General features: G+C 43.5%; 4 protein-coding genes and 1 non-coding gene across 14 annotated transcripts; 2 read left to right on the top strand and 3 right to left on the bottom strand.

Annotated features, from left to right (window-relative positions):
* Positions 1-27,498: 27,498 nt before the first annotated feature.
* Positions 27,499-50,786, bottom strand: Taf1a (TATA-box binding protein associated factor, RNA polymerase I subunit A). 5 transcript variants are annotated; one of them, XM_045159923.1, is made up of 11 exons: positions 50,704-50,786; positions 49,688-49,820; positions 48,211-48,380; positions 47,528-47,641; positions 42,482-42,680; positions 36,646-36,776; positions 35,091-35,249; positions 32,786-32,852; positions 31,988-32,111; positions 29,761-29,915; positions 27,499-28,137 (listed from the first exon to the last, which is right to left on the bottom strand). In XM_045159923.1, exons 1-11 carry the CDS (start codon positions 50,728-50,730, stop codon positions 28,025-28,027), a joined length of 1,392 nt encoding a protein of 463 aa, XP_045015858.1. In that variant the 5' UTR covers positions 50,731-50,786; the 3' UTR covers positions 27,499-28,024. The 5 variants fall into 5 exon arrangements, with proteins under 5 accessions (XP_045015858.1, XP_012803131.2, XP_045015871.1 ...); XM_012947677.2 differs by lacking the exon at positions 50,704-50,786 and adding an exon at positions 50,354-50,423; XM_045159936.1 differs by lacking the exon at positions 47,528-47,641.
* A 24,918-nt stretch (positions 50,787-75,704) lies between these two features.
* On the top strand, positions 75,705-135,264 carry Mia3 (MIA SH3 domain ER export factor 3). 3 transcript variants are annotated; one of them, XM_045141811.1, is made up of 29 exons: positions 75,705-75,843; positions 80,203-80,336; positions 85,053-85,139; positions 87,717-90,444; positions 98,936-99,097; positions 102,194-102,315; positions 116,663-116,794; positions 119,443-119,464; positions 120,332-120,420; positions 120,832-120,909; positions 121,018-121,128; positions 122,378-122,449; positions 122,621-122,725; positions 123,515-123,637; positions 123,727-123,838; positions 125,081-125,136; positions 125,226-125,316; positions 125,477-125,615; positions 128,308-128,409; positions 129,320-129,380; positions 129,480-129,515; positions 129,593-129,660; positions 129,770-129,870; positions 130,038-130,175; positions 131,251-131,319; positions 131,416-131,489; positions 131,620-131,691; positions 133,565-133,715; positions 134,483-135,264. In XM_045141811.1, the coding sequence occupies exons 1-29, from the start codon at positions 75,705-75,707 to the stop codon at positions 134,755-134,757; spliced, it is 5,649 nt and encodes a 1,882-aa protein (XP_044997746.1). In that variant the 3' UTR covers positions 134,758-135,264. The 3 variants fall into 3 exon arrangements, with proteins under 3 accessions (XP_044997746.1, XP_044997745.1, XP_012803183.1); XM_045141810.1 differs by lacking the exon at positions 131,620-131,691; XM_012947729.2 differs by lacking the exons at positions 75,705-75,843; positions 80,203-80,336; positions 85,053-85,139; ... (2 more) ...; positions 102,194-102,315; positions 131,620-131,691 and adding an exon at positions 115,404-115,572.
* A 3,201-nt stretch (positions 135,265-138,465) lies between these two features.
* Positions 138,466-180,810, bottom strand: Aida (axin interactor, dorsalization associated). 3 transcript variants are annotated; one of them, XM_004653234.2, is made up of 10 exons: positions 180,680-180,810; positions 172,983-173,052; positions 163,661-163,714; positions 163,226-163,280; positions 155,036-155,099; positions 154,061-154,167; positions 145,310-145,432; positions 142,063-142,185; positions 140,126-140,243; positions 138,466-139,991 (listed from the first exon to the last, which is right to left on the bottom strand). In XM_004653234.2, exons 1-10 carry the CDS (start codon positions 180,787-180,789, stop codon positions 139,895-139,897), a joined length of 921 nt encoding a protein of 306 aa, XP_004653291.1. In that variant the 5' UTR covers positions 180,790-180,810; the 3' UTR covers positions 138,466-139,894. The 3 variants fall into 3 exon arrangements, with proteins under 3 accessions (XP_004653291.1, XP_044994852.1, XP_044994855.1); XM_045138917.1 differs by lacking the exon at positions 180,680-180,810 and adding an exon at positions 175,730-175,761; XM_045138920.1 differs by lacking the exon at positions 145,310-145,432.
* A 240-nt stretch (positions 180,811-181,050) lies between these two features.
* Brox (BRO1 domain and CAAX motif containing) lies at positions 181,051-213,587 on the top strand. 2 transcript variants are annotated; one of them, XM_045131459.1, is made up of 13 exons: positions 181,051-181,432; positions 184,040-184,156; positions 186,029-186,135; positions 186,687-186,783; positions 192,451-192,546; positions 201,140-201,212; positions 202,770-202,875; positions 203,702-203,791; positions 205,363-205,448; positions 207,759-207,840; positions 208,565-208,715; positions 210,132-210,291; positions 211,101-213,587. In XM_045131459.1, exons 2-13 carry the CDS (start codon positions 184,056-184,058, stop codon positions 211,185-211,187), a joined length of 1,236 nt encoding a protein of 411 aa, XP_044987394.1. In that variant the 5' UTR covers positions 181,051-181,432; positions 184,040-184,055; the 3' UTR covers positions 211,188-213,587. The 2 variants fall into 2 exon arrangements, with proteins under 2 accessions (XP_044987394.1, XP_004653292.1); XM_004653235.2 differs by lacking the exon at positions 181,051-181,432 and adding an exon at positions 181,732-181,792.
* Positions 213,588-215,174: 1,587 nt separating this feature from the next.
* On the bottom strand, positions 215,175-215,307 carry LOC123457849. Its single transcript, XR_006635210.1, has one exon. It is a non-coding gene; the product is annotated as a small nucleolar RNA SNORA2/SNORA34 family (small nucleolar RNA).
* Positions 215,308-260,767: the final 45,460 nt, after the last annotated feature.

The raw sequence follows: 260,767 nt of genomic DNA, 5'->3' as shown, positions 1-260,767 counted from the left end.
GTTAGGGGTAAGGGCTAGGGTTAGGGATTAAGGGTTAGAATTAGGGGTTAGAGTTTAAGGTTTAGGGTCTAGGGTTAAGGGTCTAGGGTTAGGGTTTAGTGTTTAGGGTTTAGGGTTAGGGTTACAGTCAAATAGGGCTAGGGTACGGTTAGTGATTAGGCATTAGTGGTTATCAGTTAGGGGTTAGGGTTTAGGGGTTTAAAGAATGTGGGTGAGGGTAAGGTGTGAGGGTGACAGGTGAGAATAGGTGTTAGGGTGAGGGTGAGGGTAGAGGTTAGGGTTAATATTAGGGGTGGGGTTAGGATTAGTGTTAGTGTCAAAGATGGTTAGGGTTAGGGTTGGGGATAGGGCTTAAGGGTTAGGGTTAGGGTTAGGGTTTATGGGTTAGTGTTGGAGTTGCGGTTGGGGTTGGGGTAAGCAAACCAATTCCTACCTCTGAATGTTTGATATGTGAGCCAGGCTCTCCTGGTCTATCAACTAGCATGGCACTCATGGAGGCCCTCCTACTTCAGCGAATAAAAGGAAGCATTCTGAAGATCTCTTATTAGCAGAGAAACACACCCTCTGGGCCCTGCTCCCTCATATGGCAGACATCCCCATTACAGTAGGCTCACCACTTGTAAGTGAGGCAGTGATCAAAAAGTTACTGATTTGAAGAAGAACGACTCATCCTGGCCCATGGCCATGCATCAGCCAGCTTTGTGGAATGAATAAATGTGACCCTTTTTCTGAAGAGAGCCGATTCTCTAACCAAGGGTTATAGCTGTCAACAACACTCCTGACCCAATATGGATGGGAGTGGCACTCAACCCACAAGCAAGAGCCCTACCACCTCTGTCATTGGGTGGAAAGAAAACACTGCTCCTTAGAAGTCCTGCAGTTGTCAGGCTCTCTCAAGACACCTGGACCAGCACCACCCCACGTTTCAGAAGAGGTGGCACCTAATCATCACCAGTGATGAGGCTGAGTGAGCACTCCACGAAAGTGGACTCAGACATTCACGAAGATTTTCAAATCTCTGAATGTTTCATACATGAGGCAGGCTCTCCTGGTCTATCAGCTGGCTTGGTGCTCAGGGAGGCCCTTCTCCTCCAGCCAATTCAAGGATACTTTCTGGAGTTCTCTAATTCCCAGAGAAACAAACCATCCATGCCCTGCTCCCTCACATTTCACACACCCCCATCCCAGTAGGCTCACCACTTGTGAGTGAGGGCCTGAACCTGCCAAAATGGCTCAGTTTGAACAAGAACGACTCTGGCTGGCCCGTGGCCATGTGTCGGCCATCTTTGTGATTATACCAATCTGACCCTTCTTCTGAAGAGAGCCGATTCTCTAAACTAGGATGATAGTGTTTGCTCTCACCCTAGGTTAGAGAATCAGGAGCTTTTAGAGAAGGCCACAAAGATTCAGTGAATAATGTGTGCTAGGGAAAGGAGGCACAGTGAGAATGTGTTGTGGCCTTACATGCCCCTCACAATCATGACACATTCCCATGTGACATGCAAGAAAAAGGGCAGGAATGACAATGCTTCACGGTGACATTGTCGGTGACACTGCACACCAGCGTCTCCAGTTTTCCAAACACCTTCTTGGGTATTTTACTGGAATGATATCTTTGCTTGCCAGAAAATGATAGCAATGTCTTTGCATCAAATGGAAGTCACGTCCATATTTCTATCTAGGGTATCCCTGTTGAAGGACAAAGCTTTAGGCCTGTCTGTAACCTTTGACCCATCTGGCATAGTTTTCATTGGATGTCCGATTTTCAATGACCAGAGCAGATGAGAATCATAAACACAGGGAGCTTGAAGTCACAGGAGGCACCTTGACTGCCAGCAGACTTAAGAGGATGAACATGACAAGACTGCCACCCTGTGGCTACATCCTAAATCGCAGGTCACCGGCTACTAGAATTCAAGCCTAGCTGGAGAAAGAAAGGGCAAAGGAACGCAGCCACGGGAGGCGTGGGAACTGGGAAATGGCTTGGCGGTTAGAGCCTTTGGCTCTGAAGCCAAAGGACCCCGGTTGGAGCCACCTGGACGGGATGCAGCCAAGCCTGAGACACAAGGGGTGCTCGTGTGTGCTAGGGCCCCTGGTGTGCTCATTCCCTGTATCTGGCCCTTTCTCTTCTTGATCTCTCACATTCTCTCTCATATAGTTCAATAAGTCAAAATCCCCCCTTCGTGGTGGAAGGGGGGTAGGTGAAAATGTGCTCAACACAGGTTTTTGAAGAGAGAGGGCCTCCTTGGCTGGCTCCCATCACATGTACTTCACAATTTTATTCTGGCAGGAGGTAAGCAAATCAACTCCTATTCAAGACAAGTCAAGAAGGAATTAAAGAACCTGTGGGAGTGGCATTCAACCCCCAAGCAAGAGCCCTGCGGCCTCTGTCATTGGGTGGAAAGGAAACAGCGCGCCTGACAAGTCCTGCAGTTGTCAGACTCTCTCTCAAGACACCTGGACCAGCACCCCCACACGTTTCAGGAGAGATGGCACCTAATCATCACCAGTGACAAGGCTAAGAGAGCAGTCCATGGAAGTGGAATCAGTCGTTCCCGACGATTTTCAAATCTCTGAATGTTTGATGTGTGAGGCAGGCTCTCCTGCTCCATTTGCTGGCTTGGCACACAGGGAGGCCCTTCTCCTCAGGCAATTCAAGTAGAATTTCTGGAGTTCTCTCATTCCCAGAGAAACACACCCTCCGCACCACGCTCCCTCTCAATACACACAGCCCCATTCCAGTAGGCTCACCACTTGTGAGTGAGGGCCTGAACCGGCCAATATGGCTCACTTTGAAGAACGACTTAGGCTGGCCCGTGGCCGTGCGACAGCATTCTTTGCGAATTATACCAATCTGACCCTTTTTCTGAAGAGAGCCGATTCTCTAACCTAGGGTGAGAGTGAACACTCCCATCCTGGGTTAGAGAATCGGGAGCTTTTAGGTCAAAGAGAAGGCCACGACGATGCAGGGAATCTCTGTGTGCTAGGGAAAGGAGGCCCCTGACACACATGTGACTCAAGTGATCACATCTGCATGGGACATGCAGAGCTTCCAGGTGAAGTGAGAACCTACCAGTGAGTCCTGAGCCCCCTTCCAGCAGGAGGACCGAAGTCTGTTTGAAGCACAAGGCCCACAGGAGTCTCCCGGAAACATGAGTCACGGCAAACCCATGCGCGGGTATTGACATTCTTCATGCCTTCTAGGCCCAGGGCAAAATTGCTGAAGCCAGGCCAGAAAGATTTAGGAGTGTCGGGGTCCAAACGTGTATTCGGAGGGCTTGGCTGCCCCCGCTCGCAGGCCCTCGACAGCCATCCTGACCCGACAATCGATGCAGGTGGAATGCAGAGCCAGAAGAGTGAGTACTGGATCATCACACATGTGCCCCATGTTCATTGAGTCACGTTCACAGATATTCAGGGAAATACGGTAAGTACGTAAGTCACAATCCACTGTGAGCACAGTGAGAATGTGTTGTGGCCTTACTTGCTCCTCACAATCATGAGAAATTTTCACGAGATGTGCAAGAAAAAGGGCAGGCACGACAGTGCTTTATGGTGACATTGTCGGTGACACTGCACACCAGGGTCTCCAGTTTCCCAAACAGCTTCTTGGCTATTGTACTGGAATGATATCTTTGCTTGCCAGAAAATGATAGCAATGTCTTTGCATCAAATGGAAGTCACATCCATATTTCTGTCTAGGGTATCCCCGTTGAAGGACAAACCTTTAGGCCTGTTTGTGACCTTTGACCCATCTGGCATAGTTTTCAGTGAATGTCTGATTTTCAATGACCAGAGCAGTTGAGTATCATAAACACAGGGAGCTTGAAGTCATAGCAGGCACCTTCACTGCCAGCAGAGGTAAGAGGATGAACATGACAAGACCACCACCCTGTGGCTACATCCTGAATCGCAGATCACCGGCTACTAGAATTCAAGCCTAGCTGGAGAAAGAAAGGGCAAAGGAACGCAGCCACGGGAGGCGTGGGAAACTGGAAATGGCTTGGCGGTTAGAGCCTTTGACTCTGAAGCCAGAGGACTCCAGTTGGAGCAGCCTGGACGGGATGCACCCAAGCCCAAGATGCAAGGGAGTGCTCGTGTGTGCTGGGGCCCCTGATGTGCCCATTCCCTGTATCTGGCCTTTTCTCTTCTCGATCTCTCACTTTCTCTCACATAGTTCAATACGTCAAAATCCCCCCCTTGTGTGTGTGTGGGGGGGTGTTAATGTGCTCAACACAGCTTTCTGAAGAGAGAGGGCCTCCTTGGCCGGCTCTGGTCATGTGTACTGACCAATTTTATTCTGGTAGGAGGTAAGCAAATCAACTCCTATTCAAGACAAGTCAAGAAGGAATTAAAGAATCTGTGGGAGTGGTGTTCAACCCCTAAGCAAGAGCCCTGTGGCCTCTGTCATTGGGTGGAAAGGAAACAGCGCGCCTGACAAGTCCTGCAGTTGTCAGACTCTCTCTCAAGACACCTGAACCAGCACCCCTGCACGTTTCAGGAGAGGTGGCACCTAGTCATCACCAGTGACAAGGCTAAGAGAGCAGTCCACGGAAGTGGAATCAGTCGTTCCCGACGATTTTCAAATCTCTGAATGCTTGATGTATGAGGCAGGTTCTCCTGCTCCATCAGCTGGCTTGGTGCTTGGGGAGACCCTTCTCCTCCAGCCAATTCAAGGAGACTTTCTGGAGTTCTCTCATTCCCAGAGAAACAACCTCCACACCCCGCTCCCTCACATTTCACACAGCCCCATCCTAGTAGGCTCACCACTTGTGAGGGCCTGAACCCGCCAAAATGGCTCACTTTGAACAAGAACGACTCTGGCTGGCCCGTGGCCGTGCGTTGGCCATCTTTGCAAATTATACCAATCTGGCCCTTTTTCTGAAGAGAGCCGATTCTCTAACCTAGGGTGATAGTGTTCGCTCTCACCCTAGGTTAGAGAATCGGGAGCTTTTAGGTCAAAGAGAAGGCCACAACGATGCAGGGAATCTCTGTGTGCTAGGGAAAGAAGGCTCCTGACACACATGTGACTCAAGTGGTCACATCCGCATGGGACATGCAGAGCTTCCAGGTGAAGTGAGAACCTACCAGTGAGTCCTGAGCCCCTTTCCAGCAGGAGGACCGACGTCTGTTTGAGGCACTAGGCACACAGAAGTCTCCCGGAAACATGCGTCATGTCAAACCCATGTGTGGGTATCGACATTCTTCATACATTCCAGGCCCAGGGCAAAATTGCTGAAACCAGGCCAGAAAGATTTAGGAGTGTCGGGGTCCAAACGTGTATTCGGAGGGTTTGGCTGCTCCTGCTCACAAGCTCTCGACAGCCATCCTGACCCGACAATCGATGCAGGTGGAATGAAGGGCCAGAAGGGATCATCACTCATGTGCCCCCCCGTTCATTGAATCACGTTCACATATATCCAGGGAAATACAATAAGTACGTAAGTCACAGTCCACTGTGAGCACAGTGAGAATGTGTTGTGTCCTTACATGCCCCTCACAATCATGAGAAATTCCCATGTGACGTGCAAGAAAAAGGGCAGGCACGACAGTGCTTTATGGTGACATTGTCGGCGACACTGCACACTAGCGTCTCCAGTTTCCCAAACAGCTTCTTGGTTATTGTACTGGAATGATATCTTTGCTTGCCAGGAAACGATAGCAATGTCTTTGGGTCAAATGGATGTCACCTACATATTTCTTTCTAGGATATCGCTTGATGTTGAAGGACAAACATTTCCTGTTTGTAAGCTTTGACCCATCTGGCATAGTTTTCATTTAATCTCTGATTTTCAATGATCAGACCAGTTGAGTATCATAAACACAGGGAGCTTGAAGTCAAGGCAGCCACTTTAACTGCCAGCAGAGATATGAGGATGAACATGATATTGCCGCCACCCTGTGGCTACATCCTGAATCCCAGGTCAGCTGGTACTAGAATTCAAGCCTAGCTGGAGAAAGAAGGGAAAAAGGAAAACAGCCACAAGAGGTGTGGGAATTGGGAGAAGGCTTAGCAGTTAGAGCCTTTGACTAGGAAGCCAAAGGACCCCGGTTCGAAACACCGGGACGCAAGCGACTCCCAGACATAAGGGGCCGCTCGTGGGAGATAAGGGACCTGGTGTTCCCATTGCCTGGATCTGTCCCTTTCTCTTCTCGATCTCTCACTTTCTGTCTCATAGTTAAATAAGGAGGCCCCTGACACACATGTGACTCAAGTGGTCACATCCTCATGAGTATGCAGAGCTTCCAGGTGAAGTGAGACCCTACCAGTGAGTCCTGAGGCCCTTTCTAGCAGGAGGACCGAAGTCTGGTTGAGGCAGGAGCACACAGGAGTCTCCCGGAAACATGAGTCACGTCAAACCAATGTGCAGGTATCGACATTCTTCATGCCTTCTAGGCCCAGGGCAAAATTGCTGAATCCAGACCAGAAAGAATTAGGAGTGTCAGGGTCCAAACATGTATTCGGAGGGCTTGGGTGCCCCCACTCGCAGGCTCTCGACAACCATCCTGACCCGACAATTGATGCATGTGGAATGAAGGGCCAGAAGGGTGAGTACTGGATCATCATGCACGTGCCCCTCCCCCAACCCCACCCCCATTCATTGAGTCACATTCACAGATATCCAGGGAAATACTGTAAGTACGTAGGTCACGGTCCACTGTGAACACAGTGAGAATGTGTTGTGGCCTTACATGCCACTCACAATCGTGAGAAATTCCCATCTGAAGTGCAAGAAAAAGGGCAGGCACGACAATGCTTTATGGTGACATTGTCGGTGACACTGCACATCAGCATCTCCAGTTTTCCAAACAGCTTCTTGGGTATTGTACTGGAATGATATTGTTGCTGGCCAGGTAATGATAGCAATGACTTTTTCAAATCGATGTCACATCCATATTTCTGTCTAGGGTATCCATGTTGAAGGAGAAACCTTTAGGCCTCTTTATGGCCTTCGAACCATCTGGAATAGTTTTCATTGAATGTCTGAATTTCCATGATCAGAGCAGTTGAGTATCAAAAACACAGGGAGCTTGAAGTCAAGGCAGGCATCTTTACTGCAAACAAAGGTAAGAGGATGAACATGACAAGACCACCACCCTGTGGCTACATCCTGATTCGCAGGTCACCGGCTACTAGAATTCACGCCTAGCTGGAGAAAGAAAGGGCAAAGGAACGCAGCCACAGGAGGTGTGGGAACTGGGAAATGACTTGGAAGTTAGAGCCTTTGACTCTGAAGCCAAAGGACCCCGGTTCGAGCCACCGGGACAAGACACAACCAAGCTCGAGATGAAAGGGGGTGCTCGTGTGTGCTAGGGCCCCTGGTGGGCCCATTTGTGGTATCTGTCCCTTACACTTCTAAACCTCTCACTTTCTCTCTCATAGTTAAATAAGTCAAAATGCCCCCTTGCAGGTGGAAGTGGGCAGGTGAAAATGGACTCAACACAGGTATCTGAAGAGAGAGGGCCTCCTTGGCCAACTCCTGTCACGTGTACTTCACAATATTATTCTGGAAGGAGGTAAGCATGTCAACTCCTATTCAAGAAAAGCCAAGAAGGAATTAAAGAACCTGTGGGACTGGCGTTCAACCCACAAGCAAGAGTTTTCACACCTCTGGCATTGGGAGGAAAGAAAACCCCGCTCCTTTGAAGTCCTGGAGTTGTCAGGCTCTCCTCAAGACACCCCGACCAGCATCCCCGCACGTTTCAGAAGTGGTGGCGCCTAATCATCACCAGTGACAAGGGTAAGTGAGCAGTCTTCCAAACAGATTCCTGTCTTTTGCACTGGAATGATATCTTTACTTGCCAAAAAGTGATAGCAATGTCTTTGGGTCAAATGGAAGTCACGTACATATTTTTCTCTAGGATAACACTGTTGAAGGACAAACATTTATGCCTGTTTGTAACCTTTAACTCATCTTGCATAGTTTTCATTGAATCTCCGATTTGCAATGATCAGAGCAGTTGAGTATCCTCAAGATGGGGAGTTTGAAGTCAGGGCAGGCACCTTTACTGCCAGCAGAGATGAGAGGATGAACGTGACAAGGCGGCCAACCTGTGGCTCCATCGTGAATCCCAGCTCAAGTGGTACGAGAATACAATCCTTGCTGGAGAAAGCAAGGGCAAACGACATCAGGAAATGGCATAGAGGTTACAGCCTTTCACTCTGAAGTCGAAGGACCCCAGCTCAAACCTCCGGGACGCAGGCAAGCCCGAGACACAAGGGGGCGCTCGTGTGTACTAATTCACCTAGTGGGCCCATTTCTTGAACGGGTCCTTTTCTCTGTCAATCTCTCACTTTCTCTCTCATAGGTAAATAAGTCAAATACTTTTATTTCCCCCTTGCATGGGCAGTGGGGGGTCACGCTGAAAACGTGCTCAACACAGGTTTGGGAAGAGAGAGGGCCTCCTTGGCCGGCACCTGTCATGTGTACTTCGCAATTTTCTTCTGATAGAAGGTAAGCAAATCAATTCCTATTCAAGACAGGTCAAGAAGGAATTGCAGAGCCCGTGAGAGTAGCGTTCAAGGCGCAAGAAAAAGTCCTCGCACCTCTGTCATTGGGGGGAAGAAAACCCCGCAACTTTGAAGTCATGGAGTTGTCAGGCTCTCTCTCAAGACACCCCGATCAGCATCCCCGCAAGTTTCAGCAGAGGTGGCACCTAACCATCACCAGTGACGAGGGTAAATGTGCAGTCCACGAATATAGACTCAGACGTACTCAACGATGTTGGAATCTCTGAACGTTTGATATGTGAGGCAGGCTCTCCTGCTCAGGCAGCCGGCTTGGCGCTCATGGAGGCCCTCCTCCTGCAGCCAATTAAAGGACACTTTGCGGAGCTGTCTTTTCCCAGAGAAACAAATTCTCTGCGCTCTGCACCCTCACATTTCGAACAGTCCCATTCCAGTAGGCTCCCCACGTGTAAGTGAGAGTGGATACCCAAAGAAATTGCTCAACGTCAACAAGAACGACTAGGGCTGGCCCATGGCTGAGCGTCGGCCATCATGGTGAATTACATAAGTCTGACCCTTTTCTGAAGAGAACCGATTCTCTACCCTAGGGTGATAGCGTTCGGTCACACCCTAGGTTAGAGAATCAGGAGCTTTCTGGCCAGAGAGAAGGTCACGAAGAGGCAGGAGATCTCTGTGTGCTAGGGAAAGGAGGCCCCTGACAGACATGTGACTCAAATGGTCACATCTGCATGGGACATGAAGAGCTTCCAGGTGAAGTGAGAAGCTACCAGGGAGTGCTGTGCCCCTTTCTAGCAGGAGGACCGACGTCTTTTTGAGGCAGTAGACACACAGGAGTCTCTCAAAAATAGAACTGACATCAAACCCATAGGCAGGTATGGACATTCTTTATGCCTTTGAGGCCCAGAGCAACATCGCTGAACCCATTGCAGAAAGAATGAGTTGTGTCTGGGTCCAAACGTGTATTCGGAGGGTTGCGGTGCCCACCCGCAGGCTCTGGAGGACCATCCTGACCCGACCATGGAAGCAGGGTCAATGAAGGAGCAGAAGGGGAAGTATTGGATAATCACGGACGTGCCCCCTCCTTCACTGGGTCAAGTTCACAGATATCAAGGGAAGACGATAAGTACATAACACACGGTCCACTGTGAACACAGTTACAATCTGTTGTGGCCTTCCATGATCCTCACAGTCATGAGAAGTTCCAATGTGACCAGGAAGAAAAAGAACAGGCAAGGCTATGCTGTATGGTGACATTGCAGAGGACCCTGCACACCAGCGTCTCCAGTTTTCCACACAGGTTCCTGCCTTTGGCACTGGAATGATACCTTTACTTGCCAGAAAATGATAGCAATGTCTTTGGGTCAAATGGAAGGCATGTACATATTTCTCTCTTGGATATCCCTATTGAAGGACAAACATTTAGGCCTGTTTCTATCCTTTGACCCACCTGGCATAGGTTTCATTGAATGTCCGATTTTCAATGGTCAGAGCAGTTGAGTATCATCAAAACGGGGTGCTTAAAGTAGGGCCAGGTGCCTTTACTGCCAGCAGAAATGAGAGGATGAACAAGGTGACAAGGCAGCCACTCTGTGGCTACATCCTGAATGCCAGCACACCTGGTAGGAGAATTCAAGCCTCGCTGGAGGAAGACAGGGCAAGCGAAACCAGCCACGGGATTGGTGGGAACCGGGAGATGGCTTAGAGGCCAGAGCCTTTGAATGTGAAGTGAAAGGACCCTGGTTCGAATCGCTGGGATGCAGGCAAGCCCGAGACACAAGGGGGCCTCGTTTGCTTTTGGTCACCTGCTGGGCCCATTTCCTCAATGGGTCCTTTTTTCTTCTCAATCTCTCACTTTCTCTTTCATAGTGAAATAAGCTCAATACTTTTTTTTCCCCACATTGCAGGGGGGTTGGGGGGCGGGGTGTGTCCGCGATGAAACCGTGCTCAACACGGGTTTGTGAAGAGAGAGCGCCTCCTTGGGCGGCAGCTGTCATGTGTACTTTGCTATTTCATTCTGATAGAAGGTAAGCCAAGCAATTCCTATTCGAGACAGGTCAAGAAGGAATTGCACAGCCTGTCGGAGTGGCGTTCAACCCACAAGCAACAGTCCTCACGCCTCTGTCATTGGGGGGAGGAATACCCCGCTCCTTTGAAGTCCTTGAACTGTCAGGCTCTCTCTCAAGACACCCCAACCAGCATCCCCGCACGTTTCAGAAGAGGTGGCGCCTAATCATCACCAGTGACAAGGGTAAGTGAGCAGTACACGAACGTGGACTCAGACGTTCTCGACGATGTTGGAATCTCTGAACGTCTGATATGTGAGGCAGCCTCTCCTGCTCTAGCAGCCCGCCTGGCGCTCGGGGAGGCCCTCCGCCTGCCACCAATTAAAGGACACTTTGCGGAGCTGTCTCATTCCCAGAGAAACACACCCTCTGCACCCTGCTCCCTCACATTTCACACAGTCCGGTTCCACTAGGCTCCCCAGTCGTAAGTGAGGAGGTGAACCTGCAGAAATTGCTCCCTTTCCACAAGAACGCCTCGGGCTGACACATGGCCGTGCGTCGGCCATCTTTGTGCGTTCTATAAATCTGACCCTTTTTCTGAAGAGAGCTGATTCTCTAACGCAGGGTGAGAGCTCTCACCCTATGTTAGAAAATCGAGAGCTTTTTGGCCAGAGAGAAGTCCACGAAGAAACAGGAGATCTCCGTGTGCTAGGGAAAGCAGGACCCTGACAGACATGTGACTCAAATGGTCACATCCGCATGGGACATGCAGAGCTTCCAGGTGAAGTGAGAAGCTACCAGGGAGTGCTGTGCCTTTCTAGCAGGAGGACCGACGTCTTTTAGAGGCAGTAGACACACAGGAGTCTCTCGAAAATAGAACTGACATCAAACCCATAGGCAGGTAAGCACATTCTTTATGCCTTTGAGGCCCAGGGCAACATTGCTGAACCCATTGCAGAAAGAATGAGGTGTGTCTGGGTCCAAATGTGTGTTCGGAGGGCTTGGGTGCCCATCCGCTGGCTCTGGAGGACCATTGTGACCCCACCATGGAAGCAGGGGCAATAAAGCAGCACAAGGGTGAGTATTGGATAATCACAGACGTGCCCCTCCTTCATTGGGTCATGTTCACAGATATCAAGGGAAGACATAAGTACGTAACACATGGTCCACTGTGAACACAGTTAGAATCTGTTTTGGCCTTCCATGCTCCTCACAGTCATGAGAAGTTCCCATGTGACGTGGAAGAAAAAGAGCAGGCAAGTCTAGACTGTAGGGTGACATTGCAGAGGACCATGCGCACGAGCATCTCCAGATTTCCACACAGGTTCCTGCCTTTGGCACTGGAATGATACCTTTACTTGCCAGAAAATGATAGCAATGTCTTTGGGTCAAATGGAAGGCACGTACATATTTCTCTCTTGGATATCCCTATTGAAGGACAAACATTTAGGCCTGATTGTATCATTTGACCCACCTGGCATAGTTTGCATTGAATGTCCGATTTTCAATGATCAGAGCAGTTGAGTATCATCAAATGGGGGTGCTTGAAGTAGGACCAAGTACCTTTCCTGCCAGCAGAGATGAGAGGATGAACATGACTAGTCAGCCACCCTGTGGCTCCATCATGAATGCCAGCACACCCGGTAGTAGAATTCAAGCCTCGCTGGAGCAAGACGGGGCAAGGGAAACCAGCCACTGGATTAGTGGGAAACGGAAGATGGCTTATAAGTCAGAGCCGTTGACTGTGACTGTGAAGTCAAAGGAGCCCGGTTCGAATCTCCGGGACGTAGGCAAGCCCGAGACACCGGGGGCGCTCGTGGGCTTTTGGTCACCTGCTGGACCCATTCCCTCAATGGGTCGTTTTCTCTTCTCAATCTCTCACTTTCTCTCTCATAGTTAAATAAGTCCAATACTTTTTTTTTTCTCCCCTTTGGGAGACGGGAGCAGAGGGCGGTGGGCAGGATGTGTCCACGATGAAACCGTGCTCAACACAGGTTTGTGAAGAGAGAGGGCCTCCTTGGCCGGCAGCTGTCATGTGTACTTTTCCATTTCATTCTGATACAAGGTAAGCAAATCAATTCCTATTCAAGACAGCTCAAGAAGGAATTGCAGAGCCTGTCGGAGTGGCCCTCAACATACAAGCAACAGTCCTCGTGCCTCTGTCAAGGGGGACAAGAATACCCTGCTCCTTTGAAGTCCTGGACCTGTCAGGCTCTCTCTCAAGATACCCCAACAAGCATCCCGACACGTTTCAGAAGAGGTGGCGCCTAATCATCACCAGTGACAAGGTTAAGTGAGCAGTCCAAGAATGTGGACTCAAACATTCTCGACGATTTTGGAATCTCTGAACGTTTGATATGTGAGGCAGGCTCTCCTGCTCTAGCAGCCGGCCTGGCGCTCATGGAGGCCCTCCGCCTGCCACCAATTAAAGGACAGTTTGCAGAGCTGTCTCATTCCCAGAGAAACCAACCCTCCGCGCCCTGCTCCCTCACATTTCACACAGTCCCATTCCACTAGACTCACCAGTTGTAAGTGACGGGGTGAACCTGCAGAAATTGCTCCCCTTCCACAAGAACGCCTCGGGCTGGCCCATGGTCTTGCGGCGGCCATTTATGTGAATTCTGTAAATCTGACCCTTTTTCTAAAGAGAGCCGATTCTCTCACCTAGGGTCATACCGTTCGCTCTCACCCTAGATTAGAGAATCGGGAGCTTTCTGGCAGAGAGAAGGCCACGAAGAGGCAGGAGATCTCCGGGTGCTAGGGAAAGGACACCCCTGACAGACATGTGACTCAAATGGTCACATCCGCATGGGACATGCAGAGCTTCGAGGTGAAGTGAGAAGCTACATGGGAGTACTGTGCCCCTTTCTAGCAGGAGGACCAACGTCTTTTTGAGGCAGTAGACACACAGGAGTCTCTTGAAAATAGAACTTACATCAAAACCATAGGCAGGTATGGACATTCTTTATGCCTTTGAGGTCCAGGGCAAAATTGCTGAACCCATTGCAGAAAGAAGGAGGTGTGTCTGGGTCCAAACGTGTATTCGGAGGGCTTGGGTGCCCACCCGCAGGCTCTGGAGGACCATCCTGACCCAACCATGGAAGCAGGGGCAATGAAGGAGCAGAAGGGTAAGTATTGGATAATCACGGACGTGCCCCCTCCTTCACTGGGTCACGTTCACAGATATCAAGGGAAGACAATAAGTACGTGACACACGGTCCACTGTGAACCCAGTTAGAATCTCTTATGGCCTTCTATGCTCCTCACAGTCATGAGAAGTTCCCATGTGACGTGGAAGAAAAAGATCAGGCAAAGCTATGCTGTATGGTAACATTGCAGAGGACAATGCACACCAGCGACTCCAGTTCTCCACACAGGTTCCTGCCTTTGGCACTGGAGTGATATCTTTCCTTGCCAGAAAATGATAGCAATGTTTTTTTGTTAAATGGAAGTCACGTACATATTTCTCTCTTGGATATCCCTATTGAAGGACAAACATTTAGGCCTGTTTCTATCCTTTGACCCACCTGGCATAGTTTTCATTGAATGTCTGATTTTCAATGATCAGAGCAGTTGAGTATCATCAAAATGGTGTGCTTGAACTCAGGCCAGGTGACATTACTGCCAACAGAAATGAGAGGATGAACAAGGTGACAAGGCAGCCACCCTGTGGTTCCATCCTGAATGCCAGCACACCCGGTAGTAGAATTCAAGCCTCGCTGGAGCAAGACAGGGCAAGGGAAACCAGCCACAGGATTGGTGGGAACCGGGAGATGGCTTAGAGGCCAGAGCCTTTGACTGTGAAGTCAAAGGACCCCAATTTGAAACTCCGGGACGCACGCAAGGCCGAGACACAAGGGGGCGCTCGTGTGCTTTTGGTCACCTGCTGGGCCCATTTCCAAAATGGGTCCTTTTCTATTCTCAATCTCTCACTTCCCCTTTCATAGTTAAATTAGTCCAATACTTCTCTTCCCCCTTGGGGGGGGGGGGGTTGGGGGCGGCGGAGGGGTGTGTCCGCGATAAAACCATGCTAAACACGGGTTTGTGAAGAGAGAGGGCCTCCTTGGCCGGCAGCTGTCATGTGTACTTTTCCATGTCATTCTGATACAAGGTAAGCAAATCAATTCCTATTAAAGACAGCTCAAGAAGGAATTGCAGAGCCTGTCGGAGTGGCCCTCAACATACAAGCAACAGTCCTCGAGCCTCTGTCATGGGGGGGAAGAATACCCCACTCTTTGAAGTCCTGGACCTGTCAGGCTCTCTATCAAGACACCCCGACAAGAATCCCAACACGTTTCAGAAGAGGTGGCACCTAATCATCGCCAGTGACAAGGGTAAGTGAGCAGTCCACAAACGTGGGCTCAGACGTTGTCGACGATTTTGGAATCTCTGAACGTTTGATATGTGAGGCAGGCTCTCCTGTCCTAGCAACCGGCCAAGTGCTCATGGAGGCCCTCCTCCTGCCGCCAATTAAAGGACACTTTGCTGAGCTGTCTCATTCCCAGAGAAACACACCCTCTGCACCCTGCTCACTCACATTTCACAAAGTCCCGTTCCACAAGGCTGCCCAGTTGTAAGTGATGGCATGAACCTGAAGAAATTGCTCCCTTTCCACAACAAGGCCTCAGGCTGGCCCATGGCCGTGCATCGGCCATCTTTGTGAATTCTATAAATCTGACCCCTTTTCTGTAGAGAGCCGATTCTCTAACCCAGGGTGATAGCGCTCGCTCTCACCTAGGTTAGAGAATCGGGAGCTTTTTGGCCAGAGAGAAGGCCACGAAGAAGCAGGAGATCTCCAAGTGCTAGGGAAAGAAGGCCCCTGACAGACATGTGACTCAAATGGGCACATCCGCATGGGACATGAAGATCTTCCAGGTGAAGTGAGAAGCTACCAGTGAGTGCTGTGCCCCTTTCTAGCAGGAGGACCGACGTCTTTTTGAGGCAGTAGACACACAGGAGTCTCTTGAAAATAGGACTGACATCAAACCCATAGTATGGACATTCTTTATGCCTTTCAGGCCCAGGTCAGAATTGCTGAACCCATTGCAGAAAGAATGAGTTGTGTCTGGGTCCAAACGTGTATCCGGAGGGTTTGCATGCCCACCCGCTGGCTCTGGAGGACCATCCTGACCTGACAATGGGAGCAGGGGCAATGAAGGAGCAGAAGGGTAAGTATTGGATAATCACGGACGTGCCCCTCCTTCATTGGGTCACGTTCACCGATATCAAGGGAAGACGGTAAGTACGTAACACACAGTCCACTGTGAACACAGTTAGAATCTCTTGTGGCCTTCCATGCTCCTCACAGTCATGAGAAGTTCCATGTGATGTGGAAGCAAAAGAGCCGGCAAGGCTATGCTGTATGGTGACATTGCAAAGGACACTGCACACCAGCGTCTCCGGTTTTCCACACAGGTTCCTGCCTTTGGCACTGGAATGATATCCTGACTTGTCAGAAAATGATAGCAATGTCTTTGGGTCAAATGGAAGTCACGTACATATTTCTTTCTTGGATATCCCTATTGAAGGACAAACATTTAGGCCTGTTTGTATCCTTTGACCCACCTGGAATAGTTTGCATTGAATGTCCGATTTTCAATGATCAGAGCAGTTGAGTATCATCAAAAGGGGGTGCGTGAAGTAGGGTCAGGTGCCTTTACTGCCAGCAGAGATGAGAGGATGAACGTGACAAGGCAGCCCCCATATGGCTCCATCCTGAATGCCAGCACACCAGGTAGTAGAATTGAAGCCTTGCTGGAGCAAAACAGGGCAAGGGAAACCAGCCACGGAATTAGAAGGAAATGGAAGATGGCTTAGAGGTCAAAGACATTGACTGTGACTGTGACGTCAAAGGAGCCCGGTTCGAATCTCTGGGATGTAGGCAAGCACGACACACCAGGGCCGCTCGTGTGCTTTTGGTCACCTGCTGGACCCATTCGCTCAATGGGTCCTTTTCTCTTCTCAATCTCTCACTTTCTCTCATAGTTAAATAAGTCCAATACGTTTTTTTTTCACCTCTTGCGGGGGGGGCAGGAGCAAGGGGCAGGGTGCGGGGTGTGTCCGCGAAGAAACCGTGCTCAAGACGGGTTTGTGAAGAGAGAGGGGCTCCTTGGGCGGCAGCTGTCCTGTGTACTTTTCCATTTCATTCTGATACAAGGCAAGCAAATCAATTCCTATTCAAGACAGGTCAAGAAGGAATTGCAGAGCCTGGCGGAGTGGTCTAAAACCCACAAGCAACAGTCCTCACGCCTCTGTCATTGGGGGGAAGAAAACGCCGCTCCTTTGAACTCCTGGACCTGCCAGGCTCTCTATCAAGACACCACGACCAGCATCCCCGCATGTTTCAGAAGAGGTGGCGCCTAATCATCACCAGTGACAAGGGTAAGTGAGCAGTCCACGAATGTGGACTCAGACATTCTCGACGATTTAAGAATCTCTGAATGTTTGATATGTGAGGCAGCCTCTCCTGCTCTAGCAGCCAGCCTGGTGCTCGTGGAGGCCCTCCTCCTGGCCCCCATTAAAGTACACTTTGTGGAGCTGTCTCATTCCCAGAGAAACACACTCCGCGTCCTGCTCCCTCACATTTCACACAGTCCCGTTCCACTAGGCTCCCCAGTCGTAAGTGAGGGGGTGAACCTGCAGAAATTGCTCCCTTTCCACAAGAAGGCCTTGGGCTGACACATGGCCGTGCGTCGGCCATCTTTCTGCATTCTATAAATCTGACCCTTTTTCTGAAGAGAGCTGATTCTCTAACCTAGGGTGATAGCGAACGCTTTTTGCTTTTTGGACAGAGAGCAGGCCACGAAGAGGCAGGAGATCTCCGTGTGCTAGGGAAAGGAGGCCCCTGACAGACATGTGACTCAAATGGTCACATCCGCATGGGACATGCAGAGCATCCAGGTGAAGTGAGAAGCTACCAGGGAGTGCTGTGCCCCTTTCTAGCAGGAGGACCAACGTCTTTTTGAGGCAGTAGACACACAGGAGTCTCTCAAAAATAGAACTGACATCAAACCCATAGGCAGGTATGGACATTCTTTATGCCTTTGAGGCCCAGGGTAAAATTGCTGAACACATTCCAGAAAGAATGGGGTGTGTCTGGGTCCAAACGTGTATTCGGAGGGTTTGCGTGCCCACCCGCAGACCCTGGAGGACCATCCTGACCCCACCATGGAAGCACGTGCAATGAAGGAGCAGAAGGGTAAGTATTGGATAATCACGGACGTGCCCCTCCTTCATTGGGTCACGTTCACAGATATCAAGGGAAGACAATAAGTACGTAACACACGGTCTACTGTGAACACAGTTAGAATCTTTTGTGGCCTTCCACGCTCCTCACAGTCATGTGAAGTCCCCATGTGATGTGGAAGAAAAAGAGCAGGCAAGGCTATGCTGTATGGTGACATTGCAGAGGACACTGCACACCAGCATCTCCGGTTTCCCACACAGGTTCCTGCCTTTGGCACTGGAATGATATCTTTACTTGCCAGAAAATGATAGCAATGTCTTTGGGTTAAATGGAAGGCATGTACATATTTCTCTCTTGGATATCCCTATGCATATTAAGAGAAGTGTTTACTGGGCAGTTTGATAAGCACACTATATACATTTACTCAGACATCAGCAGATGTTACACTCCTAGGGCTCATGACAATCCCTGTTTCAAGTTTTCAGTATCAAGGATGTATTTCCTCCCATGGAGTGGGCCTCCAGTCCAATTGGAGGGCAGTTGGTTTCCACAATGACAGACGTGCCACTATTTAACCTGTTGGCTCATTTGGCCTGGCTGGCCAATAATAAGGCTTGCAGTGTCCACTGTTGAGTATCTTCACTGGTGGTATCTGTTTCTCTGATTGAATTGCCTGTAGAATGTCTTCTTCCAGCTTTCGGTCAGCTTATTTTATTTTTATTTATTTATTAGAATGGGGGGGTGATGAATGGATGTGCCAGGGCCTCTAGCTACTGCAACAACCTCCAGATACATGCACCACTTTTTGCAGCTGGCTTATGTAGGTACTGGGGAATCGAAACTGTGTCCTTAGATTTCGCAGGCAAGTCCCTTAACCACCATGCCATCTCTCCACCCCTCCAAAAGGAATCTATACTTCTGACGGCAATGTAGAATGGTAGAATGTAGGGAGCTAATGCAGACGCCATTACAAGATGGCGCTGGCTTCCTGCCAGTCTTGAGGTAAACAATTTCTTATTTAGGCAGCGCCTTGCCGCCAACCTTGCTTGAGGTTGCGCATGCACTTGACGCACCTTGTCCCGAGCCTATCCCGTGGCTCCTGTGGGCGGGTGAGCCTATGGCAGCCAATCAGCTGGCGCCCGTACTATTCTGCCCTATAAAAGCTGCTACACTCCTGCACCCCTCGCCCCTCGCCATCAGCTTTCCTGTTAACCAAGAGGGTCTCCAATAAAGTGTGATCAAGAAGGATCTTCGTCTGGTGGTCATTCTTCTCCTGCAGGACAGGGGGCTCGCCCCAATGTGGTGCCGAAACCCGGGACGCCGGGTGCTTTGTGGTCACAGGGCGAGGGGCTGAAGAGGATCCAGAACTTGACACACGGAGAGGAAGACGTCGGTAAGTCATCCCCAGTCATAATGCTTCTCCACTTAGATCCCTACCTGATCCTTGTTATTTTCATTCCTGTGTGGTTTATTGTCCTTGTCGTTTGCTGTGAGCACAACATGGGCAACTCTCAGGGTGCGGACTTTGCGCCCGTTGACTTCGTCCAGCCAATAAAAGAACTGCTTAAGCAAAGGGACATTAAGGTCTCCTCCGCAACAATAAAAAAGATTGTTAAAGATTTGGACGAGATTGCGCCATGGTTTGCGGTGTCGGGGGACTTCTCTCTCCCTACTTGGGAGAAGCTAGGTAGAGACCTGGAAGCGGCAAAACAAGAAGACAGAATTGGTAAGGGTACATTGCCGTTCTGGCGGCTTATTCACTCCTGCTTGAGTAAGGGGAACCACATAGACATTATTAGAAAGGGACGGGAGGCTTTGGCAAGGCATCAGGATAGCCTTTCTGAGTCAGATCCAAATGGGGATTCACAGACTAGGCCTAGAAGAAAGGGAGAAATAAAAAAGGAAAAACAAGGACAAGACAAAGATAAAAGTTTACAAGATGAGCTCAAAGAAATAGGTAAAACTTATGATCGCCCGCCCCTTGAGGGGGGCAAAGGAGCCTTTGACAGGCTCTATCCTCCCATTGAGGAGCTTGCACATTTAAATGTACTTGACACAGATGAGGAGGCTAGCTCCGATTCTGCAGAGGAGGAAGAAGAAAAATTATTTAAAGGGGAAGAGGAAAGACTAAAGGAGGCCACCGCCTGTTATAAAAGGGAGCGATATAGGTCCCCGCCTAGGCGCCCTCTGCTGACAAAGGGGCCTAAAGGCCAAGGGTGTGGTCCTTTACAGTCGATAGAGCCTTCCACACCCCCACCCTATAACTCCCCTGGGGACACATGCCGCTTCATTAAAACAAAAACCTGGTCACGGCTGGCCTCTGCTTTTCCCGTTTTTGAGGACCCAGTAACTCAACAAAGGAGACATGAACCAGTTCCCTATAAACAACTAAAGGATTTGGTTCAGGCTGTCAAGGATTTTGGACCAGGTACAGATTATTCCATTGCGCTGTTGTGCAGGATCATTACAGCTCCTTTGACTCTGTTCAGGAGCCTATTACATCAGCCCCTGCCATCTTTACTGATGGTTCAAAGTCTGGTCATGGGGCCTACTTGGTACAGGGTTCGGAGCCTATAGTAAGAATGTTTAGACCCGATTCCCCTCAAATTGTTGAATGTCTAATTGTTTTGGAGGTCTTTCAGACATTCTCTACTTCTTTTAACTTGTTCACGGATTCCCTATATGTAGCTAATGCGGTTGCTGGCCTACAGATTGCCGCTTCGGTTCGCTCTACTAGTCTGGTGTCTAATATTCTTTTACAACTTCAGTCTTTAATTTTGCAGCGAACTTGCCCTTTCTATGGAACTCATATTTGGGCACATTCACTACTGCCTGGCCCCTTATCACAGGCTAATGACCTCGTGGACCGGGCCACTAGGCTCCCCATGATTTCTCTGGAAGGTACAAAAGCTTTAGCTACTGAATTCCATAGACTATATCATGTTCCTGCAAACACCTTGAGAAAGAAATTTTCTATTTCCAGAAATGAAGCACGAGACATTGTAAAATCTTGTCGGTTTTGTGTCACCTTTTTGCCCTCCCCATATGTGGGCGTTAATCCCCGGGGCCTACGTCCTGGAGACCTTTGGCAAATGGATGTGACACATCTTCCAGAGTTTGGAAGATTAAAATACCTACATGTCTCAGTGGACACTTGTTCAGGCGTTATTTTCGCCTCTCCATTGGCAGGTGAAAAGGTCTCTCATGTCAAGACTCATTGTTTGGAGGCCTGGGCTGCTTGGGGAAAGCCGCGCCATTTAAAAACTGATAATGACCCAGCATACACATCTACTGGTTTCCGAGCCTTCTGCGCACAAATGCAGGTCACTCATACCACTGGCCTTCCTTACAACCCACAAGGTCAAGGTATAGTAGAAAGAGCAAATAAAAGTTTGAAAGCTCTCTTATTTAAACAAAAAAGGGGGATAGCAGAAAATGCGACCCCCAAGGAGAGAGTTTCCTTAGCCCTTTTTACCCTTAATTTTTTAATTTTAGACAACAATGATAAATCTGCAGCTGACAGGCACAGTCAACATAGGGTCCAGTCATCTAATGAGATGGTGATGTGGAAGGATGTCTTAGATAATAAATGGAAAGGACTGGATCTTGTTATAATAAGATCCAGGGGAGCTGTTTGTGTTTTTCCACAGGAACAGGATTCCCCTCATTGGGTTCCAGCCCGGATGGTGAGGACAGTCAAGCGATCTCCAGAGGAGGGTCCAGAAGACAGTAAGGTCCATCAGGGCGGAGATGATAAAGGTCTTGTGGATAATCTTCCTCCTGTGCCTGGAATCCATTAAAGGAGAGCCACGTTGGGGTACTCTGTCAACCTTTCCCAAACCTATGCCAGTGCTCCATTCTGCCACGGTCTTCCCTCGCTTATTTACAACTCCATTTTCAAAGTGGATTTTATGTGGGACAAATGGCAACTGCACGGACCTTACACCCTTTGTACTGTTACAAGGAGGACTTGTAGCTTGCAATAATGTGTCCGGGACCCTCCATACGGAGAATCAAGTGGAAGAGGAAGAGACACAAGATGAAGGGGCATTTTGGAAGTGCCTCAGTACATCTGGGGGTGTTAATGACATTGGACATGGCTGTGGGAGGAATACTTCCTTTGCCCCTGCGCCAGCGTGTGTTCATCCACTGTTTCTGTTCGTTCTTAGTAACTTCTCTTTCAGTAATTATACCAATGCTTCCTGTTACTTGTCTCAATGCTGGAATGCCAAGGTATTCAAGAATGCTATGGTCCTTAGGGTGCCCCGGTGGGTCCCCGTGCCTGTAGAGGCCCCCAGCAGGCTATCGCTATTCAGACAAACAAGAGATTTTGGTATCACGGCAGCGGTGATAGCAGCTGTGGCCGCAATAGCAGCTGCTGCCACAGCAGCCGGTGTGGCCATGGCCACTTCGGTACAGACTGCTGAAACTTTGAATAGTTTGGCCTCCTCCACTACCGTGCCCTGGAGACTCAGACAGCCCTAAATTCCCATCTAAAGAGTGTTCTCTTATTTTAAGGAATGGGTAGGAGTGGGAATGTTCCTGGTGTGCTGCCTGGGAGGATGCATACTTTGCCTCTGGTTGATTTGCCGCCTGCAAACCCAGACCAAGAGAGACAAGATGGTCATTTCTCAAGCGCTCGCTGCCTTGGAAAGTGGTTCCTCCCCCCAAATTCGGCTGTCAGCTTTAAAAGGCAAATAGCTCCCCTGGCCCTTGCACCCTCAGGGTCTCAGAGTACCCATTGCACGAGGATGGGAAGGGATCTGGTAGCTTTCGTTTGACTGCCGCCTTTGCACTCTCAGGGGATCTGTCCCATTGCACTGAGGAAGGGGAGGTTGAACTTCTTCCCTTGATCGGTCAACACATCATGAGGTGCGGACCTGATCGGGAAGGTGGCTATTTTTTCTGAGCTATGCCATAAGTTAATAAAAAAGGGGGAACTGTAGGGAGCTAATGCAGACGCCATTACAAGATGGCGCTGGCTTCCTGCCAGTCTTGAGGTAAACAATTCCTTATTTAGGCAGCGCCTTGGCGCCAACCTCGCTTGAGGTTGCGCATGCACTTGACGCAGCTTGTCCCGAGCCTATCCCGTGGCTCCTGTGGGCGGGTGAGCCTATGGCAGCCAATCAGCAGGCACCCCGTAGTATTCTGCCCTATTAAAGCAGCTACACTCCTGCGCCCCTCGCCCCTCGCCATCAGCTTTCCTGTTAACCAAGAGGCTCTCCAATAAAGTGTGATCAAGAAGGATCTTCGTCTGGTGGTCGTTCTTCTCCTGCAGGACAGGGGGCTCGCCCCAGCTACTGCAACAACCTCCAGATACATGCACCACTTTTTGCAGCTGGCTTATATAGGTACTGGGGAATCGAACCTGGGTCCTTAGATTTCGCAGGCAAGTCCCTTAACCACCATGCCATCTCTCCACCCCTCCAAAAGGAATCTATACTTCTGACGGCAATGTAGAATGGTCTATCATTGTCATCATCATTATTAGACTTGAACCAAGGGCCTCGAGCATGGTAGGCAAGTACTCACCATTGACCTATTGCTCCAGCCCAGCATACCCATCATTAAAAACAATATGGAGCTGAAAGGATGGCTCAGCAGTTTTAAAGTGCTTGCTTGCAAAGTCTGCTGGTCCAGATTTGATTCCTCAGTACCCACACAAAGCCAGATGCACAAAGTGGTGCATGCAGCTGGAGTTCATCTGCAGCAGTAAGAGGCTCGGGTGTGCCTATATTCACTCTGCAAATATGTAAATAAAAATATGTAATAAAAATGAAGGTTCTTCAAAAAATTAAAAATATGTATGGACATATATCTAAAGGAACATACTCTCATGTTCACTGTAATATTTATTGTTCACAACAGCCAATATAGAAAAACCCAAATGTCCTTTAACACATAATGGAAAAAGGAAAGCAATGAGTTATGTGTGTGTTATTACACCATTACAAAATGGCAATTTGGGCTGGAGAGATGCCTTAGCTGGTTAAGTTGCTTGCCTGCAAAGTCTAAGGACCCAGGTTAAATTCCCCAGTACCCATGTAAGCCAGCTACACGAGGTGAAGCATGCATCTGGAGGCCTTGGTATACCCATTCTCTCTTGCTTTATCTGCCTCTTTATCTCTCAAATAAATATGGTTTAAAGGACCTTTTAAAAACAAAAGGTAATTCATTCCAGGCATGGTGGGACACACCTTTAATCCCAGCACTCATTTCTTTGTTAATTGACCTTTTCTTCTAAGTATAATGTAATAATGAAATCAATATTACTGAAAAAGCACAGCTTATCTCTTAATCTTCTTACACATGATTTGAACTTAGTAGGAACATTAGCCAGCAGAACGTGTGGTTTGCCATCTAACTACTAGACTCATTCTGAAGGTGGTGCATCTTCATGGAATTCAATTACTAGTTACTCGAGCAGTAAATGCAGAAGAACTGAGACAGTTCTGGAGAAGTGTCACGACATGCTACAGGGCCAGCTCATGTTCCTGGAAAGATGTTGGCTCTGAGCAAGCTGTTCCGATAGACTTACTGCATAACTGTGGGTAGTCTTAGTGGAGACTCTACTGCTGTATTCTAGGTTCCAAAAGGAGAGGGGAGACATTAAGTCTGAAATGTGTCCTAGATCACAGTGCCTTTGAAGGCAGCGACTGCTAGCTCTAACTGCCATCCCCTCTACCATTCTGACCCAAATCAGCTCTCCAGAGTCAAATGCTCCTTTTTGGAGGTCACTAAGCCCAACTGCTCATAATACCAAAAGAGAAAAAAGTCCTTTTTCTATATCTATTTCCAAAATTCCTTAGTGTGGTGGCTTGATTCAGGTGTCCTCCACAAACTTAGGTGTTCTGAATGCTAGGTTACCAGCTGATGAAACTTTGGGAACTAATGCCTCCTGGAGTCGGAGTATTGTTGGGGGCAGGCTTATGGGCTTTATAGCCAGTTTCCCCATGCCAGTGTTTGGCACACTCTCCTGTTGCTATTGTCCACCTTATGTTGGCCAGGGGGTGATGTCCACTCTGCTCATGTCATTGTTTTCCCTGCCACCGCGGAGCTTCCCCCTCAAGCATGTAAAGCCAAAATAAACCTCTCTTTCCCACAAGCTGCTCTTGGTTGGGTGATTTCTGTCAGCAATGTGAACCTAACTGCAACAGTAAAGTTGGTACCAAGAGTGTGATTGCTGCTAGACACCTGACTGTGTGGCTCTGGCATTTTGGAGTTGATTTTCAAGAGGAATGTGAAAGGATTTGAAACCTTGGCCTAAGAGATCCCTTGCAGTGCTGTAAGTACAGCTTGATGGACTATTCTGGTCAGAGTTGAAAGACCTGAATGCAGTAAGAGGTCTGGATTGGGCTAGAAGCAGTTTGTGTGAGAGGCTTGTTGTTTGCCCATTGTGGTGGTTTGACTCAGGTGTCCCCCATAAACTTGGGTGTTCTAAATGCTAGATTCCCACCTGATGGAGATTTGGGAATTAACACCTCCTGGAGGCAGTGTATTGTTGAGGACGGGCTTATGGGCCTTACAGCCAGTTTCCCCAAGCCAGTGTTTGGCACACTGTGCTGTTGCTATGGCCCACATTACATTGGCCAGAGGGTGATGTCCACTCTCTGCTCATGACATTGTTTTCCCTGCCATCTTGGAGCTTCTCCTCGAGTCTGTAAGCCAAAATAAACCTTTTTTTTCCCCACAAGCTGCACTTGGTTGGGTGATTCCTACCAGCAATGTGAACCTGACTGCAACACCCATGTCCTGAGAACTTGTGAAGGGTTGCAGTGCATAGAAACGGATTGTGTGTGCATATGAAGTTCGTTTTCAGTGGCTACAGGCCCTGATGTGCCCATTCTCTCTGTCTCTATCTCAGCTTGCAAATAAATAAATAAAAATTAAAAAGAGATGAAAAACGAGAGAGAAAAAAAAAAAAAAGAAACGGACTGTGTGGAGAGGGATGTGGCACAGAAAGAAATCTTTGGAGCCGGGCAGGGTGGCGCACGCCTTTAATCCCAGCACTGGGGAGGCAGAGATAAGAGGATCAGTGAGAGTTCAAGGCCACCCTGAGACTACATAGTGAATTCCAGGTCAGCCTGGGCTAGAATGAAACCCTACCTTGAGAAACAATTAAAAAAAAAAAAAAAAAGGAATCTGGGCTAAAACTGCTGCACATTCAGCTGCAATTATATGAGAGAAGACAACCCTTGAGATTGTGCCAGCACTCCGACACAGGGACAACAGAGAGAATGCAGTCTTTTGAAGGGGCCTGAATGCTGGAGGGGTGTCCTGTTCTTCATCTGCTTCATTTCCCTCTGGCACCATACCTGGTATTATGGAGTATAAGAAATGCTGGAAAGAGGGTCATTGAATTTGCAACACAGTCTTGTGTTTTGGAAATGGCCATGGGCAGTGTGAAGCAGGTTTGCTGGACACCTGCATGGAGACCCAATGGAGCCATGAGGATGAACCATGGGTTGTAGTGGAGACACAACGAAGATGGAAGATGGCAGGATAATGAGATGGCTGCTAAGGAGAGCTGCTGGCCCTGGATAGTTTTCCAGGACTGTGAGTAGCCTAGCTGGAGAGGCAGAATTGGAACTCCACAGACTTGTTGCTGGGTAGAATTATTGGACTTAAGAGATTTGTCATTGATTATAGAGTTGGACTTGGAGCTACAGAGTTTGATGTTTGCCCTGATTAAAACTTGTGTTGGTTAAATATTTCTTTGCTATGCCCAATGCCATCTTTTACAGTGTGTTTATTCTGTGCCATTATGGTTTGTTTTGGTTTTTGGTGTTATGGCCCAGCTAAAAGACCTTGGATTATAGGGATGTATGAACATCATTGCAATTGATAAACACTATGGGGACCTTTAAAGTTCAATGAATGCATTGTGTTTTACATCATACATGGTTATCAGTTTATGGGGGCCAGGAATGGAAATGTGGTGGTTTGGCTCAGGTGTCCCCCAAAAACTTAGGCGTTCTCAATGTGAAATTCCCAGCTGATGAAGATTTGGGAATTAACACTTCCTGGAGGCAGTGTGTTGCTGGGTACAGGCTTATGGGTGTTATAGCCAGTTTCCCCATGCCTGTGTTTGCACTCTCCTGTTGCTTTTGTCCACCTTATGTTGGCCAGCGTGCGATGTCCTCCTTCTACTCATGCCATCATTTCCCCCTGCCATCATGGAGCTTCCCCTTGAGTCCCAGCTAGCATGAGGCAGGGGGTAGAGTTAGGGTGACTGGACCCCTGAAGGTAAAAAGGGCAGGAAAGTTTTTTTTTTAATCTTTTGCCTATTTTTAAAAAACTGTTTTCCCAAAGTCAGGACCCCTCCTGGGAGGGAGGTCTTCCATAGGATTTAAACATTGTGGTTGGTCAAGTTCAGCCCCTAGCCCTAACTAACCAGCTGGCCCTCTGGTTCAGCTGAGCCAAAAGACAGCCTGCCACCCTAAGTTATAAATACCTTCGCAAGGGGAGGGCAGTCTCTCTGATCACTTAGGAACTTCCAGCTATGGGTGAGTTTTTCCCTCGGCTGGGCTTGGGTTGGCTGCCTAGGCCCTGGCCCTGGCCCAGCCAGGAGAGCCCCACAGCCCTTACTCCCCACATGGGTTCTTTATCCCCTCCAGCTCCCCACGTAGCAGGAGCTCCTCGAACTTTCTTTTTTCTTTCCACACTTTCCCCAGATCCGTATCTGGTCACATAGACGCCTGAGCAACACGTAGGCTTTTGGGCTCCACATGGTGTACTACTCCCCACTTATCTCCTCTTACCTCCCAGCATTCCCCTTTCCCCACTCTTTTGTAAAATGTGGTATTTTAAAAATAAAAATAAAAAAGAATACCACTTCATTTTTCCAGTGCCATGAGTCCTATTTTATTAGAGAATAACCAAAGGTAAGTTATCTGTAAACAATTGTTAAGGAGTTGTATTCTCTAGTTTTTCTTTTCTGTTTAAAGAATCATAAAAAATTGCTATATGTAACATCACAAAAAAAGAAAATACTAGTATACATAGAGAAAAGGCAGTGAAATTATTTTTCCAGATATAACTATCAGCAAAAAGAAATATAAAAATACAAAAACAATTGTAGGAGCTGGAGTGATAGCTTAGGGGTTAAGGCGTGGGCCTGCAAAGCCAAAGGACCGATGTAAACTGGATATGCAAGGTGCCACATGCATCTGGAGTTTGTTTGCAGTGGCTGGATGCCCTGGAGTGCCCATTTTCTCTCTCTGACCATTTCTCTTTCAAATAAATAAAAATACTTTTAAAAGAGTAGTTTTATAAACAATCTTCTTAAAACATCAAATAAATATATTCAATAAAATATTCTGAGTCACTAAACAGTAGTTACAACTATAAAATAACTGAAATCTGTCAGACTACTGGATTTGTAATACTGTATTTTTTCACTGATTTCTTCATCCGCTTAATTTTCTTCCTTAAGATTTCATGATCTTGTTTTGAAATATACCGAAAATATCTATAACCTAAAACAAAATAAGGAAAAAGTTTTTAACATTTATAAATTTTAAGTATACTTCTATATTTTAATTTTTCCCAATTCTAGAATGCTAATGATTATGGAAATAGACTCATTATTTGTAATAGGGCCTAAGCGTATTCTCAGAGCTGTCACCAGTAGAATGTGTTACAACCTATATATGATGTACCTGACTGCCCCCCATCACCGAAGTATGCCCTTCAACCTGTTTCCCACTCATTCCCTAAACCCCAGCTATGGTGACAAGCACATCACATATATGAACCCCAGCGATGGTGACACGCACATCACATATATGAACTCCAGCTATGGTGACACGCACATCATATATATGAACCCCAGCTATGGTGACATGCACATCACATATATGAACCCCAGCGATGGTGACACGCACATCACATATATGAACCCCAGCTATGGTGACACGCACATCACATATATGAACCCCAGCTATGGTGACACGCACATCATATATATGAACCCCAGCGATGGTGACGCGCACATCACATATATGAACCCCAGCTATGGTGACACGCACATCACATATATGAACCCCAGCTATGGTGAGACACACATCACATATATGAACCCCAGCGATGGTGACGCGCACATCACATATATGAACCCCAGCTATGGTGACACGCACATCACATATATGAACCCCAGCTATGGTGACACGCACATCACATATATGAACCCCAGCTATGGTGACACGCACATCACATATATGAACCCCAGCTATGGTGACACGCACATCACAGATATGAACCCCAGCTATGGTGACACGCACATCACATATATGAACCCCAGCTATGGTGACACGCACATCACATATATGAACCCCAGCTATGGTGACACGCACATCACATATATGAACCCCAGCTATGGTGACACGCACATCACATATATGAACCCCAGCGATGGTGACACGCACATCACATATATGAACCCCAGCTATGGTGACACGCACATCACATATATGAACCCCAGCTATGGTGAGACACACATCACATATATGAACCCCAGCGATGGTGACGCGCACATCACATATATGAACCCCAGCTATGGTGACACGCACATCACATATATGAACCCCAGCTATGGTGACACGCACATCACATATATGAACCCCAGCTATGGTGACACGCACATCACATATATGAACCCCAGCTATGGTGACACGCACATCACATATATGAACCCCAGCTATGGTGACACGCACATCATATATATGAACCCCAGCTATGGTGACACGCACATCATATATAATATCCCTATGTTAAATGAGCCATTTCTAAGAGCAAATGACTACAGCTTCCCTCTCAACGTTCACTTGTAAACCAGCCTCTATAGCATCAGTTATGGTGAGAGCATTCTCTGTGGAAAATCACTGAAGAATTAGAAGAAACACACCACAGGCTAGAAGCAACAAGCACCACCACTCACTGCAGGCTCCTAGTAGGTGGTGGGCAAAGATCAAGATCTGATGAGGTGCTAGGTCGAGACATGCTAACTGCTTGTAACTCTCACCATGCAGACAGTCGCATGCTGCCAAGTATTTCAGAGAAATGAATTGAATTTCTGTCAAAAGGGATGCAAAACCACATACCTTTCCCTAACAGCAGTCCAGCTACCAAGGCTTTCTCACAAGCCAGATCTGAGTCTTCCTTCCAGTCACTCTTTGCCCAAAAGTGGCTGAAATGAAAGGTTGGCCACCAGTTTTTCCTGGACTTCCACTCTTCTTGAACCCACGAAAGATGATTTCTGGGAAAGACAAATGTCAAAGGAAATGTCAGGGACAGATGGGGGACAAGCTATATTGTACTCCATGTGACAAAGATGTTTCCAAGCTAACTTTTGAGCATGGTCATGACATAGCACATCACCAGCAGAAACGTGAAGGCAAATGCATTCTTGCTCTTAGTCTCCACACCCATTTCCACTAACTAGGACGGGAGGTCATTACAGCAGAGCTTGGAAATAAAAATCCTAGATTGAAATTTCTAATCTTCCATTTAACTGTACGATCCTGAACAAACTACTTAACCTCTTTTTTAAGCCCCAGTTTCTTAAGGATAAAAATGGTACTTAATTCATGGCAATTATATTAGGATTAAACTAGCCCAACAGTATACAGGAGGGCTCACATAATACTCCTTACATAGCCTGCTACCTAGTTAATATGTGTTAGCTATTATCATAATTACTTAAAAGATATTTTACCAAAAAACAAAAACAAAATAAAGACAGCATGGTGGCACTTTAATCCCAGCACTTGGGAGGCAAAGGTAGGAGGATCGCCGTGAGTTCAAGGGCACTCTGACTACAGAGTGAATTCCAGATCAGCCTGGGCTAGAGTGAGACTCTACCTGGGGGGTGGGGGGGGGGAGGTACTTGAAAACTTTACATAAAATTATATGCTACTGAAAGTTACTCTCCAAATTCAGGTGCCAGTACTGTGCAAGCACATAAATATACAAGTTTGACAGGTGAACCAAACAAGCCAAATGTTCAACAATACATTAGTATTTATGTGGCCCCTGTGACAGCAATACATGCAGTCAAAAAATGAACAGTATATTTCTTGGCCTTCAAGAATCCTATCATCTAGCAAGAGGTTCAAATTTGTAGGTATAGTAAATATGCCAACATATTACACTGCCATGATTTGAACATGTATCCTTGACAGAATGCTTCACATGTTAAAATGCAGTGACCAATATGAATGAAGGTACTAGGATGTGAGGCACTAGGAAGGGACTAAAACATGAGAACTGCCTTGCTCCCTTCCAACATGTAAGGACACGTAAGAAAATAAATATGTCAAATAAGCTGGGCATGGTGACACACACCTTTAAACCCAGCACTAAGGAGACAGAGGTAGGATCACCATTAGTTCAAGGCCAGCCTGAGGCTACATAGTGAATTCCAGGTCAGCCTGGGTTTGAGTGAGACCCTTCCTCAAAAAACCAAACAGAAAAAGTCAAATAAAACCCAGCCAGTTTCAGCACTGTTCTATCTTCAGGATCAAGTCAGTTGTGAAGCCTGAAACAAGTTTTCACGTACACTGGATATCATTCATATATATTTATTTATATATATTTATATATATGTGTGTGTATATTATGTATATTATATATATATATAACTACACGTGTGTGTGTGTGTGTGTGTGTATATATATATATATATATGTATAACATTTAATTTTTGTATAACTTTTCTCTCACATAAACAATAAAAATGATCAGCACTTCCTTTTTTACTCAAAACACGACAGAAAGCCGGGTGTGGTGGCACACGCACTCCCCAGCACTTGGGAGGCAGAGGTAGGAGGATCATGGTGAATTTGAGGCCACCCTGAGACTAATAGTGAATTCCAGGTCAGCCTGAGCTAGAGTGAGACCTAACCTCAGGGGGGAAAAAAAAATGGCAGTAATGATACATTTGGATACCCACCTTCAAATGGACTGTATCTCCAAGTTTCTAGTGCATTCAGAAAAGCAGCGGAAGCCTCCATTCAAGAAATCCACAAACACTGGACTAAGTGATGGCTCAGTGGTTAGAAGTGTTTGCTTGCAAAGTCACATGGCCCAGGTCCAATTCCCCAAAAAGGCTAGATGTACAAAGTGGTGCAAACATCTGGACTTTTTATGCAATGGAAAGAAGCCCTGGCACACCCATATTCATTCACAGTACTATCCTCCTTGCAAATAAATAACTTTTTTAAATCCATAAACACGAGCCCAAATTGTATAACTTGACAGGCATTAGCTAAAACATGGTGACAGGTTATTTATGAAGAAGCAGTCAGTAATAAACGCTGTATTTCTTACACCATTAGTATCTGTTTCAGGTATTTTGCCAAGTATGTCCAAGCAGTTATGTTCTTAGTGCATCCAGCAAAATCCAAGACTCCAAATAACACTGCCAAGCCCAGTTTGCGGTGTTCTTCTTTCTCTGCAAAGGTCATAAAGTCCAGGTTTACAGAGGGTATTCAGGAAGTGTGCAAAACTAAAAACACAAAGGCCCCCTCCTAAGGCAGTACTGAACTGTAAGCCTAATGGCTATGGAACTGTTTCAAACAACTCAAGACACTCAAACTCCTGATGAACCTGAAGGTTAACGAGGTTCAGGAGCTGAGTCTGATCTGGGTGGGCATGCTCCTCAACTTACTAGGACCAAGAACAGTATTTAAAAAACCTACCCTACTGGGCATTTGGTGTAATTCTCTTCTCTCAGGAGAGGGATCTGTACAGTCTTTATATCATCAACTTGGCTTATGCAAGAGTTCCTTCTAATAATGATCTTTTTGACACAGAGTCAAAGAAGCCCTATGGCTGTAAGGTGAGGTAAACCATGTCACTGGAAGCCACTGCTCTCTTGCTAACCACTACCCAGTGCTCTAGACCAAAGGGACAGAGAGCAAATATGTTCAGTTCTGTGATTCCCAGAGTCGGCACAACTACACTGATCCACCATTGTGGTATGAAAGAACCATGGACGACATGGAAGAGGTTGCAACTGAATCTAACATTCTCGACAGAGAATGAGGCAATGTGGTCCCTGGGTCAGATGGCCGATCCTTAGTTCAGTTTATTTGTACAAAGAGGTATAAAACACTGAGTACTCACCTGATTTTCTGAGTAACATATGGAATTCCAACATCAGTGTATGGGATGGCACAATATCATATAAAATCTGGAAGAAACAATAATCATGTACTTTAATACAATATAAGAATAGTTCCCACATTTCATCTTACTTTCAAATTAAGGTCTTTTGGATAACATGCTCTCATCAGTAAATGAATCAAGGATTGAAAAGAGCTCTAGAATCTGAAAACAGTGAATAATAGCAAGTTACTGTTTAATGGGCACACAATCTTTGTGATAATAAAAAGTTCTAGATGATGATAACGACAACAAACTGTGACTTTTTAATGCCACTAAACAATACACTTAAAATGGTAATTTTTGTAACATGTTTCTCATGATAAAAAGTTAAATAATGCCAGGTGTGGTGGTGTACGCCTTTAATCCTAGCACTTGGGAGACAGAGGTAGGAGATCACTGTGAGTTCAAGGCCACCCTTAGATTATAGAGTGAGTTCCAGCTCAGCCTGGGCTGGAGTGAGACCCTACCTTGAAACCCCCCCCCAAAAAAAATAAATAAATAATATACAGCAACCCCAAACACGGAACTATTTGGGAACAAATTTAACAAACAAAATAAAGCAGGGCATAGTGGCTCACATCTAAACTCCCAGTGCTTGGGAGGCTGAGGTGGGAGGACTGCAGTGCACTAGAGGCCAGCCTGGTTACAGAGCGAGTTCCAGGTTAGACTTCACTAGAGCGAGATCTTGCCACCAAAAAAAGTTGGGGGGAAGGGCTGAAGAACAGGCTCAGCAGTTAAGAACACTTGCTCGCAAAGCCTGAGGGCCTAGGTTGGACTCTCCAGTACCCACATAAAGCCAGATGCACAGAGTGGTACATGTGTCTACAGTTCGTTTGCAGTAGTTGGGGCCCTGGTGTGTGCTCTCTCTTTTTCCTCCCTCTCTCTGCAATAAAACAATATATATGTGTGTGTGTAGACACACACATACACACACGCGCGCGCGCACACACACACACACACACACAAACACAAAGAGGGCTGGAGAAAAGGCTTAGCAGTTAGGAGCACTTGCTGTTTAAGCAAAAGGGCCTCCTGGAAGGGCCTGAAATTGCCCAAATTGGACTCTCAGACACAATGTAAAGTCTTTGTGATGCACATCTGTAACCGCAGTTCATAGCAGGCAGAGACTAGAGAATCACTGGGGCTTGCTGATAGAAAACAGCAGCTCCAGATTGAGGGTAGGACCCCAAATCAAGGAAGTATACGCATGAACAATGGAGAAGGGCACCAGAAACTCTCCTCTGACCTCTGAATGTAGATATACGCACACATGCAAAAATACAAACTAAAACATTTCAAAGAGATTAAAGACCTAAATGAATAGATATAACATGTTCAGTTTTAAAATCCCAATATTGTTAAAAGTCAATTTTCTCTGAACTAATATAGATTCAAAGTCCCAGCAAGACTTTCTTGTCACAACAGATGAACTGATTTAAAAATGCATGTAGCGGGCTGGAGAAAAGGCTTAGTGGTTGGGCACTTGCCTATGAAGCCAAAGGATCCTGGTTCAAGGCTCGATTCCCCAGGACCCACAGTGGCCAGATGCACAAGGGGGCGCATGCGTGTGGAGCTCCTTTGCAGTGGTTGGAGGCCCTGGCGTGCCCATTCTCTCTCTCTCTATCTGCCTCTTTCTCTGTCTGTCGCTCTCAAATAAATTAAAAATGTTTAAAAAAAATGCATGTAACAGCCCAGCACGGTGGCACATGACTTTAATCTCAGCACCTGGGAGGCAGAGGTAGGTGGATTACAGTGAATTCAAGGCCACCCTGACACCACATAGTGAATTTCAGGTCAGCCTGAGCTAGAGAGAGACCCTATCTTGAAAAACAAAAACAAACAAAAAAAATTATGTGGCAATTCAAAGGACGCAGAAGAGCCAGATGTAACTTTGAATGTGAATAAAGCTATGTAACCTGGTTTTTGTGGTGCCAGGATCTAACCAGGCCTGGCCCACACTATCGAGTGCTCTGCCATTTGCATCCCCAGCACCTATAGCCGCCCACAGGTGCCATATAACAAAGCTGGAAAACAAAAGCATTAATGGTGCTTGAATGCAGACTTTCATTTGTTTGTTTTCCAAGGTAGGGTCTCACTGTAGCCCAGGCTGACCTGGAATTCACTATGTAGTCTCAGGGTGGCCTCCTCACAACAATCCTTCTACCTCTGCCTCCAGAGTGCTGGGATTAAAGGCGTGCACCACCCCGCCAGCTTGAATGCAGATCTTTAAGACAGCCCAAATACTGACATGAAACTTCCATACCTTCAGGACACTTATCAGCTTTGCTCTTGGTGCCTTCTCTCTTTTCAGAAAGTTGTATAAGTAGATATGAGCATTGGGGTTTGATGGGAACTTTTCATCATATGCATAGTTGGTGAGTACCTCTCGGGCTCCATCTTGATCACCATAAAACTCTAGCATCTATATAAAACAAGTCATAATGTTCTTGGCGAATTCTGTAAAACAGTTTTACAAAAAAGATACAACTTTGTTGCTAAGAACAAAAAGATCACAAAACCAACAAGTTAACACTGTATAGTGGACAAGAGGAATACTTATTTTGCTTTCACTGAAATTGTTACAACTTTTACAGAACAGGTCGTTTATTTGCAACAGACGTCTACATGTTTTTCCTCATATGTGTTACTGAAGGATCAAGAGCATCTTACTCAGTTTGTTCCCATCTGTGTCCTCTATAAACTCATGTTTTGAACACTCGGACCCTAGCCAATGGCAACTTGGGAGGTGGAGCCTTGCTAGAGATATGTTGCTGGTGGAGAACCTTGAGGCTTATTAATCCCTAGTTTGCCAGTGTTGTTGGCTCACTCTCCTGCTGCTGCTGTTTTCCACCTGCTGTGGCAGAGGTGATGTCCAGCCTCTGCTCATACCATGCTTTCCCTCCATCATGGAGCATCCTCTAGAGATTATAAACCAAAATAAATCCTTTCTTCCCGTGGGCTGCTTTTGGTTGAGTGTTTTGTGCCAGCAACAAGAAGGAAACTACAACACTACCCTTATGGAAAAATTCAGATTTATCTTCTAATAACACAATGATCACTTCAGTACTCATGAATTTTCACAAATTATTTTGAATATTATTCCTATGTCCAGTGACAAGCAAGTGCCTTTAACTTCTGATCCATCCTTCCAACCCTATCCTTTTACAATGACTGAAGTTCAGGACAGCTTTATAAACTTCACCTTCCAGATATAAAGGTTAAATACTGGTAAATAATACTAACTTTAAAAATTTATTAGGACCAAAAAGAAAACATTCTTTTCTCTTTGCTATAATTTTCTATATTAGTTTCCTTCTGATTAACAATGATAACAAAGGTAATATAATCAATATTTTCTCCCTTGTTTTAAAATCTTTGTATTGGTGTATGACTGTCATGAATATGAGGTGAATATGGGTGCACACATGCCACAGGGCACATGTGGAGATCAGAGCACACTCTCAGGCGTCAGTCCTTGCCTTCTACTTATTTGAGGAAGGGTCTCTTATTGTTTGCCATTGTGTATACCAGACTAGCTGGCCCAGGAATTTCCAGCAATTCTCCTACCTCCTCCAATCTTGCCATAGGTGTGATTGGATACCAGATGAGCACCTTACCCATTCAGTTATCTCCACAGCCCTCTTTTTTTAAAAGATAAGATTTCATTAAGTAGCCCAGGGTATCCCTGAAATAACTATAAGGCTAAGACTGGTCTCTAACTCATAGCAGTCCTCCTGCTTCACTTCCCAAAAGCTGGATTACAAGTATGCGTCACCATGCCTGGCTTATTAATACAATCTTATGAAAAGTCTACTTACCTCTACATAACTCTTCACAAAAAGATCCCAAACCCCAGGAGTTTTAATCAATGCACAAAAATTTACAGATGTCTTCCAACTCTGGCTGAGCATGTTTCGGGATTTTGTGGTAAAAGCATAATCATCCTCATCTGCCCAAATATAAAATATTTTGAAAATAAGTTCTATATTAGTATTCTGTCAAATCAGAAACTCACATTCAAAGGTTAAGTCCTAAGCTAGAGATGAGATGGCTCAATGGTTGAAGGCATTTGTTTACAAAGCCCGGCAGCCTGGGTTCAAAGCCCAAGAATCCATCTAGGACCAGATGCACAAAGTAGCACATGCATCTGGAGTTCCTTTGCAGTGGTAGGAGGGCCTGTTGTGCCCAATCTTTCTCTCTCTTTGTAACTTTGAAATTTACAGGTTTCTTTGATATAACAACAAAAGCATAAATGACAAAAGTAAAACCAGACCTCATAAAACAAATTATTTTTGTTTTTTAAAGATATTTTTGCCCAGCATTGTGGCGCACGCCTTTAATCCCAGCACTCGGGAAGCAGAGGTAGGAGGATTGCCGTGAGTTCGAGGCCACCCTGAAACTCCATAGTGAATTCCAGGTCAGCCTGGGCTAGAGTGAGACCCTACCTCAAAAAAAAAAAAAAAAAAAAAAAAAAGAAAGATATTTTTATTTCTTTGCAAACAGAGAGAAAGGCAGGGGGAGGATGGGCACACCAGGACCTCCAGCCACTGCAAATGGAACTCCAGATACATGCACCACTTTGTACATCTGGCTTTATGTAGATACTGGGGACTCAAACCTGGGTTATTAGCCTTTGCAGGCAAATGCCTTAACCACTAAGGCATCTCTCCAGCCCTGTTCTGTGTTTTGAACTACACTGTCAAGGGCTGGGAGATGGCTCAAAAGTTAAGGGCATTTACTTGCAAGGTCCACTAGCCCAGGTTCAATTCCCCAGTTCCCATATAAAGCCAGATGCACAAAATGACAAATGCATTTGGAGTTCAATTACACAAGATGATCTGGTGCACTCATATTCTCTCTCTCTCCCTTCCCTCTCTGTCTGCTTGCAAATAAAATTTTTAAAAAAATTTCAAGTATCAAGAAAGTAAAAAGAGGAGCCAGAGAGATGGCTCAGTGGTTAATGGCACTTGGTTACAACACCTGATGGCCTGGGTTCAATTCCCTAGCACCCACGTGGAGCCAGATGCATAAAGTGGCACATGCATCTGGAGTTCCATTTGCAGTGACAGGAAGCCCTGGTGTACCCACTCCACCCAACTGTTTGCAAATGAATGATGAATATTAGAAAAAATAAAAGAAAAAGATACACAGAATAAAATATTTGCAAATCACATGTATTATTTTATAGGCATATATTTGATTACATGTTGTTTATACATTTGACATTTGTGTTAAAAGACTTCTGGCTAGACTGCATTAAGAATTTATTTTTAGAGCCGGGCGTGGTGGCGCACACCTTTAATCCCAGCACTCGGGAGGCAGAGGTAGGAGGATTGCCATGAGTTCAAGGTCACCCTGAGATGACACAGTTAATTCCAGGTCAGCCTGGACCAGAGTGAGACCCTACCTCGAAAAACCAAAAAAAAAAAAAAAAAATTATTTTTAAAAAATAGAAAATTCTTGGGGGCCAGAGAGATGGCTTAGTAGCTAAGGGACCTGCCTGCGAAGCCTAAGGACCCAGGTTCAATTCTCCAGGTCCCACATAAGCCAGGTACACAAGGTAGTGCATGCGTCTGGAGGTCATTTGTGGTGGCTAGCTGCCCTCGTACACCCATTCTCTCTCTCCTCTCCCTTCCTCTCTGTCTCTAATAAATAATGTTTAAAAAATTCTTGGGCTGGAGAGATGGCTTAGTTAAGGCACTTGCTTGCAAAGCCTAAAGACCCCGGTTCAATTCCCCAGGACCCACGTAAGACAGATGTACAAGGTGGCGCATGCGTCTGGAGTTCATCGGTAGTGGCTAGAGGCTGTGGTGTTCCCATTCTCTCTCTTTCTCTTAATAAGTAATTTTTTAAAATAAAATAAAATAAAATAAAAGCAACTCTCAACCAGGCATGGAGGCACATGCCTTTAATCCCAGCACTCAGGAAGCAGACATAGGAGGCTCGAGGCCAGCCTGGGCCTACAGAGTAAGTTCTAGGTCAGCCTGAGCTAAAGTGAGACCCTACCTCAAAAAGACAAAAAAAAAAAAAAAAAACTCTCAATAAATAATTAAAAGATAATTGAGTACCAACCAAAGATTTAAATACAAATTTCTCCAAAGACAATATACAAATGGCTGGTGGTAGTTACAGGATATGCATTTTAAATTTACTCATTGTATCCACCATACATATGCTTTCTGTGCAAGTTAATACTTCAAAATCTTAAAGGGGTAAAGGCACAGCAATGTGGTCTTTGTAAAGCGGTAGCTAACAAAGGCATAAAAATGACACCTCAGAATAAAGAATGTTCTGTTCCCAGCAGTCACTGAATGAACATCATCTGGACTTGACGTGTGGTGATAAAGGAACAGATCACTAATATGGAAAAATTTATTTTTAAGAAAACAAAAAGCAATGTACACGCATGAAAATTGTCAATAAAAGTTAAAAACCAAAAAAAGACAAAAAGTAGCTCCTTAAGCACAAGCAGCATTTGAAGGAGGGTCCTCATCACCAGGTGCAACAAATCCAACAAAGGCACCATAGGCAAAGCCACAGACGCAGGAGTGAATGCCAGGCACAAGCCCACAGGCCAAGTCCTCAGCAGTTTGGTTACACACAGCAAGTGCCAACACTTTCCTCCGTCAAGGGATACTGAGGTAAAGATGATCTGAGAAGCTCCATCTTCATCTTTCCATGCTACAGGATAAAATGTAAACTGTAAAAACATACTGACTGATCTATCCATGGGAGGGACACTCTAATGCCACAGTGCAAATGGTTTTGTCACCAAGTATTTGCTTGGGTTCTACCTAACCACATGTAAGAAAAGCAAATAATGACTTTAAAACTCACCTAGTCAATTCATACCAGTAAGCTATCTTGCTCGTTTGAGATAGAGACTTGTTAGGTAGCCCAGCCTGGCCTCAACTCAAGACCGACCAACCCCAGCGGACTCCATGTACTGGCATTGCATCTATACTCGGCCATACCTGGCCTCAATAAGGACATACTTCTTTTTGTAAAAAGAAGTATTACACCACAATATGTGGTTAACATGAAGAACGTTAAGATTGACTTGTGACGTCAAGATTGCCCAGTCTTGACAAGAAGACACAGCATAAACCACACCACTAAAAGGCAAGAGATGAAGAGCCAATGATACAGACCAAACAAGTGAGATGGAAAGCAGAGGGCCAAGCCCTCCCAGGACTAAGGAACGAAGACAGCTATTCAGAAGTGCCTTGGAGAGCAAGGAGGAGCTAGCAGGAAGGGTCAGTGCTCAGAAAGCAAGGGAACACCACCTGTCACACAGCATAGTAAGGAGGTGGTGCACTCATACTAGGTCTCAGATTCGGAAGAGGGTTTATTTTATCCTAGCCAGGCCACAGAGCTTATGCAAGGAAAAGTGCTGGGAATCACCCAGCTCCAAGGAACATAACATTGGGAGCAGTAAAAGGCATCTCTTAACCACTGCAGTACTAAGAGGAGGGGACCACAGTTTGAGGACTGACTAAGTGGTCAATTTTTGGTGTGCTCAGAAAATCAAGAAAACGGGCTGGAGAGATGGCTTAGCGGTTAAGCGCTTGCCTGTGAAGCCTAAGGACCCCGGTTCGAGGCTCGGTTCCCCAGGTCCCACGTTAGCCAGATGCACAAGGGGGCGCACGTGTCTGGAGTTCGTTTGCAGAGGCTGGAAGCCCTGGCACGCCCATTCTCTCTCTCTCCCTCCCTCTATCTGTCTTTCTCTCTGTGTCTGTCGCTCTCAAATAAATAAATAAATAATTTTAAAAAAAAGAAAATAAAGAAAACTACTATAAAGCTCTTCTGTAACCTTTCATGGAAACTGTTAAGATTCCTTCACCAAACTTCAGCCAGGCTCCTCCAAGCCCTCTCTGCACAAGCCCCAACCTTTGGTCTGCTTATAAAGACTGGAAGAAATATGGATAATCACTAGAAGCTGAAGGTTGAATCCCTTAACATGGCTGCCAGGAAAACTCAAGGCTAACGCAGTATTTCCCGTTTGCTACAGCTAACACACCAAGGCCTGAAGCCACCTTCTGAGGAGAGCAGGTGCCACAAGCCTCAGTAAACCCAGGTGGCTTTGCATGGACCCCTGCTCTTCTCATTCACTTCCTGACTTGGTTCCTCCTCATACACTTTCTTCCCTTTAACTCACTGAGTCACCTCATTATAAATTGGAATGGAGCTTAGAAACTCTTTTCCCTACTGCTAGTTAACTAAGTAAAATGGTTTCAAAAACTCTGACTAATATCCAGCTATGGTTATCTTTAAACGAAAATCACATTCAAAAATGGCAATGAGGGGGCTAAAGAGAGGGCCCAGCAGTTAAGGCGCTTGTCTGCAAAGCCTCATGACCTGGGTTTGATTCCCCAATTCCTCATGATGTCAGAGGCACAAAGTAGCAATGCATCTGGAGTTCATATGCAGTGGCTGAAGGCCCTGGAGTACCCATTCTCTCTCTCTTCTATCACTCTGCTTGCAAATAATTTTGTTTGTTTGTTTGTTTGTCTGATTTTTCAAGGTAGGGTCTCACTCTAGCTCAGGCTGACCTGGAATTCACTCTGTAGTCTCAGGGTGGTCTTGAACTCCACAACCACACTCCTACCTCAACCTCCTGAGTGCTGGGATTAAAAGCATGTACCACCATGACTGGTTTAAAAATACATTTTTTTTAAAAAAAAAAAGGGCATTGAATCTCAAATATCCAGGAACTTACCAAATGTAATTTACAACGGGAAAGTTTTCTACTCTATCAGAAATGTTGTAAGCCAAGCATGGTGGCGCATGCCTTTAATCCCAGCATTCTGTAGGCAGAGACAGGAGGATTGCCATGAGTTCGAGGCCACCCTGAGACTACACAGTGAATTCCAGGTCAGCTAGAGAGAGACCCTACCTTGAAAAATTAAAAGAAAAAAAAAAAAAGAAATATAAATTATAACAGATAACCAAGGGCGAGCTGGGTGTGGTGGCACATGCCTTTAACTCCAGCACTTAGGAGGCAGAGGTAGGAGAACTGTAGAGAGTTTGAGGCCACCCTCAAACTACATAGGGAAAAACTGGTCAGCCTGGACTAGAGTGAAACCCTACCTTGGAAAAAACAAAACAAAAAAGATAACCAAGGCTGAAGGGATGGCTTAGCAGTGAAGGCACTTGCCTACAAAGCCAAAGGACCCAGGTTCGATTCCCCAAGACCCATGTAAGCCAGATGCACAAGGTGCACATACATCTGGAGTTTGTTCGCAGTGGCTGAGGGCCCTAGTGCACCCATTCTCTCCCTTTCAACCTGCCTCTCTCAAATAAATTTTTTAAAAATTAAAAAAAAAAAAGATAATCAAGGGCTGGGGAGATTGCTTAGTGGTTAAGGCGCTTATCTGCAGAACCTAAAGATCCAGGTTTGATTCCCCAGTACCCACATAAGCCAGATGCACATGATGGCTCATGTGTCTGGAGTTTACTTGCAGTGGCTAGAGACCCTGGCTCACTCACTCTCTGCCTCTACCTCTCACTTGAATAAATAAACAAAATATTTACAAAAATAATAAGAATCTAAAATGAAAGTTAATGCCTCTTCTCAATTTTCTCAGGACAGTGTCCATAGAGGGATTACTAGGGTCACTCTCTAGGATCCCTTCTACCTTCATATTCACTCACCAATCTTTGACAATTCCATTTTCTTTTTGGACCAAGCATAGTATTCCAAAAGCCCTTTGTAGGCCTGAACAAGGTTGATTAGGATTTCCTGGGATGATGACTTCTCACCATATCTCCATGTCTCAGCCTGACTTAGAGTTCTGTTTGCTTCCTCGAGCATTCCATGATGCAAAAGGTACAATGCATGTTGTAAGGAGATCTGCACCAATAAGAAAATCCACTGTCATTTCACTTAAATACTTACATAACCATTTGTTAGAAAACTCAAAAAATACATAGTATATGCTGGGCTAAGTCCTTGAGGACGGCTGTGATTTGAATGCAAAAGTTCCTACAGGCTCATGTGTTTGAACACGATCCCCAGCTGGTGGTGCTATTTCAGATGTTCTTTCAGAAGTTGTGGAACCTTTAGGAGGTGGAGTCTTGTCGAGGGAAGTAGATCACTGGGGTAGGCCTTGAGGTTTTATAGCCTGGCCCCAAGTGCTGTTCTTTCCAATGTGTTGAGCTAGCTTCCCACTCCCGTCACCCACCATGCCTTCTCCACCATATAACTTCCCTTTCAAACTGTACGCCAAATTAACTTGTTCCTTCCTTAAGGCACTTCTGGTCTATTTGTTCATGCAACAAAAAAGTAACTACGACAAGGACTAAGTGGTTAACATCAGGTCTAGTCCATAAATCAAGAAAACTACACACTAGAAACCACAGGGCTGGAGAGATGGCTTAGCAGCTAAAGCGTTTGCCTGCATAACCAAAGGACCCAGGTTCGATTAGCCAAGACCCATGTAAGCCAGATGCACAAGGGGGCAAATACGTCTAGAGTTTGTTTGCAGTGGCTGAAGGCCCTGGTGTGCCCAGTCTCTCTCTCTCCCTCCCTCTTTCTCTGTCAAATAAATAAATTAATTAATTTAAAAATATATGAAACCACAGGCTCGTATCATAATTGACGTTTTGCCATCAACCCTTGTAATCAAGGAAAAGAACCCACATGAAACAACTAACACTAAGTAAATGAGTTAAATTATATAAACCAAAACAATATGCCAAAGTAAAATATAGGTTTTGATGACAGTGTCTTGTTTCATATACTACATAAAAGCTAAATGACATGCTTAAACAAGTTAGTCATCCTTTTGTTTTTGAGTTTCAAATGTTATTATTAACCCTTCAGAAGAGCGTTAAAGATGAAGTGAGATTTTTTTGCATACTCTAATGACTAGTTTGGCCTACAGCTGACAATCACAACTTTATTATGTCAAAAAAGCTCAGAGAAAACATTTTAATAATGAGCATTGAAGAATGGCTACAGTTTAGGTACAAAGGAAAGTGTATCTCAGATAAAGTAGCAGCAAAAATAATTACAGAGCTACGTGTGGTGGCAACACCTATAATTCCTGATAGAGGGAGGCTGAGGCAGGAAGAGCCTGAGGTTGAACCCAGCCTGATCTGTCTACAGAGCAAGACCTTGTCTCAAAAGAAAAAGAAAACTTAACACAAAGAATGAACATTAGATGTGAGGTCATTAAGGAGGAGAGTCATGGAAGTAATCAAGTGCATATGCAGAGCAAGATCATGAAGTTCAAAACCCTCATCTCAACTGCTGCAATAATTTCTGAATGGTTTCCCTATTGCTGCCCCAGTACAATCCATCTTCCATGTGGCTGCCAAAGTGCATCTTGATGGTCATTTATCTTCATCTTCTAATGACTCTCACGAACTACAGGAAAAAATCCAAGCTCCTCGGGCACAGAACACAGGGTCAGCTTGTACCCAAGTGAGTTCTGGTATCCAAAGCTTTAGGTGTAGGCTATTAAAGTCTTCTCTACCCTGCCATACCAAAGCACCTGCTAGTGCACACTCAGCTCAGGCATCACTGCCTGGCCTTTCCTCTACTGGATCAATCCCAGCCTCTTCGATTCCAGGACAATCACTTGCTCCTTTATCTTTGTACTGCCCATTGCACTGCTACTACAGGCCCCATTATTTCACTCTCTTTGCCTAATTGCTGCCTTCTCCTCTCCTTCCTCTTCTTCTCCTGCCAGAACCACTCTATTACCCTGCCTGGAAAACAGCAATAGTGGCTTCATTTGTTTTGATACTAGTCACTGAACCAGGGCCCTGTGAATACTAGGCAAAGGGCTCTACTGTGAGCTGAATCAGCAGCCCTCTGCTTTGCATTCTGAGTCAGGGTCTCCCTAAGCTGTCCAGGCTAACTAGCCATAAGCTTACTATATAGCCCAGGCAGGCCTTGAATTTGTGATTCCTCTTCTTTTAGCCTCATGAGTTGCTGAGATTATAGGTCTGTTACCAAGACTAACAAAAACGTTTTTAAGATTAACAAAAAAGTTTTGCTGGTTATACTAATTATTGTCCTCAGACTCTGGAAAGAAATGAGACTGTCTTCCAATTTACTTTTACTGTGAACCAAAAGGAATACTAATTAACAATGTAAATTTCATAGACTCTCCTCAAACAACTCTACAGTTTCTTCTTAGGAAAGCTGATGAGGACAGAGCACAACATGGAAACAGGCCACCCTTTTTCCAACTGCTCAGCCAGTAACTCTTCCTCAAGAGGAACCACGGTTGCCCTCTGGCCCTGCCCATTCATTTCTGCTCACAGCATGCTGTTCTAACAGAGAACCAGATCTTAATGGGGCACCGAGCACATACACACACACTTAGGAAAGTTGTCCTATACTAATATAAGAACTCTAACTTATACTATACTAATATAGGAGTTTCCTATATTAACATAGGGATTCTAAACTATAATTCTAAAATTAGAAAAATACAAAACAACATTGTGGAAAAGAGTTTAGCAATTCCTCAAAATAGTACTATGTAAAGGGCATGGATGTTGTGTATAATAACCTAGCAATTCTACTCTGAGGTGTATATCCAAAGAAACTGAGAACAAGCACTCAAGCAGATACTTAAACGGGTGATATTCACTGACACATGATTGCCAAAAGCCAAAAGATGGAAATAACTCAACAATAAGTAAGAAGATAAATATGTAATGAACAGACTACTATTCAGTCAAAAAGGAACATAGTTCTTATACAAGCTACAATGTAAACCAATCTTGAAAACATATGTTTTTAAAAGGACAAATACTGTTTAAATCCACCTGTATGAAATACTTAAAATGGACAAATTCATGGAAACAGAAAGACCAAAGGTTGCTAGGGACTGCAAGTGAGGAAGTGGAAAGCTGTTGCTTACCAAATATGAAGTCTCAGTGGGAACAGAAGTTTTAGAAATAGTAGTAATGGCAGTGCAATGTTGAATATAACTAATGCCATGAGCTTTACACTTAAGACGATTAAAGTAGTACATCTTGGACTGAGGAGATGACTCAGAGGTTAAGGCACTTGTCTACAAAGCTTAACAACCCAGGTTTGATTCCCTAGTACCCACGTAAAGCCAGATGAACAAAGCAGCACAAGCAGCTAGAGTTTGTTAGCAGTGGCTAGAAGCCTGACATGCCCACATTCATTCATTCTCTTTCTCTCCTTGAAAATAAACAAACAAACAAATAAGACAGCAAATCTTGCCCTGGAGAGATGGCTTAGCAGTCAAGGCATTTGCCTGCAAAGCCAAGGACCTTGGTTCAATTCTCCAGGTCCCACATAAGCCAGATGCATAAGGTGGTGTGTGCGTCTGCAGTTCATTTGCAGTGGCAGTAGGCCCTGGCACACCCATTCTCTCTCTTTCTCCCCGCCCCATAGCCTTCTCTCAAATAAATAATTTTTTAAAAACACAGCACATCTTTGCTTTGATATTCATATACAAAACATATAAATAAGCCAGGCATGGTAGCACATGCCTTTAATTCCAGCACACAGGAATTGAGAAAGGAGGGTCACCATGAGTTCCTGGCCAGCCTAGGCTACAGTGAGATCATGCCTCAAAAAAGCAAAACAAAACTATATATATACTGGGGGGGGAGGGGAGGCCACTGGAGAGATGGCTCAGCAGTTAAAGATGCTTACTTGCAAAGTCTGTTGGCCTAGGTTTGATTCCCCAATACCCATGTAAAGCTAGATGCACAAATGGTTCGTGCATCTGGAGTTCATTTGCAGCAGCAAGAGATCATGGCTTGCCCATACTCACTCTCTGAAATAAATTTAAACAAATAAATGTGTATGTGTAAATGTGGAAAGGAAAAAATTCAAGACTTAAAAAAACCGAAGAATGCATTGTAGGCTTTGCAGGCATCAATGTCTATCACAATTATTCAACTGACAGCTGTGTTCCTATAAAACTTCCTGGTCTTGCAAAATTAAAAGCAATTTATAAAATTATTGGAAAAGTGCTCTTCAGTTAGAAACATAGAGAGAGGGGGATATAATATTGTGGAAATATCAATCATTTTGGAAAATATTTTTATTAAAGATATGAATTTGGGAGAAGGCACTGTCCCAACAGTAGGAACATTAAGCCATTTTAAAACAGTCCAAGAGGTGGCGGAAAAAATGAGGCTGGCAATGTACCACAGAAACTTAACTCAAGTCTCCACGAACAGAGGAGAAAGACATGAGAAGGCGCTTATGGCCTGCCTCAAGCAAGGGAGCTGCAGCTGTGAACTCAATAGTGGAAGGGGCCTCTCTCCACAAAGGGCGTGACAAGGTCATTGAATGTGTAACATTAAGACAACAATGAAAATGGAAATAGATAAGTAAAATTAAAGCCATAAAAAAAAAAAATAGTCCAAGGATGTTTCACTTTTTCCCCCTAAAGTCAAATGGGCACTTATATGAGAATGTGGCCCATGAGCGTCAAGAAGTAGCGCTTCACCTCTAAAAGGCAGGTTTGGAAGAAGGAGCAGACAGACAGCAGGTGCTCTCATCAGACCCCATGGAAGTGGCAGGAAACCAGGAAGTGAGTTGTTCTCACTTCCTGCTACTTCCGGCTTTTCTTCCTTACCTGTAGATCTTACCCATTTTCCATTCCTTACCATTGATATAAGCAGTCAACACACACACACACACAAAGTCACTCACTCACTCACTCTCTACATATGTAAATTCACAAGACTCACCTTCAAATAATTCAAGACACCAATATTTTTCATCCGGTCAGCAAATGTATTGAATGTCTCCATGTTGCTTTTGGGGTGATAAAATAAAATTTCACTTCCAAGCTTCCAAATAATCTGTCAAAGCAGAAATTACTACCAAAATGTAAAGCTTTTACCTTTCTCAATTTTTGCCTGTAAGTTTTATCAGATGACAGCATGGAAAAACATCCTACCATTCCTTCTCATCAAGACCACTACTGTTGGTATTTTTATCCAGTAAAATGTATTCAACCTTATGTGACAAGCATCTACATAAAAGCTTGTATAGAAATGTTCACAGATACATAAAATGTGGTATTCCACACATGGAATATTTTTTGACAATAAAAAGGAATAAAGTAACCAAGGTGTGGTAATGCACACCTGTAATCTCAGAACTCAGGAGGCAGAGACAAGAGGACAAACAATTCAAGGCCAGCCTTGGCTACATAGTGAGTTTGAGGGCAGCCTGAGCTACATGAGACCTTGTCTCAAAAAATTGAAGGAATGAAATATTAATACATGGTCCAAATATAGATGAATTCTGAAAACATGCTAATGAAGAAGCCAATCACAAAAGGTCACATATAAGAGCTACTGTGGGTAGAGCTAGAGTAAAACTTGTAGCAACCTGCAGTTTCCTCCAGCAACTCTCACTTGTTTACCTCGGGGGCAGCTTGCTTTTTGTAGCTGTCCCAATCTTCCAAGGTCTGCAAGTAACTGTGCATGTACTCTGCAGCTTGCTGCCACTGGTGCTTCAGCAGAGCATCCTGGATGAAACTTAAACATGTCCTTGTTGTCTGAGCAAAATCCTTCTTCTTTTTCCCTCCAGTCACTACAGAGACAAAAGAGAAGAACCTTTACCCAGTTACTCCAGTTCAGCTATTCAAAAACACTTGCTTTGGGGCTGGAGAGATGGCTTAGCAGTTAAGGCGTTTGCCTGCAAAGCCAAAGGACACAGGACCCCCGTAAAGCCTGATGCATACGGTGGCACATGTATCTGGTGTTCATCTGCAGTGCCTAAAGGCCCTAGAGTGCCCATTCTCTCTAGTAAATAATTAATTAAATTTAGCCAGGCATGATAGCACACACCTTTAATTTCAGCACTCAAGAGGCAGAGGTAGGAGGATCACTGTGAGTTCTGATCAGCCTGGAAATACAGAGTGAGTCCCAGTTTATGCGGGTGCTAGAGTGAGACCATAACGTGGGGAGGAGGGAGCCAGACATTATGGATCATGTCTATAATCCCAGCACTAAGGAGGCTTCAGTAGGAGGCTCACCATGAGTCCAAGGCCAGCCTAGGGCTACAAAATGAGTTCAAGGTGTGGGCTAGAATGAAATCCTACCTCAAAAAATAAAATAAAATAAAATAAAATAAAATAAAAACTTGTCCGTATTTACATTAAAATGGAAGAAAATGCTTTTTTTTAAGTTTTTAAAAATATTTATTTGAGAGAGAGAAGCTCAGAAAGAGAAAGAAAATGGGCGTACCAGGGCCTCTAGCCACAGTAAAAGAACTCCAGATACATGCACCACATTGTGCATCTGGTTTTACGTGGACACCTGGGTCCTCTGCCTTTACAGGCAAGCACCTTAACCACTTAGCCATCTATCCAGCCGTGGGTTTTTGTTTTGTTTTGTGGCAGGGTCTCACTCTAGCTCAGGCTGACCTAGAATTCCCTATGCAGTGTCTGGTTGGCCGTGAACTCATAGTGATCCTCCTATTGATGCCTCCCGAGTAATGGGATTAAAACTGCATGCCACCACACCCAGCAGGAAAATACTTTTTTTGTTTGTTTTCCGAGGTAGGGTCTCATCTAGCTCAGACTGACCTGTATCCATCTTAATACAGTTCAAGGCAAAGGGATCTGAAAGAAAAGGCAGAATTGCTTATTTCCTTTATGTTTAAGGTCTTAAAAAAAAAACAAACATATTTCTATCTTGAAATTAGCTGTGCAGGGTAATCCCAGTACTTGGGAGACTGAGGCAGGAGGACTACCAGGAGTTTCTGGCTAGCCAGGTCTATGCAGTAAGAACCCATCTCAACAAAATATAAAAGCAAGGAAATGGCACCAGCTTGGTGTGTGTGTTGAATCTTGCCACCACCTTGTATTTGAGATGGCTCTATGCTGCCTTACTTACCTACAGTTTCTAGTTGCTTCTGAAGCCAAGGGAAATGCATTCCTTTAGCAGAGAGCATAGAGGTTTCCATCTGCTCATCCTCTGTCACTGGCTTTCTCAGCTCTTCACTGAAATCGCTCACATCTGTTTCACACTGAAAATAAGTCAGTTGTAGTTTATTTTAAGCCACACGAATCTGGGCTGTACAGAAAAGCAGCCCCCTCTAGCCATCTTTTCATATCATCTGACCTGAAATTTGAAATTTGCTATGCAGTCTCAGGCTGGCCTCGAACTCAATGCAATCCTCCTACCACTGTCTCCCAAGTGCTGGGATTAAAGGCGTGCACCACCACACCCAGCTTACTTTTATTAGCTTTTTATTGACAATCGCTGTAATTATAGACAATATACCATCCTCACAATCCCCTCCCACCACCCTTTCCCCTTCTAACTCTCCTCCACTGAATCCTTTCTTCTTTGCAACCACTGTCTCTTCTATTTTGATGCCACTTTTTTGCCCTTCTATTACGCAGATCTTGTCCTAGGCCAGCCACTGTGAGGTTGAGTGCCGCGGGCAATTTCTGCTTGGAACATAGAATTGCAAAGCACTCCTCCCCTTCCTTGTGCATACTGGACAAGTGCTCCTTCACGGAGCCACAGCCCCACACTACGGTATTAGCTTCCTACCGAGCTTCCCTGCCCCCAACTTTGCTCCCCATCAAGAAAGCCGCGGTAAACCCGTCCAGAGCAAACGCTACGGACGAGCTCATGCGTGTGGTGTCACATCCGAACATGAAGCCGACCGAAGCCGCGCAGTGAGAAGCCCTAGCAACACAAACCCTCACTTCCGCAAGTCTCCAAGCGGCCATGCGGTTGCCACGGCTACCCAGCTTCGGCTCCTCCCACCCGGCGTTCTCAGAACCCGAGAGCTCAGAAAAACCCGCGGAAACGAGCAAAAGGAGCCCACGGCTGGACCGCGGCACCGCCCTCCGTTCGGCTGGAGGAGCGGGCGTACGGACGACAACGGGGACACCTACCCGCCGGCGGCTGGGTCTCCGCGGCATCGCGGCGGCCTCCCGCCTCAGAACGGCGCGTACGAACGCTCGCCGGAAGCGGGTGGGCGAGCGTGTCCTGTGAGCATGCGCGAAGCCGGCGCGCAGGCGTGGCCCCGCCCCCAACGCCGGCTCAGGCGGGAGGAAAGCCGCAGACCGCAGCTCGGCCGCGGAAGTGACCTCGGGACGTGACCCGGAAGTGGATGTAGTGTCCTCCCATTGGCGCGTGCCAGCGGGAAAATGAAAGACCAATGCCAAGGCAGTGTGGCGAGGAGCAGAAGGTCGCTTTACCCGAAATACCTTCTTTTTGTACCCTGATTCTTGCCATATGGGCACACTGCTCCAATAGAAGCTTGCTTGGAGGGTGGCTCTGACTAGAAACATCTAGCCATAATGCCTTTGTCTCACTGCATCCTTGAAGATGCTTTTTAATTACTTTTTTGTAAAGTTTCAATTTAAGTGACTCACTGGTTTCACAACTGGGGAAAGAATCATTTTATTTTCCATTACAACAAGGATTGTTCTGGAGATTCACATGGAGTCAACTTTCTTTGGGACATTGACAACCATGTATCAATTAGGAGGTCAAAAATGGGATGGTAGGGCTGGAGAGATGCTTAGCGGCTAAGAACCTTGCCTGCAAAGCCGAAGGGCCCAGGTTCAATTCCCCAGTACCCACGTAAAGCCAGCTACACAAAATGGAACATGCATCTGGATTTGGTTTGCAGGGTCTAGAAACCCTAGTGCACTCATTCTTCCTCTCTCTCTTTCTCTCTCTCATAAGTAAATTAAGAAAAAAAATTTTTTTAAGGAAGTAGGATGATTAAACCAGGTGAAATGAGGCACAATTGAGGGAGTCTGGGAAACCTGGGAAGGGATCAAGGATACATGAAAAAAGAATATTTGAAGAATGTGAATGGGAAGGGTATTTGTAGCATCTGAGAACTGAAAGAATACTGAAGAGTGAAAGATAAAGGGAGACAGCTTTAACACATGATCAAGGCTGCATAATGAAGCAGCATCTTGAGAACTCTTGGCATTTACCATGTATGAGTGAACTGTTTGAATGGAACCCTGGTATCACAGGAATGGAAGGGTCTAGTAAGAGTTTGTGCATAGATTATCTTAAAATTCTATGAATACTTAATTGTGTTCTTTATAAACAATATGCAGTAGTCATGGGCTTGCAAGAAAAGTTCTTTTTTTGTCATTGTTTTGTTTTGTTTTGAGGTAGAGTCTCACTGTAGCCCAGGATGACCTCAAAGTCACTATGTAGTCTCAGGGTGGCCTTGAACTCTCAGCAATCCTACTACCTCCACCTCTGAGTACTGGGATGAAAGATGTGAATCCAAGATGGCATCATATAGAGAAGAAATGAGCTGAGCCCTAAACAAATTACTGACACACAAAATTGTAAGCAATGAAGTGTTTTTTTCTTAATATTGTATTATTTATGAGAGAGAGAATGGGTTCACCAGGGCCTTCTGCCCCTGCAAACGAACTTCATACGCATGTGTCACCTTGTGCATCTGGCTTATGTGGGTCCTGGGGAATTGAATCTGGGTCTTTAGGCTTCACAGGCAAGCACCTTAACTGCTAAGCCATCTCTGCAGCCCTCCATTGATTTTTAACCCCATTTCTAATAAGAAGGTAACTATCACATTAATTGTTTTTGCCAATGTGTAATGTATCACTTCTGGTTGCCTTCTTGATTTTTCTCCCTACTTTATATACAGATATCAGAATAATGCATGTATGTATAGATATCTTTATAATTAACCTTTTCATTTACACTGACTGTCCTAGACCTACATTTCCTGGGGGCCGGGTGGGGGGGGCAGTGTTTGTTTGTTTTGTTCTTTCAAAGTAGAGTCTCACAGCCTAAGCTGACCTGGAATTCAGTATGTGGTCTGAAGTTGACCTTGAACTCAGTGGTTCTCCTACCTCAGCCTCCCAATTAAAAGTATGTACCACCATGCTCTGCTACTTCTTGTTTTTTAGCCATTGTTGTCTTAACTATTTTCCTGTGCAGTTATGACTCTTTGCCTTCAAGGAAACACAGTTGACAATGGTATCACTATTCTTTTTTATTCATTCTGAGCTTTAGAACTGACCATTCCTTTTGATCTGTCTTCAAACTAACTTTCTGTTAAGTCTTCTGATAAGCCTATTTCATTGATTTTTTTTTCATTTAAAATACTATAGTTCTTCTTGGAATTTCTCTTTTTAAAATGTTTTCATGGCTGGAGATATGGCTTAGCAGTTAAGGCACATGCTTGCGAAGCCTAAGGACCCAGGTTCGATTTCCCAGTTCCCACATAAGACAGATACACATGGTGGTGCATGGATCTGGAGTTTGTTATCAATGGCTAGAAGCCCTGCTGTGTCCATTCTCTCTCTCTCTCTCTCTCTCCCTCCCTCCCTCCCTCTCTCTCTCTTTCTCTCTAAAGTGTGTGTATGTATGTATGTATGTATGTGTATATATATATATATTATATATATATAGGTTTTCTAGCCCAGGTTGACCTGGAATTCACAATGTAATCTCAGGGTGGCCTCTAACTCATGGCATTCCTCCTACCTCTGCCTCTCAACTGCTAGGATTAAAGGCATGCACCACCATGCCCAGAAAAAAATATTTTTTTAACGTTTTTGTTTTTATGCTCATAGCTCATATTTATTCACTGTGTCAGTCCTTCCAACTAAGTCTTAAAAGTTATTCATAAAGAAGGAGTGTGAAGTATTTTTATATTGGTTATAAAGTTAAATAAAAATTAACCTGCTCCAGTGATGAGAAACAACAGGGTGGGATGGAGGATGCTATAACCCACATAACATCAGCCTTCGTCAACTGCTGATAACTTCACAGCCAGTTGTTTTCATTGTGAGTCGGAAATCTATAAACAAAAGTTTCTTTGAGAGTCTAGTTGAGTGACCTGTTCCCACTGGGCTCTGTATTAGTTACTTTTCTTGTTTCTGTGACAATACCTGACAAGAGAAAAATACAGAAAGATTTTATTTTGGCTCATAGTTCAATGGCTCAGTCCATCATGGTGTTGAATACATGGTGTCAGGAACTTGAGGTGATTGCTCACACAGTCTTTAGTCAAGAAGCAAGGAGCAGGGCTGGAGAGGTGGCTTAGCAGTTAAGGCACTTGTCCACGAAGCCTAAGGACTCGTGTTCAACCCTCCAGGTCCCACAGAAGTCAGACACACGAGGTGACATAAGCACACAAATTTGCACATATGCACAGGATGGTATACACATCTGGAAATCAATTTCAGTGACTAGAGCCCTGATATGCCAATTTTCTGTCTCTCTTGCTGTCTTTTGCTGATAAAAATTTTTAAAAAGAAGCAGGGGAAACTGGGCATGGTGGCACATGCCTTTAATCTCAGCACTTGGGAGGCAGAGGTAGGAGGATTGCCATGAGTTCCAGGCCACCCTGAGATTACATAGTGAATTCCAGGTCAGCCTGGGCTAGAGAGTGAAACCCTACCTCAAAAAGAAGAAGGAGGAGGAGGAGGAGGAGGAGGGGGAGGGGGAGGAGAAAGAGGAAGAAGAGGAAGAAGAAGCAGCAGCAGCAGCAGCAGCAGGGAGCAATGAATACTAGTGTGTTAGTGTTCAGCTTGTTTTCTCCTTTTTACTGAGTCCAAAACCCCACCCATGTGGGTCTTCTCTCCTCAGTTAAACCTGTCTGGAAACCTTCATAGACACACTACGGGAGTATTTCCATGATGGTTTTAAATCCTGTCAAGTTGAAAAGATTGACTATTGACTATGGACTATTGTAGTTATGTTCTTGTTGCTGGGATAAAGCACTTAACCAAAAGCAGTTGATGGGAGGAAAGGATCAATTTTGGCTTCTAGTCTTGAGAGGAACCGCTATGATGGCAGGGAAAGCATGGAATGAGCAGAGGCTGGACATCACCTCTGCCATAGCAGGTGGAAAATAGCAGCAGCAGAGTGAGCCAAGTTCTGCAAATGGGAACTGGCTATAACACTCCTAAACCCACCCCAACACCACCTCCTCCAGCAAGGCTCCACCTCCCAAGCTGCCATCAGCTGGGGACCAGGCATTCAGAACACATGAGCTCATCAAGGACATCTGATTGAAACCACATTATTGACCAGTACAGATTCTTTGGATATTCTCCAACGTGTTGACAAAGATCCATTTCAGTCACACTTCTACATCCCTTTCCAAACTAACTTTAAACCCAGATTCCACCAGTCGTTTCTGCACTCATGAATGCAAATCCTCTTTCATTTATACATCTGTGTCTTTAGCAGTTTAACAGGTGCACTTCATTCTTACCCTAATCTAAACAAGACAGGTACCCAGGAAACTACACCAACCCATTAAAAATTGAAACAGACAGGTGTGATGGCCACGCCTTTAATCCTAGCACTTGTGAGGCAGAGGTAGGAGAATCACCTTGAGTTCAAGGCCACCCTGAGACTACATAGTGAATTCCAGGTCAGCCTGGGATAGTGTGAGACCCTACCTTGAAAAAAACAAAACAAAACAAACAACAAAAAAAGTGTAGACAGTCAGGATCCTTGGAAGGGCTATCTTGTGGATTCTGCATTTACTCAGCACATGGTACTGCATCTAGTATCACCTAGCACAAGAAGAAACTGAGGCTGTGACCAGATCTACCATTCAACCAGACATTTAAGACTTTCCCTCTCAACACACTCCCCCTTGCAGCACAGTGCTTCCCCTCATACCATGTTTGCAGCATTCCTTCCCTGATCTCAGCATCTGTACTTGGGCCTCATCCTTATGGTCCTGGCCCTGCACCTAAGCTGCTCCTTCACCTGTCTTCTCATTTATGCAGTGAAAATGAGAATATGGGGCTGGAGAGTTGGCTTAGCAGGTAAGGCCTGCAAATTCAAAGGACCTCTGTTAAATTCCCCAGGACCCACATAAGCCAGATGGACAAGGTGGATCATGTGTCTGGAGTTCATTTGCAGTGGCTGGAGGCCCTGGCATGCCCATTCTCTTTCTCTTTCTCTTTCTCTTTCTCTCTGTCTCTCTCTCTTTCTCCCTCTCTCTCCTCTCTCTCTCTCTCTCTCTCTCTCTCTCTCTCTCTCTCTCTCTCTCAAATGAATTTAAAAAAAAAAGAAAATGAAAAAATGTAATAAAACCAAACCACAGCTGGATGTACTTAGAAAAGAAAAAATATTCCATGCTTAACCCAGCAATATTACCTCAAGCAAGGGGACATGGACACATGCCAGGGTACCTGAGGCAACAGGATGTAGTGTTGACACTCACTTCCTTAGACCTAACAGCTCAGGCGAAGTGAGCCTGCGAAGCTCACAGACATACCAGTTACTGAGTCCATAGTAACTTCAGATTAACTGTCCAACCACAATGGCAGGAATCACAGCCATTTAGAAAAAAGCTGGAGACCTAAGCTTGGCTCTCACCTGGGTGGCTGTTCTGCAGATGAGCTTGTGGCTCGCTTGAAAGGTGCTTAATGAAATCTTAATAACTTGAAGAGAGTTTCCAGAATCAAAGATCTAGTTTAAGAATCCTGCAACCATTTGGCTCTTTGTAAAGAAAGTCTGACATGATGAGATATTTTAAGCAGGGTTTTAACAAGTTTCTTCTAAAGGGATGAGGGCCAAAATATTATTTATTTATTTATTTATTTATTTATTTATTTATTTTTGGTTTTTTGAGGTAGGGACTCATTCTGGCCCAGGCTGACCTGGAATTCACTATGTAGTCTCAGGGTGGCCTCAAACTCATGCGATCCTCCTATCTCTGCCTCCCGAGTGCTGGGATTAAAGGCGTGCATCACCATGCCCAGCTAGGAAATAATAGTTTCTCATGCGATAAAATAAACCACCTATCCTTCTGTTGCAGTCCAGTTCGCATTGCTGGTAGAAATCATCTAACCAAGAGCAGCTTCTGGGAAAAAGAGTTTTATTTTGGCTTACAGGCTCGAGGGGAAGCTTCACGATGGCAGGAAAAAATGATGGCATGAGCAGAGGGTGGACATCACCCCCTGGCCAACATAAGATGGAACACAGCAACAGGAGGGTGTGCCAAACACTGGCATGGGGAAACTGGCTATAAAGACCATAAGCCCGCCCCCAACAATACACTCCCTCCAGGAGGCATTAATTCCCAAATATCCATCAGCTGGGAACCTAGCATTCAGAACACCTAAGTTTATGGGGGACACCTGAATCAAACCACCACACCTTCCTTAAAAATATTTTTGCCCTAGCTGGGCATGGTGGTGCACGCCTTTAATCCCAAGACTCAGGAGGCCAAGGTAGGAGGATTGTTGTGAGTTTGAGGCCAATTTGAAACTGCAGAGAGAGTTCCAGGTCAGTCTGGGATAGAGCGAGACCCTATCTCAAAACACCAAAGGGAAAGAAATAAACATGGAGAAATTATTTCTTGTGGTTAATTTTTTTTTTTTCCTGCAGAGCCTTAAGAAACATTTTATAAGCATATGTGGTAAACGAGGCTATATAATTTGTTTTTCAATGTTGATGATTAAACCCAGAGCAGAACACACGCCACACTAGCATTCTACACTGTACCAGCCACTCATAGGAATAGCCTTCGTTTTTTCAGATGGGGGTCTTCCTGGCCTCAAACTCATAGTGATCCTCCTGCCTCAGCCTCCCATGTGATGGAATTGTAGATGTGCACTACAAAGAACAACTCAGATAGCCTTTATTCAGATGTCCAGACAATTTGAAAGGGGCTGAGAGAGGTCTCAGTGATTAAAGGCACTTATAAACCCTGATGATCAGGGTTCAATTCCCAAGTACCCATGTAAAGCTAGAAGCACAAACTTCAACATGAGTCTGGAGTTTGTTTGCAGTGGCAAGAGGCCCTGGCATGCTCATATATTCTCTCTCTCTCTCAAATAAATAATAAAAATAAAGTTGCCATATATTGACTATGGTTTCATTGAATCAATGTTTAGTTACATGAGTGAAATTTCCTATAACTTAAAATTCATCTAAATAAAAATATTTTTAAGCCAGGCATGGTGGTTCACACCTTTAATCCCAGTACTCAGAAGGCAGAAGTAGGAGGATTTCTGTGAGTTCAAAGCCAACCTGAAACTACATAGTGAATTCCAGGTCAGCCTGAACTAGAGTGAAACCCTACATCCAAAAAAAATTTTTTAGTCTTGGATTACACTTAAAATTGTGATGGAAATTAAATGTCAAATCACTTTAACTATACATATTAAATAACTATCCTTGAGCTAAAAATGAAGTTTTATGAGAAAAAATTATATTAGCCTTTAATCACCTTGTTATGTATTTATGATAGCTTATAGAAATTTAAATTCCATATGTAATTGATACATTTCTTTTGGGAATGTAGTGTGTGTTGTGTGGTGTACAGTGTATGTATAGTGTGTACAATGTGGGTACAGATGTATGTGCTCTGTGCACATGCATGTGAGGCCAGAATAGAACACTGGGTTCCTCCTTTACTACTGTTTCCCATTGCTTCCTTAAGATGGAGTCTCTCAAGTTGGAGAGATGGCTTAGTGGTTAAGCACTTGCCTGTGAAGCCTAAGGACTCGGGTTCGAGGCTCGACTGCCCAGGACCCACGTTAGCCAGATGCAGAAGGGGGTGCACGTGTCTGGAGTTCGTTTGCAATGGCTGGAGGCCCTGGCGCGCCCATTCTCTCTCTGTATCTGAACCCAGAGCTGCCTTTGTTTGTCTGTCTGTCTGGTTTGTTGGGGTTTGATCAGACTGGCTGAAGGTGAGCTCTAGTGAGTCTCCTTCTCTGTCCCCTATAAAACCAGGTGGTAACCATGTGTAGCCATACCCAGCTTTTTAGTGAGTATGAGGGATCAAACTCGGGCCCTCTGCAGTTGAGATATTTCTACTGGACAATAAGGTTCAAGGTTGAGACAACTTAGGGAAGTAGCAGGTTACATGTACATCCTCTGCTTACTCATTTGGGTTTGATATCATTCATTGATCATCTTCTGTATTTTTTTCTTATTTATTTATTTATTTATTTATTTATTTGAGAGAGAGAGAGAGAAAGAGGCAGATATATAGAGAAAACAGGTATGCCAAGGTTTTCATCTGCTGTGAATGAACTCCAGACGCATGTACCCCCTCATGCATCTGGCTTACATGGGTTCTGTGGAAGTGAACGTGGGTTCTTTGGCTTTGCAGGTGGGTGCCTTAACTGCTAAGCCATCTCTCCATCCCCCTTTGGAAAAAAAAAAAAAGTTAAAGCCAGGTGTGGTGGTGCACGCCTTTAATCCTAGCACTCAGGAGGCAGAGGTAGGAGGATCGCCATGAGTTCAAGGCCACCCTGAAACTACATAGTTAATTTCAGGTCAGCCTGGACCAGAGTGAGACCCTACCTCAAAAAGCCAAAATAAAGTTATTAAGCATAAACTCCATATGGATGTATCATGTGTTGGTACCATCATTTCCCTCCTCCCTTCCCCCATTCCACTGAGGGTCCTCCTTAGTGGGATTATCTTCTGTATTCTGCACCATTTCACAGTCCATGTGGACTTAAATAGGAGTGAGGGGCTGGAGAAATAGTTCAGTGGTTAAGACCCTTGCTTGCAATGCCTAACAGTCCAGGTTCAATTCCAGAGTACCTATGTATAACCAGATATACAAAGTGGTACATGCATCTGGAGTTCGTTGGCAGCAACTAGAAGCCCTGCCATGCTCATTCTCTCCCTCTCCCTCCCTTCCTCTCTCTCTCTCTTCCTCTCTGCTTGCAAATAAACAAAAATATTTTAAAATAAATAATAAATAGAAATGAGCTTTCACACTAGTTACAAGAAATTCTCATTTTGCCTGCACTCAGTGTCCAGTCTTCACAATGGTAATTATGGTCCTATTCCTAATTTATGTTCATATTCCAATTAAGGTGCAGGCCCCTCCAGAGAATTGTTTTGTCCCTTTGCTGGGGGCAGGATGTCTTTGCATGTTATCCTCAAAAATATGTTTTCAAATGAAATTTGCAGGAAAATAGATGGATCTGGAAGGACTATACTTAGTGAGGTAACCCAGGTTCAGAAAGCCAAACATCACATGTTCTCCCTCATATGTAGATCCTAGCTACAAATGACTGGACTTCTATGTGAGTAGGAATAAAACCCAGAAGCAGAAGCCAGTAAGCTAGAAAGGATATCTAAAGGAAGTAGAAAGGGAGGGAGGGGACTTAATAGGAAGGTATTGTATATATGTACGTAGAAGGACAGATTAACAGGGATGAAAAGACCTAAGTGAAATCAGGGGAAGAGATTGAGTAAAGAAAAGGTGGAGGGAGGGCTAATCAAAATCTAAGAGGATATAAATAAGTCATAATGGAAACCTACTTTTTTGGACAATGGAACTCAGAAACCATAGATTGTTACCAGAAAATTTTCAGTGCCAGGGATGGAATACCTTCCAGTGAGTTGTGGCCAGGGAGGTCACTGATACCCCCAAAACATTACAGGCCATTGTCAAGGCCCTTGGCTTCCAATTAGGAATAGATGGTAAGACCCTATTGCTGAAGACTCCACATACTTGGGCTGCAAGGTCACAGAGAAATCCTGTAGAGCTGAGCTGAAAACGTCTTCCGTGTAGACCAGCTGACAGAAAGCTGGAAAAAGCTATGCTGCATGCAGTTCAATGGGAAAGATAGAAATCACCAGTGGAAAACTCAACAGTGGAAACTACAAGCCTTAAATTTGGCCAACCAGGCCAAATGAGCCAATGGGTGCAATAGTGGGACGTCTGTTATGGGGGAAACCAATGGCTCTCTAATTGGACTGGAGGTCTGCTCCATGGGAGAGAATACACCCCTGATACTGAATACCTACAACAGGGGTAGTCATGAGCCCTAGGGGTGTAATGTCTGCTGCTGTCTGGCTAAATGTATATACTGTGCTCACCAAACAGTGAGCACTTCTCTTCATGTTCACACCCATATATTAATGTTACTCTCATTTTTGGTTAGAAAAGCTTCTTTTTTCAGATGGCAGTGACCTTGTGATGACTCAGAAGGCACCATCCAAGGCTCAGGGTCCATTGCAGAAGAGGTGGTAGAAAGAATGTAAGAGCCAAAGGAAGGGTAGGACTCCTTACAACATGGTTCTCCAGACACAAAATGTTCTGGATATCCATGACCTCACAGTACCTGATACTACCTAAACAGGACCATCATAATAGGAGGAAAAGATGATGACATCAAAATGAAAGAGATACTGATTGATAGGGGGAGGGGATATGATGGAGAGTGGAGTTTCAAGGGGAACGTTGGGGGAGGGAAGGAATTACCATGGGTTATTGTCACAATTATGGAAGTTGCCAATAAAAAAATTTTTTTAAATATGTTTTCAAAAAAAGAGTATGAAAAACATCTTCTCTTTCCCTATTCTTGGTGTCTCTTCCAGGTGGTACTTTGGATCTTCCAAGCTCAATTTGAGATTTTGTTCTTGTCCCCTGTTTCTGTGGTACGTACTGTCTGAAAATACCTCCTTTGTAAAGGTATTGATTTGCCAAGACTTGTGTCATCAACTAACTATCCAAGTAGCTTGGCTATAGCAGCCTGGGATTTTATTGTTGAATTATTTAAGCAACACACATGGACAATTTTATGCATTATCTCATTTGCTTAGTAAAAATCACTATGAAGTTTTAAGCTTGGCCCCAATTTTATAGATAGGGAATCTGAAGCTTGAAAATTCAATGACTCATCAGTGACTACTGGTTCTTAGTTGGGCCGGGCTATATTCCCTTCCTCCGGTTCTGCTATGGGAAGTAATTCATATCTGAAAACCTAAATGGACAAAGCCCAATGGCCTCACTGTAGAAACTGAGCTGCACAGAGCAAGCCACACCCTGAAATCTGTTCTGCATTTGTTGCAAAACACCAAATATTTGACTTGTATGAAAACAGGGCCAAGGTAAATGAGGCAGAGCCAGAGCAGGAACTTCTTGTGTGCTTATATATTGGTGGAAATTGCAGGTGGCTGAGTTTCTTTGTACAGTAGAAAGCTGAATAATATTTGTCAGGGCTAGACAAATAGTCCATGCTGGCAGGAAACCTGCGTGTGACTCACGCTCAGTAGATGTACACGTTGACATGACTTCAATTGTGGGGAAGGATGTGTCCCTGTTGGTCCTGCCCAGCACAAATCCCCATTCTCTCTGGCTTTCAGAACAGGATGCTCGTGAGTAGTCCACTTCAGCTATCTGACCCTTTGGTTTAAAGTCTAATAGTTTTCTGTATGTTTATTAAGTCTAAGTTCTTTGGATGGGTTTTCAAGAGCATCATCTGCCCCATTCTCACTGCCCAAATGTGTCCTCCATTACTTTATTGCAGTCTTTCACTCGCTGTAGTCAAATGAAGTCTCCTTACTGTCTTTTAAGCACTGTTGCTTTTTACTGAGTCTTTTTGTCCCCAGTACTGAGGTTAGAATCCAGGACCTTACACATGACAGGAAGTATTCCACCAGTGATGTACAACCCCAGGCCCTAGGTCTTTTTGTCCCCAGTACAGGGAATAGAGTCCAGGACCTTACACAAGTCAGGCAGCATTCTATCAGTGAGGTGTAGCCCAGCCCCTAGGTCTTTCTTAGGTTGTTTACTTCCCTTGGTCTTTCTTCTCTCTTTAGGATCTAAATCCTATATATTCATCAAGGCCTCAGTCAAATCCCAGCGTCCATCGCTTACTGACATAGTTCTTTCAATGCTTTCTTTTTTTAATGTGAGAGTTTGTGAACAAGTGAGAGAAAGAGAGAGAGAGAGAGAAACTGGCACACCAGGGCCTCCAGCCACTGTAATTGAACTCCAGGTGCATGTGCCACCTTGTGCACATGTATGACCTTGCACGCTGTGTCACCTGTGCATCTAGCTTTATGTGGGACCTGGTGAGTCAAACATGGGTCCTTAGGCTTTGCAGGCAAATGCCTTAACTGCTGAGCCATCTTTCCAGCCCTTCTCAATTCTTTTTTATTGTTTTTTTTTTTTTTTTTTTTTTTTGATGCAGGGTCTCACACTGTAGCTTAGGTTTGTCTGCAATTCAGTGTGTATCCCATGCTAGTCTGAAACTCATGGCAATCCTCCTGCCCTAGTCTTGTAAGTGCCGGGATCACAGGTGCTTTTAACTCCTTAGTGCTTATAATTTTAAAAAAGTATTTTATTTAAGCCGGGTGTGGTGGTGCACGCCTTTAATCCCAGCACTCAGGAGGCAGAGGTAGGAGGATCACCATGAGTTTGAGGCCACCCTGAGACTCCTTAGTGAATTCCAGGTCAACCTGGGCTACAGTGAGACCCTGTCTCAAAAACCCCCCCAAAAAAATATTCATTTATTTATTTTACAGAGAAAGAGAGACAGAGAGAGAGAGAACGGGCGCGCCAAGGCTTCCAGCCACTGCAAACTCCAGATGTTCATCTGTCTAATATGAGTCCTGGGAAATAGAACCTGGGTCCTTTGGCTTTTCAGGCAAACACTTTAATGGCTAAGTCATCTCTCCAGCCCAAGTGCTTATAATTTTTAACAAAACACATTTTAATGTTTTATATTTTTATTTTTATTTATTTATTTGAGAGAGAGAGAGAGAGAATGGGCACACCAGGGCCTCCAGCTGCTGCAAACGAACTCCAGATGTATGTGTCACCTTGTGCATCTGGTTTACATGGGTCCTGTGAAATAAAGTGCCTTAACTACTAAGCCATCTCTCCAGCTCACAAAACACATTTTAGCATTTACTATGTAGCAAGATAATGGCTTTCCACTGCCCTTTTTCTTTCAAAGAAAACTAGTATTAGTAATACAGGCCTGTTTTTAAATCTCTCAGGGATTCCCACTCTGAAGAAAATGCCCCCCCTTCATGGTGGAGATAAGAAAGGGGTCCTTGGACATAGATATAAAAGTGAACCCAGCTGGGCATGGTGGCACACACCTTTAATCCCAGCACTCAGGAGGCAGAGGTAGGAGAATCGCCATGAGTTCAAGGCCACCCTGAGACTACATAGTTAAATCCAGGTCAGCCTGGACCAGAGTGAGAACCTACCTCGAGAAACCAAAAAAAAAAAAAAAAAAAAAAAAGTGAACCCATTTCCTAGGCATTGGTACAAAGTTTGGCATAAGAAAGACATGGTAAAAGCCAAAACTTGGGGCTGGGAAAAAGGCTTAGTGATTAAAGGTGTTTGTTTGCAAAGACCACCACCCTGGTTCAAGTCTCCAGCCACCCACCCATATAAAGCCAGACAGGTATGTGTTTGTAGCAGCAAGAGATCCTGGAACATGCATACATACACACATACATAAATAAATTAAAAAATTTAAAGCCAAACTCTGGAAGTAGAGTAAAAAGAAAGGAGGCATCAAGTTACAGAAGAAGAAATATATATATATATGTATTTTAAATTTATTTATTTATTTATTTGAGAGCGACAGACACAGAGAGAAAGACAGATAGAGGGAGAGAGAGAATGGGCGCGCCAGGGCTTCCAGCCTCTGCAAACGAACTCCAGACACGTGCGCCCCCTTGTGCATCTGACTAACGTGGGACCTGGGGAACCGAGCCTCGAACTGGGGTCCTTAGGCTTCACAGGCAAGCGCTTAACCACTAAGCCATCTCTCCAGCCCCAGAAGAAGAAATATATTTTATAGCCCAACCTAGTCAAGAAAAAATTACTTGGCTGAGGAGCTATCTCAGTGGTTAAGGCACTTGCCTGCAAAGCCAAAGGACCCAGGTTCGATTCCCCAGCACCCACATAAGGCAGATGCACAAGGTGGCACATGCGTCTGGAATTTGTTTGCAGTGGCTGGAGGCCCTGGCGCACCCATTCTCTATTTATCTCTTTCTTTCTCCCTCATATAAATAAATAAAATATTTTTTTAAACATTTTTTAAAATATTTTATTTATTTATTTGAGAGTGACAGAGACAGAGAGAAAGCTAGATAGAGGGAGAGAGAGAGAGAATGGGCGCGCCAGGGCTTCCAGCCTCTGCAAACGAACTCCAGATGTGTGCGCCCCCTTGTGCATCTGGCTAACGTGGGACCTGGGGAACCGAGCCTCGAACCGGGGTCCTTAGGCTTCACAGGCGAGCGCTTAACCGCTAAGCCATCTCTCCAGCCCTAAAATATTTTTTTAAATGATGGAAAAACCAACTAATTGTACATAAGTCAAATTTAACACATAACCTGCCCTGACATGGAAGGTGCAATTAGCACTTCCAGTGCAGGCCTGTATACCTGGGCTTGGGCAGGTATTGACCCGGTGTAAGCAGGCCCTGTTACTGCTTGGGATAGCTTCCAGTCTCACCTATGCTGAGTGCCCACCTGGGTCCCTCTTTGTTGTGCTGTGGTCTCAGGCTGCTTGGGTCGGTGGATCCGCTGTTCAGACCTGCTGTGCTGGACGCTGCATGCCTGAGGGGTAACTGAGATCCCTTGAAGTTCCCCGATCTCCAGTGGTTCCTGGCGCTCGTGGTAGGGGAGGATGTACAGGGTGTGTCTAAAGTGGTTCAGGAGCTGCTCAGCTGGTCTCTGCTGTCTTTCACAGTTTTTGGTTTTGTGAGGCAAAAAAAAAATATGACATTTTCTAATTCATTATATTTACCACAAATTGCCTACATCTTTTAGCAGGATTTACCTAGTCCATAAATCTTCAGTTACATGCATTTAGTTATTTTTTTTTGTCTTTTATTTATTTATCTGAGATAGAGACAGAGAGAGAGAGAGAGAGAGAGAGAGAGAGAGAGAGCACATGAGATAGCCAGAGCATGATGTGTGCACCAGTGCCTCCAGCCACTGCAAAGCCCAGTCACCTGTGCCACCATGTGCATCTGGTTTATGTGGGATCTGGAGAATCGAACCTGGGTCCTTTGGCTTTGCAGGCAAGTGCCTTAACCACTGAGCTATCTCCTCAGCCAAGTAATATTTCACAGGCAAATGCCTTAACCACCAAGCCATCTCTCCAGCCCACAAATATTTACTTAGAAATGAAGAGGTTTATTTTGGCTTGCAGTTTCAGGGTGTTCAGTCATCATGGAGGGGAAGCCATGGCAACAGGAGTCAGGCTGGTTGGGTTACATCGAGTCAGGAAAGACAGCTTACTTATTTATTTTATTTTATTTTTTGGAGACAAGGTCTCACTATGTAGGCCAAGCTGGCCTTGAACGTTGCAATCCTTCTGCCTGTGTCCCTGCCAGTGCTGAGATAGCAGGCAGGGACGTGAGGCCTACCTTCTTCAGTTACCTTTAAAATTAGATGAATCCTAGCCAGGCGTGGCAGTGCACACCTTTAATCTCAGCACTCAGGAGGCAGAAGTAGGATGATCGCCGTGAGTTCTAGGCCACCCTGAGACTTCATAGTGAATTCCAGGTGAGCCTGGGCTAGAGTGAAATCCCACCTCGAAAATAATATTAATAATAAGTAATAAATGAATAAATAAATAATAAATGATGAATTCTGTCCACACAGCCTTGCTCACCTCTCTGTACTATGGCGGGTCCTAAACATGTGCACAGTGACTCCTGCATGGAGCTGAGCCAGCAGTGGGTTGAAACAAAGAACAAGGAAAAGTACTGAGGAAAAGCTGCCTGTTGAAAAGTTTCCTCTACTACAACTGAAGAACAGATGTGTGAATGCCTCAACAAATGTAGCAGCATGAAGAAGATCACTGTAAGTTTGGGTAAGACAGAAAAGCAGCGTGTAGAAGAATACAGAACAGGTACAGAAATAGCCCAGGGCACAGGCTGGGATACAGGTTTTTAGGCAGGCAGGCAATAGAGAAGTGGGCCATTTGGGGCCAGGTTTGAGATGTGTATCTGCGGGACTATACCCTGGAAGAGGAGGAAGCTGTGGAAACTGGCATTAACCAGGGAGTGGTAAGAGCCCCATCTGAGCACAATTTACTCCTGTCTGCTGGCTTAGCTGGAGAATGTGACCCAAGGTCTGCTCATCTTTCCCAAGCTGAAAGCCCCTTCATAGGTCTGGACAAAATTCCAAAAGAATGCCTTAATATGGTCTAAAGAGAATGATTTTTCTGTCAACAACTCAAAAGTTACTTTTGTAGGCAACAGGTTTAATCCATAATGTTGATTAATCTGTCAGCTAAAACTGCCATACTTATTTGAGGAAGACTGTAAAAATTTGTTCTGTCATGCTTGATTGAGTCTCAGGTTCCTGATCTTCATGAAACCTGAATTTTATTTTCTTCTGTTTTGAGATAGGGTCTCTCTCAAACCAAGACTGACCTGGAGTGTCACCACTCCCGACTGATTGTTTTGTTTTGTTTTTTTTTTAGTTTGAATAAGTTTATAAAGTGGGCTATGGGGGAATAAAATGCAGTGTGTGTGTGTGTGTGTATGTGTGTGTGTGGTGTGTGTGGTGTTCCACAGACACATGCCTCATGTGGAGACCAGAGAAGCATATTAGGCGTCCTTCTCTACTGCTGGTCTGCCTTATTTCTTTAGAACAGTTTTTCGCTGAACGGGAAGTTGGGCTATTTTCAGTTTGATGGCCTCACCAGGGAGCCCTAGCAATTCTCCTGTCTCTGCCCCTCCCCTCCAGCCCTGGGATTACAGGTATGTGCAACCATGCCAGGCTTCCAATGTGGATGCTGGAGACCAAACTCTAGTCCCCATGCTTAAACAGCAAGCACTCATCCTCTGAGCCATTTTCCCACCACCCTCCAGCACGGGTAACCGCAATGTTGGGCTCTCTAGAAACTTCTTGGCGAGCATCAGGGTCATTTTTTTTTTTTTTTTTTGCAACTGTATGTTATTATGTGGTTTCCTGTTTGTTTCAGATTTATCTGTCTTCTCATACTCACTGCAAATTCTTCCACATCCTATATTTCTATGTCCCTGCCCCCTGCACTGTGCATAACACACATTTACCTTTTAATTTTTATTTATTTATTTGAGAGAGAGCAGGAAAGAAAGAGGCAGAGAGAGATAGAGAATGTGCATGCCAGGGCCTTTAGCTGCTGCAAACACACACCAGACACATGTGCCACCTTGTGCCTCTGGCTTATGTATTTCCTGGGGCATTGAACCTGGTGTCCTTTGGCTTTGCAGGCAAGTGCTTTAACCACTAAGCCATTTCCCCAGCCCAACAACACACATTTACTTTTAACTATTACTTAACCAGTGAAAATTACTCTTGAGGAGTTAACAAATTATGCACCTGGGATTAGAGTTTCAGTCTGGCATCAACGCCACATATTCAGCTGGCATGAGTAAGAGTGCGTGCTCACGCCTCTGTAATTACATGTACGTTGGGAGAACTATGGCTACCACCCTCACTGTGGTCACTGGAGAAATTGTTCCTCATTATTTACCAGACTGGTTAATGTCTCTTGATGCAATAATATTTTTTTGCATGTGTGTAGTATTGGCGTGTGTGTGGTGTGGTGTATGCACATGTGTATGGTGATGCAGAGACCTGTGTTCACACTGCGGTAGCCAAACAAGAGCATCAGATGTCCCATCCATCAATCACCTTGCCTGTTTTTCCTGGAGACAGAGTCTTGCTGCTTTTTTGTTTTGTTTTGTTTTGTTTTGTTTTTCAAGGTAGGGTCTCACTCTGGCTCAGGCTGACCTGGAATTCACTCTGTAGTCTCAGGATGGCCTCGAACTCTCAGCGATCCTCCTACCTCTGCCTCCCGAGTGCTGGGATTAAAGGCGTGCGCCACCACACCCGGCTCTTGCTGATTCTTGAACTTGCTATTTTTCACAAGCCCTAGAGAGTCTCCATTCTCTGCTCCCCACAGGACTGAGGTCACAGACGTGTATGGTCATGCCCATTTGTTTATGTGGGTTCTGAGGGGACTTGAACTTGAATGGCCTCAGGCTTGCATAGGAAGTCCTCTTATTCACTGAGCCATCCCTCCAGCCCAAGGCAATGATTTTTAAGAGGAATGCAGATAAACAAAAGCCTTCAAAACTCTGTGAGCTTAACAGCCAGTTCTTGAGTAGTTGGGCGTACTGCATATACACTCTGCATATAAAAGTTATTAACTGTGAGACAAAGGAAATAGCAGTAAAGGAATATTGTCAGGTCATGTGATTTTTGCTTTTATACTAATAACTTGTTATTAATTATATTCTATAGACTTCTGGTTAAGATGGCATGGTTCCTACGCCAAAAAGCCTATGGGAGAAAAAGTGAAAAATAAATGCAGCAAAATAATTATATTCTAAATAGCAACAAGAAAATATTAAAATTGCTTTTTATCTACTTTCCTATTCTGGTAGCACAGAGGCAAAGAAGTGTAAATGAGATTCCATCAGCCCCTCCGTGACAAATATGCCTCGTTCAATAACAAAACTGCTATAAGGATGGTGCTGAGGAAAGGACACTCAGTGCCTGTTCTCAAGCTCCATGTCCCCTTGGTACTATTTCCATACGACGGCTTTGTTTAACTTAATAGTGTAATACAATTTGTGAGAAACCCTGGGCTCATCTAGATCATTTGCTGACTACCTCATATGCTCCGGACATTTCCCTGGACACTGACGTAAGGACAGTGAACAAAACAAACAAATTAGGGCTGGGGTGTAGCTCAGAGGTAGAGCTCTTGCCAAGCAATCTCCAGCAAAAAAGAAAAAAAAAAAAATTCAGCCAGGTGTGGTGATGCACACCTTTACTCCCAGCACTTGGAGGTAGGAGGATTGTAGTGGGTTTGAAGCTGCCCTGAGACTACAGAGTGAATTCCAGGTCAGGCTGGGCTAGAGCGAGACCCTACCTCAAAATATCCCCAAAGCACGCGTGTGCGAGGGGGGGGGGGAGGGAGGGAGGGAGAGGGGGAAGGAGGGGAGGAGGGGAGGGGGTAGGGGGGAAGAGAGAAAGAAAGAAAGAGAAAGAAAGAAAGAGAAAAGAAATTTGCTATCTGAGGTGGTAGGAGACAGTCAAAAAGATAAACAAGCAGAAGCAAGTTGTTAAGTGTCCTAAAGAAAAGTGATGGGGATGGATAAGTGGCGCATGCCTTTAATCCCAGCACTCTGGAGGCAGAGGTAGGAGGATTGCCATAAGTTTGAGGCCACCCTGAAACTACATAGTTAATTCCAGGTCAGCCTGGACCAGAGTGAGATTCTACCTCGAAAAACAAACAAACAAACAAAGAAAAAATGAGAGGCCTGAAAGTTATGGAAAGGAGTGCTATTTTAGGTGGGTGGTCAAGAAGGCCTCTTACGTGACAAGGCACTGTCATGGAGACAGGATAGAGTGAAGGGGCTTGTCAGGTAGACTCTTTGGGGAATCATAGCAGTTGGAGGAAAACTGCAAATGTAATGAATTAAGGCAGGAGTGGGCTTGGTAGATGCTGTTCCTGAGAGAACCAACCAAGGAAGGAAAAACACTGGGAAATGGGGCAAAAGGACGAGGGGAGCCAGATCAAATGAGGCAGTGCAGTCCACGCTAAAGCCATTGCATGTGACTTGGAAATAGGAAGCTGTAGGAAGGTTTTTAAAAAATATCTTTAGGGCTGTGGAGATGGCTCAGTTGTTAAAGGTTTACAAATGAGCCAGCCAGGGTCCAATTGCCCAGCACCCACATGAAGCCAGGCACACAAAGGGGCACATGCATTGGGAGTTCATTTGGAATAACAAGAGGCCCCGGTATACCTATACTCAGTTGCCCTCTTTCTCTCTCAAATAAATGAATAAAAATATTTTAAAATTTAAAACATATTTTTATTTATATAAGCAGAGAGAGACTGAGATGGCCAGGCTTTGCAAGTGTCTTTATGTGCTGAGCCATCTCTCCAGCCCCTATAGGAATGTTTTGAACAGGTGGATGTGAGGAAGATCTGATTGTGACATGTCACCCCATTGATCGCCAGGCTTGATTTGTGATCTAGAGAGCTAGGCAGGTGTCCCTTCCTCCCTCACAACTCCATGTACCTCTCTGCCTAAACTGCATGACCTTCCCTGATTCAAGGTCTTTGGTCAGTAGCTATGCTCTTCATTCCACTGCTAGAACCTCCAAACAAGCTCTCAAGGAAGTTTTTTTGTTGTTGTTGTTTGTTTTTGAGGTAGGGTCACACTCCAGTCCAGGATGACCTGGCATTCACTCTATAGTCCCAGGCTGGCCTTGAACTCACAGGAATCCTCCTACCTCTGTCTCCCGAACACTGGGATTAAAGGCATGAGCTGTCATACTTGGCCTCAAGGAAGGGTTTTTAAAAAATATTTGATTTTGATTTATTTATTTGAGATAGAGAAAGGGAAAGTGAAAGAGGCAGATAGAGATATAGGGCTGGCAGGGCCTCCAGCTGCTGCAGATGAGCTCCAGAAACATGCACCACCTTGTGCATCTGGCTTATGAGGGTCCTGGGGAGTTGAACATGGGTCATTCGTCTTTGCAGGCAAGCCTTAACTGCTAAGCATCTCTCCAGCCCTCAAGAAAGGTTTTGAACAGAGGAGAGGCTCTAGTTGCTAGAAGACTTGAGGGTGGCAGACTGAAGACCAGTGAGAAGGTTGTGCACTTACTCAGATGAGCTGTGATGCTGGTTTGGCCTGTAGTGTTGATGTACGGGTTCTGGGTGCACATCAAATGCCTATGCTGAGTAAAAGAAGTCAAACAAAAAAAAAAGGAAAAATGCTTTATATTATTTGGCTAGGAATTGCTGTTTTAAGATATGAATTTTTTTAAAAAATAAGAAAAAAAAGAATATACAAAGTATAATTTCATCATATCCTAGAAAATGCAAACCAGGGAGGGAGGGAATTACCATGGGATATATTTTATAATCATGTAAAATGTTAATAAAAATAAAAAAATTAAAAAATAAAAAAAATACACACACACACACACAAAAAAAGAAAATGCAAACCAACTATAGTGACGGAAGAATGTGTGGAGACAGCCAGAAGAGAGAAGGGATGGAGGGATTCCAAAGAAGCCTAAGGACACTTGGGGAAAATGGGTGTGGTAATTATCTCCATAGCAGTGGTGGTCTCAAGGGTGTAGTCATGTCAAAATGTATCCATCATACACATGAAACTTGTGCAATCCACCATAGGGGAATTATACCCAATATGTCTACTCAAAAGAAGGTGTAAGACTTGCCTTGTGAGTGGATACGTCAAAGATGATATGGATGTGAGTCTTGAACACTTGGGTGATAGGAACTAAATTACTGTTCCTATTCCTATGTAAGAAAAGACAGACAAGACTTCAGATTCTGCACTAAATTGATCCACAGTGGAAAAGAAAAGCAGACGAACCATCTTGGCCTTTCCGTGTAGTCTATTCACTCTAGACATACCTAGAACTATGGGGGCCCCATGTGACAGCCCTGCCCACAAGTACTTATGATTCTTTCCACATTTTTCTTTTTTTTAAAATATTTTTTGTTTATTTTTATTTATTTGAGAGTGACAGACAGAGAGAAAGAGGCAGAGAGGAGATATGGGCATGCCAGGGCTTCCAGCCACTGTAAACGAGCTCCAGATGCGTGCGCCCCCTTGTGCATCTAGCTAATGTGGGTCCTGGGGAATCGAGCCTCGAACCGGGGTCCTTAGGCTTCATAGGCAAGCGCTTAACCGCTAAGTCATCTCTCCAGCCCTCCACATTTTTCTTTATTCAACCTCATGGATTGCATGATGGACCATATGTCTTTCTTTTGCTTTTAAAGGATCTGGGTTCCATGGTTGAATCACTTTAGCAGAAACGTCAGCGAGAAGCCGTTGGCCCCAGATAAGTACAAATGGCACCAGCAAAGATCCCTGCACTCACCTGCCTTTTAAAAATGTATATAAGAGCCGGAGGAATTGCTTAGCGGTTAAGGCACTAGACTGCAAAGCTAAAGGACCCAGGTTCAATTCCCCAGACCACATAAGCCCAATGCACGAGGTGATGCATGCTTCTGGAGTTCATCTGCAGCAGTTGAAGGTCTTGGCAGGCTCATTCTCTCTATCTGCCTCTTTCTCTCCCCACCCCCTGTCTCTGCCTCTTTCTTTCTCAAATATAAATAATTTTTAAAAAATGAATTTAAGCCAATGGGTGCAACAAACCAATGCTCTCTAATTGCACTGGAGGTCCACTCCATGGGAGGGAATACATGCTTTATACTGAAAACCTATGATAAGGGAAGTCATGAGCACTAGGAATATAATGTCTGCCTAAATATATATATATTATGCTCACCAAACTACTTGGTAAGTACTTTTATGAATATTCATACCCATATATTAATGCTACTCTCACTTTTGATTAGAGAAGCTTCTCTTTTCAGATCATGGTGACTTCTGGGATGACTCAAAAGGCACCACACTGCTGAGAAGAAATGACAGAGGAGTGCTCAGCACTGAAACAACTCATCAACATCTTTCAAGGCTCAGGGACCATTGTAGAAGAGGTGGCTGAAAGAATGTAAGAGCCAAAAGAAAGGTAGGGCTCCTTACAATACACTCCTCTAGACACAAAATGGTTTGGATATCTATGACCTGGCAGTACCTGACAGTATCTACATAAGACCATTATAATAGGGGGAAAAGATGTTGACATCAAAGTAAGAGAGACTGATTGACAGGGGAGGCTATATGGGAAGGGGAAAGTGAGGCAGGTAATTATCATGGTTTATTGTCTATAATTATGGAAATTGGCAATAATAAAAATTATTAAATGTATATATATATTGGACCAGTGTGGTGGTACATACCTTTAATCCCAGCACTCACAAGGCTAAGGTTAGAGGATCATTGTTGAGTTTGAGGTCAGTCTGAGACTACAGTGAGTTCCAGGTCAGCCTGGACTAGAGTGAGAACCTACCTCAAAAAACACACAAACAAAAAAGTGTATATATATATATCGGGCTGGAGAGATGGCTTAGCGGTTAAGCGCTTGCCTGTGAAGCCTAAGGACCCCGGTTCAAGGCTTGATTCTCCAGGACCCACGTTAGCCAGATGCACAAGGGGGCGCACCCGTCTGGAGTTCGTTTGCAGTGGCTGGAGGCCCCATTCTCTCTCTCTCTCTGCCTCTTTCTCTCTGTCTGTTGCTCTCAAATAAATAAAAATAAATAAATAAATATTTTAAAAAGTGTATATATAGAAAATTTCATTACACTATGAACAAAATAAAATTTTACTGCCCTAGTATGCTCCTTTACCACAGGTAAGGCACCAATGGCAGGTCATTCAAGTCCAACTTTGCTCAACCAATGAGTTTATCGGGCTTACTTACCAGGAACATAGGTGAGGAGAATAAGTCAAAACTAGCTGTAAAAATCCCACCCCAGTGTGGCTGACAGCCTCAATGAAGCTGCACCATGGAGCCCTCTTCGGTGAGCCTTCCACCTCCTGTATGCGCACTCCAGCGTCTCTTGAGACGGTGTGCAGCTGAGGGGGTGGTATAGGCTGGAGGAAGTGGCTAGCATCTCAGGTGGGGGTCTACTGACCTTCCCCCTACTTCTATGAGAGAATGTCAGCCCAGGGCTATGAGGGTTTGTTTGTGAATGCAGGTAAGCACAGCTGCTCTGATTTCAATATGGCAACGGTCATGTCACAGCCAGAGGTCAGCGCTCCACCGAAGCTGGCCAGCAAGGCAGCGTGGGGATTGTTTGTTGCTGTGCAGCCCCCCTAACAGAGCTGTGCTGAGAAGGGGGAGTTCTCCCTGGGTTTGAATTTTAGTTCCATCCCTCACTAGGGGTGTGTGTGTGTGAATGTCTCAATTTACTCCTCTGCCAAACGAGAATCACAATGCCATTGTCAGGTATTGCTCTTGTGAAGATTAAAAAAATCTATCATCTATCAATATGCCAATCATCTCTGCATCTATCATCTATCAGTCAATTCATCTAAGTGTCTATCAATCATGTCAATCATCTATCGTCTGTCTATCCAGCTCTTAAACTCTTCTATCTATCCGTTCATCCGTTAGAATAACTGGGTGTAAAGAAAGCACTTGATAAATGTTGACAGTGGGCTAGAGAGGTGGCTTAGAGGTTAAGGCGCTTGCCGGCAAAGCCTAAGGACCCATGTTCGACTCTCCAGATCCCACATTAGCCAGATGCACAGAGGAGAGGCAAGTGCAAGGTCGCACATGCCCAGTAGTTGGCACAAGCTTCTGGAGTTCGACTGCAGTGGCCAAGGCCCTGGTGTGCCAATTCTCTCTCCCTCTCGCTTTCTCAAAAATAAAAACATAGTAAAATATGGCAGTTGGTTTCCATTAAGGTGTGGACACTTTCAGACTTATGCGAGATACTGTCTTTTAAACTCGGTTCTGCCCCGCGCCATGGCCAGGCTGTTTGGTGTCTGGCGTGGATAAGAGCACAAAATGGGAGTCGAGCACACAGGTGTTCAGCGAAATGAGTTCTCCATGGATAACGACAGGAATCTCGCCATCTCTGGCACAGGACCACTGCCCCTCGGCCCCCACCTTACAACGTGCCACTCTCTAATTTGCACCCTCCCCCACTGCTCCATCCCCCTCCCCGCTCCCCCCGCCGTCCTAATCAAAGGAAGTCGAGTGATGGGAGCGGAGCCTGGACCAGAGGCCGTGCCCGCTCCCGGGTGGGATTCGGCTGTCAACCACCGATGGGGGCTGGAGGGAGTCGGCGACGCCGGCAGGCGGGTTCGCACGGACCATCCCCCATCCCAAGCTGCCGAAAGGAGCCGGGAGACCCGTTGGGCTGGCGCCGGGAACGGCGGGGGGAGGGGTCGAGAGAACGGGGTGACGCGGAGGGTCGTTTGTGAGGACACAGGAGCCCGGGCCGCGGGACGATCGGTCGTCTCGGCAGCTGCCCCAGCAGGAGCGGGGAGGCCGGACGCCGCCGCCCGCCGCCGCCGCTTCCTGCGCCCGCTGCCGCTCCGCCCGCCCCGCGCCCGGCTCCCCGCGCGCCCCCCGCCCCGCCCCGTCCCGTCCCTGCTGACGTGTCGCTCTGGAGCCGCTCGGCTCGGCCCCGGGGCGCCGCCCCTCCGCCGCCGCCCGCCGCCCCGCCCCCGGCGCCGCCCGCCGCCGCCCGCCCGGCCTCCTCCGCGTCACCGGCGCCCGCGGTGACAACATGGCTGCGGCGCCGGGGCTGCTCTTCTGGCTGCTCGTGCTCGGGCCGCGCTGGCGGGCGTCGGGCCAGCAGGACCCCGGCCCCGACCCCGACCGGCGCTTCTCGGAGCACAAGCTGTGCGCGGACGACGAGTGCAGCAGTGAGTGCGCGCAGGCCGGGCGGCGAGGGGACCCCCGTCCCGCAGCCCGCCTCCTGCGGGGGGGGGTCCCAGGCCGGGCGGCGAGGGGACCCTCGTCCCGCAGCCCGTCTCCTGCAGGGGGGGTCGCAGGCCGGGCGGCGAGGGGACCCCCGTCCCGCAGTCCGTCTCCTGCAGGGGGGTCGCAGGCCGGGCGGCGAGGGGACCCCTGACCCGCAGCCCGCCTCTTGCAGTGGGGGGGGGGGGGGTCCCAGGCCGGGCGGCGAGGGGACCCCCGTCTCGCAGTCCGTCTCCTGCAGGGGGGTCGCAGGCCGGGCGCGGGGATGGGCGAGCCCCCAAGCCCTCTCCCTGTCCACCCCGGCTCGGCTCGCCCTGCCCTGCCCGTGGTGGGATCCAGGGGAGGCCTGCGTCTTCCACTTGTTGCTGCTGGGGGCGCTGAGGGGACTCGGGTGTCCGCAGGGACCGCTCCCGGCTTCTCCCTTCCGGGGTGATGGGTGGCGCGTCCCCGCGTCCCGCGCTCCCCGCGTTGCATCCCGGCGCCTCCCGACCCGGGGCCGCGGGGACGTGGATCCGCGCAGTGCCGAGACCGACGTGCGCAAGGCTGCCGGGGACGCGGTCCCCCCGGGGCGGGGGCTAGAAGGGCATCCGGGAGCTGCCCCTGCGTCCCTGGACTGCACTGGGACTGGGGCGCGCACCCACTTTGAGACCAGATCCGAGCACGCAGTGTATTCCGACGTCCCGCCCCATGCAAGGTCCTGTCATCTCTTTGGACATAGTCGGCTCTTGCAAACTGGAAGGGCAGCAGCAGGAAGGCCAACATTTTTTTTTTCTTGCTGTTAAAGTGGTCAAGGTGCCACCTGGTACCGCAGCAACCTCTAATGTCCGCAGGTACAGGAATTGGGAGGGGGGAGGCGGTAGGCAAATCCATCTTCCATCTTCAAGTCTTTGCGGTGATGATAACAAAGTCTCCACGGGTCTAGTAAGGCAACCCAGCGTTAGCCGTAGTCACTCCTGTTCGGGAATCTCTGTTTGATGCTTCGTAGTAATTCACAGGGCCTCCAGGTTGGCCTCCCAACAACCGTGTTGACAATGTCCTTCATAAATCCGCAACCCACACACAATAGAAAAATATTCATTCTGAAAGGCAAAGAATCCTACAGGTTAGCGATTTATATTGGTATTATATTGGTATCATAAAAACAAATTCATAATGTGAACAGTTTGCATCACTATGATACCACTAAAGAAAAAGAAGGGAAGGGGGTTCTAGAACTTATGTCAGGCTGTTCCTACAGGTAGCCCTAGGGCCAATGTAAATAAATACGGCAAATCCAGAGCCACTGATGTGACTTTCCCTTCCTGTTTTCTCTCAACATACCCAGCAATTATCATTTTGTCATTGAATATGGCAAAATGTCTGCTATTTGATCCTTTCTGGGTTCCGCAAAACAAGTTATCTGGGAGAATGGTATCAGCCATGCCTGCTCAGAACTGAGGCAAGCTGCAGGAAGGTCTAGGGGTGGTAACTTAACTTGAGAAAGGGCCCGTGTCCAGACAGGCAACGAAACACGACAGGCAAGCAGCGGTGCCTGGGTTTGCATTGTCCTAGGGGAAGTGCTTAGTTGGGGGAAGGTGTCTGGTGTCACACATGTGTTCCTGAGTGTGCTTGTCGTTCATAAATTATAAGCAATATATAGACACATGGGGTCTTTGGTATATGACAACAAATCCTCAGGTGGAAATTAGACTTTGCTGTTCCAGTCCTGATAGAATTCTCAACTTAAGTTGTTTCACCCTGGCATCTTCCTAATTGTATCTGAACTAGGATGCTGACATATCTGAAAATAATCTTTTTTTTTTTTTTGGTTTTCGAGATAGGGTCACCCTCTAGCCCAGGCTGACCTGGAATTCACTATGTAGTCTCAGGGTGGCCTCAAACTCATGGTGATCCTCCAACCTCTGCCTCCCGAGTGCTGGGATTAAAGGCATGCGCCACCACGTCTGGCGAAAATAATCTTATTTTACCTTTGAAAGCGAAGTTACCCCCTATAAATTCATACATCTGTCCCTAGAGAACATTTTTTTTTTCAAGGTAAAGTCTCACTCTAGTCCTGGCTGACCTGGAACTCACTCTGTAGTCTCAGGTTGGCCTCGAACTCACAGTAATCCTCCAACCTCTGCCACCTGAGTGCTAGGATTAAAGGCGTGCGCCACCGCGCCCTACTTAAGAGTACCTGTTTTAAAAACATGTTTTTGTGTGTTATTACTAGTTGGTTCTTAGACAAAGTATTACTTCCATTCCTTCCTTGTCTCTGCTTCCTAAGTGCATTTATGTTCATTTCATGAGTCTGTGTATTTATTTGGACAACAGAAAGAAAAATGTTACTTCTGCCAGTTTCTGGACCATAATTTTAAGTTCTGCACTTTCAGCGCGAAGCTGAGTCCTGTTGTCTTGTCATAGTTTTCTTAGTCTGGGATGTCAGAAACATATAAATAATGCTCCCACTAAATTACATCCCTGCCTCTCTCTTTCTTTGCTTTTTTCCACCCACCCCCCCCCCCCCCCCCCCGCGCGCGCCTTTGGTGTCCTACTGAGGGATTGAACCCCTAAGGGCCTTGGGTATGCCGAGCAAGTGCTCTGCCATTTAGCTATATCCCTGGTTCTCTTTCCACTTTTTATTTGGAGACAGTTGCTTAGACTGGCCTTGAACTCGCCCTCTAGTCCAGCAGGCCTTGAACTTGAGATGCTGCTGTTTTAGCCTGCTGCATGCTGGGATTACAGGCCTTGCTAGAAACTTGTAATGTTGCATATAGTCAACATTGCCTTGAGAAAACACTGTGTTGTAAGTGATTGGTTTCCTAACAGGGAATGATAAGGCCCTCCTCCATTAATTTGCCCAGATACCATGCAGAGACAGCAACCTGGCCGCAAATGAACGTGGTTACTGCTGGGTAGTAGCACTTGCAGCCACTTACAGGTAGTGGCTTTTAGTGGTTAGTTCAAGGTAATTGACCCCTTGGGAGCTCCTGGGGCTTCTTCCTGGTTCCCTGTTATCTCCACAAGTCACTAGTCAGCACCTGCACCTGGACTTACACTTTTGACAAATGAAGCATTCTATGATGATGCAATAGAAAAAAATAAATGAGGGAGGTCTAAAAGATGAGTGAAGAAACCAGAAGGTTGGCTTAACAGCATCTGTGTGTGGCTGTGGACATGCTGCTTTTTTAATATTAAAAAAATAGTTTAAAACAAAAAAATAATAAAAAGAAAAGAAAAAACTTAAAAACAAAAAAGAAAAAAAAAGTTTATTTATTTTTAAAGGCTTTAAATTTTTTTTCATTTATTTATTTGGGAAGGGGCAGATAGAAAGAGGGAGAGAATTGGTGTGCCAGGGCCTCCAGCCACTGCAAATCAAACTCCAGATACATGCGCCATGTTGTGCATCTGGCTTATGGGTCCTGGGGAATTGAACTTGGGTCCTTTGGCATTGCAGGCAAGTGCCTTAACCATAAAGCCATCTCCCCAGCTCTCCCTTTTTTAAAGGATTTAAAAATGTTTTCATTTTATTTGAGAGAAAGGCAGATAGACGGAGAAAGAATTATTTATTTTTATTTGAGAGAGAGGCAAATTGAGAAAATAGGCCTCCTAGCCACTGCAAACACACCCCAGATACATGTACCACCTTGTGCATCTGGCTTTATGTGGGTTCTGGGGAGTTGAACCTGGGTCTTTTGGCTTTTGCTGGCAAGTGCCTTAACTGCTAAGCCATCTCCCGGGTTCACGTTTCTCAGCGTTGGCCAGAGAGAGAAGCAGGGCGTTTCCTTGGCCCTCAGCCGGCTCCAGGGACACGCGCAGCACTAAGGCTCAGCGCAGGGGAGCTCTGGGGGCTGTGGAGTCAGGGAGCAGGCCAGCGACAGCGACGCCAGACAGCTGGGAAGGCCCGGTCGCGGTGTACAGCGGGATTCTTCTAGTTCCTGACAAACCCGCGCGGGCTGAGAGCGTGTTGAGCAGGCAGGAAGCCTTGGGCGCATGCTAGGCAGCCACTCTCAGCCCCATCTGGCCCTTATATTTCCCTCCGGCCGCATGGTGACTTTACCATTTCTATCTCTAGAAATCTTGTCATGCCTTTCAGTGTCCTGCTCACCCAACACTGCATGAACTGGGCATGGTGGCACATGCCTGTAATTCCCAGCACTCGGAAGACAGATATAAGGGGTTCAGAAGTTCAACTTAAGTTTAAGGCAACCTGGTATACAGGAGACCCTTTCTCAAAAATAAAAATAAAAATCCTCAAGGGCTGTGAAAGTTGAATCTAACATGTCTTGTTTTTCTCCTCCTTCTTCCTGTCTCTGTGTATATAGTGTTGATGTACCGAGGTGAAGCGCTTGACGACTTCATAGGCCCAGATTGTCGTTTTGTGAATTTTAAAAAAGGTGACCATGTGTACGTCTACTACAAACTTGCAGGGGGGTCCCCTGAAGTTTGGGCTGGAAGTGTAAGTAAAAATTTCACAAACTTCATTGTCTTCTGTTGGAATTGCTCAGCACTATAGATTTAACTGACTGTTTTCTTGAGGCCAACCTCAAAAATGATGAGACTTTGTCATCCTAGCAGATCCCAGTCCTGACACAGTGGCACAGCGGAGGTTTCTGAAACAGTCCTGAACTGGTCCTGGCTGTGGCCCGCCCATCAGCATCAAGGTGTAGGGAGCTCCACCCATAATAAAGGTTGGAGTGGTGACAGCCTGAAGATTTTAACTTTATTGTGTCAAAAAGGAAGCAATAATGGCTATTAGACTTCATCTTGGAAATTACATGCAAAAGAGTGCTTCAGACATGCAAGTTTAAGGTTGACTTCCTGTCTTGTTTTCTTTTATTAATATTTGTTCTTAAAAAAAAAGAACGTGGAGGCTGGAGAGATGGCTCAGGCACTTCCTGCAAAGCCTAATGACCAGAGTTTGTTTCCTCAGTACCCCTGCAAAGCCAGATGCACAAAGTGGTGCATGCATCTGGAGTTCGTTTGCAGTGGCTGGAGGCCCTGGCACACCATTCTCTGTCTCTTTCTCTCTCTGCTTCCAAATATCTACCTACCTAACTATCTACCTACCTATCTATTTTAAAGGTGTGGGCTGGAAAGATGGCTTACCTGTTAAGGTGCTTGCCTGCAAAATCAAAGAACCCAGGTTTGATTCCCCAAGAGTCACATAGGCCAGATGCACAACGTGTGCATTTGTCTGGAGTTTTTTTCTTTTCTTTTTGCCATAGCTGGAGGCCCTGCCATGCCCATTCTCTTTCTCTACTGGCCTCTTTCTTTCTCTCTCTCTCTCAAATAAATAAAAACAAAACATTAAAAAAGAATGTGTCAGCTAGGGAGATGGCTCAGCAGTTAAAGGTGCTTCCTTGAAAAATCTGAGCCCAGGTTCAATTCCCCAGTACCCATATAAAGCCAGATGCACAAAGTAGCACATGCATCTGGAGTTGTTTGCAGTGGCTAGAGGCCCTGGCATGCCCATTCTCTCTCTCTCTCTCTCTCTCTCTCTCTCTGCCTGCAAATATATAAATAACTTTAGAAAATGTTTCAGCTTTGGGGAAGAGTTATCTCACCATTTGGGCTGTTATAAACCGGTCAAAAAAGCAATACGCACATTCACTGTGTGTTTTCTCATTTGTTTTTGTTTGTATCTTCTGGGGCATCCTTTTCCTGATTTTCAGATACTTTAGGCCTGGAAGTTCTCCCAGGGATTTCTGTTCCCAGTCTTTTTTATTTTCACTTTTTAAATAGTTTTATTTATTTGCAAGCAGAGAGGGGGCGGGGAAGGAGTATGGGCACACCAGGACCTCTTGCCAGTGCGTACTCCGCATCTGTCTTTATGTGGACACTGGGGAATCGAACGTGGGCTGTCAGGTTTTGCAAGCAAGTGCCTTTAACCACTGAGCCATCTCTCCAGCCCCCAGCCAGTTTTATGGGTATCCTGAAGTCAGACATGGAGGCCCCCGATGGGTACCTGCTTTCGTATTTTCAGTGATGGGGTTCACTAGCAGTGAGCTTACTGAGAGGCTTTTGAGAATTGTCCTAGCTTTTTGTTTTTGTTATTTTAAGTTTTTGTTTGTTTGTTTGTTTTTGAGGAGAGGTGGTTGTTTTTTGGTGCTAAGGATTACACAACCTGGTACACACAGAGCAAGGGCTCTACCGTTGAGTTTCCCCTCCAGCCTTGTCCTGTCCTTTTGAAAGGTGTGGCACATGGACAGCGATGACTGTAGGATTGTTCCAATTTAGATATATACACAGTATTCCAACTATGAAAAGCCCTCACCCTTAATGAAACACCAAACTGCAGAAAATAAGCTATAGAGATCCTCATGGGAGAGACAGGTTTGTTTTGTTGGCCTGATTCCCTAGAGGATTCAGATGTCACCAGGTAGTTGAGTACAATGCTTTTATTTGGTTGAATCCCAGTAACCTTGTTCTATACCATAAGCAGTCTCTTCTGTTTCTTTCTTGTCTCCCAAATGGGATGTCTTGATAATTTTTTACTCCTGGGGCTGCATTTCCTATATATAAATACATGCTTCATTTTTTTCAGATACTGCTTAAGTTCTGTCTCCCCTCTTGGTCTTTAAGCTTTTGGATAAATGAGCTGTATTTACATTTTTCTCCTGCCACATTTTGACTCTGTTGTTTCCTCCTCTACAACACTTCCTGTTCTTTTGGAGTCTCAGCCTTCACCCTGACTTCTACTGCAAATGGACTACAGATACATTTGGCTTTATGTGGGTACTGGAGACTCAAACCTGGGCCTTCAGGCTTTGCAAGCAAGCACCCTTAACCGCTGAGCCATCTCTCCAGCCCCGACACCCCGACATCCTAAGGAACCCTGCCTTCAGCATGCAGCCAGAGGGAGCTTTGCTGACAGGTCTGTGTGTGGGTGGCACTTTGTTTGCTCTGCTCCCTGGGCAGTCATTCCACTATCTCACCTGTCAGCCAGCTGGTGGACTATCTTAGCTCACTATCCAGTCAAAGGCTCCCATACAGAAAGGGCCATGCCTTATCTTTCTTCCCTTTTTGAGTATTTCCTTACAGGGCTGTGGCAATTGCTAGTGTGTGTTCTGCTAGCAGCTTGTGCAGACAATACCCTCTCTTCCCCCACCCCCAAATCAAATATACAGAAGGAATATCTGACAGAAAAAAAGACTTCCAATTACCAAGGCCCATGATTCAGGCACCACTGTAAGAAACAAGATACCACCCAGTGTGTCATATCAGAACTTTAGCTAACCCGTGGTCTCAACTGGCAAATTAAAAGATGACTTGCTTTCATTTCTTCAATCTTATTCTGTAATCTTCTCTTTTGGTTTCTTAGAGTTTCAGACTTTATCTGCCCATCATGCAGGTTTTAACTACCCTGTCTTATCTAATCTCCATGGCAGTATTCTACTACTAAAACCAGATATAACAAAGGGACTTGTGAATGGGGATATTTTAGAATTACGATAAGGTGTCCTTTCTTTTATGCCTGTGACTTGCCATTCAGTCTCCTTACTTAATGATGGAGAACAGAACGCTGCTTTCTTTCAGATGGCAGCTGGTAAAAGTCAGTGATTCTCAAAGGAAACTTATTTACATACACTTTATGTCGTTCAGCTTGGCTTCTATAATTTTACTTTCTCCCCAAAACTTGTAAGTGTGGTTGTTGAAAAAGCTAACATAGAGTACAGTAGCAGTAACTATTTACTGTTTGTTGTGGTTGGGCATTCATAATTTGTATATTGCATTTGCTTGTCTTTATGGCTGCTTTGAGTTGGTTTGAGGAAGGCTTGTAAATAGTGATTCATAAGAAATGCTCTAAAGTGTGCAGGTAAAGTTTTTCTAGAGATTATTTAGAATTTCATTTCAAAGCAACTTTGATTTGCATAGTTTTAATCACATAATATGCAGTAATCTTGTCTGCAGATCATCTGTTTACTTCTAAATCTGGCTTTATGTGCCTTGTGTGTAGAATTAAGCTGGATATAGAAATGGTGTGGAGAGATGCTGGTTCAACTATATAATGCATTTAATTTATATTTTTGGATTTTTTAAAATTTGCATGCCTGTGTATGTGTGTACATGTATGTGTACATGTCTGCAAGCCTGTGGCAGAGCCTCCTCCCACTGCAAACAAATACCAGATGCATGCACAGCTCTCATTCAGGGTTATATGGGTGCTGGGGAGTTGAACCTCAGCAGGCAGGCTTTGTAAACAAGCACTTTTAACTGCAGAGTCATCTCCTTAGCCCAGATGTACTTAATTTTTTCTTAATTAAGAACATACTTTAGCTGGGCGTGGTGGCGCACGCCTTTAATCCCAGCCCTCAGGAGGCAGAGGTAGGAGGATCACCATGAGTTTGAGGCCACCCTGAGACTCCATAGTGAATTCCAGGGCAGCCTGGGCTAGAGTGAGACCCTACCTCGAAAAACCAAAAAAAAAAAGAACATACTTTATATGGATACATCATGTGTTGGTATCATCTTTTCTCTCCTCCCTGCCCCTATTCCACAGGGGGCCCTCCTCATGGGGTTGCATTTCCCATGGGGTTGTGGGAGCAGCAGCAGTTAGTTATAGTGCGGGGGCAGTGCCTCTGGGCATCACATCACAACCTGTGGCTCTTAAAATTCTTCAGCCCCACCCCCCCACAAAATTCCCCGAGCCTTGGTGGTATGTTTTAAGTTTGCTTCAGTGGTGAACTCTCTGGAGCTTCTGGATTTCGACTTTGGTAGGTGTTGAGTATCCTCAGCATCTGTCTCCTTCACCCTGTTGATTGTCAGGCTTACCTGGGAAGCAGTGCTCTTGCTAGTTGTCTCACTACCTTTCTGTGTGTGTACCCTCTGGAGCAGGGCACACTTGATTTTTTTAAAAAATATTTTATTTGAGAGAGAGAATTAAAAAAATATTTATTTATTTATTTATTTATGAGGGAGAAAGAGAGGCAGATAGAAAGAATGGCCATGCCAGGGCTTCCAGCCACTGTAAACAAACTCCAGATGCATGTGCCACTGTGCCACACTTAATTTTTATGAGAACAATAATCTCAGTGGATTATAATGGCAACTATCTATCTCTTTTGGTTATTATCATTTATCTGTCCACATATTTCCTGTCTGCAAAAGTCTCATTTACATTCCTCATATGGAATTTGATTGATATTTGTACCTTTTGTCCCCTTTCACATAGGTTGGTCGTGTCTTTGGATATTTTCCAAAAGATTTAATCACAGTACTTCATAAGTATAATAAGGAAGAACTAAGAATTCCGGCTGATGTAAGTCACTATACTATCATTTTGTCTTCATTTATAAAGTGGCTTATAAATTCATCAGTTGTATTCAATTAGCCATTTGTTGTTGGCTGGAGGTTGTGCCAATTTTAAATAGTTTAATACATTGTGTTTTTTGTTTACAATACTGTGCTTATAAAGTGTGGTGAACTGTTTCTGAAAGTCTTTTGAATATGTTTGGTCAAGAAAATGAGTAGTCTACCATTTCTCTATTAGATTTTAATTTGAAATTAGACTTTAGAAAAACAAAAGTTGGAAAAACATTTAAAGGAGAATGTATTACTCTGGAGGTGGATGCAGGAGGATCAGAATTCTAAGGCCATCCTTAGCTACATAAGCAAGTTTGAGACTACCCTGAGCTATTCAAGACCTTGTCTCAGGGCTGGGGAGATGGCTTAGTGGTTAAGGCACTTGCCTACAAAGCCAAAGGACCCAGATTCGATTCCCCAGGACCCACGTAAACCAGATGCACAAGGTGGCACATGCATCTGGAGATTGTTTGCAGTGGCTGGAGGTCCTGGCACACCTATTCTCTTTCTCTCCCTCTTTCTGCCTGCCTCTATCTCTCTCAAATAAATAAATTAGCCAGGTGTGGTGGTGCACGCCTGTAATCCCATCACTTGGGAGGCAGAGGTAGGAGGATCACTGTGAGTTCGAGGCCACCCTGAGACTACAAAATGAATTCCAGCTCAGCCTGAGCTACAGTGAGACTCTACCTCAAAAAAAAAAATTACTAATAAATAATTTTAAAAAATTTTTATTTATTTATTTGAGAGCGACAGACACAGAGAGAAAGACAGATAGAGGGAGAGAGAGAGAATGGGTGCGCCAGGGCTTCCAGCCACTGCAAACGAACTCCAGACGTGTGCGTCCCCTTGTGCATCTGGCTAACGTGGGACCTGGGGAACTGAGCCTCGAACCGGGGTCCTTAGGCTTCACAGGCAAGTGCTTAACCGCTAAGCCATCTCTCCAGCCCATAATAAATAAATATTTTTTAAAAGACTGTCTCAAAAAATCAAGCAAGAATAAAATAAAAATCTTTGTATTTACTAAGTATAAGTAATTTTATTTTATAAGCTAGAAGAGGATAGTGTCCCAACTTAAATACTACTCACTTGTGTATTAAACATTTTAAGTATATAGAAATCAGATTACATTAATCAGATTCTATATTATGTGCTACTTACAAGGGTCATTGCCTTGACTCTTGCTGTTGAAGGAATCGTCATAGTTACATCACAGATAAAGAAAAATTATGTTGAGGTTTTAGGTGAGCTCCAGGCTCAGATCACTTCCCATCCACCTTCACTAAGACATTTAAGCTGACTTATTTTTCTGTGCCTATTGAAAGTATGTTCTAACAATCCATGTAGACCTACAGCCTGGCCATGGTGACTCTGCCTATTTCTAGCCAGGGGAGTGAAGAAATAAAACAGAGGACACAGTGGTAGAGAAAGTGCATAATCTTCCAGCTTCCTGTGAACAAAATTATTATCAGGTGAATTTCCAGAACATCATGTGTAGATGTTAGCAATGGTAGACCTAATAATAAGTGTCACCCACTTTTTATTCCTCTTTTGCTCAGAACAAATCAAAAGACCTAGAAGCAGAGGGAGGTCAAAGTATCACTAGTATTTACTTATGATCCAGGAGATACATAATTTTTTTTTTTTTTTTGAGGCAGAGTCTCACTGTACCCCAGATGGATCTAGAACTTACTTTGTAGCATAGGCTGGCCTCCAGAGTGCTGGGGTTACAGGTGTGAGCCACCAGACCCAGCTTTTAAAAAAGCATTATTTATGATTTATTTACAAGCAGAGAGAAAGTATGGGCATGCCAGGGCCTCTTGCCACTGCAGATGAACTCCAGACTAATGCACCACTTTGTGTATCTGGGTTTATGTTGATACTAGAGATCTGAACTTGGGCTGCCAGGCTGTGAAAGCAAGTGCTTTTAACCACTGAGCAATCTCTCCAACTCTTTTTTTTGGGGGGTGTGTGTGTGTGTGTGTAGGGTTTGTGGTAGGTTTTTGCTCTAGCCCAGAGTGACCTGGAATTCACTATGTAGTCTCAGGTTGGCCTCGAACTCACAGTGGTCCTACTACCTCTGCCTCCCTAGTGCTAGGATTAAAGGCATGCACCAGCACGTCTGGTCAGACCCAGTTTTTAAAAATGCAGCAATAATAGGCTTTCCAACACTGCAGTCTGAAATAAGACAGACTTACCTAACCACAGACATCTGGACACCTGGAAACCTCCCACTGTCCCTATCGAACTAACAGTATGAAGGAATAGAGTATCCTTTCCCCTCTCACAGGTACTGAATAGAAACCAGGGATGGGGCAAAGAACTCACCAGCCAGACAAGTGATCTTTCTCCTCAGACAGGGAGAAATGAAAGGAAGCAAGAAGCAGTGCTTGGGTGAAAATAGGTCCCACCCTGCTGTCTTGTCACTGCCCAAGGCCAGCATGGATTTGGGATAATCTCTGTCACTAGCATGTGTAAAGAGTTGATCTTGATCTTTTGATTCTTGGTGATACACTAATGTTTCTCTTTCTTACAGGAGACAGATTTTGTCTGTTTTGATGGAGGAAGAGATGATTTTGATAATTACAATGTAGAAGAGCTTTTAAGTTCTCTAACTAAAGAGTCTGAAAAAACTGTAGAAAATGTTTCGCAGCATGCAGAAAAGTCTCCTGATGTGTCTAAGGAAAGTGAACTTGATCCGGAGCCCATGGAAGGCGACTCAGGGGACCCAGAAAGTGCATTCTCAGAAAGCACAAGTATGCTCCAGGAACAGTTTTCGGCTCAGAAGAGCCACCCTCATGGCATTAGTCCAGTAGATAATGTACAAGAAGAGCAATCTTCATTTGAATCCTTTGAAGAAATACTGAAAGATAAATTAAAAGTGCCAGAAAGTGAAAACAAAACCAGCAACAGTTCTCAGGTCACAAATGAACAGGAGAAGATAGATGCTTATAAGCTTCTGAAAACAGAAATGACTCTAGACTTGAAAACCAAATTCGGCTCAACTGCTGATGCGCTGGTGACTGATGATGAGTCCACCCGACTGGTCACCTCACTAGAAGATGACTTTGACGAAGAACCGGAGGCTGAGTACTATGCAATAGAGAACGAGGAAGAGGAGAATACAGACGACGGCGGTGAGCTGCCTTTACTCACCCTTACAGATGAAGAAGACAAGAGAACACGGGTGAAGCCCGGAGTGGACAGATACTCAGCAGATGAGCTGATCTTGAATGAGGAAAATAAGATGGAGGCGTCTCTGCCTCCTGACAACAAAATTGATGATCAAAATATACTGACAACCTGGGGGGATACTTTGTTCTCTATCGTCACAGGAGGTGATGAGAAACCAGGTAAGGTGGACTTGGAGAGTTCTAGTTCAGAGGAAGAAAAGGAAGGTGGCCATACATTAGCCCCAGATAGCAAACCGAGGAAACCACAACCAGCGCCAGAGTATATGGATCTTGGGAAAGCAGAAGATGGGCTCCTTGCAGAAGATTCCAAAGCAGGTGATGAGAGAGACTCAGACCTGGACCCTAAACGTCCCATCAAAAGCAAAGTGAAGGAGATTGAGGATTCCAAGAGGCTAGTGCCAGATGAGGCGGAATCAGAGAGTGCAAAACCAGAGAGGATGAGTGCTGAAGGCTCTCTTCAAAGTACTAAGCCTAGCTCCCTGCCAGTTACCGAGAACAGCAAAGGACTCACGTTAAAATCGGCCTTTGAAAAAAAAGAACACGACCTTAGAGAAACTGTTATTCATGTCTCAAAAGAAATGAACCACGAGATCTACTCTGGAGAGAGACGGGAAGGCGGCTCACAGAGCGAGGCTGTACCCAGGGCTGTGGGGACAGCGGAGTCCTCGGCTGCTGCAGCGCACTCGGGAGATGCTCAGCCGAATGCATCCCGAGGCGGGGTGGAGGATGCTGCAGCCGGTGGACCAGAAAGGCACACGCAGGCCGCGGAGCCTCACCGGGAGGAGCTGAAAGAGGGGCCCGTTCTTGAAGCCCACGGCCTATCCGGACTCTCCTCTCCCGAGGACGCCGGTTTGTCAGGAGCAGCGGAAGAAAGCGCGCCCACAATGGGAAGAAATCTTTCCTGGAGACAAGGACGAGGTGAGGTTGCTGTAGCCAGGGAGCAAGGGAACGGGAACATGGGGCTCTCTGAGGACCAGGCCACCAAGGACCCCAGAGCAGTGCAGGACCCACCGGAAGCCCCTGACCCGGAAGTGCCCGGAGTCCCCGTGGGAAACCCGGAGGCCGAGGAGGGAGAGTTCCCGCCGGAAGAACTCCTGGAGGATGAGAACGCCGCAAGCGCTTTGCACTCTCAAGACGGTCACTCCCCGGGCATTGAGGACAGGAGGCCCGGTGTGAATCTGCAAAATACTGAGAAGGCAAATTTGGAAACCCTTAATCCGGACCCACGAACTGAAGGAAACCAACCAGAAATCAGCATGTTTTTGGAGCCTACCCAAGAGAGCGGAACTGCAGCCGTCGAGGCCGGGCGGATGGCGGGGGAGGCCGGTGGTGAGACGGAGGGCCAAGAGGAAAGCGGCCCGGGCGACGGGAGAGCCCGGCCGCCGTCCGCAGCAAGTGGCCTCCCCGAGGACACAGGCGCCCGGACTCCAGGGCTCAGGGAGGGGCTTCCCAGTAAAGACCCTGACCTGCAGAAAGACAGCCCCGAGCATGGCGCCAACACCTCAGGCCTTGCAGAGAAGCCTCTGGGAGAAGGGAGCTCGCAAGAGGACCCCGAGGACCTCATGGGCCCAGGAAGCCGGGGGCCCGCCTCGGACCACCTTGCAGGTGATGAGCCCCAGCGGGCTCCACCCATGATTCCCGACATAGTGCTGGAGGGCCTCAGGGAAGACGTGCCCATCATAAGCAGCTTCTTCAAGGACCAGCAGCCCCTGCACCGGTTCCTGAAGTACGTTAACGTGTATGAGCTGGAGACCTTGCTTCACGAAATGTCCCTGAGACTGAAATCAGCCCAGCACGACAGCTTGCCCTACAATGTGGAAAAAGTCCTAGATAAAGTCTTCCGTGCCTACGAAGCGCGGATTCTGAATGTGGCCGAGAGGATGGTTGACGCTCAAGTGAGCAAAAATAGAGATTTGGGATTAAAGGAAAATGACGTCTTTGAAGAGGCCGCAGTGCTGGATGACATTCAAGACCTGATCTACTTCGTCAGATACAAACACTCTGGGGTGGAGACCGCCCCCCTGATCACACCCCCACCTCTGGAGGAAGGCTGGGCTGAACCAATCGAAGGTAAAGTCCCAGCCTTTGACCTTGAGGAGCTGGGCCAGGGAAGCAGGTGGTGAGGGTGAGGGTCAGTTTTCTGAAGTGTTTCATATCAGTTGTAAAGTTCTAATCACTTTCCCTGCAGCTAAATAAATAGGTGGCCTGTGTGTTCCTCTCTTCCATCTTTCTTTCAGGCTGGAGCATGAAGGGAGTTTTATTCCTATCTTGTGTTTTCCCTTAGGATAGGAAAATTGGTTAGCATTTTCATTAGGAAACTTTATTAAAACTTTGAAATTGTATATATATATATTGTCAGGGGGGATTTGTATTATTTGTATTATTAAAGAGACTCAACAAAGTGTAGATTTCATGTGAAACTAGGAGAAGCTTTGTGGGTCACATTTTCTGTAGTGACAACTGCTCTCCAAGCAAGGCTGGACTAGCATAACTTTTAAGTGGGTGCCTTGCCTGAGTTCCTTCTTTCTTCCCAACTACCATCTTTTTGGACACCCTATTTCCTGCTTCTTGAGGACAGCTGCTTATTCTAACTATGCTCTTCTGGGCCTTTGTGTTCTTGCATTTAGATTATTCAAGGATGGTTAGCATGTGTGCCAGGTTCTGATGTCAATTCCTGATCCCATCTCTAACACCACAAACACATAGATCCACCAAAGACAGGAGCAGGATGAGGGAGGGCCTTCCTAGCAGTACTGTACAAATACGAAGCAGTCAGTAAGTGTTTGTTGATTGAACCCAAACAATCATCCTAATGTGAGTGCCTGTTTCCTAGTTCCATGTTGTATTCTTGTTCCATGCTTGCACCAGAGGTGCGTGGGAAAGCACATACAGCCACAGGAAATGCTGTTTCCGATGGGGGCTCATTTTTTCCTAAAAATGAATTTAAAAATGTTACAGACAATAAACCATGATCATTCCCTCCCCTCCCCCACTTTCCCCTTCACAATTCCACTGTCCATGATATCCCTTTCCTCTCTCCATTAGTTTCTCTTTTATTTTGATGTCATCATCATTTCCTCCTGTTTGTTATGAGGGTCTTGTGGAGGTATTGTTAGGAACTGCGAGGTTGTGGATATCAAGGCCAATTTGTGTCTGGGCAGTTGCATTGTAAGCAGTGGTACCCCTCCTCTGGCTCTTACATTCTTTCCGCCACCTCTTCCACAATGGATCCTGAGCCTTGGAGGGTATGATAGAGATGTTTCAGTGCTGGACACTCCTCTGTCACTTCTCAGCACCATGGTGCCTTTTGGGTCATCCCAGTGGTCACCACCATCTGAAAAGAGAAGCTTCTCTAACCAAAAGTGAAAGTAGCATTAATATATGAATATGAACACTTTCATATTCTTTCTGCTTTCAGGGTAGTTTGGTGAGAATAATATATACATTTAGCCAGACAAGAGCAGGCTTTATACTCCTAAGGCTCATGACCTTCCCTGCCATAGGCTTTTGATTAGGTTTTCAGTACCAGGCATGTATTCCCTCCCATAGAGCAGGCCTCCAGTCCAATTAGAGAGCAGTTGGTTTCCCCCAAAGCACACATGCCACTATTACACCCATTTGGTCATTTAGCCTGTCTGGGCAAACTTGGGGCTTCCAGTGTTCACTGTTTTCACTGCTGATGACTTCTGTCTCCATTAGGGCTGCATGCAGTGCAGGGCTTTTTCCAGCTTTCACTTGGCTGGTCTACAGGGAAAAGGTTTTCAGCTCAGCCTCAGCTTGATTTCTCAGTGACCTTGCCACCCAGGCACGTGAAGTCTTCAGCACTAGGGTCTTAACCATCTGTTTCTCATGGGAAACCAAGGGCCTTGGCAATAATCTGTAATGTTTTGGAAGCAACAGCGATCTCCCTAGCCAACAACTCACTGGAAGGTATCCCATCCCTGGCACTAAAATTTTTCTGGTAACAATCTATGGCTCCTGGATGTGCTGTTATCCGAAAAAGTAGGCTTTCATCTATCTTATTTAGAATATATTAAATTTTGAATGACCCTCTCCCCAATACCTTTCTTTTACTCAATCTCTTTCCCTGGCTTCGCTTAGGCCATTCCACTCCCTGTAATCTGTTCTGCTTACATACAATACCATCCCCTCAAATCCTTCCCTCTCCTCCCTCCCTTACAGCTATTTTCTAGCATACTGGCCTCTTCTACTGATTTTTTCTTCTAGCTCACATGCAAGTCTAACCATTTGTAGCTAGGATCCACATACGAGAGAGAATATACAACATTTGTTTTTGGGCCTGGGTTACCTCACGTAGTATAATCCTTTCCAGATCCATTCATTTCACTGAAAATTTCATAATTTCATTTTTCTTTACCACTGAATATAACTCCATTGTTTAAATGTACCAGAACTTTATTATCCATTCATCAGTTGAGGTATATCTAGGCTGGTTCCATTTCCTAGCTATTGTGAACAGAGCAGCAATAAACATGGTTGTGCACGTGTCTCTAAGGGAGTCAGAAGAGTCATTAGGATATATGCTTAGGAGTGCTATAGATGGAACATATGATAAATCTATTTTTAGCTGTCTCAAGAACCACCACACTGATTTCCACAATGGCTGTACTAGACTACATTCCCACCAACAGTATAGAAGGGTTCCCCTTTTTCTGTATCCTTGCCAACACGTATTGTCACTGCTTTCTTGATGATAGCCTTTCTGACAGGTGTGAAATGGAATCTCAAAGTAGTTTTAATTTGCATTTCCCTGAGGGCTAGGGGTGTAGAACACTTTTTTAGATGTTTATATGCCATCTGTATTTCTGCCAATGAGAACTCTCTATTTAGTTCCATAGCCCATTTTTAATTGGGTTGTTTGATTTCTTATTGTTTGGTATTTTGAGTTATTTGTATATTCTGGATATGAATCCTCTGTCAGATGTGTAGCTGGCAAAGATTTTCTCCCATTCTATGGGTTGTCTCTTTGCTCTGTTTACATGTCCTTTGCTGTACAAAAGCTTTGTAATTTCATGAGATCCCAGTGGTTGATTAGAGGTTTTATTTCCTGAGCATTAGGGTTATATATAGAAAGTCATTGCCTATGCAAATATGTAGAAGGTTTTCCCCCTACCTTTTCCTCTAGCAATTTTAGAGTTTCAGGTCTGATATTAAGGACCCTGATCCATTCAGACTTGATTCTTGTGCATGGAGAGAGACAAGGATCTATTTTCATCCTTCTACATATAGATAACCAGTTTTCCCAGCACCACTTGATGAAGAGGCTGTCTTTTCTCCAATGAATATTTTTGACATTTTTATCAAACGTCAAATGGCTGTAGCTGCCTGGATTAACATTTGGGTTCTCTGTTCTGTTCCATTGGTCTACATGTCTGTCTTTGTGTCAGTACCATGCTGTTTTTTAATTACTATGGCTTTGTAATATAGCTTGAAATCAGGTATAGTGATACCACCAGCCTTATTTTTGTTGCTCAAAATTGTTTTGACTTTTCACTTTTTTTTGTGCTTCCAGATGAATTTTAGGATTTTTTTTTTCTGTGAAGAATGCCATTGGAATTTCAATGGGGATTGCATTAAATGTGTAGATTACTTTTGGTAAGATTGACATTTTCACAATATTGATTCTTCCATTCCAAGAACATGGGATGTCTTTCAGTTTCCAAGTGTCTTCTGTAATTTCTCACTTGAATGTTTGAAAGTTCTCATTGTAGAGGTCCTTCACTTCCTTGGTTAGGCTTATTCCAAGGTACTTTATTATTATTATTATTAGGCAATTGTGAATGGGAGAGATTCCCTGATTTCATCCTCCACATGTTTGTTGCTAGTATATAGGGATTTCTGTGTATTTATTTTGTATCTTGCTACATTGCTACAAGTGTTTATCAGCTGTAACAGTTTGCTGGTAGAGTCTTTAGGGTTCTTTATGAATAGAATCATATCATCTTCAAATAATGATAATTTTATCTCTTCCTTTCCAATTTGTATCCCTTTTATGAGTGTCTCTTGCCTTATTGCTATAGCTAAGACTTCCAGTCCTATATTAAATAAAAGTGAGGACAATAGACACCTTGTCTTGTTTCTGAATTTAGTTGAAAAGATTCATGTTTTTTTCATTTAGTATTATGTTGGTTGTAGGTTTATCATAACTAGCCTTTATTATGTTGAGATAAGTTTCTTCTATTCCCAGTTTCTATCGTACTTTTACCATGAAGGGATGTTGGATTTTGTCAAATGCCTTTTCTGCATCTAATGAGATGATCATGTGATTTTTGTCCTTCAGTCCACTTATGTAGTATACCACGTTTCTTGATTTGTGTATGTTGAACCATCCTTGCATCTCTGGGAAAAGCCTACTTGGTTGGGGTGAATGATCTTTCTGATATAGTCTTGTATTCTATTTGCCAATATTTTATTGAGAATTTTTGCATCTATGTTCATGAGGGATATTGGTCTGTCATTTTCTTTTTTGTGTTCTGTCTTTGTCTGGTTTTGGTATCAGGGTGATGCTGTCTTCATGGAAGGAGTTCGGTAAAATTCCTTCCTTTTCTATTTTATGAATTAAGGAAATCATCCACTTTTTTTTTCAGATTTTCAAACTTAGAGGCTTATATATTTTTTAATTTTATTAATATTTTAATTTGTTTATTTGTGAGAGAGAAAGAGAATGGGCATGCCAGGGCATCCAGCCATTGCAAAAAAATTCCAGAAGCATGTGCCACCTTGTGTATCCAGCTTAGGTGGGTCCTGGGGAGTAGAACCTACGAGGTCCTTTGGCTCTGCAGGCAAGTGCCTTAACCACTAAGCCATCTCTCCAGCCTGTGTTCTGCTTGCGTATATATTCTTAAAGTATGTCCTTATGATTTTCTGAATTTCTTTGGTATCTGTTGTAATGGTGCTGTTTTCATCTCTAATTTTATTAATTTTTGTCTCTTCTCTCTTTCTTCTGGTCAGATTTGCTAAGGGTTTATCAATCTTGTTAATCCTTTCAAAGAACCAACTCTTTGTTTCATTGATTCTTTGTATTTTTTTGTTTCTATTTCATTAATTTCTTCCCTAATATTTATTATTTCTTCCTGTCTATTGATTTTTGGTTTGTCTTGCTCTTCTTTTTCCAAGGCCTTAAGGTGAAGTATTAGATGTTTACTTGTGAATTCTGTAATTTCTTTCTTTCTTTTTTTTAGTTTTTTGAGGTAGGGTCTTGCTCTAGCCCAGGCTGACCTGGAATTCATTATGTAGTCTTAGGGTAGCCTTGAACTCTTGGTGGTCCCCATACCTCTTCCTCCTGAATTCTGGGATTAAAGGCATGTGCCACCATGCCCGACTCTGATTTCTTCTTTTTTTGTTTTGTTTTGTTTTTTTTCAAGGTTAGGTCTCACTCTAGCCCAGGCTAACCTGGAATTCACTATGTAGTCTCAAGTGACCTCGAACTCACAGCGATCCACCTATCTTTGCCTCCTGAGTGCTGGGATTCCGGCTCTAATTTCTTAATACAGGCACTTATAGCTATAAATTTCCCTCTTAGGACTGCCTTCATTGTATCCCAGAGGTTTTGATATGTTGTATTCTCATCATCATTTGATTCTATGAACCTATTGATTTCCTTTTTGATTTCTTCAGTGACCCACTGATCATTCATGTTTAGTTTCCATGAATTTCTGTATGCTCTGTAGTTTTTCTTGTTGCTGATTTATAGTTTAATCCCACTGTGGTCAGATACAGTACAAGGGATTATTTCAATTTTCCTGTATTTGTTAAGATTTGCTTTGTAGTTGGGCATGGTGGCGCAGAGGTAGGAGGATCACCATGAATTCAAGGCCACCCTGAGACTACCTAGTGAATTCCAGGGCAGCCTGAGCTAGATTGAGACTCTACCTTGAAAACAAAAAAAAAAAAGATTTGCTTTGTGTCCTAATTTATGATCTATTTTGGAGACTGTTCCATGTGCTGCTGAGAAAAATGTATATTCTGCAGCACTTTGATGGAATGTTCTGTAAGTATCTGGTAGGTCCATTTGTTCCATGACATCATTTAATCCAGATGTCTCACTGTTTATTTTTTTGCTGGGATGACCTGCTAATTGATGAGAATGGGGTATTGAAGTCATCCACTACAATTGTGTTTGGTGTTATCTGTGACCTTAGTTCTAATAGTGTTTGTTTGATGAAATTGGGAGCCCCCATGTTAGGTGCATATACATTTAGGATTGTAATGTCCTCCTGTTATAGCATTTCTTTAGTCAGTATAAAGTGACCTTCTTTATCTTTCCTCACTAATGTTGGTTTGAATTCTGTCCTGTCAAATATTAGGATAGCAACCCCTGCTTGTTTCCTAGGCTCATTTGCTTAAAATACCATTTTTCATCCTTTTGTCCTAAGACAGTGTCTATCTTTTATCTTATTTTATGTATTTATTTGACAGAGAGAAAAAAGGGGGGGGGAGAGAATGGCGGCGCCAGGGCCTGCAGCCATTGCAAATGAACTCCAGACGTGTGCACCCTCTTGTGCATCTGGCTAATGTGGGTCCTTGGGAATCAAACCTGAGTCTTTTCACTTTGAAACAAATGCTTAACTGCTAAACCATCCCTCCAGCCCCCAGTGTCAATCTTCTATTGAGAGATGTTTTTTATCTATACTTTTTGAGTATAGATAAAAATCATTTTTTAAAAAATCTTTGTCAGGCGTTTCATCTAAAACAGTCTCATTAGGGGTCATTTCTGATGGATTTATAATTTTGGGTGGGATTGTATTGTCTTAATTCTTTGTGTTTCTTGTATTATAACGTAGTGATTTTTGCATCCTGAGTTGATTTGATGCTTGGGTTTTCTAATTATCTGTGGTTCTCTTAGACTTGAAAATCCAACTTTATGTATCTTCACAGTAGGCGTCTACAAGGGTAGCTGTTGTACTCCAGTCCAACTGCAGAAGTTATCCTCGGTGTTGAGTTTTCCTGCTATTCACGTATTCCAGTGGGCTGGGTGGAGCAAGTTATTGGCAAATCCTAAAATTCAACTAAGCAACATACACACTCAATAAAAATCAGCACAGAGTGTGCAAATGTGGGGGTTGAAACAAACAGATAACCTTATCAAGCCACAATCCCTAAGGGTGTGTATTGCTCTACACCCTTAATCCTGTCAGCTGGGAGGTTGAAATTTCTGTTCTGAAATAGGTTCCAGGTCATCCTGTGTCTGAACCAGACCCTGCCCCCAATAATGACAGAAGAAAAATACAAAGGTCCTGTGAGTCTGAAAGCATTAAAGGCAACAATAGTCAACCCCTAATTAAGTTTAATTGAGAATGGTAAAACCAACCAAGAATATGTAACCCATAACCTGCCCTGTCATGGAAAGAGAGATTAGCACGTCCAGCGCAGGCCTGTGTGCCTGCCTTTTGTTAGTCAGCCTATTTATGTTTGGGGTGGCTTCCAACCTCACCGATGCTGAGTGCCCTCCTCGGTCCCTCTGTGTCGGGCTGTGGAGCTGGAGTTCTGATCAGCCGTGCTGCGTGCCCCGCCACCGGGGCTGGATGTGTTCTCTGGAGGGTCACGGGTCTGCCAGTTTGGGGATGGGAGTGCGCAGGAAGCCTGGAGTTGTACTGGAGCACTCAGCTGGACTTGCTTGGGTCCTGCTTTCTCCCCTTCAGGTTTCTTAGCTTTGCAGGGAGGCTGATGAGGTTGGAAAATCCCCATTTGGTCTCTGCTCCTGCAGCTGGGTGCTGGGCAGGTGGGGCCATAAGCACCTCAGCGCAATTCTGGCCGGTTTCCTCTTTTATGGTCTTGGTCTCTCCTGCTTCTCCACTGTGGCCAATAAAAACCTACACACCTTCACTTCTCAGAAGAAAAGTGTATTTTATTGTGGTTTTGCTTAAATCCCTCTCTAGGCTGCTTTGGCATAACTCCTAAGCAGCCATCTTACCCAGAAGTTTATGAACAATTTTTATTTAATCAAAGTAGATATATTTTGAATAAGAATGAAAAATTCAAATAAACGTGGTAAAATATGATGTGCAAAGACTTCATCTCGGCCATAGATCACCGTGGGCTAGGCCTTTAGCCACACAGGGAAGGAGGTGGGCCCTGTCCCTTGACTCTTAGAGGTATTTTGAATATATGTGGAAGGCCCTTCAATAATTTGCCCTTGTGTGGAGTGCCGTTTCCTTTAGTGAGTGTGAAGCCTGTATGCCTGTGGATGAGAGAGTTTTATGTTGTTTCTGGATAGAAATCAATGCATCCCATCTCTGCTCGTGACTGGAATTCTCTTCTGCACATTCAATTGTGTGGGCATGTGTGGGCTTGCCCAAGGAGGTTAAATTATTGAAGTCCTTTCTGTAAATGCATTTATGAAATGTTTTGGAATGAAGGTTTCTTTGTACATCTGATCATGCATTGCAGTCATTGTTTAACTGGTTCAAAAGAAATTGAAACTGCTGTTTTCTTTCCCACTTGCACTCATGGGATCCAGGACCTGGGGGCTTTGTGAGGAGGCAGTGGGAATAGCTGATGGGCAGTGTCATCAAATGGGATGTGTTCTTCTCTCCTATAGAAGTGCAACCACCCCAGGAAGACAGCTTCTCCCAAGAGATCACAGGAGATTTTAGTGTGGAGTCTCTCGAAGAGCCTAGTCTCCTGGATCAGCCTGGGGCTAGTGACCTCGATGCCTCCGAAATGTCACAGAACCCAAGTATTGAGGAACACACAGACCCAGGTAAAGCTTGCTAATTTTCTTCTGCAAAGTCAAGGCATAATATAAGAAGACTTGATATAATATTTGTTCTTATGTAGGAAAGAGAAGAAAATCCTGGCACATGTAAAGTTAAAAACAAACATCTCAGAAGTAACAGAGAAAAGTAAGCATTAAGATTCATAGAGAGCCGGCCGTGGTGGCGCATACCTTTAATCCCAGCACTTGGGAGGCAGAGGTAGGAGGATCATGGAAAGTTTGAGGCCACCCTAAGGCTATATAGTGAATTCCAGGTCAGCCTGAGCCAGAGTGGGACCCTACCTCAAAAAACCAAACAAACAAAAAAAAGAGGGCCTGGAGAGATGCTCAGCAGTTAAGGTACTTGCCTGCAAAGCCTAAGGACCCAAGTTTGATTGCCCAGTTCCCATGTGAAACCAAATGCACAAAGTGGTGCATGTATTTGGAATTCGTTTTCAGTGGCTAGAGGCCCTGGTGTGCCCATTCTCTCTTTCTCCTTGCAATTAAGAAATAAAATATTTTAAAAAGATGAATATAGAGATTTTTAAAAACGGGGGTGCGGGAAAGATGGTTCAGTGGTTAAGGCACTTGCCTGCAATGCCAAAGGACCTCGGTTCAATTGCCCAAGACCCATGTAAGCCAGATGCACATGGTGGTACATGCATCTGGAGTTCATTTGCAGTGGCTGGATGCCCTGGTGCACCCATTTTCTCTCTCCCCCGCTCTCTGCCCCCCCTCTCAAATAAATAAATAATAATTAAAAATAGAAAAGGAACAGGGCCATGGGCTATAACTGATCCACAAACCAGTGTTTGGCTGTGTCTAGCTGGTGCAAATCAGTTTAATCCAAAATATTCTTCAAAGGCCATATGCTCTGAAATGACAGGTTTTTTTTTTTTTAAATTTTGTTTATTTATTTGAGAGTGACAGACAGAGGGGAAGATAGTGAAAGAGAATGGGCACACCACAGCTCTAGCCACGGCAAATGAAATCCAGATGCATGCGCCCCCTTGTACATCTGGCTTACGTGGGTCCTGGGGAATCAAGTCTTGAACTGGGGTCCTTAGGCTTCACAGGCAAGCGCTTAACCGCTAAGCCATCTGTTTCTCCAGCCCTGAAATGACAGTTTTCATTGAAACCAGTAGCATCAGAAATGCTGGAGGTGGGGACTGCAGTCTGTTCAGTGAGCTGCCCAGGAAGGCGTAGCTGGTGAAGTTTGGGAACTGCCACTCGGGCACTGTCAGAGCCTGGGCTCCGTTTTTCTGGACATTCCCCCGCCTCCCTGAACGAGATTCAGTGTAGCTCTCCTCAAAGTGCCTTTTATTAGCCCGGTATGCCGTGTCTCAGTCTCATGATTTGCTGCACCATTAAGAGTTGATTTTTGGGCTGGAGAGATGGCTTAGCGGTTAAGCCCTTGCCTGTGAAGCCTAAGGACCCCGGTTCGAGACTCGGTTCCCTAGGTCCCACATTAGCCAGATGCACAGGGGGCGCACGCGTCTGGAGTTTGTTTGCGGAGGCCGGAAGCCCTGGCGTGCCCATTCTCTCTCTCCCTCTATCTGTCTTTCTGTGTCTGTCGCTCTCAAATAAATAAATGAAAATTAAAAAAAATTCTTAAAAAAAAAAAAGTTGATTTTTTTTTTTAGCCAGGTGTGGTGTGGCACGCCTTTAATCCCACTACTTGGGAGACTAAGGTAGGAGGATCACTGTAAGTTCAAGGCCAGTCTGAGACTACATAGACAATTTCAGGTCGGCCTGGGGCTAGAGGGAGAACCTAGCCTAAATTACTTGTCAGCTAAGCTTTCAGGATTGGAAAAATTCTACTTGTAGAATTACAAACTAAATCTTTGCTGGACCTTTGGATTCTACCACAGAATGATATCATACCTTTACAGGCAAATCTTTGTAGATGCCCCATCATGCATTTCCAGTGCGGAGACCCTCACCTGATGGGGAAAGTTCACCAGTGAACAAATTCACAGCCCAGTAGCAAATGGAGCTGTAGGATGGGAAGAGACCCTAAAGGCAGCCGGTTCTACCGTTCACTAATTACATGTTGGGCTTGTAGCTGTTTAACAAAACAAGCTCCTGCTCATGAAACTCACCCTGAAAGGCCACCCCCCATCCTCCTCACGTGAACATCCCCTCAAGGACAGCCAGAACCCCGCCTCTTTCAGAGTCCCCTGCCCATCTCCCACTCTGCAAGAAATTCTCCTTGGTCTTCTCACACGCACCATGTTTTATGCAGCGGCCACTTGAGTCCCCGCTACGTGCCAGGGCCGGGCTGAACCTTGGTGTCTTCAGTCTGCACATCTGCGAGCTAGGACTCACTCCTTTCCAACCTTCCTCAGGTTTCTAACACTCCGCTCAGCCTGTACCAAGTCAGTGCCAAATGGGATAAACACATCAAAATCAGCAGTTTCGTTTGTTTTCAGTTCCCCTGGTAGCAGTTGAACAGGCAGGTGCAGATGTGAAGGAGTGGCCTGGAGATGTATTGATTTTATAGCTGAGGGGTCTCATGGCTCTGATTAAGACCCTGAAGTTTGTTTTTTCTCAGTGATTTTCTTTTAAATTTTGTTTTGCTTTTTTTTTTTTTTTTTTTTTTTTTGAGGTAGGGTCTCTCTCTAGCCCAGGCTGACCTGGAATTCACTGTGTAGTCTCATGGTGGCCTTGAACTCACAGCGATCCTCCTGCCTCTGCCTCCAGAGTGCTGGGATTAAAGGCGTGTACCACCACGCCTGGCTTCTTTTAAATTTTTTAAAATGTTATTTATTTTCAAACAGAAAGACAGAGAAGGGGGCGGGTAGAGTGGGTGCACCAGGGTCTCTAGCCTCTGCAAACAAATTCCAGATGCATGTGCCCCCAAGTGCATCTGGCTTTATGTGTGTGCTGGGGAGCTGAACTCTGGGCATTAGGCTTTGTAGGCATGCGCCTTAACCCCTGTGCCATCTCTCCAACCCTGGCAGTTTTCTTTAGTGGAGCCCTATATTTTATGTCTAGTGACTTAACATTTGGAGGACATGCAGTGAATATTTAAACGCAAGAGAAACAAGTGTTATCTGAAGCGTTAAGTTAAAATGTAGTTTCCATTTCCTTTTATCTTAGGTCTTTTTGTCACTGAGGGTCCTGTAGAGGCTGGGGATGAGCCAAAGCAGCTGGAGACCAAGGTGGAAGAGCCAGCCAGTGCCACGCCATTGTATTCCGTCATTTTTTACTTAAGTCAGATGGTAAGTCTGATACCATTTCTGCTACAATGTTCTTTTTGGTTTTGAGTGTGGGGTGTTTGAGATAGGATCTTATGTTAAGGTTACTATATAGCTGAGGATGTCCTTGAACCTTTGATCCTCCTGCTTCTAAGTGGTGGGATTGCAGATATGTACCACTACACTCCCGGTCAAATTTGAACAGAGTGAAGAATTTAAAATGAGTTTGCGAAAACACCCGATCCTCTGAAGGTATCTCAAAAGCGAACCACGGGCAGGTGGCTTTAATTACAGGTTCTTCGTTTAGCGTGTGGGGACTTGCTGCCGCTGGGGCTGAGCCTGTGCATGTCTGTAAAACACTGTTCTCCCCCTCAGGACTTCCCAGTTCCCCGGGTTGCTGAAGATGTGCACGTGAAACAAGATACGGGCAGAAAGAGCAGTAGCATTTTTTTATTTTTCCTGATGGTCTCCATGAGGTAGTTTATTATGGTTGGAGATGCTGAATTAAGGGCAGGCATAAGCTATGTTTTAAGCAGAATCAAGGGAAAAATGAGACTGTGATGTGTAGTTTCTTGAATAGAAAGGGTGGGGGCAAAGGTGGGGTCAGCAGGGACAGAGGAGGCAGCATGTGCAGTGAAATGGTGGCATCAATGAAGGGCAGTGTGGGGCGGGGGAGGCAGGGACTTGGGAGTAAGTAGTTGGTCGGGTGTGGAGTGGACAAAGGATGATGGTGTCTGCCAGAGGAGGGAGGTGTGGCACATGACAAAGGAGGCATGTCCCGTGCCGTGTGTGGTCAGACTGCTAGGGTTATGGATCCTTTGAAGTTTTGAAACAGGTCAGATCTCTTTCTTGGAAAGAGTTGGAAAGGTATTTTATTCAGACTGGTCTGTCTGAAGCTTGTTCAAGCTTGAGGACTTAGCGCCCCCTTGTGGTGCATGTTGATATTAGACCTTTTTCTGGAAATTTGTACTAATCTTAGAGGCCAGGTGCCCTCCAGATCTGCACCCTCAGGAGCTTCCAGCTTGTCTCTTATTTCAAGCCTTGGGTAGAAAAGAGGATTTTGTTGTTGTTGTTTTTTGTAAACAAGTTTTGAGCCAGGGTGATCTCATTTCACACCCCAGTGTCAAAAGCTTGGGCAAATTACTAAAGTTGTTCTTCAATTAAAACGTGTTTGTACATCTTCATGATATGTAATGGGAATTTGCTGCCTTAAATACATTGTGAATAATCCATCAGGGTAGGAAGCATTTCCATCTCTACTAACGTTGATCATTTTCATGTGATAGAAATGTACTTGCCTAGTATTTTTTTTTTTTTTTTTTGAGGTAGGGTCTCACTCTAGCTCAGGCAGACCAAGAATTCACTATGTAGTCTCAGGGGGGCCTCAAACTCACAGTGATCCTCCTACCTCTGCCTCCTGAGTGCTGGGATTAAAGGTGTGTGCCACCAAGCCAAGCTCATCTAGTCATCTTTTTAAAAACAGTTTTTATTTATTTATGAGAAAGAGGCAGAGAGCGGGGGTGGGGGGAGAATGGATGCACCAGGGCATCTGGCCACTGCAGATAAACTCCAGACACACGTGCCACCTTGTGCATGAGGCATATGTGGGTCCTTTGGCTTTTCATGCAAGTGCCTGAACCGCTAAGTCTCCAGCCCATCGTCTAGTCTTTTTAAAAATTTTTTAATTTTTTTATTAACAACTTCCATGATTATAAAAAAATACCTCATAGTAATACCCTCCCTCCTCCCACTTACACCTTTGAAACTCCACTTTCCATCATATCCCCTCCTCATCTCAATCGGTCTCTCTTTTACTTTTGATGTCTTGATCTTTTCCTCCTCTTATGATGGTCTTATGCAGGTAGTGTCAGGCACTGTGAGGTCATGGATATCCAGTCCATTTTGTGTCTGAAGGGAGCACATTGTAAGGAGTCCTGCCCTTCCTTTGCCTCTTACATTCTTTCCGCCACCTCTTCCACATTAGACCCTGAGCCTTGGAAGGTGTGATAGAGATATTGCAGTACTGAGCATTGCAGTCATTTCTTTCCATCACCATGATACCTCCTGAGTCATCCCAAGGTCACTGCCATCTGAAAAGAGAAGATTCTCAACCAAAAGTGAGAGTAGCCTTAATATAAGGATGTGAACATTAACAGAAGTGCTTACTGGGCAGGTTGATAAGCATAGTATATACATTTGGCCAGACAACAGCAGACGTTACACCCCTAGGGCTCATGACTACCGCTGTTTTAAGTTTTCAGTATCCGGGATGTATTCCCTTCCCATAGTGCAGGCCTCCAATCCAATTAGAGGGCAGTTGGTTTCCCCCATAACAGATGTGCCACTATTGCACCCATTGGCTCATTTGGCCTGGCTGGCCAATTATAAGGCTTGCAGTGTCCACTGATGAGTATCTTCACTGGTGATTTTTCTTTCTCCCATTGAACTGCATACAAAATGGCTTCTTCTAGCTTTCTGTCAGCTGGTCTACATGGAAGAGGTTATCTGCTCAGGTCCAGCAAGATTTCTCTGTAGCCTTGCAGCCCAAGTATATGGAGTCTTCAGCAACAGGGTCTTACCATCTATCCTTGGTGGGAAACCAACAGCCTCAGCAGTGGCCTATAATGATCTCCCTGGCCAACAACTCACTGGAAGATATCCCATCCGTGGCACTGAAAATTTTCTAGCAACAATCTACGGCTCCTGAGTGTTCCATTGTCCAAAAAAGTAGGATGTTTTATTTATATCCTCTTAGATTTTGATTAGCTGTCCCTCCACCTTTCCTTTACACAATCTCTTCCCCAGACCTCGTTTTGGGCCTTTTCACCCCCATTAATCTATTCTTCTACTTACATATATACAATACCATCATATTAAGTATCCCCCTCCCTTCCTTTCTCTTCTCTTTCTATCTCTTTTCCAGCTTACTGGCCTCTGCTACTGAGTTTTTTCCTTCTCACACAGAAGCCCAGTCATCTGTAGCTAGGATCCACATATGAGAGAGAACATGTGATGCTTGGCTTTCTGGGCCTGGGTTACCTCACTTAGTATAATCCTTTCCAGATCCATCCATTTTCCTACAAATTTCATAACTTCATTTTTCTTTACCACTGAGTAGAACTCCATTGTATAAATGTGCCACATCTTCATTATCCATGCATCAGTTGAGGGACATCTAGGCTGGTTCCATTTCCCAGCTATTGTGAATTGAGCAGCAATAACCATAGTTGAGCATGCACTTCTAAGGAAATGAGATGATTCCTTAGGATATATGCCTAGGAATGCTATAGCTGAGTCATATGATAGATCAATCTTTAGCTGTTTTAGGAACCTCCACACTGATTTCCACAATGTCTGGACCAGATTGCATTCCCACCAACAGTGTAGAAGGGTTCCTCTTTTTCCACATCCTCACCAGCATTTATGGTCATTTGTTTTCATGATGGTAGCCAATCTGATAGGAGTGAGATGGAATCTCAACGTAGTCTTAATCTGCATTTCCCTGATGACTAGGGATGTAGAACATTTTTTAGATGCTTATACACCATTCGTATTTCTTCTTTTGAGAACTCTGTTTAGTTCCATAGCCCATTTTTTAAATTTTTAAATTATTTTTTTATTTATTTATTTGAGAGTGACAGACACAGAGAGAAAGACAGATAGAGGGAGAGAGAATGGGCGCGCCAGCCTCTGCAAACGAACTCCAGATGCGTGCGCTCCCTTGTGCATCTGGCTAACGTGGGACCTGGGGAACCGAGCCTCGAACCGGGGTCCTTAGGCTTCACAGGCAAGCGCTTAACCGCTAAGCCATCTCTCCAGCCCCATAGCCCATTTTTTAATTGGCTTGTTTGATCTCTTTTTATTTAATTTTTTGAGTTGTTTGTATATCCTAGATATTAATTCTCTATCAGATGTATAACTGGCAAAGATGTTTTTCTCATTCTGTAGGTTGCCTCTTTGCTTTATTCACAGTGTCCTTTGCTGTACAAAATCTTTATAATTTCATGAGGTCCCAGCATTCAATTTGTGGCTTTATTGCCTATTCAGAAAGTCTTTGCCAAGACCAATATGTTGAAGGGTTTCCCAAGTCTTTTTTTTTTTTTTTTTAATGTGTAGCCCAGGCTGGCCTGGAACTCCTGCCTCTGCCTCTTCAGAAATTTCCCACCAGTGTGCACCACCACAACTGGCTAGTCCTTTTTTTTTTTCTTTAAGTATTTTTAGCTGGGTGTGGTAGCACACAGCTTTAATTCCAAAACCAGGAGGCAGAGGTAGGAGGATCACTGTGAGTTTGAGGCCACCCTGAGACTACATAGTGAATTCCAGGTCAGCCTGGGTCAGAGTGAGACCCTACCTTGAAAAACAAAAGTTTTTATTATTCATTTGCAAGTGTCACTCTGTGATTCTGGTTTTAGGTGGGTACTGGGGAATTGAACCCAGACTTTCAGGTCTTATATAAAAGTCCTCTACACCTCTAAGCCATCCATCTCTTCAACTTTCCTCTAGTTATTTTAAAATAGGTCACAGGTTGTTTTAATCACTATACTATGATTTAGAAAGAGCAGAACTACTTCCTCTTGTGTTTGTGTGTGTGTGTGTGTGTGTGTGTGTGTGTTTTGTTTGAGTGAGACAGAGAGAGAGAGAAAATTGGCATGCCAGGGCCTCAGCCACTGAAATTGAACTCCAGATTCTTGTGCTACCTAGTGGGCATGTGTGACCTTGCACTTGCCTCACCTTTGTGCATCTGGTTTATGTGGAATCTGGGGAGTCAAACATGGGTCCTTAGGCTTTTCGCGCAAGTGCCTTAACTGCTAAGCCATCTCTCCAGCCCTGTTTTTATTTACTTATTTGCAAGGAATACACAGAGAATGAGAATAAGCATGGATGTACCAGGGCCTCTTGCTGCTGCAAATAAACTCCAACATATGCGCCACTTTGTGCTTCTGGCTTTATGTGAGTGCTGGGGAATCGAGCCCTATCTAGCAGGCTTTGCAAGCAAGTTCCTTTAACCGCCAAGTTCTCTCCCCATCCTCCTGCTGTTCTGTGTTGCCTGCCCCTCATTTAATTTCCTTTAGCCTTTCCCATCTCTCCTGACTGCCATTCCATTCCATTCTTTTACAAGATGATTAATTACAAATGACTAAACTTTGGACCTCAGTCTTCTCATCTGAAAGATGTAGCTATGACCTATTTCTGTTGTAAGAATTGAGTGATTTTAAAAATGGAAATGTGGGAAGGAGAGATGGCTCAGTGGTTAAGGCATTTGTCTGCTTAGCCAAAGGACCCAGGTTCGATTCCCCATTGCCCACGTAAGCTAGCTGCACAAAGTGTTGCATGCATCTGGAGTTCATTTGCAGGGCTAGAGGCCCTGGCATGCCCATTCTCCCTCTCTTTGTATCGATCTACTTTTTTCTCAAATAAATAAATTAATTAAAATGTAAATGTCTGGTGAGGTGCCTGGCATTTTGTGGGACTTTTCCCCCCCTCCTGGTGCTGTATGTGGATGATTAGAGGACAGTATAAAGAAACTACAAAGCTGGGTGTGCGTGGTGGCGCATGCCTTTAATCCTAGCACTAGAGAGTTAGAGGTAGAATTGCTATGAATTTGAGGCCAGCCTCAGACTACAGTGAGTTCCAGGTCAGCCTAGATACCGAGGGAGTTCAGGAGAAAGGCTGCTAGGATGGGAAAGGTGGAGGAAAACTACACCATCCGTGAATTTTCTGCTCGGGGTGGTATTGGTATTGGCCAGCTAGGTGTAGGTATATGTGCCTCGTCCAGGGAGAGTGACAGCATTTCCAGTGACTAAGCCAGTCTTCGAAGTCACCTTCTGATTAGCAGAATTAGAGAATCATTGCAGCTGGACACTTTCTAGTGTCTAGACACAGGGAAGCAGGCAGTCTTCATTCTTCATATTTTAGGTCTGTGTTGTACACAGGTACAGGACAGGACAGGACCTAGTGTGGAGTGGCAGGGGAAGACACAGACCTAAATGTCAAGAAGGGACATATTGTCACAAGCGCTAACACAAAGACTGCTGGGGTCCAGCCCTGGCTTGAAGGAGGGTCCCCAAAGAGAGGTGTGAAAGGGAGCGGTGCAATAACGACTCGAAGTCAAGTTCTGGTGCAAGCTGACAGGCTAATGCTGAAGGCAGCTGACTTTTTCCATCTTTCTCTCTGCTTCTCTGTTTCTCTTTTTTTCTCTCTCTCTCTCTCTCTCTCTTTCTTTTGTTTTGCCTTTTTCTCTGTTCTCTGTTTTTCCCTGCTTCTCTGCTGCCACAACTCTTAGCCTCAGTCTTTTATTTTCTGATCATGTCATGCAAGAGCAAACTTCAAGAAAGGTACAGTTCCACAGAATTCATAGAAACTTTGTTTTTCTTTACATCAAACAATCCCATAATTATTCACCTTAAGTAAAGTCGTCAGGCCCCTATAGTGATTAACTGTTTTCACACTTTCCCCATGTATGTGCGGTCAAACACTTGTGATTTCCTGAACTTCTACTTTCAATTACTGTATTAAAGGTGAGAGACAGAAATGGGGGTTCCCATCATGAATCATTGACCCAATAGATCCATTTATCCCTTAGCCATTTATTTTGAATTTTCTTTTTTATGTCTCTCCAATACTTAGACTTTGGTCTCCCCAATTGAACTCTTTCTGACTTCAGTTGTTTTTCTGTAAGGATTCTTGGTAAAGAGTCATAGTTTGCTGCAGTTGCCACCATTTAGAAAAATTAGTCATAGAACAGTTTTTATATTGATCCAGGAGGTTCATTGTTTCCTCCTAAATGTACTGTACTCCATGCCTGACTTTCTTTAAGGCCTTTTAGGAAAGCAATTATCTCTGACCCATTTTGTTGTTTTTCCAGTTCTATTATCAGAGCCTCTTTCAGATACATTGACCAACACTTCACTAACACCAGTTTTTGCTGGAAAAGTAAACTAAGAGATTGGTGCACCAAGTGAAAGACAGAAAGACAAACATTATACAGAAAACCACAGATATCTGTAGCGCAGAGAGCCAAAGATGTTTCTATGGCGGGGGCGGGGGGGCACATTGGACTCCAAGGAAGAGACAGCTGGGCTGGAACTGTGTCACGCAGCTCTTCAGCGCTCGATTCCTCGTGATCCTGAAATGGCATGCTTGCAGTCTCCGGCAGAAGACCATTCTCAAGAAAGCACTTTAATAGCCTGGTGTGTACTGGACATGGTGTTAGGAATAAAAGATTCCTAGGTGAATGAAGCATTCTTGTGATTTCTTTCAAAGGCTGCTAAGTAGGGCTTATCAAATAAATGTGGAATCAGAGGATATATGAACTAGTTGGTGTGAAGTTTTTAAATAAGTAGCACAGTTTGTCAGAGAATTAGTGGGTGCTGACTTGATTGGGGAAGCTGTACCCAGATATCAGTTTCATAATTTTACATTAATAACAGTAAAATCTTAGGGCCAAAAGAAACCTCAGGAAGCATTCTTAATGAGGGGCATACGTCCCTCTGTAATTAATTTTTTTTAATGGTTTTTTTGAGGTAGGGTCTCACTCTAGCCCAGGCTGACCTGGAATTCACTATGTAGTCTCAGGGTGGCCTCGAACTCACAGTGATTCTCCTACCTCTGCTTCCGAGTGCTGGGATTAAAGGCGTGCACCACCACACCCAGCTTAATGAATTCTTATATCAACTCAAAATTTCCTTCCGTGTCTGCTGTAAAATGTAATGTCTTTTTTACATAGTAATCGTTTAAATATTTAAAGTTATATTTTAATTTTCAAGTTGTTTTTAGTATTAAATTATCATGAAAAATTTCAAACAAAAGCAGAGAAAATAACTGTGCTAGACAATCTATGATAATGTAGTTTCATTTTCAAAAGCTAGGAAGAATTTTGAAAGATTTTGCAATCTAGAAATTATAAATGTTTAAGAAGTTTAACCTAATTAAACATTACATAATATACAATTATGTTCAAATATTATGATGCCATATAATATATGCCTTTTTTTTTCCCTTTTTTTGGTTTTTCGAGGTAGGTTCTTACTTTAGCTCAGGCTGACCTGGAATTCACTATGTAGTCTCAGGGTGGTATTGAACTCACAGTGCTCCTCCTACCTCTGCCTCCTGAGTGCTGGGATTAAAGGTGTGCGCCACCACACCTGGCATATATGCCATTTTTATGTGTTTATGCTGTTAAAACTAAAATTTTTTTTTAATATTTATTTGAGAAAAAGAAAATGGTCACACCAAGGCCTCCTGCCACTGCAAATGAACCCCAGACACATGCACAATTTTGTATGGCTGGCTTTACATGGGTACATAGGTCAGAGGCTTTGCAAGCAAGTGCTGTTAACCACTGAGCCACCTAATCTACTCAGTCCCCCTAATTATTTTTTTTTTGAGGCAAACCCAACAGGCTGACCTTTTCCTTTTTTTTTTTTTTTTAATTTTTTATTTATTTATTTGAGAGCGACAGACACAGAGAGAAAGACAGATAGAGGAAGAGAGAGAGAGAATGGGCGCGCCAGGGCTTCCAGCCTCTGCAAACGAACTCCAGACGCGTGCGCCCCCTTGTGCATCTGGCTAACGTGGGACCTGGGGAACCGAGCCTCGAACCGGGGTCCTTAGGCTTCACAGGCAAGCGCTTAACCGCTAAGCCATCTCTCCAGCCCACCTTTTCCTTTTTTTTTTGTTGTTTATTTTTATTTACTTGAGAGCAACACAGAGAGAGAGAGAGAGTGGGCACACCAGGCTCTCCTGCCACTGCAAACAAACTCTAGATGTGTGCGCCCCCTTGTGCATCTGGCTAACGTGGGTCCTGGGGAATCGAGCCTCAAACTGGGGTCCTTAGGCTTCACAGGCAACTGCTTAACCGCTAAGCCATCTCTCCAGCCGACCTTTTCCTTTTTATGAGAGAGTGAGTGAGAGAAAATTGACGTGCCAGAGCCTCCAGACACTGTAATTAACTCCAGACAAGTGCACCACCTTGTGTGCATGTGTGACCTTGCCCATGCGTCACTTTGTGAGTCTTGCTTACGTCTGGAGAGTTGAACGTGGCTTCTTAGGCTTCACTGGCAAGCGCCTTAATCGCTAAGGCATCTATCCAGTCCCCTAAATATTTTTTAAAATAAAGTGAATGCATGGGCTCAATGCCCAGCTTAATAATTCCTTAATATCCAATACTTCCAAACTCTCCTTCCCTCCTTTTAAAATTGTTTTTCTTCAAATCAGACCCTTGTTGTACAGGTACTGTATTAGGCTGACGTGTATCCTAAGTCAGATTTAATAAGAGATAAATAATTCAATATGTACCAACTTGATGAATACAACTCAGTGAGGGTTTTGTTGTTGTTGTTGTTTATTTATTTGAGAGCAACAGAGAGAGAAAGAGTGTGAGAATGAGAGAGAGAGAGAGACAGAATGGGCATGCCAGGGCTTCCAGCCACTGCAAACGAACTCTAGACTCCTGCGCCCCCTTGTGCATCTGGCTAACGTGGGTTCTGGGGAATCGAGCCTCGAACCGGGGTCCTTAGGCTTCACAGGCAAGCGCTTAACCGCTAAGCCATCTCTCCAGCCCGAGGGTTTTTTTTTTTTTTTTTTTTTTTGAGACAGGGTCTCATGTAGCTCAGGCTGCCCTTGAGCTCTCTATGTAGCTGAGGATGACCTTGAATTCCTGACCCTCCTACCTCTACCTTCTGCAATGGGATTGCAGGTGTGCATCACTGTGCCCAGCCTCAGTCAGTGTGTTTTAATCAGTGTCTATACCTATGTAAAAAATTCCCTGGTCTGGAGAAGATGGCTTAGCAGTTAAGGCATTTATTTGCCTGCAAAGCTAGAGGACCCTAGTTCGATTCCCCAGGTCCTACATAAGCCATATGCACAAGGTGGTACATGCATCTGGAGTTCGTTTGCAGTGACTGGAGGCCCTGGCGCACCCATTTTTTCTCTCTCTGTCTCTCTCTCAAATAAATAAAATATATTAAAAAAATTTTTTTTTAAAGAATTCCCATAGGGACTAGAGAGATGGCTCAGTAGTTAAGGCGCTTGGCTGCAAAGCCTGAAAACCTGGGTTCAGTTCTCCAGTACCCATGTAAAGCCAGATGCACAATGTGGTGCATGCTTCAGGAGTTTGTTTGCAGCAGCTAGAGGCCCTGGTGTGCCCATACATACACTCTCTTTTTCTCTCTCTCACCTTACAAACACCCATAATCAAGACAGAGCATTTCCTTCATCCAGAAACATTTCCCCAGGCACCTCAGTGAGCCCTCCTCACCACTTGCTCCACATCACCACTGATGAGCCTATGTGTAAATTAGTTTTTCCTGTTATAGGATTATATGTATGTTGCTGTAAATGGATTCATACCTAAGAGTGAAGTTGCTGAGCCATATGAAAAATTGTGCTTAATCTTACATGAAACCAATGCACCATACTAAAAGGACTTCTACTTTGCTAGCAGTTTATACAGCTTCCACTTTGGTTGCATCTTCAGTAGCATTTGATGTGGTCTTTTATTTTGGCATTGTGGTGGGCATGTCTTTTTAAATGTATCTCCTGATGACTAATGAAGGGAGCACTTTTTCTTGTACATGTTGCCATACTGTTTTGCTTGTCCCCTTCCACTGGCCAGCTGGAAGACAACTTCCTCCCAGTGCCGTCTAGTGTGAGCGCCACCTTTTCTCCTGTAGTTTTTCTTATGGACTCCGGTGGCAGTCAAGTTCACATTGCTGGCAGAAATCACCTGACCAAGAGCAGCTTTTGGGAAGAAAGGGTTTGGTTTGGCTTACAGACTCGAGGGGGAGCTCCATGATAGCAGGGGGGAAAAGATGGCATGAGCAGAGGGTGGACATCACCTCCTCACCACATCAGGTGGACAACAGCAACAGGCGAGTGTGCCAAACACTGGCAAGGGGACACTGGTTATAGCACCCATAAGCCCGTCCCCAACAATACACCACCTCTAGCAGGCATTAGTTCTCAGCTGGGAACCTAGCATTCAGAACACCTGAGTTTATGGGGGACACCTGGATCAAGCCACCACAACTCCTACAGGAGTCTCTCCTTGCCAGACACTACTAGAACTTGGTCCTAAAGGAAAGGAGGCGTGTATGTGGATTTCTAGAGCTTGTTCATTATACCACCCATCTTTCTGGTTTCTTTCCCTTCCACATCTCAGACAACATAGTCTCCTAAACTGACTGAGAGAGAGGGAGAGAGAGAGAAGGGGCATGCCAAGGCCTCTAGCCACTGCAAACGAACTCCAGATACATGGGCCACCATGTGCATCTGGCTTATGTGGGTACTGGGGAATTGAACCTGGGTCCTTAGGCTTCACAGGCAAAATTTGCCTTAACTGCTAATCCATCTCTCCCGCCCTAAAGTAACTTTCATGCTTTTCTCATTTTGTCTGTGCTATCATGGCAATGGAAGCCAGGTCCTCATGCTAGGCAGGCGCTGTACCGCTCTGCTCTAGCCCAGCCTACATCTGGCTCTATTTCCGGAGAATTGGATGGTAATTAGATGTTTATTAGTAACCCCCAATAGGAAATGTGGACTGCTTCCTCCAGGAAGCATTTAATACCTGGATGGTTTTCTCTTTCTTGATGTTTGTTACTAGTCACTGGTGGCATTGCTGAAATATGCTAATACATTACAGGTTGTAAAATAGTGAGGGCTTGGTTATAATTGTTCCTTATTTAAAGACTAGGATGTTTCTACAAGGAGAAATTTATGATCAGCTATTCTTTGTACTATGATTTGGCTTATATAGTTAAGAACGAAAATATTTGACTCTTTTTAACAGTATTTAAAATAGTGAGAGGCTTTCTGGCATGATTCAACGATGCTCAAAAGGTCTTCTAAAAATATTTTTCAACTGGCTGGGCATGGTGGCGCACACCTTTAATCCCTGCATTTAGGAGGCAGAGGTAGGAGGCTCACCATGAGTTTGAGGGCAGCCTGAGACTACATAGTGAATTCCAGGTCAGCCTGGGCTACAGTGTGACCCTACCTCGAAAAAAAAATATTTTTCAACTGAATGTCTTTTAAAAACCTTTTTCATCTAAATTGGTGGCACAGAGCTGCACTTGGGAGATAGAGGCAGAAGGATTACTAGAAATTTGAGGCCAGCCTGGTCTATAAAGTAAATTCCAAACCAGTCGGACCTGCATAATAATACCGTGTTTCAAAAAAAAATGCTAATAAGTTTTCTTCTAACTCAACTAGGAATTATTATTATACCTTCATAGATTTAAAAATATTTAGCCTTGGTTCTGGAGAGATGGCTTAATAATTAAAGGTGCTTGCGTGCAAAACCTGATGGACTGGCTTTGATTCTCCAGTACCCATGTTAAGCCTGATGTGTGTGCATGTGTCTGGAGTTCGTGTCCCCATTATTTCTTTCTCCCTCCTTACGTCTCTCTCTCTTTTTCTCCTTGCAAATAATAATAATAATAATGAAAAACAGCCGGGCGAGGTGGTGCACGCCTTTAATCCCAGCACTGGGGAGGCAGAGGTAGGAGGATTGCCGTGCGTTCGAAGCCACCCTGAGACTCCATAGTCAATTCCAGGTCAGCCTGGGCTATCGTGATAACCTACCTCGAAAAACCAAAAAACAAAACAAAACAAAAAACCTTTAAAAAGTCTAGCCTTTAATCCAATCAAAAATAGTAGTTATTCTTATTGATTCTCCTTTTTCCCATCTTGTCAGTTTAACATGTTCTGGAATCATATTCTAGCAGTGTATAAAATTGTTGTTTGAAACCAATTCTTACTTCAATCTGACCTGGAATTCACTTTGTAGCCCACGCTACCCTAGAATCTGCTGCCAGCCTCCTGCCTCAGCTTTGGGTCCTTGCACCTCCCTTTTCTCCTTCACTTGGATTCTTTTAGTCACCCCGCCTTCACTTGGACTCTTCCTGTCAGCTTCTCCACCCCCCCGCCTCCAGTTGGACTTGGACTCTTCCTCTGGGCGCGAGCCTTTGCCCGCTCGGCGGTTGGTTGGATCCGCCTTGGCCCCGCCCCGCAGCCGCCGGGTCGGCGCGTAGACGGCTGCTCCCGGGCGGCGAGTGATGACGTGTCTACGAGCGGCGCAGGGCGGAAGGGCCGCGGGCGAGGCGAAGTTCATGCCCCGTGTCCGCCCCCTGAAGGCGGAAGCGGCGTCCCGCTCCCCGCTGCCCGTGCGTCATGGACTCGGTGCCTGCCACTGTGCCGTCTGTCACCTCTTCCCCGGGGGACCCCGAGCTCCTGGGACCCGTGTCGGTGCTCTACGCAGCCTTCCTCGCCAGGCTTCTGGAGGTGACCGCCCCGCCGCCGGGGAGGGACCCGCTGTCGCCGGCGCCGGCCGGGCGCTCTCCACCCCTGTCACCTGTCACCTGCTCTTTCCCGAGCACGTAGGAAGCGACAGGCCTCGGTGGCGTTGGGGGTGGGCGACGCCAGTCGTGCCGTGGGGCGTGGGGCGGCTGTGAGCGGGGCGCCCTGCTGTGCTGGCCGCGGGCGCGGAACGTCCGCCGAAGCCTGTAGAGCCGAGGCCTCGGCTGGGACCGGCGACGTCTCCGGGTCGGTGATGGAGAACTTCCCGAACTTGATCAGCGTTTGTGTGCAGTAGGCTGAAACTTAGATTAAAAGTCATTGAACAATACACGATTGCTATCCTTCATTATCACCGTATTGGTTTTATTTGTACCCACAAAAGTTGATTGGTTATATATTTAAAGTGTTTTTTTTTTTCGAGGTAGGGTCTTACTCCAGCCCAGGCTGACCTGTAATTCACTATGACTCCATATGTGACTCAGGGTGGCCTTGAACTCATGGCGATCCTCCTACCTCTGCCTCCCGAGTGCTGGGATTAAAGGCGTGTGCCACCACGCCGGGCCAGAGTGTCATGTTTTCTGTTGGTGGTGTGTGTGTGTTTAAAGTAACAAACCCCAGCTTATCTGGAAGAGTGCTTCAGAGGGCTCCCACCTGAGTAGCAGACTACCCGATATGGCAGGGCCTCTTGCAAACGAATTATGTGTTAATTTGAAGATGTTTAGACTCATTGTACTTGAACACTACACACCAAAACAAATGCTGCCAATATCCTCCCCCCCTCTCTTTTCCTTCCTTCCTTCCCCCCCTCCCCCGTCTTTCCAGGTAGGGTCTCCCTCCAGCCCAAGCTAAGCTGACCTGGACTTCACTATGTAGTCTTAGACTGGCCTAGCACTCACTGTGATCCTCCTACCACAGCACCCTGAGTTCTGGGGTTAAAAGTATGTGTCACCACACCCAGCAATATCCTGTTTCTTGAAGCCAGAGGTGGTGAAAATATTTAAAGGAATAGTTATCTGGTGGAAGTTGGCTTAAATTTCTATGATTTATTGATAATTATTTCTGATGTTTATTTCAGCTGGTTGCTTCATTGCCTGGCGATGTTCAGCCTGGGTCTGACTTTTATGGACTGCCATGGAAACCTGTGCTTGTTACAGCACTCTTGGGAATCATTTCATTTGCTGTTTTCTCCTGGAGAACGATTCTTGCGGTGAGTAAATTATCATCTGGCTCATAAATAAATGGAATATCTTGTAATCACTGGCCTTTTTTTCCCCTTTTTTAACTACATGAACACAAATTAATGGTTATAATTGTTGCTGTCTTTTTTTTTTTTTATTTGAGGTAAGGTCTCTCTCTAGGCCAGGCTGACCTGGAATTCACTATGTAATCTCCACGAGGCCTCAATCTCACAGTGATCCTTCCACCTCTGCCTCCCTCCTGAGTGCTAGGATTAAAGGTGTGCATCATCACACCCAGGCTGCGCTTGTGGCTAACTTTTAAAATAACTTATTATAATCTTTGTATTGATAAAGACAAGAGGACAAGATAGCATATTAATATCTATAATCTCAGTGGGAAAACTTCAACTAAAAGTTTCTGATCTGGAGAGATGGTTCCACTGTCAGGGTGCTTGCCTGCAAAGCCTAATGACCCAGGTTTGATTGAAGAGCGTTCATGTAAAGCCAAATGCACAAGGTGGCACATGTGTCTGCCAGGTATGGTGGCACACGCCTTTAATCCCAACACTCAGAAGGCTGAGGTAGGAGGATCATTGTGAGTTTGAGACCACCCTGAGACAACATAGTGAATTCAGGAGGCAAGGGTAGTTAGGATTGCCCTGAATTCAAGGCCAGCCTGGGACTGCAGAGTTGAGTTTCAGGTCAGCCTGGGTTAGAATGAAGCTACCTCAAAAAGAGGGGGGGGGGGGCCGCTGGAGAGGTGGTTTAGTGGTTAAGTGCTTGCCTGTAAAGGCTAAGGACCTCCGTTCTAGGCTAAATTCCCCAGGACCCACATAAGCCAGATGCACAAGGTGGTGCATGCATCTGGAGTTCTTTAGCAGTGGCTGGAGGCCCTGGTGCGCCCATTCTATCTATCTGTCTCCTTTTGCCTGTCTGTTAATCTCAAATAAATAAAAATAAGCCAAAAAATAATAGGATAAAAAGATAAGGTAAATACATAAATATCCTCTTAGGTAATTGTAGTTACCTTCTCATTGCTGGGCTAAAGCACCCAACCAAAAAGTTTGTAGGAGGGAAGAAAGGATTTCTTCTGGCTTACAGTGTCCAGGGGAAGCTTCATGGTCGCAGGGGAAAGATGGTAGAGCAGAGGATGGGCACCACCTCCTTGCCAAAATCAGGTGGACAATAGCAAGGAGAGTGAGCTGAACTCAAGCAAAGGGAAGCTGGCTAACCCCCCTCAGCCTGCCCCAACATCACATCTCCCCCTGCACTGCCACCCGATGGAGAGCCAGGCACTCTGAACACAGAAGTTACGCAGAACGTGTCATTGAAACCACCATAGTGGACTAATAGACCGTTTTGTAATCTGTCCTAAAGAAACTGATTGGGGCTGGAGAGGTGCCTCAGTGGTTAAAGCCACTTGCTTTACGCTGGAAGGCTCAGGTTCAGTTCCCCAGTACCCACGTAAAGCCAGATGCACAAAGTGGGCCATGGATCTGGAGTTCATTCACAGAGGCAGGAGGCCATGGTATGCTCATGCTCTCTCTCTCTCTCACTTTCTCAAATATTGTTTAAAAAAGAAATAACTAATTGTACACTAAAGATCCATGCAGGAGTGTTCAGCCGAACACTTAGAATGAAAACTTGTGGCAGTGTCATTCTGACTAGGCTGTTGCACAGCTTTGTGTATTTCAAAGACATTGAGGCACAGAAAATGCTCATGATTTAATGCAAAGTGGAAAAAAGCAGAAACTATGGCTTCAGAGCGTTGTTAAGCTGTGTGTCATAAACTATGAAAGCCCGAAACCACATGCTGTCTCTGATACATGAATCATAGCTTGAAATATCTGTTTTTCAGCATGAGGGCAAATGTGGGTAAAACCTCCAGAGGTAGAATGGTAACTTGGAGCGCGCATAGAGAGATGAGTAGGAAGAGGGTGGAGGAAAGGGCCAAAGACATCTGTGACATGAGAACAGAAAAGGGCAGAATACTGGGGGAGAGGGGCGAGAGAGAAGAGGTAGCCTTCAGGTTTTTCCAGGCTCACCAGGTAGCCAACTTTAACTAGGGTTTCTAGAATGTTTTCTGGTGTGTGGAAGGCATCTTAATACAAAGATTATGCTTCTGATTTTGTTGGTTCCTCGGTCTTTTTTAACACATTTTTTTCGTTTGGGTTTTATCAAATGATACTGAATAAATAAAGCATTAAAATATCAATTATGGCCTGGCGTGGTGGTGCACACCTCTAATCCCAGCACTCAGGGGGCAGAGGTAGGAGGATTGCTGTGAGTTCAAGGCCACCCTGAGACTCCATAGTGAATTCCAGGTCAGCCTGGGCTACAGCAAGACCCTACCTCAACCCCCCCCCAAAAAATTTTGAAGGTAGCAGCCACTTCTGTTAATAAGCATTAGTGTACATAAGATGGGGGCTCTTTAATAGACACTTAAACCTGTCTTTATCTACTGAACTAGAGATTCATCTTAAGTTTCTATCAAAGCTCTTCATCAGGTATCAGTACCAGTTATGTTTGAAATTGTTTTAACCTTTCCTTATCTTTTAATCCTATTGTCCTGCACAGAATTTTTTAATTCTCATTTGTCTTTGATTTCGACTGTTGTATTAGGAGCAATATGTTTCTATTAATCAGATGTTTGACATTTAATTTTATTCTCTTTTAGGTAAAGAGTAGAGTATATCAAGGTAAACTTTTAGGCTTATTTTGTTACTGTACTAACCTCTGTGTTAGTGTTTGATGTGGGTTTTATCATGTCTAATAGATTGATTAACTCCTAAGAGTTTACTGCTTGTGGGTTGCTAACTTGGATATCAGCCCAGATGTCTAAACCGAATGAGATATGGGATGGAGAGAAACAAGTACTGGGAAGAGGGAGAATATGATTGGCTTAATTTGGCAGTTGATTTTGAATATTGTAATGCAGATTTGTTATGTATGAACAGTGTTTTCCTGTTAATGGCTTAGTCAGCACTTTACATCTTATTTCACAAAAAAAAAAAAAAGGAAGGAAGGAAGGAAAGAAATGAAAAGAGAACTGGGCACGGTGGCGCACGCCTTTAATCCCAGCACTTGGGAGACAGATAGGAGGATGGCCGTGAGTTTGAGGCCGCCCTGAGACTGCATGGTGAATTTCAGGTCTGCCTGGGCTAGAGTAGAGTAGAGTGAGACCTTACCTTGAAACAAAAATTATTTTAATAGATGCTTGAATGCTGATGTAAACCTGCATACTTGTAATTTTTGTCTGCTTCTCTTTGCAAATGACATATTGAAGCAATAACATTTTCTAAGAAGAAAAGTGTTTTGTAAAGGGAGAAATGTCAGGTTATACATTTTCCTGTAATCCTCTTGAAATGATTTTAAGTAAGACCGTTGAAATATGTTAGTATTTTTATATCCTTACTACTATTGCCTGCAGATTGCTTTTAAGGACATAATGTGTTGTGCTAAGGAGCTGTTTTTCCTCATAATACCAGATAACATGTCTTTGCTGCTAATATATTGGGTAATTTAGTTTCATCTAGTGACCATAATCTATGGGTTCCCCCTTTTAGTCACTGAACAACAGATTTCTGAAAAGTTGAAGACTATCACGAAAGAAAATGCAGAACTTGAACAAAAATTATCAAGTTATGAACAGAAGGTATATATTCTTTTTGCCCCCCACCCCCCACCTGGATCCAGGTTGAATTATTTCTACCTGCCTAACAGTTCTGTTAATGATATTTTAAAATCATGTTTTTAGCTGGCCTTGGTGGCACACACCTTTAATCCCAGCACTCAGGAGATAGAGGATCACTGTGAGTTCAAGGCCACCCTGGCACTACAGAGTGAGTTCCAGGTCAGCTTGGGCCAGAGTGAGACCCTACCTGGAAAAAAACAAACAAAATGTTTTCTCATTTCATTATTTCCTGTGAACTATTCACATCATAAATGGTCATTATATTTATAAAGTACTACTTTGTTCTGAAGGGATCACATATACTTGGAAGTAAGTTTTGATAGCACTGTAATTGGTATTTCTTAAAATTCCAAATGCTTTTATTTTACATAGATCAAAGAATCAAAGAAACATGTTCAAGAAACCAAGAAACAAAATGTCATTCTCTCTGATGAAGCAATTAAATATAAGGTAAAAAAAAAATCCCTCCAGGTAGGGAGATGGGGGTAGAAATTACATTCTAAAGTCAAAAGTAGATGTTATGAGTCATTCTCACTAATTTAAAATCTTGTGTTGTAGGAAAAAATCAAGGCACTTGAAGAAACTAATGAAGTTCTACGTGACAGAACCCAAAGTCTCCGTCTTATGTTAGACTCTGAAAGGGAACAGAATCTCAAGAATCAGGACTTGGTGAGTGCTCTGCTGCTCACCGTCGCTGTGATCTGGCTGTTGAGTAGGAATGGGAGTTGGGGAAGTTAGTATACTTCTGCTCTTGAGAAGCACTAAGTCAGCAAGTTAGTCTCACAGGCCTAGGAGGTTTCTTTGTTCCCAACTGTGGATAATTTTCTTACTGTTGGCTCTGTCCTTCAAAGCTGGCAGAACAAGGAGGAAGCTAAGATGATTGGTTTGTATATTTTATTTTGTCACAAAAATTCTTTTTTTTTTTTTAAAAAGAACCTTCTAGTTTAGTTTTACCTAAAACTTATAGAGATAGTATGTCTTGTCCCCCAGCTAAGCTAGATCCCTAGCAAAGGCCGCAGTTTTCATGTCTTCACTGCTGTCAGCCCGTGCTCAATTTTATTTTTCTGGAAGGAAGCTACTGGACACAGCCTGCAGATAGAGTGACAAGTTATGGTCTACCTCCTTGAGGAGTTAGTGCCTTCATAAAGTCTTAAGAATTCTTCTGTATGCTGTATGTGAGACTTTGTCTGTTTTCTCTTCTTTTTGTTCTTTTGAAGTAGGATCTCACTCTATCCCAGACTGACCTGGAACTCAATATGTAGTCCAGGCTAGCCTTGAACTCACAGTAATGCTCCTACCTCAGCCTCCAAAGTGTATGCCACCACATCTGGCTGTTTACTCTTCAGCCCATAGGCAAGAAAAATTTTCAAGTGACCTTGTTTTTTTTTTTTTAATTTTTTTTTTTTTTATTATTTGAGAGCAACAGAGAGAGAGAGAGAGAGAAAGAGAGAGGGAATGGGTGCGCCAGGGCCTCCAGCCACTGCAAATGAACTCCAGATGCGTGCGCCCCCTTGTGCATCTGGCTAACGTGGGTCCTGGGGAATTGAGCCTCGAACCGGGGTCCTTAGGCTTCACAGGCAAGTGCTTAACTGCTAAGCCATCTCTCCAGCCCTGTTTTTTTTTTTTTTTTTTTTTTTTTAAATGTGCTGTGTGGTTTACCTGGAAATGCTTTCATTTTGTTTACTTTCATCTTTTTCTGTAGTTATATACTGTATTTTCCTATAAACAAGAAGGTTATAGATGCTGTGAAATAACTGACTTCAATTTTAAGTGCTTGATTCTTCTCTTAGGCCAAAATTGTATCCCCTGCTTTTACCTAAGATGTAGGTGTGGCTTGGGATGTGTTCTGTTCCTGAGTGAACACATGTGTGATTGAGTGAGAGCTAATGCAGCTCTGTGCTTTGTTTTCCCACGCCAGATACTGGAAAAGAAGAAGTCCATAGAAAAGTTAAAGGACATTATTTCCATGAATGCATCTGAGCTGTCAGAGGTAAACTGCTGTGGCTCCTGCAGAGTATCAATGCTGTGTCTTCCTTTTGCTGATGAGGAAAAACGTGTTGTGTACTGAAATGTGCAAAAAAAGAATATATGATTTGGGGCTGGGAAATGTAACCCCTTATTCCTTTGGAATTAATTCACTAATAGGAATGTTTTGCCTTAGGTTCAGATTGCCCTTAATGAAGCTAAGCTTAGTGAAGAGAAGGTAAAGTCTGAGTGCCACCGGGCTCAAGAAGAAAATGCTCGTCTTAAGAAGAAGAAAGAGCAGGTAAAGAAAAGTTCATCATGGAAAATAAAATTTCCTTCCAGTGAGCTTTGCTCAGATCTCTTTTTAAAGAAGAGACTCCTGCTGGCTCTGGTTTCCAAAGGTTTAGAAATGAGACTGTGTTTCCCAAACTGAGGACATGCACGCATTCTGTTCTGTCTTTCTCTATGAGGTGGTTTTTCTTTTTTGGTTTTCCTAGCTGAGGCTGAGCTGACCTGGAATTCACTATGTACTCCCAAACTGGCCTTGAACTCACGGTGATCCTCCTACCTTTGCCTCCCAAGTGCTGGGATTAAAGGCGTGCGCCACCACTACTGGCTTTTGGACAACTCTTTGCAGTTAGCGTTTATTCTTCAATCTTGTTGAATACCAATGCGTTATTAAACTAGAGTAGCCTCAAACAGACAGTGGCTTGGCTTTTTAGACCAAGAACTAAGTATTTTATAATCCTCTTTTGAATAGTTACTTCTTCACTGGTGAAGGGAAGGTTATGTGACCAGGGGCTGGACTTAGGAGTCAGTGAGATGTCCCACAGATTCCTATTGAAAGTAAATACTTGAATTAGCCACAATTCTGAGGGATGCAGTAATTATGGTCAACTTCCTTGACAGCTCCATTGTTCTTACTGCAGCTGAGGGTTGGGACTACCTACCCCATGTCTTTAACTGGGGTTTTAGCTCTTTGTAACAGGTTGGTCTCCTACTCTGTCACCTGTCTCCCTTACATAGTCCCCCAGCTCTCTTGTTTAGAAAGCCCTCAAGCCATCGGAGTTCATGTGTTCTGACTTTTCAGTTGCAGCAGCAGATTGAGGAATGGAGTAAATCACACGCTGAGCTCAGTGAGCAAATCAAGTCATGTGAGAAGTCTCAGAAAGACTTGGAAGTAGCTCTTACATACAAAGATGATAATATTAACGTAAGTTCATGCTCACAAGTACACGCTGAATCTCACAGATTTTCCTGAGTTAACGTTGAGAGGCTCTCACACCCTTTCACTTCTTTTAGGCTTTGACTAATTGTATTACACAATTGAATCGGCTAGAGTGTGACCTTGAATTTGAGGATCAAAGCAAAGGAGGAAAGGAGTCAGATGAATTAGCCAATGGAGAAGTGGGAGGTAAGAGGGAGGTGGGGCCATTTTCCCCTCTTGTCTTTAAGAAGGCTGATGCTTTCAGCTGCTGAATTTGTTGTCGCCCAGGAGCTGTAGCTGCCATCACTGGGCTTGCAGGTGCATTGGCCCATTTGGCCCAGCTGGGTTGCTGGGTCAGCGTAGTAGTAGCCATGCCTGTTCTCCTGCTCCACTGAGATGACGTGCACCCTGCAGCTGCGTCATCACCATAGTCCTCTGCGCAGTGCATGCTGCACAGAAAGGGACTTGTCTCTTAGCTTTATGGACGTCATTTATTACAACATGAATCTTTTATGTGGCTCTGGCTTTATGGCACACAACTGTCTTCAGAGCACAAAAGTGGTTGGAATCTTAACTAAGGCTGTGAGATAGGCTGGAATGTAGCAGGATGCTAGAGGATAGTGTATTTATTGATGAGAAAGTGTTTTAGATATTGTCTCCCCACTTGATTACATGCTTAGTGGATGTTTTAAGCCATATATCTGATAGCACATTGGGGGAGAATAGATGGATGAGTCTAAATAAAACACTTGTCCAGGTGGAGTAGATCTGGGACAGAAAAAGGGCTCTCTTTCACGTCTCCTGCTCAACAGCTAAAGTAACATTATGATTAAACAAATTGAGAGTTGACTTTTTAATAATCAGGTTATTTATTTTGAGAAAGAATCAGGGAGAGAGAGAGAATGGGTGTGTCAGGGCCTGTAGCCACTACAAATAAACTCCAGACTCATGTGCTACATTGTGCATCTGGCGTATGTGGGTCCTGGAAAATTGAACCTGGGTCCTTAGGCTTCACAGGCAAGTGCCTTAACCACTAAGCCACCTCTCCAGCCCTGAGCATTGATTTTTTATATATTTCTTAAAATTTTTATTTATTTATTTGACAGAGGGGGAGAAAGGAGTGAATGGGTGCACCAGGGCTTCTAGCCACTGCAAACAAACACTAGATGCATGCACCACCTTGTGCATCTGTCTTACATGGGTACTGGAGAATTGAATCTGGGTCCTTTGGCTTTGCAGGCAAGCACCTTAACTGTTAAGCCATCTCTCCAGTTACATCTGTAGCTCTTATAAATCAAAAAGTCTTAATCAGTTCTGTTGAATAATTGGTGTTTTTTTTTTAATTGGTGCTTTAGTCCAGTGTTTGAGTTTGTCATTGTTTTAGGGACATTAGGAAAATTAGTTTAAAAAAAGGGGAAAAAATGGTAATTGAATCCTTTTCTCTTTTAGGTGACCGGAGTGAGAAGATAAAAAATCAAATTAAGCAAATGATGGATGTTTCTCGGGTATGGTCCTTCTTACAAAGTCTCCTTAGTGCCTGTGAAGTCTCCCATGTCTTCTCTTTAACACTCCATCTGTACTCTGCAATTTCTAGACACAAACTGCAGTGTCAGTAGTTGAAGAGGACCTGAAGCTCTTACAACTTAAGCTGAGAGCCTCGATGTCTACTAAATGTACCTTAGAAGGTAGGCTCTTGAGAAATTGCCCTATTCTGGAGATATTTTGAACCTTGTTGGAAAGATAGAGACTGGGCCCTTGCTTTCATGCATCTCTCCTCAGCACTACCATTCACTCAGGTTCCAAGTCTCTGTGCACATAGAAGAAAAACTGTCTCACTCTTTACAGAACAAATAAGGAAGCTAGAAGATGACCGCAGTTCCCTGCAGACTGCCAAGGCGGGGCTGGAAGACGAGTGCAAAATGCTGAGGCAGAAAGTGGAGATTCTGAATGAGCTCTACCAGCAGAAGGAGATGGCTCTGCAGAAGTATGATCTCGTTATGTGTTAGTGTTCTCATCACAGAATGTACAGGCAAATTCAGAGTTTTCTCTCCTATCAAGATTACTTACCTTTATTTCCCACTTGTAGTTGGTAGAGATTTGTGCCCTGTTCTCCATAACTTGCACCTTTTTCTTTTCAGTCTAGCCAGTTGTCAGAAACTGGCCTGTTTGAATGGGGAGTGGTGACAGGTACTAACAGCTACTGCTGTGAAAGTGCTCGTTTCAAAGGTTCACACCCTTCCCATGGCTCTGCCCCTGATTTCCCTTTCTCTGTGGTCAGTTGTACAATTCTGATACATCTTGAAAAAAGTCCTGAGTGACTTGTATGATACTTCTTTTTATTGACAATGTTGATACATGTACATAATGTATTTTGATCTTAGTCTCCTCACATTGCTTTTTTTTCCCCTTCCATTCCTCTTCTACTAAACCCTTTCTTTCCAGCCAGTCTCTTTACCATTTTTATGTCTTTTTTCCCCTTCCTCCATCATCCACGATGACATGTTGATGGGCTTAATATTGTGCAGGTAACAGCAGCTGTGAGGTCACGAGTCCAAGGTCACTTCGTGTCCAGAAGACAGTATTACAAAGCACTCTTCCCCATACCTCTATACTTTGGCTTCTAACGTTCTTCCCACTACCTACTCCACTGAACCTTCAAGGGTGTGATCAAGATGCATAAGTTTTGTTTTGTTTGTTTTCCAAGGCTGACCTGGAATTCACTATGTATTCCCAGGCTGGCCTCAAACTCATGGTGATCCTCCTACCTCTGTCTCCCAAGTGCTGGGATTAAAGGTGTGTGCCACCACACCCAGCATATGACATTTTTCAGTAGAACAAAAACTCAAAAGGAGCAAAAGTGAAGTTTGGACTTCAATAGTTCCAAAGTTTTAGCATAAACCTCACATAGTAAGGGGCAAGGACATTAGGAATTTGGATTTCAGAAGTACTTATTTGGAGTGAATGTTTAAGTGGTAATCTTGTACACATCTCAAATTTGGTCCTAGGCTTTACTTATTTATTTTTCACTTTTTAGTGCACTGAAAGATTTTTCCTCTTCCAGACATACGCACATTATTTAAGTTGGATTGTCTGTGGCAGCTGGTACTTGTGTTGTTAGTCTCAGTAGCTGAACTCGCCCTTCGGCTTAGAGAGCAGCAGTGTTAGAAAATGTCTTGCTTAGCACATTTAACCCTTTATAGGCCTTAGCTGCTTAAGGCGCTGACACTGAGATCATACCCTGAACTTCGAAGTCTGTGCTCACTGAGCAACTGCTCAGATTCTTCTCCAAGCTTGGTTCGGGCCAGTTCTCAGTGACTGGCCTGCTCAAGAGAAATATTTCTCATTTTCACTTCAAAAAAAATTGGTGAACTATTTTATAGATTGAGTTAATAAGCTTTTCCCTGCTGTCTGTCCACTCAGCCATTTCCCTAGCCCATGCCCAGCAGTTTGTTGCATGCTTTCTATTTCTGCTAGGATTCATAATCTTGGCTTCTCCTTCCTTGGCTGCTTAAGTCTCAACTCAAAGCCTGTGCATTTTACTAGGACCACCATCCCCCCACCCCAATAGCTAAAATCTCTTTTTTTCTCCAAGTCTGGGAATGTGTTGAAAGCTCCTTTTATATTCCTGCATTGTCTTCAATGTGTGGGTGAAATTTAGGGGGAAAAGGCTTAGAATGCCAGTTGTACATGTCATTCTGACCCTGTCCCTGTCGGGTCTTGGCCTCGTGTGCGCCTGGCCAGTTCTGGTGCTGTCACGCACGTGCTTCCTACCATTTTTTTTATTGTTAATTTGAGAAAGAGAATGGATGTGCCAGGGTCTCCACTCACTGCAAATGAACTCCAGATGCATACACCACCTTACATGGGTACTGGGGAATTGAACCTGGGTTTGGGCTTTGCAGGCAGACTCCTTAACCACTGAGCCATCTCTGCAGCCCATGCTTTCTACTTTTGTCCATGTTAGAGGTTCTGACTGTTCAGTGTTCCCAGGCTAGCTCATCTCTTATTGGAAACAAAATCTCAAATTCCTGTCTGTTTTTCCACTTGTTACTATCTTTACAATCCATGCTACAGTAGATTGACATATTGAAGTTCATGGTTAGGGTTAAGACCAGTTTTTAGCAGTGCACACCTTTATGGGCAGTTCTGACTCATTTTCTGGACTAGTCATTGATTTGCTTCTTTCCCTAATCAGCAGTGGGTTTCCACATTGGAAGTGAGAAATGCTGTGCTTAACTGCATAGTTAAGTCATTTCTGAAAGGCTTTTTCTCTAGCTGGCTGGGTCTCTGTCATAGTACCAATCCTGGGTGAGCAATAGGTCTTCCATGGAACAAGAAGTGTACTTTGTTTGAACCTTTCTCCCTGGCAGAAGTAAGGAAAGTAATTTTCCCCTGGCTTAGTTGTGTTAAATTGCTTGGTGTCTCTGATCAAAGGAGAAGTTCTTGTTGTCTCCAGCAGACTCCCTGGAGCACCACTGCTGCTGCTTGCATTCACTTGATTTACTAGTGGTAGAAAATTATGGTGAGAGTTAGAAAATGGACATAATTTGCCAAGAGGTCAGAGTTTGAGTCTCTTCCTGACTTCTGATGACTGGCCATGGGAAGTGATGTTTGAAAAGAGTACTGACTGCTGTGAGGAAAGACTGTCACTTACTTGACAACTGGTTTTCTTTTAGGAAACTGAGTCAAGAAGAGTTTGAGCGGCAAGACAGAGAGCAGCGGCTGTCAGCTGCGGACGAGAAGGTGGTTTCAGCAGCAGAGGAAGTGAAAACCTACAAGTGCGTTTGGGTTGGACAGGAGGGTTGTGTTAAGGCACCAGGGCTTATCTTCTTTTAACACTGTATTCTGAAGAGGAAAATAGCCCAGACAAATAAATAAGTGATGACTGCATATGAATACACTGAATTCACACAAAGGAAGCATTTTTTTTTCTGTTTTTTTTTCTGTTTTTTCTCTCTAAGGAAGCATTTTAATGATGAAAAAAGTTAAGACAAATTAGCTTAGACCAAGCACCAGCAGGGACGCAGGGGAACTTAAGTCATGCAGATAGCTCTGGTTTGTATGCTGCAGTAATTCTAGTTTGCAGTGTGACTCAAAAACCAGTACAGTGACTGTGCCATTTGAAAGAGCCAGTAGTTGTAAAAGTCTGTTTAATTTTCTATAGGTACAATTAAGAAGAAAAATATATGACAGAAATTAGTCATAGTTGGATTATTTAAGACTATTTTGAAGGAAATTACAGTCTACCAACTCAAGACTTTCCAGCCATTAAATTAAATGATAGTTTTAATTATACTGTACTTCTATTGTAACTATATAAAGCATTTTTTTTGAGGCAAGCCCAATAGACTGGTCTTTTTATTTTATTTTAAATAAGAGAGAGAATATTGGCGTTACAGGGCTTCTAGCCACTATAATTGAACCCCAGACACTTGCACCCCCTTGTGCACATGAGTGATATTGCACACTTGCATCACTGTGCGTTTGGCTTACATGGGATCTGGAGAGTCGAATGTGTAAGTCCTTGGGCTTCACAGGCAAGCACCTTAACTGCTCTCCAGCCCTAAAGCATGTTATATATGTCCAGTGAGATCTTTAAAACTGTTGCTGTCAGAGTCAAGGAAACATAAGCTGTTTCAAATTTTATTCAGTTGTGTTTTACTTGATAAAGCCAAGTATAATTCTTAGGCGGAGAATTGAAGAAATGGAAGAAGAATTACAGAAAACAGAACGCTCATTCAAAAGCCAGGTAAAAATCATACTGGCCTACATTTAGTTGCAGAATGCTCTGATATCAAGTAGATAATTCTAGTGAGCCCTAAACATGGTGATGTATTTTCTTCTTCAGATTGCTGCTCACGAGAAGAAAGCTCATGATAACTGGGTAAGATCCCCCTCCCCCTTTACTTTGTTTTGTGCATTGCCTCCTGCTTCTGAATCTGAACCGTTTTTCTTCAACAGCTCAAAGCCCGAGCTGCAGAAAGAGCTATAGCGGAAGAGAAGAGGGAAGCTGCTGACCTAAGACACAAGTATGCAACTTGGTATCTTTTCAGTGCTTTTTAGAAACATTAATGCTGGCTGGCACCTAGTAAGGAATTGATTGTTCATACTTAAATCCATTTTTTCTCAATATTCAAGGTTACTGGAAATGACGCAAAAAATGGCAATGCGGCAAGATGAACCTGTGATTGTAAAACCGATGCCAGGAAGACCAAATACACAAAACCCTCCCCGGAGAGGTGGGGTCATTGGGAAACAGCAGCATTGTTGTTATTATTATTATTATCAGTAGTGCATAATGTATGCAAATTATTTCTGTGATAGTCATGATACCCTAGAAATTATTCCAGGAGCTAACTACAGGAAAATCTGTCTGAAAGGGGTAATGAGGCATTGCTATCTTTAGGTCCACTGAGCCAGAATGGCTCTTTTGGCCCATCCCCTGTGAGTGGTGGAGAATGCTCCCCTCCCCTGTCAGCTGAGCTACCTGGAAGACCTCTCTCTGCCACACTCAGTCGAAGAGACATGCCTAGAAATGAATTTGGTAAGCAGTCACTTGGCAATGAACTGTTTAAAGTGGTTTTATTTTTTCCTTTTAAGCTTCTTTATTTATTATTTATAGAGGTAGGGTCTCACTCTAGCCCAGGCTGACCTGGAATTCACGATGTACTCTCAGGGTGGCCTTGAACTCACAGTGATCCTCCTACCTCTGTCTCCCCAGTGCTGGGATTAAAGGTGTGCGCCACCACATCTAGCTCCTTTTGAGAATTCTAATAAAAACAGCATTCTAGAATTTGGGTCTGCCCAGTATTGAGAAAACTACTTCTTTGCAAGATGTGCTGTAGAACAGAGCATTTCCTTATTTTCCCAAGGCCCCTGTATTTTCTCTCTTTCAAAGGTTTTACACTGGGAATGAAGCACCTATCTTGAGTTTCTAGTGATTCCTCTCTCAAATATTATAAAAGTGCCTTAAAACTACAGTTTATGTAGCATGCATGCTTTCATTTCGTGTTACTGTAATGTGAAATGCTGTAAATCATAGTTCTAATTTCATGTGTAATGTTGGCTAAGAAGTCAGATTATATACAGACTTAAAGGGGAAGACTATAGAATTATGTCACATCTGTGACACAGGACCAGCACTGTAATATGCAGAGTTGATTGCTACTTTTTTTTTTTTTTTTTTTTTGGTTTTTCGAGGTAGGATCTCACTCTAGCCTAGGCTAACCTGGAATTCACTATGTAGTCTCAGGGTGGCCTCAAACTCATGGTGATCCTCCTACTTCTGCCTCTTTTTTTTTTTTTTTAAAGAAAAGAACAATTATGGACAACAACAAAAATCCCTCAATACATCTGAGCCATAATTTCTATAGTCTTAAACCCAAGGCAGCCCTGGTTTTAATACTTTTAAGAAGTAGCAATCAGGCTGGGCATGGTGGTGGATGCCTTTAATCCCAGCACTTGGGAGGCAGAGGTAGGTGGATCACCGTTGAGTTCGAGGCCACCCTAAGACTACATAGTAAGTTCCAGGTCAGCCTGGGCTAGAGTGAGACTCTACCTTGAAAAACCAAAAAGCAACAACAAAAAGAATTACCTGCAAGGCTATTGTTTCTCTCCAGGGTCTGCGGATGGGCTGTTGCCCCGGCCTCGGTGGCCAGTGGAGGCGTCTGGGAAGCATGCTGCCTCGGGTGAGTACTCAAGCCTGAAGTAGCAGCAGGGCCTTTGCACTCTTTTTAGAGCGCCAGTCAGGTGGCCTGACTTGACCCATCCTTGTCCTCTCATAGAGCCGGGACCAGGCTCGGCGATGAACAGTAGCTCCAGAAGCTCCTCCCCCGCTAAGGGGCTGTCCGAAGGCAAGGTAAGCGCCGAGGCCACTGTGGGGGAATGGCACAACACAACGTAAGAACGCACACTTTCCCACTGCGCGCGCTCTGCCTCACCACCTGCTTATGTGTTCTATCTGTACTATTCCACTGTTTTTTAAAAAGCAAACTGTTCGCCAAGAACCTGAAGGGCCCTCAGCTACCAACATGACCCCTGTGGTGGAATGTCCAGTTGTAGTAAGTGCTGGGAGGCTGATGACTGAAGTGCCTTTGATTCTGCTTGCTGTGTTTCTGGAAAGAGGATGAGAAGCATGGCACTGATCCTCCACTTCATATTAAATGGCAATATTGATCTTACTGTTTTGACCTGGCAGTGTCACTGAAGTCAGTCTGGTCAATTGTTGATTTCTTTCCTGTTTTGGTTAAATAATTAACCACTTTTAGAGCATTTGTCATAATTGTAAGTACAGAATGAAAGCCATCACTCCAACTACGTGTACTTCATGTTGAATGCTCTGAGGCAAAGTAAATTGCTTACAAATCATATCATTCATTGTCATTATCTATTTTGGAAATAAGCTATTTAAAAATTCCCCTAGGGCTGGAGAGATGGCTTAACAGAGCCAGGTCCCATGAAAGCCAGACGCACGTGGTGGCGCATGCGCCTGGAGTTCGCCTGGAGTTCGTTTGCAGTGGCTAGAGGCCCTGGCGCGCCCATTCTCACTCACTCACTCTCTGTCTCTAATAATTAAAAAACCAAAAGAAACTCCTCCTCAACCCAGGCATGGTGTCACATGCCTTTATCCCAGCACTTGAGAGGCAGAGGTAGGAGAATCAGAATCAGTGGGAGTTCAGGGCCACCCTGGGACTACATAGTGCATTCCAGGTTAGCGTGGGCTAGAGTGAGACCCTACCTTGAAAAACCAACCGGGGGTGGGAGGACTCCTGTTCTATAGTAGGGAAATCCTAGTTTGAATGGTCTGAGGTTAGACTGGTAATAGGATTCTGGGAGTGAAACAGTGAACCTGTGTCATCCCCTGATGCAGTCTCAAGCAGTGTCTTTAATATGTTCAGAGAAATGCATTCTTATGTAATGCATATAGCTACAATAGTAGCCATGTCTTCTGATGGCTGTCGCAGGGCTGCTGTCCATTGCTGTCAGTGTAAATGCTGTCAACCTGGTTTCTACAAGTTAAGTGTCTCAGACTGTACCATGCTACCAGTGAGTGAAAGTAAATACGAGCTTTGCCTTCCTAATTAATGCATAGAACCATTTGGCAAATACTCTGAAGGTTAGTACAGGATTCCAGGAATATACATCTTACGAGAAATATTTTCATCAAGGGTAGTTTGGATGAGACTCAAACCCTTTTGCAGTTCAAAGAGAGAGCATAAACCCTGTTACAAAGTAGAGGGGAGCACAGGCTAGGAATGAGGCCTGGGGCTGAGTTCCAGCTTGCTTTCTTATGTGCAGTATGACCTTCAGCCAAAGCCCTCATGTTTAAAGTAAGATTGCCAGATGTATTTCATGATTTGAGAATTCTAATATACTAAAGGCCCATTTGAAGGTATTGTTACTTGTATAAAAAATGGATTTTTTAAGATTTTTAAATACTTTATTTGAGAGGGAGGGAGGCTGATAGAGAATAGGCACACCAGGGCCTCCAGCCACTGCATACAATTTCAGATGCATGTGCCACATTGTGCACCTGGCTTACATGGGTACCAGGGAATTGAACCTGGGTCCTTAGGCTTCACAAGCAAGCACCTGAACTGCTAACCAGCCCTGGATTTTAATTTTGTGTTCTGTTTTCATAATGTGTAGGTAATGAGCTATTTGGTAATGAGAGGGACATGAGGTGGGTGGGATTCCCTTGGTTATACTTCACAGTGTGTATGGCATGACCTTTGTCTCAAGTCACCCCTTAATGAGCTAATAGTCCTCTCCCTTTTCTTCAGTGGGCGCTCTTACTCGTGATAACCCTTCTAACCACTGAGCTGCTGGTGGGAACAGGGTGGGACGGGCTGTTAGAGAATTCTCTTGGTGCAGATGCCTGTGTTGGTGACTTTGCCATGCTAAAGCATTTAAACCTTTGCTTTTGTACTGCAGGTTAACATGGCTATCAAAGGGCCCTCTTCGTTTCCTGGATTGGCTCTCGTGGGTGCTCCTTTGGGGGGTCCTGTACCACCACCCATTCGATATGGACCACCACCTCAGCTCTGTGGACCTTTTGGACCTCGGCCACTTCCTCCACCATTTGGTAGGATGGTCTAAGCTGGCTCGCAGAATATGTTCATTTGTCTGATCCTTGCTAAAACAGCTGCCCATGCAGGGCTTTCCAGTCAAGGGCGGATCTGACCAAGGACATGCTTTTCCTCAAGTTTAGGACCCATAGGAACCTCGGCCTCTCCATACTGAGATGGGCATAGCTAGCTCTGAGACAAAGAAAGCCAGGCATGCCCTTCTGCAGATACTTACTGAACACCAGTGGCCACATGCAGAAGTCGATGTAAGTCCTGGAGGTGACAGGATAGGCTGAACACTCCCTTCTCACCTTGGGTGTAGATGGGAGGGAGGAGTTAAGGACGAGTTAAGGACCTAAGAGCAACCCGGTGCGCAGTGCTGAGGGCCAGCACTGTGAGCTGTGTGCGTGCATGCTGACTGACTCGGAGGAGGCAGTGACTGCTTCAGCAAGCAGCCGTTGTGCAGTGAGGCTTGCACTGCTTGATCTTATATCTTGACATGGCATACTGCACTTCCAAGAATGAAGCTGTGGTGAACCCTGGAATCACAGAGCGAGAAAAAGCCACAAGCGTGGAGCCAAGTAGAGCCCTGTTTAAATCCTATCTGTTGTTGGCCAGCCACAGGTTGCAATTTCCATTGCTGAGCCTCATTTGCCTCATCTGTAGTCAGGGTGCCACCACTTCACCTTCTACGATTACGGGAAGTTAAAGACTCTGCTAACATACTTGGAATATATTATAGGTTTATGGCTGAGCACTTACCTGACTTCATCTTGTTTTTCAGTTCCTGGAATGCGCCCACCACTAGGTTTGAGAGAATGTGCACCAGGTATTCTGCCCATGGATCCTCGGGGGTTTTTACCAGGACGCATGCCATTTAGACCTGCAGGTTCACTTGGTCCAAGAGACCGATTACCACCTCCAGCCCACGGCCCCCAGGACTGCCCACCACCACTTGCTGCAAGAGACTCCTTGCCTTCAGGCCCCAGAGATGAGCCGCCACCTGCCTCTCAGAGCAACAGCCAAGACTGTTCACAAGCTTTAAAACCCAGCCCCTAACTTTGACCTCTGACACCGAGTCAGAGAGAAGGCGAACTGTACACTATACTCATTACAGTAAGGATTTCCTTGGCTTCAAAATCCAAGTTTGTTTTTACATGGTTAAGCTGCCTGGCAGTGTGCATTTTTGAGCCAAACAATTCAAAAATACCATTTTCTCTACATAAAATCACCCCTTAAGCTAGAACATCCTTCCAACTTTGAAATGTGCAATAAATACCTGTGTCTTAGTTAATGTAGCATATGTAATTGCTAAATGATTTAGAATGCCATAAAATATGAACATTTCCTGTGGAAATGCTTTAAGAACATGTATTTCCATGACCTTGTTTTTAGTGTAACAAGCTGAGTACAGCGCAGTGGTGTTTACAAGCTTGATCTTCGTTCTCCTGTATTTGATCTCAAAGACTGTTACGCTAAAAATGTTTACTCAAGGATCATAAACTTTATCTTCCCTGTTGCTAAAGATCTTTGTAGTAATAGCTCATAAAAAATTGTTTATTACTATTTCCCAAGTGTCTGTTGATTCATTAGACTGTCATGAGAGATGTACCATTGAGAAGCATGTTCACTCAGGCTTTCAGAACTGGAGGCTGATTTGGCATGTCCTCCATTGCACCTGTGAACTCTACAAGGGATTTCTTACATTTACTTCAAAGCAGTCTGTGGTCCCACTTACTCTGTAGCACATGCTTTCCTGTAACCTGCATGGCCTGTTGAGGATGGTTTTCTAGTGATCGTTACTTGACCTGATGTTGCCTCTCATTACTGCACTAAGGGTGGATAACAGCAAAAGAAAAATAATGTGCTGTGGCTCTAAGGTCATGCTTTTTTTTTTTTTTTTTTAAATATTTGAGAGGGAGAGAAAATAGGTTTGCCAGGACTTCCTGCTGTTGGAAATGAACTCCATATGCATGCACCACTTTGCATCTATCTGGCTTCACATAGGTACTGGGGAATGGAACCCAGGTTGTCAGACTTTGCAAGTGCCTTTAACTGTTGAGCCATTTCTCCAGCCCAGGATCATTCTTTTTTTAAAAAAATGTACAGAGTATTTTTACCATAAATTACAGATAATTTTTAAGGACCATGGCTAAGCAGAAGTGCCTGAGGGAGAATGAAGACTAGGACACTTTGTCTTTGGCCAACAACTATGGGCTGGACTCAGTTGTTGGGTTTGTGACAATACTGCACTCTGTAGGTCACGCTGGCTTGAAATGATCCTCCTGTATAAGCCTGCTTAATCTTGGGGGTATGGCATGAACCACCATGCCTACCTCAATTCTTTCTTTTAAAAAAAATTATTTGCAAGCATAGAATGGGTATGTCAGGGTCTACAGCCACGGCAAATAAATTCCAGGTTCATGAGCCACTTTGTGTATCTGGCGTAACATGGATACTGGGGCACTAAACCCAGGTCACTAGGCTTTGCAGGCAAGCACCTGCAAACCACTGAACCATCTCCAGCGCTCAATTCTTTTTTTTTTTTTTTTTTTGAAAAATTTACTTTAAAAATTTATTTTAAAATTGAGATGCAATCTTTGGTGCTCTTACTTAAATGTCAATTAAATCTAAGAATCCATCATATTTAAATTCTTGTACCAATTACCACACTCTTTAAAACACTATTTCTGACCTGGAGAGATGGCTCAGCAGTTAAGGTGCTTTGAAGCCTAATGACCTGGGTTCCATTCCCAGACCCCACACAAAGCCAGATGCACAAAGTGGTACAGGCACCAGAAGTTTGTTTGCAGCAGCTAAAAGCCTTGGCACGCCCATTATCATTCTCTTTCTCCTAAAAATAATGCTAAAATATAAAAATGTTTCTAAGAACTAGCTCTTTGATTATTTTAACTATAGTAACTTTATCAGCACACTAAGAGACTTGATTTAAATTAAAATTATAAAAGGCTGAAACTTCCTTTACTGCTACACCACATTCTGTTTTATGAAGTACTAATAATACTGAGACCTAGACTGACATGTCACTGCTGGAATGGTAAATACACTAAGAGTTTTGTAAAAATAAGGCTTCAGGATAAAGTTTTTATCTTAAACTACTAAAATAATTCATAAGAAGATGGGATCTCTGAAAAAGAATAATTCTTCCAGGTAATGATCTCCTTGACCTCTATTTGTTTTAACAGTGGGAGAAATTATATCTTAAAGGACAACACCAGAATGACATATACCATGTTTAACCTTGTAAAATAAGATTGTCACAAACAGAACTTCTGAGTACTGCCGACAACCTCTTCAAGACACAAAACTACACTGCAGTTACTATGACTTTTATGTAGTCCAGGCTTGCTTCTAACTTGCCTCCTGAGTATTGGGACAGGAATGTGTCACCATGCCTAGTTAATTCTAAATTTAAATGGCATATAAATAAAAGTTACAGCTGGGCATGGTGGTGCATGCCTTTAATCCAAGCACTTGGAAGGCATAGGTCGGAGGATCACAGCGAGTTTGAGGTCACCCTCAAAGTGAACTCCAGGTTAGCCTGGGATAGAGTGAGACTCTACCTCAAAAAAAACTTTTTAAAAGTTTGGCCATCTAGAAATATAAGTAGGAAAGATGAGTCTATTTTTTAAAACTCAAAACTCTTTTGTCTTATAGCATAAAAAAGCAAAAAAAAAAACAAAAAACCCATATATATAGATTTCAGTGTAGCTTATCTGAGTCAAATTGCCTCTTCTCCCCTTCATCTGAGTTTCAACTTGTGGAGCAAAGCCAGCCAGTGTAACACTATAAGAGAGTCACACCTCAGCCAAAGCAGTCTCTTCTACCTCAGAAGTTCTATTTCAGAAGTCATGTCTGCCTAACTGTTTCTGGATTGAGTGGATAGAATTGTATCCCTAAGAAGCATCATTACTTCAGCCTAGACACGTTTCTGCTATAACTGTGACTGACCATTTTCAGTGGAAAGTGACTTTAAATGACTTGTGAAATGTGAAATCTGTGTTAACTACTTCAAGACAGTCCTGTCATTTTCATTTCAGGTCTGAATTAAAGCTAAGCTCATCACACTGTTCAACTCAAGCATTTGTAGTACATTCAAACCATAGTTAACTGGCACAAAAATGCCTCATATAAATTACCACTTTGAAATTATGGCCTCAATCTATGAGCAAAGAGAAAAGTATCAGTTTAGCCAGGTGTGGTGGTGCACACTAATCTTGGGACGCAGAGGTAGAAGGATGGCCATGAGTTTGAGGCCTCCTTGAGATTAGAGTGAATTCCAGGTCAGTCTGGGCTAGAGACCCTACCTCAAAACCAACGGGCGTGGTGGCGCACGCCTTTAATCCCAGCACTGGCAGAGGTAAGAGGACTGCCATGAGTTCAAGGCCACCCTGAGACTCCATAGTGAATTCCAGGTCAGCCTGGGCGACAGTGAAACCCCTACCTTGAAAAACCAGGTAAAAAAAAAAAAAGCCCAAAGTGAAAATACCAGTTTTGCTACATTTTTTTTCTTTTACTTTTTTTTTCTCTTTGCTACATTTCAATAGATTTTAAGGGTCTAGTTAGCAACATCAAGCAACAGGCACCAAGTACCTCACAGGGTGCAGAGTGCTCCCAAGCTCCTAAGAATGTTTGCGTGCTGGGATGATGTGGTTCTTGCCCCCAGAGGCATTTACAGACTGTTCCAGAGTTTACAATCAGTACTTAAAGGCTGGCTAAACAAATGAAGTAATTTAAGGCAAATTCTTCATCTTCCTCTGGAGCTATTTATTATAGGTTGAATTACTGTAGCACTTGAAATTAATCCAAGATGAAAGGCAAGACTTAATTTGGTGGCAAATTCTTTCAGGCTCATTATGGTTTTTATTAATATTTATCTAGTAAACAACTGACCTAGTAGACAACGGAAAGTAAAGACTAGCGCTCTTGAGGAGTGAGGGTTAAATTATGGAGCATATTTTACAAGGCAAATGCACTGAATGATATGGGGGCCATTACACTAGTTTAAAAGACTGCAGCCCCTCACACACTGCTCATTTAAAGGGAATATTGAAATGCAGTTGTGTACCTAACCCACAGAAAGCCCATCACAATCTTAATGTTCTGTAACAAATATCCACCTCTTAGGTGCTTTCAAAGTTTTATTTATCCCTAATTGTTAAGTCAAAAGTAATGTAAATAGTATATTTAAAATAAGCTAATGACCTGCATGTTTTCATATGGATGTCAATATATCTACAAAGGAAATACATGGCAATCTTATCTACCTATATAAAAAAAATAGACTATCTTTTCCAGATTTTGCATACTCATCACTGTAAGAAGAGGTATGCGGCATTTAAGGTTTCACAATGGTCGGAAAACAGCAGTTACTCCTGCAAGATCTCATTAGCATCTAACTCAAATGTTCTTAGATTACATAATCTAGAAGACATTTCATCCACATAAAAATCTGTCATTATTCTGAGAAGGCCCCAATGTTACCCCAGAATCCATCAGAAAGAATAGCAATGCAGTGTCGAACAGTGAATCCATCTGACCTGCAACGTTCACTCAGAAACAATCTGGTCATCGGGAAACAGTCAAAGCTACCACTGGGGAACATTCCAGATGGGATTCTCATGTGGCCAAGGCACGCTATTTCTAAACAGGGGACCACGGGATCAGGGTGAAGTCACACCACCCCGATTACAAACTTACAGACATTCCTTTGCAGTGCAACTGGTCCAACTCCTCTCAAAGTAGTTCAGAACTAGTCTACCCACCTCAACCCAAAATAACCAAGAGGGCACACTGGAGCAGAAGTGGGCAGGAGTGTAAACTCTAGCACATTCTTATTGCTTCATTAGTGTGAAGATCGGCACACCTCTACCACTCAGCACTGTTCCAGGACAAAGGTAGGAGTGTAGTGGTAGTGAGAAAACAGACAACGGCACAACTAACAGAAAAGTCAAACATACGTGTCAGAATCTACAATAAACCTGTATCCAAAGGAGTCTCACAGGTCAGTGGTGTGCTGAACTCTGGGTTCTGTAGAGTTCTGCAATGGCCTTGTAGGCCACTGGCATGGTAGGCTCATTTCCTGTCTGTTAAAGGGTGAACATGCTACACAGAGCTATCATGGTTTCTACTGAGCGACAGAATTCACAGAAGTTCCAGGTTATTCGTATCAGGGTCACTCCTTGTGCAAAGTTTGATGTAGATGAAGATAAAGTGGCTTCTTGGTCAATAATTGAAGTTTCTTCCTTTTAAAGTCAGTGGGTTTCTTGTATCTGAAACCACAAAAGATCATTGTTTAAAATATTTTGATGATTGATCCACGGTTGCATTAGGGATAAGAGGGACAAGGAAGAAACATGAACAGTCACTATTAAAATGGTGCAAATCCTAGGTGCACGTTACTTACAGTTCTATTACAATGGGCCCAGGTTTAATTTCATCCATCTCCATGAAAGCAAAACACTTGGTGCTGGTAAACCTCTTTTTAGGCTTGTAGTGTTTGAATTCAAAGAAGATAGCTGCACCTAAGGAGTTCAAACAAAACGGATGAACCGAAGCACCCTTCCGTGGTAATCAGCTTCCTTGATCACTAGAAGCATGACAAGCCGCAGTTTGCACAATCTGGTGATGTGTGACTTTAGCTTTCTGTGGTTATCACCCCAAATCCCTGTGTGTGAACTTCTCCACATCACCTCATTCTACAAGGAGGAGTTAAAACTTCCTGACCAACTCAATGTTACATGCACTGGTAGGACTGTGAGCCACGAAGCAGAAGATGAGCAGCGCAAAAGAGCATCAGCAACACCCACAGAAATATATTTTTTATTTATTTGTAGGCAGAGAAAGAGAAAATTGGTATGTCAGGGCCTGTAGCCACTACAAATGAAGTCCAGATGCATTCTCCCCTTTGTGCATCTGGCTTTTTGTGGGTATTGGAGATTCAAACCCAGGCCACCAGGCTTCACATGCTAGTGACTTTAATCACCGAGCAGTATCTCCACACCCACAGAAATAGTTTCAAAAGACACATGCACCAGATAGATTAGGCAGTTAGGAGTCCTTTTTAAAAAATTGAAGCTTGGGGGCTGGAGAGATGGCGTAGTGGTTAAGCGCTTGCCTGTGAAGCCTAAGGACCCCGGTTCGAGGCTCGGTTCCCCAGGTCCCACGTTAGCCAGATGCGCAAGGGGGCGCACGTGTCTGGAGTTCGTTTGCAGAGGCTGGAAGCCCTGGCGCACCCATTCTCACTCTCTCCCTCTACCTGTCTTTCTCTCTGTGTCTGTCGCTCTCAAATAAAAAAGAAAAAAAAAATTGAAGCTTGGACTGAAGAGATTGCTCAGGGTTAAGGTGCTTGCCTGAGAAGCCTAAGGACCCAGGTTTGACTCCCAGGAACCCATGTAAGCCAGATGCACATGGTGGCGCATGCTTCTAGAATTTATTTGCAGTGGCTAGAGGCCCTGGCACACCCATTCTTTCTAAGTAAAAATAAAATTTAAGCAGGGCATGGTGGCACACGCCTTCAATCCCAGCCCTCGGGAGGCAGGGTAGGAGGATCGCTGTGAGTTTGAGGCCACCCTGAGACTACATAGTGAATTCCAGGTCAGCCTGGGCCAGAGTGAGACCCTACCTTAAAAAACAAAACAAAAAAATAATATTATTAAAAATTAAATTAAATTTAAAAAATTCAAGCTTGAAGAACTTCTATTTGTCCTCAGTCAAAACTCCAAAGCTTATTCTGTAATAGTCAGCAATTCAAATAATATGAATTACAGTTGTAAATTATTACCAGTTTCCTAATTCTTACATAAGAGAGGTCCTATTTTTCTTCCTGTAATTGGCTACACCTCTGAGAAAAACTTCGTTTGTTATTTTTATATTTTATTTTATTTTATTTATTTATTTGAGAGTGACATACAGAGAGAGAAAGAGGCAGACAGAGAGAGATAATGGGCATGCCGGGGCCTCCAGCCACTGCAAACGAACTCCAGACACGTGTACCCCTTGTGCATCTGGCTAATGTGGGTCCTGGGGAATTGAGCCTTGAACCAGGGTCCTTAGGCTTCATAGGCAAGTGCTTAACCACTAAGTCATCTCTCCAGCCCCTCGTTTGTTATTTTTTAAAAAGCCAAAAGTATACCATTAAAGAACATTATATTCCAATGTTACATAACCAGGTTATACAACTCCAAATTCCAACATTTAAAAGCATCATTGATTTGACTTGACTTAAATGAATAAACCTAATAAGGTGACATTTACTATGTTAGATACTGACTGTACTGTCACCTGTGTGCATGCTCACAAATGAGTGCACTCTGTGTGAAGACAAAGACTTAGATTACAAACCTTTGGTTAACTTTTCAACATGCTTCTGGAGCTCAATGTCCACATTAAAGTGAACATATGTATCTTCTTTTCTTGAGGCCACAGGAGTATCTTGCACCGGAGTTAAGTCTATGCCATTCAAATCTAGAGAGACAAGTTTCCATTCAGGAGCTTTCATAAACACACACCACAGAGAATCCCCCTTCCCACAGGGCTTAGAGATGAGGACAAACTCTTCTGCATGAGCACGGGCTTTCCTGGTGTGTGGAGGGCGTTGAGTAGAGGATGATGGAAGGGAAAAATGTTTGCGCTGGCCAGGTAGAAAACAAAGATTGTAGGAGACCAAATTTGATCTTTATAGTTGAGAGGTGGAAGAGCAGTCTGTTTCTGAGGGAAAAAGCCCCTCTAACTCTGTGTGCAGTAAAAGTCTGCAATGTGTACCATTTGCTCCTGCCCCTATTTTGCAACCTTGAGAATAGCATGGCATGGAAAGGTCTTTACACCTAAAATTAAATCAGAATTCTCCTGAATACCTGGGTATGAGCTTCAGATGAAACCCTGTCATTAATGTAGATTACCTAAATTCTGGTCATGTTTGCTGAAACATAACATGATTTACAGCAAACAGGTGGTATACAGTAGAGTGAGCTGATAGATACAGTTTTGATTTCCTGGACCCAGAAGAGGACCCCTTAAGTTCAACATGGTCTTATTTAATGAATACTCGGTGCTTATGTATTACTCCAGAGAGCTGCCTTAGGAACTTAAATATTTATACAAACCATGTTTCAGTTCAACATAAATACAAGGTACTTAACACCAACTATATCATCACTAAAATATTTTTCATATGTTGTTCTGTGCATTCCTGAATGGGGTCAGTAGTTTTGCAAATGAGGTATCAAACAATTCTAGGATGCTATATAGTCAATAACTGTAGTATCAGAAGCTACAGTATTACAAATTCAGCGCTGGTAATCATGGTCTCTATCTGTGGCAAAATTCCTTTATTATTTATTTATTTATTTGGTTTTTGAGGTAGGGTCTCACTCTAGCCCAGGCTGACCTGGAACGCACTCTGTATCTCCAAGCTGGCCTCGAACTCACAGAGATCCTCTTACCTCTGCCTCCCAAGTGCTGGGACTAAAGGGGCAAGCCACCATGCTGGTTTCCTTTGTCTTTTAGATGGTACTAATGTACCATGGATCTGAGTTTATTTCCACAACCAAGTTCCCTCCATTTAATTTCAGCTGGTATTTATTTCTCTAATTAGCCTCAAACTATGGATTAATGTAAGCCACTTGTATTTTGTGTAGTTATTTCTGAATAATGATATGTCAACTTTATGCTTAGTTGACAATACTAATTGTTATTATATTTTTTTCTTTTTAAAAATTTATCTGCAGAGAGTGAGAGAGGGACAGAGAGACAGAACTGGCACACTAGGGCATCAGCCACTGAAATTGAACCCTAGATGCTTGCACCACCTAGTAGGCATGTGCGACCTTGCACTTACCTCACCTTTGTGCATCTGGCTTACGTGGGATCTGGAGAGCGAAACATGGGTCTTTAGGCTTCACAGGCAAGCACTTTAACCTAAGCCATCTCTCCAGCCCCAGAAATTATTATATTTTTAAGATTTTATTTTCATTTATTTCTTTGAGACAGAGAGGGGTAGAAAGAAAGAGAGAGAGAATGGGTAGGCCAAGGCCTCTAGCCTCTGCAAACGAACTTCAGTTGTATGTGCCACCATGTGCATCTGGCTTATGTGGGACCTGGAGAATCAAACCTGGGTCCTTAGGCTTCATAGGCATGTGCCTTAATCGCTAAGCCATCTCTCCAGCCACCCCCCAACAATTATTTTTAAGACTGCTGAGTGCTCTGCAAATGAAGTATTATATAACATGCATGGTGACACACGAAAAAGCCAATTGTACGTTTTCCTCTTAAAGACCAAAAAGATGTTTTTTGTTTTTTTCCAAGCTAGGGTCTCACTCTAGTCCAGGCTGACCTAGAATTCACTATGTAGTCTCAGGGTGTCCTTGAACTCTTAGCAATCCTCCTACCTCTAATTCCCAAGTGCTGGGATTAAAGACGTGTGCCACCACACCTGGGCAAAAAGATGTTTTAAAGAAATAAGTGAACTATCCCAGTGGATGAGAGAGAGAGAAAAAAATCACCAGAATAATTACAGCTCATAGCATAGCTTAAGGACAGAAAACAGCTTTATCTTTATCTGTGCCCTGCTGGGCTGCACCAAGGGCACAGATGCTGTGGATATGTCTTATCTCTAATATGTTCTGAAAGCAACTGTCACTCTCCTCTGCAGGACAGGACTTACAGAAACCTCTCTGCTACAGGAAATCAAGGACCATACGCCCTTAGAAGGTGTGATGATTTTGTTCTGTGTCAACTTGATCAGACTAGGAATCAAGAGACATTCCTCTTGGGGTCTGGGAGGTGTTTCCAGCAAGGATTAACTGAGGGAGAAAGTTTTTCCTTCAGAATAGTGGCCCACGTCCCTTCTGGTAGTGGACTATATATATAAGGAAGCTCTGAGAGGACAATCTCTTTTTCTCGACTGGCTGCCTATGCTACTCACTGGTGCATGCTTTTGACCTGGCTGCCCTCACTATTTACTCACACACCCATCTACTTGTTTCCACTATCCTCCATGGACACTGGAACTGAGTTTCTTCAGCTTTCCAAGGTCGACTGAAGTTCAGCAGCTTTCCAGAAATCCTCAAGACCTTCAGTGCCAGATCGGACTGCTAAGGCCCCTAGGCTTGTGGACTAAGCAGCTACAGCTAGGGTTGGACTGCCATAAACTAATCTGACAACCCCCTTTATAATTCAAATTCATTCCATCAGTTCAATTCCTCTACAGAACACTGACTAATACAGCAGGCGAGGAACATTTTGTAATCCTGTAATTTAAGGCTCTATCTGTTGCAAAGAGACATGTATATGGCCAGTCAGCACCTTACACAGACTTTTAGGAACAAAGAGACACACAGACAAACTCAGACGCAAAAGTAATACAAGTTGCAGATGGAAAAAACCTGTTTAATAAGTCTCTCAAAGTGTTTGTTGAAAGTGTGATGATTCCAGGCAGTTCCTACCAGGGTGGAATGCATGGAAATGAACTGCCATGGATACAAGATGCTACTTCACATACCCCAAGTTAAAAAAAAAAAAAAAAAATTGTCCCAAATAAAACAGTACAATCTTATCTGCAGGAGAAAATAATGAAGATAGAGTTATTTACCCTTCACACTGACTGTAATATAGGGATCGATGCATTGCCCAGCATCCTTCAGACCAATTTTCTCAATTCTGATAGTGAGTAAGGTCATTCCTGGCTCTGACGGCAACCTGGGTAACAAAGTACCTGGCAACAGAGAAACCACAGTAAAGCTTAGCTTCTCCAATAATCTGTGTAAATATGTTAGCAAATCAGAAAGATATATAGGCTGGTTCTCAACTTAGTAACCAGACAGACATTGTGTTATTTTAGTTTCCAAAACTCTTAAAATACTTTGCTATTCTTTTCTTTTAGCCTTCTGGGTGGTTTGGATAATAGGCACGTGCCACCTTGCCAGGCATAATATTATTGTCTTTAAACAAATAATTTAGTGAATTCCAGGTCAGCCTGAGTTAGAGCAAGACCCTACCTCAAAAATAAACAACAGGGCTGGAGAGATGGCTTAGCGGTTAAGCGCTTGCCTGTGAAGCCTAAGGACCCTGGTTCGAGGCTCGGTTCCCCAGGTCCCACGTTAGCCAGATGCACAAGGGGGTGCACACGTCTGGAGTTCGTTTGCAGAGGCTGGAAGCCCTGACGCGCCCATTCTCTCTCTCTCCCTCTATCTGTCTTTCTCTCTGTGTCTGTCGCTCTCAAATAAATAAATAAATAAATAAATAAATAAATAAAAATTAAAAAAAATAAATAAACAACAAAAAATTTAATTATACACAAAATAAATCTGTACTTTTGTATTTCAAAAACACCACAAAAGCAGAATGATTAATTTAAGCCTGTTAAAAACTCAAGTCACTAGTTCTCAGGATGCTAAAAAGTACTATGCAGCCTGTCGAGGGAAAAGTCATTGATAGTCTTAACCAGCAATAAAATTCTGCAAGCTTTACAGTGGGCTAGCCAGGCCAAATGTATTAACTGGTACAATAGTGGAACATTTGTTATGGGGAAAACCAACTGTTCTATGATTGGACTGGAGCCCAGTCCACAGAAGGGAATTCACACCTGGTACTGAACACCTAATCACAAGCTAATTCTGCTTTGGGATGTCATAAGCCCTGGCAAGGTAACTACTGCTGTCTGGTTAAGTTGGACATATTATACATATTAAACTACCCTCTAAATACTTATGTTTATGCCCACATATTAATGCTACTCTCACTTTTGGTTGGAGAAGCTTATCTTTTCAGATGGCAGGGATCACTAGGAAAACTCAAAACTCATCAAGGTGCTGAGAAGGACACTGGAGTGTTCAGCACTGAGTAAGACATCTTTACCACACCCTTTGAGGCATAGGGACCATTGTGGAAGAGATAATGAAAACATGAGAGCCAAAGAAAGGGGAGGAGTGCTCTGAAATATTGTCTTCCAGACATAAAGTGGTTGTGGCCCACATGACCTCATAGTTATTACTGCACAAGATCTGTGTAATAGGAGCAAAAAAAAAAAAAAAAAAAAAAAAGGATGACATCACAATAGGAAATTAGGTAGGGCTGGAGAGATGGCTTAGTGGTTAAAATGCTTGCCTGTGAAGCCTACGGACTCATGTTCAACTCTCCAGGTTCCACAAAAGCCAGATGCAGTGATGCAGGCATGCAATATCACACATGTGCACAAGGGGACGCATGGGGCCGGAGTTCGAGTGCAGTGGCTGAGGCCCTCGCGTGCCATTTCTCTCTCTCTTCACTCATATTAAAAAAAGAATCTGGGGGCTGCAGAGATGGCTTAGCGGTTAAGCGCTTGCCTGTGAAGCCTAAGGACCCCGGTTCGAGGCTCGGTTCCCCAGGTCCCACGTTAGCCAGATGCACAAGGGGGCGCATGCGTCTGGAGTTCGTTTGCAGAGGCTGGAAGCCCTGGCACGCCCATTCTCTCTCTCCCTCTGTCTTTCTCTCTGTGTCTGTCGCTCTCAAATAAATAAATAAATAAATAAATAAAAATTTAAAAAAAAATCTGGGCTGGAGAGATGGCTTAGCGGTTAAGCACTTGCCTGTGAAGCCTAAGGACCCTGGTTCGAGGCTCAATTCCCCAGGACCCACGTTAGCCAGATGCGCAAGGGGGCGCACGCGTCTGGAGTTCATTTGCAGTGGCTGGAAGCCCTGGTGCGCCTATTCTCTTTCTCACTCTCTGCCTCTTTCTCTCTTTCTCTGTCACTCTCAAATAAATAAAAATAAACGACAACAACAAAAAAAAAAAAAAAAAAAAAATCTGTTGGGCTTGCCTCAAAAAATATATATATATTAGTTGGAAAGAATAGATTAAGGGAAAGAGGTATAGGGAGGGTCGTGTTATCATGGCATATTGTATGGTATGTACAGAGGGTGACCATTAAAAACATTAAAAGGAACTGAAGAGATGGCTCAGTGGTTACGGCACTTGCCTGCAAAGCCTAATGAATTGGGTTCGATTCCCCAGTACCCACATAAGCCAGATGCAAAAAGTGGCACATAAATCTGGGTTCATTTGTAGTGGCTAGAGGCCCTAGCATGCCCATTCTCATTCTCTTACTCTCCCTCTGCTTATAAATAAATGAAAAATTGTTTTAACGTAAAAGAATCTTCCTGTACTCTGCCAATACACTTTTGGGTATTTGAGAGTAGTACCCCTTTAGAGTAGTAGCCCTCTGAGAATAACTGCCCTGCCATATTTCATATTTGGACACCCCTATTCAGCCAGAGGTAGTTCAAGATATGATGTCATATCCTCTTTCCTCTAAAAGCAGTGAGAGTACCTTCTCAAGGGAGAGGAGAATCAGAGGTAGCTCTTCTAGGCAGTTAGGGTGGCTGGGACCTTGAAAGTAAGAAACAGGAATGCTTCTGGAATTCTTCCAGAGAGTTCAAAATACGATCTGACTTCTTATCTCTTCCCTAGATCTGTTTTTCCACAAACAACCTGGGCCCCTCCTGGGAGGGAGGTTTTTCCTAGGATTTAAACATTGTGGTTGATCAAGTTTAGCCCTGGAACTTGGTTTTCATAGCTAGCTCTTCCTGAGAAAATCCCCAGCCCTAACCAATCAACTTCCCTCTGGCTCACCTGAACTGGAAGGTAGGGCCCACCACCACAAGGTAATACATTTGGGTGGGGGAGAGCAAAGTCTCTGTACTGCCTGACTTCTGAACTTCTAGCTGCTGGTGAGTTTCTACTTGTTATCGGCCCAGCCGGCTGAGCTGAGGGGAGAGCCCCCAACCCCTTACTTCCCACATGGGCTCTTTCTCCACGTGGCAGGAGCTCTTTGAACTTTCCTTTCTAGCCTTTCCATGTTTTTTTCCAGGCCCACCATATGGGCTCTCAAGCCACGTAGGCGTATTCATTCTTCTTTCTTTGGTTCTGAACTTCCCTCAATAAATATAATTTAATAATTAAAACAGAAGTTTAAAGTGATATCATCATTAAACTATACTTTTCTGGACTAGAGAGATGGCTTGGTGGTTCAGGCATTTGCCTGTGAAACCAAAGGACCAAGGTTCAATTCCCCAGGAGCCACGTAAGCCAGATATACAAGGTGGCAAGCATCTGGAGTTCATTTGCAGTGTGCCCATTCACTTTCTCTCCACCTCTTTCTCTTTCAAATAAATAAATACTTAAAATTTTTATATCTATGCTTTTCCAAGATTACCTATTAGATCTAGGCAAGGGCCAAAAACGAAAATTCTTCCATATGGAAGAGCTGCAGAAATCATAAGTTGGCAACATTTGTAAAACACTTACAGCAGGCATGTCTCTGACCCTTTCTATGTGCTAACCCGTTTAACCCTCACAGTCTCCAGGCACAGACATTTACCTCACACCCACTGCTCTGAGGTAAAAATTGAGGCACAGAGAAGTAATTTGCCCATAATCATGACACAGTCTGGCTCCAAAGTCTAGAACTTTAATGGCTCTGTCCCAATTCTGCCACCTTTTTCATTTTAAATATTCATTATGCCTAGAAAGGAACTTCAGAAAAAGGAACTTCTGGAGAACCTCCTCACCTCAATGTCCTTAACACAATCATATCTGCAAGGTTCCTTTGCCCTATCACATGACAGTCACAGGTTCCCAGGACTAGGAGATAGACAAGCCTGTGATGCCGTTATTTGCCTTATAGTTTTAAATGTGGAAAACTATCTGGCTACTGTCTGACCAAGATTTTCAAGTTCTCTGGAACCATAAGTGTCCCTGAGCTGTTACTAAAAGCTTACACAAGAGAGTGATAAGGAAAAAAATGCCAATTGAACTGTGTGTACTAAGCCTGTGTTCACAGGGCTGGACATACACTGGACAGCCCTAACGGCCAGAGGTCTACAGGTCTCCAAGCCTCAGGTGACACTGAACAGTACGACAATGTTCATTTGGCTGGATCATGCATTTTCAGTGCATACACTACTGAGTTCACAAAGCTGAAATGGCATTAAGTTAAAGGCTAAGTGCCTCTTGCTATTTCAATGAGCACCAATGACTATAATTTTATAAGTTGTTCTCCCATGACATTTATAGGCACTTGACAGTATCATGCCAAGTTAAACATGGCCAATCAAACTATATGTAGTTTCTTACTTTGAGGGGAAAATATCAGAATGAAAGAGTTCCAGGAGGTTTCTGCATCTCTGAAATGTCAACATGCTGTATCACAATACAAGACTCTGTCCAGTTAAAGCTTAATCTTACCTACTAAATGGATTTAATTTATAGCAGAAGTTTCTTTGAACTCAGCAGCCTGAAACTCATAGACTTTAGTGTCTCCTGACTTCTATCACCTGTACCAAGGGTCTCATTTGCTACAGGACACAGCAAGTGAGAAAACAGCCACACGAAACAGGAATCTGCAGAACTGGCAGCTACATCAACCAGAGCATATGGTTTAACAAGGGAATAAAAATATCAAGTCAGTAACAAGAGAAAAATTATTTAATTCACCACATGAGCAATCTCTTTTTTTTACAAATAAGACGAAAGCAGGAAAAAAAAAAAAAGCACCTCTGTCTTCATGAAGCAAAGTAGAGTGGAAATAATGCCCTGTACCACAGACGGACTATTAAAAATAGAGCTACCGGGCTGGAGAGATGGCTTAGCAGTTAAGCACTTGCCTGTGAAGCCTAAGGACCCCGGTTCGAGGCTCGGTTCCCCAGGTCCCACGTTAGCCAGATGCACCAGGGGGCGCACGCATCTGGAGTTCGTTTGCAGAGGCTGGAAGCCCTGGCGCGCCCATTCTCTCTCTCTCCCTCTATCTGTCTTTCTGTGTCTGTCGCTCTCAAATAAATAAAAAATTTTAAAATAATAATAATAAAAAAAAATAGAGCTACCCTCAGTAGTACAACTTTCCAGTCATCCTCTGGTGTAGGCATTGTTATCCTGTCAGAGGTGGTGCTGGCAACGATGAAAGCTATCATCACAATTCATCATGTGAAAGGTGTTGTGCCAAATGCTTCATGTGTAATGCCTTGCTTGATCTTTGCAGTGACCTGTGAGTTAACTCAACTAATGACAGGTACAGGTTAGACTTATGTTTATCAAAGCCTACATTATTTATAGTCCAAATACCTTTTCCCCAAAAAGTATTAAAAATACTAAAGATTAATTATGAACTAATCTCAATGACATACACATTGTATTTAACTACACTATTAAAAAGCTTACAGTCAATTTTAAAATGCATCACAAGGCAGTGGAGAGATGGCTCAGTTGGTAAACTGCTTGCTAGATAAGCTTGTAGATCTGAATTCAATCCCCAGCACCATGTCAAAAGCCAGGCACAGAAGCACCTCCTGTTGACTAGCTAGACCAGCAACACTGGTGAGCTCCAAGCTCGAGACCCAGTCTCATAAAACAAGGTGGAAAGCAACTGGGGAAGACAAAGGACATTGACCTCTGGCCTTCACATGCACCTGCATATGCACACACACAGCATATACATACAAAATGAAAAAACTGAAATTTGAAAATGCATCATATACAACTGGGAATAGTTGGTTGCATATGCCTTTAATCCTAGCACTCAGGCTGTAGGGTGAGTGGTCAGCATGAGCTAGAGTGAGACCCTGCCTTCAAAAAACAAACTTACATGTTGTGGTAGTTTCAATGTGATAGAATCAGGTGTTCTATTAAAATTGAGCTTGTCCCTACCTAAAAAAACAACAGCAAAAACTGAGCTACAACTTCAGCCCCTAGACGGCGGATCACTGCCAGAGGGGGCGTGTCACAGGGACAGGTCTTAAAGCCCACTTTAAGGTGTATATGGAGGCTGCTCTGAGTCAAGCCCTCCTAGATGTGTTCCGAGCAGCTGAGCTCTGGCCGTGCCCGCTTCATGGTGCAGGGGTCTGCTTGCTGCAGTTGTTTCTCTGTGCTTGGCTCTATGGAAGTGAGCAGCTTCTGCTCCTATAATAAACCCTTTCTTCCCTTAAAAAGCCATGCTAGAAAACCTGCTTGCAAGGCTGGACTGTGCCTGGTATATGAAAAGAGCTCCCATCAGTCCCTGATAATGCCATGATGCCTAAACTGTCCATGAAGCAATATGATTTGAGCCAAACACCTGCTTTCCTTCCAGATTCTGAAATGTGCCTATGTGACTGATCCCCAATGAAAGCCTTACAGCCTGAATCTCTGACAAGGAGACACTTCATCTTTCACAGGTGCTGTCACAACTTATGCCTGTGAGTATGAGGTGCATTCTGTGTGACTCTTCAGGGAGGGGACTCTTGGAATCTGGTGCATGGTTTCCTCTGGACTTTGCCTGTCTTTTTCCTTTGGCTAACTTGGTCCTTGTGCTCTCCTGTAATGACTCGTAGCTGTGAGCACAAATATATATCAAATCCTAAGTCCCTGTGAATCACTGAACATGGGAGTGTTTTTGAGGACTGCTAGCATGGATGATTCTCACGCTCTGTACATGATAGCTACCGAAAACAGCATGGCTGTGAAAACCTGCTTATGATTGGCAATGGCTGTGGATACTGGTAAGTACCAACATAATTTCAAACACTTTGATCTTCAATAGAACAATATATATTCTTTTTTAAACTTACAGCATAATGGATTTATACTTAATATAGTACTTCTCACCATGGGGATGTTACTCATAGAAAGGTCTTTTTTATATTGAATCTTTTCTCTTATTTCAGTATTAGATATATTGAGTGTACTTTTTCTAAACTTTTTTTCTTTAGACATAAAAGGTTTTCTTGGTTTTTTTTGAGGTAGGGTCTCACTCTAGCCCAAGCTGACCTGGAATTCACTATGCAGTCTCAGGGTGGCCTTGAACTCACAGCAATCCTCCTACCTCTGCCTCCCAAGTGCTGGGATTAAGGGCGTGCACCACCATGCCCAGCTTGTTTATTTTTATTTATTTATTTGAGAGCGAGAGACAAACAAAAAGAGGCAGATAGACAGAGAGAGAATGGGCATACCAGGGCCTCCAGCCACTGCAAAGGAACTCCAGACACATGCCCCCCCTTGTGCATCTGGCTTATATGGGTTCTGGGGCAATGAACCTGAGCCTTGAACCAAGGTCCTTAACCTTCACAAGCAAGAGCTTAACTGCTAAGCCATCTCTCCAGCCCCAGACATAAAAGTTTTAATATTTATCTATTTTTTACCTACATAGTAGGTTGGAGAGATGGCTCAATGGTTAAAGGCACTTGCTTAATATCTACACATCATATTAACTTGGGAGATAAAAACAAAAATCTAATTTAAAAACATGGAGAAAAAGACTCTTTAGGGATTATAACTGAACATTGTTAATTTGCTAGACTCTGGGCTTAACACTTCCTTCTGCTTAGTTTGTATATTTTGAGAATTCTGCAAATATAAAATAATACTTATACAAGTTTAAGCAACTTATGTCTTTGACCTTTCTGAGCAGTAAACACAAATTAAACGCTGCATTTTTTTTCAAGGTAGGGTCTCACTTTTGCCCAGGCTAACCTGGAACTCACTCTGAAGTACCAGGCTGGCCTCGAACTCACAGCAATCTCCTACTTCTACCTCCTGAACGCTGGGGTTAGAAGTATGCACCACCCTGCCCAGTTAACGCTGCATATTTAGTGAACTGTTTTAATTGGATCTTTTTTTTTTTAATTTTTTTTGTTTATTTGAGAGCGGCAGACACAGAGAGAAAGACAGATAGAGGGAGAAAGAGGGAATGGGCGCGCCAGGGCTTCCAGCCTCTGCAAACGAACTCCAGATGCATGAGCCCCCTTGTGCATCTGGCTAACGTGGGACCTGGGGAACCGAGCCTTGAACCAGGGTCCTTAGGCTTCACAGGCAAGCGCTTAACCACTAAGCCATCTCTCCAGCCCTAGTGAACTGTTTTAAAGAAATCCTTTTTACCCTCGTTTAACAAATATCTATTTGTTATCATTTTATAAGAAACTAATAATGTTTGCTGGAACTTTAAAGAACCAGCCTCTGGTTTAGCACAACAGTTTTTGGAGTGCCAGGGTGAAGTATGACTGAAGAGAGTCACGTCGGTCCACTTCTCTTTGGAGCACATACCCAAGCAAGCAGGAGATGCCTTAACGTACAGAATCAACCTGATTTGAAAATATTTCTGTCTAGAGCTCCAGATGCTGAGACTAAGAGAAAGCGGCTCTTACAGAAATCTATCTTCTTTTGTTTGTTTCTTTTTCGAGGTAGGGTCTCACTCTAGTCCAGGCTGACCTGGAATTCACTATGGAGTCTCAGGGTGGCTTCAAATTCACAGCAATCCTCCTACCTCTGACTCCTAAGTGCTGGGATTTAAAGGCGTGACCACCATGCCCAGCAGACTTCTTTATAAGTCTTACCCACCAGGAACTCTAGCAGGAAAAGAATCTGGAGACCCTGCTCCAGCACCACCCTCTTCTTCATCCTCTTCAAATTCCAAATTCTCTTCTTCACCAGGTGCTAAAATTTTTCTACATAAAAAAAAGGTATAATAGTTAGTAAGCTACAGTATTCACACATTGGTGAAATCTTATAATTATTCCTTCTAAGGGAAGATAGAGATTATTTTTAAAAGTTGGTATATTTGCCTGTGAAGCCAAAGGGCCCAGGTTTGATTCTCTAGGACTTACATAAGCCAGATACACAAGGGGCACATGCAGCTGGAGTTCATTTGCAGTGGCTAGAAGCCCTGACATGCCCATTCTCTCTCTTTCTCTCTGCTTGTTTAAAAAAAAAAAAAAAAGCTGGGCGTGGTGACACATGCCTTTAATCCCAGAACTTGGGAGGCAGAGGTAGGAGGATCACCCTGAGTTGAAGGCTACCCTGAGACTACATAGTGAATTCCAAGTCAGCCCAGGCTAGGGTGAGATCCTACCTTGGGTGAAAAAAAAAAAGGTTGGTATATTGACATAAGTGTTGATGTCAATCTTCCCAATGACATGAAACACAAAGAACAAAATGGGGCTGGAGAGGTGACTCTGATGAGAGAAGTGCTTCCTGCACAAGCCTGAGGGGGCCTAAGACTCAATTCTCCAGCACCCCTGTAAACAGTTGCGCTTGGCTGCACACATCTGTAATCCCAGTCTGTGGGGAGCAGAGATTGAAGAATCACTGGGGCTCATGAAAACATCAAGATCTGAGATCAGTGACAGTCTTCATTCCAAAGAAACATGGATGAACAATAGAAGACACCCAATGTCTTTTCCGGCCCCCACCTCTGTGGGGTGCACACACAAATATCACACCACACATACTACAATGTAATATGTAAGAAAACCAGAAATATCTGAAAAGCAGGCATAAAGTATGCAATAAGATGAGATAAACATGAATACTTACCTTAATGGGACAGGCTGAACATCAAATGGAAATTCTTTATTATATGTAAGAATATTCTTTAGGACTAGAATAAAAAGATTAAAAAATATGAATTCTTAAAAAAAACAAAAAAAAGAAACATGAATTCTTCTATGAATAGACCCAAATATTATATCTTAAATGTCAATTAAAAAAAATTTATTTTAGCCAGGCGTGGTGGTGCATGCCTTTAATCCCAGCACTTGGGAGGCAAAGGTAGGAGGATCACCATGAGTTCCAGGCCACTCTGAGACTACATAGTGAATTCCAGGTCAGCCTGGGCTAGAGTGAAACCCTACCTCAAAAACCAAACAAACAAACAAACAAGTTTTTCTTTTGAGATTTTTTTTTTATTAATTAGTTTTGTATTTAGCAACCATTATTAGGCTCATCCGTGACCTACACCCTCCCCTTGGCCCCTCCTTATTGAGGTATATGGGTCATGCATTATGGAGTTAGCCCACAGTTATGGGTAAGATAAACGTCTCTGCATATAATGACCCAAAATGGCTCTGACATTCTTTCTGCCCCTCTTCCGCAAAATTTCCCTGAGCCGTGTTGGAATCATTTTTGGTCTGCTTCAGTGATGAGGTGTTGGGGACTTCTGGGGCTCTGGCTCTCTCATTTGGTAGGAATTGATTTTTCTCTGTGTTGATTTCCTTCACCCTTGTGCTGGTTCATCAGGAAAACAGCACCCTTGCTTGTTTCGCCAATTTTTCTTAGTTTCAAGCTGGGGCCCTTTTGAGGCATGATGGGGTGGCTTTCTCCTTAGGGTCTACATCTATCTTTCTTTCCCCAGGATTTGCAGCACAGCTAGGCGGTGGCCATCTTGGCCGGAAGTCCTCCAAAAAAGTTTTTTAAAGGTTGGGTATCACTTTAGCCCAGGCTCATCTAGAACTCAAAGCAATCCTACCTCTGCCTCCCAAGTCCTGGGGTTAAAAATGTATGTCACCCGACCTCTAAATGTCAATCTTTTTTTTTTTTTTTGGTAATATTATATTTATTTGTTTGCAAGCACAGTGAAAGCGAGCGAGCGAGCAAGCGAGTGAGCGAGCGAGCGAGAGAGAGCAAACACCGGGGCCTCTAGCTACTGCAAACAAACTCCAGATGCAAGTGCCACTTAATACATCTGGCTTTACATGGGTACTGGGGAATTGAACCTGGATTGTCAGGCTTTGCAGATAAGCACCTTGACCGCTGAGCCATCTCCTCAGCTCTAAATGCCAATTTTTAAACTCAATTTTACTCTATGCCTTAAGATTATTTTAAATTACCAATCATTCCAGAGCGATTGTGCATTGTGTATTTATCTCCAGAAGGTCTTAGCAAAGCAATCACCAAATATTCTTTACACAAGATCCTAGTGGAGACATGGGGTGCCAGAGAAAAGAGACTACCTCCTCCACATAGAACTTTAATAAAAAGACCAATATCAAAGATGACAATTACAGACTCATGAACATATCTTCTATTTTGAGTAATTTACCCTCAATTCCATCAAACTGGTAAGATTTATAGCAGCAAGATTACACACACACACACACACACACGCATGTGCAAACTTGTCACACATCACACACGTCTTCTTGTGTCCTGTGGTGTCTGCTCACTCTACTTCATGGCTATACATAAGCTTAGAGAAAGAAGTTCTGTAATGCAAATCACAGTGGCAAAAGTGCTGTCACCATGTATCTTAGAGTTTCCTTTCTGGCCTTATGGGTTCCTGGTAACAAGATGCAATTATATGAGGTGAATTTACAGCACTAAGTGGGCAATGTAAAAGGCTACCACGATTTTGTGCTCAACTTATTTGGCCTTTACCTTTGAAGTCCTTCAGTTTTGAGTTCAAGGAGGTGTGGCATATTAGCACCTCCGAGGAGCACAGGCTGCAAAGTGCTTGATATCAGACTTCTTCTATATGATCTTTAGTAAATCACCCACAGAAAAAGAAGCTGGAGGCCACAACTCTCATTTCATTCTTATTCTCTCTCCCTTTAGCCTTTCTTCTCAATAAAGGTATGCTTGTGCTTGGTGTCTACAATGTTCCCATCTTGGTTTTAGGTTCTTAAGACATACAGTGATCAAGAACTCCTATCAAGAACCCCTCCTTGAGCCGGGCGTGGTGGCGCACACCTTTAATCCCAGCACTCGGGAGGCAGAGGTAGGAGGATCACCGAGAGTGCGAGGCCACCCTGAGACTATATAGTAAATTCCAGGTCAGCCTGAGCCAGAGTGAGACCCTACCTCGAAAAACCAAAAAAAAAAAAAAAAAAAACAACCCTCCTTGACTAGCTGGAAAGAAAGGATTCAATAGAAGGGCCATGTGGAAGGGGACAAAGGAAGTAATGGGAGGGATTATGATCAAAAGGCATGCAGGCATGCATTGTATGAAAATTACCAATAAATAAACTTTAAAAAGAACTCCTATCTAGACCTCAGATCAAATTTAAGAAAAGCAAACAAGAATATGTCAACAAATAGACCGATAATGTGCAAATGTGGTTAGTGTTAAGGCGGCGTCATGTGAATAGGGCAAGGGGCCACATTAGCGGAGTAGCCAAGATGGACTGGGAAATAAACCTTCCAAACAAAACTGTCAGAAGCCATCTGACCCAGGTGAGCCAGGGCCAGGACTTTGCAGGAATTAGAGAGCAGGCTACAGCAAGGACAGAAGGCTTAAGCAAGGAACTGGTGTTCTGGTTTTGGATTTTGCCCCCCACCCTCTGCCCCAGCGCTGCAGATGGCACCCATGCTTCCCGCATGCTAGTCAGGTGCTCTAGCCCACAGCAACATCTCCAGTCCTACTGCTAGTCTTTGAGATACAGTCTCATGCTGGAGCCCAGGCTGGCCTGAAACTCATGTCAATCCTCTTGGCCTCAGCCTCCCGAATGCTGGTGTTACATGTATGTGCCACCACTTCCAGCTTGAGTTTTGCTTCTTCAAGCCACTGAAGAACTCGAGTTGATGAGCAAGGGGGAGGCAGCAGATCAAATCCAAGCCTTATAATCCCACTGGCTATTATGTCACATAACTCCTCTAATATATTTTACTATTTCCCTAATTCTGAAATAGGAATGCCACTTCCTTCAGACTGTTGAATTAAAATTAAATAGTATATATGAAAGTACAACAGAAAATTTAAGGTGTCACACCACCAAGCCCAGCTTCAAGTATTTTGTATTTTATAAATTTCTTTTTTTTTAAAGTGTCAATGCTTTCAGAAGGAAGTTAAGTGTAAGCATGGATTGTTATGTAACTCCTTCTTTTCATAGTTCTCCCTGTTTGATTAAATCCTAGCATTTCCTATCTGACAAAGGAGCAAACTTTTTACTTTTATTTATTATAGAGAAAGAGAGAGAGAAAATGGGTGTACCAGGGCCTCTAGCCACTGCAAATGAACTCCAGATGTGTGAGAACCTTTGTGCATCTGGTTTACGTGGGTCCTGGGGAACTGAACCTAGGTCCTTTGGCTTTGCAGACAAGCACCTTAACTACTAAGCCACCTCTCCAGCCCAGAGCAAACTTTTAAAATATAAGAATATCCTTTTTAAACTTGTTACATGATCATAATACATTTTTAACTCAACTCAATCACCTAATCCACTAATCGCACAGCACTGTGCTAGATACTAAGAATCAAGAGTAGGTGACAATACATGTCATTCATATCAGAAGCAAAAATAAAGTTAACTTCTAAAATATGTTAAAATATTAATTTTAAAAGCTGAAAAATTTATCAATTATTAGGAATATCTTTCTTGAGCAGGGAATGGTGGTGCATGCCTTTAATCTCAGAACGCTGTAGGCTGAGGTAGGAGGATCAATATAAATTTGAGGTCAGCTTGGGCTACAGAATATGAGTTTCACGTCAGCATGGACTAGTATCAATAAATAAAGAAGGTAGGTGTGGTGGCTGATGCCTTTAATCCCAGCATTTGGGAGGCAGAGTTAGGAGAATCATTGTGAGTTCAAGAACATCCTTGAAGCCGGGTGTGGTAGCACACGCCTTTAATCCCAGCACTCTGCAGAAGTAGGAGGATCACCGAGATCTCACGTTAGCCAGATACACAAGGGGATGCACACATCTGGAATTCGTCTGCAGTGGCTGAAGGCACTGGAATCCTCATTCATTCTCTCTGTCTCCCCCCTTTCTCTGTCAAATAAATAAATAAAAATAAAAAATATTTAAAAACTAAATAAATAAACCCTTTCTTTTCTTCTAGGGGTGGTGATAAATGCAGAGTTATAGGGTCTCAAAGCCTAGCCTGACCTCAAACTCACTAAGTTGTCAAGGCTGGCCTTGAACTCCTGATCTTCCTGCCATCATTGCAGAGTCCTGAGGTTCTAGTCACACACAGCTTCAAATATCTTGAATTTTAGACACTTTTTAAAATTATTATTTTTTGTCTGATTTCCCACTCTCTGACTTTATTTATTTACTATTTATTTATTTGCAAGCAGAGAGAGATAGAGAGAAAACAGACACAGAGAGAGAATGGGCATGCCAGGGTCTCTAGTCACTGCAAACAAACTGCAGATGCATGTACCATTTTGTGCATCTGGCTTTATGTGGGTACTGGGGAATCAAACCTGGGCCATTAGGCTTTGCAGGCAAGCACTTTAACTGCTAAGCTATCTCTCCAGCACCACAAATTTCTTTGTTAAAAGTCTTAATTTATTTCTATGAGACAGAGAAAGACAAAGAGGCAAACAGTGAGAGTGAGTGAGTATGGGTATGCCAGGGCCTTCTGTTTCTGCAAACAAATCAGGCTTTGCAAGTAAAGCCATCTCTTCAGCTACATTTTACAAATTTTTCTTCTTAGGTGTCAATGCTTTGAAAAGGAAATGTTTGGTTTGACCTAACAGCCAACTTGTATTTTCTTTTTCTAAGTTATAGCACATCAGGTATTTATATGGAGTGTTACAAAGAGGGGGAAAAAAAAATCTTTCTTACTTTTTGCAAGTGTTCCTGTTACACAAACACTCAGCCACTTCACTGAAAACTACAGTCCCGTGTTGGGGCTGTGCTACAAATGCTTCCTTGCCCCCATTTCTTCCTCCACCTTTGCAATTCTGTGGATCAAACCTAGTGCCTCACACTCAAGAGGCACACACACTACCACCGAGTTTACACACAGCCCCATTTGTAATCTTTTACTTAAAGCTACCTGTAGTGATTTGAATTTAAAATGTCCCCCACAGGTTCATGTGCCTGCATACTTAATTCCAGTTGCTGGCACTGGAGGAAGTATGTCACTGAGGGCAGGCTGTGAGGTGTTACAGTCTGCTCTGCTGCTTTTTCCACCTGCTATTGTGAAGACATGATTTTGGCTGTCTGCTCCTGCTATGCTTTCCTTGCCATGAAAGATTTACCCTTGACAAGGTAAGCCAGAAACCCTTTCCTCCCATAAGCCACTTTTGGTTGGCTATTTTGTCCCAGCAATCAGAAAACAACTGCTAAATCAGCTGTTTTTCTCACAATCATCACACATATAAGCAAACATAAAAGACACTATATGATTCCACTTACATAAAATGTCCAGAATGGGCAAATTTATAGGCAGAAGTTAAATTAGTGGTTGCTTAGAGCTGGACACTAAAGATGATAAAGGAGGAATCGGTAGAAATGAGTAACCACTAATGGTATAGGTTTCCTTTTAAGTGATGAAATTATCCTAAAATTGACTGTGGTTATGGTCACACAACACTTTCAATATGATAAAACACACTAAATTATATACTTTAAATTGGCAAGTTGTAAGGTACCAGAATTATACCTCAATAAAGTTGTTATAAAAATGTATACAAGGGCTGGTAAGATAGCTTAGCAGTTAAAGGGCTTGCCTGCAAAGTCAAAGAACCCAAGTTCAATCCCCCAGGACCCATGTAAGCCAAATGCACAAAGTGACACATGCATCTGGAATTCATTTGCAAGGCTAGAGGCCCTGGTGTGCCCATTCTCTTTCTCTCTCTCAAATAAATCAAATAAAATATATATTTTAAAAGTATACAAAGTATTTGGGCTGGGGAAATGACTTAGCAGTTAAGGCAATTGCCTGTGAAGCCTAAGGATCCTGGTTTGATTCCCCAGGATCCATGTAAGCCAGATGCACAAGGGGGTGCATGTGTCTGGAGTTCGTTTGCAGTGGCTGGAGGCCCTGGCACACCCTTTCTCTCTGCCTCTTCCTTTCTCTTTCAAATAAATAAATAAAAATTTTTAAAAAGTATTTATTGACACATATATATTTTACATATATATTTTTTAATATATATATACATATATATTTTTTAATTTACTTAGAGAGAGAGAATGGGTGTGCCAGGGCCTGTAGCCTCTGCAAACAAACTCCAGATGCATGTACCACTTTGTGCATCTGGCTTATGTGGGACCTGGAGAACCAAACCTGTATCCTTAGGCTTTGCAGGCAAGCACCTTAACCACTAAGCCATCTCTCCAGCCCCTTGATATATTTCTTAAAGTCACAAGATAAAGTTATAGGTACAAGAAAGTATAGTTATTAAAAGTATCTTTTTTACAATACTTTTATTTATTTATGAGAGAGAAAGAGAGAAAGAACATGTCTTGTCACACCAAACAACTCCAGATATATGCACCACTTTTTGCATCTGGCTTTACATGAGTCCTGGGGAATCAAACTTGGGTTCTAGGGCTTTGTAGGCAGATGACTTAACCGCTAAATCATCTCACCAGCCCAAAACTTGTGGTTTTCTAAAATATTGGATTTGGGGCTGGAGAGATGGCTTAGTGGTTAAGGCACTTGCCTGTGAAGCCCAGTGATCCAGGTTTGGTTCCCCAGTACCCACATAAGCCAGATGCATAAGGTGGTACAAATGTTTGGAGTTCATCTGCAGTGACTAGAGGCCATCCTCTCTCTCTATTTGCCTCTTTCTCTCTCAAAATTTTAAAAAATATTTGATTTTCATTCTTATATACCCTGAATACAACTAAGAACTATTTCTGAATACAATTATGTTTCTCCTAACAAAAAGTTTATGTGAATTACATAAAGTAACCAAAACTATTAAAATGACACAGCTCATCATAATTCTTGCCACATGCAGAAGGGAAGAGTTCTGAAGAGATGAAACATGATCACTTAACAATTGTGGAAAAGCCAGCAGAAGCACAAGGAGCCTGGTATGCACCAACCCAAACAAAAGAAAGCAGATGCCGTTAACAGACTCCATGAACCCCTTTCTGTCCTGGGCCTGAGGTGATATCCCATTTCAACTGAGCAGTGCTTTATGTCTGTCTTTCTCAGACTTGCTACAAATGAGTCAGAAATCAGCAGTCTGTCAAACTGATATGAACAGTTCTTTTACCAGGTGTGGAGACATCAAAAGGATGGCACTAGTGTGAGCTGAGCTCGAATGACAACTGGCCTGAGAGTCAGCTCAGCTACTGAGGGCTGAAGTGAGACAGGGAAATCACCTCATCTTTTCCTTCAACTATCCGAGAAAGCAACTGCATGGCCAAGACTCCTTTCTACTTTAAAATGCTGATTCTGTGATTCCCTGTTTAGAAATGTGACTTCAGTAGATGAAACCTACTGTTCCTGTTTGTATAACTGTGGTGAGCTGTACAATCGTGTCTCAATGAGAGAAGCACTCATTCAGTCATATTCAATTCTGTGCTTTGCCTATACTGCAAACCCTTCAACACAACCAACATTCATCTGAACCCGCAAAGAAGGCTTTGGCAGCAACCTAACCATCCAAATGCTTGAAAGAATTGTTTGTTTCAGAATGTTTTAAAGAAGGAGGAAAACAAGGAAGGATTCTATAGTAAAGCCTCAACAGAGGACTGTAGTTTTCAATGACATGGAGTTGGAGTGGTATTGCTCACTGTTACTTTATGTGTTCCACTCGATTCTGCTGTAAATATCACCAATGTAACTAGTCTTATAAAAGACATCAAGACTAAATGCTGATATGCTTTGATTAAGTACCTCACTTGTTATATTAAGGAAAATAAGTCCAAACTATAATTAGCATAAATAATGTCAGAATTAAGAAATCAATACAAAAGTACATCCAACTAAATAGTAAGAGAAGTAAATCCAATCACCATCTGTGCTAAATAATGTTAATTTATATAATAGACTATCTTCGTAAACAAATATCACTTAAAAAAAAAAAGATGAAACTTACTTGGTTCTAGCTTCTTCAGGTCCTCCAGTTTAAATTCTTCTTGGGACTGTGTGGACTAAATTTAAAATATGTATATTATATCTTTTAATTGCAATTAGTTAACTGAGCCCTATGTTGTTTAAGCAGAAAGAACAAAATATTCAAAATGAACCTATCTCTTGCTATCAAGGTAGAAAACAAAAAGTCCCAAACTGGTTGTTGTCTTGCATTCTTGGAATATTCAGGATAAAAAATTAAAATCACACCCTTTATTTCTATAGTACATGAAATATAAACTAAATGCTTTCAGCATGCATGCTGCTGATAAAGAATTCCCTTTATTATAAAACTCTACCAAGTCAATACAGCTTTTGGCATGTATGCTTAATACTACACCAGAATAATTCAGAGTAACTTATTCTCTGTATTAGAAAGCTTAAAAATTCCTCTCCTTACCTGTAAAGCTGCACTTCGCAATTCCAAGCATGTTGCAATTTTGCCTATAGTTTTCTGGAAGAAAGAAAATACTATAAATAAAACTCTGATATGTTGTGATCAACCTAATTTTTTTTTTTAACTGCTAAGAGGCTTCTAATTCTTTTAGATAAGCTAGTTTTCATTTCTGTTTCTTTCTAGTATCCTGCAGACTATAGAGAAGCAGCAGACCAAGGGCTGAAATGAGGGTGACAAGGAGCATGCAAAACCTCTCCTAAACCAGCAGCCACAACCAGTTCTAAAATAAAGTTGCTAAGGCGACACCTTTGAAGGGCAATAAATGCATCCAATATAGAAACCTGCATGAAGGTTCCTCAAAAAAGTTTAAAGTAGAATTGCCATGTGATCCAGCAGTCCTTGTCTTGAGTATACAGCCAAAGGAAATGAAGTAAGAATGCTGAAGACATCTCTGGACCCCATGTTCATTGCAGACCTATACACAGTTGTCAAGTTAGCAAGAATCAAGTCCCCACTGATGAATGGGTAAATGTGGTGCATTTACACAGCAGATACTACTGAGCCTTTTATAAGAAGAAAATCCCATCACACGGTATGAATAGAACCAGAGATCACTATGCTATGTGAAATTTCCACTTTCAGGAACAGAAAAAATGAACTCAGAAGTTGAGAGCAGCCTGGTGGGGACTAGAGGCTGGGGAGCAGAGGGGGAAAGAAAGGATGGGAGAAGTCAGTTGATGAGTGTTACATTTTAGTAGAAAAGGAAGTTTAGGTGTACTATTAAACTGTAGGGTGAATGTGTAACAGTAATGTACTGTATATTTCAAAGAACTGAAAGAGCTGGGCATGGTAGCACATGCATTTAATCCCAGCACTTGGGAGGTAGAGATAGGAGGACCACTGTGAGTTCAAGGCCAGCCTGAGACTGAGTTCTAGGTCAGCCTGGTCTAGAGCAAGACCCTACCTTGAATCTGAATGCTTCTGCTAAAAAGATAAATGTGTGAGCAGACATATTTAACTGGATATAATTGTTATACAATGCACACATGTAGCAAAGCATCTCATTACCCCACTAATATGTGCAATTACATATCTGTTAATTTAAATAAAAGAGAAGATTTCAAAAGGGAGAGCAATGAGTATGGGCTTATTGACATTATTCCTTCCAATCTTTTTTGTTTCTTCTCCATCAAGTCTGAAATTCACTGAAAGACCTACAAATACTTGAAAGTAAGCAAACTGGTATAATGTAATTTTTACTTAGCTCAACTCTAACTTATTTTAAACACACAGACAATATTAAGCAGAGTTAGTACTTGTATTGAAGTGGGAAGTCTTAGTTTGATCTGCTTTATACATGGTAGCTCCAGCCTTCAGTACACTCATGTTCTGTGTGAGCTAAGGCCCACACACCATGATATAACACAAAGCACGGATTTAATTTTGTAAGTCTCAGCAAAGAGACCTATTACATTATCTTAAAGAAACAAGGTGAGATTTGTTTTGGGAATCAAGCCCCAAAGACCCAGGATTTCTAAGATAGTTTAGAAAACAATCATGGTTCAGAACTGCCTAAAGTCTCTAACTGAAAGCACAGGGAAAGGTTGGAAAGTGAAGTGGACTGAAGGCACCGTCACTCTAATATGACCTTCACCGACAGCTGAGGAATCTGTGGCTATTTCAGCTGCACGTTACAGGGAAAGTTTCCCAACTGACAGACAAGTCATTAGCTCTGCCCTTAAGGAGATGACGGGAGCCTGGTGTCACCGTTCTCATCTGCCATCTCAGCCACTTGGGGGTTAGGTGAGGATCACTGGAGACCAGCCTAAGGAACAGAGGAATGTTGTGATAACAGTGCGCAAAACATACAGAAGCTGAAACAGAAAAGGAGGACAAAGACTGAAGGCTAAAACAACAACAACAACAAAAAAAAAAAAAACAGAAAAAAAATCGAGTTATTTCAAATGTGCATGCAAACAGAGCAAGAATATAAATGACTACAGTAGAAATAGAAAGACATCCGCCACAGAATTGAATTGTGCCCATACAGATTTCTATGTCCTTTAAGGAGAAAGCTATTTCTGAAGTGTATACCTGGACAATGTTTGCAATGCCTGCACTGGAATACCCTGAGAAAGAAAACAGCACGTCCTCTTAAGTGTACTGACTCAGATTCAGCTGCTCCTCTTTGGTGACTTTTGCTTAGAAGGCAAATGAGGGGCGAAATATAAGCATGCACTGCCTGGCCCTTGATGCCTGGTCCGGTGGTAAAACCCAAGCACCTCTGCTTGTAGCCGGGATAACGACTCACAAGCAAACTACCTGAGCATGATATGCCTCTCTGTTAAGGAACAAGTAACAATATTTAACAATTTCCATATTAAAGTTTTCATTTAAAAATAGAAAAGCAGATAAAATGCCCATTTATTCTCATAGTCCATCACCTTAACCAGGCCACCTCATCACACAGTTGAGAGAATACATTTCAAAATTACATTTAGACATGTCAACTCCTAAAGAATACTCACATAAACAGCTAAAGTGTAGAACTCAGCAATAGTCTTTTCTACATAAAATCTAACATCCCTAAATCATTGTTCTTAAAATACAGTGTTCAAGTCTAATGGCACCAGTATACAAGTTAAGTGTAAATAATAAAAAGACGGCAGTTGTGGGGACGCACGCCTACAGCAAGTCGCTAAAGAGGAAGAAGCAGGAGGCTCAGGAGTTTGGGCTGGGGAGATGGCTCCTCAGCTAAAGGCACTTGCCTGCACAGTCTGCTGGCTTGGGTTCATTTCAAAAGCACTCATGTAAAGCCAGATACATGAAGTGGTGAATGTGTCTGGAGTTTGTTTGCAAGATGTGCCCATACTCACTCTCATTCTTCTCTCAAGTAAATAAATAGAAAATATTTTTAAAGCTAAATAAAATTAAACTAAATTAAATAAAAACAGTAATTCCTAACAACTTTTACATGTTTAGTAATGGGTTCTAGGTGATTCACAGTCATTTCATTCAATCTTTATGGCAAGCGCTGTAGTTAGGTGTGACAACTGAAGAACAGCGAGATTCAATTAACTTGTGCACAACAGCAATTCTTTCTATACAAGATCAAGATATACAAAAAAGCCTACACTTACCTTAATTATTTTTCACCTATGACTTTTTACACTTTTGAAATTAAGTTTTAAAAATAATTCTCTTTGGAGCTGAGCATGATAGTACATTACTTTAATCCCAGCACTCAAGAGGCAGAGGTAGGAAGATCGCCATGAGTTCAAGACCACCCTGAGACTACATAGTGAATTTCAGGTCTGCCTGGCTAGAATGAGACCCTACCTCAAAAAAAAAAAAAAAAAAAAAAAAAAAAAAAAAAGAATTCTGTTTGTACTGAGATACAACAGCGAATTAGTCTTTAAAAATAGTCAACTAGCCAGGCGTGGTGATGCATGCCTTTAATCCCAGTACTCCGGAGGCAGAGGTAGAGGATTGCCATGAGTTCAAGGCCACCCTGACACTCCATAGTGAATTCCTCCAGGTCAGCCTGGGCTAGAGTGAGACCCTACCTCGAAAAACCAAAAAAGAAAAAAAAAAAAAGACATAGTCAACTTTTTTTCTCGTTAGCGTGAAATTCATTTAATTTCTTCATTTAACACAAGATAAAAATGTAGCTTAACAACTGCGAGTTTACTAACAAAACATTTCAGATCTAAATATTTCTTCAAGTTAAGCAGAAGCAACTGTTTTTCTATTTTTTTAATACAGAAGTGTACTGAACTATGGCAAAATACCAATAGGCATTATTCATAACTATTTTGAGGGACCACGCCCAACCTCAGTTTTAAAAAACGAAACACTATCATTTCATCTATGGCAATGATTTTTAAAACATGTACAATTTCTTGATGCCAAAATGCAGTGCTTGCTACTGAAAAAGTTTCCCCAGATAAGTAGTTCAAGAAAATGTTTATGAAGCCTAGGTCTAGATATGTCAGAGTAAAAGCGCTGGTAACTCCTGTACATTATGTCTAAGCACTGAAGTTAAGAGTGTAGCTTAATTTTAGAAAGACTTGTGATATTAGCACCCCACTGGAACTAGTGGCTTATAGCTAATGTAGTACAGGAATTGAAAAATGCTCTCATTTTCTTTAGGATATCCACTTTTACTTGGTCAGTGCCTAGGGAAACTGACAACTCAAAAGTCTAGTTAAATGGAAAGATATAATAAAAAATGGATAGTTAAAGAGCTCAATTAAGTTTGTTAAAATGTACTCATTCTAGATAGGAAAAAAAATCAGTTAAAACATACTTGAAGGAGCAGTCTCACTTAATCCAGGCTTAATTTATAAATATTTAATCAGCTAATCATCTACTGTCTAGGGTGAGTATGTGTCAAGAGATAGGTGTAGAGGGAAGGGGGACCCTCTAAAATACACAAAAAATGCTGGATCATAGTACTGGAATTCTCATTACCACCAAACTTGACTCAAAACAAGGAAAAACTTTCTAAGCATCATGAGACAGGATGTTCCATTCTGTCCAGAAACTTACATGAGAAACTCTAATACACCAAAGCAGGGAATTCTGTGGAATGAAAACTCTTGGCAGCTTTCTGCTGGCGACTAAACTCAGTTGTTATGACAAAACTATTGAGAACTGGAATGGAGCTAAGTTAACTAACCATGAGAGAGGACCAGAGGCTTACTTAAGACCAGAAAGCTGTAAGAATATAAAGAACAGGAAATACATATGAAATTTTAAACAATCTTCCACCAATTATTCAGTTTTAGAAAGATCAGTACTTGTTTTAGATTTTTAATTTATGAAAAGGTTTTAAATTAGAAATTCAATTCTTCCATAATTAAGTCTATTCAGATTTTGAAAAATACTGTTTCCTTTTGTATAAATGGAGCTTTCTATGGACACTTCTTCCATTAATTTGTCGTGTCAAGTTGCCTATTACTTCTTGTTACATTTCTAACATCTATATGTGATCATCTCATTTTTCATTACTAACATCCACTTTCTATATATTTTCATTGATTTTTACAGTAGTACAAAATAATTTGGTTTCATTATGACACTTCCATTTGTGCTTTACGGTTCTTGAGATTTAAGATAAATATTGTGTAGCTGCACACTGTTGTCTTGAAATTTAGGATTTATTTTCAAGTAATCATAAGTGAGTAAACATCAATATCTTAAATCCAACAAAACATTTATTGATCAAATACTTGAGAAAATTCATTTAGAGGCAGACAGAGTAAACTTCATAAGGAAACCACATTCAGCCAAGTGTGGTGGCTCTAATCCCAGCATTCAGGAGCCTGAGGCAGGAGTGTAGCCACAAGCTGGAGCCAGTCTGGGCTAGTGAGTTGCAAGCCACTCTGGACTACAAAGTGAGACCCTAAGGAAGCTGAGAGAAGGACAGAAGGAAGAAGGAAGGGAGATGAGAACAAAAAAGAGGAGGAGGAAAGAAGAAAAAGAAGAAGAGGAAAAGGACAAGAGAGAACTAGAAATGCAGGTTTTTTGTTTGTTTGCTTGCTTTTGGTAATCATTCAAAGCTCCACTGACTATTGAACAGTTAGCATAACTAACAATTGCCACTGTTATCAAACCACTTAAAACAGTAAAAACAATGAACACGATTCAAAATAGAATATATTACTAAGAATAAGGTAAGAAACAGCTTCCATGTTTTGTTTAACTTCAGAAGTTTAAGGAAAATTATGAAAATATTTTTTAAAATTCTTTGTAGTCCAATCATGTAACAAGGCTTATTTCTTACTTTTTAAAAAAATCAAATCACTTTGTCTGAGGTCAAGTGGCTGACAGGTCCTATTTCTAAGCAACAGATGTTAGAGACAAATCAAGAAATAATTCAAACTGAGCAGGTCATTAAAATATGAGGTCATTAAAAAATAGCCTAAGTCTTCATTGTGTTTGCATAATTGTAGCATACCTTATCTACTGCTTTCCATATTTGGATAACTGAACTTCTTGCTGAGAATTTAGATATTGGACATCCCAATCCTGTGATGCCAGCTGATTAATGCCTAGCAGATTCTAGGCAGATTTCACAAATCTAAATGAGTGGTAAGTGGCCAGGCGTGGTTGTGCACACCTTTAATCCCAGCACTTGGGAGGCAGACATAGGAAGATCACCATGAGTTTGAGGCTACCCAGAGACTACATAGTGAATTCCATGTTGGCCTGGGCTATAGCTAGACTACCTCGAAAAACCAAAATAAAATAAAATAAAATGGTGGTAAGTATAGTCTTTGTTCCTTTCCTTAGGCAAGTCAGCCATTTCCTCTGCAGGAATTATTTTCCAGGACTAGAATCCAGTTTACTATGGATATTAGCAATTATCAAGGAAAAAAAAAAAAAAAACAGAAATACCCCTTAAAACTGTAACAATGTAAAGTTTTTTGAAATACTACAAAAAAAGTTACATCAGTTAAATGCAACCTAAATATTTTTAAGATGCAAAAATACTAATTAGGGCATGAAATATGGCTAATCTCTGGGGCTTTTCTTCCCCATATTCCCTTAAAGGAGTCAAGGAAAAGAGGCTTATCAGCCATAATTTGCTTAAGCTTAAACTTAAAGTTATACAAAAAAATCATTCCCATCCCCCTTCTACAAAGTAAGTATAAGAATAAATTAAGGGCTGGAGAGATTGCTTAGTGGTTAAGGCACTTGTGTGCAAAGACAAAGGACCCAAGTTTATTTCCCCAGGGCCCACATAAGACAGATGCACAAGGTAGCACATGCGTCTGGAGTTCTTTTGCAGCAGCTGCAGGCCCTGGCATACCCATTCTCTCTCTCAAATAAATAAAATGAATAAATTAAGTCAGGACTGAAGAGACTGCTTAGTGGTTAAGCTACTTGCTTGCCAAGCCTGCTGGCCCAGGTTCCATTCCCTAGTACTCATATATAAAGCCAGATGCACAAAGAAGTAGTGTATGCATTTGGAGTTTGTTTGCAGTGACAGGAGGAACTGGCATGCCCATTTCTCCCCACCCCTTACTCTCTCTGCTTGCAAATGACTAATTTTTTTTTAAAGGATAAATTAAGATGTGGTAGTTTTAACACAGCCTTTTCGTGATAGGTAGGAGAAAACTACCACTCCTCTTAATACCTACAAGACTAAAAACTAATTTAACAATGGGGGTTATTTCCTCCCATCTCTTCATTCTTACAGGAAAAACTATCCCATTTTTCCTATCTCTAATGGGAAATTAATGTGACATACAAAAAAACTTAAGAAAGAGAAACTTTGGAACTTTGCAACCTCCTGCATTTATGTTATTTTGTATGTGTATGGGCGGGTATGCATGTTCCTATGGGTGGGTGCACCAGGTACAGGAAGGCATGTGCATGTGGAGGACAGTCAAGTGCCTTTCTTTTTTTTAATTTTTATTTTTTGAGGTAGGGTCACACTCTAGCTCAGGCTGACCTGGAATTCACTATGTAGTCTCAGGGTAGCCTCAAACTCAAGTACTAGGATTAAAGGCATGCGCCACCACACCCAGTTTCAAGTGTCTTTCTCAACTGCTCTCCACCTTATTATTTTAATTTTGTTTTGTTTTGTTTTTCAAGGTAGGGTCTCATTCTAGCTCTGGCTGACCTAGAATTAACTCTGTATTATCAGGGTGGCCTCGAACTCACAGCAATCCTTCTACCTCTGCCTGCTGAGTGCTGGGATTAAAGGTGTGCACCATGCCTGGCTTTCTACCTTATTTTTTTCCTCAATTTTTATTAATATTTTCCATGATTATAAAAAATATCCCATGGTATACCCTCCCCCCCTTTCCCCTTTGAAACTCCATTCTACATCATATCCCCTCCCCATCTCAATCAGTCTCTCTTTTATTTTGATGTCATGATCTTTTCCTCCTCTTACGATGGTCTTGTGTAGGTAGTGTCAGGCACAGTGAGGTCATGGATATGCAGGCCATTTTGTGTCTGGAGGAGCATGTTGTAAGGAGTCCTACCCTTCCTTTGGCTCTTACATTCTTTCCGCCACCTCTTCCACATTAGACCCTGAGCCTTGGAAAGTGTGATCAAGTACTCCAGTCACTTCTTTTCTCCACCTTATTTTTTGTAACAGGGTCTCTCACTAAACTTGAAACCCACCAATTTGGCTAGATTAGTGTATCTGTTACTTTCTCATTGCTATAAACAAAAACCTGACTAGAAGTAGGTTATGGGAGGAAAAGCTTTTAATTCTTATTAGTTTCAAAGGGACGTACCATCATGGCAGGGAAGAAATGGTCATACTGCATCCCACCTCACCAAAGAATCAGAAGAAAGAACAGCTAGCAAGACAGATCATGCCTCAAGGCCTGCCCTAGTGACACACTTCCTCCAGCAAGGCTCCACTTCCTAAAGAAAGGGTTCACAATCTTCCCGAGCAGTGCTACCAGCTTGGAATCACATATTAAAAGCACAGGAGCTTTTGGTGGGCATATTACATCCAAAACATCATAACTAGCCAGCCAGCAAGCCTCAGGACGCACCCCAGGGCAGGATATCCAAACTCAGAGCCATGTGGTTGGGTGGCAAGTGCCCTACCCACTGAGCCATCTTCCCCATCCTCTTGTGCATTTACTTTGCTGATGGATTTACAGGCCACATTCTTGTCTTGAACTAATTTTTTTCAGTCTTAGGTCTTTTGGATTTGCTTGGCCTGGTCTCTGGGGTTTGTCTATTTGTTTTCCAAGTGGCTGTAGGCACAGTGCAGTTTCTGGGTCCCCTTCCTTAACCAAAGTGTGTGGGGGTCTTCATTAAACTAAACTTAAATGGCTAAGAAAACTCATTCTGTGGTAAGTCAGCAGGTATCTCTAGAAGATCACTTAATGGAAGGCAAAGCACACTCAATACGATATAAAAAAAAAAGACAGGTATAGCAGTGTTTCTATTTTTATTTTTTGTTTGTTTAAAAGACCCTTTTCCTTTGGGATCTGATTTTTTTAAATATTTTTTGTTTATTTTTATTTATTTATTTGAGAGTAACAGAGAGAGAGAGAAAGAGGCAGAAAGACAGAGAGAATGGACATGCCAGGGCCTCCAGCCACTGCAAATGAACTCCAGACACTCGCGCACCCTTGTGCATCTGGCTTTTTTTAAAGCTTATTTATTTATTTACTTGAGGGGGAGAGAGAATGGGCACGCCAGGCATAAATGAACTCCAGATGCATGCACCACCCTGTACATCTGGCTTACCTAGGGAGAATTGAACCTGGGTCTTTAGGCTTTGCAGGCAAGTGCCTTAACAGCTAATCCATCTCTCTCACCCTGGGATCTGATTTTACAGTACCTTTTGTTCTTCTGTGAATTCAGAATTGTTGTGCTGAGCCTGGGCCTCCTTTTGTAGATGTCTTGCTAATCTGTAAGAAGAAAACATTGTTTAGAATGGAAAGCAAGCAATCTATCTCAACTGCAGCAAGGTGATACAGTTTAATCTTTTAAACACAGTGACAAACAATAATACTTTGCTTTCAAAGCACAAGTCTACATTACCCTCAGAATCAAACTCCATACAAACATACTTCTTATATCATATCACTGGGAGACTTTTAGCTCTAGATAATACAGCAAACAGAATCCTGGAGGCAAGAAAGGATTCCAAGGGCATCCCATCCAGCTTTCTTTGCCATGCACAAATTTCACCTGTAACTAGCCAATAAGCAGTTGGCCAGATTCTGCTCAGACATTTCCAGTGAGCACCAGGGACCCTACTGACCGGAGATGCTTTACCCATCTATTATTAATATTTTATTTTATTTTATTTATTTATTTATTTATTTATTTTGTTTTTCGAGGTAAGGTCTCACTCTGGTCCAGGCTGACCTGGAATTAACTCTGTCATCTCAAGGTGGCCTTGAACTCATGGCGATCCTCCTACCTCTGCCTCCCGAGTGCTGGGATTAAAGGCGTGCACCACCACGCCCGGCTCAATATTTTATTTATTTGAGAGAGAAAGAGAGAATGGCAATGCCAGGACCTCTAGCCACTGCAAACAAACTCCAGACATGTGCCACCTTGTGCATCTCATTTTATGTGGGTACAAAGGAATTGAACCTGTGTCCTTTGGCTTTGTAGGAAAGCACCTTAACCATTGAGCCATCTTTCCAGCCCCTGTTACTTTAATTAATTTTATTTGAGAGAGAGAGATGAGGAAAGGAGAGAATGGGTGCACCAGGGCCTTTAGCCCCTGTAAAGAAACTATAGACACATGTGCCACTTTGTGTATCTGGCTTATGTAGGTCCTGAGGAATCAAACCTGGGTCCTTTGACTTTGCAGGCAAATGCCTTAACTGCTAAGCTCTCTCCAGCACTGTTATTATTTTTTACATGGGAATGGGTGTGGAGACCAAAGGTTGCCATCCAGTGTCTTCCTCTATCATCCTCCTCTTTGTTTGAGGCAAGATCTCTCACTTGAGCACAGGGCTTTCAGACTGAGCTAACCTAGGTGCTTAGCTTGCTCTGGGGATGCCCTGTCTGCCAATGTGCACTGCAACATTTACATGAGTGCCAGGGACCTGAACTCCAATCCTTACGCTTTTATCCACTAACCCATCTCCCCAGCCCCTATCAGGCCATTATTAATTGACTGATTAACCCAAATCCAAACTACAGTCATAAAATTCTGTTAATATCTACTTTGAAAAACTTTTAAGGAAAAAAAAACCTCTTTACCAATCCTCATTATACTTTTTAAAAAAGTAGCTAGGCCTTAAGTGAGTTTTCTGGGATGAACCTGTTATTATTCCAAGCTCAACAGTACAGCAGCAAAAAATAAAATAAAAGACTCTTACAAATAAAAGACTAATCTGGAGCAAAGGATTAGAATAGGCATTTCTTTCTAGAGATATAAAAATGTCAATAATCACATGAAAAGATATTCAACATCATGGTCATCAGGGAACTGTCAAAATAACAAGATACCACTTTGTACTCACAAGGATGGATAGGATTAAAAAGTAAAAACAGGGCTGGAGTGATGGCTTAGAAGTTAAGGTCCTTGTCTACAAAGCCAAAGGCCCCAGCATGGATGGATTCCTTAGGACCCACATAAGTCAGATGCACAAGGTGGCACATGCACCTGGAGTTCATTTGCAGCGGCTGGAGGCCCTGGTGTGTCCATTCTCTATCTCTCTCTCAAATAAATAAATAAAAATAAATACTTTTTTTTTTTTTTTTCGATGTAGGGTCTCACTCTAGCTCAGGCTGACCTGGAATTCACTATGTAGTCTCAGGCTGGCCTCAAACTCATGGCGATCCTTTTACCTCTGCCTCCCAGGTGGTAGGATTAAAGGCCAAATACATTTTTTAAAAAGTAAAAATAAGGGCAGAAAATAACAGGTGTTGGTGAGAATAGAAGATGGTGCCAGGCCCTGAGGAAAAGTATAGTAGTTCCTCAAGAAGGTAGAGTTATTCTATGAAAAAGTAATTTTAAATCTCTAGGTATACACCTAAGAGAGGTGAAAATACTCATTCACACAAAGCCCCTGTACACAGTTGGGCATGGTGGGTCTCATACACACACACACACACACACACACTCTCTCTCTCTCTCTCTCTCTCTCTCTCTCTCTCTCTCTCTCACTCTCTCCCAGTACTTAGGTAGGCTGAGGTAGGAGAATCACCATGAGTTCATGACCGGCCTCCTGGGCTACATCGTGGGTTTCCAGTCAGCTTGGGCTAGAGTGAGACTCAGTATCTTCCCCCTCCCTCTGTAAAAAACCTATACACTATTGTTCACAGTAACTGAAAAATATCCATTGACTGATGAATGGATAACTAAAATGCAGTATTACCCACTCAGTAGAATATTACTTTCACATACATGCTACACTGTGATATGAACTTCAAAATTACTATGCTAAATGAAAGAAGACAAATTCAAAAATCACATTCTGATGGCTAGAGATGGCTTAGCAGTTAAAGGTGCTTGCATGCAAAGCCTGCTGGTCCAGGTCCCATGAAAAGCCAGATGTGCAAAAGATCATATCATATGCCTCCATGCAATAAAATGCCCAGAATGGCAAATGAAGCAGAAACCTGTTTAGTGGTTGCATCCACCCACTTCTTTTCTTCCAAAGCTGGACATTTAATATTTTTCATATTTCATTCAATGGTCTTTTTGTGGACTCTACACAAGACAAGATAGAAACAGAAACAAATATGGCCACTTTCCCTGTTCTGAACTTGACTTTTTTTTTCCTATTTCATACACCTATCATGTATATGGAGGGCTTCACAGAAATCCATAGCTTAACTGGGTGCAGAAGGGCACTTGCCTTTAATCCCAGCACTCAGGAGGTTGAGGTAAGAGGATCACCATGAATTCAAGGCCAGTCTAGGTCTACAGAGTGAGTTCCAAGTCAGACGGTAATAGAGTGAGACCCTACCTTGAAAAAAAGCAGGCAAGAAACATACACAAATACACACAAGAAAAAACATCCGACAAAACCCAAATAGTGTCTATCCTTACCAATATCAAGTATGTCTCCCTGAATTCATGGATGGCACACTGGGTTAGTTTCTCTCCTTGGATGAGTCCCCACATAGTTTGCTAATGACAGCTATCAGTTTAAGCCAGATGCAAAGAAGTGCAGTGACAGGAGGCCTTGGTGCCCCTATCCCCTTTCTCTCATTCTGTCTCTGCTTGCAAATAATTTTTTTTAAATCATTAAGCTGTACATGTAAAATGTGTCTACTCCACAAGTATAATAAATTACACCTGAAAAAAGTTATTCAAAACTTCTTTAAGACCTAAGCACAATTTAAAATCTTTCCTAAATCCAAAAATCTATTCCCTAAATCCATTCTATGACAAAGTAAGACTTGATTTTGGTCTGCTAAAGAAAAATCTATCCATTCTGGATGGATTAGATGAGCAAATGAAAGCACATGAAAGCACTGATATTCTATTAGTTATAATGAGACTCTGCCCAAAGTTCTAGAGGCTCAACTCATGCCTCCAGGTAAAACAAGACTGCTCTCAAGAGAACATAAGCAAGTGACTGATGACTGATGATGGGAATTCCACAGTTCTTACAGAGACACAGAAGTTAGCACGTCTTAAGCTGTCTGTAGTGAAGGACCAATTTTTCCTCCCCATCTGTTGCAGATTAATACTTTGTAAATACAATTTTAAAAAAATGCCATGAAAATGCCAAGTTGCTATCAAATTTCTAAATGCTCACACTCAATTTCTTCATTTGCTGCACACCAGCACCAGTTTGTGGACTAGCTCCAACCCATGGACCACTCTGTAAGCAACTACAAAGCACTGTAATGATGACTAAGAATAGGTTGCAGCTGGTCACCAAACTCATCCATTCATTAACCAGTATTTATGGTTATGCTAGAGAAATAGCTCCGGACTGATACTGTAGATATTGTCTTACTCAGAACAACTGCTTCCATTCTGCTTCACCACAAGTTAGAAGTCATGGAGGCCCAGATAGCTGAAAGGTGGTTTACACATAGAGATACTTATTGTTAACTGGCTGTTGTAGTTTGAATGTATGTCCCCCATTGTCCCAGGTGTTAATGTTAAAAACTTGTAACATGGATCTCCAGCCACCTGGCTGGAGATGTCACTGGGGGTGGACCCTGGAGCCCAGCCCTAAAGTGTCACTGGGGGTGTCTTTGAATTTCAGCCCAATTATGCAAAAGATCTGAGCTCTAGCCATGCTTGCTCACTTGTGGTTCTGCCTGCTGGTGTTGGTGTTTTTTGCTTCTCTGTTTGGATGTATGGAAGCAGTTTCTTCTGTCATTGATGGAAATTCCCCTGGATCTGTAAGCTTGTAATTAATCCCTTCTTCCCCTAACCTGTATCTGGGTTGGGTGCTCTATGACAATGGCTATGTGTACTTTAGATAAATTTAACACAAATTATTTTAAAAATATATATCGGGCTGGAGAGATGGCTTAGCGGTTAAGAGCTTGCCTATGAAGCCTAAGGACCCCAGTTCGAGGCTCGATTCCCCAGAACCCACGTTAGCCAGATGCACAAGGGGGGACATGTGTCTGGAGTTCGTTTGCAGTGGCTGGAGGCCCTGGCGCACCCATTCTGTCTCTATCTGCCTCTTTCTCTGTCATTCTCAAATAAATAAGCAACAACAACAACAAAAAAAATACTCTATATGTTTATTTGCAAGAGGAGAGAATAAGAGTGAGACAGAATGAGAATGGACATACCAAGGCCTCTTGCAGCTGCAAATGAACTAAAGATGTATGTACTACTTTGCGCATCTGGCTTTACATGGGTACTGGGGAATCTAACAGGCTTTGAAAGCAGGCACCTTTAACTGCTGAGCCATCTCCCCAACCCAAGAAAAGATTAAGCAGAATAGGGTTGGAGGAAGGTATGAATGTGCCACACTGATGGGCATGAGGGTGGATGGGAGACTTTCAACTTGAACTAGGTGGCAGAGAACACCTTGCTGAGGTAAATAAATATTTTGCCTCAGGTCTAAAGGTGAGCCAGGCAACCAAAGGAGATAATGGGCAGAAGAGTACTGGGGGTAGGGAGCCCTAAAGCAGGGGTACACTTCAAGAGTGCATGGGAACTACTACTTGTCCTACTTTGGTACTGCAATAAGCTATTGCTCTATACCACTCCATTAAACCAAGCTTTACCCATCTTTTTATCACCAACCCACATGGGTTCAATGATGAACTGTCACAGTACAGCTCTCTTAAAATATGACATGTACCATCCTTCCAGCATTCCCAGTAAACCTGCCCCAATGTTATATGCCTATGAAGACGTTACTGGCTACCCAAAAATTAGAAATCCCAATTATCCTAGATTTCCTCCTTTACTTTTGATGGCCATCCAGTGACTGTTTACTTCATTACTGCAGTCATCTACTGGCTTCCTTAGTTGCAACCTTTTCCTCCAAAGAGCTTTATCAAAAACAAAACAGAGAAAAAGCAATTTATATTCGCCACTTGATAAATTAGAAAATTTAAATCTTTTTCTTGTTTGTTTTTTGAAGTAGGGTCTTGCTGTAGCCAAGGCTGACCTGGAATTCACTCTGTAGTCTCATGGTGGCCTTGAACTCATAGCCATCCTTTGGAACTAAAGTGGGTACCTCTAAATCTTGACTTTCTTGTGGTCTGAACGTTCACAAAAATTAATTCATCTCAAGTATGTCTACTGAAATTTGACACTACAGATTTTATACCTGGAAGACTATTCTGCTTCTCTCAAAGTTCAAAGGTTGGTAGTGAGGCTCAACAATGCTCTTGTGTGTGCCTATTTCCCTCATTCAAGTGTTTCTAGAAATTCCACATAAGCAGCTTGCATTTTCAGTTTCCCTTTGTAAGTTCAATTAGACATGGTATTCTCCAGTTTCCACTGGGAGGTCTGCTGCCCAGTGCCAGCAGCTGCTGGGGGCTCTCCGTGCATGGAGAGGCTGCTTTCCTCCGGAGGGTGGGCAGCCTTCATTAACATACAGGATGAGTGCACTCAGCAAGCAAGGATAGACTTGCTGATAATGAAGGGAATCTTGAAATCGGTCCAGTTTATTTACCCAATTTCTCTATCAGTGTTCTCTCAAATAAAGCACTTTATTAAGCCCTTGGGTACATCAGAGAAGAGTTTAGAATCATTAAAAATCCGAGACTTCAGAGAGGTATCCTATTATGACTCTGGGCAAAACCTGAGGCACCACTTCCTCATTCTGTGAAATGAGAGTAATTGTAGTCTCTATGGGTAGCTGCAAGAACAAATGCAATCATGTGAAAGTGTTAGGCACAGAGCATAGCTGTCTCCAGGCTTTTAAAAACTACAAGCAATTCAAAGTCAGTAAGATGAGGTAGAGAACTCTCTCCACAATAATCGTAATGATTTCATAAAAACAAGTAACTACGGTAGGGAGAGGGAAGTTTTGATTTTTTCCAAGCACCAATCCTGTGTTCTTTCCAGAAAGGGGGGGATTGTATTTTACTCACATATGGTTACATAGTTCAAAAAACCTCAAACAATAACTTGCTTTAAAACCAAGAACTGATAACAGCGTGCAAACAATAGCATTTTAGTGGGCAGTTCCGTTCAGTAATATGTACAGGAAAACTAAGCAATATCTTTTTTATATAGAACTTGTTTTTTTTAATTTAAAATATTCCTAAAGTTTTTTTTTGTCTTTTTTTTTTTTTTAAGGAGGAAACAAGAGAGGGAAAGAAACAAGTTTAGGTAGATCAGGGAAACTGGTACCCACATGTATCCCACGGCTATGCATAGGACACAGGAAAAGGAGGAGGGACCCAAGGAGGGAGTGGCGGCTCCTGTGCGTGGTCTATTAATTCACATTTTGCTCTCCTCTATTCACATCCTGCGCGGACTCCACCCAAAGCAGCAGAGCGAGCGAAGGGGGTGGGTGGGACCCACAGCTTAGCAAATAACAGTCCCAGAAACCGAAACGAAATCGAGGTGGAATGGTGAAAACACAGTTCACTAGAAAGAGGGGTGGGGAAGAAGAGCGAGTGGGGACCCTTCTCGGGCAGAAGACGCTTTGTGGGGTTGGGGTGGGGGAAGAACCCTGGTCGCAAGCAGTTCCCTCCTCTCCTACACACAGGCAGGGCCAAGGCCACTCATCCCTGGAACGTGGGCGGAGAACACACCAGTATTCCTCAAGAGATTTTTCAGAGCGCAATCCAAGAGTGGCAACCTGGGAGAAGCAGAGGGAAGGGCGAAGGAAACCGTCCTGCAGAGTGGGGGCTGGAAAAGAAACTAAGGGGCCGGCTACCTGTTGAATGGAACGGGCCCCGAGGAGGCGGAGAAAGAAGGGGAGGTCGAGACACCCGGGAGAGCGTCCCCCTAGAGCAGCCTGGCCGCGATCTCAGCCCCAAGGCGTTGCGGGGAGGGCAGGGGACGGGGGCCCACCCCGAGAAGCCTGCGCTGCGGATGCAGTGATGCGAGGCACCGACAGGAAAGGCGAGGGGAGGCGGGCCGGCTGCGGTCAGGCCGGCTCCCGGGGGTTCAAAGTCACTCACATCTGATACTCGTCTATCGCCTCCACCAGCTGGCCCCAGGAGTCGAAGTCGGCGCCTCTCCTAAAACTGGCGCCCCAGCGCTGCAGCAGACTCCGGGTCACCTCCGACATGGCCGGTCCCCACCCCGTCCCCCTCCCGCCCCGACCCCAGTGAGAGCAGGCTCTAGGGCGCCATCCTTCCCGGGCCTGGCCCCGACATGAACAGGGCCAGGATAGGAACCGCTACGGTCAACCACCGCCACCCGCCGAGGAGCCGCCCAAGCCCATTTGCCGCCACAGCCAAACTTTGCGGCTCCGCAGCGACCGCCCCCCCACACCCCCGCCGAGGCCACGCCCCTCCCGCCCCGAGGCCACGCCCCGCGTTAGGTGGGGGCCGCCTCGCTCGGCCTCCGGCAGCCATCGTTTCTCGGCCCGAGTGCCGCTTCGGCTCGGAAGGCCCCGCCACACTTCGCTCCCTCCTTAGGGACCAGACCCAAGCTCGAGAAGGAAAGACCAGGGAGCAAGTCAGTAAGGGCCGGCGAACCGAGCGTGCAGAAAAGTGGGGGGAGGGGGCGGGGAGAACCGCGACCGGCCGACGCGCACGGCCGCCTCCGCGACTGTCATGGCCGCCGGCCACGTGACCCTGGCTCGGCTCGGCTTCCGGACACTCTAGCTGCGTCGTCTCGACTCTCCCGGCTGGCCCCTCTCGTCCCTCGGCGGACTCATCTCGCCTCTCCTCGCGCTGCAAGAGTGCCGTGCAGACTTGAGGAGCGCGGTAAGTACGCGTTAACCGGGAACACACCGCGCCCCAAGGCGTGTCCCTGGCACCCCAAGGGTCACCTAAAGACACCCTTGACCCGTGATGGTGGTCTCATAACGATCTCCCGACGCTTTTCGTGTTGGGTCCTCGAAATCAGTACTAGTGGCAGCTGGAGCCCGGGTGTGACTTAGGAACTAAACGGGCCCGCGCTGGGGTCGTCTTCTGCCCGCCCTTCCGGGGTCGATCATCTCGGGGTGCCACTCAGGTGTCTAGTGGTGGCTGCGGCGCGTGCGCGGGGTCCCGGCACGGGGCGGGGGAGGAAGGGGCTGGGTGGTAAACAGGAAGTGGGCGCAGGAATTGGGAGACGGTCCTCAGGTAGGTTCCTGGGGGACCCGGGGCCTCCTGGGTTGGGGACCGGGCGTGGCAGTAGTCGCCACCCTCCAGTGCAGGTGGCTTTAGGTCGCGCTCTCCATCCGGCTGCTGTTATACGCGTGGCCCTAAAGGCACTCGCAGGTGGAGGTGTCTTCTACCCCACCCTTGTAGGTTCCTTACGCCTGAACCGTTGCCAGGTCCACGGGGTGGGCGGAGGGTATGAAAGATGGAGCCGAGGACACAGTGACTGGGAAGTACCGGCTGAAAACTTGCTTTCATAAAATCCGTGCCTCGCCTAGGGCACTACCTCTGAGAGGGTTGCGTGATGTGCACGTCGTGCTGCGTTTTCGTAGGTTGCAAAGGTGGCTGGTGTGGGAGCTTGTTTCGATGACATGTTTTAAAAGGACTTGTTCGATGTTTTCAGTCGTAACTGGGTTTGCCCAGTTTTTCAATGAATGCATGATGCTTTCTCCAGTTGTTAAATATGTCGTGCTTTTCAAAAGCAATTTTGCCGTGACTAAGTCAGTATTAGGGTGGTGGTTAATACAGACATTTCGTAAGACTGTACAGCCAACATTTTTTTTTTTTTGCTAATAAGAGAAGTTGATTGGCAACCTTGTGCATTGCCTTTAAATTAAATATGCCTTATCAGACTTTCTTCTGCATTACTTCCGGGAATATCATAGCTAGGGTTTAAGTCTTTGGGCTGCCAATTTCTTTTATTACTACATTTTTTTCCTACCAGTGACTTTTCAGCCAGAAGACATAAGGCTGCTTTTAAAATTTTTTTATCCCACCCTGGACCCCCAGCACCGCCCCCCCACCAACCCTGCATGTAGGAGTTACACCTCTCCCACCGCCAGAGGGTTAAGGTGAAAGGTCCCTTTTTAAATGTTTTATCACCAAAGTTAAGTTGGTATTTTATTTTTGTAGATTTTCAGATGCTTTTGTTGTTAGATGTTATCGATGAAATATTGCTTTCTCCTGTAAAACTACAGATTTTTATTAGCAGTTGATGGGGAATGTATTACAGAACACATGCGATCACCAGTCCATTGGTGCAGTTAAGTCTCAGAGTTCTCTATCCACACTCACTGTCATGCTCCCCTACCAACCTGGCCCTGTATGGAAATGAGTATACCTCTGGGCTAAGAGGAGGGAAGGCCACCTTTCTCTACCCACATTTCTGCTCACTACCCAAGACCCCTCCCTCACAAAGCAGTTTCTGGCCTTTCCGACAAAACCTGCTCCCTGGCACACACTCCACTCGCTCTTTTTGCTCTCCTGCTACAGGTTTGTGCATCCCCCTGTTTACCTCCGTCTCCTTTCTCTCCCGGCTCTTCTCCCTCTCCCTCCATTAACAATAAGGTCTTAATCCAAGAAGCTGCCTGTCTTGGTCTTCTATTGCAAACCCTGAAATCTGGTAAGAGCCAGAATTACCTGAGAAATAAAACTTAACTTAAATCATGAAGACGTAGTGTAAATGAGGGCATCCATTCAAATGCTAATGCGAACGAGACTCCTCTGGCGCGGTCCCTCTCTCATTTGCAGCTATGATATTCCCGGAAGTAATGCAGAAGAAAGTCTGATAAGGCATATTTAATTTAAAGGCAATGCACAAGGTTGCCAATCAACTTCTCTTATTAGGAAAAAAAAATGTTGGCTGTACAGTCTTATGAAATAGAGTACTATTTTCTGCAGCTGAGATGGTTGGTCTGGGGAGTTTCAGTGTTAGGACCTCAGATTCTCCTTGACTATTAAATTAGTACCAACCCGTCCCCAGGTGAATTTTTTTTTGCACTGCACATTATAGTTTAAGGATTATTACTCTAGTGTATTTTAGTATTTTATTTATTAACTTACTTATTTGGGTGAGAGAGACAGACAGTGCGTGTGCCAGGTCTAGCCACTCCAAATGAATTCCAGACGGTTATGCCCCCTTGGGCATCTGGGTAATGTGGGTCCTGGGGAATCGAACCTTGGTCCTTTGGCTTTGCAGGCAAATGCCTTAACCTCTAAGCCATCTCTCCAACCCCCAGAGGTTTTTTTTTTTTTTTTTTCTTTTTTTTACAGGCACAATATAAGCATTATAAAAACAGAACTAATTTGTGGAAACATTTTATGTATATGTGTATATATTAAGTGTAATAGCTTACACATAAAGCATATATATCTTGTAAAATAGCTTTTACTGTGTCCATTTATTTTTACCTCTCATATTTAGTTTTAACGTACCTTTTCTGGCTCTAGAATACAACTGGAGAAGATGACCCACTGGTTTCACAGGAACCCATTAAAAGCTACAGCTCCTGTCTCCTTTTCCTACTATGCTATGATCACTGGCCCTCCTGCTTCAAAAATTTGCAAGTAAGTTTTAGTTAGACTGAACAATATTCAAGCAGTGATCAAGGTACCTTTTCATTTCATGGGCAATTCAGAAATATTGTTCCTAACTTTACCCTTGTGATCAATTTGTGACTTGTCACTGACAGGTGAGGAGTTAAATCATAGATTATTTAAATTTTGGCAGGCATCTCTGTTTGTGCCATAAATTTTAGATCAGTAATGAGTCTAATCCAGGATACTGCATCACTTGTAGACAACTCCCTCTGACAGGCTCTCTTCCTAGCAGTTGTTTTTCCTTTATATAGCTTCAGGGTGGGGTCTTGCAACTGTTTCCCAGACTTGTTGATTTCCCTAGTCTCTGGAACTTCCTGTCCCTCCCAGGAAAGAATGGTTCAGTTTCTACCTAACATACCCTTGGGGAGTGGTTGTGTGACCTGTAAGATTCAGGTCTCCCAAACTTGGCTTCCTGAATCCTCAGAGCTTCCTTTCTCTCTTCAGTTCAGAAGAATCTGCTGTACAGCGACTTGCCATCTACCAAATTCTGGGTTTATAGCCCTACTCTCCCGCTGCTGCAAGTCTCAAGTCAGTCTTCAGTAACTACACCTGTAGCTACTGTCTTAAGTCAGTGTCAATGGAATGTGATTTCTTAACCCCAGCTAGCTAATTGCCTTCCAAATCAGATGTAGAAGTAAACAGCCCATATTAGAACTGTGGTATACATCTAGTAGGATTATGATATAGTAATACATGGAATATGTTAATATAGTAGTTAATAATGATACAGTAATAATAAGGGAGACCACAAAAGAGAAAAGAAAATCAAAGGCAATGTTTTTAAAATTTATTTTATTTGAGAGAGAGTGAAAGAGGCAGATAGAGTAGAGAGAGAATGTGCGCTCCAGGGCCTCTAGCCACTGCAAACAAACTCCAGACGCATGTACCACCTTGTGCATCTGGCTATATGTAGTTACTGGGGAATTGAACCTGGGTCCTTAGGCTTCACAAGCAGATGCCTTAACTGCTAAGCTGTCTCTCCAGGCCATGACAATATTACTTATAATGGGTGTAAGCAGGGGCCATGAAGAAATGTGAAAGGAAGAACATCTACAGATTTAATGTTGGTGGCAATGATGAGTGAAAGAATTTAAAAATTAAAAAAGGTGAATTTGCCAGGCATGGTGGCACATGCCTTTAATCCCAGCACTCGGGAGGTAGAGGGAGGAGGATCACCGTGAGTTTGAGGCCAGCCTGAGACTACATAGTGAATTCCAGGTCAGCTTGGGCTAAAGTAAGACCCTACCTCATACAACCAAAATAAATAAATATGTGAATTTGTGACATGTTTTGCTCCAGAGAAATACAGACAGAATAGGGAACAATTTTAAAATACTTAGTGGCTATATGTTTGGTATAAAACTGTAGAATACAGTTTCATTTATTTTAAATATGCTTTTCTACTTACTACAGGATGTATTTGGAAATTTTGTGTGTAGTGTCACATTAAGTTTAAAGATGATAATAAAATTAAATTAGCCATCTTTAAGAAGACTTGTCATAAACTGGCCAAATTACCTCATTTGTTTCTCCCCTTAATCTTAAATGCATTCATTGGTTTGATTTTTTAACTAACACTTGCCATAGATATTTATTGCATAATTATTTATATTATTTTCTCCTTTAGTTAGACTGGTTAGTGCAGCTTTCAAAACAATTGGTACTATACTTATATTTCTAACATTGGTTCTGATTAAATTTATTCCTGTAAATTGGTGCACCTTAGAGAAGGTAGGAGTGGAAGAATATGTCTTTTAATGCTCCTGTTGTAACTGCTAAGCCACATTTACTTAGAGCCATTGTAACACAGCTACTTAACTGTTTGGTTTTTGGTTTAAGTGACTTGCGATCATCCAGGGCCCGACTCCTTGAATCCTTCACTGACTTGAGCTGTGACCCAGAAACGATGAAGAACGCAGCAGACCTGTACTTTTCACTTTTACAAGGTTAGTTGTTCATATGAACTTCTGAGGTTATTTTGTTTTTGATGGCTGAGCTTTTTAAAAACAACTTTGAAATCCGAGTGTGGTGCCATGCCTTGGAACCCCAGGGTTTAGGAGGCAAAGACAGGTAGGCCAGTGAGAGACTCTGTCTCAAATTGCAGGTGAACTACACCTGAGGAACAACATCTAGGGTTGTCCTCTACCCCCCCACCATGCACACAAGACACACAGATTACTTCCCATAAGCTCACATTTAACTCAAAACGTCCGGGTTCAGACAGTTCAATCTTCCATATACCAATCACATGTTTGGTGTGCTTGGGTTTCTGAAATGTAACATTGTAAAGTTGATATGCAGTCTTTTCAGTAGTTTGGTAATTAAATGTCTACTTACTTCATAGTACATTTCCTCAAGAGAAGATTAAGATGTGTAAAGGGAGAAAGGGGTCAGAAGTTTCATTCAGATACCTGGAAACATAATTATCTGAAAAAAAATTCTAAATAGAATATACAATATTTCTCTTGAAACTAAAATATCTTGTATCTTTTGATAGGTTTTATAAATTCACCAGATGAATCTACCCAGGAAAGTAAGTTACGATATATTCAAAATTTCAAGTGGACTGATACGTTACAAGGACAGGTTCCAAGGTAAGCAGAGCCTATGTTATTATGGTCCTAAACTGATGGCCAGTTTTAACCATGTAGCCAATGGTTAACCGAGAGCGTGTATATTTAAAGAAGAAAACATAGGGCTAGTCAGCTTTTTTTATTTTTTGGTTTTCCAAGTAGGGTCTTGCAGTAGCCCAGGCCGACCTGGAATTTATTGTGTAGTTTCAAGTTGGTCTCAGACTCACAGTGAACCTCCTGCTTCTGCCTCCTGAGTGCTGGGATTAAAGGCTTGCCCCACCACACCCAGGTTAGTCAGCATTTTCACTTGCTAAACTAAAGCATTGATGTAAATCATATTATGCTCTTTAAATATTTTTCCTATTTGCCAGCAGAGATAAAGAAAGAGAATAGTTGTGCCAGGGCCTCTTTGTGCTACAAACAAACCCCAGATGCATGCACCACTTTGTATATCTGGCTTTACGTGGTGCTAGGGAATTGAACTTAGGCTTTGTAAGAAATGCCCTTAAGGGCTGGAGAGATGGCTTAGCGGTTAAGCGCTTGCCTGTGAAGCCTAAGGACCCCGGTTCAAGGCTCCATCCCCCAGGTCCCACGTTAGCCAGATGCACAAGGGGGCGCACGCGTCTGGAGTTCGTTTGCAGTGGCTGGAAGCCCTGGCGTGCCCATTCTATCTCTCTCCCTCTATCTGTCTTTCTCCCTGTGTCTGTCGCTCTCAAATAAATAAATAAAAAGAAATGCCCTTAACCACTGAGCCATCTCTCCAGGCCCTTCCCCACCATAATACATACTCTAAAGTTAAAAATAAAATTTGTTTCCCCTACACCAAAGTTTATTTTTAGAGATAATACAAATTGTAGCTAGAAATAAACAGCCTTGACTATTTGAATAACACAAAAATGTTTTGGAAACTTAGAATCCAACTGGCCTTTAGTTATTGCCTGTCTTCAAGCTGAGCAGAAATATTGGGTTTCCTTCTGCTTCTCATTTCTCTGTCATCCAGGCTAGCCTCAAATGCACTGCGATCCTCCTACCTCAGTCTCCCAAGTACCCATGTGCCACCACCCTGGGTTCTGCTGCCCACTTCTGAAAGAGTTTGGATATCCTTGGTCATTCTCTCTCTGTCACCAGCTTGATGCTCTTTAGATGCTCAGGGGTTTTCTTGTTGTTTGTTTGTCCAGGTAAGGTTTTCCTCTAGTCCAGGGTTGGCCTGGAGTTCACTCAGTAGTCTCAGGATGGCCTCAAGCTCGGGGAGGTGCTGCCTCTGCCTCTTGAGTGCAGGGCGGATTCAAGGCAGTGCCACCACGCCTGGCTCGATGCTTGCTTTCTTCTTTATCTCATCAGATCTGTTCTTCAAGTTGCTTTCAGAGCTTTTTCATCATTCACTTAACTATGTATAACACCAATTAAACAGGAAGCAGATTATAGTGGTGTTAAATACTTTGTAAAACCACTATTTTTAGATTGTTTAAATGTCCATATTTGTCTTAATTTGCTTTAGGATTATTGTTTTGTAAAAATAGAAAAGAAGGGATTTGAGGTTAAGGACTAGAATAGATGGTACATTAGAATATGGGTGTTGGGTTCATACATACCTAGATAGAACCCAGGTTTTCTATAGCCTGAATGTTTCTGTCATCTAGGCTTTGGTGTAACAGTAAGGCTTTAGTGAGGAACAATACAAGAAAACTTACTCTAAGTGAATAATACAATTCCAGACATATAATAATATGTTTATTAAATATTAATTTCCTTTTGGGATATGATATGTAGAATGTATTATTCATTTCAATATCGAAATTTGGTAGGAAGTATGGAATGTGAAGCCTTTTCAGTTTTTTAAAACTTTTTATTGACAACCTCCATATGTATATTAAGTATATCCTAATTATAATACCCTCCTATCACCTGCTTTGGATGTTGTGGTTTGAATAGATAACTGCCAATATATTCAGGATTTTATTAAAGTTTCTAATTTAGATCTGCAGCCACCTGGCTTGAGGAGACATTACTGGGCTAATTCAAGGGTCCAGCCCTGAGGTGTGGTGGTGGATTTGGAATTCCAGTGTAAATGCTAAGTACTTGCGCTTGCCTGGAGATCCTAAGTGGTCTTGCTATGCTGTAGGAGGCTTGGGGCTTTTCTCTCTCTGTTCCGATCTGTGAAAACAGAACAGCTTCTTCTGTTAGGGAATTTCCCCTGCTTCAATAATAAATCCCTTCCTCCGTAACTGTGCCAGATTTGGAAGTTCATCTCAGTGACCAGAAGCTGTCTACTACAGGTATCCTCCTCTGTCAACATTGTACTGAACTATTGCTTCTTTCCAACTAATCTCTCATTTATTTATTTATTTATGAATGTCAGAGAGAAAGAGAGTGAGTGGGTGGGTATGGGTGCACCAGCCACTGCAAACAAACTCCCAAATGAATATGCCAGTTTGTGTCTGCCTTTATATGGGTACTAGTTAACTACTGAGCCATCTCTCCATCCCCTCTTCTATTTTTAGTACAGATAAAATATTCTAATTTATATATTTCTATATAATGTCTTTTATCTTCATATCATACAGATCTTGGCCCAGGTAGTGTCAGCCACTTTGAGGTCATAAAACTTGGTGTCTTTGACAGCATTCAGAAGCACTTCTCATCCTTTGCTCTTAAATTCTTTCCATCCATCATCTCTTCTGCAATCGTCCCTGAGCCTTGGAGAGTGTGAATAAGAAGTCTTATTTAGTGCTGAGCACTCAGTCAGCACTTGACAAATTGTGAGTCTCCACAGTGGTCAATGCCATCTCAAAAGAGAAGTTTCTCTAACTAAAAGTTAGAGCAGCATTAATATATGGATATAAATATAAATACTTAGAGGGCACTTTTTGGATGTAATATATCCATTTAGCCAAATAACAGTAGTGGCTTCCTCTTCCTCTCTAGGGCTTATGACCTTCCTGACCATAGGTAGGTTTTCAATATTGGTCATGAATCTCCTTCCATGGGATGGACTTCAATCCAGGTGAAGAGCAGTTGGTTACTCCCATGACAGACATACCACTATTGCACTAGTGGGCACATCTTGTATAGCTTGCTTGGTCCACTGCTGGCTAAGTTTGCTAATTAATGACTTTTCTCCTCCAACAGGCTAATAGCTCCTCTCTGCACTATGACATCTAGTCTGCAATTAGGAAGCTTCTATCTCAGCTCTAGCTTGATTTCTCACTATGCTGCAACTAAAGCAAGTGGTGTTGAGTTCTTGTGGATCAACTAAGAGCATTGGCAATGGCTTTTGCGTTATTTTGAGGGCCTCGGAAGCCTTCCTAATTAACAATTCATTGGGAGATACCCAAATCTGGCATTGAGTATTTCCTGTAACAACCTATGGTTTCTGGGCACCATAGGTACCCATAGAAGGGTACTTCTGCCCAAAATCATCTTTTTCAAAATTATGTTTTTAAGCCGGGTGTGGTGGCGCACGCCTTTAATCCCAGCACTCGGGAGGCAGAGGTAGAAGGATCGCTGAGAGTTCGAGGCCACCCTGAGGGTACATAGTGAATTCCAGGTCAGCCTGAGCTAGAGTGAGACCCTACCTTACAAAACCAAAACCAACACAAAACAAAACAAAATTATGTTTTTAAATTAGCTCACAAAGAAGTGGGTTTCCATGTAGCTGATTCTTAAAATCTTTCATTTTGATTAGCCTGCCTGCCACCCCCTCCTCTCTTCCATCCCCTTCCCTGGACCCCTTTTAGACCTTTCTACCCCAGTGTTAGGCCCTTCTGCTTACATACATACCTACTATCTTCTCCCTTTAAACTGCCCCCCTCTCCCCCCATCTTCCTTGGGCCTCTTTCTAGCTTCCTGGTCTCTGTTACTGACTGTTACTCGAACTCACAAGTACAAAAGTTCAAAGCTAGGATCTGTATCCTTTCCACTTTTTTTTTTCCCCTGAGTTAGGGTCTTGTGTAGCCCAGGCTGGCCTTGAACTCATAGCAGTCCTCCTACCTCTGCTTCCTTCTTGCTGGGGTTGAAGGCGTGCACCACCATACCTGCTAACTCTTCTTATGTGATGTCTGGCGATCTGAACTCAGGTACTCCCTCATATGTGGCAAGTGTTTTATCCACTGACCCATCTCCCCATTCCTCTTTCCACATTTTAGTATGCTTGGCTGTTACAGCTTTCTGAGACTTTTGTTTTGTTTTGCTTTTGTGATCACTTTGTTTTCCTTCCAAAATTAAGGAATTGTATTTTAGTTAAGACTGCTGTTTGCAGTGGCAGGAGGTCCTGGCAAACCCATGTACTCACTTGCTTGCTCTCTCAATTAATTTTAAAAAATTTTGAAGTTGTATCATAATCTAGATTGTTCTTGCCTCCAAGTAACTTTTCTTTACCTGCATCAGGAGTTATTTTACTCTCTTTAACTTTTGAGATAAATGAGCTCTTCTATGAATGATGATGGATATATTTGGTGTTGATAGCTTATTTACTTAGTGTGGTTTTGCCTGCTGTCTTTATGTCATCATTGGTAATAGGATCTAAAAGAAACAGATGTAAAATGACTTCTTTTCAAGACATTTGTCCGGGTAGAATGCTGATTAGCTTAACTCAAAATTTGCAGCTTTGCTTCATTTTGACCATTTTCTTGAATTCTTTTTTGCATGATACTTATTCCACTCGAGTAGCATGGACCAGTTTTAAATACACACGTGTGTCTTTTTTTTTTTTTTTTTTTTTTGGTCCTGGTGCTGGAGAAGTCACAGCCGGGAGCTTGAGTCTGCTCCTCAGAAGACTTTGGTGTGGCAACCGCATCGATACCTCACCTGCCTGTCCTTTTGCTTCCTTCCTAGCCATACTTGGAAGCACAGTTCAGGTTCTTTACCAGCCATATCACCCTCTTTAAATCACTATAGCCTGAATGTTAATACTATGTTACTTTGTTTTTGAGGTAGGTTCTCTCTAGCCAAGGCTGACCTGGAATTCATTCTGTAGTCCCAGGCTGGCCCAAGTCCAGCTATCCTACCTCTGCATTCCAAGTGCTGGGACTAAAGGCGTGCACTAGCACACCTGGCCTAAGTATATTTTGTGAGGAAAAAAAAAAAAAGTCTGTTTTGGAATCAAATTCAGTATTTACTAAAAAAAAAAAAAAAAAATTTTTGGGTGCTGGGGAGTACCTTAGTGGTTAAGGTATTTGCCTGAGAAACCAAAGGACACAGGTTCCACCCCCCCCCCCAACCCATGTAAGCCAGATGGGCAAGGTGGCACATGTGTCTGGAGTTCATTGAAGCTGGTGTGACCAGTTTCCCACCCCCGCCTCTCTCCCTCTTATGTAAAATTTAAAAAAATTTTATTTTTAAAAATATTTTGGGGACTGTAACGTGGGCTTTCTGACTCTCAGAGATCATCCTAGAAAGCTACTGTATGTAAAGGAAACTTTGGGAACTGCTATTCATTCTCATGTTTATTATTAAGTATATGGTACATACTAGACCACTTTAGCTATTCATTGTTAATGATTGTGTGTCTTATCTCCATATTGAAGGCAAGATCCATTTCTGTATATCTGCATGTGTATGTACATATATATGTATGCATGTGTAGACACACATGTATTGGGTAGTATACCTATTGGGTATTCAGTAGCCTTCATGCAGAAGTATACTAATAAATGATGGGCTAAATTCGATTGTGTTTTTTCATTCCAGTGCCCAGCAGGATGCTGTTTTTGAATTAATTTCTATGGGATTTAATGTAGCATTATGGTATACCAAATACGCTTCAAGACTGGCTGGAAAAGAAAAGTAAGTTAAAAAGGAAATATATATGTATATATGTAATCTTTTAGTTATATTGACTTTCATTATTTAAGTCTCGACTGATTTAGATAAGTAAAAAATTGATTGTCTCGTAAATTCAATACTAGAATTACGCTAAATATTCGATTTATGCAGCCTAATTTTAAAAGGGAAAACAGTTACATAATCTAGTCATAGGAAAAGTTTCTAAATAAGACCACAAACCAAGAATGCTTTTTAAATGAACACTTGACTGTGTAGAAGCACTCTTAACGAAGTTTTTTTCCTTTTCCTTTTTATTGACTGTTTCCGTACTTACAGAAAATAAACCATGATAATTCCCTCCCCTCCCCCACTTTGCCCTTCACAGATCTACATTCCGTCATATCCCCTCCCTCTCTCCACTAGTCTCTCTTTTATTTTGATGTCATCATCTTTTCCTCCTTTACGAGGGTCATGTGAAGATAGTGCTAGGCACTGTGGGGTCGTGGATAGCAACATGGTTGTGCAAGTATCTCTCAGGTAGTGAGAAGAGCCATTGGCATATATGCCTAGGAGTGCTGTAGCTGGATCATATGGAAAATCTATTTTTGGCTGTCTCAAGAAACTCCACACTGATTTCCACAATGGCCGCACCAGACTACATTCCCACCAACATTGTAGAAGGGTTCCCCCCCTCCCCCCCCCATCCTTGCCAACATTTATTGTTCTTTGTTTTCTTGTTGTTAGCTATTCTGACAGGAGTGAGATGGAATCTCAAAGTAGTTTTAATTTGCAATTTCCCTGATGGCTGAGGATGTAGAACACTTTTTTAGATGTTTATATGCCATCTGTATTTCCTAAGATGAGAACTCTCTATTTAGTTCCATAGCCCACTTTTAATTGGGTTGTTTGATTTTTTATTGTTTTGTATTTTGAGTTCTTTGATTATTCTGGATATTAATCCTCTGTCGGATGTGTAGCTGGCAGAGATTTTCTCCTATTCTGTAGGTTGTCTCTGCGTTATTCACAGTATTCTTTGCTGTACAAAAGCTTTGCAGTTTCATGAGATCCCAGTGGTTGATTAGTGGTTTTATTTCCTGAGCAATTAGGGTTATATTCAGAAAGTCATTGCCTATGCCAATATGTTGAAGGGTTTCCCTTTCCTTTTCCTCTAGCAGTTTCAGAGTTTCAGGTCTAATATTAAGGACCTGATCCATTTGTACATGATTCTTTTTTTTTTAATTTTTACTAGCATTTTCCATGATTATAAAAAAAATCCCATGGTAATTCCCTCCCCCCCCACACTTTCCCCTTTGAAATTCCATTCTCCATCATATTTGGACATGATGCTTGTGCATGGAGAGAAACAAGGATCTATTTTCATCCTTCTACATATAGATATCCAGTTTTTCCAGCACCATTTGATGAAGAGGCTATCTTTTACCCAATGAATATTTTTGACAAAAATCAGATGGCTGTAGCTGCCTGAATTAACATCTGGGTTCTCTGTTCTGTTCCATTGGTCTATGTGTTTGTGTACATTGCTTTTGGGAAGACTGACATTTTCTCCAGGCGTGGTGGCACATGCCTTTAATCTCAGCCCCCGGGAGGCAGAGGTAGGAGGATTGCCGTGAGTTCGAGCCCACCCAAGACTACGTAGTTAATTCCAGGTCAGCCTGAGCCAGAATAAGACCCTACCTCAAAAAAAAAAAAAAAAAAAAAAAATTGACATTTTCACAATATTGGTTCTTCCAGTCCAAGAAATTGGATGTCTTTCCATTTCCTAGTGTCTTCTATGGTTTCTCACTTGAATGTTTTAAAGTTCTCATTGTAGAGATCCTTCACTTCCTTAGTTGGGCTTATTCCAAGGTACATTATTATTATCATCATCATCATCATTACTTAGGCAATTGTGAATGGGAGAGATTCCCTGATTTCGTCCTCCACATGTTTGTTGTTAGTATATAGGGATTTCTGTGTGTTTATTTTGTATCCTGCTACATTGCTAAAAGTGTTTTATCATCTCTAACAGTTTGTTGGTAGAGTCTTTATAGTGTTCTTTATGAATAGAATCACATCATGTTCAAATAATGATAATTTTATCTCTTCCTTTCCAATTTGTATCCCTTTTATGAGTGTCTCCTGCCTTATTGCTGTGGCTAAGACTTCAGTAATATATTAAATTAAAGTGGGGACAATGAACACCTTTATCTTGTTCCTGAATTTAGTTGAAAAGATTCATGTTTTTTTCCATTTATTATTATGTTGGCTGTAGGTTTGTCATAAATAGCCTTTATTATGTTGAGATAAGTTTCTTCTATTTCCAGTTTCTATAGGACTTTTACCGTGAAGGGATGTTAGATTTTGTTGAATGCCATTTCTGCATCTAATGAGGTGATCATGTGATTTTTGTCCTTAAGTCCATTTAGATAATGTACCACATTTATTGATTTGCATATGTTGAGTCATTCCTGCATCTCTGAGATAAAGCCTACTCGGTTGGGGTGAATAATCTTTCTGATACATTCTTGTATTCTATTTGCCAATATTTTATTGAGAATTTTTGCATCTATGTTCATGAGGGAGATTGGTCTGTAATTTGTTTCTTTTGTTCTGGTTTTGGTATCAGGGTGATGCTGGCTTCGTAGGAGTTCGGTAGGATTCCTTTCTTTTCTATTTCAGTGAAAAGTTTGAAGAACAGTGGTGTTAGTTCTTCCATGAAGGTGTGGTAAAATTCACCAGGGAATCCATCTGGGCCTGGACTTTGGTTGGGAGACTTTTTATAATTGCTTGGATCTCTGTACTTGTTATAGGTCTATTTAAATGGTTTATTGTTCTTGTTTTACTTTTGGTAGGTCATATGAATCAAGAAAATCATCCATTTCTTTCATATTTTCAAACTTAGTGGCACATATGCTATTAAAGTATGCCCTTATGATTTTTAAAATTTCCTTGGTATCTGTAATAATGATAACTTTTTCATCTCTAATTTTATTAATTTTTGTCTCTCCTCTCTCTGGTCAGATTTGCTAAGGATATTAATCATTTTTATTTTTCAAAGAAACAACTCTTTGTTTCATTGATTCTTTGAATTGTTTTTTTTTTTTTTCAATTTAATTTATTAGTTTTCTTTTCAGCAAATACAGGCAGTTTGGTACCATTGTTTAGGCTCATCCATGATCTACCCCCTCCCATTGGACCCTCCTTGTTGATGTAAATGGATCGTGCATTGTGGAGTTAGCCCACAGTTATTGGTACGATAAATGTCTCTGCATATCATGACCCAACATGTGACTCTGACATTCTTTCTGCCCCCTCTTCCGCAAAATTTCCCTGAGCCATGTTGGGTTCATTTTTTGTCTGCTTCAGTCCTGAGGTGTTGGGGCCCTCTGAATCTCTGGATCTCTAATTTGGTAGGAGTTGATTTTTCCCTGTGTTGGTCTCCTTCCCCTTTGTGCTGGTATCTGGTTCATCAGGAAAACATCATCCTTGCTTGTTTCGCCAATTGTCCTTAGTTTCAGTTAGGCCCCTTTTGAGGTATGTTGGGGCAGCTCTCTCCTTAGGATCTGCATCTATTTTTAAAGTATATATATATATTAAAAGGATTTCAAGTATGAGGACATAGCTGAGTTAGTAAGAACATTTGAGACATAAAAATGAAGACCCAGGTTTGATCTCATGTGCCCACAATGGAATTGTATTCAGTGGTAAAGAAAAGTGAAATTTGCAGGAAGTGGATGGATCTGGAAAGGATTATACTAAGTAAGGTAACCCAGGCCCAGAAAGCCAAATTGCATGTTCTCTCTCATATGTGGATCCTAGTTACAAATGCTCAGACTTGTGTGAGTTGTAGTAAAAATTGGTAGCTGAGACCAGTAAGCTATGAAGAGCTATAAGAAAGGAAGGAGAGGGGTGGACTTAAGGGTATGGTATTGTATATATGTAAGTAGAAGAACAGATTACAGGGAGGGGGAAGGCCTAAGTGAGGCGAAGGCAAGTATTCAATTGTGAGAACCAAGATATAGAGATGAACTGGGCAACAAAGTGAATACTTCCACACAATTAAAATTTAACTTTTTTACAGTATTAAAACACTTGTCATAATATGAGATTTTTGTAAAACTGACAGACATTTCTATGATAAAATTTATTATCTTAGATTTAGATTGAAAGTCAAATTAAATTATCCTATCTCCTTTTCTTATAACCAGTGGTTCACTGAGTAGTAATAGTCCCTTTGTCTTATAATTAGTGGTTCATTGAGTAGTAATAATCTATCTCCTTAAATTGTTTTTTGTTTGTTTGTTTGGTTTTGGTTTCTATTTTATTAATTTCTGCCCTAATCTTTATTATTTCTTTCTGTCTACTGATTTTTGGTTTGCCTTCTCTTTCTTTTTCCAAGGCCTTAAGGTGAAGCATTAAATTGTTTACTTATGAACTCTATAATTTCTTAATATAGGCACTTAGGGCTCTAAATTTCCCTCTTAGGACTGCCTTCATTTGTCACAAAGGTTTTGGTTTGCTGTATTCTCATCATCATTTGCTTCTGTGAATTTATTGATTTCCTTTTTTATTTCTTCAATGACCCATTCATCATTCAATAGTGTATTTTTTAGTCTCCATGAATTTGTGTATGTTCTGTAGTTTTTCTTGTTGCTGATAATTGTAGTTTAATACCATTGTGGTCATATAGAATACAAGGGATTATTTCAATTTTCCTGTATTTGTTAAGATTCACTTGTGTCCTAATATATGGTCTATTTTGGAGAGTGTTCCATGCGCTGCTGAGAAAATGTATATTCTACAGCATTTGGATGGAATGTTCTGTATATATCTGGTAGGTCCATTTGTTCCATGTTATCATTTAATCCAGATGTCTGCTTATTTTTTGCTGGGATGACCTGTCAGTTGATGAGAGTAGGGTATTGAAGTTACGCACTACAATTGTATTTGGTGTTATCTGTGATCTTAAATCTAATAGTGTTTGATGAAATTGGGAGCCCCCACATTAGGTGCATATACATTTAGGATTATAATGTCTTCTTGTTGGAGTGTTCCTTTAATCAGTATAAGATGACCTTCTTTATCTTTCCTCACTAGTGTTGGTTTGAAGTCTGTCGTGTCAGATACTAGGATAGCAACACCTGCATGTTTCTTAGGCTCATTTTCTTGAAATGCTGTTTTCTATCCTTACATCATAAGATGATGTCTGTTTATTGAGAAATTAGTTTCCTAGAGGCAACAAATGGCAGGATCCTGCCTTTTAATCCAGTCTGCAAGCCTGTATCTTTTGGTTGGGTCATTGAGGCCATTGATACTGAGTTGTTATTGAAAGGTATGTATTTTTCCTCTCCATTCTTACTTTTTTGTAGTGCTTCCTATTTTCCCTTTACTCATTTGTTTTAACTGTTACTTGAGTGTGGTTAATTTTTTCCTGTTTGTTCATGTTTGTGTTTTGCTTTCTCTTCAGCTGAAGGAATCCTTCCAGTATTTTCTGTAGAGCTGGCTTAGTTCTCATAAATTCTTTTAGCCTGTTTTTATTGTGGAATGTCCTTATTTCTCCATCAATTTGGATAGATAGCTTTGCAGGATAAAGTAATCTTAGTTGACAGTTGTTACCTTTCAGAACTTGGAATACATCATTCCAAGCCCTTCTGGCTTTTAAAGTTTGTGTTGAGTCATCTGCTGTTATTCTGATGGGCTTGCCTTTGTAGGTGACTTGCTTTTTCTCTCTAACTGCTTTCAATATATTTTCTTTGGTTTGTGTGTTTAGTAGCTTAATTATAACATGGCAAGGAGAGGTTCTTTCCAGGTTTTGTCTGTTTGGTGTTCCAAAAGCTTCTTGTATCTACATTGGCATTTTTCCCCCAGTTTGGGGAACATTTTCTTCTGTGATTTTGTTGAAAGTACCTACTATGCCTTTGGAGTGAAATTCTTCTCCGTCTATTATACCCTGAATTCTTATGTTTGATCTTTTCAGTGTCCTGAGTATCTTGAAATTCCCATTCATACCTTCCTATTAGCTTGTCTCGCTCTTTGTTGGACTGTATTAGATCTGCCACCTGGTCTTCTAGTTTAACTGTTTTGTCCTCTCCTTCATCCATTCTACTGGTGAGACTTTCCACAGTGCTTTTTATTTGACTGATTATGTTTTTCAGTGCTAGTATTTCTGCCTGGTTTTTCTTTAGTATTTCTAATTCCTTACTCATGTCTTGTAATGACCTCCTTATTTCATTAAGCTGGTTTCCTGGGTTCTCTTGCAGGAGTTTGTTTTCTTCTTTGATTCCTTTGATTTCTTTGAGCATAGATAAAATCATTTGTTTTTGAAATCTTTGTCAGGCATTTCATCTAAAACAGTCTCGTTGAGTGTCATTTCTGATGGAGTTAATAATTTTTGGTGGGATCGTATTGTCTTTTGAGCCTCTGTGTTCTTTGTATTATGATGTATCAACTTTTGCATCCTGAGTTGATTTGATGCTTGTGCTTTCCTACTTATCTGCAGTGTTCTTAGATGTGGAGACCCAACTTTACATACCTTCAGGATACAAGTGTATGGTGCCAAGTGTAGCTCTTGTACTTCAGTCGAACCACAGAAGTAATCCTAGGTGTTGAGTTTGCCTGCTACTCAATATTGTAGAGGGCTGGGTGAAACAGTTTACTGTCACATTTTAAAATTAAACTGAGGAATATAGACATTGAATAAAAACTAGCACAGAGTGTGCAAGTGTGGGGATTGAAACAAACAGATAACCTTGTAAAACCAAAATCCCTGAGGGTGTGTGTTGCTCTACACCCTTAATCCTGTCAGGTGGGAGGTTGAGATTTCTGTTCTGAAATGGGTTCCAGGTCAGCCTTGATCTGAATCAGACCCTGTGAATTTGAAAGCATCAGTGACAATAATAGTCAACCCCCAAATACTGCTTAATCGAGAATGGTAAAGCTACCCAAGAATATGTAACCCATAACCCGCCTGCCCTGACATGGAAAGTGAGATTAGCACTTCCAGTGCAGGCCTATGTATCTGCTTTTCTCTCTCTCTCTTTTTTTTTCCCCCCTTATCTTTTTTGGTTTTTGAGGTAGGGTCTCACTCTAGCCCAGGCTGACCTGGAATTCAGTATGTAGTGTCAGGGTGGCCTTGAACTCAGGGTGATCTTCCTACCTCTGCCCCCTGAGTGCTGGTATTAAAGGCGTGCGCCACCACGCCCGGCCTATGTATCTGCTTTTTTGTCTGCTGGCCTCATTGCCTTTTGGGGTGGCTTCTAATCTCACCAATGCTCAGTACCCACCTTGGTCCCCCATGTTGTGCTGTGGAGCTGGAGTTCTGATCAGCTGCGCTGGATGACTTGCCATGGGGGCATGGATGCATTCTCTGGATGTCTGGAGGTTCGCGGTTCTGATGGTTGGGGGATGGGAAAGTGCAGGAAGCCTGGAGTCGTACTGGAACTGCTTAGCTTGTCCCTCCTGTATCCCTTTCAGTCAGTAGCTCATTAACTGATCTCCACTGTCTCCTTCACATCTCTTGACTCTGCGAGGAGGCTGATGAGATTGGAAAATCTCTTTGGTCTCTGCTGTTGCTGCTTGGGGCTGCAAGCATCTTAGCAGGATTCTGGCCGTTTTCCTCCTTTCTGGTAGACACTGGTCTCTCCTGCTTCTCCTCTGTGGCTAATAAAAACCTATACAACTGCAGGTTTTTGGAAGAATAGTGTATTTTGCTGTGGTTTTGCTTAACTCCCTCCCTAGGCTGGTTTGGCATGGCTCCTATGCTGCCATCTTACCCAGAAGTCCTTAACAAAGTTATAAAACAAATTTAAATTGGTCAAAAACATTGCAGTGTTTATGATAACTTATCCCCTTTTATAATGCATAATCTTAAAAGTCAGTAAATTCCAAATCAACTGAAAATAAAGGACATGAACAAGAAGTTAGGAAAAAATACAGCAAGCTGATAAATATGTGAAGAGATGTTTAGAAAGACTATAATAAAGAATTTCAAAGAAAGTGAGACAATTTTTCACATAACTTAAAATGAATGCAGCATAGGAAATGGACAGACTGTGATTCATCCGTGTGTATGTATCAACAGACGCAACCATTTAACAGTAAGATTGAATTGTTTGTGCTGATGTAAATGATTAAAATGAGCCAAGTAGTGTGTATGACCACATTACCGTTATAGATGTGTTAAGTAATATAGTGCTTTGTTTGTGACAGAAGAGTCTAAAAGGAAAAATAAGACTGTGTTCAGTGTATTTATTTTTTACTTTTGAGTTGTTAAAAGTAGATTTTTTTGTTTATTTTTATTTATTTGAGAGCGACAGACAGAGAGATAGAGAGAATGGGTGCATCAGGGCCTCCAGCTACTGCAAACAAACTCCAGATGCATGTGCCACCTTGTGCATCTGGCTTATGTGGATACTGGGGAATCAAACCTCGAACCCGGGTCCTTAGGCTTCACAGGCAAGCACTTATCACTAAGCCATCTCTACAGCCCCAGATTTTTTTTTTTTTTTTTTTAATGGAAGAAAACTAGATTGAGAGACACAAGTAACCAGTTTGGTTTTCTGTCCCTGCGTTAGTGTTACGTTAGAACCCAGTGTAACAGAGTGCTGTCTTTCAGTGTCACAGAAGATGAAGCAAAAGAAGTCCATCGAAGTCTCAAAATTGCTGCCGGGATTTTTAAACATTTAAAGGTAAGAAGTGTGTGTGCGTGTGCGTAGCTGGTACTTTAGTTCTTGAACAGCTTTGGCTGTGGGCAGCTGAGTTACTCCATTGTGTGAAAAGCATTAGTATACCAGTCCCTCCAGTGTCTGCAGGGCACTGGCTAGAGGGCAAGCTGGCTCTCCCGCCTGCCATCCCAGCGTGCGAGCTCCATTTTTAGAGTGGTGTAGTCCTTGCACATCACCGGGCGTGTCCTTTATACTTTAGATCACCTCTCACTTGTCAACACAGTGTGAGTGTTGGGTGACTCGTTCTCACGCAGTGTTATGTAGGAAATGATGGACAAGGGACAAGTTGGCATGTTCACCTCAATTGCAATGTTTTCAGTTATGTTTGATTTGAATGGTTGAGACTAGGGATGTGGACTGCTCACACAATAGTACCATTTATTCTGTTAGGATAATACTGTGCATTCTGATACCGTAGCTATAATGTTGAATACCACCAGTTCCTGAACTGATATGTCCATTTTTGTGTTTAAGGTCAGTGACTGTTAGAAGTACAAAATGAGTCTACAGCTCTACTACCCTGAATATGCCCAGTCTTGTCAGAAGTAGAACATTAAAGTTATGACACTACTTATTTTTCTCTTTCATGAAATGATAGGTGAATATAAAACAAATAGTATTCTCACTATTTTTACATTGCTCTTCATAACACTTGCAAAAAGCAGTCACAGTTCCCCAGAACTGAACTTCCAGTGTCCATGGAAACCCTGAAGGGGCAGTCATTGCAACCTAATTATATTAAAAGCCTGGAGATGTGACGGGAACTCAGAAAGAATTATGTGTCTTTTATTTAACAAGAAGGCTGTGCTGCTTCATTCTGATTAATCTTCTATTTGCTAAGGCCTCCGGGAGGCCAGCATTGAATTTTGTTCAGTATAAGATGCTTTTACAGTGACTAAAAGCTGTGATCCCAAATGAGGTGTAGAATTGTATTTTCTTTTTACCTTTAGTTAGTAATGTGAATGAGAATTCAGGTTATCATTCAGAAGGGAGTTTTGGCTGCTATTGCAGCTAAATACTTTCTGAGTTGTAAGTGTGGTATGATGCTGGCTAAGCATTCTATCCCTAGCCCAAAGTTTGCTTCTGAATTTCTTATTTTATAAAAGTTTTACTACACAGGCCTATGTTCTCTGTAAGCTTACTGTTGCTTCTGTTACATAATTTTGCTTGTGTCCTAATTTTTTAGTAAGTTCTTAAGTTGAATGCCATAACTTCCGTGGCTAAAACAAAATTTAAGGGGCTAGGGTGACAGCTCAGTCTGAAAAGCACTTGCTGCCTAAGTACCAGAGCTGGACCCCAGCACCACCCCGGAGGGCAAGCTCCTAACTAACCTAGCTGGATCCTGAACTTGGTTCACGGGAGACCTGGTCTCAGTACGTCAGGACGAGAGTTATTGAGGAAGACACCTGCTGTCACCCTCTATCTCCATGCATCACACCTATCAAGGACACATAGCTTGCAGTACAAACAGATTAGTAAATGAATTTGACGTCCTTGTTTTCTGCTTATTTTCTTTCTCAGGAAAGCCATATCCCCAGGCTTCTTACCCCAGCAGAAAAGGGGAGGGACTTAGAGGCACGGCTCATAGAGGCTTACATCATCCAGTGTCAGGCGGAAGCTCAAGAAGGTATCCTAGATACTGCAAGACTGGTTTTAAGAACCTTTATATTGACATTTGATTTTTTTTTTTCTTAAATAGTATGTCTGTTTCATTAATTTGATATCATTCTATTAACCCTGGGTTTATTAGGGTTTGACTTGTACGCTAGTCTATTCTTGTAGCTTTTTTTGCAAAATCTCGACATTGACTTTCCCATATATTTTATTGCACACATCTTTTTTAATAGGATATTGCTAAATGTGTAATTTTGCTACTGAATTAACTTTTTTTAATGAGGGAGAGAATGACTTTTTTTTAGATTAAAAATAACTTACTCCTTGGACTGGAGAAAGGGCTTAGTGGTTAAGGCACTTGCCTGTGAAGCCTAAGGACCAAGATTTCATTCCCCAGAACCCTTGTAAACCAGATGCACAAGTTGGTGCATGTGTCTGGAGTTTGTAGTGGCTAGAGCCCCTAGCATGTCCATTTTCTCTCTCACTATTTGTCTCTGTCTCTCAAATAAATAATTAAAAAAACTCCTTAAAAAAATTGGATTATCTATATTTGGGTTTCAGTTTTTAAGAATTACTGTGAGGGCCGGGCGTGGTGGCACATGTCTTTAATCCCAGCACTTGGGAGGCAGAGATAGGATCTCTGTGAGTTCCAAGGCCACCCTGAGACTACACAGCGAATTCCAGGTCAGCCTGGGTTAGAGTGAGACCCTACCTGGCGGGGAGGGGAGTATGAAAGTCCCAAAAAAGAGCATCAGATTGTCTTTTGCTCTTTTCATGGAACTTCCCATGAATGGATACAAACTTACTTACGGATTCCTTTCATTGGGTGCTGATCACAGTAACAATTGCCCGGGCCATTGAACTCAAGCATGCCCCTGGACTCATTGCTGCTCTGGCATATGAAACCGCCAGTTTCTATCAAAGAGCAGGTAAGCTGATCTCTTGTTCTCTCAGTCTGAAGACTTTTCCACTTACTTGTTCTTGGCTGAAAAGGAAACAAAACAAGATTCTCAGATTTTCCATTGTAAAACTGAATATCTTCATTATTTTGTTCATCTTGTTTAAAGTAAGGAAAAGAGACTGGGCCCAATGCATAGGCCTGGACTCCTTGCTGCCCTGAAGGCTTAGACAGTAAAATTGTATCAGGGCCTGTCTGAGCTGGAGTAAGCTCAAGGCCAGCCTAGACCAGTCTGTGAGACCCTGTCTCAAAAAGTAAAATACCAAGCTGGGCGTGGTGGTGCATGCCTTTAATCCCAGCACTTGGGAGGTAGAGGTAGGAGGATTGCCGTGAGTTCGAGGCCACCCTGAGACTGCATAGTGAATTCCAGGTCAGCCTGGGCTAGAGTGAGACCCTACCTTGAAAAAGAAAAAAAAAAAAAAAATGAAAAGAAAAAAAAGTAAAATACCAGAAGCCAGGCGTGGTGGCACACGCCTTAATCCCAGCATTCGGGAGGCAGAGGTAGGAGGATTGCCATGAGTTTGAGGCCACCCTGAGACTCCATAGTGAAGTACAGGTCAGCCTGGGCTAGAGTGAGACCCTACCTCGAAATACCAAAAAAAAAAAAAAAAAGGAAAATACCAGCTGGTGATATCGATTAGTTGTAGAGCACTTGCTGGTCTAACCTCAAAACTAAACTAAGTAATTATATAATTCTTCTCCTTACTTAGATGAGAAACTGAAACTCAAAAGGTTTTATGTGACCAACCTGTAACTGCCAATGTGTAGAAAGTGTGCACCAAAACTCAGTTCTTATGATCTGGTAACTATGCCTGTGTTCTGTTTGAAGACTGCTATTTTAGGTGCTGAGTAGAATAGATTCACAGTCCAGGGAAGGAGAAAAGCCATCAGGAAGTGGAAACCTGAATGAACATTTGGAGCATGCTAGAGAAGACGCTAGAGGAAAGATGTCTCTTCAGTTTGAAATATGTGGAGAAGTTTTAAGTTGCTTAGGACGCATATGGTCTAGTTTATGGCACATACAGGCATAAGAACTGAGACCATTCTGGGACTTTCAGACAGTTGGATATAATGAAAAAAACAGGATGAATGAAAGGAGAAAAGACTGGGAAAGTATGCATGTGTAAGGTTAAGAACTGATAAAGTAATAATAATTGATTTGGTAGTCTGTCTAAAAAGTTTAGCCTTGGTTATGTTGCTGTTTGGGACCCATTAAAAGACCTGCCATCTGATTTGGTTGGATTAGAATTTCCATAGCAAGTCTGTATGGTTATAGGGTATAGAGTTGGGCATGCGCTGTGAAGCAGTAGTATAGCACTTTTGTAGGAATTCTTAAAGTCTTAGGAGGAAATAATAAAAGCTTTGACCAAGAAAAGAGGTAGGAAGTTGAGGAAGTAGATAGAGTTGGAGGGACTTTTAAATGCATAAAAATTTTAATTTTGACTAGATGGCATTTTGCTTTTAACACTAGAACACATGAACTAAAAATCTTCTAGTGAAACAGGGTGAAATTATATTTTGCTTTTTAAAATGTAACTTTAGATCATACTTTATCCAGTTTGGAGCCGGCATATTCTGCTAAATGGAGAAAATACCTGCACTTGAAAATGTGTTTCTACACAGCTTATGTAAGTATTAATAGCCTTAAAGACAATGACTTTACTTTCTCATGTCACCAGACTCCTCCTTAGCAGTATGCAAATCGTGGGCAGCTGTCAGTAACACCCACTGACTCTGCAGCCATGGTTAGGTAGGTGAATGGACAGGGATGGAGCGGAGTCTTAGACTTGAAGTGCAGTCGCAGCCCACATTCAGGCTAGATTAGCATTCCCTTGCATGTGTTATCTTGTTCATTGACAAGGATTCTGTCTTAAAGAATATCACACAGAAAGTGTGGGGGTGGGGAGGGAGGGAATTACCATGGGATATATTTTATAATCATGGAAAATGTTAATAAAAATAAAAAAAATAAAAAAGAATATCACACAGTGAGTCATAGCTCCTATTCAGGCCAGATAATTCTTGAGCATTCCCTTGGTTGTTTTATCTTGTCCATTGAGAAGGATTCTGTCGTAAAGAATGGCACCCAGTGAGGATTGGCTGAGCTGGGAAAGGACCATCAGCATACACCATTTTAGAAGATCTGCTAACCACGCTTGTTAAAATTAGTATCATGTGAGAGACTGTCCGAACCCTTTTTCAGGTCTGAGGAAATGTTTTTACTTATTATAATCTGCTTTAAACATACTACCACCTAAGGCCATGTGCAATCTCTATTGATGGAGACATTTTAAAGAGTAAAGCTGGGCTGCAGAGATGGCTTAGCATGCCTGTGAAGCCTAAGGAACCGGGTTCGATTCCCTTGTATCCATGAAGGCCAGATGCACAAGGCAGCTCATGGGTCATGTTCATTTACTAGAGGCCCTGGCACACCCATATTCTCATTCTCTCTCTTTCTCTCTTTTTCTTTCTCTGACTCCCCAGAATAAAATAATGGAAAAAAAAAAAAAAGTGAAGCCAGGCATGGTGGCACATACCTTTAATGCAAGCACTCAGGAGGCAGAGATAGGAGCATCACCACAAGTTCAAGGCCACCCTGAAACTACATAGTGAATTCCAGGTCAGCCTGAGCTATAGTGAAACCCTACCTTGAAAAGCCAAAGCTAACTAAATAAATAAAAAGAAAGAAAGAAAGAGTAAAGTTGCACAGTGCCTCATTTCTTTTAAAACCTGTAATCCTTGCCTCACTGGCTATGTTAATGCAGCCCTGTAACTCCAGCACTCAAGAGGCTGAGATAAGAGGATCCTGAGTTTGTGGTAGCCTGGACTACAGAGTGAGGCACTGTTGAAAAGAAAACAACAAAACAAACTTACACCTAAACATAATATTTTTTTTATTTATTTAAGGAGGGCAGATAAAATGAGCATGCACCCAGCCACTGGAAACAAACTCCAGACACATTTGCTACCTTGTGCTTCTGGCCTTCATGGGTTCTAGGGCATTGAACCTGGGTCTTTTGCAAGGAAGCACCCTAACTGTTAGACCATCTTTCCAGCCCCAATAACCTCTTCCTTTATGTCTTTATTTTATTTTACTTTTGAATATTTATTTATTTACTTGCCACATGTATGTATACGGGAAGGGGCATGCCTGGGTTTCTTGAGTCTACAAATGAAAGCTCATCTGGATTTACGTGGATGGTGAGGGAATTGAACATGGGCCAGTAGGCTTTGCAAGCAATTTCCTATAACCCCTGAGCAGTCTTGGCTCTTATGTTCTAATTTTTTTTTGTAGTTGTTTTTTTGAGGTAGGGTCTCACTCTAGCTCAGGCTGACCTGGAATTTACTCTGCATTCTCAGGATGGCCTTGAACTCACAGTGATCCTCCTACCTCTGCCTCCCGAGTGCTGGGATTAAAGGCGTGTGCCACCACGCCCGGCTCTTATGTCCTAATTTTAAAAGCAGATTTCACTAGCAACATTTGCTTTCATAGCATAGCTAAAAGGTTGGGTTGGAGAGATGGTTTAGTGGTTAAACTTGCCTGCAAAGCCAGAGGACCCAGGTTCAGTTCCCCAGTACCCACATAAACCCAGATGCGCAGGGTGGCACAAGCATCTGGAGTTCATTTGCAGTGACTAAAGACCCTGACCTTCCCATTTTTCTCTCTTTTTTTTTTTTTAAGTAGGGTGTTACTGTAGCCTTGTAGTCTCTGTAGTTTCAGGGTGGCCTTGAATTCATAGTGGTCCTCCTACCTCTGCCTCCCGAGTGCTGGGATTAAAGGCATGCGCCACCATGCCCAACTTAATTCCACTTTTTGTATAAGCAGAGATGAACAAAAGCTTACTATAGTCAACTCTTAAGGGTCACAGTAATATTTCAACAGGGAACACTATGTAAATTTAGGGAGAGGATGAATAAAAATGTGCTTCTTTTACCAGGCATACTGTTACCATGGTCAGACTTTATTGGCTAGTGATAAGTGTGGAGAAGCGATCAGGTCTCTCCAAGAAGCAGAAAAATGTAAGTTTTGCTTTCAGAAATTTAACTCCTTTTTAAAAAAGTTTCATCTGGCTCTCCCTCTATCTGTCTTTCTCTCTGTGTCTGTCGCTCTCAAATAAATTTAAAAAAAATTAAAAAAAAAAAAGGGGGGCTGGAGAGATGGCTTAGCGGTTAAGCGCTTGCCTGTGAAGCCTAAGGACCCCGGTTCGAGGCTCAGTTCTCCAGGTCCCACGTTAGCCAGATGCATAAGGGGGTGCACGCGTCTGGAGTTCGTTTGCAGAGGCTGGAAGCCCTGGCGCGCCCATTCTCTCCCTCTATCTGTCTTTCTCTCTGTGTCTGTCGCTCTCAAATAAATTTTAAAAAAATTAAAAAAAAAAAGTTTCATCTGGGAAAGTGTAGGGGTGGGGAGGGAGGGAATTACCATGGGATATATTTTATAATCATGGAAAATGTTAATAAAAATTAAAAAAAAACCTCAAAAAAAAAGTTTCATCATCAAGGAGAACAAATAGATTTTGGCTGAATTCATGAAAGGGAGTAGGGATGGGCCAAAGTAATTGGAAGAAGTCAAAAACACTTGTAAATTTAAAGTGTAGAAAAAGCTCGTTTCCACTTAGTGTTCCTGGGCTGGCTGTTCCACCAATGAGAGCGGTGGAAGTCGTCTTGGTTTCCTGTCTCACTGAAGGCCGTCAGGGTCAGTGAGCAGCGCTTGCGTCTTGTAAAGCACCTTCCCCTCTCACTGCAGTGTATGCGAAAGCAGAAGCACTGTGCAAAGAGTATGGAGAAACTAAAGGGCCTGGGCCAACGGTCAAGCCTTCAGGACACTTGTTCTTCAGGAAACTTGGAAACCTTGTGAAGAACACCCTGGAAAAATGTCAGAGGGAAAATGGTTTTATGTGAGTATATCACTGTTTCTGTTAGTCTCTGTTCCCAAGGTTTTATCTTAAATTGTCTAAGTTTAACATTTTATTAGTGATAAAGTTGGAGTATGAGGATGTTTTCATCTGTCTATAGTGATGGCATTAAAAACGGGTTTTAGGGGCTGGAGAGATGGCTTTGCGGTTAAGCGCTTGCCAGTGAAGCCTAAGGACCCCGGTTCGAGGCTTGGTTCCCCAGGTCCCACGTTAGCCAGATGCACAAGGGGGCACACGCGTCTTGAGTTCGTTTGCAGGGCCTGGAAGTTCTGGCACGCCCATTCTCTCTCTTCCTCTGTCTGTCTTTCTCTCTGTGTCTGTCACTCTCAAATAAATAAATTAATTAAAAAAAATATTTTTTAAAAATGGGTTTTAGGAGCCGGGCATGGTGGTGCATGCCTTTAATCCCAGCACTTGGGAGGCAGAGGTAGGAGGTTCACCATGAGTTCAAGGTGAGCTAGAGTGAGACCCTACATTGGGGAGGGGGGCGGGTTTTAGGGCTGGAGAGATGGCTCAGCAGTTAAGGCACTTGCCTATTGAAGCCCAAGAACCCAGGTTGAATTTTGCCACTACCCACATAAGCCTGATGCACAAGGTAGTGCATGCATCTAGAGTTTGTTTGCAGGAGCTAGAGATCCTGGCACACCCATTCTCTCTCTCTCTCTCAAATAAATGTTTTTTAAAAACAGGTTTTAGGGCTGAGTAGATGGCTTAATGGTTAAGGTACTTGCCCACAAAGCTAAGGGACCTAGGTTTGATTCCCCAGGACCCACATAAGCCATATACACAAGGTGGTACGTGTGTTTGGAGCTTGTTTGAAGCGGCTAGAGACCCTAGCACACCTATTCTCTCTCTCTCAAATAAATAAAAATTTTAAAAATATATTGTAAAAAATGGTTTTAATCTCTACATGAATTGTGAATATAGCTCATTTCACTTAGGAAATTCTTATAAAATCTTTATTTAACTTTGCTTCCCTGCCAACTATAAAACAAGAAAATTAATTTTCTCATGATTCTTTCTAGTCTTTTCAGGACCATTATTAAATCAGTGCACAAACTGTAGTTCACCACCTTTGTAGGGTGGTCGAATCAAATTTGTCTTTTATCTATCATCTTCCTGTGATACTCTGTTCAGTTTTTATCACTTCCTCTGGAAGTGGTCGTTGAGTCCCCCAAATCTAGCCTCATTGCCCCTCTATACTCTCACGGCAGTTTATATTCCTACAGCTTCATTTACATTGCACTGAAAATGATGGGGCTCTTCAGTTTCTTACCTGTCCATCTGTGAGCTGTATGAGGCAGAAGTCTAGTCTCCTACTTACCATAGGCCTTAAACATACTAGGCACTCAGTTATTGAAGAAATTACTGACCCACCATTTCAATTGCTTTTCACAGTTACTTTCAAAAAATTCCAACAGAGGCTCCACAACTGGAACTCAAAGCAAATTACGGGCTGGTGGAGCCTGTGCCTTTTGAATTTCCTCCTATGAATGCTCAGTGGACACCAGAAGCATTGGCTGCATTTGATCTCACGAAGAGACCCAAGGATGATAGCGTATGAGACTGGGCTTTTTCAGTGATCCATATTTTTGTTCAAGTAGCTAATTTTGGTGTTTGATATGTCTATTGTAAAAGCTTTCAGGCATAGCTCCTAGACCTTCATTGTCTTCTGATTTTTTTTGTATTATCTCCCATTCTTACAACTTGGCAGGGCCTTCTTTGAGAACCTTCTTCGTGGGAGAAGAGGTGATCCATGCCTATATTTCCACGGAAACACTCTTCTAGGTGTAGCAAGTTGCAGGGTTTATAAAGGAAGGTTTGATCTCATACTAGCCTTCCATGAATCATCCAGGAGTAAAATAAAAATGCTTTTATTCATTTATAGCTAAGTACATCATGGCTGTAAATCAACATTCAACTGCCAAAAGTCAGGATTTTACGCAAGGAGTGGGGAGGTATTTGCAGTTAGTTTCTCCCTTAGTATTGGATTTTTGTGTAATTTCAATTCTTCCAGTGCCATTATTTCTGAAACTAGCTTTCTTTGTATGGGGTTTACAAGCACATCTAACATAATGCCCTAAAGTTACTCATTACTGCCACATATTATTTATAAACTTTAGGGTTCTATATGCTGGGATTTGATTACACTTCTCCCCCCTCAAGAGTGTGGAGTAGGAGTACTATAGCCTGACTTGTTACCATGCAGCCTAGGTTGCCTGTTGGGAGCATCTTAAATTTCTGTGTAGCTTCTGGAATAGTATGGCAAACCCTAGTGTTTTGAAGTCAGTGTAGCTCTGCTTGAAGTTGTGAAGTGGTGTTTCCTGGGGCTTCATCTGCATGTTCACAGTATTTCTTTCTCCCTAGGCCAAACCCAAGCCAGAAGATGAAGTCAAGCCTGTGAAAGAACCAGATATCAAACCTCAGAAGGACACTGGCTGCTCCATTTCCTAAACAATGCGAACTTAAACTTGTCTTTCCTATTAGAGCAGATAAGCCGAGAACTTCAGCTTAAATTTCTTGATTTCTCGGATGCCTGTAGAAAAAAATATTAAATTCAGAAGGAATTGGACTTACTTTATTCATTCCTGATTTCTAACACATGTTTCATGCTTTGTTTCCATACTTTTTGTGTATGTGTGTGTGTTTTTAAGTTTTTTGTTGTTATTTTTGAGGTAGGGTGTCACTCTAGCCTAGGCTGACCTTGAATTCATTTATGTTGTCTCTCAAGGTCACCTTGAACTCACAGTGATCCTCCTACCTCTGCCTCCTGAGCACTGGATTTAAAGGTGTGTGCCACCATGCCTGGCTCAGATTCCCTTTTAACCAGGACATTTGGAAGGATTCTTTGGGTCTCTGAAGGGTCTATGTGGGTTGGATCTGTTTTATGCTGTAGGTTGTAAGTTTCAGGTACGTTTTTCTGCCTTCACAGAAACCTTTATTTTCCTTCTTTAATACCAGAAGAATGACAAGAATTTGTCTTCAATAGTAAAGGGTTTTTTTCCTCTCAGCTGTGTTAACTGTACCACTGACTTGTTAAGTTCTGAGTCATTCATCTGTCTTTTCTGGTAGGAAAAAGTCATTTGCAGTTAAGATCAGAAACCCTTCAAAAACAAATCCCTTCTTTACATATATCAACATCTAGAATTTACTTGAAAAGCAGTGTTTACCAGAATCAGTGCCACTGGGTGTGCTGAGACTTTCTAAGCGCTGTGTCCTGGTGACCTGCGCTTCCTCCTGTCCCTTCAATCACCCACGTGATTTTTACAGAGACTTTTTCTAAAGAATTTTTTACTAAAGGGGAGAACTTTGTACTAGCACTTAGTGTTTCTATAAAAAGGGAGACCGGAAGAATGAAAGATGTTCATTGAAGAAGAGAAATAATTGCATGATGTAAAGAAAAAACTATGAAGTCAAACAAGATAGGTTGTCCTGAGTTACACTGGTAACTTCTTGGTTAAAAAAGTTTTAGGAAAATGCCTTTTGTTACCTAATTTCAGTGTAAATTTTAAAAATATGGTTTTCTAACATATGTATATATCCTGTCAGAATTGTATTGCTTTAGGCCAAAGGCCTTAGCAAAAAGTTGGAAAATAGACATGGATAGTAGTATGTTCTTTAAAAATGGAGCATAATATTTGAACAGTTTGTCTAGGTATGTATACAAACTTGGGAAATGGTAGGTGTGTAATACTTACAAAAATCACACGTTGTATGTAGGTTGATCCTGGTTGATATTCTGGGGTGCTAGTCTTCCTCTTACAAGTGTAGATTGGCTCATGAAATAGGAATTATAGTAGTGGCATTTGAGTGCTTACTATGCACCAGTGTGCTGAGCACTTAGTTAAACCATTACAGCCACACAGCCCCAGCAACCCCGTAAGAAATAGGGAAGCCGGGCGTGGTGGCGCACGCCTTTAATCCCAGCACTCGGGAGGCAGAGGTAGGAGAATCGCTGTGAGTTCAAGGCCACCCTGGGACTCCATAGTGAGTTCCAGGTCAGCCTGGACCAGAGTGAGACCCTACCTCGAAAAACCAAAAAAAAAAAAAAAGTAAAAAGTCTGCATAAATTGAAATGGGAATCTCTATTTCCTTTTGAAGAATGAATAGCCTGTCTAGCAATCAAGATTATCAAGTTACTACTTAAACCATAGATCATTGTTCACATTCCTTTTAAAAAGCTACATAGGATCAGTGCATTTTAGTATATGGAAATGCTAATTACCATTGTAGTCTAATACTTAATATTTGAAGCTGTAGTTTCCAGAATGTTTGGAATAATTACTGAATGGGTATTAAGTTTTTATTTTGCTGCCTATAGAAAAAATATTCTAATAAATTTGACTCTTGGTGGTCCTTACTATACAGTCACCTGCAACTATATGCCATTTACTGACAAAACTTTAAATAGCACTTAACGCTAGCTAAGACCTGTGTGTGTTAGGTAGTAGTGCTCATTAGCCTGGCTAATAAGTTTTCATGTCAAGACTTTTGTGGGTTAAGCTACCACACATGAATTACACACAGTACATCTGGTGCTTCTGTAAAATGTGGCCAGTGCAGGTATGGTAAGTCCACAATTGGCAACATTTCCGTGGTCAGATAATAAATCATCTGCAGATGTAACACTATATGACGAATGTGGCCCTTTATGTAGTTTTGAAGTGGTATTGGTAATTTTGGGAAATTACTAAATGAGAAGAAATTGCATGAAGACTGTAAAGAGATGGATCTATTTGTATTAACAGTTGCATATATTTCATACCAGGCAATGACATCTAACATGCTACTTCTGCTAACTGTGCATAATGATTGATCTTTTTGTTTATGAAAATAAAACCAATTTTACTTATATTTTCATTGGAATTTGAAGTTTTTAACACTAAGCCAGTAACAGTTAATGCATTGTAAATTCTTAGTCACAGTAATATTTTTAAATGGCAAATACATTTGCATCAGTTTTGTTTTGTGAGTCAGTTAATATTCACTGCTTGACCTGTTTGGTTTCTATTTCTCTCTGTTGGTAATTGCTGTCTCCTAATGTGAAGGATGCAGGTGTGATCCGCTTGTCTGTCGCCGCGTGGCCTTATCCACTATGAGCCATTGCTTATGTCCTAGAGTGAGGTGAGCAGCTCCTCGGCGCTGCCCAATTCTCTGTAGAAAACTGTGCCGTGCAGACTCGAGATGGCGCTTTCGGTACTATGTACAAGTGAACAAAGCCGTGGGCAAACAGCTCCTTACTTTCCAGGAAGAGTTTACTTCCAGGGCTGCAGGGAGGAGCACATTTCTCATCGTTTAACATGTATCAGAATAAGCCTTGAGTGCCACTTGGGGTCAGCATTACTTTGTGTCTAAGGCTGTTTATCCTTAGCATTTAAATTTTCATTTTAGAAGACCAGCTCACCCATGTCTTCACTTTGCATTTTCTCTCGCAGGCCCTGCAAGTGGTTAGCGTCACTGTTGAGCACAGCCTTCTGGGTGGCTAACTGCGCAGTGGCCGAGGTGACCGCAGCTCCCAGAATGGCAGTTTTCTACACCACCTGGCATAACGTAGACAGAGTTGGGGAACACCCAAGAGGGACAGACACATGGACACCTGGGCCTGAGTGCACAGTTAAGTACTGAACAGGAAGGTACACAGCCCCCCAGCGTGCCTGCTGAGGTCCTCCCAGGAACAGCACTGGCTGGCCTACAGGGATTGCCTTTTCACCCAGGCTCCACTCTGCAGCTGCACACAAGTCCCTGATGGTGGGCTAGGTAAGCCGGAAATGACTCCAAGGAGCAAGGCTCTGAATGTCTGGGCCTCACCATAGGGCTGCATCACTAGAGCCCCCAACGCCTTCTCACCTCTGTGCTCCAGCCTCTCCCAAGTCCACAAGCAGTTGTAGCTATATTCCTTACAGCTGGGAGGAGGGTGGTTAGGCTTTTAGACAGGAAGAAAGGTGGAAGCAAGAACAGGATTTCAGCAATGGCCCAAACAAACAGCCAGTGAGCTCTTGGGCACATTATGTGCACTGGTTCTTTGCTGCATTCTAACCAGGTCCATGGGAAAATATCCAGCAGAAATGAAAACAGCGAATTTCAGGTAGCATGCCTTCAAGTTAAATGCCAACATGTCTAAATATTCTTTTCTTTTCTTTTTTTTTTTTTTTGGAGCATGAGTTCAAGTTTATTTGCAGCAGCTAGCAGCCCTAGCAATGCCCTTCCTTTCTTCTCTCTCCCTCCCTCCCTCCCTCTCACTTCTATCTCTTTCTGCTTGCAAATAAGTAAAATTAAAGTTTAATTTATTGACCCACATTTATCACCCACAACTCAGCTGTTTCTTTGGCTCTTTTTTCTGAGACAGGGTCTCAGTATATAGCCCAGACTATCCTCCAACTCTCAATCCCTGCCTCAGCCTTACAAGTGCTGGATCACGGAGATGGGTGACCACACCCAGCCAGATGTTTCTAACGAATTGACCATTGCATTTCCAAATTTCTGAAGTGGCCAACAGACCATAGAAAGACATTTCTTTAGGCTCCTGCTTGAAACCAACAGCTTCAGCCAACTGCTGGCCTTGATTCAGGGCTAATAAATATTACTTCATGATAGCGATCGAAATACTTATAAAAATCCACTGAAATTATTTAGTACATAGATGTAACAAAAACGTTAAGTGGAAAAATAATTTAAAATCAAATGAGACAGTTGTGAGTTCTTAGTTCTTATCTATTACATGGTACTTTCCCCTACTCATTAACCATGATTCACTCATTAAATAAAAGTTGATGGGCTGGAGAGGGCTTAGCTGTGAAGCCTAAGGACCCAGGTTCGAGGCTCAATTTCCCGGGACCAGCGTTAGCCAGATGCACAAGGGGGCACACGCATCTGGAGTTTGCAGTGGCCGGAGTGCCCATTTTCTATCTGCCTCTTTCTCTCACTCTCAAATAAATGGAAAAAAAAAGTTGAGTTCCTGGGCTAGGGAGATGGCTCAGCAGTTAAAGGTATCTGCTGGCAACACCTGAGGGTCCAGGTTAGATTCCACAGTACCCACATAAAGCCAGAAACAAAGTGACACATGATCTGGAATTTGCAGGGGAAGAGACCCTGGTGTGCCCATTCCCTCTCCCTTGCCTATTTATCTCTCTGCTTGCAAATAATATTTTTAAAAAAGGAGGCTGAGTTCCAGTGAGGCAGGACATCGTAGCAGCAGGTTCAGCCGCAAGCGTGGGCAACCCTCTACCGGCTCTGCTGAGGGAGGGGAGGGGAGTGCTAAGACACAGCCGGAAACCAAGTGAATGGGAGGTGGTGGAGGGGATATAAAGTCGCCTTGGAAGAGAGGACCAGGGGCCCTGGATAAGCTCAGAGTCAAAGACCTGAAGTGACCAATGGGACAAAGTCTAAAGAGAAGAGTGGGGACAGCAACCAGCACAGAGGTCCCTGCTGAGAGAGTGTCTCTAAGGAGCTGCATACAGCCTCCACACAGCCATGTGGCTGGAGTCATGAGGCTGATTCCTCCTGGGGATTCTATTTCTATTCATCCTGAAGAGGCAGAAACAGACCAAATGCACAAGTCCAGCTTGGCGATCCAAGGAGTTTGTTCATCTTATTTAACAGGAATATGAGTGACTCTTCGCCGAAAAGCCCTGCCTCACCATAGGGCTGCGTCACTAGAGCCCTCACCCCCATTCCACCTGTGTACCCTAGCACCTCCCAAGACCACATGCAGCTGGGAGGAGCTGGTGGCTGGATTCTCAGGTGAGGGTCTGATGGCCATCCCCATCCTGTTCCACAAGGGAATGTTAGCCCAGTCTTTCGAGGGTCACATGTGGCTGATCACAACTACTATGATTTCAGTGTGGCAGTGGTCATGCCATGCCTAACACTTTCACAGCAGTACGCAAGAGGCAGGCTTGATCAAATACAACCTTGTGTGTCCTGAGGAATTGGGGTGACCCACTAGAGAGTTCAGTAAGTAGAGGACTGACATAAACAATCCTGGTTGCTGTTAAGTGTGCACTCTAGGGAGCGCCAAGGAGTCTCTTACAATCAAATAGATGACAGAGCCCAGGTCACTGTGGAGAGGCAGGAAGTATTTAGGGTTCTGAAAATATCCAAGAAATTTTCATGTGAGGTGAGACTGAAGGAGAGTCAAAAATAGCTAATGGGAAAGGTGGGCATGGTGGCGCACGCCTTTAATCCCAGCACTCGGGAGGCAGAGGTAGGAGGATCGCCATGAGTTCAAGGCCACCCTGAGACTGCATAGGTCATCCTGGGCCAGAGTGAGACCCTACCTCAAAAAACAAACAAAAAAAAGCTAATGGGAGACCCTCCAGTTGAGATTGAGCTGCCTAAGCAGGGTGTAGTGTCTTTGAGTCAATGGCGTGACTGCATTTGAGTCATCTGTTGCTCCTGTAAGCACCCCCTCACCCTGCTCTGTAAGTAACCCCAAAATCTCAGTGGTTCACCAGAAAAAGAATAGTGCTTTGGGCAGCCAAGGAGTTTGCTCAGTGGGTAAAGTCATGAGGACTGGAGTTTGTATCCCCAGAACCCATGTAAATGCTGGGGGTGTGGAGTGGCCTGTCTGTAACCCCTAAGCTGAGAAGGCAGAAATGGGGGGCCCCTGGAGCGAGCTGGCTAGCTAGACTAGCTGACCTGGCAAGCCCTAGGTCCGGGTGACAGCCTGCTGCAGTAAATACAGTATACGGTGACTGAGGAAGCCATGGATGTCAATCTCTGGTCTCGTGGTTTTGCTTAAAAATCATCTGGAGCTGGGTGTGGAGGGTTACACTTATAGCCCAGTACTTGGGAAGCTGAGGCAGGAGGATTGCTGAGAGACACACACATATACAGACATCATACAAACATGAGCAAGAGAGAGATGCTTTTGGCCTGAGAAACTGGAGTTACCATGTATTGAGAGAGCAAGGCTGCCAGTGTAAATGTGAGTGTGTGTTTGTGTGTTTTAGATTAATCAATATTGAGAATCCTACTAGGCATCTAAGAAAGAGATTTCTAGGAAGGAAGCAAATGGATCTAGGAAATGAGCCCAGAGAGAAAGCCAGACCAGGAGAACATGAATACTGGAGTCATCTGTGTGGACAGTATGTAAGCCACAGGACCAAAGCAGATGATGCAGGTTGAAAGGCGAGACAGACGATACAGTCTGCTAGCTGCATTACATGGAAACACCCCTTATAACATTGATAACGTGGTGGGTTTGTGCAACAAGAGGTGCGGATGCTTAAAAAACAGGTGCCAAAGCTTAATGAGGCATTACTTGATCTGCTGAAAGGATCACTTACAAAATGCCCATATCAAGGAATTAGTAGAATTGTGTAGGGAGATAGAAATGTTACGAAGGTTTGCAGCAATAAAAGTAAACAGATTCCAAATTAGCTGTTCTCTGCATGACAGGCACTGTGGTTACAAAAATGCATTCTGCATGGCAAATTTGAAAATGCCCATTAGGTGGCAGAAAAACCCTCACTAAATCAAGGGAGCTGAGCCTCTCCGCCTCTTAGGCCTTCCTAAGAGCCCTCAGAATTAAAAGACATCTATGTCCATTTAATGCACAGCCATTGTTACAGAGTCTAGCATTTTCTTCAGAGAGCAACAGCTATTGCCAGCCTACAATAGAGCAGAGGTAAGCCAATGTGGGGGCCAGGGTGGATGTGTGTGTCTGTTTACTTGGTTTGAAATGTATGCTTGGATGGTCTTTAGAGGAATAAATTGATGATAAAGAGACTATTAAGCCTTATTTAAAACTTTTCATATTTAAGCATTTTAGCTTGTGATGGGCCAGGAAAGGGGCAAGGCTCATAAAATAGAAAGAAATGAAACCTTCCTAGAAAATAATACACAAGTTGTCTTGGAATTGGTCTGAGGTTTAAACTGTCTGTAATACACACTAAGTCACCAAGTCACAAAAGTTTTTCTGTTTCAAGTTACTTCTTGTCCCACCCACTGGGCCCCAACCTTGTCTGCAAGTTGGGGGTCACCTGGACAGCTTTGTAGAACTGCTCTCTGTGTCCCCCTCCCAGAGACTGTGATGCAAGTGGTCTGGAGTGTGGTCCATGTTTAGTAAGATTTTTCCAGAGATCTCCCAGATGATTCTACTGAAACCACAAGCTTGAGAGCCATGGAGTTCATTCTGACTGTGAAAAACATAACACACAACTCAAACAGGCCCCACCCTGTAAGACAAACACGAGGAAACACGCCCACGTCAGCACACTCGGGGCTCTGTACGGAGATCGTGTGAGTTGCTTGTTGAAAATGTTTTCTTCTGGTGGTGGTTGTAGACTGTAGTTTCTTTCTGACAACAGTTATATGGCCGTTCTCAAGACCGTTGTGCTTCGCGTCTCTTCCTGTAGCTTGCCTCGGGCTCTGCAGTGATGGACCGATGCCCGCTGGTCTGGGAGATCAGCTACACCGCTCAAGTCTCCTCAGTGGTCCTTGAAGACATGCGTATCATATCACCTTGGTGTGGAACATGGATGTAACCTGTTTGTCTTCCAGGCCTTGGGGAACTTTCACCTTAACAATGCCATAAACTCAGCATTGTACCAATAAGACTTGGTGATTTAGGGGCCCCCAGGAGATGGCTCAGCAGTTAAAGGCACTTGCTTTCAAAGTCTGCCAGCCTGGGTTGACCCCAGTTCAATTCCCCAGTACCCATGTAAAGACAGAAGCTCAAAGTGACACATGCATCTGGAGTTTGTAACAGCAACTCTCTCCCTCCCTCCTCACAAATAAATAAACATGTGTTTAAAAAACCTGCTGGAGCCGGGCGTGGTGGCGCATGCCTTTAATCCCAGGCACTTGGGAGGCAGAGGTAGGAGGATCGCCGTGAGTTCAAGGCCACCCTGAGACTACAGAGTTAATTCCAGGTCAGCCTGGACCAGAGTGAGACCCTACCTCGAAAAAAAAAAAAAAAAAAAAAAAAACCTGCTGGGCCGGGCGTGGTGGCGCACGCCTTTAATCCCAGCACTTGGGAGGCAGAGGTAGGAGGATTGCCATGAGTTCAAGGCCACCCTGAGATGACAGAGTTAATTCCAGGTCAGCCTGGACCACAGTGAGACCCTACCTCGAAAAACAAAAAAAACCCTGCTGATTCATTTACACATACATAAACATGTTAAGCACATGTATACATGGGCAAGTATTTGTATGACCCATAATTTTTGGTTTTGTTTTTTTGAGGTAGGGTCTCCCTTTAGCCCAGGCTGACCTGGAACTCCCTTGGTAGTCTCAGGGTGGCCTTGAACTCACAGCGATCCTCCTACCTCTGCTTCCCAAGTGTGGGGATTAAAGGCGTGCACCACTGTGCCTGGCTTCCATAAATTTTTTTAAATATGTTTTTGTTTTATGTTTATTTATTTATTTGAGAACAGACAGACAGAGAAAGACGCAGATAGGGAGAGAGCGAATGGGCGTGCCAGGGCTTCCAGCCACTGCAAACAAACTCCAGATGCGTGCACCCCCTTGCGCATCTGGCTAACATGGGTCCTGGGGAATTGAACCTCAAACCAGGGTCCTTTGGCTTCAGACAAGTGCTTAACCTGTAAACCATCTCTCCAGCCCATAAAATACTTTCTCTCTCTCTCTCTCTTTTTTTTTTTTCAAGGTAGGGTCTCACTCTAGCCCAGTCTGACTTGGAATCTACTATGTAGTCTCAGGGTGGCCTCAAACTCATGGTGATCCTCCTACCTCTGCCTCCGGAGTGCTGGGATTAAAGGTGTGCACCACCACGCCTGGCTCAGTCTCCTTTTAAGTAAAATGCTGGCAACTGTGCATTTGTTATAATTACTGATTAACTACTAATAGTTTACTTGGTACTTCTGTCTATATGCTTTTCATTTGTCTCTCTCCTCTTCTTTCTTTCTTTTTTGGTTTTTTGAGGTAGGGTCTCACTGTAGCCCAGGCTGACCTGGAATTCACTCTGTAGTCTTAGGGTGGCCTCAGCTCACCATGATTCTCTTACTTCTGCCTCCCGAGTGCTGGGATTAAAGGCGTGCATCACCACACCTGACTTTTTTCTCCTCTTTCTTGCCTTTTTTTTTTTTTACTTTTAAAAATGTTTTTATTTTTCTTTGTGTGTGTATGAGAGAGAGAGAATTGGCACACTACTAGAGCCTCCAGCCACTAAAGTTGAACTCCAGACACGTGTGCCATCTTGTGCACATGTGTGATGTCGCGCGCTTGCGTCACCTTGTGTGTCTGGCTTACATGGGACCTGGAGAGTCGAACATGAGTCCTTAGGCTTGGCAGGCAAGCACCTTAACTGCTAGGCCATCTCTCCACCTCCTTTTTCTTGCTTTCTATTGGGGATCTGCTTCTTTGTTTTTTATAATGCTACTTTCTAATTGCATAATTTTTCCAGTTATCTTTTCTTAAATTTTATTCATTTGAGAAAGAGAGAGAGAATGGGCATCCTAGGGCCTCTAGCCACTGCCAACAAACCAGACACATGCGCCACCATATGCATCTGGCTTACTTGGGTCGTGAGAATTAAACCTGGGTCCTTAGGCTTCCTGGACAAGGGCCTTAACCACTAAGCAAACTCTCCAGCCCCCTTCCTTTCTTCTTTCCTTCCTTCTTTCCTTCCACCCTTCCTTCCATCCTTCTTTTCTTCCTTCCTTCCTTTTTCTTTCTTTCTTTCTTTTTTTTTCTTTTGCATCTTATCTTACCTCTTAGGCTTGTTGACATGAGCATGTGAAAGCCAAAGACAAGTGCTCAAAATAACATTGCTCAGGCTCCGCCTCCTTTGAGTCAGGGTCTCTCACTGGTCTGGAGCTTGCCAAGTAGGCTAGACTGGCTGGCCTCAGGGATCCACCTGCCTCAGCTTCCCCATCACTGGGATTACAGGGACAATGGGACTACTATACCCAGTTTTGTTCTGTTTTTTTAACAACTGTTGTTGGGATTGACCTCAGGTCCTCATGACTGCATAGCAAGCACTGTGGCAACGGAGCTCTTATCCCAGCCCCTGACAAATGAAACTATCATTATTTTTATCTTTCAGTTATTGTTTAGCTAGGTATCAAATTCTTTTTTATAAGAACCCATTTGTATTATAGGCTCTGTTGTTACTGGTTTAAAGTCAGCCAATTGTTGAATTGCTATACCTTTATAAGTAATAATATCTTGTCTGCTGTAAAATTTAGAACTTCTCTGGTGGGCAGAGGATGTAGCTCATTGGCAGTGTTTGCCTAGGATGTATGAGGCCTGGATTAAATTCCAGTGTCACAAAATAAATAAACAAATAATTTTTCTGGGGTTTTCATAATTTACATGTGATTTCATGTCTATTTCTCCATCTTAGTATTCTCTTTTTCATATTTGAAGATTTATGTCTTTCATCATGGAAAATTCACAAGACATTTCCTCTTTTATTTTGTATGTGTGTATTTGTGGCATGCATGTGTGTATGCATGTCAGTATGTGTGTGGGCACATGTGTGTGGAGGGGTGAAATCCCATGTGAGCATTTGGGGGCCAAGGGACAGCCTCAGGTCTCATCTTCAAGAATGCCATCCACCTCTTTTTGAGACAGGGTCTCTCACTGGCCCAGGACTCATGAAGTAGGCTAGACTGACCAGGAAACTCCAAAGATTTTCCTGGCTTTTCCTCCTTGGCACTTGGATTACATGCCTGATGATTTTATGTGAGTTCTGGGGATCAAATTCAGTTTCTTGTGTTTGTGAGGCAATTATTTTACTGGCTGGACTATCTAATCAACCCCACCATTATCTCTTTTTTTTTAAAAAAATATTTTATTTATTTATTTGAGAGCGACAGACACAGAGAGAAAGCTAGATAGAGGGAGAGAGAGAGAGAGAATGGGCGCGCCAGGGCTTCCAGCCTCTGCAAACGAACTCCAGACGCGTGCGCCCCCTTGTGCATCTGGCTAACGTGGGACCTGGGGAACCGAGCCTCGAACCGGGGTCCTTAGGCTTCACAGGCAAGCGCTTAACCGCTAAGCCATCTCTCCAGCCCACCATTATCTCTTAAATATTACTTTCCCATTCTTTCTATTCAGTTCTTCTAAAACTCTTACTAGATATCAATTAATGTCTTTACTTATACTTTATATCTTATGACTTTTCTTTCATATTAAACATGTATATCTTGGGCTGGAAGGATAGCTTAGTGGTTAAGGCATTTGCCTGCAAAGTCAAAGGACTCAGGTTCTATTCTCCAGGACCCACATTAGCCAGATGCACATCGTGGCACATGCTTTTGGAGTTTGTTTGCAGCAGCTGAAGGCCCTGGCATGACCATTCTCTCTCTCTCTCTCTGTATCTGCCTATTTCTCTCTTTCTCTCAAAGAAATAATTTTTTTAAAAAACCAAAAAAAGTATATCTTTATGTTGTATTCCTCACCACTTCCTCAAATTTTTCCTTTAAATTTTTTTTTTTTTTATTTCAGAGAGAGAGGGACAGAGAATTGGAGTGCCAGAGCCTCAGCCACTGCAATCAAACTCCAGGCACTTAGACCACCTAGTGGGCATGTGCAACCTTGCGCTTGCCTCACCTTTGTGCATCTGGCTTATGTAAAACATGAGTCTTTAGGCTTCTCAGGCAAATGCCTTAACTGATAAGTCATCTCTCCAGCCCCTCATATTTCTTTACTATGTTTAATCTATAACCAACCTGTGCTATGTTGACTATATATTTGTTTTCTAGAACTTCTGTTCATTACATTTTTCCGATCAATCTCTTCCTTTTGGATGCTAGGTTTCCTTTCATTTACCTTTTTCAGTACATTAGGAATAAACATGCATTTTAGAGTTTCCTCTCATTCTGATTTTTAAATTTTTTTTATTTATATGAGAGAGCGGGGGGGGGGGCCACCAGAGCCTTCAGCTACTGCAAACAAACTCCAGATGCATGGCCCCTTTTTGTGCATGTGTGACATTGTGCACTTGTGTCTGTACAGCTGGCTTATGTGGGACCTGGAGATTCAAACATGAGTTCTTAGGCTTTGCAGGCAAGTGCCTTAATTGCTAAGCCATCTCTCCAGCCCTCTTATTCTAATTTTTTTTTAAAAAAAATATTTCCAAGGAGAGAGAGAGAGAGAGAGAGAGAATAGGCAAATGAACTCCAGATGCATATGCCACTTTGTGTGTCTGGCTTTACATAGGATCTGGGGAATTGGACCTAGACTGGTTAATGCCTAACTGCTGAGCAATCTCCCCAGGCCCCAAAGGGTCATTCTAGAGGAAAACCCTGTCAGAGAGTGAGTGAATAATAACCAGGGCGCTCATTGTGCTGATTTGCGTGGTGACGTATGCTGTATACTAGCTTTTAAGTCTTCAGGACATGCAACTTCCTTGAAATCATTTTTCTTTCTTTTTTTCTCTTTTGAGGTAGGGTCTCACTGTAGCTCAGGCTGACCTGGAATTCACTATGTAGTCTCAGGGTGGCCTTGAACTCACGGTGATCCTCCGTGCTCTGTTCAGGGGATTATCAGGCCCATTAGTGTTAACTCTTGCATGATGGGACAGTAGTATGTCTTGATTCTTTAGCAGAAAGCCTCCTTTTAGGAGTTCAGAAGTTCAGAAAGTCAGGTCTCCACCCAGGGCCAGACATAGACCTCAGATCCCATTCTTTCTTCCCCTCATAAGCCAAGCTTCACAGTCCACAGTTCTTTCTGCATTTAGGGCTCTCAAACTCTGACCAGAATGGTCCCTCAAACTCTGCCTTCAGCGCTTCAAGTTATCTCTTAGACCAAGTTTCAAATCCTGTCACACGCCTCACCCCTTCAATTCCAAATGGCCAAAAGCCACACAATCAGGTTTCTAGCAGCAACAATCCTACTCCTCTGGTTCCAGTTTTCTGTTGTAGTTACATTCTCATTCTCTTCTTTGTCAGGGACAAAGCACTTGACCAAAAGCAGCTGATGGGAGGTGCATAGTTTGGTTTACAGCCTGGAGGGGAAGCTTCATGTGGCAAGGGACAGCATGGCATGAGCAGAGGCTGAGCATCACTTCTGCCACAGCAGGGCAGTGAGCCTAGTTCTGGAAAGGGGGAGCTGGCTATAGCTTCCCTAAGTCTGCCCCCCAAAACACACCTTCTCCAGCAACCTCCTCCAGCAAGGCTTCTTCTGCCAAATTTCCATTGGCTGGGCATCAAGCAACATGTTTATGGGGGACTCACACCACCACAATAAGTTATAGAAGATAGTATTGTGTTATCTTTGTTCCCCGTACATCACTTCATTTTAGCACCTCACACTGATGGCATATGTGGTTTGGACTCTGCTATAGTATCACAATGAGAGAAAGCAAAGTAAGTGAGAGATGAAGCCCAGCTGGTGCCTAAGGGTTCAAAATCATATCGAGGCATTGTGGCTGGAAGTTTTTTGTTGTTTTTTTTTTTTTAATGAGAGAGAGAGAGAACGAGGGAGAGAGAGAGAACTGGCATGCCAGGGGCTCCAGCCACTGCAATCAAGTTCCAGATGCATGCACCCCCTTGTGTGCAAGTGTGACCTTGTGAGCTTGTGTCTCCTTGTGCATCTGGTTTATGTGGGACCTGGAGAAGAACATGGGTCCTTAGGCTTTGCAGGAAAGCACCTAAACTTCTAAGCCATCTCTCCAGGGCTGGAAGTTGAATATCAATACAGAGAGTTTGATTCCCCAGCACCCATGTAACCAGCTGGGTGTGGTCATGCATACCTATAACCTAGTCCTGTGCTAAGCAGAGACTGAAGAATCACTGGGGTGGGATGAGCTAGTCAGACTGTCTGACTGAAAATGGCAGTTCCTGGTTTAGGGAGAGACTGTCTTGAAGAAACATGAATGTGAGATAGTGGGAAACACTCCAAAGTTCTGTGCTCCGCATGCATGCATGAAGCATGTGCACACACATATGCATATAGCACACACACCACACCACACATGCTCTCCACACATACAAAAACAACTTTTGAGCGCCACTTATGGTGTTGCAAATGTTAGTGTCTATAATTTTTAATTACTGAGTCAATTTCATTGACTTGATAAACCAGCTTCTGCTTATCCATTTGCCATGAGACGAAGATTTGAATTGCCTTCAGTTTTGGTCTCTCACACATAAAAGTGGGATGAACATTTACATATTAATATTTAGGAAGCTAGGTTTTTATTTCTTTGGGGGTAAATATCAAGAGATAGAGCCGGGCATGGTGGTGCACACCTTTAATCCCAGCACTCGGGGGGAGGCAGAGATAGGAAGATCACCGTGAGTTCACCTGAGACTCCATAGTGAATTCCAGGTCAGTCTGGGCCAGAGTGAGACACTACCTCGAAAAACCAAAAAATAAAAAAAAATAAATAAATAAAAGAGAGAGAGAGAATGGTAAGAATAAATGGTAAGTATATGTTTAAGAATTTGTCAAAGGGCTTTCTACATGATTAGAGGATTTATTTATTTTATTTTTTGTAAAATTTTTTAAATTTTTGTTCATTTTTTATTTATTTGAGAGCAATAGACAGAGAGAGAGGCAGATAGAGGAAAAGAGAGAGAATGGGCATGCCAGGGCCTCCAGCCACTGCAAATGAACTCCAGACACATGTACTCTTGTGCATCTGGCCAACGTGGGTCCTGGGGAATTGAAGCAGGGTCCTTTGGCTTTGCAGGCAAAGGCCTTAATCACTAAGCCATCGCTCAACCCCAGTAATCCCATTTTCTAACCAAATCTCTTCTATTCTGATACAGAACTGAACATTCCTTTCTAGCATTCGAAGAACTGATGAGATCAGAGATACGATTGCCTCAGAACTCTGTCTTTCCATACTTGAAAATAACTAGATACCTCCCAGCTATATAAACATTGCCCTGGGCAACTTGCCCTAAAGCGTCCAGCATTCAAGTTACTGGCTGTGTTGATTCTTCATGGAGGGAGACCGTTTCCAGCAGTTAGAATCAGAAATGAGAGGATCTAACAAAAAGTCGACTCCCAAAAGGATCATCCATTTTGCGGATGGAGACTTCATGGAAGAGCGTAGCACAGAAGGGAGGGGAGGAAGGTGAAAAGATGAGCAGAAGTCGGCACTGGACCCTGTAAGCATGTGGTATAAATGTTAGTGAGCCTGGGCTAAATAACTGAGAAATTCATCCAGACAAGGTTTGTAAACAATCTAGCTTTACATTAAGCCCTTGGGCTACTTGTTTACTTTTTATCTCCATATATAGGCAGCAGATAAACATATTTAGTGTTTATATTGATGTTATTATAGATGGTTTATGTTGATTGTTAACTTGACAGGACCTAACATGACCTTTGAGAGATTGTCTAGATTTGGTTAGCCTCTGGGCATGCCTTGAGAGATTATCACCCCCCAAAAGGTAGTGTCTTGTTTTGGCCCAGGCTGACCTAGGATTTACTATGTAGTCGGCAATCTTCCTACTTCTGCCTCCTCCCCACCCCCCCAGTGCTGGGATTAAAGTCATGCGCCGCCATGCCCAGATTATCTTGATTAGGTTCATCAAGGTGGGAAAAATTTTAACTGTGTGCAGGACCATTCCATGGGCTTGCGTCCTGGACTCTAGCAAAAGGAGACTGCAGGCTGAGAAGCAGCATTCATCCCCCTCTGCTTCCACACTCTGACTGTGAGCGGCCATGCTGAAATAAACCCTACCTTCCCTCAACTGATGCTTGTCTTGCATTTTGCCCCAGCAATAAAAACGTAAATTATACAGTCAGCTAGTTAGTTAGGCAACTAGTTAACTAGAGTTAGTTTTCTCATTCAGAAGATTAAAAAAATGAAACATTATAAAGCATTTTGAAATCTTTCATCGCTCCTGCTATGATTCTAACTTGATTTCTCTTTTTTCAGCCTGATCTTTCGTGGGGGTCCTATCTGTGGTCCTGAGCAGAACGAATAGCAAGCATTTCATTTTCTAGTAAGTGTTGCTTTCTTAGATTTCTTTTCTATCATCACTATGTACCAAATGATGGGGCTTCCTACTGTTGAGTCCACGCCCCAGAATTCTAAGTCTATGTTGTCGCCTTCCCAAAGGTGTGAAGCCTCACATCTTCCAGCAAACCCTTAGATTTTCCTTCTAGTTTTCTTTCTGCCAATGTACTGTGTATTATGATCAGGTCAGATTTAGTTCCCAATGTGACTCCTCCACCACCGTGGAAAGCACGTGCCCTTTGAAGGCTTGTTCCATAGGTTTGGATCACCCATCGCTATTTTTTTTTATAAGCTGGCTGTGGTGGTACATGCCTTTTTAAATTTTTTAAAAATATTTATTTACTTGACAGGGAAAGAGGGAGGAGAGAGACAGAGACAGAGACATAGAGAGACAGTGCCCATTATTTATTTGAGAGCGACAGACACAGAGAGAAAGGCAGATTGAGAGAGAGAGAGAGAGAGAGAGAGAGAGGGAGAGAATGGGTGCTCCAGGGCCTCCAGCCACTGCAAATGAATTCCAGATGCATGCGCCCCCTTGTGCATCTGGCTAACGTGGGGCCTGGGGAATTGAGCCTCAAACCAGGGTCCCTAGACTTTGCAGACAAGCGCTTAACTCCTAAGCCATCTTTCCAGCCCTAAAAGTAGCATTTTAAAGTTTCTCAGAATATTAATTTTCCTTCCTGTCATATTCGCAAGCTCATATAAGCTGTAAGAAAACGAGTGATTAAATGTTAGTTCTGTTCATAGGTAAATGAGTGAAAAATCAAGCAAAAGAAGGTGAAAAAATGTAGTGTGTCATGTTAGTAGCCATACAGGCCAAGTTCAAATTGCACCTTGACTGACATGAAACTAGCGGTTAAGGCACTTGCCTATGAAGCCTAAGAATGCTTGTTCCAATCTCCACGTCCCACATATAGCCAGACACAAAATGACACAAGCATGCAATGTTGTACATGCGCACAAGGGGGCGCGCGCGTCTGGAGTTCCATCCCAGCAATTGAAAGGCCCTGGCTTGCCCATTCTCTCTCTGTCTCTCTCTCTCTTTCTCTCTCCCTCTCCCCCTCTGTCTCTCTCTCTCAAAAATTAAAAAAAGGGCCGGAGAGATGGCTTAGCGGTTAAGCGCTTGCCTGAGAAGCCTAAGGACCCCGGTTCAAGGCTCGGTTCCCCAGGTCCCACGTTAGCCAGATGCACAAGGGGGCGCACGCGTCTGGAGTTCGTTTGCAGAGGCTGGAAGCCCTGGCGCACCCATTCTCTCTCTCTCCCTCTATCTGTCTTTCTCTCTGTGTCTGTCGCTCTCAAATAAATAAAAAAAAATTAAATTAAATTAAATTAAAAAAAAGAAAAACTGTACTACTCTTTGAATGAGAAAAAATTATAAAAAAGAAAACATAAATAATGTGTTTATAAAAATATTTTGATAGATGGTTTTATTATTTGTCAGTAAAGTTTCAGTTTTTTTGGGAAAGGGGCTAGGAATGTAACTCAATGGCAGAATTCTTGCTTAGCATGTGCAAGGCTTTGAGTTCAATCCTTACCACCTCAAGAACATAAACAAAGCAAAACAAAAATCTAGAAAGATCAAATATGGAAATAATAATAGGCCTGAGGTTAAGTTTGCCTCTTCCACTTACTAGTTGTGTAATTGTTTTGAGTGTCTAGATTTCTGATCATCAGTTTCCCTCTTTGGAAGATATGGATGGAATATATCTGTTCCTTATGGACTATTGTTAAATAAAATGATAATAAATGTGAAAATACTTTGGAAACTATAAATATTTGTTCATATCATAACCAGATTATTTGTGGTTCCCCTTCAAAATAAGCCTTCTGGAATTCATGTTCTTGTATAGCTCCACCCACATTGACTCTAGGCTTGGCCATGTGACTTGCTTTGACCAATGAGATAGTAGCAAATGTGCTGCCAAGGAGAGGCTCCATCATTGTACATTGGGTCCTTGTCCTTTTGGAAAGTTCTATGCTTTAAAAGGCTTGGGTTAGACTTCTGAGTGAGGAGACACCACATGAAGAGAGTTCTCCAGGAGTGTAAGACTGAAGCATTTTACCTATACCAGCTACAGCCACATGAGTGACTTTTTAAAAAAATATTTATTTTTATTATTTATTTATTTGACAGAGAGAAGGGGACAGAGGGAGGGAGGAAAGAAAAGAGGGAAAGACAGAGGGACACAGAGAGAGAATGGGCGCTCCAGGGCCTCCAGCCACTCACTGCAAATGAATTCCAGATGCTTGCACCCTCTTGTGCATCTGGCTAATGTGGGTCCTGGGGAATTGAACCTAGGTCCTTTGGCTTTGCAGGCAAACGACTTAACCACTAAGCCATCCCTCCAGTCCATATGACTGACTTTTTTTCCTCAATTTTTATTAACATCTTCCATGACTATAAAAAATATCCCATGGTAATACCCTCTCTACCCCCACTTTCCCCTTTGAAATTCCATTTTCCATCATATCCCCTCCCCATCTCAGTCTCTCTTTTATTTTGATGTCATGATCTTTTCCTCCTCTTATGATGGTCTTGTGTAGGTAGTGTCAGGCACTGTGAGGTCATGGATATCCAGGTCATTTTGTGTCTGGAGGGAGCACGTTGTAAGGAATCCTACCCTTCCTTTGGCTCTTATGTTCTTTTTGCCACCTCTTGCACATTAGACCCTGAGCCTTGGAAGGTGTGATCGAGATATTACTCAGTACTCCAATCACTTCCAGCACCATGATACCTTCTGAGTTTTCTCAAGGTCACTGCCATCTGAAAAGAAGATTTTCTACCCAAAGTGAGAGTAGCATTAATATAAGGATATGAATATTAAGAGAAGTGCTTACTGGGCAGTTTTATAAGTATAGTATATACATTTATCCAGACATCAGCAGACGTTACACCCCTAGGGCTCATGACTACCCCTGTTTTAAGTTTTCAGTATCAGGGATGTATTCCCTCCCATGGAGCAGGCCTCCAGTCCAATTAGAGGGCAGTTGGTTTCCACCATGACAGACATGCCACTATTGCACCTGTTGGCTCACTTGGCCTGGCTGGCCAATTATAAGGCTTGCAGTGTCCACTGTTGAGTATCTTCACTGGTGGTATCTCTTTCTCCCATTGAACTGCATGCAAAATGGTTTCTTCCAGCTTTCTGTCAGCTGGCCTACATGGTTATCAGCTCAGTTCTAGCAGGATTCCTCAGTGTTCTTGCAGCCCAAGTATGTGGAGTCTTCAGCAATAGGGTCTTACCATCTATTCCTGGTGGGAAACCAAGGGCCTTGGCAATGACCTATAATGTTTTGGGGGCATCAGGGACCTCCCTGACCAGCAACTCACTGGAAAGATCCCATCCCTGGCAACGACTGACTTTGGATACCATACATGGAACGGATGAACCATGCAGCTGATCCCAGTTAACCTAAGAATCATGAGACCTAATAATTCACTGCTACTTTGAATTTTAGAGAGGCTTATCATGCAGTCATAAAATAATAAAAATAAAGATAAATAATAAAAAAAGTATCTCTGAGAGAAGAGAAAGTGGGAATTAATTTGATATGAAATCAGGGAGAGAAGTAGGTCCTGTGTAGACAGTGTTAGGTGAATATACTAGAGCAAGAACTCAGAGACAAATCTAAAATCTCAGTGACTTAAAACGACAAAAGGTTACTTACTGCATGGCAGGTGTTCTTCACGTGTGTGCTGTGTTGCATGCTGCTTGGATCTTATGTTTCCTCCATGCTACAGTGCTCTCAGGAATGTGGAAGTAGAATAGCAGAGAGTTAAATACTGGCAATTCACATCTCCCCTCAGAATGAATTATGTCACCACCTCTTATGCTTCCTACACTAAAGCACGTTACATGGCTACCATGATTTTTTTTGGGGGGGGGTTTCAAGGAAGGGTCTCACTCCAGTCCAGGCTGACCTGGAATTAACTATGGAGTCTAAGGGTGGCCTTGGACTCATGGCAATCCTACTACCTCTGCCTCCCGAGTTCTGGGATTAAAGGCGTGCACCACCATGCCCGGCTTGATTTTTTTTTTTTTTGAAGTAGGGTCTCACTTTATCCCAGGCTGACCCGAAACTTACCCTGTAGTCTCAGGCTGGCTTTGAACTCCTATATCTGCTTCCCAAATACTGGAATTAAAAGCATGCACCACCATGACCTACTAAAACTGTTTTTATTTATTCAAATGTGTGTATGTGTGTGTGGCATGCCAGGGGCTTTTGCTGCTGCAAATGAACACCAGATGCATGTGCCACTTTTTGTGTCTCATCTTCCATGGGTGCTGGGGAATTAAGCCCAGGCTTGTAGGCTTTGCAAGCAAGTGCCTTTAATTACTGAGCCATCTCCCCAGTCCTACAGTGGATTTTATATGGGGTTAAACCCCAAAGATAGTCTAGCACAGGAGACAGTTTCTTTAAGTGGCATGGAAGATATATGATAGGCTTGGAAATCAACATATTGTTGATTTATTTTGGGTCTCTTGCCTCTTTAGACCCAGTACCCCTGTGCAAGTTGCTCACCTTCTCAATGTTCTCATGTATAAGGTTTAGTGTGGGAAGAAAATCCAATCCTTTTTTCAAGGTAGGGTTTCACTCTAGCCCAGGCTGACCTGGAATTCAGTATGTAGTCTCAGGGCGGCCTTGAACTCATGGTGATCCTCCTACCTCTGCCTCCCGAGTGCTGGGATTAAAGGTGTGTGCCACCATGCCCGACTGATGCAAATCCAGTTTGAACTAGAGTATAACAAAAAAGGGGGTGACTTGGAGGGATAGTGAGGTATCTCATGAACTCCAAGATCAGATAGAACAGACGGGTAAGAAATAGGGTAGCTCAGTAGGTAGAGTGCTTGCGTAGCATACACAGGCCCAGGATTCAATCCCCAGCACCACATAAACTAGAGTAGCGGTACACGCTCATACTTCCAGCACTCAGGAAGCAGGAGGATCAGAAATTCAGGTTCATTCTTGGCATATATTCTATGTGAAAAATTGAGGAAAATCACTTGGCTATTATTAGATATTAAGTCACTGTGTCAATTATAATTTTGCAATTTTCAGTATTTGTAGTGTCAACTTGACTGGTCCTTAATGTCCCCAGGTTCAACATTGCTTCCCGCATGTCTCGAGGGTGTTTCTGGCTAGCACTTAGTAAAATACCTTGTCCTCCTCAGTGTGTGTAGGCATCATGCAATCCCTCAAAGCTCTGGATAGAACAATAAAAGGCAGCACTGGAGAGGTGGCTTAGTGGTTCAGGCACTTTCCTGCAAAGCCTAACAATAGGAGTTCGAATTCCCGGTACTCACATAAAGCCAGATGCACAAAATGGTACATGTGCCTGGGGTTTGTTTGCAGTGGCTAGGGAACCTGGCATACCCATTCTCTGTGTCTACCTCCTTTCTCTCTAGTTCTCTCCACTATGGAGTCTCAGGGTGGCCTCGAACTCATGGCAATCCTCCTACCTCTGCTTCCTGAGTGCTGGGATTAAAGGCATATGCCACCATGCCTGGCAAATAAAATATTTTTAAAACTTAAAAAAAAAATAAAAGAAAAAGAAAAGGCAAAAGAATGAGAAAATTTCTTCTTTTCTCTGCCTTACTATTTGAGTCTGGATATCTTATTTCATCTTGTGACCTTGGACTGGAATTTTGATATTTCAAAACATCACTTTGCTCACCATAAACATAGAGAATTAAAAAACACATTTTATCTTTATTTATTAGAGAGCAGAGATACTTAAGAGACAGAGAGAGAAAGAGAATGGGCACTCCAGGGCCTGAAGCCACTGCAAACAAACTCCAGATGCAGATGTCACCTTGTACATCTGGCTTTGTGTGGGTCCTGGGGAATTGAACCTAGGTCCTTTGGCTTTGCAGGCAAGTACTTCAACTGCTACGCCATCTCTCCAGCCCTGGACTGGAATTTACATCATGGGTTCTTCTGCTTCTCAAGACTTTGGACTCAGACTGATTTGAACCACCAACTTTTCTGGGTCTCCAGTCTGCAGATGGCAGATTGTGGGATGTCTTAGTGTCCATAATCACCATGTGAGGCAAGTCCTCATGATCAATCTCATTCTTTCTATGTATCTGGGTATGTGTTTATGTATCATCATCTATCTCTCCATGTACCTATTTATATATCAATTTATCTAACCATCTATCCACCCACTCCACCTATTGGTTTTATTTCACTGGGGAACCTGATTAATATAATCTTTTTATACATTTTTAATTTATTATTTATTTTCAAACACTGAGAGAGAGAGGGAGAAAGAAGAAGAAGGAGGAGCAGGAGGAGGAGAAGAGGAAGAAGGAGAAGAAAAAGAAGAAGAGAGAAGAGAGACTGAGAGCGCCAGGGCCTCCTTTCACCTCAAATGGAACTCCAAATGCATGTGCCACTTTGTGCATCTGGCTCCACATGGATACGGTGGAATTGAACTTGTGCCATCAGGGTTTGCAAACAAGCCATCTCTCCAGCCGTCCGATTAATATAATCTTGAATAAGCATCCTTGTTTCCCAGAGTCGAAGTGGCTTGTCCTCACCAAGCAGTTTTAGTTCTTCATTTGACATAAGATGTTTGTATGGATTCAAGGTGAATCCAAAGGTTTCATGATAAAACAGAAGTAAGCACATCTCACAGTTAAGCACTGGCTATGTAAGTCTTAGCTGTCAGATCATAGCAAAAAGCTATACTTGATTTATCTGTTATTTTCTTTCAGAATAATCCTTTGGGTGTTTTTTTTAACTTTTCTAAAAATTATCCACTTACTAAGTATACTTGTTGATTCTGGAGAACTAGGCAAAACAAAATATTGTGGTTGGAGGAATAAATTTTACCTATCAAATATTATACCCATTTCCTTTGACACTAAAAGAACGGTGACTGTTTTTCTCGTGGTCAGTAATTATATGCAATCAATTGAATCTTGAGCAAAATATAATAAGGAAGACAAATGCCTGGCTTCAAGATAAGGTCATGTTCCTTCAATATGCAAATTAATTAACTAATTTGCTATTCATTAGACATCTACTATATGACAGTTCCTATTTTAGGTGCCATCAACCAAACACACTGAGTTCCCAGGAGCTAAATTATTAGGATATCCAGTTTCATGTAACCAGCCTCTCTGGTGGTCCCCAGTGAGCTCCGCCTGCTCACTTTATACCTTGCACAGTACCTTCCCACACTGGGGGTCTGTGTGGCCAATGAAATACGGCAGAAGTGATGCTGTGTCAGCTCTGAGATTGTTAGAGCTTCCCCATTGCCATTTGTTTCTTGGATCCTTCACTCAGGGTAAAGACAGCCCCCAGGTTGTGAGGACACATGGGCATTGCAATGGACTGAATGTACCCTGATCTTAGTGTGATTGTTAAGAGGTGGAGCCCTTTGGAGATAATGAGGTCAGCTCCTTCTATGTCTTTTTGTTGTTGTTGTTGATTTGTTTTTGAGGCAGGGTCCCACTCTAGCCCAGGCTGACCTGGAATTCACTATGGAGTCTCAGGGTGGCCTTGAACTCGTGGCGATCCTCCTACCTCTGCCTCCCTAGCACTGGGATTAAAGGCGTGAGCACCACAGCGGGCTAGCTCCTTCTTAAATGAGACATGCCCTGTAAGAAGAGGCCAGAGGTAGCCACGTGGGAGGACAGGATTTGTAACCCCGAAGAGTGCCCGATGGGAAAGTCATCTTCTATTGTTTTCAAACCACCCAGTCGATGGCATCCTGTTAAAGCAGCCTGAACCGAACGAGATCGCGGAGAGACACACGTGGTAAGGAACTCACATCTGCAGCAAGCAGCTGAGTGCTGAGGCTGCTGTCAACCACATGGCTATGTTAGAAGACGACCGACCCTCTTCCAGGCCACAGATCCAGCCAGCAGCTTGCCCACGGCCTCATGAGAGCCCCTGAGTTAGGAACCCCGTTCTCCGTCCCCCCGCCTCAACCTGGCAAAGCCACTCCTGGATTCCTGGCTCAGATTATGTGAAGTTATAAAATGTTTGTTGTTTTAAACTGCTAAGTTTTGGAGTAATTTTTTTACACAGCAGTGGGTAACCAATATAGTTTTTCTCGCCTCAATATTAAGGCCCTGGAAGGATACTTGAGCTCATCCAAGATTCACAAAACCCCTGGAAGACAGATATCCTGCCCTCCTCCCTCAAGGCTAGACGGAACTCACTGAGTCCCATCAGATATGCCTCCTGCTTTACTGTGCAGTGGAGAAGCCTAGCCATCTCCTGCCAATTTCGCTCCTGCTTCATTTGCCACCTGTGAACTTGCCCAAAGCTATGCTTACTGTGCCAGGAAAACAGTTCTCCCTAGTATCAGAAATAAACTTCTCAAAGAAAAACATCTATGCTCCCAGACAGCGCAACTGGGGGCTGGAGAGATGGCTCAGTGGTTAAGGTGGTTGCCTGAAAAGCTTAATGACCCAGGTTCAATTCCCCCGTGGCCACACAAAGCCAGATAAACGGAGTGGCACACACATCTGGAGTTCGTTTTGCAGTCAGTCGCTAGATGCCCGGGCCTGCCCTTTCTCTCCTCTCTCTGCTTGCCAATAAATAAAACTTAAAAAATTCAAGTGGATAGTGACCTAACTCTTACATATCTATAAATAACCATGTCCCCAAAGTTCAACCATACTTTTCACATTGGTACAGGAGGAAGGGGCTCAGTCAAACCCAAGTCTCCTCACCAACAAGCAAGACACTGGCATATCTATCACTGGTCCAGGCCTCCCCTTTTATGGTTGGTTACTTTTGGGGTCTAAGTTTCCTTTCCTTTCATGACACCTCACCTTGGTAAGGGCCAGTCTTTTTTTTCTGCATGTATATATGGGTGGTATATTTGTATGTATGTGTATGGGGCGGGGAGGGTGCGTGTGCAGGCCAGATGTTGATGTCAATGTCTTTCTCAGTTGCTCTCCTCATGCTCTGAAACAGTGTGAAACAGTGGTTCACTGAACTTACAGCTCACAGATTCATCTAGACTAGGTCACCACTGAGCCCTAAGGATTTCCTTCTGTGACTCCGCAGTGCTGGGATTGTAGGCACACACCACCTCACGGTGGCAGGAGATGGCTGGGGAACCTGAGCTCAGGTCCGCCATTTCCTTGGAGCCACACATTCATATCTTTGAACCCTGAGGAAAGTCTTGCTCCTAGTTTTTTTTTTCTTTCAACAGACATCTCTGCCCCCTTGTAAAGCTATGGATATTAAACAAATGTGGAGAAGTATTGCCTACATTTACCTAACAGCTTCCAAGGCATATTAGAAAAGGAGGAACTGGACTGGAGAGTTGCCAGGCCCTCTGGCCACTGCAAATGAACTCAAGACGCGTGTACCACCTTGTGCATCTGGCTTACGTTAGTACTGGGGAGTCGAACCTGGGTCCTTAGGCTTCGCAGGCAAGCACCTTAACCGCTAAGTCACCTCTCCAGCCCTGATTTTCTGATTCTTAGTATTTTAGATTACTTATTATCACCACACTTTATTGTATAATGAAGATAAATGAAAGTTAATTTAGTAATAATCGAGACACCCAAACCTTAATTTTCAGAGTTGAAGTTTGGTAAGTCTGAGGTGATCAGAGAAAGTCTTTGGCAAAGGCACACAGGCGCCTTCATCTCTGACATTACTCCCCCAATGCCTTCCTTGGGTGAGCAGGCCTGCCAGGGAGAGGTGAGGCCTCTTCCTCTTTGCAAGCTGGTTGGTGACGTTGCCTTTCAATTATCCCCATAAGTTTCCATCCCCTGCCAAACTGCACCACCTCCAACTGCAAGATATAATTATCTTTTATGCCCACAGCAAAATGAAGCCAAACACACTGTCAACCATTTTCATCCCCAGGTGCCTTACTGTGCCAAGAGCTAGTGAACACAGTAGTCAGCTTTTCAGGACAGAGAGGGGAAAGTGATGGCGCTCTTCGGGGGAAAATCTCCCTTGCTTAAGTTGGGGACAAAAGGGGACTACCATGGCTTAGCTATCTTAATTTGGGTAGGCAGTGATTTTCCTGGGAAAAAATACGAAGAGAGAGAGATTGAGCGTGTATGTACACACACACACACACACACACACCACATAGTCTCTTCTTGTTACTTCAGACAAACTCAGATGCATGCACCACGTTGTGCATTTGATTTTCTGAGGGTACTAGAGAATTAAATCCAGGCCATCAGGCTTTTCAAGCAAGCGCCTTTAACCTCTGAGCCATCTCCTCAATGCGGATATTGTTCTCCTGGAATGGTTTTCTGACTTCCTCAAGGCTGCCCTCAGGCTGACTACTTGTAAAAACAGGGCCAAGCAATAGAGACAAAATTTTACTCAGAATTGAGTGAATTTCAGTAGAAAATATGTCCTAATGTGAAGGCATTTCGTGGTGATGTTTTCATTATGTTGGGACAAAAATTAGTTTCAGTGTCAGAGCAAGATGGCTCCTACTTCTATAATCTGTGAGACAAGTGGCTTGTGAAACTAACATGGAGCTCTTACTGCTAATTTGATTTGGGGCAGCTGACTGAAATATCTGCTTCTCCTCATGGGCTGATGAGTTGCTAGTTTGTTTCCTTCTATTTTATTTTCTTTTATTATTTTATTTTAGGCAGGTTCTAACTAGCCCAGACAGACCTGGAACTCACTATGTAGTTCAGGTTGGCCTTGAACTTATGGTGGTCTGTGGAGAGCTGCGATGTGCCGCGCCCTAAAGATGGCATGGGCTTCTGCCTTCCGCTAGCCCGATAGCGAGCGCTCTCTGGGATAAACAAGTCCTATTTGGCTGAGGCTGCTTAACTAATTCTGCTTCCTTAATCGTGGACCTATCTGCATGGGCCACGTGGCTCACTAGGGTTGGCTAGTGCAGGACTACTTAGCTTGTGGGTCGGCTCTGCCCGGGGTCAGAAGATTGTTCAAGGTTCCTGAATGAACTGCTTAAAGAAGAGCTCTCGGGTCGCGTCATTCTTGCTGGTCGAGGTGGTCGCAACAGTGGTCCTCCTACCTCAGCTTCCTGAATGCTGGGATTATAGGAATGAGCCACCATGCCTGGCTTTTTCTTTCTTTTTAATTAATTAATTAATTAATTAATTTGAGAGAGAGAGAGAGAGAGAATTGGCACACCACAGTCTCCAGCCACTGAATCAAACTCTAGACATGTGCAGCATCTCGTGCGCATGTTTGACCTTGCATATTTGTGGTCACCTTGTGTGTCTGGCTTACATGGGACCTGAAGAGTTGAACATGAGTTCTTAGGCTTCTCAGGCAAGCACCTTAACCACTAAGCCATCTCTCCAGCCCTGCTTTTTCCTTTTTGAAACAGGACCTGCTAAGTAGCCTCAACTGGCCTTGGACTCAAGATCCTCCTGCCTCTGCCTCTAAAGAGCTGGGATTACAGCTGTGGGACCCATGTGTCACCTTGACAAGGCTCCAGTACCCAGTTATTTCCTGAAGTACTGCCCTGGGTGGTGTTGTGGAAGGTTTCGTAGAGAAGTTGAACATGCAGCCAGTGGACTTTAAGTAAAAGTAATTCTGCTCAGTGATGTGAGTGGGCCTCCTCCAGTCAGTTGGAGGCTTTCGAAGAGCAAAACTAAAGTTTTCTGGAGAGGAAGTGTTTGCTTAAAGACTACAGCAGGAAACCCTGCCTAAGCTTCCAGCCTCCTGGCCTGCTCTCTGGGTTTCAGACCCAGCAGCTGCTACAGTATGTGAGCCAATCCCTCCAAATAAATCTCTTCGAGTCCTGTTTCTCGGAGAACTCTGACAGATGCAGATGACATTCACGTACATTTCGACGTTCCTACTACCATATCTAGTCAGCTACTACACAGGCCAATTGGCCACTATTCCCATGATGCAACAGGACAACTATCTTCTCTGCATCAGGTTATTTCATACTACGCAGATGAGAAAACTTCCACTCTTCCACTGTTACGCACAACCTTTTATCTTGGCCCCCTCTGGCTCACCTCATGACGTCCAAGATGCTAATATTTACGAAGAAATGCCAGGGTCTGTGTTCTCTCTGCTCACAAATCAACTGCACTCAGGTGGAACTGCCCAACTGAGAATTTTCAATTTCCCATCCAGCTGGCTCTGGGACAATGAGTGGATAAAAGACAGGCCCCCAGAGTCCCCACCAGAGCCTGAGAGTGAATGCTTGGAATGTGGGAAGGGAGCCTGTCTCCGGGTGTCAAGGAACTGCATGGTGAATGCTCAAGCTCCAGGAAACCCAGGGCTTAATTCCATTTTCTTAGCTGGGTGGCCACACACAAGACAAGCAGGGCCTGTCCTGCAAGGGGACAATAATAATTATAGGCCTCCCCGAGCAGGGCTAGTGTTAATTGAGATCCTGTGTGTGCACACAATATTCAAAGCTCTGTTCCAATGGAGGGGAATGTCCTATCAATCTTAATTTAATTTGAGTGGGGAGCAGTTTTGCTGGGAAAAAGAAGATGAAGTGTTCCCAACACATGACTCACGTGGAAGCGAGCAGATTTTGTTTCTCTGGAATGTTTATTTTATCTGTCTTCTTCAGGGCTACCCTCAGGCTGGCCAGCTGGATAAGTCAGAGCAAAGTGGTACAAACAAAATTCTATTCATAATGGAGGGAATTTTTGGTAGAAAATGTATCCTAAGGGAAATATGATGGTCTTTGGTTGTCGTGAGGGAAAAATTAGTTTCTAAGACAGAGCAAGGTTCCCCCCCCCCCCGAAGAGCAAAGTCAATGACCATCAGTGTTAATTTATCCCCACTGGCATCTGCAACTACTATGGGATAATACCTAAGGTAGTAAACTGGACAGTGAGAATATATGCTAAAGATTTCTTCCATACTATTCTCTGCTTTAATTTTCATGGGAGGTATAATTTTATGAGTAATGGAATAAGTTTATATTTCATACTTCCCAACATTTATTCTTAATTAGAGATGGTTCTTGGCCAGAATCTATGAGACACGTCGTTATGTGGGAAACTTTTCTTGGGAAAGTGGGATCTGTAAAGATCCACTACCCCAACACAGCTGAGTGAACAGGCTCAGGGATGTAGCCCCAATACCTGGGGTCAGAGAACCCACCAAGGCAAGTGTCCTTGGCTGCTGACATCTGGTCCACGTGAAGGAGGAAGATAGTAAGGTGGAGAACAGATCCACCCAATGACACCAGGAGATGGGCTTTGATGGGAAGAGGGTGGATTAGGAACTCTGCTCTGGCTCAAAAATGAAATGGAGAAGTTCCTTGTCAATTTGTCACCAAGTCATCTAGCTTTGTCATTCTGTTAGACTGTCAGAAGGTGCAGCAAAAAAGAAATGAAAGTCCTCACCAACCTTGGGACTTGAAAGAATTTCCTACTTGCTATAAAATTCAGGTGATGTGTTAACTTTTCCTGGAGAGACATGAACGAACACCTATTCACCCCAGATAGGGGACCAACGATAGACTAAAGACCTGATTCACCTGTGTAGAGGTGAGTGAACTGGAGTTACTTACAGGAACGTGGACGATGTAAGGGCAGCAGTGTGGCTGATGATTCTAGGAAGCTGTGTCACTGGACCTCCTTGTAGACTTCTCCCCGGCAGTCCTTACTCACCTAACCTGGGTAGGGGCCTTGTGAACCTTGTTCTTGAGATGTGTGAGCTGTTTACTCCCTGAGCCTTGTAAGTTTTATTCACCTCCTGTGTCTTAATAAGCCTCCCCTCCAGGATGGAATGTTTTCATTGGGAAGAAGTTGCTGTACAACATGAGAGAAGAGGGTGGTACAGGACAAATGGAGTCTTGGACACTCTCGCTAAGAACATCCGTAGGTCATTTTTATAGTAACTAGAAGCCTAGAGGATGGAAGAATACTAGATAAAGATTCACAAATAGGGCTGGAGAGATGGCTTAGCAGTTAAGGCATTTGCCTGCGAAGCCTAAGGAACCCGGTTCAATTCCCCAGGGCCCACATAAGCCAGATGCACAAGGGGCGCATGCATCTGGAGTTCATTTGCAGTGGCTGGAGGCCCTGGTGCACACATTCTCACTGCCTCTTCCTCTGTCTCTCTCGCAAATAAATAAAATGTTTATTTTTATTTTTTTATATTTTTGTTTTTATTTATTTATTTGAGAACAACAGACAGAGAAAGAGGCAGAGAGAAAGAGAGAGAGAGAGAGAATGGGCGTGCCAGAGCTTCCAGCCACTGCAAACAAACCCCAGATGCATGCACCCTCTTGTGCATCTGGCTAATGTGGGTCCTGGGGAATGGAGCCTCGAACTGGGGTCCTTAGGCTTCACAGGCAAGCGCTTAACTGCTAAGCCATCTCTCCAGCCCAAATAAAATATTTTTTAAAAAGATTCATAAATACTAGATTCTAATCTTGACTTCTACTAATAACATATGATTTTGCATTCAGTTTTCTAATCTAATCTAATTAATCTAATCATGAGTATATTAGCTTTGCCAAATGTATCTTCTATCAGGTATTAATAAGCTTTATATAGAAAAGAAGATCTGAGAAACTTAATTTTTTGGAGGAGTTTGGTTAAACAAAACAGAAATCTTTTATTCCTGCAATATACTAATGTGTTGTTAAGCTGCAAATGACTGAAAAAGTATATAATGCTGTCTTTAAAAAACTGGTTTAAAAGTGACTGGGTCTTTGTTTCCCACCAAAAATAGATGGTAAGACCCTATTACTGAAGACTCCACATGCTTGTGCTACAACTTCACTGAGAAATCTTGCTGGAGCTGAGCTGAAAACCTCTTCCACATAGACCAGCTGACAGGAAGCTAGAAAAGCTATGCTGCATGGATCTCCATGGGAGAGAGAAAAATTATCAGTGGAGATAAACAACAGCGTAAATTGCAAGCCTTATGTTTGGCCAACTGGGCCCAAAGAGCCAACAGGTGCAATAGTGGCACATTTGTTATGGGGGAAACCAATGCTCGCTCCACGGGAGGGAACACATGTCTGATACTGAATAACCTATGCTGGGGAAGTCATGAGCCCTAGGGGTGTAATGCCTGCTGGTATCTGGGTAAATGCATATATAATGCTCACCAAATTGCCCTGTAAGGACTTCTTTTAATGTTCATACCCATATATTGTTATTCTTACTTTTGGATAGAGAAGCTTCTCTTTTCAGATGGTGGTGACCTCTGGAATGACTCAAAAGGCACCATACTGCTGAGAAGAAGAGACAGAGACGTGCTCAGCACTGAAACATCTCTATCACACCTTCCAAGGCTCAGGGACCATTGCAGAAGAGGTGGCAGAAAGATTGTAAGAGCCAAAAGAAGGGTAGGGCTCCTTAAAATGCACTCTTCCAGACCCAAAATGACCTGGATATCCATGACCTTGCAATACCTGACACTACCTATACAGGATCTTCATAATAGGAGGAAAAGATGATGACATCAAAATAAAAGAGAGACTGATGAGGGGATATGATGGAGAGTGGAGTTGGGAAGGAAAAAGTGGGGGAAGAGAATTATTATTGTTTATTGTCTATAATTATGGAAGTTGTCAATAATAAAAACAATTTTAGGGCTGGAGAGATGGCTTAGCGGTTAAGCGCTTGCCTGTGAAGCCTAAGGACCCCGGTTCGAGGCTCGGTTCCCCAGGTCCCACGTTAGCCAGATGCACAAGTGGGCGCACGCGTCTGGAGTTCGTTTGCAGTGGCTGGAAGCCCTGGCGCACCCATTTTCTCTCTCCCCTCTATCTGTCTTTCTCTCAGTGTCTGTTGCTCTCAAATAAATAAATAAAAATTAAAAAAAAAAATTTAAAAAAAATGACTGGCCAAAAAACCCCAAAAAGAATAAAAAAGAGCTGGGCGTGGTGGTGCACACCTTTAATCCCAGCACTCTGGAGGCAGAGGTAGGAGGATCATCGTGTGTTCGAGGCCACCCTGAGACTACATAGTGAATTCCAGGTCAGCCTGGGCCAGAGTGAGACCCTACTTTGAAAAACCAAAAAAAATAAATAAAAAATGACTGGACATGGAGCATTTTAGGAAGCAGGAACCTAAGAAATTTACTTTGAGAACTCACGGTTGCGAATTCAGCTCAGTAGATGAATGCTTGCAAGTGCAAGACCCCAGCTTTGGCTTTCAGCGCTGGAAAAAAACAAGGGAATTACTACTTTGAGAAATCCTTAAATAGATGATTTGCAAAGTACTTTTTAATTCCAACATTCTGATTTTATAAAATAGGAGGCTGGCTAAGGAAATGGACATTTTCTTTTTTTTTTATTTTTTTATTTTTTATTTTTTTATTTATTTGAGAGCGACAGACACAGAGAGAAAGACAGATAGAGGGAGAGAGAGAGAATGGGCGCGCCAAGGCCTCCAGCCTCTGCAAATGAACTCCAGACGCGTGCGCCCCCTTGTGCATCTGGCTAACGTGGGTCCTGGGGAACCGAGCCTCGAACCGGGGTCCTTAGGCTTCACAGGCAAGCGCTTAACCGCTAGGCCATCTCTCCAGCCCAGAAATGGACATTTTCAAGTCATATGAGTGGCATGCTAAAGTGAAAAACATTTTAAAAGGTTTTTTTTTTTTTTTAACCAGAATTTCTGTTAGGTTCTTCTCTCTTTCTAACAGTGTCACCTTCTTTTCTATGAAGCAAACTGCAAACTTCAGAACCTCAGAGGCAAATTTGACTCAGCTGCCAACCTGGCTATTGCTAAATCCCAACACTTCATCCTTTATGGACTTATACTGGGATTGCTACTTTTACTGATGGAAACCCCAAAAGTCTAACTGGTAATGGATGTGAAAAGTCCCCCCCACCCCCCCCGGCCGCAATCACATGCTCTCTGCTTGTCCATTCATTCTCTTCCTGCAAAAGGGCCTGCATCACATAGCAGATCAGACCCTACATGCTCACAGATACAGACTCAAATTCTTATGTGTAGTCAATGCCTGGCTTATCTTTCCTTTCTTATTTCTATGAGCCAGGCTTCTGGCTCCTTAAAAATAATCTTTTTGTTGTTGTAGTTGTTTGAGGTAGGATCTTGCTCTAGTCCGGGCTGACCTGGAATTCATTAGGTAGTCTTAGGGTGGCTTCAAACTCACAGTGAGACTCAGGAGGGCTGGGATCAAAGAAGTGTACCCTCACACCTGGCTCCTTAAAAATAATCTTCTATCATGCCTTTTCATGCCTGTAGTTTCCTCTCCTTGGGATTTCTACCTCTTATTTCTCTTTTTTAAAATATATATGCATAGATATACTGACCACTTCTATACTTACAGACAACAAACCATGGTATCCTTCCCTCCCCTCCCTTCCTCTCCCCTCCCCTCCCCTTCCCCACTTTCCCCTTCATAACTCATATCTCCTTCCTCCCTCCATTAGTCTCTCTTTTAACTTGACATCATCATCTTTTCCCCCTATTATGAGGGTCTTATGTGGGTATTGCTAGGCACTGCAAAGTCTTGGATATCGAGGCCAAATTCTGTCTGGACAGTTGTATGTAAGGAGCAGTACCCTTCCTTTGGCTCTTACATTCTTTCCGCCACCTCTTCTGCAATGGACCCTGAGCCTCGGACGGTGTGAGATGTTTCAGGGCTGGACACTCCTCCATCCCTTCTTCTCAGCACTACGTTGCCTTTTGGGTCATCCCAGTGGTCATCACCATCTGAAAAGAGAAGCTTTTCTAACGAGAAGTGACTCTTACCTCTTTTTATTAAAACATTTGTCCCTAGTAAAACATTTGTATCATTCAAGACCCTACTGATGCCACCTCTCTGAAATCATCTCTTGAACCCTAATTTCAGCCTGAGCTCATCCTCATTGTGCTTGGCTACTGCCTCTCATCAAATATGCCTCCTTCTGGTATTGTAGTGACCTAGGAAGTCATTGTAATCATTCTTTTGATGATGGCTTCCCTGAGCGCAAGGGGCTGGGGGCGATGCCTGGGCTAAGCTCAACTACTCTGCAGACCCCTCACTCAAGTCTGGTTACCATTAAGCAAGAATGGCAACATGCACAGAAGCCAGTACTGCAGCGCTGGTTTTGGCAAAAAGCAAGAGCTTTATTGAAAGTAAGCTGACAAGAAAACGGGAAGCAAATTCAAATCTCTCTCCATGGTTAGCTCGTGAAGAGGGTTTTTTTTTTTTTTAATAAAATTAACAAGTTTTTAAAAATAATTTAATAGGATAAAAACTAATTGTAGGAAAATTCCACTTATGAACCACAGAATTATTTCAATTAACAACAGATTAGTATATCATCCATGCAAAACTCAAGAATACAAGAATTTAAATACATGTATCTAAACAGTAGTAAAACTTTAAAACACTGCCTATTGAGTTGAATCACATTTGGATTCAATTTTTATCACATCAAATGAATTTTTTTCATGGATAAAATATATCCAAACTCCTAGGTAAGTGTTGACAATTTAAATAAATTTTCAATTAACATTCAGTTGAGCGGTGCAAAAGTTTTGAAAGAGAAAAGAGAGCAAGTCTGAAACTCTAAGCTTATAATCATAAGTTGGAAATGAAATAAAATGGTGACTGGAAGATATATAGTGTTTTAGTCTGTACAGGAATGGTATGTCTGATCGAAAAAACAAGAAAAGAATATGGAGAGATGGTTCCTGAACCTGACAGGAAAGACACAATGCCTCAGTGCTCTTGGGAAATGCTTCCTGCCAGGCTCTGCATGCTCTTGCCGCACGTGCGCGCCAGGTTACGAAGTATGTAGATGCTCATGCTGCATCTAGTCACTGGGCAGGTATCTTCCTGCCCCGTCTCATCAAGCTGTGTGACAGACGTTGTAAGAACAATCCATGGGGAGGTGCTGGCTGTTGTTTGCTCTACTATAAGCAATGAAGTCCTTCGGATCTGACCTGTGACTCTCCTGACTTCCTTCCCCCTTCTGTAAATAATGAACGAGCTTGGTATATTGAAAATTGAGTAGACTCTGAATCTTGATGGTTCTTAGACGGTTCTTAGGTTCAAAGAAATTTCTGATCAGTTGATTGAACAATGTGATAGTTTGAATGTGGAGTGTCCCACCCCGTTGCTTCATGTGCTGTGAGTTCATGCCCTGGGAAAGTTCTCCTTTCCAGCAGTAGCTCAATGCAGTTTTGCTGCTTCCTGCCAGCTGCTCTGGTGAGATGCAATGCCCAGTGTCTGGTCTGCCAGTGTTTCCACGCCACAATGAGCCTGCCCTTGAATGGATAGCCAAAATTAACCCTTTCTTCCCATCATCTGCTTTGGTCAGCTGTTTTGTCCCAGAATGTGAAGGGAGCTGTAGCAGACAACAAATACATACAAACCATCTCCCATTATTCCAGATCTCTACCAGGGGGCAAGTATCAGTCACATGGGTCTGCACATTCACAACACTTTTAAAGTCAAATCAAGCACACAGATGCCAGGCTTGGTGTTGCATGCCGTTAATCCCAGCACTCAGGAGGCAGAGATTGGAGGATCCTTGTGAGTTCCAAGCCAGCATCATTCTTCTCAAGGGCTGCCGTGCATGGTTCTTAATGGTAAGATAAAACATTTTCATAGCCTGTAGACGTTCATACATGACTGGGCCATCACGATTTATCAATAGCTCTTCAAGCAAGTTCTTTTTTATCTTGCGTACTTTTCAAGACCAAAATTCTCCAGATGTCACCTTTATTTTCATTCGTTCATGTGGAGAAGAACTACTTGCCGCAGTCCAGGAAAATAAGCTACGCAAAAAAAAATAAAAAATAAATCAGAGAAGTCCAAGCTAGCGAAGGCTCTTGCAATCAGCGTGAACTTTGCATCCCTACGGTCAACGCCAGCGAACGCTAGCTCGCGCAGAAGGGACCGGCCGCGGGCCCGCTTCCGGGAACGCCCGCGCGCCGGCCCACCGTGAAGAGGGTTTTCAAGGACCTTTGGGAGTTGCCAGGTCCAATAGCAGTGTGGGTCTTGAGTGAAAGCAGTTGTATTTTTCAAGGTTGTCACTGTTGCTGTCCTATGTTGTCTGTTCCTGACCAGCATCTCTTGATCCCAGTCCATGCAGCTCCTGAAGGTAAGGTAAGGGCTCTGTTGGTCTGAAACGTGTAGTTCCATCCAGCTCAATGTCATCCTTGGATCACACCTTAAGGTGCTTTCCAGGACGTAGTCTGTAAAACATTTTACACAACAGTTGGAAATAAGGAAATTGGTTTTTTTTAAGTCCTCACAATAGTGATTTTATTAAATTAGTTGCTTTATAGAACATTGCAGATGTCATAATTGTTAACATAACAATTTACCAAACTGGTGCAGTTTGCTGAGCATGTTTTATAAAGGAAAGGAAATGCCAAAACCCTTTTAAAAGTTTTTTCCATTGCAGCCTAGAACAAAAGAGATTTGTTTCTCAAGACACTTGAATCAGGCAAATGAAAACAGGTAGCGTGTTCCCTCCCCCATCTGAAGCATCCATCAGGAGAAGCAGGCTGATAGATACAAACTAGATGGTCAGTGCACACAAGGAAGGGGACCTTCTTCAGCTTCAGAGTGTGAGGGTTTTGGTCCTTACATTGTTAAGTATCAAACTAGTACTTTTCAGCTGCATTATCTTCACTCTGATAGTAGCAGTCTTCTTCCCAATATATTTTTAATATTCTCAAGCTCAATTTTAAGATAAAGCAATTGTAATACTAGGTGCACACCACATGCCCTTGCTGCAAACTGCTTTTCTTGACAAGTTATGAAATAGTTCAAGGAGGTATGGTTAAGGCTGTATTACTGAATGGTGCTGGTAAATGCTACACAACCTTTTTTGTCATGTTGCAACCTTTTTCCCAATTTAGTGACTGCTGCTATGGAATCAGATAGCAACAATGACAACATTATTAGGTTTGTTGTGTTTTGAAACTATGATTTAGTAGCAATTGAGGTTCCCAATTTTAACCCCTTGACAGCAAGATCCAAGAGGAAATTGTTTTAAAATGATTAGCAGTACGACTGAGGAGATGCTCCGTTGGAAAAGCAGTTGTCAGGCAAGCATGAGGACCAGAATTTGATTGCCAGAATCCACATAAAGAGCCAGGTGTGGGGGTAGAGAGATGGCTTAGCAGTTAAGGCGTTTACCTGCGAAGCCTAAGATCCCATGTTTGACTCTCCAGATCCCACATAAGCCAGATGCACAAAGGTGAGGTAAGCGTAAGGTTGTACATGCCCACTAGGTGGTGCAAGCATCTGGAGTTTGATTGCAGTGGTTGAGGCCCTGGCACAACAATTCTGTGTCTGTCTTCGTCTCTCTCTCCCTCACTGTCTCTAAAAAAATTAAATTAAAAATGTTAAAGCCAGGTGTGCTGGCCTGTGCTTGTACTCCCAGCACTGAGGAAGCAGAGAGGGCAGATCTCTGGGGTTTGCTGGCCAGCTGGTCCAGCCTGCTCAGCAAGCTCCAGGCCAGTGAGAGGCTCTGGCTCTGAGAAGGGTGAGGGCTCCTGAGGAACAAGACCCACGGGTGTCCTCTGGCCTCCACATGTACGCACATACCCACAAACACCTCCCATGTGCATGCACTTGCAAGCGCATGCACACACACTCAGTGCCTAGCAATAAAAGAGATTAACTCCATTCTGCTCTGAGCACCTTAGGGGGAACAGAAAATATACATGGGCACTTCGTAGAGTCAGATAAGTAAAAAGTACAAAGGGCTGGTTACTGAGCAGGAATTTAAGTCAATTGTGTTTGCTAGCTGACAGATCAAAATTAGGATTCTGCCCTTTGCAGAGTCCTAGAGACAGAAGTCTGATTTCTCTCTCTCTCTCCCTCTCTCTCTCTCTCTCTCTCTCTCTCTCTCTCTCTCTCTCGTTTTTAGTTTTTATTTATTTGCAAGCAGAGACAGAGAAAGAGAGAGGAGGCAGACAGAGAGAGATAGAGAGAGACAGAGAGAGAGAGTGAGAGAGAGGGAGAGAATGGGCATGCCTGGGCCTCCAGCCATATCAAATGAACTCCAGGCACATGCACCTCTTTGCACCTGGCTTTATGTGGGTCCTGTGGAAATCAAACCTGGATCAATAGACTTTGCAGTCAAGCACCTTAACCAGTGAGCCATGTCTCCAGCCCAGTTTCATATTTTGAATCTTACATTCATGGGAATGGTTCTTAGTCCTGATTCTGAGATGGAAGATACACATTGACCATTGTAAGCGCTTTCAGTAATTGCCTAGCAGAAGTCTATAGCCTATGGAGTAAGGGTTTGGTTTCAGGATCTCATTCATTCATTAATCTATTCAAAACAGATATTTCTTATGAATCAGGCAGGCACTAACCTAAACCTGGCTAAGACACTCCCTCCTTGTCTGCCTCCATCCAGCTCCAGGCCCTTGAGGGGAAGCCCCAGTGAGAGCCCACCCTGCGTCTCTGGAGTTCTTGAGCCACGCTCATCACAGCCGCCTCTCCATTTAGAGCACTCCTTCTGCCCAGGTGCTAAGCGTCTCCTCCTTTGAGATCTTTCATCTTTCTTAAAACCCACCATTAAAAGACATCTGTCCTTTGATCAGCTCTCCAAAGCCTCACTATTAGGTTCCTCCCCATTAAGGCTCTGGAACAAACCTACGCTAAACACGCCGCAAATCCTGGTGCACTCACCTGAGGATTATTTACTGCAATGTCCGTGAAGTGTGCCAGAAACACACAGGGCCCCGTCGCTGCAGGCTGGAAAGATGCGGCAGGATGATAAATAAGCTTGGATGTTGCTTTCAATAGATGGTAATTTCTTGCTTCCATGGAGACTCCACAAACACAGCTGTCAGAAGTGCATTGTGTAAATCAGATGCTAATTAAATTAAATTCCCACTAGAATTAAGGCATCAAAGTATTTTGTCTTTTTTTCCCCTGCAAACCAGGCTTTTCAATCAAGACAACTGGAGCACAGGCAGTTCAGGTATCTGGAAGCAACAGCTGTGGTGAGGCAAAAGAATTGCTCTCGTGACTAAATCGCCACTGACAATGCAAGGAAAAGAGATGCATCTTTTAAAATGTTTATTTCATTTATTTGAGAGAGAGAGAAGGTGACAGACAGAGGGGGAGAGGGAGAGATGCAGATAGAGAGAAAGAATGGACGCACCAGGGCCTCCAGCCACTGCAAACTCCAGCTGCATGCGCCACCTTGTGCATCTGGCTTACGTAGACGCTGGGGAATCGGACCTGAGTCCTTAGGCTTCGTGGACACACACCTTAACTGCTAAGCCATCTCCCTAGCCTGAGATGCAACTTTTTACATCAGTAATATTAAAAATAATGCACAAATCTACTGGCACCAGAGCTGGCCCAGAGAAGACAAAGCATAGGTTCTGATGTCAGTTTGGTGAAATCATTTTACAAACCTAAGCTACAACTCCTTCCTTCCTTCCTTCTGCTTGATGTTGATTGAGTGGTGACTACTGCTTGGTGGTAAGCTGGTTCCTGGAAACCCAGAAGGTAAAAAGACACTCTCCATCCTCCAGTGCTCCTAGTCTCCTTGTAGAATCCGGAGGCCGGACTCTGGGTTCTGTTATTCCAAATCAAAACTTTGATTCCAACAGCATCTGCATGTCATCTGTTCTGCTCTTCAGGTGTCTACCCACCTCTCTGCTGAAGGATGCAGAGAGCACATTCGTGAAAATAATGCCTATGGTATGTAGAGAAGTACCCAGCCTGAAGCTGGAGTAACCGAGTCATTCCATGAAGTCTTATTCACGCATTCATTCATTTGTCCATTCCTGAAACATTACCCAATGCCTATTATGTTGCAGATTCTGTGCCAAGGGACCCATGAGGCAGTGTGTACTATTGAGGAGCTTGTGCTTGGTTGGAGAGGCAAATATAAAGAAATTTCACTGCAATAAAATGTACTTAGAGCATGATGGAATCATTAAAATAGGACCACAAAGGAGGGACGTTTCCTATATGAACAAGCAAATCCCAGTAAATAAAGCATTCTCTCTCCTCCATCCTTTCAACTCTCTGTGTACTTTGTGATACACACATGGCTCCGTCAAAATTCTAAAGCTTACAGTGCCAGAGGAAGGAAGCAGGGTGGGAGGTCGATGTTCTTTGTATGAGATGTAGCTCAGTGGAAGGTAGAACTATCTTTCATGAATGCAACCTGATCGCAATGGTTACCAATTCAAGAATATACTATATATAGAGAGAAATGGAAAAGCTAGTGTATTTGCCCAATGGAATACAACCTAGAGGTGACAAGGAGTGAGTTATTGATATAGGCAACAAAAAGAAGAAACCTCAGCCAGGCGTGGTGGTGCACACTTTTAATCCCACCACTTGGGAGGCAGAGGTAGGAGGATCACCACAAGTTCGAGGCCACCCTGAGACTACAGAGTGAATTCCTGATCAGCCTGAGCTAGAGTGAGACCCTACCTTTGGGGGGATAAAAAAAAAAGAATAAACCTCAAATACCTTATGTTGAGTGAAAAAAGTCTTAAATAAGAGTAGACACTACATGACTCTATTAACATGGAGTTCTAGAACAGGTAAAACTCATGGTGAGAAAAACCCAGAACAGGAGGTGCCCTTGGGAAGTAGGAGAAGGGATTGATTAGGATAGGGAACATGGAAATTTTTCTGGAGCAATGAAAACCTTTTATAGCTTGGTAGTTTCAGTTACATAGTTATGTGCATTGAGTTATGCAATGTACAACTCAAATTTGTACATTAGAATGTTTGTGTTTGCCAGGACTCAACCTCCAAAAACATTACACTCCATTTCATTGAGAGCTGCTGTACACTGGCTCCTGTGGTGAACATCTGGAAATCTGATCACAGGACTAGGAAGAAAAGAAGAAGAGAAAAGAAAAAGAACAACCTTTCATGGCTCATTGCAGAGGCAAAGATGGAAACCTGAGCCTGGAGAGCCATAAATTACAGGAACTGTATGGTGGAGTACAAAAGGACAAGGAAACAGACTTAAAGGAAGGTGAGCTACTTCCAAGAAACAGGGTAAGAGCTTCCAAAATCAGTGGATTCTTCTGCTGACTCACATATATTATGAGCCTTCAGAAGAGAGAGAGAGAGAGAGAGAGAGGAAGACAGGGAGAGAGAATGGGTGCACCAGGGCCTCCAGCCACTACAAACTAACTCCAGATACATGTGCCATCTTGCACATCTGGTTTTATGTGGTTACTAGGGAATCGAACGTGGGTCCTTTGGCTTTGTAGGCAAGCGCCTTAACCACTGAGCTATCTTTCCAGCCCTGCACGATTTTTTTGTTTCAGTTTTAATGTGTGTATATCTTAGGTCTCCACAGAAAATTTCTTTCTTTCTTAGAAGGTTTGCAGAGCATATATCTTTTTCATTGAATGAAGTGTGCAGTGGTTTCCATCCAGTGGCCGCATCAGGAGTGAGTTATGTGATCAAATCTTATTAAATGAAGGGACCTTGCTATATTTCTTTAGGAATACTGACAAACACATACACAAAACAAATGGAGGAGGCAAAGTGGACTGAAAGCTTTCTGATTAGGCAGAGTTTTTCTGAATAGTTGAAGGGTACACAGCACAGGCCAATTGTTGAAGCTCGGAGCAGGCTCTGCAGTCATACAGCTTTTGTCACTAATGACACCTATTCTTGTGGAATTTGTCACATTCAGTAGTTATGAATCATTTTCTTCCCTCTTCTCTCAAAAGACACCCTCACTGAATAACTTAAGCCCACATGCAAGCCATCTGAAACCGCAGTTTATAAATCTCAGGGGCAAGGAATATATAGTGGGGACTGATGATAGACTTGTGATATGAATTATTGAAGGCGACATACATCATGAGGGCCTGAGATGAGAATTCAACTGGTAGTTTAAAACTAAACTCTCAAGAAAGGTTTAAAGAAATGTAAATAATGATACAATTCCTGTGAGGGGTGTCTTCAAACACAATGCTGACTTGGTTGTATAAATCTTTTTCTGACACGGCAAGCAACAGAATCTTGCAGTGTGTGCAAAATAATTTAGCCCTTTAAAAGCATGTGTTTCGATTTTGAAGAAGGAATGGAAAGGCACTTTTGCAACTTCAAACAGAGTTTCAAGATCTTTTGTATTCTGGGAGCTCCAAGATGCTCAGCCTTGAGCCCATCCATGGGCCCAGGAGCCTGCCCTCGCCCAAGAGACCCACAGCCTAGGGTCCGAGAACTGACCTGCACCAGGTACCCGGGGGTCTTCTCCCCATCTTTTTTCTCCAGCTTATTCTGAAAATCATCAAAGCTACAAAGCAGTTGAACTCACAGCATGAAAATCTTCTACACACCCTTTGACTCCTTGGTTCATATTTTCTCAGATTTGCTTGTGTGTGTGTGTGTGTGGTGTGTGCACATGTGTTTATATGTATGTATGTGCATGTGCATGCACATGCCTTTGGAGATCAGAAGTCATTGTTAGGTGTGCCTCCCTCTTTTTTTTTTTTTTTTTTTGTTTTTCAAGGTAGGGTCTCGCGCTAAGCCAGGCTGACCTGGAATTCACTGTGTAGTCTCAGGTTGGCCTCAACCTCAAGGCAATCCTCCTACCTCTGCCTCCTGAGTGCTGGGATTAAAGGCGCTCACCGTCACGCCTGGCTCTCTACCTTATTTTTCTTTTTTCTTTTCTTTTCTTTTTTTTTTTTTTGGTTTTTCGAGGTAGGGTCTCACTCTGATCCAGGCTGACCTGGAATTAACTCTGTCATCTCAGGGTGGCCTTGAACTCATGGCAATCCTCCTAACTCTGCCTCCCGAGTGCTGGGATTAAAGGTGTGCGCCACCATGCCCGGCTCATCTCTACCTTATTTTTTGAGACAGCATCTTTCACTGAACCCAGAGCTCACAGTTTCGCTAGTCTAGCTAGCCAGCTTGCCCCAAAGCTCTGCCTGTCTCCACCTCCCAAGAACTGGATTACAAACACGCACACCTCTGTGCCCAACATTTATGTGGGCGCTGGGGATCCAAACTCACACCCTCGTGCTTGTATGGTAAGCACTCTACCCGCTAAGCTATCTCTCCAGTCCCGTATTTGCTTTCACATGTGTATGTTTATCGATACAAAGTAAGCTGCAGACATGATGACCAACTCTTCAATTCTCTTGAATATTTCTCCTCTATAACCATATTTAATGTTGATGCAGTAAGATCTAATCCAGAGCCCAATCTCAATTTCCCTAATGATCCCAGCACCTGATATTCTTGCTGCTATGTCAGGATGAAATTCCTCAACACTTTGAATTCCCATAGTGAGCAATTCATTGACATCAGCAATCTATCTTCCTTACGCCATGTAGGGGACCAAGTTCCCTCTGGAGCTGCTCATTAATATTCCCTCTCCTCTCCCTTGCGAGCGCTGAGGGGTGGGAAGGACCATGACTGATAGGATGCAGAAGGGCCTGTAGACCCTCTGGAAGTCTTCCTAAGGGAACAGTGCTCTTCCTTTAACTCTTAGTGGGCAAGCCTGGGAGCTTTGAGCTGTAACCTTTTCTTTGCAAACTAGCCCCTACGTTAAAGGTCTGCTGGGCTGGACCAGTATATGTCAATGTCAAGGCCAAGTTCACTGTCCGTACTATCATGGCATTCAAGCCCCTTCGAGGATGGCTCCTGTTTATCTCTCCAAGCTTAGCTTCCTCCCCTCCTTACAATGTACTCTTCAGACTCCCCTAACAAATGAAATTCCTTTGCTCCCCCCCGCCACTAACCAAGGTCATTACCCAGATTTCTTCTGCCTAGCCAATAATCTCTTCCACTTCTCCCCTGCCATGTCTCCTCTGAGCCTGCCTGGCCTACTGCGTCTCAGTAAGCTGTTTCTCCTCTGGCTCCCACGGCACCTTGCCTCTCCTACCTGACTCCATTGTACATGCAAACCGCAGGGACCGCGCGGGCAGAGCTAGCTCTCCTCCGTGCCCAGCACAGTGCCAGCCCGCGGCATGCGCTTGTGCCGTGTTTACTAAGTGGGTGTCCCTGTGTCTCTTGAGTGAGGTGTCAGTCGAGGAGCTAGCTGTCCTGTAATTTACGCATTCCTCAACACCTTGCTCCCTGGCAGGTGGGTATGACGCTCCACGCGGCCGAGTCCTCCTCTCTAGGAGCTGTGCTCCGCCTACGGGAGTCAGACAGGACCACACAGCCGGTACACCCCAGGTCTAAGTGTGTAACAGAACCACCCAAAGGGGTTTGCTAAAATACAAATTCTTGTTTTTTTTTTTTCCAGCCCCACATTACATTTTATTTATTTCTCAGTTTTTATTAACATTTTCCATGATTATAAAAAATATCCCATGGTAATACCCTCTCCCCTCTTTCCCCTTTGAAATTCCATTCTCCACCATATCCCTCCCCATCTCAATCAGTCTCTCTTTTATTTTGATGTCATGGTCTTTTCCTCCTCTTATGATGGTCTTCTGTAGGTGGTGTCAGACACTGTGAGGTCATGGATATCCAGGCCATTTTGTGTCTGGAGGGAGCACGTCGCCACCTCTTCCACAATAGACCCTGAGCCTTGGAAGGTATGATCGATGTTACTCAGTACTCTAGTCACTTCTTCCCAGCACTATGATACCTTCTGAGTCATCCCAAGAAAATACAAATTCTTGTTTTTTAAAATTTTATTTATTAGGGGTTTTGCTAAAATACAAATTCTTAGTTTTTAAATATTTTAATTATTTATTTGAGAGAGCCAAAGGGAGAGAGAGAGAGAGAGAGAATGGGCACTCCAGGGCATCCAGCTGCCACAAACAAACTCCAGACACATGTGCCACCTTGTGCAGTTGCCTTATGTGGGGCCTGGGGAATTGAACCTGGGTTTTTTAGCTTTGCAGACAAGCACCTTAACTGCTAGTCCATCTCTCCAGCCCACAAATTCTTAATGTCATTCAGATTCCTGGTTTTACTTGGGGGTGGGGGTTTAATTCAGAAGATCCAGGGATTTCTTTGTTCTTAAAATTTTTTTGGTGTGGGGGGAGGGAGGGCATTACCATGGAATATTGCTTACATTCATGGAAGTTGTTAATAAGAAAACTAATAAAAGAAAAAAAAGTTTTTTGCATGTGTATGTGGTATGTGTGTGCGGGGGGCGGGGGGGAATGTAGAGGCCAGAGGTTAATGTTGGGTGTCTTCCTCAACTGCTCTCCACCTTATTTGTTAATTTTATTTTTATTTATTTTCAAGAGAGAGAAAGAGAGAGAGAACTGGTGTGCCAGGACCTCTTGCCACTACAAATGAACTCCAGACATATGCACCACTTTGTGCATCTGGTTTTACATGGGTACCAGTGAGTCGAAGCCAGGCTATCAGACTTTGCAAGCAAGTACCTTTAACCACTTAGCAATCTCTCCAGCCCTCTTACCTTATTCTTTTTTATTTTTCTTTTCTTTTTTTCTCAATTTTTATTAACATTTTCCATGATTATAAAAAGTATCCCATGATAATACCCTCCCTCCCTCCCCACTTTCCCCTTTGAAATTCCACTCTCCATCATATCACCTCCCCATCTCAATCAGTCTCTCTTTTATTTTGATGTCATGGTCTTTCCCCTCTCTTATGATGGTCTTGTGTAGGTAGTGTTGGGCACTGTGAGGTCATGGATATCCAGGCCATTTTATGTCTGGAGGGAGCACGTTGTTTTACCTTATTCTTGGACACAGGGTCTTGTGTTAAGCCTAGAGCTCACTAATTCAGCTAGTCCAGGTAGCCAGTGAGCCCTAGGGATGCGCCTGTCTCTGCCTCCCTGTGACAGTCACGCAGGAGAAGGGAGGCGCTAGGACAGCTAGAGGACAAGCAGTTACCGAGGGGCAAGGGGCCAGGAGAGCGCCGAGCATGACTGCAGGGCAGCTCAGAGGAGGAAGGGACGAGATCACCGGCCAGACAGGAGAAACGTGCGTAATGGCCTTGGAGTCGGGGCAGCTTCATTTGTTAGGGCACCCCGGGGTTCTAGTCATGTGCCACCACACCTGGCTTTTGTGTGGGTGCTGGGGAGCAAACTTAGGACCTCCTATTTGCAAGGCAAGCTGTTACCCACTGAGCTATTTCCTCAAACCTTCACAAAAACTTCGTTTATGTTAACTGTACAAAACAATGAGTTTCATGGTGACATTTTCATACACATATGTAATGTGCTTTGATCGTATCCACATCCATTGTCCCCTCTTGTCCCCCTGCCCTCTCCTGCCACCCTTTTTCCTCTTCCCTAATAGCCATTCAGGGGACTCACGGGACCCAGGGGAACACGTGAACCTTTAAGACTGTTAGAGCTAAAACTTCACCAATAGATTCAGAGTTAGAGTCTCTCCACAAAACTTCTCAGTCCTTTGTGTGAATAAGAAAAACAAACCTTCCTGGAAGGAGGCCACCCATGGGTGCAAGGGCTGTGTGTGAGGTAGGACAGGCTCCCAAAATAGAGTCACCAAGTACAGCAGAAGGGCGGTAGAGACATAGGAAGTAGTAGGTTATCCACATTCCTCAAGAAACCACCCAGCCATTATCCCTTCCTTGCCTAACAATGCTCCCCCCCCCATCATGATTTCCTTCCCCCTTTTTTCCCAGGTCACCAGGTCACTGTTCTGGGCTCACACCTAGCTGTGTGAAATGGCTGATGTAAAGAACAAAGGAGTTCTTTTCCCTTCCTCACCTTCCCCCAACTGAAGAGCCCTGTGAAGCTCACTGTCTGGAATCTCAGGTTGGCTGCACTCTGCTTTGAGAGTCCGTCCCGCAGATGGTGCTTTTCCAGAATAAAAGCTTCCATCTTTGCCTCAGAGTGGTTTCCGTGGTCTTGGTCACTCCTGAACCTTACAGTGTGGAAGCTGGGCTACATTCAGCCTGGGTTTGTTTCCAGGCTGGGCACCATTGTATTAACCTGCGGAGATGCGCACAGTGACTCTGGGCACAGCGAGAGAGGAGCAGCATCATAGGGCTGGAAATCCCAGAGGCCCGAGGAATGGGGAGTGAAGAGAGCCCCACGGGCTCACCTGCTGGGCTGCATGGAGTCTCAGATGCCGGTGTCCGCTCTTGGGAAGTGGAGAGGCTTTGAAGGATTTTCTCAGGACTGTTCCCTGATGACACAGTGTATGTAGTGTGATAACACTGTGACTATCACCTGTAGACATGAGGAGGGGAGATGATGTCAGTCAGAAATGACAGTGGTGCAAGGTCGGGCATTATAGCAGACAGCTTCAGGTTCGCTGAGATGAACTTCCAGACCAGGCACAGTTATGGAGGAAGGGATTTATTGTTCCATAATGGCAGAAGAAGCTGGTCTGCTTTCACAGGTCCAGACACAAAGAGAAGAGCCACTAGCCAAAAGCCACAGCACACACACACTTGAGGAACTCCAGGTGGAACTAGGCACTTTGCATATCTTTAGACTGGAATTTCAAACCCAGCACCACACTTTAGGATTGGACCGTAAGATGCATCCAGTGACACTGCCTCTAGCCAGGTGGCTGCAGACGCAAATTACAAACTAATAAAACACTGAATAGCCAGGTGTGGTGGCACATGCCTTTAATCCCAGCACTCGGGAGGCAGAGGTAGGAGGGTTGCCATGCGCTTGAGGCCACCCTGAGACTTCATAGTGAATTCCAGGTCAGCCTGGGCTAGAGTGAGACCTTACCTCAAAAAATCCCCAAAAACCAAACAAACAAACACTGAATATGTTGTGGGACATCTAGTCAAATGACCACAGACATGAAAGAAGATGAGCATGACTGGAGCTGTGGAACAGAAATAGAATGGCTGTTATCATGGCCCAGTCAGGACACTTGGGATCTTCAAAATACTTGTTAGTGACAATTATACCAGGACAGTTGGTATAGACCCAAACTGTCCTGGGCACAGTGGGATGCCCATAACTAATGAGCAGAGTAGCACCTGGTGGTTCTGGACATGTGGATTGATGCGACATCACACAGGGCTCATGCCCATGCGGGAAGTTTGGGGCTTACTCTGAGTGTGATGAGAGGAAGCCTTTGAAGGGGCTTCAGTCAGGCAGTATCAGGTCATGTTCCAGTTTGTGCCTGTGAGGGATTTTCACATGAAGGCACAAAGACTGAAAAGGCAAGGCCCACGGTGTGAAGCTTTGATGTTAATCGTGACCTTTTTCTAGGTGCTCCTGAGACAGCACCCACACATTAAAAAAAAAAAAAAACACACCAAAAACCATTACTTCAAAGTAGTATTCCACAGCTGCACAGGTGGAGGTAAACAAGGACCATTATAATGTATCTTGGCATCTCAGAACATGTAAGGACTTTTTTTTTTTTAATTGTGGGTTGTTGGACAAATCCCAACCAAGAAACCACACAAAACAAGTAAGTCAGATACTGTTTGCCTCACATCTTTTACTTAAAGGTAGTCAAACCCTAGGCTGTGGCCACCCAACAGAGGGAAATTATTTCAGATGTGAGATCCTTCCATGAGCTTCGTGAGCAGCATATATTTTTAGCCCTGAAAATGGAATAACTGACTCTCTGATGTGAATCTGCATAGGCGGGGCGACCAAAGCGTCATAGAATTTGATAGGTCGAGAGCACTGAAAATGACAGGCTGCTGGAACCTTAACTCTGTAGCCTTGGGCAAGTCATTTAACATCTCTAAGTCTTGAGTACTTTGTGAGTAACATTACAAAACAGGGTAACACAAGTTGCTGTGGTCTGGGCTAGAGAGATGACCCAGTGGTTGAAGGCACTTGTTTGCAAAGCCTGATGACCTGGGTTTCACTCCTCAGTGCCTAAGTAAAGCCAGATGCACAAAGTGGAACCTGCGTCTTGAGTTCATTTGCCGTGGCAAGAGGCCCTGGCATGTTCATTTTCTCTCTCTCCCTCCTGTCTCACTCTCCCTCTCTCTCATACTCTCTCTCTCTGCTTACAATAAATAATGTTTTGTTCATTTTTATTTATTTATTTGAGAGTAACAGAAAGAGGAAGAGAGAGAGAGAGAGAGAGAGAGAGAATGGGTGCACCAGGGCTTCCAGCCATTGCAAACAAACTCCAGATGCATGCGCCCCCTGTGTGTCTGGCTAACATGGGTTCTGGAGAATTGAGCCTAGAACCGGGGTCCTTAGGCTTCACAGGCAAGTGCTTAGCCGCTAAGCCATCTCTCCAGCCCAATAAATAATTTTTTAACTTATAAAAAAGATGCTATGGTCTGAATGTTTGTGTCTATCCTTAAATTTTCATGTTGAAATTAACCCAATAATGAAGGCTTTAGGAGGTGATTAGGTCATGAGATTTGTGCCTTTATCAAAGATGCTCCAGAGAGACAACTTTGC

The sequence above is a fragment of the Jaculus jaculus genome, chromosome 1 (assembly GCF_020740685.1).
Source record: "Jaculus jaculus isolate mJacJac1 chromosome 1, mJacJac1.mat.Y.cur, whole genome shotgun sequence".
Classification (NCBI taxonomy): Eukaryota; Metazoa; Chordata; class Mammalia; order Rodentia; family Dipodidae; genus Jaculus; species Jaculus jaculus.
The sequence above is the reverse complement of the archived record's forward strand: the minus strand, read 5'-3'. Positions and strand labels throughout refer to the sequence as shown.

Coding starts and splice junctions, on each gene's coding strand:
- Mia3 (XM_045141811.1), top strand. CDS start 75,705: ATGGCTGCGGCGCCGGGGCTGCTCTTCTGGCTGCTCGTGCTCGGGCCG. Junction 80,337..85,052: donor CTGAAGTTTGGGCTGGAAGT/GTAAGTAAAAAT, acceptor CCTTTCACATAG/GTTGGTCGTGTCTTTGGATA. Junction 116,795..119,442: donor CCTGGAGAACGATTCTTGCG/GTGAGTAAATTA, acceptor ATTCTCTTTTAG/GTAAAGAGTAGAGTATATCA.
- Aida (XM_004653234.2), bottom strand. CDS start 180,789: ATGTCGGAGGTGACCCGGAGTCTGCTGCAGCGCTGGGGCGCCAGTTTT. Junction 155,100..163,225: donor CCTGAAGAAGCTAGAACCAA/GTAAGTTTCATC, acceptor TTTTTATTCTAG/TCCTAAAGAATATTCTTACA. Junction 145,433..154,060: donor TTTTCCTGCTAGAGTTCCTG/GTGGGTAAGACT, acceptor CTCTGTTGCCAG/GTACTTTGTTACCCAGGTTG.
- Brox (XM_045131459.1), top strand. CDS start 184,056: ATGACCCACTGGTTTCACAGGAACCCATTAAAAGCTACAGCTCCTGTC. Junction 186,784..192,450: donor TTACAAGGACAGGTTCCAAG/GTAAGCAGAGCC, acceptor TTTTCATTCCAG/TGCCCAGCAGGATGCTGTTT. Junction 210,292..211,100: donor AGAGACCCAAGGATGATAGC/GTATGAGACTGG, acceptor CTTTCTCCCTAG/GCCAAACCCAAGCCAGAAGA.
- Taf1a (XM_045159923.1), bottom strand. CDS start 50,730: ATGCCGCGGAGACCCAGCCGCCGGCGG. Junction 47,642..48,210: donor AAAAGCAAGCTGCCCCCGAG/GTAAACAAGTGA, acceptor CTGCTTTGACAG/ATTATTTGGAAGCTTGGAAG. Junction 42,681..47,527: donor GTGTCTTGAATTATTTGAAG/GTGAGTCTTGTG, acceptor TTATTGGTGCAG/ATCTCCTTACAACATGCATT.